The sequence below is a fragment of the Leptidea sinapis genome, chromosome 30, assembly GCF_905404315.1.
Source record: "Leptidea sinapis chromosome 30, ilLepSina1.1, whole genome shotgun sequence".
NCBI lineage: Eukaryota > Metazoa > Arthropoda > Insecta > Lepidoptera > Pieridae > Leptidea > Leptidea sinapis.
In genome coordinates, this window is record NC_066294.1 from 2,644,312 (window position 1) to 2,875,431 (window position 231,120).

The following is a 231,120-nucleotide window of genomic DNA, read 5'->3' on the forward strand; positions in this document are numbered from 1 at the left end:
TACGTCTTTCCCGAGCGTCTTCATACTTCCTTCTATCATCTGGATTCATCTATGAATAGAACTCGAACTAGAAGAATTATGATTTCAACAATATGGATATCCTATCCGAGGTTCTCGAGGGTGCAGAGAACGAATTTGGGATCATTTTTTAAATGCAAGATGGCCGCCGCGCAAAATTATGGATATCGTATCCGAGGTTCTCGAGGGTGCAGAGAACGAATTTGGGATAATTTTTGAAATCCGAGATGGCCGCCGCGCAAAATTATTTTTTGAGCTAAAGGCATCTTTCGGTAATTGTTGTGCCACATGGAACTAAAATCGTTGAAATCAGGAAACTATGTGCTAGAAACACTAGAAACGTTAATATTTGGATGTGTTCTTCACTGCATAATATTAATACAAGTGTTCCATTCTCACCGACTGATGATGCTAATGAGAGTGACGGTTATATTATAGATACCTTATAAGATGTAGGCATGTCTCATTTACTAGATGATTCACCAAACCTGTAAATATATATAGCTGTAGCTAATATATGTAGCTGGTTTTGTGGCGAGATCTCTGTCACCATTTAAAATGCATGGGTTGCACCGACTTGTTAATTGTGATTTTTTGTGGCTAGTACGCACAATAACTATAAAAATAAATCAAACCTTTTTCTTAAGTTTTCCTAAATTTGTCCAGAAGTATATATATCGACATTTTTCTTTCAGCTAACAGCGGAGGAACATGGGGTCACTTGGTCAGTGGCGTTCATTTAATTCTTAATTTATACGTCTATATAGTATCTTGCTGTAAGGCGACGCATGACAACAAGCAAGGTTTATTACTTAAGTGTGCATGACAGCTACGTCTTACACTCGCGATACGTTAGGTAGTCACTATATTTTCGTTAGCGTGTGTTGCTGAAAATAGAGGCTAACAGTACGTAGTATAGACGGATAAATTATCTATTTCCACTAAGTTTTCTCTCTTCTGCCGAGATTTACGGCAATATGTTTGACGAAATTGGACCAAATAATTAGAAACAAATAAAACCCATTAGTATATACATCAATATATTTTATTTTACATAGGTTGTCTTTAAATCAACTCGACTATTCTGTAGTTCATCAAAATATAAAAAAGACAAAACAAAAAATATGACATATGAGATCTTTTACTTACTAAGATAAGAAAAATTTACATTTTTATTCTTTTAATAATTATTGTGGAACTAAGAATTTCTGACGAATCAATAAAAAAAAATCATGACCCGGGCGTTACCGGCGCAGGGCCTATCAGTGACCAGTAAACGTTTATAACTTTATACCACTGGACAGGCTGTTCCATATGTTTGACAGCAAATTTTTGTGCCTATTTGAAGCGCCGCTCGCGAGCGTCCAGAGATCTAATTTTGACGAATAATACAAATGGCTGCAAGAGAAGCATATAGTACTCTGAAGTATTATTGCATTTTGAATTAATTTCGTTAGGTTTTCGTGAATCAACTTCAGGAATCAACGTAATAACGTACACATTTTTTTTTTGGAAACAGTTTTCCTATCGATGTTTGTTAAACGGAGGTTGTGATCACTAGTTTTAGTACTCTCGCTACATGGCCAACAGCGCCATAATGGCGAATATCAAACAGGCACAAAAGCACTTTGACAGCCACCAGTCCAGTGGTAAATAGAAGTGGTCGGTGCTTTATACTGTATTTTATCTTCTGGTAGTCGTCAAAACAACACAATTTTCGATAATCTCGCCTAACGACCAAACAGGCAAATAAAGCAAACAGACTACTTAATTATTAAATTTTTTTTAGTAGAAAGGTATTTACTTCTACTCTGTAATAATTTCAATACACAATAGTGTCGGATAACTCTGGGTATGGTCTCGTAAACTTTATATGTTAATTATTCTGCAACGGAAAAGTAAACTTAATTAAAGAGCTCGCAGGCTGACAGCGCTTGTCATTTTGACATTGACAGCTGCGCCAAGCACCTGCAATTGACACGTCGCTGTTGTACCGCCGTTGACTGCACTAACTCTATTACATCATTCAATTTGTTATCATTACACAAGGCATATTCGTTCATTCTGCGTCGCGATCGCAACACGCTCGCAGCTCGGCCCATATAAATATATGTGAAGTAATATAAACAGCCTTGGCAACCCTGCGCCATCTCGATCGCGAACTTTTATTTATATTTTATTGGAAATATAATTAACTACTTAGATTAATAATTACTCTCCGCTGCGCTCCAACTAGATAGCGCAGGCGTAGTAGCAAAGTGCGGCAACTAATACTTATATGTGCCACATGGTAACACACAAGTAAAACTTTGTAAAAGCAATACCTCAAGATATAAGAAAGACACTGGGATCACATATCATCAGTATTTTGTATTTCATTAATATCAATGTAAAATAACACGAAGCGTCTATAAGTAAAAAAATATCAAAGATTCCATTGGGTGACAAGATGCCACGAACACAAGCATCTTTACAAATAGCCAATACACACTACAATATAAAGTTGCCGTAATAAAAAAAGCTATTGTTCTGAGGTAGTGCGGTATCTAGTTGGAGCGTAGCGGAGACCAATCCTTAACCTAAGATAACTAATTAGTTGACGCTTTGTAATGTGAATGTAGCACGCACACGTTTTGCGTTCGTACTTTAGAAATATCAACAGAAATTCAATATAGATATCGCCGTAGGACGAGGCTTACCTTATTTACAAATAACAAAACTGTGTTACGTGCAATCAAAATAATGTAAGCGCTTAAACTCGAGCGCGTTCGATCGCAACTCCTGTAACATCATCCTTCTATTATATCGTCATAAGATCACATTTTTATACAAGGCAAACAACAATATTTAAAGCTAAACCTTTGATGAAAGGGAATAAGGGGTAGAGCGAGAAACCGATAACGAATTTTGGTATGAACTCTGGAGTGGAGGGTCTGATGCGGCCAGTTTCTACGAAATTTGATCTGCCACGAAATTATCCAATCGGCATTTATCTCGATTAACGTTAATAGTTTATCTCTTTATTCGATTCGCAATGACAGATACAGATGAAAATACATGATGTTTTCTTGTGATGCATATTACTATATACAATATGCCAAACAGATAAATCAGTCAATTTTGACTATGAATATCTTCTATTAAGCACAGTATAGTGCAAGAAGACCAATATAATTGAAACTGCAGAGGGGCTATCAGTCTAGATCAGAGTCTTCCTGAAAGCACACCATATTTTATTTACCATCCAAAACAATTAAATGTTTGACATATTTTGAAGTTATACTTATTTAGGCGCGTTATGAAAAAATTATGAGAGTGAAATTGTAAGATGCGCGCGCATCACTGTAATACAAAAGTAACAGGGCGAAGTTGGTTCCTAAAATTTTCTGACGTTTGCGTCATTCGTTGTTTTTGGTTTCTTCGTCCATTATTAGGATAGGCAAAGGGTTCAAGCCTACAACCTTCATTATTTAATAATTAACTGTCAAAGCCATCTTTGCAATATTTTTACAAAATTTTTCTTTCTAGAAACGTAGAATTGCACGAGGAATTTTAATGATTTTTGCTTTCTTAGGCCAAAGAAGTATAACTTCTTGCATGCATACATAAGTACACACACACATTTTTTATATACAGGTGCCCTCGTGCGCTACATAAAAAAGGACACTGAAATGTAGATAATAGTGGTTTCTATGGTTATTACATCTTTAATGTACAATTATTCGGAACTTTTCAATGAAAATTCATGGTGACCGAGCATACTGATCTAAGAGCGAGTTGTGAGCAATCAAAAAGGTTTCAAGAAAGAGACTACATTCTGTGATTATTATCATAACGGAAAAATATAAGTATAATTGACCAAAAAACATATTAATTTTCATCTATTCTTTGACTTGTAAGAATGTTTTTTACCTTCTGCGCCATTTTTAGTGTAGCAACATTTTACTCAATTAATCGAATATGCATTTAATAATTAATAAGAAAACACATTTTCATCCGCTCTGTCACTGTGATGCTCAAAAGCAAATAAACTAGTCTATGGCACGTTAAAGTTTACACAAGACTGCAATATCATAAATTGCGACTAAAAACGTGCGCCAATAATGTTGGGGTTGCAGTGCAACTATTTGAGATGCCGATATAAATAATTTCAAAAGACATTTGACCTCATATTCCCGTTAAAACAACACTGCATTAGCTCAAGTGATACCATGACGTTCTTACCCTACCTTAGCTTCTAACTTACCCTACAACACGTCACCGAGGAGTGACAGTGACATCCGCCGAGTGTTGCCACCTCTGTTGTTCACATTCTACCATTATTATTGGACAGTTCAACCTTTTGAACATTATGTACAGTTAAAAATATTCAACGGCGGGACATTTCGTTTGTACTGATTAGACAAATATAAATAATTTATTTTCCTTCGAATATACCATAGATTTTATGATGTTTTATTCTGTATAGATACTTAAATACTTGTCGCGCACAAAATAATACAGTGGGCGGTCTCGTATTTAATTGATTATATTGTCATCATTTTAAATTACTTTTGCGATATTTTTCGGTGTTTAGTAATAAATAAGTAATTGACTGAAGAGTACAGATGTTTGATGGGTGCACTAGTAACCCACATAATAATATATTATCAATGTAAGACGATGACAAGAACCTATTCAACCAGGGCTTATACATTCCGGGGATTTCTTCAGTAGAAGATTTAAAGTAAAAGTGTGCAATATAAAACCACTTCCACTACTTTGTTATAGACATGAATTTGAGTTTAAAAAATGCTGTTTTTAGCAATGTTTAAGAAAAAATGAGAAATTCCAAATAATATGTCCCACCTATGATAATTTCCATTTCCCATAACCCATCTCAACTTATTACTTATATGTGTACGTTTAGTTAATAAAGAAAAACAAAGCAAAGACATACAAAATTACAATTACAGTAACTACTAGGTTATTAAACAGTACAAGTCGTTTGGTGGGTGGTTCTGCCTCACTTCACGGCATAATATTTTTATAAAAAATTATCAATAAAATATAAAAAACGCTCGTCTAAAAATTACCGAGGAAACAACTAATTTATCTTTTGTTATATCAGTTAAATCAAACTAACAACTTACCTTTCACTAATTAGTAATAATTATTATTTATAGTAAAATAATTTTGTACTTAAATAATCGTGCTATTAAAGTGCATTCCGGTAGCGAAATGACCAACAGTCAAGTTGATAGTTAATTTCGATCCATTTAAATGGCAATATGTTATTAAATTTAATTTACTCTATCCGACAAAATTAATATTACTCGAAACGTAACAAATAACAATATAATTAATGTTTTCACACATTCGCCAAACACAAATCCGTAAAGAAATAATAAATCCTTTCCTAAATCATCAGAACTTCATAAACGCAATACCGCAACAATTACATAATATTACATCGTTCCAAAATTTTGTCAAAATGATTCAAATGCATCTATTCGTACGTCTCTAATAAAAAAATCACAATGAAGACTAACAGTTTCAGTCTGTAACACCAAGCATGCACTTATTATAAAACTCTGAGAAACATAAATCGACCCTAAAGTCTGGACGTTTAGGTCCATTTTGAAGCGAACAAGGTTAGCCACATAACACTGAGTTAAATGGACCGCTGAATCAAGGGGATGTGACACAACCCAACATAATTTCACATATCTACACATTAGACACACATAGAACACTAATAGTATCGATATCACTAGGATAATGGTCTTTACTGCGGCGTGTTACAGTTCGTTTTCGTTTTTAGTAGGGGGTGGGGGGAGGTGTTAAGATTCACTGAGCCCGCGTGCCACCCTCACAAGTACGTGGATTCACCTGAAAAAGAAACCCATGTAAGCAACACTGCCATCACAATTGCCACAGACTGATTCAACTACATCTACTGCTGTCGCCATCTTTAATTATTGTTACCGAGAAGCGAAACAAAACTCACGTACATTTTAAACGCCGAGCTCCAAATGTGAGGTGTTGAAAATGTACGATTTAGATGTGGCATGTGTGACGCGTTCAGTTGTGCAAAGCCATTTTTACAGCGAATGAATTGTTATTAGGGATGAGTTGATGAATTAATTGCATACTGACGATGCCGATAACAATTAACTTAAATTCATATGATATTACTGTGTTGAATTAATTGTTTATATAATATCTAACTAAAAGTAATTCAAAATAGTAAATCAACAAGTGGTATATTACAGAGTTACAAGATATTTATAACTGCTAAGATAAACACTTGGGAAGTTTATTAAGATCAAATCAGTTATCAGGTCATCTGTCATCGCCAATATACAGTTAAAAGACAAACACATAACACATCCACACAGACAAAGCACAGTTATATATATATATATATACAATTAAAATGTACAAGTGATTATACTTGTTTTAATCTATAAGAAAAAAATAAACCAAAGATACTAGAAAGTGCGGCGGGTGAAAAGCATGTCATCTATGTTTAGTGATTATAACAAAATATTAAATATATTTTTATAAAAACTTTGTAAATTAGATTCGGGTGGACAGACACTTTAAGTTGATCACGTGCTTTACACTGTGATAATATATGTACTTAGATAATTTATACGTCTAGATAGTCTCTTGCATTTAGATAATCGATAAAAACAGGCCAGGAATATTAGTTTAGTGTGCGTGACAAGCTTCGTCTTACACTCGCGATTTGTATGACACTTTGTGTTACGGCCGTTCCCAATGTACTATCTATAGATAGAGATAAATTACTACCTTCTACTGTCAGTAATTAGCTGTCAATAATCTGAAGCTGTCCCAATATACCCGATAAGTCATTCTTATCGCCCTATATTGGGACGCGTGAATTGCAATTTCCATACAAACATCTATCGCTAGTAAGCTATACGACATCTCATTGACAGACAGCGAGTACGGATAAGGTGAGTTTCCGTCGATAAGTTTATTGGTACAGAAAATAAGACTATAGTTACGATTTTAATCTCAAGTAAGAGATAGACTGAATATTGGAAACGGCCGTTAGTGAGCGTAAATTGCTCGAAATAGAGGCTAGTTCTAAAGTCTATTGTTTTCGATGTTTTCACAGCTGTCATAGTCCATATAAACGTATAAATGATCTCAGTATATGTAGAGGATATTTGCACGATAACTAATACACGAACTGTAGGCCATATCTAAAATGTTACAAATATTATAATGTATATAATCACTTCTTAAAATAGACTAATCATGTCTACACTTAGTCCAGTGAATCTATGATGGTATTTTGGCCATACATCTCGGATATTAGTTCAAATAAGAAATAAACAATTAACATGCAAATGAAATCAATTGAAGAATTGAATCCTGGAGAAAAGCTGAAATAATTAAATATTATTGTTGAAGTTATACTCCTTTAGTCGCGATATGAAAAAAATTACGAGAGTGAAGAGTTTTAAGATGCACGCGCATCATTGTAAAACAAAAGTAACAGGGTGAAGTTGGTTCTTCAAAATTTTCTGACGTTTGCGTCATTAGTTTTTTTTTATGGTTTCTTCGTCCATTATTAGGACAGGCAGAGGGTTCAAGCCCATACAGCCGTAGTCATTTTTTAATAATTAATTGTCAAAGCCATCTTTGCAAGATTTTTACAAAATTGTTCTTTCTAAAAACGTAGAATAGCACGAGGATCAAATCATTTTAATGATTTTTGCTTCGTTAGGCCAAAAAAGTATAACTTCTTGCGTGCATACATAAGTACACACACATTTTTTTATTTTGTCTAACATTGTTAACATATAGAACATGGATGTGATAAATTCAGTATAATGTAAGAAAAGCTCATGATACAAAAAGCAAAGGTAAGAAACACTATGAAAAGGCAAAACAAACCAAAATTATTGTATCTCATAGCTATAGCTTATCTATAAGCGACGCCTAATTTCTATCATTTTAGCTCAAATTCTACGAGGGGGTGGTTCATTTTGTAACATTCATAACCGTATCTATTTTCAAACTACATGATTGATTTGATTTGAGAGCGAATTTATAACTGATACACAGGGAAGTAGGTACAAAGGACACGCGATGTATCGAGGATCGAAATCTTTTGATCTACCTATAAATAGCAATTATAAAATTGCAAATCAAAAAAAAATCATTACGTGCGCGTGATTGCTATTCTATTTCTATTTAAGTGTAAATGACTGATGTGCGTTCTAAGGAAATTAATTATAACATACACAGCGTCACAGATACCAGATTGCAGGCAGAGCTTGTAATGTGTGTGCCATTCAAACTATCGGCATGTTAAATGCAACTTGTCTTGCCTCGACCAAATAGAATCCAGACTTTACAGACTAAATGGCCATATTATTATATAACATATTTAGTAGTAAGCACTTGAATATAAAAGTCAGAAGGGAAGTACTATAATATCTCTCGTTGCATTTAGCATGCGAGTGTATTGACAGTGTTTGTTTTGGTGTTTATCAACGTGTGCTGTGGGTGTATATAACAACAACCCACAGCAGGGTGTATAGGTGTAAATCAACGTGTTGTATGGGTGTATATCAGCGTGTTGTATGGGTGTATATCAGCGTGTTGTATGGGTGTATATGAACGTGTTGTATGGGTGTATATCAGTGTGCTGTGTGGGTGTATATGTACGTGTTGTATGGGTGTATATCAGCGTGTTGTATGGGTGTATATGAACGTGTTGTATGGGCGTATATCAGTGTGCTGTGTGGGTGTATATGTACGTGTTGTATGGGTGTATATCAGCGTGTTGTGTAGGTGTAAATCAACGTGTTGTGTGGGTGTATATTTACGTGTTGTTGTCCGCGCAGAGTGGGGACAGCGGCCGGTAGCGACCCACGCGTTCGCAACCCGCTCCTACATTCACACAACACTATTACTGGTGCAAATATTATTATTAGCAGCAGTACAGCAGTTTGTTCGTTTCGGGCCACTACTTACAGCGTTCTTTTTCTGCAGCAAAACAGCAGTGCAATTTTATATATGTAGACCGGTTTAAATGGTGTACGGACATTCCATCTTAAGTTACAAGGTGACAGGCGCATGATGACGCGATCGGGATCGTGTCACGTTACGCTACTTGATAATTTTTACTTGATAAGTTAATTTTATAATGCGTTTCGAGTCAGGTCATATTGGCAATGTTGATGTTGCCGTTTAACGTCATGTGGATGATCCACATGGTCTTCTCCATACAAAACGGAACCCAACTAAGGCTTATGACTAAATGCCTAAAGTGTGGAACACTGTGTATTAAGAGAGTTACTATACGCTTAATGAATTGATCAAATAGTATCAACTCGTATATTATTGATAATATCGCTATTACGTTTTCTGTATATGCAAAAAAATAAATAAAAATAAATTAGGTAGGTATCGAATAATTAATTTATTTAAATTAGGTTTATGGCGAATACTTGGTGTTTTGATGTGGTGGTCTATTAATACGTAGAGGTGTTTGTTATATTTGATAAAATAACCTAATATTTTTTATAATTATACCTAGCCTATTTATTATGTTTGAGCAGTAGCTCAAACAAATAATAATTTGAATCAATTTCACTATGAGGTATACAATTTTAGTAACCTGCCGAAACCTCTAAAATGACTGTATAAGAACTATGTAAAAGAAAATTTAATCTATCCGGCATCCTGTGCAAAGGAGCATCCCACTGGTAAATGTCCAGTAATGAATATAATAAAGTAATAAAAAAATTATTTTGTTTGGAAAATATGAGTAACATATTTTTAAATTAAATCATTTATAAGCCTGCAGAAAGTAATGATTTTTTCTTACATTTCATGACATTCTCTTGCAATACCAGAGAAATCAATCAATCAATAAATCATTATTTAATAGTATAATATCTAACAAAGCACTTCGCGGTAACAACTATTATCAAAACCCGTAGTATTACATTATTACCGTAAATATATATCCGTTGCAAACACCTCTACTCATACAGACAACAAAACAAACTCATAGTGCTTGCTTCTGACAAGTTCCAATGTAAGCTTTCAACTCTGAAAACGGATTTTAAGGTCCTCAGAAATTTGAACCTGCTACAACAAAAAAAAGACAAATGATTTGAGTTTTCTTTAGTATTAATTCCGCCAATATTTGCCTTTAAACAATTCGACACGTGTTTCGCCTCTACCCGAGGCATCCTCAGGACGTGTTGTTTCGCCAAAATCTGGCACGAGACTGACTTGTAGTCTCGTGCCAGAGTCGAATTGTTTAAAGACAAATATTGGCGGAATTACCACTAAAGAAGACTCAAATCATTTGTATAATTATGGATTGCCGCAAAGTAACGCCTACATCAATAAATTAAAAAAAAAAGAGTTTTTGAAGTCATAACAACACATCAGATAATATATTTTTTTCACATTGAAGATCCATAGTCACGGTATAAATTAAAAAAATTCGCCAGCTTACCTGCTTTTCCAATATAAAATAAAAAAAGTGTCTATGTTTTTTATTTCTGTCACAATGACACTTCACAGTGTAACTGACCAAGACGAAAAACCTAACTATTTAAATATTATTCGTTTATTGTATTTTGGTATGAGCTGACGGTCTTGTTACCAATGCCCTAAATAAATAAAACTAACTAACTGACCAATTTGATTGCAGAATTGGGAGCCATTTTGTTTAATAATCAAAACATACCAAGAAAATACCAATGAAAAACAAAAATACGTTCAAGAAAAAAATTATGATAAAACCATAAAGGTCATGGTGTTTTGAATCATGTCAATAAAAGAGAAAAATAAGTAATTAAATATCAAAGTAATTGACAACAATATAAGAATAATTCACAGAATATAACCTCACTGAGGCTTGAAATTTAATAAAATAAAACATACTTATAAAAAAAATTCGTTATCGGTTGAAGAGATCGTTGACATTATAACATATTAATAATTAATTAATGCTCCGTACCCAACTTACAAACAAGATGAATATATTATTTACTATTACATAACATAATAATTAAATCAAATGTATTAATTTAACTTAACAATGGCTTTTCATTTTAATTCTTTACATAACTATTAAGACAGTATTTTGTTGCTTCATAGTTTAAATGTATATATAATATAAGTCCAACATTGCATAGAAAAAAAGATTAAATCAAAATAAATAGTAAAAAGCAAACAGATAAAGTATTTACCAAATGGAGTGGCATCCCTCCCCCCTTGCAAAAGATTTACTTTAGTATGATATACAACATACATTGAAGAGTTAAATCAATACATACTAAGTAAAACATAACTTACTTATATATTTACAACATAAACTAAATCCGACATGAGACACCAGAAAACATGGCGTCGCTTCTAACATAGCTACACTTAGGTGTGAACATGTATATGTACAGTAGAAACTCGTTTATCCGGCCCTCAGCTATACGGATATTTGCAAGCATTAACATGTCTGAACTGGGCGGCATTACACCATCCTATGAGAATGATGCAGAACCATCTCATGATGCAGCATTTCAGGCTTTGGAAACAGCTTTGAAGTGGTTTGAGACACAAGCAGAGTGATACTGTCAGCTTACTACAGCTGAAACTAATTCGTGTTACAGTAGTAATGAATAAAAAGTGGCTTACCTGAAATTACAATTTAATTGTTACCAAATTAAACCTATTTATTTTATTTGATAATTACCAAATGAAAATTACGAAATACAACAAATTATACGTAAGTATATATAACCTCAATGTTTTATTACATAATTAAGCCTGCAGTAAATAATTTAGCACTATGTACGGATGTAATTTATGAAAAATTACATCCGTACATAAATAAGTGTATGTTGTATGTTGGAAAATGTATAACTTTTTAATAATCATTGATTCTCGTTTGGAAAATGTCTTAATAAACATTGATTTTCGCTATATGTATGTGTTGTTTTTAACTAACACAAGATTATCCAGATTTTTGATTATCCATATGCCTCATGACAACCGTCAATTAGTCTGGTTAATCGAGTTTCTACTGTATATCTGTTATACTTATTATATCTATATGTGTATGTTTTTACTTCTCTCGAACCAGTCGAGCGTTGAGGGAAGCATTAAGTTTATCATACATTGACATTTGTCATAAAAATATTATGATGCAAAGTAATTGTTATTCCACAATCTGTTAGAACTGGACTTATTTTGGCGAACAATCCCCATTTGCTGTTATGTTCTACATAAAATGGTGGTCAATTTTAACAACATTTGATGCAATATGCCACATTAAGAACAACCAACTGCCACATCTCTGATGTAAGATTCTCGCAAGCTCTACCAACTGACTATAAGCACACTGTCAACAGTCATGTTTATTTTTCTTTTTCCTACCCTCCCCAAATTTCCCGCTAAATTCGCGCCACGACGCTCTCATATCACCGAGAGACAAACGGGGTTTGCTTCTTTTCTCTTCACTCATTGACGTATCCGAGGAAACTTTACTCATCTTACCGTCATTTTGATCGTTTCCACTCGAGTTCACCGGACTGTCCGTTCCCAAACGAGTCTCGTAGAGTTCTTTATCGCGGTAAGGGTCATTCTCATTGTACGCGTAAGTATAATCCATAGATACATAGTCGGATTTGTCTTTTTCCGTTTTGTAGCCCATACAATTACATGACCTACCCACGCAAGAGTCGCACGATTTGGAGCTAATATTACTGCGATCGGACTTAAGGGCTATCGTTTTTGCGAGGCACGCGTCGCACCTCAGCTCGGAGTTGACCGTCTCGCATTCACATTTATCGCACAACTTGTATTTGCAGTCTCGAGTCGAAACTCTATTTTCGGATTTGCATGAAGTGCAATCGCAGCCCGCGTGCGTCGCGTACAATTCTCTCGATTGTTTCGATTTATAATCGTCGCGGAGCGCGCGCGAATCGAACTGTATATAGTTCTCTGGCGAGATGTTTGACATATTAGACGCGTGTTTCATCTTAGAATCTAATTCTGACGTTGTGTAATGCGGGTATTTTTGCATTGAGTAGGGCTGACACGGGCCGCCATCGTTAAGGCCAGTGTCGTTCGTCTCACCGGAGTCCCAGTGCGCGTCTCCGTCGGGCTCGCTGCAGGAGGAGGCGGTGGAGGAGGGCGGGGAGGGAGGAGCCCGGCCGCAGTGGCTGCTGAACTTGGACGTCTCGGGCTGCTTCTGTATTATTATCTCGACCTGGAAACAATACACATACATTCTGTATCAGGTTGATACTCTCAATTAATAAGTCTTTGCCGACTTTTAAATTACTTTTGTATTATTTTTTGTATGTCTCTGGTTTTGGTTGATACCTGTTTTTAACTCATTTTCATACTTTTAAAGTAATAAGCTAAATTAGCAAATATTTATAATAAACTAATACAGACTATTTATTTTGTAAAATTGCTGTATTTCATATGAAAAAAATAAGTATATATATATATATATAATGAAAATGGTCTTTGTTTGAGGCTCATTCACGCCGTAACCAATGATCGTATCGACATGAAACTACCACCATTCGATGCGAACGTTATCCTAGATGGTTTATGGCTACTTATCGTTCCTTCATTAATTAATTACATTTTGAAATTCGGACAGGAACGGCTAGTATAATACATAATTAAATTAAACATTCAAACAATTTAGTTTTTCGAACTAAGTTTGACCAATTAGATTTATACAGATGTCTCTTTGGATACAATAAGGACTAAAATCATCCTATAACTGTAAGAAATACATATTAAGTATACAGCAACTATGAATTTCTGGCCAATTCTTCGCCACCTTTATAAATTGGTGGCAGTTATAACAAAACAACAACTCATTACTGTTTCTCCACAAGCTTTGAAATATATTACGAATTTTAGTACCTACAACTTTGCCATAGGACTTGTAGTTTTGCCGGAAATCGAGATAAACCGTTTTTTACCCTAACACATCCTTTTCAATTTACCGACCTCAAATCGCCCATACTTTATTTTTCCTTTAATTTTTATTGTATTCTCGTCCTTTTCCAATGGGTTTCATCCTACTATTATTTTTTTTTTGGTTTCATAAATTATCGACCCTGGTCTATCATGTATTGGATGCAGAACCTTACAAACTAATTTGTTATGTAAGTATATTACAGCCATTGTATAATACTCTATTTGATTGAAAAGAGTAGCCGTTGAGTCTCTTATTTACGAACATATGGTAAATTCAGTAATTAAAAAGAAATATATGTAGTGACAAAAGTAAAGCGCTTAGTTTAAGCCTAATTAAATAAAGTTTATTTGAATTTTACTTTGACATCCTTAAATTTTTGTATAAATATAAATTGATAAATCAAAACAACAAATGTGGAACGTGAAACATAAAAATTTGTTTAAATCTGTTAGACAGGTTCATACACGCTGCACCAGAAATGGTCATACACTGGTTTTGAATAGACCACAACATACTTCATTGCTTCAACGTAACGCATACGGAATATGTGTTAAATTATTTAATAAAATACCCGAATGTGTACAAAATTTACCCGAATATAAATTTAGATTAACTCTTAAAAATTTTCTATTGACATCAGTATATTATAATGTAAGTGAATTCTTGAATTGTCACATGGATATTTAAATTTCTTATTTATATAAATAACTAGTTGACCCGACAGACGTTGTTCTGCATATAATAAATAAAACGATGTTTTTTATGAATTTGTCAATAATATATCATAACATCAAGAATTACTTCGTAAAATATGCACCCTGCTGTCGTAATGAAATTGTTCCACAGCAGAACTGTCAGACCGTGCGTCAATAAATTCTCTCATAGAAATTATGTATGGACACATCAAAGGAAAAACAAATTTGTTGTTTTTATTTAATTCCGAGCATTTTCATGTTTATTCAAACCTTTTAAACCTTCCCTGGACTTCCACAAATAATTCAAGACCAAAAGTAGCCAAATCGATCCAGCCGTTCTCGAGTTTTAGCGAGACTAACGAACAGCAATTCATTTTTATATATAAGATTGTAAATGTCTGACATTTGCAGGCTTTGTATAGAGCTGAATAGCATACTGTAAACATTTGTACTATACCATCTTGTAATGAAACCTATTCAATGCAAATAAAGTTTATTTTATGTTATCTAACGTCATTGTAACATGTATATGGAAGTCATATGATATAAAGTTTTACTTTAAAGTCGGCGCTATACAGCTTGTGCTGTTTGTCCTTGTGCGCGTCGTCCAACTCCCACTTGTTGAGCGTCAACTTGAACGTCTCCAGGTTGGGACCTGTTCACAGACAAATAGATATTGTGTATATGTAAGTATTACTAATACAAATGATACTTAAGAAGAAGATTAACCCCCTTATTCATAATGGTCCGCTAACTTTAAACAGCCGCTAAGGAGTGTTTTTCGTCATTCTGACTTAGGTCAATAGAAGAAGACAGAGTGCTTTAGTAGCAATGCTTTAAGTTAGCAGACTATTATGAATAAGGGGGTAAGAATTTAGATTATGACTATAACCAAAGAGGATGTAAATACTACTTTATAAGTCATACTACATAAATAAGAGGCGGAACTGCCTAGGTAAAAATTGAAATTTAGTATAATAGGTAATGTGCTGTGATTTGACATAAAAAGGCATTTATTATCTCAAAATTGATTCCTTTAGAATTCTTTTTGATGTCATTTCTTATACTACTAGATACTACTATCGCTTCGGAAACAAATAGCGCTCTGAGAGAGAAGAAGCGGCGCAAGAAACTCTCCCGCATTCTTTTTTTGCGCTCTTTTCAATAAAAATATACAATATTATAGTCATTTCTATCGCAATAAATAATCGAAATCTAGTCCCAGGCTGTCCGATCATTTAGATATTCAGCGGTGGAGTAATAGGATTTACGACAGAACCATTTTTTTATAAAATATTTAAATTTATTTATAGATAATGCCTGAACAGTGGCTAGGACTTTATTATAGAGTGTATACATTTATCCTTAAAACTATAATGTATCTTATGAAGCCTACTAGAATGAGTTACAAGCAATCCCTTATTTCTAGTGTTATAATAATGAAAATCACTATTAAGAGCAAAAAGATGACGATTTTTGTGAACGTATATTAAATTTTCATAAATGTACTGACAATGAACAGTCATAATATTTATTTCCTTAAATTTTTCTTTGAGAGACTGTCTATAACCAAGCTGATATATAGCACGAATAGCTCTCTTTTGCAGAGCAAACACTATATCAATGGCTAACTAAATCATAAACTAGTAATTACAGTATGGCGATTGTCGACGAAGTATAATCCGGCTAAGATTGATAGTGAACAGTTGCTTATAACGTAGTGGATTTCGACTATCTTCGTTTTTTACAAGATTATTATAGCCGTCATCTGTCAATCTATCAATGATTGCACATTTTATACAATCGAGTGAATCGCTTTCTTCTTAAATAGTTTCGTTACCCTGACTACAATCTGCTTTATATACCTACAAAATGTATGTTGGTTATTTTAGCAATTCTATTTACTTTTGGGTTAAAGTAATTATATTTAACCTCTTTGTACAGGATGCCGTTTACATGGGTAAGAATAGGTAATTTTTTATAACATAATTAACTAGATCGTGTATCGTCAGATATGGATAGGATGTAGATATAGGTCCCGACTAGTTTCGGACCAATTGGAGGTCATTCATCAGGGTGAGTGCAGTGGGTTCGCGATAACGTCCCAACTCTTATAAGATACGGTCGTGTCCATACCAATAAATTGTAAATAAAACCGTATTAATAAATAACGGGTCGATTGTTGTTAACCAAGCAATAACATAAGCACAAGCATAATTTAGAAATCTAAACTGGGTAAAATATCTTCAGACACTTGTCTACTACCACCAAACAGTGTAGCATCTGCAGCTAAGCTGAATAAGACTGTTCATGATTCACATTGAAAGGTGCCATATAGCCAGTGAAAAATAAACTGGGCAATTGACAGTTAACATCTTGTGTCTCAAGGTGATGAAATCCCAATGCCAATCACTAGAGGATATCATGAGACCATCACTATGAGAGACCATCATGATACAGTTCCTCCCCAGAGCAACGGGAACAGGTTTCAATGTTCTATTAGTATGAACACACTCATATGAACCCCGTGTCACTCACTGTCGAGCGGGGAGGGTATCCGCTCGGCGCCCACGCAGGCGGTCACGAAGTACGTGTTGAACCAGAGATGGAACAGCTTCTCCTTGCGCATCATCATCTTGGCGTACACGTCGAGGCGCACGTCGCCGCACACCGGCGTGCACGACAGCGGCCGCACTCGCACCGCACCCGCCTCGCCCCGCTTGCATTCCGTGCAGCCGAGCGATATCTGCCGACCATCATATAGAAACATGATCATTTTTATTTCTGGCTACAAGGCCCATAACATAAACACATTATATTATACTTACATATTATATATATACTAGTCAAAACAAAATAAGGGCCACTTGATTTTGTTGACCTCGTTATCGATAATTTATTTTTTATGCATTCTTAAATAGCTGATTATTTATCGTGGTGTTACCTTATTTGTTTAAACACATTTTTTTGAATATTCCACCTGCATAATTGTTTAAAGTGGGTAGTTTTTGATAATTTAATGGAAACACTTGATTCTACCCGATTTTAAGACGGATTTCAACTCAGTCAAATTGACGATTCTGTCAATAACACAGTAAGTATTGTTTAACAAGTAGCTGAATTAACATTTTAAGAAAGTTATGCCGAGAATTCAACGTCATATGGACTTGCGTACCGTAACTAGGGCCGTAACATTGCCTCAAGAAGGCCATGCGCAGCGTTCTGTGGCGTTGCAGCTGGGTTTTTCCGAGCGAGCGATCCAGAATGCTTGGAATCGTTTTCAAGAGACTGGGAGTCTAACCAGGAGACAAGGATTTGGCAAAGTTTGAGCAACTACCGCACAAAAGGACTGCCACGTGCGCTTGGCTGCGCCCAGAAAACGCTGCAGCACAGCCCACTCCTTACAAAACCGTTTGCGGCAGACGAACGGTACACGCGTTAGTGATCAAACCATTAGAAATATTTTACACGAGGATTAGCAGGTCTCAAGGAGACGCGTAGTGCGGATACCATTAACAAGTGCTCATCATGCAAACCGATTATCGTTCACAAGACAGCATCTTGCATGGGATATGAATGATTGGAGGACAGTATTGCTTATAGATGGGCGCAAAGTTAAACTTTTTAGTGATGACCGTCGCATTAGGGTCTGGAGGCGTGAAGGTGAGCGATTTTCGGATGCTTGTATCCATGAAAGTGACAGATTTGGGGGCCCCAATGTTATGGTATGGGGAGGAAACTCTATGTCAGGAAGAACCGAGCTGGTAATTCTAAACGGTGGCACAATAACAGCTCAACGTTACATTGAAGAGGTCATTAGACCCCATGTGGTCTCATATGCACAGAGAATCGGTGCAAGATACCATCTGACGCACGACAATGCTCGCGCTCATGCAGCTATGGCCACCAGAGAAGCCCTAGAGGAGGCTGGTGTACAGGTGTTGCCCTGGCCTGCAAACAGTCAGTATCTCAACACCATTGAAGACATGTAGGATTTACTGAAAAGCAGTGTTCGACGCACAAACCAACCCATGCACAATGAAAGACAGCTAGTAAACGTTCTGAAATGCAGCTGGGAACAAATTCCTCAAGAAACAGTGGTACACCTGGTGGAGAGTGTACTTTCTAGGCTTCAAGAGTACCTTAATTTATCCAATCGAATCATTAATCAACCTTTAAACCTCAAGAATTCATGAGAATACTGTAAAAACGTGGTGGCCCTTATTTTGTTTTGACTTGTTTAACTTAAAATCTACGTCACATTTTCGCGGCGCAGGTTCGGTAACTTCCGGCGGTCGGCGACGTCCGCGATACTTGCGGAACACGACCCCCTTCAGCCACAGCTTCACATCCAGGAAGGTCGATATATGTTCTGTCGGGACGCGACCCACTTTTCGACCCCCAACCGGAAACTTGTCTTCTGCACAAAGTACTGAACAATGTCGAAGGCCTTGGTGATGTTGTGAAAACGAGAGACATAGATACACGTCGCTGGGACTACGGGACGCAGGAGCTGGTTCTGTCCTATCGGTGCTGTGCCACATTGATTACGACCAGGAAGCCTATTCTTCTGCCGAAATGTACCTATCTGTTGTCTTTTGTTATCTATACTATTTTTTTTTCGGAGTTTCCCTGCGAGATCGAATCAGAAATGAGCAGATCCGTAGAAGAACCAAAGTTACCGACATAGTCCAAATGATTGCTAAACTGAAGTAACAGTGGGGAGGGCATATAGTTCGAGGGACAGATGGCCGTTGGGGCAGTAAAGTCCTCGAATGACGACCACGTACTGGAAGACGCAGTGTTGGTAGCCCCCACCCATGATGGTACCGTAGATCTGGTCAAGATCGCCGGAATACGTTGGATGAGGGCAGCGCACGACCGATCAACGTGGAAATCTTTGGGGGAGGCCTTTGTCCAGCAGTGAACATATTCCGGCTGATGATGATGTTGATGATCTATAGTAATATTAACAAGAGAAAAGATTCGATTGCACTATTTAGCAGGCATTTGCCTCCGAACTTGTCTCGACGTCTAGTCACTCAAAATATGCGAGGCAGCAGCAGCCATTTACAGTACTGGTAGTAGGCAGTTAAAGAAAGCTATTACTCAGTAGTAAAATAAAAATAAAACTAAATACATGCCTGTGATATGTCTAACTAAGTATACCGATACGCAATGGGACGAACCGGTACGAGCTCAGACGGCGCGGGTAGGAATTAGGGACTACGCGCACTTATTCAGCTCTTTTCAGCTTTTGTCCATAGAAAACAACAATTTTGTATGGAGACGGGTAAGCGTCGATTCAGCTTTCCGTGTCCATTCTGCTTTCGCGGCAAAACAGCATAAAATGAGGATAAATGTGTTTTTATTGTGCGAATGCGTTCGGCGCTGTTCCGCCGCGTACAGCGCTGTTCGTGCGTCGAATGCGGCGGAACAGCTCTTTACAGGGATGGTTGGGGACTCCTTGTCAACAAGTTGCGACCTGTATTGTACCTTGACGTAATCATTATGCACGCAAAGATTAAAGAGTGCAGACGTGATTTAAAGTTCCGTACGCGGCTGATAGAAGCAGACCTGTATAAGTGTGACCAAAATCGTTGAGCGAAACGCGAATGGAGCTGAATAAGTGCGCGTAGTCCTTTACGCCGCCATTTAGCGGTCAAGTTGGCGACTGTGACTGTATGTATGAGTCTGTGCGTGAGGGCTCGGGCGGTCACCTTGAAGGGCGGGTCGGCCTGCGTGACGGTGACCTCGATGGTGCAGTGCGCCGCGTTGTGCGCCGGCGGCGGCGTCAGCAGCACCTCGCGGATGTGAGCGGCGCGCGCGCGGTACTCCACGTTGGAGCGCACCAGCCACGCGAAGTACTCCACGTAGCGCCGCTGGGACGGTATCGTCACGCCTGCGGACAGCGACACGCCCAACTCACAATACCTCTCAATACAATCATTTAAAAAAAGTGTGTGTATACTTTTAATAATAATAATATTGACACATTTGCACAAATTGGAAGTAGTTAAGGAGAAAGGACTCAAACCACGCTTTGGTCAAAATCGAGTTAAGTATGCCATCATGGCAGGAAGCTCCTTTGCACAGAAAGCCGACTAAATTATGGGTACCACTGCCGTGAAGCAGTAATGTGTAAACATTACAGTGTTTCAGTCTGAAGGCGCCGTAGCAAGTGAGATTTCTGGCCAAATGAGAATTAACATCTTATGTCTCAAGGTGATGAGCGCAATGCAGTGCCGCTCAGAATTTTTGTGTTTTCCAAGAATCAATTACCATCAGCTGAACGTCCTGCTCTTCTCGTCCCTTATTTTCATAAAAAAAAAGATAGAATCTGTCATTTAGTGAAAGCCCTATTTTTAAAATGTACATGTAAACGTTTTTTTTTATTGGATATTTATATGGAAGATTATTGACAGCTGAAACTTCAAATGCCTATAACACAAAAGTGCCTTTTGTGGTTTGAGTCCTTTCTGTTTAACTACGTCCAATTATCTTACGCCAAATTAGGCATATAGCCTGTGTTATGGGTTGCAAGACAACGATATATTTAATACAATATATACTTACCTAAACATACATAAATACATATAAACATCCATGACTCGGAAACAATCCTACAAATCATCCTCATTTAAATGCTTGCACCTACCGGGATTCGAACCCGGGACCTCTAGCTTACTAGGTAGGATCGCTAACCACTCAGCTATACAGGTAGTCACATATGTATGCACGCAAGAAGTTATACTTCTTTGGCCTAACGAAACAAAAATCATTAAAATGATTTTTTCCTCGTGCTATTTTACGTTTTAAGAACGAACAATTTTGTAAAAATCTTGCAAAGATGGCTTTGACAATTAATTATTAAATAATGAATACGGTTGTATGGGCTCGAACCCTTTGCCTGTCCTAATAATAATGGAAAAAGAAACAAAAAAAAAACGAATGACGCAAATGTCAGAAAATTTTAGGAACCAATTTCAACCAGTTACTTTTGTGTTACAATGCTTAAAATTTCACTCTAATCATTGCTTCATAACGCGCCTAAAAAAGTATAACTGCAAAAAGGATTTAATGGCTAAACAGCCACGACACTTTAATATCGTATAAAATATCCCATAATTACAATGATATTTAATTTTTCAATGCTTAACAAAACACTGAAACTACTGTGTTACTTTTTGGTATGACAAATTATTAAATAGTCAGAAAAACAAAGTCTATTAATATCTTCCCTTCCATGGCGTGCGTCCGTGCAGAATGGGATGTCGCTATGCCAATTGAATGGCTGACAGGCTTGCCCTGCATGTTCAGTATGACAACTCTCTCTATTATCCCTACTTAAACATTTAATTGAGATGAAACCTTTAGTTGCGAATGGAACGGGCAACTACTAGTTACACAATATCGAAATTCAAAATAACTTTCATTGTCATTTCTTGTCATTCATTTAATACTGCATCTTTTTTTTGTCTACCCTCATAATCTGAAATTGATATCTATTTCTTACGTTTATCTTTAACGTAAGTCCGATAATATTTAGGGGTGTTTGCTACATCATAATGCTTATGCTGATTAGGTTATTCAAATAAAAAAAAATCAAGTTCATTGCAATCACTTCTTAAATAGTAAACTCAATTGTCAAGTGGACTGCAATATTTTTTTTTATAATTGTTTCTATTCTTTTCATTAATTTTAATAATTGTTGTGAAATTAGGATTAAATTTCTTACACTGTAGGAACATACTGTTTAATAATTTAGCCAAGGACTATGTAATTTTTCTTACCACATAATTAACATAAGCAGTTCCTCTAACCATAACACTTCACTCAACGCTTCGATTATAAGGGAGTAGCCAGTCTTATGAAAATTAACCATATTATTTGCATTCTTTCTCACAATCTTCACCTACCCATCTCACAGTATCTTTAAATTATTTTGTTTATTTGTTCTCCTTGGGTGGACAGACACACAGGGATGGCGCCCATTTATTAGTTTAATTAATTCTAGTAACGCAATGGTATATCAGAGGTACCTAAGCCGATCACCACATTCGCTCTAGTCTAGTCAGGCTACTATTAAAAGGATTCCACCAGTGGGAGGCTTTGCACAGGATGCCGGCTAGATCATGGGTACCACAACGGCGCCTATTTTTGCCGTGAAGCAGCAATGTGTAAGTATCACTGTGTTTCCGTCTGAAGGGCGCCGTAGCTAGTGATGGGCAAATGAGACTTAACATCTTATGTCTCAAGGTGACGAGCGCAATAGTAGTGCCGCTCAGAATTTTTGGGTTTATCAATTGCATGCATGCATTGTAATGGGCATGGCGTATCAATTTCCATCAGCTAAACGTCATGCTCGTCTCGTCCCTTATTTTCATTAAAAAATATGTACATAAAAACACTGCAGTTGGCTTATCCCTAAATTTAACACTATCCTATTTTGTAAATCTAAATTTGTAACTTACTTTGATACCTTAAAACAAATTTAAGTAAGTAAATACATAGTAAAATTGTGATTACACATTGAAGATTGTAACTTAATTGTAACTAAATTGAAAAAGTAATTAAGTAGTCTTTAAAATATAATTTAACAAACTGATGATTCAATTTAATAACTCTGTCTCTTGTATCCTATTGTTTAATTTCTTAATTCTGGATAGTTAAGAAAATTTATGTGTGGGACTCCTTTTAATCTGTGATTAAAGAATAAATAACATAGGGATTTAATTCAATCTATTCTTTTTTTTTTGTGGTAGTTATTTCTATTATATGATGTGTTGATGACACCTGGTTAGGTTAACTATATCCGAACTACAGAAAATAAAGTCCGACTGTCAGAACTCAATCTCTATTATTTTTTAATTTTAATTCAACGCCAAAAAATATATTAAAATCAGCCGCGCGGAGACTTTTTCTACGGTCCGTGAAAGCGCTCTCCACTTCTAGGATTAATACACAAATAAAATTTGAAAAACAAAATTTTATGAACGATGCGGGGATTCGAACCCACGACCTCCGTCGTGTAAAGTAGATCTGTAGATGAAGCCACAACCTGAGAGTTGAACAAAGCAAACAGAATTTTATAACGAGGCGGTACTCAAACGGTTAGCTCAGTTGGTTAGAGCACCGGCACGGAACGCCGGAGGTCGTGAGTTCGAATCCCGCATCGTTCATAAAATTTTGTTTTTCTAATTTTATTTGTGTAACGGCTTGAAGCTAAAAAAAACGTAGCGAATTATGACAACAGCTCCGCCAGACAGATTTATTTAAGAATTTTCAGAATCTTATAATTGCATTTCTATTGAAACTTGCAACAAACTCATATCGTCCCAAGGCATTATCTGCAAATTTATAAGTGAAACATTTTAAATTAGAATTAACATTTACAGGGCTTCCCAAAGCAAACCTTTATTGTCGTGGGCCCTCTTGGCTCCGTAGAACTTGAGCGCCTCGTCGGCCGTCGACTTTTGGCCGCTGTACAGCAGGTAACAGCAGACCATCGTTCCTGAAATATTAGTTAATACATAATATATAATACTGATAAAAATATAAGTCAACTATTACCCAGCAGTAGGGTATGATGTCTTTGGGGTTTGATAGCCAGCCCCTAAACAGCGGGACAGAATACCGGGTTTATTTCAAGTTTTCCTTCACTAAGATTGGAGACGTCAAATGCTTGATGATATTACGGACGTCGAAATACCTCAGTCGCCTTATACGCCTCGGAAAGAGTGAGGGAGGTCTATCCTACTCTGCCGGATACCCCACGGCCAATTACATTGCAATTATGCTTAAGTAAATTTTGAAAGTTTGCGAAAAACGTGCTCGCAGCAAAGTCCTCTTTCATCACAACGCGTTGTAACATTCCGCTGAGATAACGAATTAGTATGGAAGGTGTGAATCATATAAAACATGACGCATGCACCAAGACAGGTAGCTCTGAAGAAGATAATGCGAGAATCCAAAAAGCCACTTAAGACTTCGCCCAGGAAGACTGGAACAACTGTTTTATTTATCGGCAGGCCTGTCTCATTCCCCGTGTAGGTATCGAAATCGTCAGTACGCGCGGCGGCCTCTACAGAGAGGCTATCCAGTAAGGATTCCTAAAGACGCTGAAACAATCTAATTTAAAGTGATTACAATTATAATGAAATTACCATTCATGATAGCTTCCTATTTATTTCCTATACTAAGTAGGTTTGACTATTTTATGGTCTTCACTACATTACTATCTGCAACTATTGTCGGTTTGACAACGAAATAATATTGATTTGAAATTACGATTACATACCTATTTATATTATCGAAAAAACTAAGCTATTTTTATAAGATGACCTCATACTAGATACGTATTGTTTTAGCTAAAGAAGACAACCCTAATGTCGTCAGAAGAGGTAAGAGTCACGTGATAGAAAGAGAGGCAACTTCTAGGTAAATTAAAGTGTACGCTGTGCGATTTGAATTACACGTTATTATATGGCCGCAAGAGTCCCAATTTCTTTAATTGATTTTGCGGAGTGAGGCCTCTGTACTTGTACTCTTATATATTATTTGATAATGCTTCCAAAGAATGTGCAATAGTGAGGGAAAATATTTTGAAAAACAAACTTACAGTTTAAACATAAGTTAATCTTGCCTTGATAATATTATAATATATAATTATAACCAAGTAGGTGTCTCTAATATGTATTACTTTGAAATTGATTGCAATAGTAAAACGTTTTAATGTTTTTTAAATGGAACAATGCTGAATGCTCGTTCTAAAGTATTTTGCCTCATAACCTCAATATATATGTTGTGCCGTCTACGCTGGTGGTGCTGACGAAGTATACTTTAAAGAATTTCTCGATATTGGAGCGGAGAAACACTTCTACTGGCAAAAGATTATAATTTATAAAAACCTCAAGTCAGCACGTAACAAAGAGGGCTAGTAAATAATCCGAGGCGAGTCCCATATTAACGTCCATAAAAATATAAACGTGAAAAAGTAAATGATCACCCTTTTTTGTGCTCCTTTCACACAGGAGACGGCTCCACGCCCCGGCCTTTTGAAACCTTTAGGATTCACCACAAAAACGTGGCAGCTCACAATGCGATCCCTTTTTTAGAAATTTACGAGCGAGCGAGACGGTCGCCACGACGTTATATTCAGCCAATTACGCGCCGTGCACGAATATAGCAATTACACCTCTGGCATCTGGGGTCCTTTTTGTTTGCATGACAAAAGGCAACTCACAAAAGGGAAGGCAACTCGCGGCACGTGTAATTTAGCGTCAAGCATTGTTGCCGAACGCGCGGATGCAATCTCGGGGCCACAATCTCGGGTGATGATAACTTATGCGGAGGCTACGTCGCTGGAGATAGGTTCTGTTGATATTATTTGGGTTGGTTTAAATATGTATAGGTGTAGACTGTGGGTAGCGCACGGCTCTACACGTGTTGCTTATGAATAACTTAACGAGCGCTCGGATATATAATACTTATGGCAATTGGCAACACATACCTCTACATCGCATAACTCGCCACTATTGGTGTACAAATTCCGGCTTACATACACGAGTTGCTTTTCAATGGATCGGTTAACACTAAGTTGTATTTCAATAACGGAAACTAATTGTATGTTACAAATAGTTTATTTATGGAACAATATGAAATGTGTTCATTAAATATATATGATTAATATTGAAACATAGGCACAAAAGTGAATTTGCTAGAAACTGTCATAACTATAATGTTAACCAGGAACAGATATAAACTCATAATGCCTACTACTCGGCTGAGTCGAGTTAGTAAGTCTTTTGTGGGGCGATGTTTATGCTTTTACACCAAGAACCCAGAAAATGTTCAAAACAAAAGTATTCCGATATTCAAAATAATTGTTTAAAAAAGTTTGTGTGGTAAAGATTACTATAAGATAAATGACTTTCTTAATGATACCACAGATTGGGAATGGCGCGACCGCACTCAGGCTATTAAACAATAAGTTTAATTGTACGATATTACTTTGTAAACATATTTTTTAAGCCCGCTGAGTTTGTTGCGCCCATTCTTCTCAGGTCTGAGGCATTCTTTTTGGAATGGGTGATAGTTTTTGACTTTCAATAAGTGATGTCACATCCTATTTTGAATAAAATATTACATTTTGAATTCGATGCTATATTCGAGCGACAAAATCACTCGAATTTTCGAAGCATCCCTATCTTTCATGGCTAAGCTGAATAAAAAAAAACAACTGAAAGTCGATAATCGAATGTTGCACATTTTTTTTAAAACAAGAACTACACAGGTACCATGCGAAAAAGTTTCACTCAAAAATCTCAAACCACGGAAGGTTCTATGTTAATTCGAATTACCCAAAAAAAACGGCAATTTAATACTTTAACCCATACTACTATTGTGAGTACAGCTGGTATGTAAATAATTAAATCAAATGTAATGAGACGTTATTTCATCGTGTATGCCGCTATTGTGTTAAAACAATATTTCACGTTTCCTTCGCGTGTCTCAGATGCAATCAGTACTATAATATCATACTCAATTAATGCCGACTTTTCATTTCCGAGACGATTCCTCTTGTCATTAAACATTTAAATTAATTAGATCGATGATAATAAAATACTCTTTAATTAGTATAATATAAGTGCGCTAAGCAAACTCAGGATGCCGGCTAGACTATGGGTACTAAAACGGCGCCTATTTCTGCCGTGAAGAAGTAATGTGTAAGCATCACTGTGTTTCGTTCTGAAGGGCGCCCGTAGTTAGTGAAATTACTGGGCAAATGAGACCTAACATCTTATGTCTCGAGGCGAGGAGCGCTATTGTATTGTCGCTCAGAATCTTTGGGTTTTTCAAGAATCCTGAGCGGCACTGCATTCTTTTTGATGTCATTTCTAGTATACTATATACTACTACCGCTTCGGAAACAAATGGCGCTCCGAGAGAGAAGAAGCGGCGCAAGAAACTCTACCAGCATTATTTATTGCATATGGTATTGGAATACTGTGTGCACAATTTTAACAATCTGCCAAAAAAATTGGATTTTTTATTGTTACCATATCCAATTATAAAAGCTCCGAGTTACATCATCATATTTTTTTATGGAAAAAGGAGGGCAAACGAGCGTACTGGTCACCTGGTGTTAAGTGATCACCGCCACCCACATTCTCTTGCAACACCAGAGGAATCACAGGAGTGTTACCGGCCTTTATGGAAGGTGTACACGATTTTTTTTTGAAGGTACCCATGTCGTATCGTCCCGGAAACACCGCACAAGGAAGCTCATTCCACAGCTTTGTAGTACGTGAAAGAAAGCTCCTTGAAATCATATAGTTATAATAGCGTTTACAATGAATCCATTACAATTGCTGTGTGTTGTGTGACATGTTCGCCCTGAAGATGGCGCCCTAAGGGAGGCTGGAGGGTCGGCCACATACCTGTGCGGCCCTTCCCCGCCTTGCAGTGCACGGCAGCCACGTTCCTCTCGTCAGCGCTGAGCCACTTGTGGACGCTCTCGCAGAACGGCTTGATAAGCTCCATCTTGGGCGGTGCGTGGTCTTCGAACGCGAATCGCTCCACCTGCACAGAAACCAACAATCATCAACCTGGCTTCACATTATATCGACTACCCTTATAGCCATATACCTACGGTAAGCAATCTTTTCATATTCCAAAGCTCAACTAACACTAGTTAGATCCACAGTGTGTACCTTGCTAGTAAACCAATGCACGCCCCTGCCTATAGCCTATATATATATAGTGGTTGGTGACCCTGCCTACTGAGCTGTAGGTCCCGGGTTCGAATCCCGGTAGACCCAAACATTTAGAATGATGAATATGAATGTTTGTTTCCGAGTCATGGATGTTTATAAGTATATATGTAAGCATATTGTATTAAATATATCGTTGTCTTGTGCCCATAGTACAAGCAATGCCTTGTTTGGGGCAAAAAAAATGTGTAGATATGTGTCAATATTATTATTATTATTTTGTTTTTTTTTAATTGTGACCGCGACTCACTTCTGGGTTTAATTACAGAAATAAAAATGAAAACAAAATTTTATGAACGATCCGGGACTCGAACCCGCAACCTCTCGCGTTCCGTGCGAGCGTTCTTTCCAACTGAGCCAACCGTTCGTAGTGACGTATCGTTTAAAAAATCTTGTACGCTTTGTTCAACTGTCAGGTTGTGGCTTCAACTACAGGATCTACTCTATAGTTGATAACCTGCTTATTTGATTCGTCATTAAAATCGTGGAAAATAATTTGTAGCAAATTGGACTATCCTCTAATTCAGTTCTTATTTCCCTTGAATATTTTAATCGATGATTGGACTCAGTTTCTGCAATAAATTATATCTTTCATAATACATTAAAAAATCACGTCTAAATGTTGTGAAATAAGTCACTGCGAATTATGTTACATTTATCTAAAAGAAGTTTTCTCTAGTGTTTACAGAAACGAACAGATGAAAAACAAGAACTACTTCTAACACTTAAGATAAAATAGTGACAGTGAATAAGTCACACATCTCCGATACTCTGTTCTGCAGATTTTCAACCAAAGCGTGGCCAAACAAAAGCATTACCAGTGGGAGGCTCAGGGAGGAGACAATGGCGCCTATTTCTGCCGTGAAGCAGTAATGTGTAAGCATTACTGTTTCGGTCTGAAGGGCGCCGTAGCTAGTGAAATTACTGGGCCAATATGACTTGATATCTTATGTCTCAAGGTGACGAGTGCATTTGTTGTGCCGCTCAGATTTTTTTTTTTCAATAATCTTGAGCCGCGCTTCATTGTAATGGGCGGTGCGTATCAATTACCATCAGCTGAACGTCCTGCTCGTCTCGTCCCTTATTTTCATTAAAAAAAAGACACCTCACACCGGCGACCGCCAATTTGATATTTGCGGTCTCGCACGGCCGGACAGGTTCGCCGGACGTGTGGATGTGGTTATCGCTGGCCTTGTTTTCAGGAAGTGCCTTTCGCTGAGCTCAAGTCGTCCGCGGTCGAACACTCCATATAAGGTGAATTGCACATCGACGTTTCACTACAAACTCCGAAAAGCAAAGAGAAAACCCCAGCTGAAGATAAGGACATCCAGGTCCCACAAGTTAATGCTAATGGAAAATTATATGCAAAATATAATATATAAGTAGTAGCTTGTCCTGGATTCGTTCAGGTTGAATTTGAAAGCATAAGAAGTAAGAAATGTCAAGTAGTCTATTTAGTCAAGCTCATGACATTAATACACTTTTTGGGCTGCCAATGAGAACCGCTCTGGAGAGTCACATAATGAAAAGTTTAAGCCCGCTATCCCAAGAAATCGCCAAAATAGCGCATAGTTGCCCATTACAATGCAGTGCCGGTCAGGATTCTTGAAAAACCCAACAATTCTGAGCGGCTCTACAATTGCGATCGTCACCTTGAGACATAAGATGTTAAGTCTCATTTGCCCAGTAATTTCACTAGCTACGGCGCCCTTCAGAACGAAACACAGTAATGCTTACACATTACTGCTTCATGGCAGAAATAGGCGCCGTTGTGGTACCCATAATCTATTCGGCATCCGGTGCAAAGGAGCCTCCCACTGGTGTAAGGATATAGTGTAGGTGTGGTAAATATTAAGCATTTAATTGGTATATTGCTTCAATCAATCATAGCTACCTGGTAGTGTCACACGCAGATAATATTAATTAGCAGCTGGTATTCTACTGGCTACTCGCTCGCTTTATTAGCATTTATTTTATTTATTTATTGTTAATCAGATCGGCCTATGTAATGCCTAACTGTAAACCACCATGCGGTTCTAAGTCCTGTTATAAAATTATCCTGGTAGTTTTTCCCGTAAACCGCTTATCGACCTCTTTCGACGCTTGTGTGCTATGGGGACTCGCCGTAAATATAATATACTATAAAAGCTGCCACACATAGGCGACTGGATAACGGATCGCATTTTTTTTTCTATGATTAGTAATACACTGCTAGAGCTCTGACTGCGAGGTAACACAACGAAAAATTAAGAATTGTTAAATATAGCTGCCTAAGTACCTACTAACGCATACAATGATAGCCCATTTGATTTTTCATTTTATATTGATAATTGGAATATTTTTTTGGTAATAGATTTAGCAGATGTTGCGTTCATTTACGCCTTTAAATTGCCATCAAGTGAGGAAGCGTCTACCAGGAACGTCTCACTCTGCGCTTTAGGGAGGAAAGCATACGGTGTACGTGAGCGCGGAAACCTCGAGGTATAATATAGGGTCGGTTGTCTATCGACCACTGCGACGCGCATGACGTTTTAATTCTAATCCTCCGTACACTGTTTCTTTTCTTATTTTATTTGATCGGAGTAACAGTTTTGGAGTCGAATTGTTTTAAAAACAAATATTGGCGGAATTAACACTAAAGAAAACTTAAATCATTTGTATAATTATGGATTTCCGCAAAGTAACGCCTAATTCAATAAAGTAGCTTATTTTTTCTTCTATCAACGCATTATTCTTAATACAACCACAAGTGAACAGGTAAATTGAGTAAAAAATTGAGTGCACCATTTTGGTGCTTGCTAGTCTTCATTGGCGCGCCTCTTCTTCTCCTTGGTGACACTTTTGGCAGAGCGGTCGGAGTCATCACGAAGTGACATCTTATGGGGCAGATGTGATTCGCCCCACGAGCATTCGCCACTTTTGCCTGCTGGCGCACCTCAGTCCTTAGTAATTATTAGTAGATCTACGCTATCTCAGACAAAATTTTATTGAAAAAAATAAGCCGGCCTATACTAATAATAAGTTTCTAACGCCCGTTCATCTCAGGTTTGAGGCAAAATTTTCGAAGCTCCTTTTTCTATTTTTACATGTGTATCAACTAAGATTTAACACATGGATTTGTACGTCTATATTATAAAGAATTTAAGAATGAAAGATTGTAGCCCGAGTTACGCGGCTATCGCTCAGTCCCACCCGTAACGGATATCCGAGGTATTTACTGTACCTACATCTTATATATAAAATTCTCGTTTGTAACCAAACTCCTCCGAAACGGCTAAACCGACTTGTATGAAATTTTGTGTGTATATCGGGTAGGTTTCAGAATCGGCCAACATCTATTATTCATACCCCTGAATGATAAGGGTGACCCACCCCCAAATATTTTTTATTTTAGTATGATTCAGCATTAAAAAATACATAAAACTTCAAATTTTAACCTATCTACGGTCAACACTATATTTATATCGCGAGATGTTATATTTTTCTGTTCCATTCACAGATCCGCAGTAGGGGTGCAAGATCGAATACAATAATTATAGTACGATAAAGATCATGTACGAAATATTTGATAGGTCTGAGAATCGGTCGTCATTTTATACCCCAAAATTTTTTAAATATTTTTTTTTGCTTGCTGGGTTTTTAGTTTGCTGGGTCAGCTAGTAATACATATAATTCGGCCCTTAGTCAAACAAGTAGCAAACATCGTTCCCAGGGCCCAAACACTAAACAAACTCGGCTCGGGCACGTGGGTGGTGATCGGGACCCTCGTGTCGTCTCGTGGACACACGGTCAGGGTCAAACGCGCGTGGGCGGACCGGAGCTTTCGTGCCCGTGTTCCGACCGTAGCCCAATTGACACCTGCACGTTGTGATGAACAAAAAAAATAGGAAACGAACCTTTTTTAAGAGATAAAGTCTCTTCCCTGTAATTCCTCTTATGTTGCAAGAGAATGCGGGCGGCGATGATCACTTTATATTATGACCCCTACGCTCGTTTGTCCTCCTCTTCCATAAAAAAAGGTGTATCTGGAGTATAATATTTGATTTTATAAGAATTTGTGTATCTGCACATTATTCGGAGTTATTTAAGCTCAATTTACACGGCAGCATTTATGCCATGAGCGGATGTGAAAAAATAGTATTGATGGGCTTGCTTGATTGAACTGCGCCAATTATTTCTTGTGGGGATGAAAACATCTATTGTATCTAGTATGGAAATCCTATCATTGAACATAATAAATAGTAGTTAAAAAAACTAAAAAACCCGCTTCTTATAGAAAACCGAACAAAAAATATTGGTATCTTTATAAAAGTGTGTTTTTTTAGTTTATAAACTTATTATTTGGATTGTTGAATTAAAAAATCTCTTTGGTATTCGAAAATTTTCTAATATTTGATACATCGGTAAAAGATAATGATTGAAATTTGAAATTAACATCAATTCCTGCCTAATAGACGATATATGAAAATTATATAAATTAACTAAATTCTTATTTTTTTTTATTGAAAAATGGAGTAATTTTATCAAATTAATGTATTGTCATCGGTCCTCGATAAATCTACGAAGTTTGAACGAAATCTGGCCGTTTAAAGTGAGTCAAAATCGCGCCCAAATGAGTCGATTAAAAACAAACATACATACTAACAATTCATACTAACTTATTAGGCACATTAACGCAAATTTAAATTTCTACATAATATTATTGCATACACCGAAATATTTATTTCACCAAAAACCACAAAGGAAACCTGTTTTTACCTGAAGAAACCTAACGTCGCGTCGTCAACGCAAAAACACCGGAAAACGGATATTTGGAAACTTTTTGCCATTCTCTGGGCCACTTCGCCCAATCAGGGACCACCTTTCACACAAAATATAATTTTACGTGATGAAAAACAAAACAAGAAATTACTACGTAAAATCTGGTTGAATTTATGATTTTATCATATCGCCATTCTAACACACCAACTATACTATGCCTATTCTGAATTTAGTGTGAACTCTGTGAACTACATAATTTGGCGTACCAGTGGGAGGTTTCTTTGCACAGGATGCCGGCTAGATTATGGGTACTACAACGGCGCCTGTCTCTACCGCGAAGCAGTTATGTGTTAGCATTACTGTGTTTCGGTCTGAAGGGCGCCGTAGCTTGTGAAATAACTGGGCAAATGAGACTCAACATCGTATATTTCAAGGTGACGAGCGCAATTGTGGTGGCGATCAAAATTTTTGGGTTTTTCAAGAATCCTGAGCGGCACGGCGTTGTAATGGGCAGGGCGTATATCATCAGATGAACGTCCTGTTCGTCTCGTCCCTTATTGTCATAAAAAAAAACATTCGTATACAGATGACAATATTGTCATACAACAACGATAAGTTTCTTTTAAGTAGATAAAACAATAATAAGCATATTTAATTATATTTGGACTTTCACGGTGAAATCCACCGTGAAAGTCTGTGTGTCGTGAAAGTCTCAAATTCTTATTCGTATCCTCTAGAGTCTAGACATTTCCATTACGGTCTCCGAGAATAAAAGTAGAGAATTCTGAAGATTAAAAACATTGAATAATGTTAGTTCAATATAGAACTACCCACAAATTATAATTTCCTTGATATCCTCCACCCCCCATCAAATCCATGGACACAGTAATAGATGTATTAAAATAAGTGAGCTCTCGAGAATCAATTCAATAAACATTCAATTACTAGCGTCGTTATCTAATTTCGATACAATAACGTCGCCCACACAGGGTTTCAGCGATTCAATCCAGCTTTATCTATAATTACATGGAAATATTCTGCTCCATTCAATTATATATTTTGTCTAAAGGTGCTTGTACACTAGACCGCAGAACGCTCGAATGTTTCATGGATTCGACAGGATGTCATTCCCCATGTGCAGCAGCGGATGGGATGGCTTGCTGAAGTTACCAAGAGCAGCCGTTGATTACGCCCCGACTGGGTAAAGTGACAGCTGCTCGTAGATTTTGATGATTTTGCAGTCAGCTGCTGCTTTAACAAACGCATCGAACAAAGGATGTGGATCTGCCATCGATCGATACCACAGAAGAGCTTGGTATGTAAATATGCTCTGTAGTATAACATCGGTAACTACAACGCCATAGGCACTTGAATCATCGAAAGGGAAACAAACCTTGCCATGGGTGGACGCAAAAAAGAACTCATTTCATTCAAATCTACTGGTTGGGCGTCGTATAGACATTATACGTTCACGTTTTATATTTGAGTAGTAATATATTATTCTCTTATTAAATATCTACTTACAGAATCAGGAGCAATTAATTTATATTATGAAATTACGATATATTGGCATTTCGCCAATCATAAAGATAGTTATCTATAATAATTTAACAGGAACACCCCATGAACAATATTTATTTAATGACGGCATCCGTTCACCGCCGTTGCGACCGCAGTGTGTTAGTGAATACCTTCCTTAACACCGCACCTAATGTTAACAAAGGTTAAAATGTTTTTGCTCTTCTACGACATATCGAGTAAGTATATGGCTACAGTATTGACGTCACAATATTAGTTATCACAACTAATCACAGCGACGAACGCTATATATTTTCATCGGCTATAAGACCAGTAAGAGCCTTTTTTCTCACGATTGCTCTATCTCAGCGCATATATGTATCTCTATTGAATGATTTTTTTTGGATTATGATACTGAATGTATCATATTCTCTTATAGTGTTTTTATCAGATAGATGACTATGGTGGTATGGTGAGTGTTGAGCGATACGCCTGTATATAGCAATCATAATCCAGTTTCCACGCATTCATCGCTAGGTTTCATGCGGGACACGACAACAATTGTTTGCAAGGTTGAAAATCTTGGTAAAAAGAGTATTTTAATTTACTGGTATTTCTTTAATAATTCAAGCACCTGATCCATAGCCCCTTCATTTGACCATGAGACCCTATCGACGGCAGTAGGTAGGTTTATTTACTTCTAGCACTGGGGAGAGTCTCAAACTGATAAAAAAACGTTGCAATATACATTTGTGATAACCAATTGACGTTTAGCAAGACGATTTATAATAAAACCTCTATATTCAATCATTATTATTTTTCTACTTTTAAAAGGATATCGATATTAGATTGTTATATTTAATGTATATTTTAGTACTCTTATTTTCGTTGACGTCCCTGACCTGATGGAATATACTCCTAGTTCAAGCCAACGCATCCTTTTGGTAATAATGCCCCCTTCATTAGCACCAGGGGGCGATAAATCGATCTAGCTAGGTTTCAATTTTAATAAATGTAGTTTTATCCGTTATTTCCGAGGGAGGCTCGTTGCCCGGATATAATTATTAAAGTACTTAAATAGAAATATCTAATTGTACGGCTAGCCATAGATATGGTTCAGACAGGAATTAGACGAGTAATAATAATAGTAGCAGTCAGGCGGCAGGCGGCGCTGATAACGGCCGATAATCAGCGTCATATATTATTATCTAGTTGCTAGTAGGAAGGGCAGCGAGGGCGACGCCGCACCATGTCTGGCCGCTTTCACCTACGCTAGCCTTTGATACTGTAGTAGCGGGCCACGTGCAAACGTCTGTATGTAGTCAAACGCCCATTAAACGTGCTATTTACTTGATAAGTAGAATCCCGATTATCCAGACATTCGGAAACATTCGTCTCGGCTCTAATTATCAATTTAAAAATGTATTGACGGCGCAGCGAGACATGTTACGACCACGGACGGGTAAAAAAATAAGGACTCCGTGTCACCTTACATAACAGTGAGGCACCAAAACAAGACGGTAAACGTGTAAATACATAGCCCCACGCATACACTTACACTAATACAAGCCGATCCGCCGCCATTATGAGATTTACCATCGTCTGTGACAGATCAGTTTGCGTCGCAATAAAATATTTTAAAAATGCCGTCGTGCGTTGTGAAAAAGTGTAAAAACAATACTATAAAAGTATTTGTGGATATATGATTATTTAAGGGAGAAAAAATTGTGTAACTGGTATACCCCGTAACCTCACACACACTAGCATAAAGGTGCTTCACTTGCTAATAACACGGCGCGGAGTCCTTCTTTTTTACTAGTCCGTGGTTACGACAAGTTTATTCCCGCCTAGTAAGGAAAAAACAGACACAATGAAAATTCTTAGCATTGGTGAAGGGTGCGGTGAAGAGAATATCAAGAAGTGGCTAAACTGCGATAATGGATACCCTGGATTCCAAATATTAACTAATGAAGAAATCATTGAGGATTTGAACAGTAACGAGAGAGACGATGAAGAAGAGACTGAAACTGGGGATTTATGTCAAGTAACATCTCACGCAGAAGATTTTTGAAGCTCTAGATGTTGCTTTTAAGTGGTTTGAAAGACAGGACGAATCGGATCCCATACAGTTGTTACAACTGAAGCGCATCAGGGACTTGGTTGCAATGTAAAGATGTGATTCATTACGTCAAAGATCAATAGCAAGTTATTTTAAATCAAAATTTTAAATTACATAGGTATTATGTATTTCATTATCAATTTTTATAGCTCTTTTTTATATATCACATTATCTAAAAGTAAAACCCATTACATACTGAAAAATTACATATTAAACTTTAAATATTGTTTGATTTTTTTATTTCTTTGAAATCGGTTATCTGAATTTTCGAATATACCCCTGGTTTTATTTGATCCGTATAGCCGGGATTCTACTGTACCTTTTATCAGGATTTTTCACAAGCATGAGACCTAAGAATACAACAATTCATAGCCAATATTATACACACGTGGGGCTGAATAGAATGTCCTATTACATTAGGTGTTTGATATTTTTTCAAAGTCGAGGGAACTTCAGAGGAAGTGAAGAATATTCTCTGATTACCATCACACCTATCGGGTAGGCAGGCATTTACACATCTCAACTAGCTTGATAACATTTCCACACAGTCAGTAAGGCATTGTCTACATTATCTGTCAGGTCTTTGGACTGTTGATTATCGGTTAAGCTTAAGATAAGCCATCGCAACTCGTGTCTTCTTTTATTTAAATCCTATTTTAAATATCTATGCAGATCTAAAAATAGGCATCACAGGATAATCACATGTAACACAATCAAAATATTTACATAAAATGTATTATATTATACATCTTTAATATACATTGACTAACCAAAAAATATAAATGGTTGACACTTTTGCAGTACAGAAGACTCCGAGGTAAAACCTGAGGTCTTGCTCCAATGATAAGTAGATGGCTTTATACAGCAATCATAAGACCAATTATCTCCTACGGAGCAATAGCTTGGTGGCCCATGACAGAGCTTGCGATATACAAACCAAGCTGCAGCGATTCCAGCGGCTAGCTTGCTCAGCCATAACAGGGTGCATGCGCACTCCGCCTACGTTTGCCCTAGAAACCATCCTAGGTGTTACCACTTGACATAAACTTTCAACATGAAGCGACAGTGGCGGTTCTACGTCTAAAGCTGTTGGGTGTATTGGAAAGATGAAGACAAATAATCTTTGGAATATAGTAAAAAAAGATTATCCACTCTGTGAGGCATCACGCGATAAAATACGTAAAACATATGTTTGTCAAAAAGACTACCACATACAACTGTTCGAGGAGGATGCTGACAAATCAGAAGTAAATCGATTAAGAATTTACACAGACGGTAAAAAATCTCAGTTCAACTTCCAAGCCTACTAAGTAACACACGCGGAAGGATAACAGAGCATTACGTCAAGTAAAGTGTACATAAAGTTAGTTTTCCTCGTGGCGCGGCTTCGGCCCAGCCTGCAACAATGAACGTAGCACGTTTAAGTGAAGATTCATTATTATTCTATTCGCCGTGTCCTTTTCGACCGCTGCTAGAGTCTGGAAAATTACTGCGCTTTGTGAAATCATTACTAAAACTTCTAGGTACAAAGATTCGCCCGAGTGAAATACGAGATTTAACTTTCTTAATTCAGTTCTTCACTACTTCTCTGACGTGGGTTTCTGCATTTGGAACTATTTCCTAATTATATTTTCTAGATACAGGTTTATCAAGGGTTTCGTGTTCCTTAAGATGGTTAACTTGTAGTTTTTGTCATAAACAACTTCTTTCAGGGAAAAATTAAGTAAAGTTCAGTAAATAAGACTAAATAAAATAAAAAACCATTTTTTAAATTCCTTACCCGAAAGGTAACCAACGCTGTTATGATTATTCAGATACAACCATCGATGGGTTCTAGGATATGCAGGGATCGAAGGCATTGAATGTGTTAGTGAACTTGCAAGAATTTGTGCCAAAAACACTCAATTTGGCCCTAAACTCTTTTGTGCTCTCTCAAGGAGTCTTGTTAAACCATCCCTTGATGTGCCCATGTTCACTTTCATGAGCTTAGTAAGTTTTGCAGCAACATTCCAGGTGTAACCTAGTATGCGCAGCCTTTAACAAAAAGGCTGCGAATGAGGCATAAGAGCTAAGTAGGAAAAACATTCGAATCCGAATCAGGACCCTAAATGTGCACTGTAGATGCACATATACTAGAACTTTCTGTATTTCATGTGTCAGCGGCTGTATCTAATGTGTAATTTTGTTAGAGTACTACTATTGCTGCATAACAATACCTAATAAAAAAAAGTAGGTACCGCATTAAAAAGACTTCAAATTTTACAGTTCAGAAACTATTATTTAAAGAAACAATGACGAAAAACACGAACACAAGTGATGGTCGCTGATTTATTTTTAAGTCAACTAAAATAATTGAGCGGGATTAATTCACTAGGTAGGTACTACTATTCGGAGTATGACACGGTCACATGCATTCACTTAAGCGAACGATGGACTTTTGTACTTATGACCCCAAGGATCTTGCTAAGGTCGACTGAAGCCAGCTCACTTGATAACAGCGCGAGTGATCACCTACGCTCATTACAATATTAACATCAATTGGGCCAAAACAGTCTTAATTAATTATTGTCGAATAAGTAAACGTTACGATTATTGCTCCGTAAATTAAACCGATACTAAATCGTAACAAACCAACAACTGTTTTTTTTACATTTCATGTCTCGTGCCCGACTTTGACGAGACAATTTCTCCTGAGGATGCCTCGTGTAGAAGCAAAACACGTGTCGAATTGATTGAAGACGAATCTTAGCTGAATTTACATTCAAAAAGGCTCACAACACTTCATGGGACTATTTTGGCTTCAATTCATAAAATACACACGCAGCATCATAAAAATATAAGCACAAATGAAAAATACACATCGTCGAAAAAGTGACGTCATCTCAAATTTGAACAGTCTCGCGTACTGTTTCAGAGAGTAGCGTTGGTGGATGAGGAACCAACTGGGGCAACGTCCACCAGTGTGAGGCTACTTGGTACAGGATGCCGAAGGATTTCTTAGACCTTAACATTTTATATCTTCAAGTGGCGAGCGCGATTACGACGCCCTTTTTTATGAAAATAAGGAATGAGACGAGCAGGACGTTCAGCTGATGGAAATTGATACGCCCTGCCCATTACAATGCAGTTCCGCTCAGGATTCTTGAAAAACCCAAAAATTCTGAGCAGCACTACAACTGCGCTAGTCACCTTGAGGCATGATGTTACGTCTCATTTGCCCAGTAATTTCACTAGCTACGTGGCGCCCTTCAGACCGAAACAGAGTAATGTTTACATTACCTTGTATGAATCGTGCAGAAACTAGGAGTGTGAGGAGTAATGAAATGAAATTTATTACGTCGAATACAGTATACATTATAGATCTTAAATTTATTGTAGTGTCTTCTATTCGGCTAATTTAAATTAGCATGCAAAAAGTTTACTTAAAATTTAAAAAAGTCCTTAACACTATAAATATTTTTGTCGATTAACCAATTAAACAGGAGTCCAGTAAATCGTTGCTGTGGCAAGTTTTTTATTTCTAGAGGTAGATGATTAAATAATTTTATACACATTGCGCAGCTTCTATTTAGGTATAATGTTGGTCTGGGACAGTAGCCATAAACCAGTCTATCCGGTAATCAGGTGGAATCAGGATTCAATTCAATGGCCCTTTTAAATAAGTGATTATTTTGTTTTTAATTTACACGCTTCAAATATCTTCATATAGAGCAATGACAAAATATTTAACTTTTTAAATAAGTCTTTACAGGAATAGGTCGGACCAACACCACATTTACAACGAATACATTTCTTTTGAGCAACAAATGCTTGATGTACTCCAGGAGTAAGTGCATGTGAGTGCGTACAAACACAAAGTGGGGCCTCGAGGTTATTATTACGCGAGTTGCAATGGTGTTTCAGGAAACCCTGGCGTGTAATACACGTGCCGCTGTGACTCACGCGGCGTCTCGTGTCGCAGCATAGAGGTGTACGTGCGGGCCGGCACAGATGCTGCGCTCGACACGACAGAACGTGACGTCATACAGATTGACCAGCTCGCGATTATATACATATTTTTTATGGAAAAAGGAGGACAAACGAGCGTACAATTCATCTTGTATTAAGTGATCAGCGCTTCCCACATTGTCTTTTTTTGAAGGTACCCATGTCGTATCGTCCCGGGAAGACCGCACAAGGAACCTCATTCCACAGCTTTGTAGTACGTGGAAGAAAGCTCCTTGTAAACCGCACTGTGGAGGACCGCCACACATCCAGATGTTGGAGATGATATCCTAACTTGTGGCGTGTCGTGCGAAGGTGGTACTCAGCGGCAGGAATCAGGTGAAGTTCATATTATAATATATTTTCGGCCGTTGATGTATCTACTTTTTTTAATTACTCAAGTAGAAACGTTCTAGTGTTTGTGTTGCATCGCCTTGCAGGAACACTGAAATTATATATGGTGATTTAAAATTCAATTTTTTTTATTTAATAAGATCAGTATTTTTAATCCCTTTGGAATCGTCAGGCTTAAATGTTTCATTTACTGTGGCTTCACTATGGCCAGCAAATATTTTTTCCTCTCTTAGCGACTCACGTGGGCCCATTTCATATATGGAGTGGACAGCCCTCGTCTGCAGGACAAATAATTCTGCGAAATCCTTTTGCTCTTAATCCAAGCAGAAATGGCCCTAGCTTATGTGAAACTAAGTCCTGAGCGAGAGAACTTTTTATAGCCGAGTCTACGGAATATTAGGACTATAGTACTTCTTATGTGTTTTAATACACTTTGCACACCAGATTATGACATCGCTTATACAAAATAGTGCCAGAAAGAAACGCAAAGCACGGATTTCAACCGGTTGCACTGAATACCACAAATGAGGTTTTCCCTGGCGGGAGGGGGAGTGTGATCACGTACCGTTTAACGTACAATATACAACAAAAGATCTTCGAAGTTCAATGTTCAGAAGGATATCTGAAAGACATTCCAGTTCAGTGAACACGCAGTTTGTTTATTTCTTGAGAATACACGCAAACTGATTACACTAATTTAACTAACGCTCAAACCAGATGTTTTGTTAACAATTACAATATTATGTACACTGCGTAGCATATTACAATTTGATCTAAAACAGGGTTTTTTTATTATAGCCATGAGACCTATACATTATTAACAATTTAAAGATACATTTAAGGTTTAATTTCTACTAGAAAAGGGAGTTGTTTCACAGCTGCAATAAACTTGTTGTCGTGGTACCTACTGAAAATCAGTGTTTAATTTGGATTTCACGAAACGTTCGCTCATGTAATCCCGGAATTTATCTGGTTGGTTCCCTGGCTGGAGAAATGTTCAGAATGGATTCATCTAAACTAATCATCATCAACTTTTTTTTTTATGGAAAAGCAGGACCAGCGAGATCACCCGGTGATATGCCAATAAGCCACTTGCTCAGCTGTTTTGGCGCCAAACCCGACCATGGCCAATTGAAACGTGATACCCACTTGTGTTTATAATACTAGAGTTATAATTATATGATTTATGTTACGGGTTGCTAGATAAACAAACGTGGTTATTGTAAACAAAAAACATGATTTATGATAGATTCGTGCTGTGAATGACGCCGCTCTTTCAGAGTTGTACGAGAAATTGTGAATATTTAGCTAAACGCGTCAAAATAAAAATATTTCTTTGTATTATTTTTACTAAAGTGGACAATTTGTAATATGATGTTATGATTCCTTGCGAAAAAATATTTTTTTGCAAGCCGCCGCCCACATTCTCTTGCAACACCGGAGAATCACAGGAGCGTTGCCGGCCTTTAAGATAGGTGTGTGTGCGCTTTTTTTAAATGTACCTATGTCGTATCGTCTCGGAAACATCGCACAAGGAAGCTCATTCCACAGCCTTGTAGTAGGTACTACGGGGAAGAAACCGCACCGCCACACATCCAGATGGTGGGGATGATATCCTAATGGAATTCGGCGGCAGGAATCAGATGAAACAGCTCTTCGGAACACTCCATTTGATAAATGCAGTCCATCCGTTCATAGAGCACTGGGTCCCCGACAATCGAGCTGCTCTGCGTTGCACGCGGTCGAATGGATCGAGCGGATACTGGGGTGCGCCAAACCAGAAATGACAACAATACTCCATATGTGGCCGGACCTGCGCTTTATAGAGCGCTAGAATGTAGGCCTGCTTGAAGTATTGCCGTGCTCTATTTATGACACCCAGCTTCTTCGAAGCCAATTTGGTTTTGCCCTCCAGATGGCCACGGAATTGGCAATCGCTCGGGATTTCGAGACCCAGTATTCCGATACCAGGCGAGGCTTTAAGGGCAGTGTTGTCGAAGAGAGGTGATACGACAAATGGTTTTTTTAACGCAAAAACTTGAGTCTTCTGGGGGTTGAATTGGACAGGGTTCAATTTACCCCATTCCGCGACCTTCTCGACAGAGAACTCGATAGAAGACACAAGTTTCTCCCGGCACTGGTCGACGTTTTCCTGAGATAGACCTGCATGGCCCGTGTATACGGCATCACCAGTGCAGCCGTCTGCATAGCGATTTGGACGTGTCCAACATATCATTGATATGCAGAAGAAACAGTGTAGGAGACAGCACTCAGCCTTTCTGGATACCTGCCTAGTAGTGCTCTACTTATGCAAACCAGCAAATTTATTTTTTACTCCCGGTATAAAACGTTCCGTGGATAAGCAATTTTACAAGAACTGTGTCGACTTCTAGACTGTTCATTTTATTGGTCCTATGGCTATTTTCGGTAATTTATTATAAATTCGACCAACTGTTAGTATAATACAGAGAGGCGTTTGCTTCTAAATTATTCCGTAGGCCTCGATTAACTCGTTTCGCAATGGACATATTTAAGCACAAAAACTTAATAACCGCTCATAATTTATCTATTTTTGGCGACGTGCTACCGCTACCAAATACTTCCATTTCAATAAATGATCAAACGTTTCCTTTTATAAAAACCCAAGCAATATTTCATGTTCATAAGTTTGAAATATTAATATTAAAATATTGTAGATCACCCAATACATACATGCAGAGAATACGTTGTTAACGTTACCGGTCGAAGCTTATTATCTTTTCGAAGGGTCTGTATGTAGCTTCTCACATTCTATAAATGATTATTAAATTATTAATAGTGAATTTATTTATGTGATACTAGTATTATCTATGATTAACGCGAGTGTGACACATTTAAAGGATTAAAATGCGTGTAATTGTAACTGTTTTTTTACATTAGATTTTTCATATCAATCAGATCAGAGATCTGTAAAGGTCTTGAAACGTCGGGTTAACTAAAATAAAAATGTAACTTTTACGCAAAAAGGTCCGTGTGTACTTATTTATACAAGCAAGAAGGTATACTTCTTTGGCCTAACGAAGGAAAAATTATTAAAATGATTTATTCCTCGTGCGTTCGTGCTCTTCTACGTTTTTTGAAAGAACAAATTTGTAAAAATCAATTCAAAAAATTATTAAATAATTAATACGGCTGTATTCGCTAGAACCCTTTGCCTGTCCTAATAATGGACGAAGAAACCAAAAAAAATAACGAACGACGCAAACGTCAGAAAATTTAAGGAACCAACTTCAACCTGTTACTTTTACATGCGCGCGCATCTGAAAATTTCACTCTCATCATTTTTACATAACGCGCCTAAAGAAGTATAAATTCAAAAATCTAATGTAAAAACACAGTTAAATTACACGCGTTTTGATCCTTTAAAAGTGTTTTATTTTTCAGTGATACTGTTGAAATAATTTAAGTTCTCCGTATATAAATATCTATATACTAGCTGACCCGGCAAACGTTGTATTGCCGATATTAAAATCGCGATACAAAAGTAACTGTTGATCGTAGATGGGTGAAAATTTGAAGTTGTATTTATTTTTATTACCACATTATAAAAAAATTAAAACAAAAAATTTCGTCCAAAAATTAAAAAAAAATTTAAGGGTGAACAACCCTAATTACTTAGGAGTATGAAAAAAGATTTTGACCGATTCTCAGACCTACTCAATATGCTCACAAAATTTCATGAGAATCGGTCAAGCCGTTTCGGAGGAGTACGGGAACAAACATTGTGACACGAGAATTTTATATATAGGATATTACATTGTACATCGCCAACAGCTGCTAAGAGCATCCCGCCCTAGTATGTACCGACTAGTTTTTGTCGACAGCAAGTGTACTAAAACCAGTCAGCCGGCGGTACCGAGCGCGCGCCATGAACACATTATGGCTTAAAACAATTTATCTGGTATAAGAGACCAAATAAGTAAGTCTATACATACATACATAACTAACACCGAACAAACTACTAGAGCATCGTCGGCTATTAATGAGAGAACGCACTCTCTTTGGTCATATTGGATCTGCCAACACTGGTTTTTTAACGTAATGCAATTGCAAACGTGGATGTAATTCCTAATTGTGACAGTAATCACTAGAGACCGGATTATATGCAAATGTATATTGCATATTTAGTACCTTTTCAGCGGTAGTTGCATATTATAGAAAAAAAATAAGCATATTAACGCTCGTGCTCGCTCATCGTTCGATGCTTTTCATAGTAAGCCCAAACATTGCACTCAAATTTAAATTCTGCCCAGTAACCTCAGTAGACGTAGAACGCTCTTTTTCCGCTTACAAAAATTTATTAAGCGATAATAGACACAATTTATCTACAGAACATTTAGAACAGTACTTAGTAGTACACATTTTTAAAACTAAATCTTAAATTTCATTGTTACCTAAAAGTAGGTAGATCTTGTGATAGTTTTTTTCACAGATACGATTGTCATTACAAGCCTTTATAAAATCAAATAAATATTTAAAATATGACTTTTATTTTTTTCCTTTTTAATTGTATGCATATTTTGGCCCTTTTTATGGGTTTTCGTGCATATTTCAGCTATTTTACTTGCATATTTGCATGCATATTTTAGGAATTTTTTGTATCATATAATCCGGTCTCTAGTAATCACGAACACTATGTTCACGAAGCATCCTTACACAAAAATTGAGTTCAAGCTCTATAGATTGATGCATCCAATATACGATAATTTATATTTATACAGTTAATTATTTATTACTATTTATGAAATAATTTATATTATTTAAACACGACTCATATATTGGATGCAACACCTTACAAACTAATTTGTTATGTATATAACAGCCATTGTATAATACTCTATTTGATTGAAAAGAGTGGTCGTTGAGTTTTATGAACTTCTCAAGAGCTCAACTTTTAACGAACATAATATGGTAAATTCAGTAATTTAAAAGAAATATTTATATAGACGATTCAAAAGTGCTTATTTTAAGCCTAGTTGCATAAAGTTTATTTGACTTTGACTTTAATATTTTATATCTAATATATAATATTCTTATGTCACGGTTTTGTCCTCCGAATCGGCTTAACCGATTCTCATGAAATTTTGAGTCTATATTGGGTAGGTCTGAGAATCGGACAACATCTATTTTTCATCCCCCTAAATGTTAAGGGTGGTCCACGCCAAATTTTTTTTTTTTTTCAAATTTTTCTTGATTATGAGGCAGCATTAAAGAATACATACAACTTCAAATTTTCACCCATCTACGTTCAACAGTTACTTTTGTATCGCGATTTTAATATCGGCAATACAACGTTTGCTGGGTCAGCTAGTACCTACCTTAATAAAAAGTAATAAATAAAAGAGGATGTGTGTAACATTGTCACAATGTTACAGCTAGGAAGTTTTATTTAAAGTTTGAGAGAACATGTACATAACAACGGTTGTATTACATTACGAATGTATGCAAATTATGAGAGTTTTCGCAGAGCTAACTCAGTGATACTTGTATCGTGTTTAAAACATGTAATTTGTGTTGTTCATGCCTAGTTTTAGAATAATTTTATGTATGTAATACGAATGTAATATTTTATAATTTGTTTTAAATACACAAATTAAATTTGATCCACAACTCTTGGTCTTCACATCTACAACGTTTGATTCCATTTTAAAATCATAGTTTTTTTTTATGAAATTAAGGACGAGACGAGCAGGACGTTCAGCTGACGGTAATTGATACGCCCTGCCCATTACAATGCAGTCCCGCTCAAGATTATTGAACAACACAAAAATTTTGAGCACTATAATTGCGTTCGTCACCTTCAGTAGTGCTGTTATTGATATTTTAATATATTTCTTATATTATATGTACATCTACTTAATTAACGCATAAATTATGTAGGTATAAGTTATAACTCTTGTAAGTCTGATAAGTAGTTATCACTAGATTAACACTGCTAGTTTCATAACTAATTTCTATTATCACCACTATGCCACCTTTATTACGCACGATTAGTTCCGGGCTCCGATGTTCCGCATTTGGGACACCTTAGAACAGTCTTTCTCAAAGTGAGCGATAACGCCCCTTGTGCGTGTTAGATACCTAGATGGGGGTCGGTAAAGGGGCTAGAAAAAAATGGGGGGCATTGGCGTGATTTAGGGGAGCGATGGTTGTATGTATGAATGTCATTAGGATACTTTTATTTAATATTTCAAATAAGGGTGCTTGTGCACTCATCCATGATTTTACGGATCCATGAAAAAAATACGAATTTAATGAACGTTTTTGTATGACAGCCACTTGGAAGAATCACGGATATGAATATAAAACGTATGAGTGCACAGACTATCTAATTAGTTTATATTTCTGCCTTGTATGATATAAAACTAGGAATACTTGTACTAGGAGTGGTAAAAAAAAGAGGGGCGCTGAAAAATAATTGACTTTCAAGGGAGGCGGTTAAAGACATAAGTTTGATAGTCTCTGTCTTAGAAGGACACTAAAAACGAACAAAGTAGGAATTTAAAAAAAATAGGAAAATAGGAATTTTTTTGAACTATTTATTAATCGTCTACCAATAACGTTGAAAATACAGTATCAGCCCAATCAATTCCACCCTTGAAATCAGAAAACAGATATAGGCATGCTGGCTACGAAATGTCTCATTTATGCAATATTGTAGTTTATTGACATATTGAAAATATATATTTTTTTTTGCTTATTGGCATTACACTGCGTCTTACAAAAGTAAAGCAATTCAAAGAAATAACTTATAAAAAACATTACATATTATTATTATTTTTTAACAGGAGGCGACACACATTTTACCCACCTTTGGAAGTGTCTTTTTTTTTCTATTTTTGTGTGAAAATCTTAACGTGGTACAGAATACATCAACTTACCAAAAAAGTGGCTGTGACATACGAGCGGACGGAGGGACAGACAGACAGACATGAGGAATCTATCAGGGTACCGTTTTTTGCCATTTGGCTACGGAACCCTAAAAAGCAACGAGCAGTGTTAATTCTGTGTCCGCAAGTTGGCTGCGGCTCGACCGCTATAATTACGTTACTTTTAATATAAATTACCAGTGGGAGGCTCCTTTGCACCGGATGCCGGCTAGATTATGGGTACCACAACGGCGCTTATTTCTGCCGTGAAGCAGTAATGTGTAAGCATTACTGTGTTTCGGTCTGAAGGGCGCCGTAGCTAGTGAAATTACTGGGCAAATGAGACTTAACATCTTAGTCTCAAGGTGACGAGCGCAATTGTGGTGCCGCTCAGAATTTTTGAGTTTTTCAAGAATCCTGAGCGGCACTGCATTGTAATGGGCAGGGCGTATCAATTACCATTAGCTGAAAGTCCTGCTCGTGTCGTCCCTTATTATCATGAAAAAAAAATTAGATCGTAGGGTCAGACTCACCCGCTCGTGGAAGCGGCTAGCGTCGTAGCGGCGCTCGGTGCACAGGTTGTAGATCATGTAGTGGTCTTGGTGCATCTGCTCCAGGAAGCGGAACACCTCGTCAATGTGGTTGCGGTACACGCCCTCCAGCTTCTCCGCCGGGAACCCCATCGCGATCAGCCGATCTGTGATATCTGAGCGCTGGTTCAGGAAATACACGAGGCAAAAACAATGACATTATTCTTAACACGAAGAAAATCGAGCCTGGCCGGCTTTTCTAAAAGGTTGTACGTTATTTTTTCGAAGGTATCTAGTATACTTGTGGAAACCAGAAAATATTCGAAGCATAGATAACGAAAATGAACTTATCGAAATACTCACAAACGTTTTATTAGAAAAGTGTTGCTTTACCATTAATGATTTTCTAAACGACTAATAAAAATATGGGTCTCCGTACTACGATCTGCTGTTCAGACCAAATTGCGACACACAAACTGGGTATCCATAATACTGCCTTGTACAATTATAGTATTTACTCCAAATGTTATATTTAAGGAATAAATTGAAATTGAAACAGCTCTCAAGAATTTTCCTTCCTTAGTTTAGAAATAAATGTGTGTTTCAATTGATGGCAGGCCAAACAGACAATTATTGACTTTTGGAATCTATTACTATATCCAAACAATATGTTATGTTTTTAAAGTGATAACCCTCACTTCTAGGATTAATACACAAATAAAATTTGAAAAACAAAATTTTATGAACGATGCGGGATTCGAACCCACATGTAGCTAACAATATTATAAAAGTATCCTTGAAAATGGCGGCTCCTTGCAGAGTCGAATGTGAAAATGAGTTTTACTCTCATCGCGATGGAATCTACAACAGCCGCATTCGTTTGACCGTTTGGTAGATAGTTTAGTCTTTTTTGCAGATAATTTATCATTACAGCTCTTATAAACATTCGTGATGGAAAGAACGAAAAGGAAACTGAGATATTAATATTATTTATTTTCTTTATTCAGATACAAATGGTTACAATCCAAATACTTAACACTATTTAATTTAATGAAGACCTTTAGTTCCATAAGCTAATTTTATAACTTCTTAATAACATACAATGTGAGTGCTTTGTTATAAATCTTAATATATATATAAATTACGTGACACGTTGTTTGTCCGCGATGGACTCCCTAAACTAATGAACGGATTTTAATGGGGATTACTTCATGGAGTGCAGTTTAGTCCAACTTGAGAGATAGGATAGTTTTTATTTCGATTTGGGACCTATAATTATTTTTATTTTCAATATTTGTTTTGTATGGACATTCTTTCTATGAGAAAATTTATTGACGCACGGTTTAACAGTTCTGCCGTGAGACACTTTCATTATTACAACAGGGAGCATATTTTACGAAATAATTATTGATGTTATGAAATATTATTGACAATTCATAAAAATAAAACAGTATTTTATTTACTATGTACAGTACAACGTCTGACGAGTCGGCTAGTAATATAATGTTTTTAAATGCAAATAAAGTGAAAAAATATAAAACCTTTAAAGTTCAATGCTTAATATATTACAATAAAACGGAAAGATTTACTTAGTTTTAGCACCATAGCCACGTCAACACAAAGCAAACCTATCATCAAGATGTTAGTAATGAAAATCATTGATTGACATCGATTATGATCTGCTAATTTCGTCACACTCTAAGCACGTATAAAGGCTCGTTCACCTTGCATGCAGTTGTCACATCGTAAACACACAATTCACATCATACAAGCGTCAAACGAGCATCTAAGGACGTGAGGCCGGTATGTGCCAATGTCGGACCGCAAACCCTGCAGCAATGCGTATTTTACAGCTTTGGTGGTATAATTATGTAGACGGAGCCGACAGGTTCTTTTTAATGATAATAAGGGACGAGACGAGCATGACGGTCAGGTGATGGTAATTGATACACCCTACCCATTACAATGCAGTGCCGCTCAGGATTCTTGAAAAACCCAAAAATTCTGAGCGGCACTACAAATTGCGCTCGTCACCTTGAGGAGTAAGATGTTAAGTCTCATTTGCTCAGTAATTTCACTAGCTACGGCTCTACTGCTTCACGGCAGAAATAGGCGCCGTTGTGGTACCCATAATCTAGCCGGCTTCCTGTGTAAAGGAGCCTCCCACTGGTTTGAACAATACAGTTCAAAGTTAACTAAATCAATATAATACTCGACGGTAACAACGGTAATCGCAATGAATGATAAAGTAGTATTTAGGTATTTATTTCATTGGAATAATGAAACATGGCACATATCGTGAATTTCGGCAAGTGTCCTGATTTGAATATCTTGAAATTCTACATTGGACTAAGAATTTTTATGTAATGATAAGTACCTACCTCCTAGGCTAATATGTATAAAACTTAGCCGAGTGTTAGATTAGCATAATCTTTAATTAAGTTTTTAAAGTCATTTGACACCTGTAATTATGCTGAGCTAAGCCAGCCTAATTCGAAAGTCAAGTTAACCTTTTGTCTTATGTAAGTCTGAGCAAAGTCTAAGAACCTACTTTATATATCTCAGCCTAAGTCCAAACTTACACAAATCCCATTATATTATATTTATAGCTAAAACCATCAATGTGCTTGACTAAATTTGTTAGAAAAATAAATATTATCATAAAGACTGTACTAAATGTAACGAGCGGGTTATCGCTCTATCTAAAGTTAATATAGTCTATGATGATATTATGTACATGTTTACGCAGTCACTCACGACAGGACATTAGGATTTGCGTGCGAAATGTGGAGTATGCATAAGAACTTTGGCATTGGTGAAATAATTAAAAGAAAAATTTGAATCATTAATTTGATTTATTAGCATGCTTGGCACAATTACAAAAAATGTGAGAAAATTTTATAGGAGACGTCTTTTTTTATGAAAATCATGGAGCAGGACGTTCAGCTGATGGTAAATGATACGCCCAGCCCATTACAACGCAGTGCTGCTCGGGATTCTTAAAAAACCTCATAAATTCTGAGCGGCCCTTCAATGGCGCTCGTCTCCTTGAGTCATAAGATGTTAAGTCTCATTTCCCCATTAATTTCACTAACTACGGCGCCCTTCAGACCGAAACAGTAATGTTTACACATTACTGGTTCACGGCAGAAATAGGCACCGTTGTGGTACCCATAATCTAGCCGTCATCCTGTGCAAAGGAGTCCCAATGGTCTTTGCACAGGATGCGTCTACGTTTCCCAGCGGCTCGTTTTTGTGCCGTGAAGCAGTAAGGTGCAAGCATTAGGCTAAGCGTATGCTTAGACGCAGGTCACGCAGCACAGTACAGGATTAGCAGGGCAGGGCAGGCGAGACACACATAGGTCAGCTTATGTTGCGACGCAGCAAGTCACGTTCGCGATGTCTAGTATTAACCCTTAAAGACAGACATGTTTGCGCCGCAGCGTAGGTACGTAGCTCTTAGTACGTACATAAGCAACAAAATCTGATCTGCCCTGAGCTGCGTGGACCTGCGTTGTCTCTGTCTCAGCATAGACCCTTAGCGTTATTATGTTTCATCATAGCTATTGAAGTTATTGGACTAGTGAGACTTAACATCTTTGGTCTCAATATGGACAGTAATTGCGATCCCACTCAGAACATTGAATTCACTCAAGAATCCTAAGCGGCACTAACGGGTACTACGTTAACGGGCAGGTCTTATCATCTTGCTCGTCTCGTCACATTGTCTCATATTATAAATAATGTTCAATTATTATTGGGTACCTAATCTCTCACTCCATAAATTAAAATGAATCTCAATGTCGGCTTTAAAATTCTTTTACATACGATGTTTCGGATAAAATTATGTTTTCCATACCTGCAAGCTGTGTAGCCTAAGAATTTGTTAACTTAACATTCTATGCACCCGTTTTCATACATACCTCCTCCTACCTGAGTTGGGAGCCGAACGAAAGCCAAACAAAAAAACGCCTAGACTAATGTAAATAATATATCTCTTCATAAGCGGCTTTTTCGATATCCCAGACACAATTTATCTTTATGTGTTTAGATAAAGAGCCACAAAGGTGGCCAATTATACACAAGTTACAAAAGCGGACTAAAAGACAAGTCCCGTTAATCTCGACCAATAATTTTAATATAATAACCGAATTTGCATGAAACGGATATATCGCTGTGTTTACATCATTTTCGTTAAAAACGTCTGCGAATTAGCATTATTGGAAACAGTATCAATTTTGTGGTTTCGCGAGGGTTTCGTAACGAAATTGGTATTTATATGCTAATGACGTCTGGGGCGGTTGCGAAATGATGTCTACTGCTCTGGCTTGGCTTTTAGATATTTCCTAACAGATGACAATTGCTAGACGTCATCGGACGATGGACAAGGGTCAACTGCCTCGTCTAGAGTATCAAGGCTACTGTAAAGATAAACCCACCATAAATAAATACGAAAATATGACCCACGTTCAATATAACGTAACTTTTGGTGTGGTTGTCGACTTCACCGACAAACAACTTAAGATCTATATAGATGTTAATGTCTGCAGACAATCCTAAAATTACGATCTAATTTCACATTCTTCTAGTTTTCAATCTACTATAACATTTGCTATAAATTAAGAATGGACTATTAAATATAAATCGTCAAATTATTAACAAATAAGAAATAACTTTTGATCTAATTGAACCTCAACATTATTTTGAGTTGGCTATTTTTTACATATTTTGTGTTACTTAAATAGTTTTTAAGGTTAATACTAAATATCTTTTGGGTATGTAGGGTTCAAAAGCCAGTTTGTTAATAGTTTGATTGACAATACACATGAGTAGTTGGCTTGAACTGAGCCTCACATGCTCCCATGACGTCTCAAACCCCGACGCATTTTCGTTGCGTCCGTACTGAATTGTACAGTAGGTACTGGATCGTATAAAGGACACTGCCCATCTCTAATCTAAGATACGCCTTCATATTCTTTCGTGGAACAACTCCAAAGAACACGCAAAGAACTTAGTCAGCTTTCCCAATCTACCCCAGGCAAAAGGTTCTTCCAAACAAAATATATTTATGTAGTACAGTAGTACTAGAGCAGTCTTCGGCACCTATACTTTCCCCAATAACAAAATCAGATACATGGCCAATAGAATAACCGTCCCATTCATAGTATTCGAAAAGTGATACAACTGTCCGTCAATGTATTTGTTAAGTCGGGTTATAAATGGTCGGTAGGCCGGTAAGCGAAGCACATTCAATGGGAGGTGCCACGAATCCGAGCCGGCATGACAACGGCGTGGGTTCAGAGTGCACGGCGGAACCGGTTCGCGGCATGCGCCAAGCGGTGGTGGAAGCCAGTGGTACCGTTCCATCGCGTCATGCACCGCGGTCGCACACGTCATTCCGCGTCGAGATGGCGTCGGTAATTAGACCAGTAGCCGCGCTTCCTTAGGACGTTGAAAGGGCAACCTCAACATTACTGTACTTATTAAAACTATTATTTTCAGAAACAGACCATATTATAAAATATACAAACAAAATTTTCTCTGACCTCTCGCGTTCCGTGTGAGTTCTCTTCCAACTGAGCTAACCGTTCGTGTGAGGTATCGTCATAAAATCTTGTATGCTTTGTTCAACTCTCAGGTTGTGGCTTCATCTGCAGGATCTACTTTATTATATTTATCTAGTTGATAACCTGCTCAACCCCAGTATTTGCATACTAGGAAATTGACTCGAGATGTCACTCTTGCAAATTTAAATATCTTTCTTCTTGATTTAAAAATGATTCCATATAACCGTTATCCCTTAGGGTTTAACTTTCCCAAAATCATAGTATTCAAAATTTTGGCTGAGTTAATGAATCGGTCAGTTAGTACCAGTAATTAAATACTTTAATTGCCGTTTGCCGAGTGTTAACATCAATGTTTTGGTAACAGAACACAGTCTGTTAGTTTGCCTAATATTTGAAAGTTACTTAGGGAAATGAAGATAAGATCTTTATAAATTCGAGCGGCACTAAGAACAAACAAAAGGAATAGATGAAACCGGTCTAATGCGAGTGTGACTTGCTCGTCTTTAGTCCCAAAGAATAAACATGATCACAATATCAAAAATATAACTTTGTATTCTTTTAACAGCTTCATTCTATGATCGATATAGAATCTTTTACCAGAATAAAATATATATCAATAATATTATGAAAGACTAAGCATTATCCAATGAATAAAGCATATTATGTTAGATATAACAGAGCGGAGCTATATTCAATAACGGCGATATTAATTAATATCCTTATTAGCGAATAATTATTATAAATAATATTTGATAAATAACATTATATCAACGATAATTAGTAGGAAATGAAATAAAATGAATAACATTTGTTGTTTAATCAACTATCGTGCTCGTATAAAAAAAATATTACGCAGTAACCAATATATTGAATAAACATTCGAAAAGTACCCGCATAAAATATATACTTACAATAGATGAGGGAAAGTCTTTTCGCATAGTATGTACAAACTTGTAAAAATCTCTTTGGCTGTACTATTTTGTATATGGCTGGTTTTAATTAAATTAAAAAGGTTACTTTTGTATAGGAATAAGTTAGTAAAAATGTTTCCAACAATCTTTCATTAATTGTCTTACTGTCAAAACGAGTAAATCTTTCTACTACAAATATTTTTTTCATGTTGTCTTTGTTTTTTTGATTATATTTTCCGAAATTTCTACAGTCAATACCTACAAGATGGCAAAAAGTCAACGAATAAATTGACACATACATTATTTATACTACTTATAATAAAATATAAATAAATATTTCAAGGTATTGAGTTTTCATATGAAATACAAAAAGAATTTTTCATTAACCTATACTGATAAAAAAGTAAACACCACGTCTACATTAGAATACCGACGAAGCGACTATTCCGTTTAGATATTATATAAGTCCAAGTAAATTATATATCTACATTTTAGAGTTTAATCTGGGTATTGCTTGTTAAGTCAACCAATTTCGTGGCTTAAGTTCTTGTTATCTTTAACAATTAAATTATTTATTTAGTATAACAGAACTGTTAGAGCAGTGGTTTCTAACGAGTGGTCCACGGACCACCAGTAGTCCGCAGGAGTCAGAATATAGTCCGCAGACCGCGTACCAATTTCAATACGTGCACGCTGCACATTGTAAAGAATTATAAATTTCTTGAGAACTGGAAACAACTTCAAAAGGTATCGACGTCATTAACACGATATCGAAATATTTTCAGAAACATAACATTAGCTGGGAGAAACTCGTTGGTTTATGTACGGATGGCGCTCTGGCCAGCAATGTTGGGATCACGCTCTGGTCTGGCAACGTTAGTAAAACAGAAGAATCCTAAGGCAACAACAAAACATTGTATAATCCACCGTGAGGCGTTAGCTTCGAAGACTCTTCCTGGATGCCTTAAGAATACCATGCAAATGCAATGAAATTTTAAATTCTACTCAAGTATATTTGATTAATTAGTAGTTATTAGTATTTTTGATTAAAGTTTATTTTCGTATTGATTCAGTTTATTTTTCTTCTACAACGTGGTCCCTGCTAACAATAAAAACGTCGAAGTTGTCCATGACCAAGAAAAGGTTGTGAATCACCCGAAGGCTTTAAAGTATAATATAACTCGATGGAATAATCTCTAATCATAACAACCGCTAAGAGCCGAGGTTCATGGTAAACTCTTCGATCAGACTTTCTGAAAGCTCGAGAGTCACTGGGAGATTTTGAAATAGATTAAATGTCAAGTCCCATGACTGAACGTCACGCCTAAATGAATAAGTCGTTGTTCTACAAGAATCGATTAAGCATTACCATATTTAAAGCGACGTTGGGAAACTAAAACTGCCGAGTCAGAGAAAAAACGTTGAAACAAGAGCGAGGTTCGTTCGTGATCGTGTCGCGAAATACATCTGATCTGGACTGATAACAATGTAAGATTTATTGTGGACTATATGAGCTAAGGCAGTCTGATGAAAGAATTATATTACGGGACGAGACGAGCAGGACGTTCAAGTGATGATAATTGATACGCCCATTGAAAAAACAAAAAATTCTGAGACATAAGATGTCAAGTCTCATTTGCCCTGTAATTTCACCAGCTACGGCGCCATTCTGACCACAACACAATAATGTTTACACATTCCTACATCACGGCAGAAATAGGAGCCGTTTTAGTACCCATAATCTAGCCGGCATCTGGTGCAATAGACTCTCTTACTGGTAAAAAGAAGAGTCAAAGGATTGACTGATACGGAAGGTAGTTTCACTAATATCTAGAATTAGTGGACCAATTATTATAAGAGCCAAGACGTAGATTTTAGTGCAGCAATGAAGTAAATGCCATCAGTATTTATTTTGCAGGAAAATTGTAAAGAAACGAAACCGAATTAAGAGTATCGGAAACACCGTTCTAACACCCATTCCTATTCTTTGAATGTTCAACTAAAACTTCTCACGTTCTCCGCGAAGTTGTGAGGTATAATTGACGCCGGCTGACAACAGTAATTGTCGGCTGGCAACAATAGTTCAATAGCAAGCACAATTGTATTCAAGGAGCGATTGCGAAACCGCAGGTGTTGCTACGTGCCGCCCATTACAATCGGCAAGTTGCATTCGTTCGCTTTCTCGAAAGAATACACAATTTGTTCGGACTAAGCGAAATCGATACGATTCGTACGGCACGGCCAGTCAAAAAGCTGTAATTTGCAACATTTCTCATGTTCATAATCCTGTGACGAACTCGAATATTTAATGTCGGCATTCACGATGGAACTTCTTTTCGACATAGATTCAAAAACAAAATCCAAATGTCCAATATAATTATATTATAAGCTATAGTCCAATGCTATGTGTCGATAGGTTATTGAAATATAAGTAAGCGTAAAAGGATAGATTTGTCTACCTCTAGTAAGTTAGCTGAGATGGTTTGGCCATGTCGAGAGAATGAATGAAGAACGATTGACGAAGAAAGTGTATAAGGCCAGTCTGAATGAAAGTGTTGGAAGGGGTAGGCCTAGGCGGACGTTTCGAGAACAAATCAGGGAAAAAGGTCTTGAAAAAAGGCCAGGTTAAGAGTACCCTAAACCGAAGAGCATGTATGAAAGGAATAATGAAAGTGGACGAAGCGAAACAAGTATGTAAGGATCGTAGCAAGTGGAAAGTAGTGGTCTCTACCTACCCCTACGGGAAAGAGGCGTGATTGTATGTATGTATGTAGTAAGTTAAAATAAGGATATATAGGTTATTGAAAACTGCCGATAATGTTTATAAGTAATATATTGTATTAAATATATTGTTGTCATGTACCCATAGTATGCCTAGTTTGAGACAAGATTATTTGTGTAAGTGTGCGTTTGTCAATCATTACCTAAACACAAAATAAAATCTGTATCACTTCAAATTTCCATCGCAAAATGCTCGGATTAAGTGTGGCGAGATACCCTTTACCAATTTTGCAGCTTTAGGATCTAATAAATAGGGGATTACAAGTAAAAGTGGGCGATGAAAATGAATCCTTCATTTCGATTCAGCGGCCATATTCAATGATACTCAATTACTCGTCGAGGTTTATTTGATTTTCCTTATTTTTTCTTCGCTCCGTATATTTTTTTACCCTGTGGTAGAAATCGTTTTCTGCGTGTAGTATTAACTTTATTAAGAGTTATTACTCTTAGGGGCTGTTTGCACAAATAAAGTATCAAATTGGCATAGGCTAGATAAATTAATGGCTATATAAAAGTTTCGAGTAACAAAGGTTGCGTTTCATAATCTATTTGACTGTTATATTTATTTAGTAGAGGCCTTATTATACGCAGGTCGGTTTAGAAGTTAAAATTTAACAAAAATGTTTTTTATGATTTATTTGTATGAATTGTGGTAACATAGTTATTAACAATAATTGATTGGCATAAACATTTTTGATTGTCAATGCAAATGGCTCAATGTAAATTGTATTTAATATTTTACAGTTCTAGACTAATAATTATAATGTTTTCAAAATTTACATAGACTATCAGTTATATAAGTCTGCGCCAAAAAGTTTATTTGTATGAGTCATTCTAATCACGAATCTCTTCTTACGATTTACAATGTTTGTCTGGCAAGGGGTTGGTACTATCAAAAGTGTCTGGCTAATGAAGAAACATTATCTACTTATTACACAAGTATTATATATTATAAAAATCAGCTTTTACACTATGACGTAAGTAAAATTACAATTTCGTGAACGTTAAGGGTGTCTTGCAAGGGGTTGCCACGATGGTAAGTGTCTGGAAATGAATAAAGTGATTTTTAATAATATTCTGAAGGTAATACCGAAAAATCGCACTTTATTCTTTGATGTATTTAGATCGGTATTTTACACACCTTTAGAACCGTTTACCTGCCAAAGCCACTGCAACATAAACTCCATAACGGACCATCGTTCTTATCTGTGTTGGGAGCATGCGCTGACAGACTTTCAGCTTCTATAAAATGACGTAGGTCTGGGGATCACGGGCTCTTGCTCTAATAGGCAGTAGTTACGTGAACACATTTGTATGAGCTGTGTCAGCAAAAAACGTTTGAAATATAAACAGTCATCTTTCGTAAAAACAAACATTAATGCAATATGGTGTGACAAGGGAAAGTGGTCGTTATCCGTAGAGTGCTGTGTGACACGCGCATTCTGGTCCCCACAAAAGGATAAGTCAACAATATGGCGGTAAGACCGGCGATTCGAGGCAGAAGACGCCATCCATACACATGTTACACTGACCAGCCTCGTTCATAAAGAAAATCTCCGCATCTCGACAACCCTAGACAGAATATCATGGCGCGCAAGATTAGGAAAGCCAACCCCACCTAAAAGGGTCAGAGCAAAGAAGAGAAGGTGTAAGAAAGACAATTGTAAAACGCTTCTATATTGGCCTGGCTTATATAGAGATGTCGCGTGCAGTTTGCGCCCACCACACCGACTGCAGACCAGATAATCCCACCCGGAGGTGAGCGTGACCGCTGTCTTACGCTAATTGGATCTGAAGGGTTGTTGCACTTTTATCCACTGCGTCTTACGTTGTCGACTCTGTCAATGGCTATTTAATGTTTGATATCGATCCTACGGACTATCACTGAAAGTATGACTAATTTAATCGGTACTAAATTATGTTTACATATACTCGTATTAAGACACACTAAAATACATAGCTACACGAAAGAAACGGATAAAGAAAGCCTAATATACGTACAATCCTTGCAATGGAAATGGGCGGGACATGTGGCACGTCTACAAGACCAAAGATGGACCAAAGAGTTGACTGTATGGAAAGGACCTCAAGGGGTACGTAAAAGGGGCAGACCAGATGGGAGGACGAAATTATACACTCGGCTGGTAGTTCAGCTAGCACAAACCAGAGAAGACTGGCAATCCTTGGAGGAGGCCTTCACCTGTAAAGGGGTTCTGTGCAAATGTAAACTAAAAGAAAAAAATATATACTTTAAGTACTAACAAATTAGTTTCACAAAAGTTACTAACCCTAGCAATTAAAAAACTCTTTATTGCAAGGTTTTTTTATTTTATTTATATTTAGACGCAAACATTAATATGACTTCCACAACTTTTTTTTTTTTATATGAGAGGGGGCAAACGGGCAAGAGGCTCACGGGATGGGGAGAGGTAAGGCAACCGCCCATGGACATCCGCAACAACAGGTGTGTCAAGAAATGCGTTGCCGGCCTTTATGGTGGGAGCATGCTTTTTTCTTGAAGGTCCCTAAGTCGTATCTGTTCGGGAAGACCGCTGCCGGTAGTTGATTCCACAAAGTGGCTGTGCGAGGCAAGAAATTTCGAAGAAAACGCGCGGTTGTGGAATGCCAGACGTCTACGTGATGCGGATGGTACTTTGCACGTAATGTCCGATGGTGGAATTCGGCCGCTGGGATCAACCCGAACAGCTCCTCTGAGCACTCCCCGTAATAATGCAGAGAGAACCCACATCTCAACGCAATGCTAGAGAATCAAGCCGATCGGAGATGACCTGATCGTCGATGATTCGAGCCGCTCTTCGTTGTATGCGGTCAAATGGAAGAAGCTGGTACTGGGGAGCACCCGCCCAGAGGTGAGAACAGTACTCCATGTGAGACCAAATTTGCGCCTTATAAAGTTGCAGGCGGTGGCTTTTAGAAGTACTGTCTCGCCTTACTGCGTACACCAAGCTTTTTAGAGGCCTACTATCAACCTCAAATGTCACAAGGGGATACTGAAAAGGTGTTGGCGGTTCAATACTACACTTTTTGGCTTCTTTCACTCTACTTCCATTTTCATTTTATAATTTTGAACTAGTTTTTCAGGTTTTTTTATACTAATTTTGATGTTCTTTCTTTATTTCTGACACGTTTTGATTCGGTAGGTAGCGAAATTATAAATACAAATCGGTTTAAACTGTTATTTAACGTAAAACCGGTTCATTGCAATATTTTCTGATGCTCTCCGTAAATGTATATAAAAACGTACTGGCAGAAAAATCTTAACCTATTACTTTCTTTAAATTTTATTTTCTTTCTGACTAACGGAGTGTAAAATTAACGCACTTAAAAAAATTCAAAACACAGAATGTTTCCTTCCCCTTCAGTTCCACGATTGGTAAATATTTTGAAGACGAAATTCTGGGAGAAAAAAAATCGTCGTTTTAGAGTTTCAAACTCACGATTTTTAGATGGAGCTGCGGTTGTATTTATCGCACTGACGGTTGTCTAGAGCACGTTAGCGCGACGGTCAACTGTTTTAGAATTCATAAAACTGAAAGCGGCCTCAGCTACATTTCTTTATACGCGTGTTCCCAGCGGTCCGTAGGTTTAGTTTACGAGTTCATGCGAATATCTATATGTATAACGAACGAAATGAATGTGGAAAAGGCCTAGAGAGAGTAGTGTTCTAAAAAATTGACACTTATGAATGTCAAAGTTTTACTGCCACTTCTTCTTCTTGTCAAAGATGAAAAGATGTGGCAAGAAACTCATTGCCCACCTTAAATCAATATTCACAACTTCCCGCCGCATTTTAGGGTAGGGTCCCATGTTTCCAAGCAATACTAATTAACCTTAACTTTACAAGTCGAAAATTTAAGACCGTCAACATATTTAATCATAATATATGTTTGCAAGGCAACATCAAGGTGTTACCATTCATCATTTATTTAAATCAAGTATTCTTATATATATTATACTAGCTGACCCGACAGACGTTGTTCTGTATATAATAAATAAAATAATGATTTTATATGAATTTGTCAATAATATATCATAACATCAAAAATTACGTCGTAAAATATGCACCCTGCTGTCGTAATGAAATTGTTTCACAGCAGAACTGTCAAACCGTGCGTCAATAAATTCTCTCATAGAAATTATGTATGGACACATCAAAGGAAAAACAAATATGTTGTTTTTATTTAATTTAGCAGCATTTTCCTATTTATTCACCTTTTAAACCTTCTCTGGACTTCCACAAATAATTTAAGACCTAAATTTGCCAAATCGGTCCAGCCGTTCTCGAGTTTTAGCGAGACTAACGAACAGCAATTCATTTTTATATATATAGATATACTACACATATACTAGCAGTAAACTTACGTTTTTATATATGGAATATCAAGGACTCGCCTTCTGCGATTTGGATTTTTTTAAAGGTTTACACAAAAAGCAATATACAGGGTGTCCCGTAATCAGTGGACCAACGGGATACCCGTGATAGGGGTGGTCATCATCTCTCGAAAACACCAAATTTTACTGTTCTAGGGCCAGTAGTTCAAAAGATATGATTTTTTAAGCATTATTTTGAAAATTCTACCCTTATCAACACAAAAGTTGAAAAAAAATATTTTTTATTTTTATTTTGCCCTGTTTCTTAACTTAAGGTGGCTGAGGAAACATGTGTCTTCACAATTAAATCCATTTTTGTGAATAAATATTGCCAAATTAAAAATTAAAAACCAAAACATGCGCAAATATCAAATAACTAAATTTGCAACGTGATGTTTGAAGCAAGCTAGTGCAAAAAAAATGTATGACAGCCTTGCGGACCATTATTTAAAAAACATCTGCAGTTCATACTGATTCCAAAAAGGTATAACAATATTACATTTTACAAAAAAAATAACTTAATAACCAATTTTAGACTCCAATTGCGAGAAACATTTAAGCGCTATCTATTCTGAGAATTATTTTGTTATCGAGAGAGAGATAACACAATATGCTATCTCTTTCTCGCTCAGGTACCTTTTTCGTTTACGGGGTCCTATTGGCCGACGCCTATGATCCCCACACCCTAATTTTTCAAATTATTCTTAGTTTCATCAGAGACTTGCTCATAGCTCGTAGCTGCACACGTGTTTTTTACTTCGCTACCATTACGACTCTTTTTTTTGGTGACTGACGCTTGAATTGGACCTTGTTTGTCTTTGTGATTTGGATACTGTTTGCCCGGATTTTATAAAATGCCTAATACCTATACTCCTCGTGAATATGCTGAGATGTATTTTATTTACGGTCTGTGTAATGCAAACGCTCGGCAAGCAGCCCGTACGTATCGTGAGCGCTATCCTAATCGCGACCGCTATCCGGATCATCGAATTTTTCTCCGTGTAAATAACGCGTATTTAGAAGGCAGAATTCCCGGAGCTGCAAACAACGTGGGAAGACCTAGAAGAGTCGATGAACTTCAAATACTGGCCGAAGTGACAGAAGAACCTTCTACGAGTGTTCGTCGTATTTCAAGACGTACTGGTATAGCAAAAACAACAGTACATCGCATTTTAAAAAGAAACAGTTTATACCCTTATCATATTCAACGAGTGCAGGCACTATTACCTGCTGATTATCAACGGAGGATAGATTTTTGTGCAGAGATGCTTCGCCGATGCCGACAAGATCCACTATTTTTCAATTCAATATTATGGAGCGATGAATCGTGTTTTAAAAGAGTTGGAGTGTTTAACATTCATAATTTACATGAATGGGCTGTTGTGAATCCACGTATTGTACGAGAAGATAGATTCCAGCACCAGTTTGGAGTCAATTTGTGGGCTGGAATCTTAGATGGTAAACTTATTGGTCCATTTGAGCTCCCACCGAGGCTTAATGGTGCTCGGTACTTGCAATTTTTAAGAAATGACTTAAGTAATTTATTAGCAAATGTACCACAGGAGGTATGTGAGAGGATGTGGTTACAGCATGATGGCGCACCCGCTCATTATTGCAGACAAGTGAGGGAATATTTAAACGAGTCTTACCCAAGTAGGTGGATTGGACGAGGAGGTACAATCCCATGGCCAGCTCGATCACCTGATCTTAATCCATTGGATTATTTTTTATGGGGATATTTTAAAGAATCCGTATATGAAACCGTTAACGATAACGAAAGACAGCTAAGACAAAAACTGAATGTGGTGAGTGAAAAAGTCAAAAATAATGAAAGGGCGTTAAAAAGTTTAAAAAGAAATTTTATAAGAAGATGCCGGCTATGCCTTAGAGTAAGAGGAAGACATTTCGAACATTTATTATAAGAAATAAATAAAAAAATTCTAACTATTTACTTTTGTTTTATTGTAAATTCCGCCAAGAAATTGCTATCTAATGTTGATTTAAAATAATTATTGTCTTTTATTGTTTCACAATAATGATTAATTATACCTTTTTGGAATCAGTATGAACTGCAGATGTTTTTTAAATAATGGTCCGCAAGGCTGTCATACATTTTTTTTGCACTAGCTTGCTTCAAACATCACGTTGCAAATTTAGTTATTTGATATTTGCGCATGTTTTGGTTTTTAATTTTTAATTTGGCAATATTTATTCACAAAAATGGATTTAATTGTGAAGACACATGTTTCCTCAGCCACCTTAAGTTAAGAAACAGGGCAAAATAAAAATAAAAAATATTTTTTTTCAACTTTTGTGTTGATAAGGGTAGAATTTTCAAAATAATGCTTAAAAAATCATATCTTTTGAACTACTGGCCCTAGAACAGTAAAATTTGGTGTTTTCGATAGATGATGACCACCCCTATCACGGGTATCCCGTTGGTCCACTGATTACGGGACACCCTGTATAAGATGTCTACGCGGAGTTTGTTGAGTCCAAGTCCCCAGTGTTGCCATCACAAACCATAAATGACTTTCACGTTATCAAAAGGGATTTGAATATCCTACTAATATCTTCCCTTTCTTGTCGTGCGTCCGTGCAGAATGGGATGTGGCTTGCCCTGCATGTTCAGTATGACAACTCTCTCTGTTATCCCTACTTAAACATTTTATTGAGATAAAACCTTTAGTTGCGAATACAACGGGCAACTACTAGTTTCAGTATAAAACGGCAATTACTTGAATCCCTATAATATCTATATATATAAAAATAATTGCTGTTCGTTAGTCTCGCTAAAACTCGAGAACGGCTGGACCGATTTGGCTAATTTAGGTCTTGAATTATTTGTGGAAGTCCAGAGAAGGTTTAAAAGGTGAATAAATAGGAAAATTCTGCTAAATTTAAAAACTACAAATTTGTTTTTCCTTTGATGTGTCCATACATAATTTCTATGAGAGAATTTATTGACGCACGGTTTGACAGATCTGCTGTGAAACAATTTCATTACGACAGCAGGGTGCATATTTTACGAAGTAATTGTTGATGTTATGACATATTATTGACAAGTTCATATAAAAACATTATTTTATTTATTATATACAGAACAACGTCTGTCGGGTCAGCTAGTAAAGAATAATTAAAACAGATTAAAACAAGTGGCGTCGCTGCCAGTCTAAGGCGTTAATTTAAAAGCATTAATTTTAGCCGTTTAAAATATTTTAACGTAAACGAGTGCCAACTCAAACCGACATACAGCTAACAATTAATGAATACTAGTAATGTGCATGAACAGAAATATAAGATTAACACAAATATGCACAATATTGTGTTTTGAAGAATTTTAACTAACAATAAATCAGCTGTTTAACCTGATTCCTGCCGCCGAATTCCACCTTCGCACGACACGCCACAAGTTAGGATATCATCCTCACCATCTGGATGTGTGGCGGTCCTCCACAGTGCGGTTTTCAAGGAGCTCTCTTCCTACTACTACTACTCTTCGTACTACAAAGCTGTGGAATGAACTTCCTTGTGCGGTGTTTCCGGGACGATACCACATGGGTACCTTCAAAAAAAGCGCGTAAACCTTCCTTAAAGGCCGGCAACGCTCCTGTGATTCCTCTGGTGTTGCAAGAGATTGTGGGCGGCGGTGATCACTTAACAACAGGTGACCCGTACGCTCGTTTGTCCTCCTATTCCATAAAAAAAACTTTATATCGTGTCAAATATTTCAAAAAATTAGACTTAATTTCTGTCTACGGTTATTTTTGCACTGTTAGGCATAATAACGCTAAAAATAAATTATTTCTTCAAACGTAATAACGCGTCGAAAGTAAATTACCATCTCGAGATTAATATTTAGTCATTCCGACCTCTTGAATATTCGTGCAAACTTAAATTAAATCTGGTTGGTAGTTTTTGTGTTTTGTCCGGACATAAAGTCAAACAGAATTACAGGCAAATATTCAATGAACTACTTTTATGGCATCGGTATTGTTTGATGAAGTATTCTTTTAAAACGAAATTTCATGTACAGTTTTTACTTTTTTTTACTTAAAGATATTAGGATATGTATGTAAATGAAGCTCTTTTGGCTCTCCATTTAATTTAAATTTCCCACACATTATCTTTGACTTTAAATGTCAGAGTTTTACATGTCTAATAATCTATGGTGACAGCACTTTGCACTATGTTCCTTCTTTAACGGTATTCACTCTGGTTTTATGTAATTGAAAATTAACAAGGATTATTTGTAAAATAAATACTATTAATCGTTTTAGATTATTAAAATATAAATTGGAGCAATAGCTTTTAATGTTGTTTCTCTTTACAGGTTTGTAAATAAATGTAATGTTTGAAAGTGTAAAAGTTAGAAAGATTTATAACAAAATAAATATCTCTTTACAGAGCAACAATTAAATAGTTTTTGGTTCATTAAAAAAAAAACATATTACATGTATACTTATAAAATTGTAAACAAGAGATACTGTGTTTTGTATACATAATAAAAAATCAATTACGCATAGGTATCTTTATGAAAGAAGGACCTGACGATATCCTAAGGAAAACAGCGTGCTGGTAACCTAAATAAGTGATCACTGACATCCACCGCCTTAGCACCATTTTTTATGGAATAGCACAAGCGCATGTATTAAAAGTTGTCACAACCCACACAGACTTATGGTGCTTTTTCGAAGGACCTCGGAAAAAGCAAAACTGCACCCTCTCCAGAAGAAAGAGTCCGTATATTCCTATGGTTTTGTCAGTCTTTTTTTATCGGTCGAGACGAGCAGGAGCTTCAGCTGATGGTAATTGATACGCCCTGCCCATTTCAATGCAATGCCGCTCAAGATTCTTGAAACACCCAAAAATTCTGAGCGGCACTACAATTGCGCTGGTCAACTTGAGACATAAGATGTTAAGTCTCATTTGCCCAGCGATTTCACCAGCTCTTCGGACCGAAACACAGTAATGTTTACACATTACTGTTACCTTTTCAGAACCGCTGTCATACTTGAGGTGGAATTATGTATGGGTTCTGCGTTTGACACTAGAGGGAATACTCGCTTTGTTTTAAGTAGTAGGTAATCTACAAAGGACCCCGCCATAGTGGAGCCCCGTGCAAGTGTCGTAGTAAGCCGCAGGTTGTCGGGAGCCGTTACTCACAATTACCATAAAAGTTAATTAAGCGCTAGACGGCAGCGGCTGGCGAGTGCTTGTTATGTAAATCCGCTGTAGCTATGCAAGTTTCATTTCACTAGTGCCGCTCCCCGACCTTCGCTAGGGTTACCACTTCTGTACAAAATAAAATGTATACAAAAAAAGATCCAAATAGTTACTATAGTAATATATCTCTATCAAATCGCTTATTTTTTACTCGTAATGAAGACCGCGATTTCAATGAGACTTTATATAAATATATAACATGTGTCAGACCTCAGTAGAATGAACTAGTAGGAGTGTGTTTTTACTATATTTGAAGTAATAAGGGCTTTATTTGAGCCCCTATGTCTCGTGCCCTTCTTAGGCCGTTAACTTGAAATTAGTACATGTAGAATTAGATAGGTTTTTTTTAATTTTATTTTCCGTACATGGCCATACCTAACAACAAAAGCTTTAATGTAGTACGTGAAAATATTTAATTGATCACTTGAAGCGCTGCACATTCTCTCCTATAAAATTTGGCAAGTGACGTAACAGAAACTAATTCCACATCTTCTGCTGGCTAAGATAGTAATTTAGAATATCGATGGTTTATATTAGAAACATAAGGCGCGCCTGGCAACACGCATGGCAACCCTGACCTTGAGCGTCAAACGTCGCTACGCGCTAGTCGCTAGGTGCACACCGCTGACTGCACGCGGTACCGCCGGCCGATATAATAATCTTGTTTAAACTATCTAGTAGTACTTAGCTTGTTATAATCGCTTAGTATTTCGGTGTAACACCGTCTAGTATACTTGAGTATTAATACTATAGTAACGAATAACCCTATTTTCTAAATATATATATATATATATATATAAGAGATTTCCACGTATATAGTCACTCATCATGATATCTCTGGAACCATAAGCCGTAGAGACTTGAAATTTTAATTTTTAGTCTTTTAAATGAAATATTTATCACGCAACAAATTGTCCCTCATTAAAAGCAGAATGTACCTATATTTATAAGTACGAATACTTGAACAAAACACGGAAACTAGGTATGCACAAAGCCAATCGTTACATCACAATATCTAATCACAATGTTGGTTTTAAATAAATAGTTGATGTAAGATTGAGGCGTGCCCTCCGCAGTCTTTTAATGTCGTTAAGCATGCAAGCATATACAAGCACTGCCTGTTTGTTTGTTGGTTTGGCGTCGTAGCAAGTGAAACTAAAGGGAGACTTAACATTTTACGTCTCAAACTGACGAATGCATTCCTAGTGCCGTCCACAATTTTGGGGTTTTCCAGAATCCTATGCCACCACTGCATTGTTGGCAGGGCGTATTTACCACCAGGAATAAGTTTTGCGTCTAAAGTATGCACTCAGTTCTGAAATACCAGGGTTAACTCGGTTCTTTCGAGCTATGTGTAGAACCGGTTCCGAAAGCAGTTAACCGGATCCCCCGGTTTATATAAGTTACACCATGTATTTATACGATACGATACGACTAAGAAGAATCCGAAAAAGGAAATTTTGAAATTTCATCCGATGAGTGAACTGAACCTAAGAGATGTAATTAAAACTGATGGAACCGGTTCCCTTTTCCTAACTGCATCTTAGAACGGTGTATCAAATAATTTGGAATCGGAACCGGTTTTGAATGCCCTGTTCTTAGTCTTGCGTCAGTTTTTTCTACAAAAAAAAAGAAAATAAAGATGTTAAGATCTATATCGTTTATGCTTCAATATATTTTAGTAGTAAATCACGTAGAAACGATATGTTTTGGTAATTAAAAACAGATCGTCTCTCCCAATTTATTTTATAGAAATTATCGTCGATTGCTCCAATCAATTAAAATTAACGGGATGCTATAATGGCCGACTTGGTAGCCATCATAACTGTCAGAAATTTCCATAAATAGAGGAACTTTCTAACCTAGTCCAATGATAAATATACGGGTATACTTGTGACACGTTCTGAAAACGAAACATAGGTCTTGGTTGTATAACGGTCGTTTTCAATATCCTATCGATCCTTAGTTTAACTTACTAGAGGTAGACAAATCTATCGTTTTACGCTAACTAACATTCAATAACCTATCGACATACAGCATTGGACTATAAATATGGATAGATAAGATCTTGTCATTAAACGGTGACAGCAATGTATCTGTAACTCGAGATACTTTTGTTGGTTGAAAACGGCTGTTAATTAGTGATGTGCCGCTGCGGCCGTTATCATCAATCGTTACTATCGAATTCTGTGATACTATCGATATTTTTAATTGTCCGTTAGTTGATTCTATCAATTAAAACATTACATGAATAAAATTTTCCCCACCTGAGTCCGTAATTTCGCTATCTACGGCACATTTCAAAACGAAACACGCGTAACGCTTGCAAATTATTGCTTCATGGCACAAAAAAGCATCCGGTAACCTGTACAAAAAAGCCTCCAACTGATGAAAAATTATGCTTAAAATTAATGCGAAAAAAAATTACATATTTCAAGTGTAATATGATTTACCTATAACATAAAATATTTTTAATTTGATTTATAGGTATTCACTAACCCCCTTATTGATTATACCCTAAGTCAGAATGAGAAAAAACACTTTAACGGCTGCTTTAAGTTAGCAGACCATTATGAATAAGGGGGTAAGGATATAGGATACATTTTTTTTAAATGTCTAAAAGACATAAAACTAGTAAATTATTTTAATGAACGACTGTTTCTTGTGAAGCTGGGACACAATATATTATGCAATGCATCTTTATATATCATATTTTTTTTATTTTACTACACAGTCTTAAACAAAAGATACCGACTGATATTTCGTTTGAATCATAGTATCAATTGAATTAACGGCGACAATAAATAAGCCTCAAATAACAATAGTTTTATTGCCATCAAGAAGTATTAATGCATAATAAATAAAAATATAAATACGCCTCGGATATATAACGAACTTGAGGCCAGATGCGCTTAGTTAAGCAGAAATTGGGGCGAAGCTGTCACGAGGCGTAATAAAATAGCGAATATACGAGCGACGTTTATATATCTACTGGGTATTTAATGGTGATTGGTGACACCGAGCGCCGAACCACACGCATACTCCCGTACGCCGCAACCAACTGGTTTTTTTAATACTAATTTATTGCGGTGCGCTTCTTGAGATTAAAAATATATTCAATTCACACGCGGGAGTAAATCAAGATTATTGGGTAACTTTTATGCTTACCGTACGAGTGGAATACATCGCAGTTGTGTACCAAGAGTTAGCGATGAATTACTAACGCGTCACATTTTTGGACCGAATTATTAATTTACTTTTTTTGACTTACTCGTGTAAGCCTTTCAGTTTTTGACATGTCATTTCCGTGACATAGATGAATAAAGTGTTTTTTAATTTGAATTACTTGGTAATACATATCAATAAAAAAAAACGTCCTAAATACGTACCAGAAGTCGTAGGGTTGGTAGGCCCTCCACAAGATAATATGGGAATAGGTTGGATGAGGGTAGCGCGGGACAGATCATAATGGCGATCTTATGGGGACGTCTTCCGGCTGATGATGATGATAATGAACATACATACCGAACCGATAACAATAAAATATTTTCATATATTTGGTCGTATATCATAACAATGTCGATATTTTTTTACTATCGCCAGGATAACTAAAAAATACCGACAAACCAAAAATTGGGTCATATTTCAATTTAAAATAAAGTAAATAATTACCTACTTTTTATGCAATTTTAAGACTAATAATATTAGAATTGGTTTAATAAAATTTGAAAATTTATCAGTGCTTTTTATATTGCTAAAGACCAAACTCGTTGTATTAAAATATTTTTTGTTTTCCGGCTAAATTCCCCATAAAGGCGCCCTTTAATTTTCATTTTTATACTATAATTATTATTATTGTAATTGCTCAGGGCACTAGATTTTGACAAGATCACTCAAAAATTTTCCTGATCCCTGGCTCAATATAAGAAAGATAAACTTACAATAAATTAAATATACAGCCTAGTGGTGCGAAACACCACACATTTATAGTTCATTTAAAATTTACTCGTCGCAAAAACGAAAAAAATTAATTAACTTGAATATGCATCATTGTTATAGTTCACAGATTTAAGTTGAGAATGACTCACACGAACGCACAAGGTTTACTACAACGGATAAATCTATATATATAAAAATGAATTGCTGTTCGTTAGTCTCGCTAAAACTCGAGAACGGCTGCACCGATTTGGCTAATATTGGTCTTGAATTATTTGTGGAAGTCCAGGGAAGGTTTAAAAGGTGAATAAATATGAAAGCGTTCGGAATTAAATAAAAACAACAATTTTGTTTTTCCTTTGATGTGTCCCCCGTCGTCCGATATTTGTTTTGTATGGACATATTTTCTATGAGAGAATTTATTGACGCACGGTTTGACAGTTCTGCTGTTAAACAATTTCATTACAACAACAGGGAGCATATTTTACGAAATAATTCTTGATGTTATGATATATTACTGACAAATTCATAAACAACATTATTTTATTTTTTATATACAGAACAACGTCTGTCGGGTCAACTAGAGTAAAATAATTACTGAAATTGTGAATCTAGGTAGGTAATAAATGCGTGCCACTTTGGCTTACAAATATAGCACCACTTTGCTATAGCTAAAGTAACGTATACATGCATCTTTTGACACTCAAAAACGAACGTTAAGAACGAAAATATGCTGCCGTCGTCATATTCATATATTCAAATTACCCTCGCGAGCGTCCAAACCACAAACACGTGGCATAGAGCCACAACATATTACTATTTAGTATACTTTATATTAACTGCGTCACTACAAATGCATATTACATTACAGCATTGCACGCAAAACTTGAGTATGGTCAGCATAAAAATTCCTGTCATTCGATGCACGAACAGGCCTCGGTAAGTATATTTAAATGTTAGCGGTACATTTTACGATAAATTAAGCGACGGGTCGCGTGTTAATGGCTGCCAACATCGCTATTTTACTCATTTAAGAAATATGTACAACATTAGCATTTTTGCAATTAAGTTTCTAATTTTTACTTAAGCTTTGGGAAATTGAAGGCATATTCATTTATCATCATCATTATAATTTCGGCCGGAAGACGTCCACTGCTGGACAAAGGCCTCCCCCAAAGAACGCCATGACGATCGGTCAGGTATCTTGTACTGTTTGAATTATATATCAGCTGGTGGTATATTCCACGTAGTCCGCGTGGACGTAAAAAGGCTATATGCATGATATTCTTGAAAAAAATCGTGCAACATTTGAATTAGAACATTTCAGTAGTTTTTGCGTTACGACCGGAGATACACACATAAATACTGACAAAAGAAAAAAAATCTATAAACTACTTTGCTGGCTTCGGTAATGTTTGTAGAACACACGGTAACCATTGTTTCATTTTTAATATTCTATATGCAGTAAGATTTTGTTATATGTATTAGATATATCGCTACATATTATAAAACAAACTCCTCCGCCGCGTCTGTCTGTTCGCGATAAATTCAAAAACTACTGCACCGATTTTTATGCTGTTTTCACCAATGGATAGCGTGGTTCTCGAGAAAAGTTTTAGCATGTTATTTTTTAAGTTATTGTATGCATGTTAAGATAAATTAAGGATATTTGTTGGAGGCGTCGGAAAAATATTAAGCCGTCTGGGAGCTTTCAACGAAACCGCTGTCTAAAAGCCTTTGAGATATAAAAAATAATGTATGGTGGAATTGTGTATCTTACTAGCTGACCCAGCAAACGTTGTATTGCCGATATTAAAATTGGGATACAAAACTAACTGTTGATCGTAGATGGGTGAAAATTTGAAGTTGTATGTATTTTTTTGTGTTGCTGACTCATAATCAAACAAATTTAAAAAAATAAGTCAAAAAAAACTAAAAAAAAAATTTGGCATGGACCACCCTTAACATTTAGGGGGATGAAAAATAGATGTTGTCCGATTCTCAGACCTATCCAATATGCACTCAAAATTTCATGAGAATCGGTCAAGCCGTTTCGGAGGAGTTCAATGTTTAACACCATGACGTGAGAATTTTATATATTATATATAGGTCTACAAAGTCCACGATGGCATATATTTATCGCTTAAGGGTAGCTCGCCATCCCAGCGGAAACTCCATAGGGAGTGCCGCTTGCGCCTCTCTCTCCCCATGAGAAGGTCGCCTTCGATGTAGGCTTAGAGGGCACCTGCCCAAAGCCAACTGCAGGTGGTGTTTAGTGGGTAGGCACCTAGGTTTTCACGTGAGTCCCACATAACCAACGCAGACTTAGGCTGCGTTGGTATGCATGAGCATTCACCACCTCCCTCCCGTCGTTATCCCGGAGGGTAGCCCATTCCCTTGCTTGGGCGCAAAAAAAAAAAATATACTATATACATTGTTTCATTTTTAACTAACTAAATAATGATACCACATTTTCGATTTTTCTTAGAATGCACTTTTCCCGAATTCTTAAATCATATTTTATTTTCTATTGACAGAACGGTCCGTCTGTTGCGTAAACTAGTGTATAGTGGAGTTTCGTAACAAACAATTGTCAAATGTATTTCGAAGCGTTACAAACGTCCTGAACTTACTTCATTCGAACGAAATGTCATAAGTCATTTGACATTATTTGACATTTTTAAGTTCACGATATATGATTGATTAGATTAGACATCCCAATTAATTATAACATTTATTTAACTACTCACTGTGTTAGTATTGTTTTATATAATTATAACTATAATTTCAGAAATAACTATAATATGAAATTGTATTCAATTCTTTGGTTAACTTGGTTTGTGTTAGTTGGCACTGCAGTAGTGCCAACTAACAGTTGGTAGCATCATCACTGTGACGGTCGTGCCCTATATAAGCCAGAGCGCTCAGTTCGAGAGAACATTAATTATTGTGAATTGTAAGGGGTAACGCTGCCCCAATTGTATTGAGTCATTTATTATAATAATAATTATTAGTGGAAATAGTAAAATACAGATTTACTATTTTAATTGCATTTAAATTATCAACCCCTTCTACACAATATATCGTTCAATTTGAAATATGTATGTTTTTAACTCCCAATTCGGATGTTTTTGTTTGATGTGTATGTGTGTCTGTCTGTGGCTACGTAGCTCCCGCAAGTTATTAAAATTTAACTATACCTACTCCTTCAGAATTAAGAAAGGTTTTTCCGTTTCTCACAAGAAATCTGTTTATGCATAGCACATCTAGGTATACCCGCATTCTCGTGGGTAGGGCTCCAAACCCTTTTGAGACATTTAGACGGGAGTATAATAGACTACTTCAAACGTTTTGTGAGTAGAGGATGCAGTCTTGTTAAACGGGAACTGAAGCTGCACTTGTAGCCGGCACTTGTGATACACTCAGACGTACTCTTGCTACCCACCATGTTTTCATATTAAGAACTGAGTTCTAAATGTACATTGTACATGTCAGAACCATAAACTTAGTATCCTAGCGTAATAGACGAGCCCTGTGTGAAAGTGAGATGTGTATCCTCACATAAAAAACTAGGTGTGAGAATGAGACGGAATAGATCAAGACCATGAAACCGCTTTGAAACAATTTAATGTCCGTTAGTCATAATTAGAGACCGGATTATATGCTACAAGAAATTCCCAAAATATGCATGCAAATATGCAAGTAAAATAACTAAAATATGCACGAAAATCCATAAAAAGGGCCAAAATATGCATAAAATTAAACAGAAAAAAAAAAAGTCATATCTTTATTTCATTTTATAAAGGCTTGTACTGACAATCGTATTTGTGAAAGAAACTATTACAAGATATACCTACTTAGGTAATAATGAAATTTAAGATTTACCTTTAAAAATATGTACTACTAAATACTGTTCTAAATGTTCTGTAGACAAATTGTGTCTACGATCGCTTATTAAATTTTTGTAAGCGGAAAAGGAGCGTTCTACGTCTACTGAGGTTACTGGGCAGAACTTTAAGAGTGCAATGTTTGGGCGTACTATGAAAAGCATCGAAAGATGGGCGAGATCGAGCGTAAATATGCATAATAATTATTTATTTCTATTTTTTTCTAAAATATGCAACTACCTACCGCTGAAAAGGTACTAAATATGCAATATGCATTTGCATATAATCCGGTCTTCTAGTCATCATCTCCAAGAATCCTGAGCAGCACTGCATTGTAATGGGCAGGCCGTATCAAATACCATCAGCTGAACGTCCTTTTTACTGTCTTTTTTTTAATCCTTGAGTAAGGATAAATTTTCAAATATAAAGACATCTATTTTCCTTTGTTTGCATTACAAGTATTCGCGAAGTAAAAGTATTTATTAGATACCTGGTGCCGAAAGCAACATCATACCCACAACAAACGTTAAAAGCCAACCAAACATTACATCGCGAACCCAAGTCACGTAACGACTAACAATAATCAGCTGACCGAAATATGGCAGCAGACAATGTACACACCATACGAAAATGTTGCTAAGCCCGTATTCGACCACACCGTCCTTTATTACTAACACACAGACCAAAACTGATAACAAATCGCGCTCATTAATAGATTAACTTCTCTTGACGACCTGTATAGCCGAGTGGTTAGCGATCCTACCTACTAAGCTAGAGGTCCCGGGTTCGAATCCCGGTAGGTGCAAGCATTTATATGATGAATATGGATGTTTGTTTCAGAGTCATTGATGTTTAAATCTATTTATGTATGTTTATATGAATTTATGTATGTTTAAGTAAGTATATTATATTAAGTATATCATTGTCTTGTAACCCATAACACAGGCTATATATGCTTAACTTGCGGCAAGATAATTTGTGTAAAAAGTGTCAATATTATTATTATTATCTTAGGTACTTCTTCGTCATCGGTCACATTTTATAACATGATGGCCGATCCAGATAATTTCAAGGAACAATTATATATTACTAGCTGACCCAGCAAACTTTATATTGCCATATAAAGTAATAAAAAAATTCAATAATTAAAAATTTTATATTATAGATGACGACCGATTCTCACAGACCTACCAAATATATCGTACTACAATAATCAATATATTTGATTGCCATCTTGGAACTCTATTGCGTATCTGTGGATGGAATAGAATAATATTAAAATCGCGATACAAAAATAGGTGTTGATCGTAGACCGGTGAAAATTTTAATTTTTTAATGCTGAATCATAATAAAATAAAAAATATATGTTGGCCGATTCTCAGACCTACATACACACAAATTGGTTTAGCCGTTTCGGAGGAGTTTGGTAACAAAACCGGTACACGAAAATTTTATACATAAAATGGCCGATCCAGCTAGTTTCAAGGAACAAATATATATTTTCCTCGAAATTAGCTCAAGGCAATATTTTTTAAATTTATGTAGACTCTCTAGCCAGAGATCTTGCCAGTCAAATCAGCAGCGTTTGCTGTTGGAATAATTCGATCCATCAACAATAACGTTATCAAGCCACCAGTGTGCGGCCGCTCGTATCAAACTGGAAAACATACAGATAGACAATACAAAAAGCTGTACGCGAATGGACATTGAATAGCGTCAAACTGGACGCGTCATTAAAATTCATATCGGATTAACGAAGGCGGTCAAGCGTGAGTTGACATACATCTATAAATAAATAAAAGCGTTTGTGATATCGAATTAATTTTAAGAGCAGCGTTACGGGCATTTTATAAGATTTATTTGTTTATCTAAGATAAGGTTCTAGAAACTACATTTAAATTATTTTAAATAATGTTCGAAACCAATCCTGCTTTTTATATTTTCTGAATTGATTATATTGTGCTTATAGGTGGCGAACAAGTCAGTGTAAAACCACTATCACGAGGGCCTCGTATACCCAATTTTAGCCCATAGCATTATCCTCATTGCATAGCTTTTACATTTACAAAATATCTAAGATAAATCGATATCCGATCAATAAATCTTACCAAATGGAAAGTATTTAAAAATAAGCACTCAGACGTAATAAATATAATTATACCAACATAATATTATTACTAACTAAAAAATTACATCGATGAATGCAGAGAAAAGCATGCCATGCCGGGATGCAGCTCCTATCCGCAAAATTAGCATTTAATCAACAATAATTGTTGATAATGTTCAACATTAAATCAGTGACTAAAGCCGCGGTGTGAACGACCCTCCAGCCACTAGATTACATACCGTCAATACATTCATAAAGTGTTTGCAAGAAACTATTTCGATTTTATCTAACGGATTATAAAACTTTTAGATTTGTTATTAATAAACGAAAATCATATTTACGAATTCCGAAATCTGCAAAAAGTCATAATATCCTACGATAGATAGATTAACTCGTTTAACACATAACATTTATATCTAGGCACTAGCCGTTTCTGCCCGCTTCGCTGGGCGAAGGAAATAAATTCATTTTTATTCATCTTATTACAAATACAATAAAAAAATAAGTAGCTATAAACCAACTAGGGTAAACTTCGCATCAAATTGTGATTGTTTCATGTCGATACGATCAGTGGTTTAGGTGTGAAAGAGCCTCAAACAAAGACCATTTTCATTATATATATAACTAGCTGACCCGACAGACATTCTGTTTATGATAAAAAACTCTTGCGGATGGAATTTTGGAAAAATCCGTTCTCAGCGGACCTCTACTCGGTAAAAAGAATATTGCTACCAAATTTCGAGTCTTTAGCTCTAATGGTTCCAGAGATATCGTGATGAGTGACTATATATGTGGAAATCTCTTATATATATAGATTATATAGACACAGAAGATTGCTGAATATAATAAATATACAGCTGTGCTCAACCTAGATTTGAATTAATAGATATCAACAAGTAATATCTCTTAGACCTTAGTAAGTCGATGGTCTACCTAATGAGGGGCCAATGTGGCGGCCTCTCCAGAACTTCCCGGCCTTATTGGCTATACAGTCCACAAGCAATGGCTTTGCCCAATGCTACTTAGGTTTTGCAATCCATTAGATCAGTTATCTTGTTTCTAGGCTGTGGATTTTTCTAATGAAAACAAGGGACAAGACGAGCAGGATGTTCAGGTGATGGTAATTGATACGCCCTGCCCATTACAATGCAGTGCCGCTCAGCATTCTTAAAAATCCCTAAAAATTATCGTCACCTTGAGGGCATATGATGTTAAGTCTCATTTGCCCAGTAATTTTAACACAGTAATGTTTACACATGACTGCTTCACGGCAGCAAATAGGCGCCGTTCTTGTACCCATAAACTATCCGGCATCCTGTGCAAAGGAGCCTCCTACTATTAAAAATAGCTCTCAACCATTTTCCCTCGTGACTTTGACAGCCATTATCAATATGGCCAGAGACCTAATTGCGAAAATCTAAATCTAAATGGACATATATTATAATACCAAAAGTGAATAAAAATAAAGAGAATAGCCTGGCAACAATAATTAGTATATTTCATAATAGTTGTTGCAAGATTTTGGCGACCACAAATTGATGTACACATTATTATAATATAATATATTATCTATAACAGGAAATAAATCAAATTGTGTTTAATATTTAACCTATTTCTTAATGAGTATGTTATTATAGAATCAATTTTATTACATATATTAATTGTGTTTTATTCTATAACCATTAATTACCAGGACTTTAGCTAGGAATTTAGCTGACTAAGGTATAACTTTAATTGCATAAATCAGTTATTCTTAATAGTTTTAGTACCAGTATGTATATTGTATTATTCTGATATGAAGCTATTAGGATAGACAACTCCTAAAGTTATCATTAGTTCCACCACTATTATCTGATAGGTAGTTTCAATTGGTGTGCACACACACTAGTATAGGTTATGTGTTGTTGCTAGGCAAGATATCAATCTGTTACAACTACTGCTCCACACAGTTAGAAACTAACCATTTTGAGATAAATTAACCAACATTATTTTTGTTATTTCAGCGATTTTAGGTGCCTTTAGGTTGCGTAAAAACATATTATATTTAATATTAACACTTCAGTTTCAATAAATAAGTCTTTAGTAGAAATATAACCTCAAACAGAATAGTGAAATGGTACAACAGTGATTTATAGGTTAGATCATTGTCCTTGAATCTAAAGTTGATCCTAGCAATAGATTATCGTTTGAATACTTGGTTTTAAGTTTCTGGAGTAGATGAAGTATTAACTTACCTATGAGTGAATGCTGGAGATTAAATTAACATGTAAACTAGAATATGAAAAGGATACAAGCCAAGTCTAAATTGAAGCCATCCTTCATGTATCGTTTTCGGCGCTTGCTGACCATATTCTTGATAGGGTTGGTCATCTTGATGTTGGAAATAGCGTTGGCCATGGCTTGCAGACGGACGCGCCGCGGTAACAGTTCCGCTGCCGCGCCCTTGGCGGGCCCTCCTGCGACTGGAACCCAACGCTTCTCCGGTGCCTTTCGCTCGCGGCGCCGGCAACTCACACAACCACCCATAAACCCTCCGCCGCTCTCATGGGGCCGGCGGAGTGCGAGCGAATGCTTCGCTCGCTCGATTAGCTCGTGTCCGCCATACCACCGAATAGGCTCACCACCGCACAGCCTCTACCTCACCGGCTCACACCAGCACTCTTGCTATTTAACCTCGATCCTTAATCCCTATGCACTTCGTACACTCCACTCTTTACCGAGGCCACAATAGCGCACCACCCTCACATAAAGCATACTACACGCCAGCCACGGTTCACACACACTGTCGCTACGCGAGCGATAACTACCTCAAATTATCTTGCACGAATGGCGTCCATTCTGTATTCACACTAAGCAACCTAGATCACAGCCGACCAGAAACAGTTGCACAAGATAGAAAAGATGGTTGTGAATTTGATGGCTGAAAATTAAAACTCTATCGACTATCTCATTTACACCCTTATGGTTAGAACCGGATAGAAAGAGATAAAACACAACCTTAATTTCTTTGAACTCACGACTCTCTGATCTCTTTGTTCGATGCCGTTTCTATTTATTTCCGCGAGAGGGCGCTTACGCGTTTTATTTAACCGCGAATATTTAAATATCTGTCACTGTATTTTTTACCAAGAATTTGATTAGATATTTATTTAGCCTTAGTTATTAATTATTTTAGTCGCTATCAAAATCTATCCTTTCGAAATGAACAAAGTGAAATTCGTAAAGTACCTATTATACTCTGAAGGAAGTTTTGAGAGTTTATGTAATCCTGACAAAGATGGCGCGGGATTACAAAATCATTTGAATGCGATCCAAAATAACACGATTGCGATCCAAAATATTATTCCAACAATTTTTTATGACTTGAAATGTGAAATTTTTAATGTGAGTACTTGTAGATATGTATATTATAATTTTGAAATTTTAGTTTTTCGTCAGTTCACTGTGGATTATTGCACCGAGGTTGGGAATCCTAAAACAATTATTACTGTGGCATTACTGATGCAGAATTTAATTTTTTTTATAACTTCAGTGCAACCGATATTAAGAATTTTATCCCATTAATAATAGTGTAATGTTATTAAATAACACAGGAATGACACACACACCCAGAGAGAGAGAAAGGATTGAATTACTATCTGAACAGACTTTTAACATTACATTTACACCTACATATTCCGGGATCATGTTGTAACAGCATATGTATCGCCTAATAAAAGACTTACTCAAGCTGAGTAGTTATAGGTATAACAAGTTTATGTTTGTTCCTCGTGTTAACATTATGATTGTCGCCTAAAATGTTAAGTCTCATTAGTAAAGTAATAATTGTAAACGATGCCCTTCAAAACGAAAAACAATAATGCTAGCTTCTACACTACCGTTTGATCACAGAAACAGGCGTCGCTGTGGTATCCACCTGGCCGGTATCCTGTGCTAATAGGCATCAAGCTGGTGAAAATAGCAATGGCTATTAATTGATAGTATATATTCAGCATAGTTATACCTATCGCAAGTTATGTTTAGTATTTTTTAAGTCAAATAATCTATAGTCCATGGATATTCCTAATATTCAAGTGAAACTTCTTTAGAATTGTTTTGATTTGAAACTCAATGAAACGAAAAAACAAGACGATAGAGACACAAAATTACTACATAGACACCAGGAGAGCATAACTATTACGGTAGCGGTGATAGTAATGTCTTTTATAGCGGTTGAAATCATGTGTCATCCTTGCCTCCACTTTGTGTGAAATATGTTGTTTTATAACTGGTTGATCTTTGAATGGGTAGTAATTTGATGATCAACCGTTATGTTGTTTTTCCCAAAGTCTTATTTTCAGAAAATTTTATAATTATTTTGTTTCAGTCTTAGTTTGGGATCCACTCCAGTTCTCCACGCAGACTCCAAAAATTCAGCTGTTTAATATACACTGGGATAGGAACTTAAGTGTTTCATCCTGTCAAATATACATTGGGTGGTACTTAAATGTTAGGTATTATTTTTATTGTTGTAACCTTCACGTAGGATTCACTTCTGTCACATTCTTACACCGTTTGGCATTTATTGAGTCAAGATCTTCATTTAATTCATGCGATCTGTATAGTGCGGTGGTAACACCGGACAATGAAAATCTGGTAGTCTCAGTTCGTCCGGCACACGAAGGGTTCGTTTGGTTCGTTCAAAGGGGTTTTTTTAACATGGCGGCTATTTTGGAACTCAGTATCTCGGTTTCATTCAGTTTTATAATGCCCATAATATTACCAGTGGGAGGCTTCTTTGCACAGGATGCTGGCTAGATTATGGGTTATTACCATAACGGCGCCTATTTCTGCCGTGAAACAGTAATGTGTAAACATTACTGTGTTTCGGTCTGAAGGTTACGTACGTTCATGCTACCGGACTGAATTATACATATTATGTTAGTTTCATTCTTCCACAACGGCGCCTATTTCTGCCGTCAAACAGTAATGTGTAATCATTACTGTTTCACGGCAGAAACAGTAATGTGTAAACATTACTGTGTTTCGGTCTGAAGGTTACGTACGTTCATGCTACCGGACTGAATTATACATATTATGTTAGTTTCATTCTTTTGTCATCCTTACTGTAGTCACTATAATGTTTGAATAGCTGATTTGCTTTATTCGATATTTTTATGCGAAACAAAATGAAATGATATTTTAAACAAATAACTAAAGTGCGATTAGTAAGTGACTTGTTATTGTTAATTTTATTTTTCAAGTCGTTGTTTTATAAGGATGGTAATCATAAAGCAAGTGTTCCTTATAAAGTGTTCAAGTATGAAGAAAAAATCATTTAATTTTATCTAAAAACATTTATATTATGTGCTACAATTTGATAAATTATTCAACTCATTAATATTAACATCAACCAATAAACAAATGTTGTACTTGACAAATAATAATTGTTACATTTTCAACCAAAAAATAGCGATATTTTTTATCAGTTAACTATTAACTAGTTAATATAAAATTTCAACCATTATTGACATCTATGGTCTAGATACCTCTGCTAGACAACCGATAAAAACAGACCAGTTTTATTACTTTAGTGTGTGTTTGCCGTATGGGCAAACTACGACTTACACTCGCGATTTGTATTTCACTTTGTGTTAGTGTGCGTGCGTTGCTCAAAATAGGGGTTAACTGTCAACTGATAATTTTTCGACGTTTCACAGCTGTCACAGTCTATCTAGACGTATAAATGATCTAAGTATAATTAGTTATTTAATTATAAATGCTTAGAAGAATTTGCTTAGGCTTTTTGAGTGACATAGCTGTTTGTGGTAGGTACCTACGTCACTGACCTGTGTTCCATATGTTTGACAGCAATTTTTTTGTGCCTATTTGAAGCGCCACTCGCGAGCGTCCAGAGAACAAATTTTGACGTGTAATACAAATGGCTGCGAAAGAACGTACAATACTCTGAAGTATTTTTACATTTTGAATTAATTTCGTTCGTTTTCCGTGTTGTTTATACTTCAAGAATCAACGTAATAAAGAACACATATTTTGTAAATAGTTTCCCACCATCTATGTTGTCCACTAAGTTGATATAAATAGTTTTAGTACCGCAGACTCCCGCTACATGGCCAACAGCGCCAAAATGGAGAATATGAAACAGGCAAAAAGCACTTTGACAGCCGCCAATCCAGTGTCCTACCTACGTGTAACTATTTTGTAATTCCTAAAAGGGTCAGGCTATATGGAAACAATTCCATACAGCCCGACCCTAGATAGATAGATCATAAATATGTAGTCATTTTTTTAACTGGAAAATAATAGAATTATTGCATGTTAACCTTTTTAAAAATCCTGTCTAAAATTATGGACACAATACTAACAACATTAAAATACTACGTGTTGTTTTAACTAATGAAAGTATATTAATGTGGGAATCTTAACGATGGCGGGGAGGGAATAGCGAGGGCAAAAGAACGGGGCAGGGGATATGACGAGTTTCTTGATTATTTGCTATTTCTGTGGACATTTCTATTCTTTTTTTGGTAATTTTAAAATGACATGGGTTGCAAGAGTATGGTCGGTGGTGATCACTTATCATCAGACGATCCATAAGCTCGCTTTGATGCTATTTTTTACCTTGCAATATGCCCGAATACATTTAGCTATTGCTCAAGAGATTCGTGTTGTATGGGGTTAGCCTCGTGACTAATTTTTATTATTGGCAAGAATTTGATGGAGGTAGGTACTAGGGCCTTTTCCTTGTCTTTTGCTCAAGGTCCCAGTGATACATCCCACTTATCTTAGGTAAACTGAATATATATATAATATAATATATATATTTTCTGAACTGGCTTTATTTTATTTTAATTTTATATTGTAATCGCAGCGTTTGTATTTTTTTGTTGTGTACTATATTTTTTTATCAAGTTTTGCATATTTTGTATCTTTTATATTGGTAATTTTTGTCTTTCTTTATTCTTTAATGTTGGTTTTTCTACGTATAAGGTATTTGGGTAGGTTTTCAGTTTTAAGTAAGTATGTGTTATGCTGTAAGTAATTAAAAATTTTAAAACGTTTCTAAACCACAGCGCGAGTTTGTCTCGTAATGGGCTACGCTGAAAACCAGCGCTGTAGCATTTGCTACAGCATACGCTGAGCGGTGTCCATTTTCGCATCATTATCGATTCTATTGTAAAATATATAATTATGTTCACAAATATTATTTAACTTTAAGCGATATTGTTATGTTTTACTTTAAGGTGTATAATAAAACTTTGTAAATTAAATTGTGTGATGATGATGTGAAATAAAATGTGTCTATGTCTACATTAAAGTCTAGGGTTTTAGGTGAATTTCAATGTTTTATATAGATAGAGCTTGATGGGTTATCAAGCGCTACCAACGTCATAAACTGCCATAAGATATCCCAATTAATAATTAAATTTATTTAACAACTATTAACTGGTGGCTGGATGATCTTCTTACCGGGAGGTCTGCTTGATGTGTTTTTTATTAATATTATTTCCTGTAAAGTTAAAGTTATATTTTATTTTATGAAATGCTCACATAATGCCTCTATTTATTTACGGTATGTGTGGATTGATGCATCTACTATACTCAATAACTCTTGTGTTTATAAGTATTAATTTACTTTTTTCTTTTTTTGACTTACTCGTGTAAGCCATTCAGTTTTCGACATTTGAGTATGTTTATGCGTCACTTTACATATATTGTAATTGAAATGATTTGTAAAACAATTAAAATGTAAATCTTGACTTAAAAGAGTGGCAATGAGTTTCTTGCTACTTCTTCTCATTAGCTCAACCCTTTACGAAGTAGCGGTAAATTCAATAAGAAACAATATTTTTATTTTTATTTTGACATTCATAAGTGTCATTTCCGTGACCTACATGAATAAAGTGTTTTTGAATTTGAATTAATATTTAAATACTATTAAATATAATTATCACTGAAAAGAAATAATTATAAAAGCATATAAGATCTTGAGTTAACTTGATTCGTGTAAGTTAGTTGGCACTACTATTGTGCCACCTAATAGTTGGTAGCACCATCACGGTACATGGTCATGACTCATGCTCTATATAAGCCTGAGCGCTTAGTTCGAGTAGGCAGTACTTATTGTAAATTCTAAGGAGTAACGCTGCTCAAATTGTATTGAGTCACTTATTATTATAATTGGACGTAGTTCCTGAAAAACGTTCGAAACCACAAACATCACATTTTAAGGAATTCGTGTTTAAAGTTTAATAAATATTAGTGTATTCCATACAAGTGGGTTGGGCTACTAAGTCATGATGTCATTTACAGTGACAGAAGGGCTGCCATTTTTTGTCAGTTTGTTAATATGAATCACGTGACAAAGTTTGTGTTCTTAAATTGTAACTCAATTTCAAAATGATTGCGATTAGGAACTTTTTTCCGGAATTACGTCAAATTTTTATTGGAAACTGACACACAGATATTTCAATTTTATTAAGTGCGTTTAAATTACCAACCCTTCCTACAATAGTAATGAGTGGCAACATTTTGGATTGGATGCATTATTCATCCATTGTAAATTCAAATTCAAATATTTTTATTCAAAATAGGATGTGATATCACTTATTGAAAGTCAAAAAAACTACCACCCATTCCAAAATGAATGCCTCAAGCCTGAGAAGAATGGACAAACTCGGCGGGCTTTTGTTTTTCATCAAAAATCTGTTTTACAATTAAAGTAACAAAGTAACAAGTAGGATGTAGGATCCAATTCCCACAGCTCAACACCGTACGAACATAGGTTCAATGTGTATAGAATACTCCTATTTACAAAAGAAAACACTTGTACTTGGTATTAACAACTTTAATAGAACTCTTATAACCTTACAAAAACTCCTGGACTATAAAGTGTCACACGAACGCATGGCTCAAGTCTTTGTGTGACTGCAACACTTTGTCGACCTCCACGCTTCTCATCTTCAGTGTTGCCATCTCGTCTTCCGTCAGCACTCCGCTCGACTTGCCAACATTCTTAATCAAAAAGTGTTGTATGAACAATCTGAGGCTTTCTCTGAACATGTGCAGTTTTGGCGGCTTAGATATTCTGTGGAACACTTCCAGAGATGCTTGTATGTCTTCGTTCATTATGACTGCGAGGAGAATCCTGCGCATAAACCGCACTGTACGCTTGTTAAGATCCGAGAATTGTATTATCTGTAACGAAACGTTGCATGTTATTAACTGACAACGCATTTCGTTGCGTTGTAGCTAGTAAAACTATGGGCTAAAAAGACTAAACATCTTTGTCTCAAGTTAGCGAGCGTAACTGTTGCGATGCCACTCAAAATATTGTGTTTTCAAACATCCTGAGCGCTCGTTCGCTGTAATGGGCGGGGCGTATCACTCGTTTCGATACTTTTCTTCAGAAAAAATAAATAAATATCAAAAAAAAATACTTGCATATTTGCAATTCCCTATTGCTAATCTAACCAATGTCCTTTACTACGACGGCTCTATATAGTTATTTGCAAACTCTGCCGCTAAATATCTGGGGATCCTTTCCATGGTAAAGAAATACCTTTTTTTTATGGAATAGGAGGACAAACGAGCGTACGGGTCACCTGTTGTTAAGTGATCACCGCCGCCCACAATCTCTTGCAACACCAGAGGAATCACAGGAGCGTTGCCGGCCTTTAAGGATGGTGTACGCGCTTTTTTTGAAGGTACCCATGTCGTATCATCCCGGAAACACCGCACAAGGAAGCTCATTCCACATCTTTGTAGTACGAGGAAGAAAGCTCCTTGAAATCCCCAATGTGCAGGACCGCCACACATCCAGATGGTGGGGATGATATCGTAACTTGTGGCGTGTCGTGCGAAGGTGGAATTCGGCGGCAGGAATCAGGTTAAACAGCTCTTCGGAACACTCCCCGTGATAAATGCGGTAGAAGACACACAATTACACGAGGACAGCAACTAAATGTATATTAAGCTCTTTATAACTGGAGTGGCACCGAGAAAAAACCGGAATAACCAAATAGCAAAAATAATATTGCCCATAAAGTTTTACAATACCATCCTCCCCATTTCCTGTGTGACCTGCTCCCTAACGCTAAATTCCACCTTCGCACCACACGTTACAAACTTAGCATATCATCTTTACCATCTGGATGTTTGAATGTGAGGACGGTGCGTTTTTTAAATGAACTTTCTTCCACGTACAACGAAACTATGAAATGAGTTTCCCTGCGCGGTGTTACCAGTTTCGATACGACGTGGGTACTTACAAAATAGCGTGTTATAGAACTTCCTAAAAGGCCGGAAACGTACCCACATGCGATTTTGGTGTTGCAAGAGTATGGGCAGTGGTGATCTCATACCGGCCGTTCGTACGTTTGTCCTCTTATTTCATAACAAAACTATCGGAGGACCAGACGTTGGAAATGCTTTAAATCTTATAATGTATATATCTCTTAAAATACACTTTAGAAGAGTTTTGCTTTTTTCAAATTTTATTTGTGTAATTAATCCCAGAAGTGACTGTTTAAAACTTAAATCATGACTGACAAATGATCACTTTAAAACATACCAAATTGTTTAGGATATTACATAATTAAGTGTTTTTGTTGAAATACAAACCTTCAAAACAGACAGCGGCAGTCCTTTTTCCATAATCAGATGTATCAGGAACTGCGCCAAGTTGTTCATGCACTGTTTGGGCATCGAATCCATCTCTTTTATTTTGTCCCACACCGAGTACTGGATCGACAACTGAAACGCATTGCGTCACTGAATTATAATCTTATAGCGGCTACATACTATCAAACAAAAGTTCGGCAAACTTCCATGTGATGATAATAGAGAGATAGTTCGTGCATGTTTAAGGACGCGTTCTCAAAACAGAGAGTTATCGAATCGCACCACTACACTGACACCGCTCAAACACATACACGAACTTAAAGTTAATTGCGGGAATAAAATGAATTTGATACTTTAGTAAGTTTGAATTTTGTTTTTTTTAATACCTATGTATTTTTGATAATTGGTTGATGTATTCGTTTAGTAGTTAAATATTAGAACTTTAGATGGCAATTCTGTCGCATAACGTCGTGTGCAGTAAACGCAGTTTTTTTTAAATCCAAGATGGCCGCCGCCAAAAATTATAATTTGGTAGAGTTTGTATTGAAAAATTTCATCACAATCTCTACCAAAAAATATCTTATTTTTGTCGGATTCGTAAACGCGTCCTTAACGATGCTCAGTCGTGTTGACGCACCATCATACTGATGGCGGTAAATCGTTGGTACTCAGATCAAAGGTTGGCCAACTCATACGAACAAACTCTCCACAAACCTGCTCTTTCACTTAGGCAAGACGACGCAACACTATTCTTAATGGTAGAGTTGGACAAACGAGCGTATGGTTCACCTGGTGTTAAGTGATCACCTTCACCTATACTCTTCTAAAACGCCACAAGAAACACAGGAGCGTTGCCGGCATTTAATAAAAAATATAGCTTAAGTAGGTAATCGGGGAGCCGTAATACATACACTCCCACTTAGGGAGGAGGGGATGGCTAAAAACCAGCGCTGCATGGAAATATAAATCCATGAAGCTGAGCCTATTCTTTTGTATAGCAATAAAGAATTTATTTATTTAAATAAAATATACGAATTGTGAGAATTGATACAATAAGTCTCGTCCGACGGTCCGCGGCTAGTTTATGGAAAGATGCTCGAAGGTCACCAATTTTGTTGTTTATAAACTTTAGAAAATGCATTCAAACGCCCTCCATAGTAAATTATGTTGGAAGTTATGACAAACTAGTCATGTTCTATGATCTGACTCGTAACGTGCCTTAACACTACCTAGATACTTGCACGCACTAATAGGAAATAACATGTCCAAAGTGGTTTGATATACATAAATAGTTTTTAACCGTAAAGTCAAAAGTTTGTTGTTGGTGAACGATATTTATCGTACACTATCGACGCAACACAACACTATGGGATATCGACCCTAATTCCGTCTGTCCTTCAACCGTACAAATTTGTAACCAAAATTTATGAATGATGCGGGACTCGAACCCGCGACCTCACACGGGTTCCATCCGAGCGCTCATACCAACTGAGCCAACCATTCGAGTTTGAGGAATTTAATATGTTTTTTATGTATGAAATTAAGGGACGAGACGAGTAGGACGTTCTGTTGATGGTATTTGATACGCCCTGCCCATTACAATGCATAAAAAAAATATATAATTTATCCCAGAAGTCAGGGATATCATTTTAAAATAATAAATTGTGCTAAAAGTAATGTCATAGTCAAGCCCACCTGATACTTTCTGTCAGTGTCGCACAGCTTCTGTCCCAGCACCGCGTAGTAAGGGTTGTACTTCTTCTCCTGCAAACAGCACGCCATCAGCACGTGGACTATCTCCCTCTCCTGTTGTCCGCGGAGACCTAGGTGTTGGAGCTTCTCAAATGCGTCCATATAGTCCTGTAGGAATATATTACATGTCAATTACAAAAGTTTTTTTTATAAGCCAATGAGAGCCCGAGTTATGACGATGGTAAGCGAACACGGCTGTATTCTCTTGTAACAGAGGAATCACAGGAGCGTTGTTGGCGGTACTCATGTCGACCTGGAACATCACGCATGGACATATATAACATACAAGGTAAGTAGATTAAAGTAAAGTAGATCGTGTAGATGAAGCCACAACTTGAGAGTTAAACAAAGCATACAAGATTTTATCAACGAAACGTCACTCGAAGGGTTGGCTCAGTTGGAAAGAGCGCTCGCACGGAACGCGAGAGGTCTCGGGTTTGAGCCCCGCATTGTTCATAAATTTTTGTTTTCAGTTTTATTTGTTTAATTAGTGAAGTAACATTCAGAGTTAACCAACCATCATTAAGTTATCCCCACGTTCGTACGTTGACTCAAAGAAAAAAGTTTCTTTCATCAACAATCTCAGTTATTTAAGGATCCCGTTGGTCGAGGGGTACAATAGTCCGGCAAATGGGAATTCCCAAAAAAATTGTACCCCACTGGGATTTGGTATTTTTTCAGTCACAACCAGTCAACTCCATTCTCGTCCATTGGTAACTGACACAATAGAAACAGTGAATAGTTACGGTCAGTTACCGCGCCTATTTCTACCGTGAAGCAGTAATTGTGTAAACATTACTGTGTTTCGGTCTGAAGGGCGCCGTAGCTAGTGAAATTACTGGGCAAATGAGACTTAACATCTTATATCTCAAGGTGACGAGCGCAATTGTAGTGCTGCTCAGAGTTATTGGGTTTATCAAGAATCCTGAGCGTAACCGGATTGTAACGGGCAGGCCGTATCAATTACCAACAACTGAACGTCCTGCTCGTCTCGTCTCTTATTGTCATAGAAAAAGGTCAATCCTTACATTACCAGACACGTACCTCAGCGGACATTATAATACAGAAGATGTTCCTCCTCATGTCCGTGTTCATCCTCTGCTGGCGAGCCAGTTCCAGCAGCTTGTGATCGTGAGCCGGCACTGTCTTGTCCGCGCGCTGCTCCCGGCCCCCCTCCCAGGCCGACCCAACCACCCACCACTTACCACGCTCGTGCGCTGTCAAACGAAACACATACTTAAATATAACATCAAATCCTTCGCCTTTGACAGCATTAATCACAGTGAAAAAAACCTTGACACAACGACCGATCCGAATCCGTGAAAACACGGTCAGAATTTTTTTTTTCAGAGAGACGAGCAGCTCGTTCAGCTTGATATTGATACGCGCTGCCCATTACAATGGAGTGCCACTCAGGATTCTTTTAAAACCTCAGAAATTCTGAGTGGCACTACAACTGCGCTCGTCATCTTGACACATAAGATGTTACGTCTCATTTGCCCAGTAATTTCACTAGCTACGACGCCCTTCAGACCGAAACAGTAATGCTTAAACACTACTGCTTCACGGCAGAAATAGACGCCGTTGTGGTACCCATAATCTAGCCGGCATCCTTTGCAAAGGAGCCTCCTTGAAATTACTGATCAAATGAGACTTAACATCTTATGTCTCAAGGTGACAAGCGCAATTGTAATCAGAGTTTCAAAGTTTTAGTTTTTTTTCAAGAATCCTGAGCGATACTGCATTGTAAAAGGAAGGGCGTATTACCATCACCTGAACGTCCAGCTCGACTCCTCCCTTATTGTCATAAAAAAAATCTTATTCATATTAACCCCATCAACTTGTTAGACCTAATAGGCCATCCACACTGCTGTGATTCCTCTGCTGAATGTCATTAGACGATTGTATTTCATATTTGGTCTTAGTCCATTTTGGTCCAAATCATTGTGTGTCTTCTAGCGCATTTATCACGGGGAGTGTTCCGAAGAGCTGTTCAACCTGATTCCTGCCGCCGAATTTCACCTTCGTACGACACGCCACAAGTTAGGATATCATCCCCACCATTTGGATGTGTGGCGGTCCTCCACAGTGCGGTTTTCAAGGAGCTTTCTTCCTCGCACTACGAAGCTGTGGAATGAGCTTCCTTGTGCGGTGTTGCCGGGACGATACGACATGGGTACCTTCAAGAAAAGCGCGTACACCTTCCTTAAAGGCCGGCAACGCTCCTGTGATTCCTCTGGTGTTGCAGGAGAGTGTGGGCGGCGGTGATCACTTAACACCAAGTGACCCGTACGCTCGTTTGTCCTCCTATTCCATAAAATAAAAAAGTCATATCCTTTAAAGATTGGTCTGGCCGTTTCGGAAATTTTTTACACGTGCAAACAAATTGTGAAATTAACTTCCTTGCATTTGTTTCCAAGGCGATACGACATAGTTATCTTCAAAAATCGAACACACCTACCGAAAAAGCCGGTAACGCTCCTGTGATTTTTCTTATGTTCCAAAACCATCTAAACGCTCGTTCATCCTCCTATAAAAAAGGGCTTGCACAAACAAAGAGACAGATAAATAATTTAAATTTGTCTGCCTCTTTCTCGCATCTCAATATTAACTTGCTTGTACCAATAAAACTGTTATTTTGACATTACAATACCAATACCTAAGCCTATACAGCTGGGGCGCCCCTATTTGAAGAAAATCCTAAGTGTGAAACAAATTAGAATAAGTCACCTAGCAACAGGTCATGTAGCCGAATGTTGAGCGGCGTGACGTAGTTGCCTCGCCGCACTACTCCCCTGCTGGTCTTCTTCAGCTGCTCCAGGTAGCTGGGGTCGTAGCCCGGTATCTTGCTCAGATTGTTGTTCTTCACAGCCAGCAAGACTTCTGCCAGAAACTTTACGCGTGACCTGTCACATTTATATATATTTAACTAGTCGTTCCCGCCCGCTTCGCTGTGCGAATTTTAAAACGAAGGAACGCTGGAATTCGAAAAATAAGTAGCCATACACTATTTAGGATAAATTTCGCATCGAATGGTGGTAGTTTCATGTCGATACGATCAGTGGTTTAGGCGTGAAAGAGCCTCAAACAAAGACCATTTTCATTATGTATATATATAGATAAAGTATTATTAATGATAATTTTTATTAAACTACCTTCAAATGTATAGTTACGATTCGTTTATTGAGGTATTTATGTTTTTGTCAAATATGTAAGCATTCTTATCCGTTCGAAAGAGCGGTCTTCCCTATTCTTTTATGACAATAAGGGACGAGATGAGCAGAACGTTCAGCTGATGGTAATTGATACGCCCTGCCCAATTCAATGCAATGCCGCTCAGGATTCTTAAAAAACCCGAAAATTCTGAGCGGCAATACAATTGCACTTATCACATTGAGACATAAAATGTTAAGTCTCATTTGCCCAGTAATTTCACTAGCTACGGCGCCCTTCATATCGAAACACAATAATTCTTACACATTTACTGCTTCACGGCAGAAATAGGCGCCGAGCCTCCCACTAGTAAAAACCTAACACAGGTTCTGCGTTATTTAAAAGTGAAGTCCTTCAAATTCTTAAATGCTAAATAAAATAATAATATTTTTTCTTCAACTAACTACGAATAAACGCATTGATATCGCAATTGACTAACAGATGTCTACGCAGAAACAGACCGTTAAAGCAATTTTAAAAAAATAAAGTGGACTGTAGCGCTCTCTCATGTGTGATGTGTGAAGACATCTAGTATGAAGGTCGAGAGCCTCACCCAGTATCTGTATGTTCGTTCAAGCCGGTGATCTTAGTCTGCGTGTCGTGTATGAAGTTCTTGAGAGCCGTCGGTTCCTCCTTCCGCAGAGTTCCTCCGACTGCTCGCAGCGCCCGCAACACGCAGTCTATGTGCTTCTCCGTTAGATCACTGGTCAGCTCTGACAGGATGTCGTACAGCAGGCTGGGGTGGTATATCTGAAAAATTCCTCTACAACTTACGAGCTGCACTGATGGGAGTATTAGCTGAGGTAACTGTATGTACAATGTTCGTTCGGGGCAGTATTGCCACCTCATCTAATGCATCCCTTTGATAGCGATGCACACGACGTGCGTTATCGCCAGTCTCTCTAGCGACAGTTAGCTAGGTGCTTCCAAGCTAACAGTTAATTTTATTTTGGCATCAAACAGTCACAAAATTACAATTTTTATAGAATAACTAGCTGACCCAGCAAACGTTGTATTGCCGATATTAAAATCGCGATACAAAAGTAACTGTTGATCGTAGATGGGTGAAAATTTGAAGTTGTATGTATCAAACAAATTAAAAAAAAAAATCGTGTGGACCACCCTTAACATTTAGGGGAATGAAAAATAGACGTGGTCCGATTCTCAGACCTACCCAATATGCAAATTTCATGAGAATCGGTCAAGCCGTTTCGGAGGAGTTCAAAGATTAACACCATGACACGAGAATTTTATATATTAGATAAAAGACTTATAGTGCCGAAAATTACAATGTTAACTTACATACCTAATGCTAAACATAAATATAAAGAGTTAACATTAACAACAAACCTGTACAATACAATAACTTCAAATATTTTTATCCCCATTCGTACATAACAAGATTAACTTGCAACAAGATTACATAAGTTTGAGAATCAATTACTTTCTAAATTCTTTACAAGGTAACCCAAAAACATGCATATCAGAATTTTTTTACTGTAGGAATTAAGTGCTCGTGATATAAAGGTATTCAAATTATATGTTTTTGTGTAGCATGGTGGAACAAAAAGATTTAATTTACGACAGGAGCGGATGGGAAGTTTGGCGCGTGATGTAGATGATATTATTTACAGAGAACCTATTTCACGAAATGTCGCGACTGGAGGGACATCACTAGAGTTATCTTTTACCCACGAGCACATTTAAATTTTGAAAATAAAATACAGAATACCATAACACAAGATGGAAAAAAAATATATGGCCTATTCTGATGTATTGAAAAAGATCTCAGAGAAAATTATGTACCTAAATTTAAAATTGTATCATTAACTACTTTATAGCAAATACTTGCTACAATTCTACTTTATAAAATGTTGAAAAGAAATGATAAAATGTAGCCAATGTTAAGTCAAAGTTAAATAAATTTATTATTCAACTCAATTCAACTTATTATTCAATTAGGATTAAACTAAGCCCTTTGGAATTGTCACAATAAAATTTTCTTTTAAATTACTGAATTTACTATAATATGTTCGCGAACAGTAGAGCTTGTGAGAAGAACATACAAGAAACTCAACGACGTGTAGATGAATATTTACCCCCTTATTCATAATGGTCCGCTAACTTTAAACAGCCGCTAAGGAGTGTTTTTTCTCATTCTGACTTAGGTCAATAGAAGAAGACAGAGTGAGAATTAGCAATGCTTTAAGTTAGCAGACTATTATGAATAAGGGGGTTACAATATAGAATATTTTATTTATATTTTAAAACTAATGAAACTTAATCTTAATACTATAATTGGTACATTTTATTAATTATTACTAACATTCAAATATTTCGTTGATTGGCAACAAAATACCACCTGGAAGATATGTCCAGTTACTAAAACCACATGAGCATTTGTGACGTCACAAGTTATTCCCTACCTTAAACCCGTACAGATGCGCCAGGCAGGACACCAGGTTGTCCAAATGTTTGTCTTCCATTGGTTGTGAATCCCGCACCAATTCATCGAACTGCTTCGATAACACCTCAAGAAAATGCGCCCCTGAAATATTATTTTTATAAAACACAAAAATACTAATAGTGCCTGGCACCGTTTATTCTCTGAGCGTCATTTGTTTCAGAAGTGGAGAGTAAATGAGTTTTATTAATATACATCAAACAAGCTTATTTCTGCCGTGAAGCAGTGATGTCTAAGCATTACTGTGTTGCGGTCTGAAGGGCGCCGTACCTAGTGAAATTACTGGGCAAATGAGACTTAACATCTTATGTCGCAAGGTGACGAGCGGTATTGTAGTGTCGCTTAGAATTTTTGGGTTTTTCAAGAATCCTGAGCGAAATAGGAGCATGTAATCTTATATTGGCTTTCCTCCTTTCGGAGGAAGCTAGAAAAGGAAAGACATTTATTTTCTCAAAATTGATTCCTTTAGAATTCTTTTTGATGTCATTTCTAATATACTAGATACTACAACCGCTTCGGAAACAAATGGCGCTCTGAGAGAGAAGAAGGGGCGCAAGTAACTCTCCCAGCATTCTTTTTTGCGCTCTTTTTAATAAAAATATACAATATTGTACTCTCATTGCTATTGCTATAAAATAATCATAATCTAGTCCCCGGCTGTCCGATCACTTAGATATTCAGCTAATCAGTGGAGTAATAGGATTTACGACAGAGCAATTTTTTAATAAAACATTTAAATTTATTTATAAATAATGCCTGAACAGTGGCTGGGACTTTAAATTATAAAAGCTAAAAGCATTTACCCTTAAAGCTATTATGTTAAAGCCTACTAGAATTAGTTACAAGCAATCCTTTATTTCTAGTGTTATAATAATGAAAATCACTATTAAGAGCAAAAAGATGACGATTTTTGTGAACATATATTAAGTTTTCATAAATGTACTGACAATGAACAGTCAAAATATTTATTTCTTTTAATTTTTCTTTGAGAGTCTGTCTATAACCAAGCTGATATATAGCAAGAACAGCTCTCTTTTGCAGAGCAAACACTATATCAATATCAGCGTCATGACCCCATAGTACAATACTGTACTTAATGATGCTGTGAAAATAACTGAAGTACTCTAATCTAGCGGTCGCAACATTTGTGTACTCTGTAATCTTTCTAACGGCACTTACCGCAGAGCTGAGTCTATCTGCTAGTTGGGCAATATGTGCATCCCACTGAAGCTTTTTATCTAACGTGATTCCAAGAAGACCGTAGTGTCCACAAGTTCCAATCTCTGGTCATTTATAAGTTGGTTTGTACCTCCGCTGTGTTTGGTGTAATTAACCGTAAACACTTTGTTTTTTTACTGTTTAGGTGCAGATTATTCGACTTAAACCAACGCACTATCTTTGAGAGTGCATTGTTTACCTCGTAATCAATATCTGCACGTCGCTTCACTTTAAATATAAGTGAAGTATCATCAGCAAACAATACAATCTCATTGCTATCATCTACCACAAACGGTAGATCGGTAATATATATAGGAAACAAGAAAGGACCGAGAATAGAACCCTGTGGAACACCTTTTCCTACAGGTTTACCCGAAGACCGTTTGCCATTTACGTCGACTATCTGAACTCTTTCGCTTATATATTATTTTAACAGATTTAGGGCTCTATTCTTGACTACATAATTCTTTAGTTTTAGGAGTAAAGTTTTATGGTGGACGCAGTCAAATGCTTTGGACAAATCACAAAAAATGCCCAATGCATCTTGTGACTCTTTCCAGGCGTCAAAGATGTGCTCAATGAGTCTAGTACCCGCATTAATTGTTAATAAGCCCTTAGTGAAACCAAATTGATTTTTGTTCAAAAATTTACAAAAATGCATTTGTAGTTGCTGAAGCAAAAGCTTTTCAAAATTTTTACTAAACAGGCAGCAAAATAGGCCTGAAATTAGCAGGGTCAAAAGGACAGCCCGATTTAAACAAAGGTATAATTTTGCTGTATTTCATGAGGTCAGGGAATATACCCTCATCTAGCTAAGAGAAAATATAAGTTGGTTAAGTTAGGTTTAGATAGGAGATAACTTAAAATGTGTTTTTTTTTTGTTAATTGTATCATTATGGCATGTTCACTCAGTGATTAAACCCTCTATAAATAAATAAAGATTTAAAAAAAATAAGATTTGTTACGCGTCTTCTGTGCGTACATAAGAAAACATACACTTTTTTATTGTTCTACAATGATAAGATTATTGCGGCCAACTTATCCGAGCGAGCGTTACATAGCCGTCCGTATCAGCTCAACCAAATTAAACACTCGCTAATCAACATGTAGATCGACCGGTGGGGCAGAAAAGTCCTGGAATGGCGACCACGTACCGGAAGACGCAGTGGTAGTAGACCCCCACAAGATGGACGGACGATCTGGTCAAGATCGCCGGAATACTTTGGACGAGGGCAGCGCAGGACTGGTCGTTGTGGAGATCAATGGGGGAGGCCTTTGTACAGCAGTGGACGTCTACCGGCTGATGATGATGAATCAACACGCTCGGCGTGCCTGAGGACAATGTGAAATTGAAAACTTACCAATCTCTGATCCAACATTAGCGTGCAATACTGACACGAGGGCGGCGTGCTCGGCTATCAGCCTGTCTGGTGTGCTGGCTACGCCGACCGTGGCTTCCAACCACAGCTGAGTTAGCGCAGAGTTGACGGAATTACGGCTGTTGCTCTGGTACAGATTCTCTATGGATGTGCAAGCCCAGTGCAAGTTCGTGCCAGCCAATTTATTCAGTACACCTTGAAATTAAAATCAAAAACCTTACTTCAATATGCCGTAGAAGTAGTCTGATTATTTAAGTTACAAAGACGAGACAAAACTCCCAATCGCCTATTTAAAGTCGTCAAAAAATGTCCGAAAGGTGGTCTGTGGTATACCTACGTTATGCGTATTACGTATACATTAACACATTAACTTATACAGATTTTTTTTATGAAAAAAAGGGACGAGACGAGCAGGACGTTCAGCTGATGGTAATTGATACGCCCTGCCCATTACAATGCAGTGCCGCTCAGGATTCTTGAAAAACCCTAAAAATTTTGGGCGTCACTACAATAATTGCGCTCGTCACCTTGAGACCCAGTAATTTCACAATTAATATAATATAATTTCCTTCAGACCCAAACACAGTAATGTTTACCCATAACTGCTTCAAGGCAGAAATAGACGCCGCTGTGGTACCTGACCAGTGGTATATCTGAAAAATCTAGTGCCTTGGGGCACTTGCCGATTTCGGAAGGTCAAACCAGTTAGTTGGGTCCATTTTACTTGCAGTGTTGGCCAGTCACTCCTAACAGTTCCCAGACTTTTCGGAGCGATCTTGTATTTACTAAGATTTTGCGTTACATTGTTTGTTTGATTCGCTCTTATCACTATAGGTATCTAATTCATATTGAAATATACAAGTCAGATTTTAATTATATTTTTAAGTGAAACTTCTTTGCGCACATATGCATAATAATATTAGTGACACGAAAATGTGGGACTTTTTGTCCAAGGAGAGGAAGAGAGCGATTGACACCGATTGAGAGAGAGTAGAAGGAACGTAGCGTGAAGCTTATACCCAGGGGATGAGATTAGGGAGAGAGCGAGAAAGGGAGATTGAGAAAAAATACACGCTATGGGTTGATGTATTCGTTTAGTACCTAGTTAAATATTAGAACTTTAGATGGAAATTCTGTCGCATAACGTCTTGTATCTACTACAGTAAACGCAGATATTTTTTATTTATTTTTATTGTCATTAGTAATATTATGATACTATACTAAGCAGTTGCTCAGAGTAAGTAATATATTTGTTATCTTTTCTTAATTTATAGTTTTTTAATAATGGCTCGTTTGAAGGTTATGAAATTTCAACATTCGTAATAAAATAACATGTGGCATTTAAATTTTCTAGAAAATGTTCTAGAAAATTCTAGAATAATCTTGAGGTTTCTAGACTTATTTGCAAAGTTTTCAAATGTGGCTTATGTTCTTTCAAATTTTTTTGGAATGATCTAGAAATTTTTTCCGTAAAAATTGTGAAGTTGTAATAGATTATTAACATTAACAAATAACTATACACTTAAAAATGACCCAGCGAAGCGGGTATTCACAGCATATATATAAATAGAGGTGCGTGTCCCTATATTTCACTTTTTCAGCTTAAACTGCACGTCGCAGACGCAGTGTTTGTATGTTACAATAGGCTCCCATCACACACTACTGTGTGGTTGCAAGTTGATACCTATAAGAGTGTAGAAGATACGGCGGTTGAAACATGTCATTTCTAAGAAAGTGTGATTATCATTTATCTAAAATGATTTGAATAGTTCTAGAAAATTCTAGAATGATCTAGAGGTTTCTAGAATTATTTGTAAAGTTTTTAAATGTGGCTTACATTCTAACCAAATGAAAATGTTTAGAAAGATCTAGAATTTATGATATGAAAAAAATTGTGAAGTAATTTATGATAGATTATTAACAAATAACTATACAATCAAAAAAGACCCAGCAAAGCGGGTATAATATAAAACCCACTCTGAACAAAGATCTGCTTTTGAGAATTTTTACTAACATTCCAGTGTCTATTAAAGCACTCTTGTCTCATGTCTTGTAGATTGCCGAGTCACTTCTTTTGGACAATGTTAAAGAATGTAAAGAAAATTTTAAATCTATACACATGAAGAACTGCTCATTTATGGGTCTTTTATGTAAAAATATTTCGATATATGATGTCATAGCACTAGTAATAATAACAATTTACAAATTAAAACTAGCACACTAGCACTTCCTTGTTGCTAGTGCTAATATTAATAGCGCCTTGATAATAACAAAAATTTAACCAATTTGTTATGTTTTTTTTAAAGTAATAACCCTCACTCTGGGATTTATTACACAATAAAACTGAAAACAAAATTTTATGAACGATGTGGGTCTCGATACCGCGACCTCTCGCGTTCCGTGCGAGCGCTCTTTCTAAGTGAGCAAACCGTTCGTGTGACGTATCGTTTATAAAATCTTGTATGCTTTATTTAACTCTCAGGCTATGGCTTCATCAACAGGATCTACTTTGCAAATCTACACTCTTGCAAATCTAAACAATTTGTTATTTTTTTTAAGTTACCCTCACTTCTGGGATTAATTACACAAATAAAACTGAAAACAAAATTTTATGAACGATGTGGGACTCGATACCGCGACTTCTCGCGTTGTTTCGTTCGAGTGACATATCGTTTATAAAATCTTGTATGCTTTGTTCAACCAGCAGGTTGTCGCTTCATTGAAAGCGCCGCTCGCACGGAACGCAAGAGGTCGAGTCGGGTTCGAGTCCGCATCGTTCATAAAATTTTGTTTTCAGTTTTATTTGTGTGAAAAATGTAACACTAAATAATCAGTTCAGATTTCATACAGAAATATTATTATTATCCTATTATTATTTAACTGGTATAATAATTATAACTAACATACTGATGATAATTACTTTTTATTTGTCGTTTCAGCTGAGCTAGCTCCTTGTCAGAACCGGTGTCCTTGTTCCTCAGATGTGGTGGAATGTAGACACCCTTCTCTTCCTGTAAAGTATTACAACTATTTATTTTTGACTTAAATTTGTACATCAAATTTTACTTGGTTAACTTGTCAAATGGAACTTAGATAAATAACTAACATATGTGGCTAACACACCTTATTTTAGTATATGTATTTTATCATATGTATATACTAGACAAATAAAATATTTAAATACTTGTTTGTGTAGTACATACATATGACAAAATATATATTATACTAAAATAATGTGTGTTAGCCACACATACTTACATTTCATCACACCTGTTAAGAAAAGATTGGCCTTGGAGGATTGTATCCTCTAAGCCAGTGTTTCCCAACGTGAGGCCCACGCCCCACAGGGGAGCATTTTGATAGTTAAGGGAGGCAATTTAAAAAAGGACTCGACACAACTTTAACACTTTCTTTGGGTTATTTAAATGTAATGCTAGATATCAGTGACATATTTAAAATTTGGCTACTGTTTCCTTCTTCATATTTAGCTGAATGTTGATTTAGTGATGCATATGATTTACTGATAAAAAATCGACTTGCTATATCATAACACAGAGAGTTAAGAATTAAAGCGAAGTAAATTGGAACCTAATATAAAATCTCTTTGCTGCAAGCAATAAATTTGAATTTCAGTTTTTCATTATATGTTTTGAAATTTTATTTTGCGATGTTTTGATAAAACTTTTATAGTGATTTTTTGCTAAAACTTATCATTTATATTTGTTAAGGGAACAAAACAATCATTTTAAAGGTTAAAAATTATGTATGGGTGGCATAAAAATTTTAGAAATGTTATGTTGGGGCATGGCCTAAAAAAGGGTGGGTAACACTGCTCTAAACTAAATTCAATTTCATCCTAAGGAAAATTTGATCTTTCTGTCTTAAAACCAACTATAAATCATTTAATATTTGACGAAATCACAATAAAAAAAAGACAAAAAGAATGTATTTTTTTTTTTATAAAAATTAGTGTTTTATTTAAACTTTCAAAATAATATCTATACAAACTACATTTGTGTAGTTTTTTCTCAAAGGTAGTGATGAAAAATAGTGTGTCACTTGGGACATAATTTTTTACCTCAGCAACAAAACCTTAAGATCTTACATGAATATAATATGATGCAAAGATACTAAGCAAATCCAGATGCTGTTACCACTGCCCTAAGTTGTTTGAAATACAAGTTATACAGATTAAATAGTACATTATCATGTAGAGGGTGTTGGTTCCAACAATCATGTATGGAAGTGAAAGTTGGGTATGGCAGAAGAAATATGAAAGCAGAATAAATGCAGTTGAGATGAGAGCGCTGAGAAGTATGATAGGAGTTAAACTGAGTGACAGGATAAGAAATAGTGAGATGTTGTGGTCTGAAAGATGTTGTGACAAAAATTGAGAAAGGTATGCTGAGATGGTTTGGACATATCGAGAGAATGAATGAAGAACGATTGATGAAGAAAGTGTATAACGCCAGAGTGAATGAAAGTGTTGGAAAGGGTAGACCTAAGCGGACATTTCAAGATCATATCAGGGACATCTTTAAAAAAGGCCAGGTCAAGAGTACCCTAAACCGGAGAGCATGTATGAAAGGAATAATGAAAGTTGACGAAGCGAAAGAAGTATGTAAGGATCGTAGCAAGTGGAAAGAAGTAGTCTCTGCCTACCCCAACGGGAAAGAGGCGTGATTTTATGTATGTATGTATTATCATATATATAATTTTACTATAAATGTAGTATTTTCATTAAATTAACAATGTGGAACCCTTGATCCATGGTTTAGAAAAACATTTCAGCTATTTATACAATTTCATTTTTATTCTGAGAATGTACAATACATACCTTAATAACATTACCATCTTTGTCTCGTTTTCTACCATATATATCTTCCCAAATATCTGGCTTTTCTTTACTTTTCTCTGTTTCCTTACCATCATCATCACCATCCATGACGTCACTATCCAAATCTGTGTCATCACCAGACAAATGCGATATTTCATCATCACTGAAAACATTACCTACATCATCTTCAGACACTATTTTAATTTTTTTATTAGACAAAGATTGCTTGTCTTTTAATTTTTTAGCTTGACTATTGACAATTTTCTTCTGGTTCTGAATAATATTGTGGTTGCTTACAGAATCTTTGGACTCATAACCATCTTCTTCATCTATTTCATCATCTTCATTTATCTGTCTTCTAATACTAATTGGTTTTTTAATATCTGTGTCTGAATTTTGGCTGTCAGAATCATTTTCATTGGATTCATCTATTTCACTATTTTGATCACTCTCCTCCCTATTGCTATCACTTTCATCTTCTGATTCATTACTTAAATCATCATCTGATGCTTCATCAATATAACTTTCTTCAATATTTTTCTTTGATTTTTTACTTTTAACTAATTCTTTGCCTGTAACAGCTGCTAAGTCTTCTTCAAAATCTGAATCCTTTTCTACATCAGCTAAGTGTTTTTCTGCTGCCACAATTTGTTCAGATGTTGCTCTATCACATATTTCTAAAAGATCTGTCTGTTAATTTAGTAGATAATTATTATTGAAATGCCTTAGACACATTTGGTGAATGTAAATTAAATACACTTTTACTTTATAATTATATCATACAAAATGTTGTAGGATATTAACATTATATTAATGTCCTAATAAATATTCAAAAAGTTTGATTAGTTTAAATAAATGCATCAATTTGTAATAAGAAACTCCGTAGAAAATCTGAAATAAGATATGTTTATATTGAAGCACTTGGAAAAGAGTGAACTTTAGAAGGCAGGAGTTGCTTTACCAATTTGACCTTAGGTAACAAGTGTTGTATTGGCAGAACTCAACAAAAAGGATACAGTCAAGGCCATCATCAGCAAAATAATTATTTTTATTTTTTGACTTATTAAGACCAAGCTGCTTTTCTAATTTTTTAATCATCTTGTCTTCGTCCTCATTTGCTTTAAGGAATATTTTCTTTCTCTGCTCATCCATTTGCAATTTCAGTTTTTCAGTTTGATTTAATTCCTTTTTTCTTTCATTGTTAATAATTTCATGAATAGTTGTTTGTTGTTTGGGTTTCCTCTTCTATAAAGATAGAATATATGTATACTAGCTGACCCAGCAAACATTGTATTGCTGATATTAAAATCGCGGTACAATAGTAACTGTTGATCGTAGATGGGTGAAAATTTAAAGTTGTATGTATTTTTTAATGCTGACTCATAATCAAAAAAAAAAAAAAATGTCAAAAAAATTTAAAAAAAAATTTTCGTGTGTCAAAAAAATGTTTCGTTTTTCGTGTTTAAAAATTTAAAAAAAAAATGTCAAAAAAATTAAAAAAAAAAATTCATGTGGAAAACAAAAACTCATAATCAAACAAATTTAAAAAAAAATGTCAAAAAAATGTCAAAAAAATTTAAAAAAAAAATTATGTTCACCACCCTTAACATTTAGGGGGATGAAAATGAAATGGCTATAAAATTCTCATGTCATGGTGTTAAACTTTGAACTCCTCCAAAACGGCTTGACTGATTCTCATGAAATTTTGAGTGCATATTGGGTAGGTCTGAGAATCAGACAACATCTATTTTTCATCCCCCTAAATGTTAAGGGTGGTCCACATAATTTTTTTTTTTAATTTTTTTGACATTTTTTTTTTAAATTTGTTTGATTATGAGTCAGCATTAAAAAATACATACAACTTCAAATTTTCACCCATCTATGATCAACAGTTACTTTTTTGTCACTATTTTAATATCGGCAATACAACATTTGCTGGGTCACCTAGTAATATTATACAAATGTTTGTACTTATAGCCATTTTTTTTTTATTACTAAATGGTTTATTATGATTGGTTGAACAAACTGCCAAATAAGCTTTTATACAAAATATTAACTTTATAATTATTAAACATAAACTTTATAAAAAACTCATAAAATAGTCTCCTTAATACAACTGTCCTGACATGATGCATTTTTGTTCAGCATGCAATTGAAAAAGGTCTTTAGCAAAAGAAAAGCTTATGAGTTAAATAGTATGTTGTTACCTATATAGTAGTGAAGTTGTTATTTTGGTATTACAAACATTTCAGTTTATTTAATATGTATAGATAGGTAGGCTATAAGAATATTAAAATTCACAGTTTTCTTGTAGGATTAATATTACTGTTGTGTTTACCTTATGTACTGCAACAGAGTCATTATTTTCTTCTGGTCGCATAACAAATCTTCCAATAGAGGATGTCTCATTTTTCTTTTTTAAATAGTGTTCTTGCCTATGTATCTTTTTAAGTTTCCGTTTTTCCTTGCGTTGAGTTTTACGTGAATTTATAGGTGCACGTTTTATTCCTTTATTCTTCTTCATTATACAAATATTAGATATAACAGTACCAAATCAAAAATATAGAAAGTCATAAGTAGATTATATTCTGTCTACTGTGGTTCTGTGGAAGGTACTAAGGCAACAAAGTAAGGCGCAACTAGAGCGGCTTGTTTCTTTTATCATAATCTTTTTATTAAAAAGAATTTTTAATTTTACACAAAACAGTAAACCTAAACACCATGTGTATTTGACAATTGACGTATTGTTTTTTTTCTTTGGTACTGCACATTGCACAATGTGCGGATTGCGAACGGGTGTAGTAAATTCATAGATAGGTTTTAGATAGATTCATAGGTTTTAGTGTGTGGCCGGTTTTATAATTTTGAGAAAATTGCTTTTATACTGTTAAATATTCATAAAAATTTATTCTAATTAATAATATATAACATAATCAGGATATATATAACATAAATTTTTGGTAGTCCTAATTAAATATAAATAATTAACAAAATTAAAAAATTATCCATTATCTATCGGCGTATCCAATAACGTTGTATACATATAGACAATGCACCTCATACAAAATCAAAGCCGAAATATGGCACATGCCACAAATGACACCATAATAACCTTCGACGGCTATGTCTATTCATTTCTGCGTTTACTCCAGTTTAAAATATTATTGGTCAATATACACTATTTCAGTTTCAGCTGCTTATTTTGAATTTAGAACCCGATTTGGACAGTGACATCAGTGGAGTAGCAGTTAGGTATTTTTTAAACCCAGACGAAAAAGAGGGTTGCTGTGAGTTTTACGTTCGTCAGTCTGTACCTATTTTGCGTTCAAGGTCTGTTTATACGGAGGTTTTTTACGATTTAATCAAAAATCACACTCATACTATAAAAGAGAAAGTTTGTATGTTTATATATTGGCTTGTGCTTTTGTCAAATTTTAAATGTGGTGAAATCCATTAGTGGTGAAATATAAATATGCTTATTTGGTTTGTAAATTTCTTCACATCTATCTCTTGCAACCAACTGGCACCAATTCTCTTTCATTATCTCGTGTACGGGAAAACTAAAAAAAATATTAGCTTTTGCATATTCCTGATGTAAATAAGTATCAATTATCACTAGGTAACGATACTTCCGTGATAATGTGTAAATGGCACTAGTATGTAAGCATTCGCGTTATTGTAAGTCGTTCATATTACACAAAATACAATATTGCTAGTCATAGTTCACTAGGCCTTTAAAAAATTTTAACAAAAAAACAAACGACTTCAAAAACACTATTCCAAAACAAAAGATATAACATGCACTAAAAAGTATACGAATAATTGCGTATTTTTATATTATCTATTTAATAAATCTAATTCTTGTAACATGGAACATGGAAACACCAGCTTTCAAATAAAAAATAATTATCAAAATCGGTTCACCTAGTCGAAAGTTCTGAGGTAACAAAAATAAAAAAAAACATACCGACGAATTGAGAACCTCGTCCTTTTTTGATGTCGGTTAAAAAGAGCGACTCTATTGTTTTTATTTCTGACTCTGTCCTTTCATCTGTCCCATTCTGACAAGCGGGTCTTGTCTGGGGACTTGTCAATAATTAATACCAAATTGAATGACAAAATATTCGTTTTATTAAATTATTTACGCTTTTTGCATTTCAATCGTAAATAAATAAAATAACCTTACGGATGCTAAGTCACACCATCTTTTTTTGAGTCGTTAATGTATTATTTAAGCACTTTTTATAGCACACTTAGGCTTGTTGATTGACACACAGTTGACACATGACTAAAAGTGTGCTTACATTGTCTTTAAGCACACTTTTGCCGTTCCATTATCAGACTGCGAATGATATGTCCACATGTATAGAACGTCATTGGGCGTATCAATCCAAACATTTATAAGATTTACTTCCTTTACATATAATTACTGTGAAATAACTCGATTACGACCTACTTCACTAACTACAAAATAACTGCACACAAGCCACAGTTGGAAGAATAGAATAGAATTTACAATTTACATCCTCATTGAAATAGTGATAGCGCAGATAGTCTAGACTTTAGTGTGATAAACACTCATTACACTTCACCGAGGTTATTCGTCTAAATTCAGAAACAACTTACAAATTAGAAGCTTCTGATCGCACTGTCCTAAATTGAGTTACTGAATCAGCTATAATTTCTCCGGAGAAGAGCTCCATATACCAAAAAAATGACCTTTGCCTAGGCCTGGGCATTGCCCAATTCAAATAGAAATATAAAAACGAAGAACATGGGTGAAGGAATATTTATTACTGCTCGGAAAATTGTCATACCGTTTAATAGAAAGCAAGATACTATCCTACGAGACAGTTTTAGTGCAAAAGAAAGACAGGTCGTAACACTAAGATTAATTGCAACAGGAAATTCATATCAAGACTTTAAATATAATTCCTTAATGTGCCTACCCCTGCTGACAAAATTTATTTCTGAAACTTATTCGGCTCCTATTACTCGGGAACAAAACAAAATTAGATACGCCTTGCACGTACGAAGAGCCAAGAGCAACAGAAATCAGTAGCTTAATGCAATTGCGACACCTTCGTAAATGCGTTTCTAATTCTAAGTCAGTCAGAAACCATACTTGTTTCTGAATTTACGTTGCTAGATGGCTGAATGCGATTATACTTGTCTAAATTCAGTAGCGACTGAGTTGAGATGACTAAATTCAGTGAAGTGTAACAAACGAAGTAGCTTGATAGTGTCTTACTGAAAATACAGGGTAAATTCTCTTTGGTGTCTACTGTCTATGATCTAAAATTTACCAGCACCGAGATGATGGTCGAATTGCAGTTTGTAATTTGTATTCATTTCTCGTGGTTTTTCTGAGGTAGTAATTAAAATTGTGTCACTTGTTTTAATTTATTTTGATCCATAATATCTATTTCTGGTCCGAGAACGAAACATAATAACATACGGCATGATGGTAGAAGGTTCATTTACACGGAACGATGTGTTCCAAATGGCAATACGAGTGGCCTTTGTATCTGCCGTTACATATTTCTCAATTAAATGGCTTGTGAATCAAATAGATCCAACATCTAAAAGCAGGAAAAAAGCTGAAGAAAAGGCGCGAGAACAGTTACGCAAGTACGTATTGATTTTTCATCTTGAATTGAAGTATTTGGAATGAAACATGCTTCAATCTTATGCAATAAAATTATATTTTTTGCATTATTCTTTGTCTTCTAACAAGCTGAACCTATTGCTATATAAAAATAGAATATTTGACTTATTTATAATAATTACCCTATGAATATGTAATTGTCATGTTGTTGGCACAATTTCAAACAACTTATTTTGTTTGTGATAGAGTATACAAACATAATGATTATTAAAATTACATATATATGTAAAGGTCTATATTAGTATCAAAAAGTTGCCACTTTGAGTGTTTAATTAAGTACTGTAACTACAGACTTAAAACAATAAATTTTAAGATAGTTATTTTTTCTAATGTTAACATGACTTATCTAATGACAATTGGTTATTCACCATGTGTAAGACAGAGATGCCATGAATAGTGATTTTAATATATTATACCAAATATTAGTCTTGACGTAGGTATTAATTATAATATTTTGTTGGAAAAATATGTTCAAATTACGCAAAGGTACACAGATGGTCGCTAACTATGGGCCTGATGAGAAAGCTCATGGTCCCTCAGAGGGCAATGGCTCTGTTCGGAGTTTCCCTGCAGCATCGAATCAGAAATGAGGAGATCCGTAGGAGAACCAAAGTCACAGACATAGCCCAAATGATTGCGAAACTGAAGTGGCAGTGGGAAAGGCACATAGTTCAACAGACAGATGGCTGGTGGGGCTGAGAAGTCCTAGAATTGCGACCACATACCAGAAGACACAGTGTTGGTAGGCCCCCCACAAGATGGTCACCAACAATCTGGTCAAGATAGCTGGTTTTTTTTTTTTTTTTATGGAATAGGAGGACAAACGAGCGTACGGGTCACCTGGTGTTAAGTGATCACCGCCGCCCACACTCTCCTGCAACACCAGAGGAATCACAAGAGCGTTGCCGGCCTTTAAGGAAGGTGTACGCGCTTTTCTTGAAGGTACCCATGTCGTATCGTCCCGGAAACACCGCACACGGAAGCTCATTCCACAGCTTCGTGGTACGAGGAAGAAAGCTCCTTGAAAACCGCACTGTGGAGGACCGCCACACATCCAGATGGTGGGGATGAAATCCTAACTTGTGGCGTGTCGTGCGAAGGTGGAATTCGGCGGCAGGAATCAGGTTGAACAGCTCTTCGGAACACTCCCCGTGATAGATGCGGCAGAAAACACACAATGAAGCGACGTCTCTACGCAACGCCAAATGATCCAGCCGTTCACAGAGTACTGGGTTCCCGACAATTCGAGCTGCTCTGCGTTGCACGCGGTGAAATGGATCGAGCTGATACTGGGGTGCGCCAGACCAGAGATGACAGCAATACTCCATGTGAGGCCGGACCTGCGCTTTGTAGAGCGCTAGAATGTGGGCCAGCTTGAAGTATTGCCGTGCTCTATTTATGACGCCCAGTTTCTTTGAAGCCAGTTTGGCTTTGCCCTCCAGATGGCCACGGAATTGGCAATTGCTCGAGATTTCGAGACCCAGTATTCCGATACTAGGCGAGGCTTTAAGGGAAGTGTTCTCGAAGAGCGGTGATACGGCAAATGGGGTTTTTTTAGTGGTAAACGCGCAAACTTGAGTCTTCTGGGGGTTAAATTGGACAAGGTTCAACTTACCCCATTCCGCGACCTTCTCGAGAGAGGACTCGATAGAAGACACAAGTTTCTCCCGGCACTGGTCGACGTTTTCCCGAGAGAGACCTGCATGGCCCGTGTATACGGCATCACCAGTGCTGTCGTCTGCATAGCAATGCATGTTGGCGGTGTCCAACATATCATTGATATGCAGAAGAAACAGCGTGGGAGATAGCACACAGCCTTGGGGAACTCCAGCGTTCACGGGCTTGGGATTCGAGCAATAACCGTCGATAACGACCTGTATGCAGCGCCCAGTGAGGAAGCTGGAGGTCCACTTGCATAAGCTCTCGGGAAGCCCAAATGATGGAAGTTTTGCGAGGAGCGCCTTGTGCCATACACGATCAAAGGCCTTCGCTATATCTAGACCAACTGCCAGGCCTTCCCCCTTGCTTTCAATAGCCGCCGCCCATCTATGTGTTAGGTATACCAGAAGATCGCCAGTCGACCGACCATTGCGAAAGCCGTACTGCCGGTCGTTGATCAACTGGTGACCCTCAAGGTATACCAAGAGCTGGCGGTTAATTATGCTCTCCATGATTTTGGAGAGAAGGGAGGTAATCGCAATAGGCCTGTAGTTTGCCGGATCCGAACTGTCTCCTTTTTTTGGGATCGGATGGACAAGGGCTGACTTCCATGAATCAGGGACTACGCCTTTTGAATAAGAGTGCCGGAATAAACGCGTTAGCACCGGCGTCAACTCAGGGGCACACGTTCTAAGCACGATTGGAGAAATGCCATCCGGCCCGCTCGACTTCCTGACGTCCAACGAAAACAGAGCTCGCCTAACAGTTTTCTGTCGGAACTGTACTTCAGGCATGGAGCTCTGACACCGCGGGATGGTCGGCGGTGTTTTTCCGTTGTCGTCAAGAGTCGAGTTGGAGGCAAAAAGAGTGCACAGGAGATCGGCTTTCTCTTTTGCCGTATGGGCCAGGGTGTCATTCCTCATGTGCAACGGCGGCATGGATGGCTGGTTGAAGTTACCAAGAGCAGCTTTCGACAACGACCAGAACTTGCGTGTTCCGGTCGGGTAACTGGAAAGCTGCTCGCCAATTTTGACGACGTGCTTCGATTTCAACGGGCACAATGCCGAATGGCTTGGATCACGTACCACAGACTACGCAGGGCGATCTGTGCATAATTTTGCATTGGCGTATGGTCTGTCCCAATTGGTTGAGTCGCCGACGCGGCTCCCGGATGTGGATAGCCACATGCCGTCCTTATTAGATCTTCTGCTGACTACACATCCCGATGGTTACCAGGTCTCTGTCGACGCCCCTCTCGGAACGTCCGACCATTGCCTGGTCAGGAGTGTAGTGCCTATCCGACGCTAACGTCGCAGACCACCAGCGAGCCGCCGCGTTTGGCACTACAAGTCAGCAGATTGGGATAGGATGCGTTCCTTTTTTGCATCCTACCCTTGGGGCAGGGTTTGTTTCCCTACGGATGATCCTAGTGCCTGCGCCGTTGCAGTAGCCGATGTGATACTGCAGGGAATATGTTGTTTGAGGGCAGAACAGTACTGATTTTTGTCCAGCAGTGGACATCTTCCAGCTGATGATGATTCAAATTTATGGAAGAGGAGGACAAACAAGTGTATGTCATCCGAATCCGAAAGTCATCACTGATAAGCCCTTTTGAAATAATGTTACATTTTTATGATTCGGTATTCAGCATTATTAAGTGCCCAAGAATTGGCCACATTCCAAACAGTAGCCAAATATTTGTGGCATCTCTAGTCAAAATATATTAAAAAACGATCCAAGAAAGCAGAGTCCTCCAATCTGTTTATCTCAATATCTTATTAGTATAATAAGTCAATTATTAGTATGAGTAGTTATAAGATTCTATATCTGTGAAGGATCTCTTCCAGAGCTGGCCTCAAGCACTCTTTGGCACTGGACAAACTCACCGATCATGAGATGATAATTGCTTCCCAGCTGGTGGTACCCGAAGAGATCAATGTAAGTATTATTCAACTTTTAAATTTAATTATTTATAACTTTTTATGAAATAATTTATATTATTTAAATACGGTTCATATATTGGATCCAGCTTATTAACTAAAAATTAATTTGTTATGTATATTACATCCATTGTAATATATTCTATTTGATTGAAAAGAGTGGCCGTTGATTTTCTTATATTATGTTCTTCTTGCGAGCTCAAATTTTTACAAACATAATATGATAAATTCAGTAGTTTAAAATAAATATTTGTGTTGACGATTTAAAAGTGCTTAGTTTAAGCCTATTTGAATAAAGTTTATTTGATTTTGAATCATATTAATCAGTTAAATGCTAAAGATGGAAACTAGTTTTATTTCTTATTTTATACCTGAAACAAATATACATGCTGTTAGACTATAAAGAATATACACAAATATTATATCTTAGATAAATTAAATGTCTAGATAGAGTGTGACTGCTGTGACACACACTAAAACAGAGTGCCTTACAAATCGTAAGAGTGTAAGATGTTGCTGTCATGCACACTAAAGTAGTTAAACTGGCTTGTTGTCATGTGTTGCCTAACAGCAAGAGACTCTATCTAGATGTATAAATTATCTATGGTTTATAATTTTTTGGTATTTGCGCAGTAGTTACGGAAAGGACCCACGTCAATCAAACTCGCTAGTCGGTTGCACACTCCTTTATTAGTAATAGACTACTAGCCAATAGGGGAGGTAACGCGAGGGTCGCATCCCGCGCACACATACAAAACATTTAGGTGCCCATTCGCAACTACCCATAGCTTATAAGTATAACAATATTATGTAATTATGAATGTTTCTAGTAATTTGAGCGTAAAAAGTGAATAAGTATGATGTAGTACCTTCAGGCTATTATAATAAAACACTATAACGAACCACTTGAATAGAATATAACGGTTTTACACAAATGTCATCGAATGTCAATCCAGCTAGGACACGGGTAACCGTTGTCACTTTGAATATCATAGGTAGTCTTCACCAGGAAGAATGTCCTGCAGTGCTGTACGTTTTCCCTCTCAGCACATAATATCGGTTTTATTTTTGTATAAAACCGTTATATTGATGTGCCTCTGGAAAACATAAAGCATTGTATATGAAGACATGTTTGTTATCTGCTGGTGAAATATGTAGGTGTATATATATGTATATAAACTATGATGAATAGTGAAATGTGAATAATAAAATTTAATCTCATATACAATGCTGTATGTTTTCCGGAGGCACATCAATATATATTCAATTATTTCACTATAATCACAACAATATACAAGTAAAATTAAATGATTTATAACAATAGGACAGTCTTTGACCAGCAGCCAACATGTCCGGCACTTTCGACTGCCCCAACAAGAAGTGCCCAATAGCTGATAGCAATTCGTAACAGTTACCATACTACCAATCTTAAAAATACGAAACTACCAACTTCGTGATTAAGTTACATCACTAAGGTTTTGCATGTGATTATATTATAATATTATAATTACTAAAAATATACTAAGTATAATAACTAAAACAATATAATATTAACAGGTTACAAATTATTCTATTAATATTACCATAACGAATGTTGAATGAAATGAAAAAAACAATGTTGGTACTAATTGAAATGTCAAATAACAATGACACAATACATTGTTTGGGGCTAGATGATTTGTGTGAAGGTGCATCATTAAAAATGGATGGTTTTTTCTAGGTTAACTGGAAAGACATTGCCGGCCTAGACAACCTAATTAAGGAGTTGCGTGAGACAGTAATCTTGCCCATACAGAAGCGCGAACTTTTTGCTGATAGTCGACTCACTCAACCGCCGAAGGGTGTGTTGCTGCACGGTCCTCCAGGTAAATGATGTCATTTTGTTGTTGGTCAACATGCTTGCGGTGGGAAGCTGATAGAACTATCACCTATTTTACTATGTCAGGGCTACCAGATGTTACTCCACCTTCTGTACCGACCAGATTTGGCTCATTATTTGTTTTTACTTTCCGCACTGAACATTTAAGGAAAAATTTAATTCAACAGATGAGGTTTTTTTTCGAGAGGAGGAAAATACACTTACGTATTTAGGCCCCGAAACAGGGCCCATATGTCGGACTCGAGTGTCCGCGCAAGCGACCACCCTCGCGGAAAACCTCTATGCTGTTAGCCCTGAAGGCTTTCACAGCGACATAGGACGTGGGCCGTGGAGGCCGCAAGTACTACGCAACAACAGTCGCGGGGTGTCTCCTAAGGAGACTCGAACCTTGGACCGGCTGTGTGCTTGTGGGAAGGAGAGAGAATGAACCTGATGATGAGATGATGATGAAAGATGAGAAAATTAGATTAACACACTCGCCGGCGAGTGTGGTGATGTATTGTGTAATGTATGTAAGTGTGAATGTATGTATATATGTTTGTATCTACGTAAGTAGTGTAAATGTTTGTGTGCATGTGTGTTTGTGTCTGTGGAGTGTATTTGTGATTGTGTAAGTGGTGTATGTCAGTCCGTCAGTCAGTCCGAGTGTGAGTGGAGTGAAACGATTACAGGACGAGGACTAAAGCCTCGTCGGGTATCGAAACAATGTGTGGTGTATCTAGGTTGCGGGCCGCTGGCTATCGTCAGAGTGACGAGTGCCAGTGTTTTGCAGTGGTTAACCGCGCCTACGCCTGCGAAGGCGGTGTGTGCGCGTCTGTGTCGGTGTTAAAGATGAGGTTGCTGAGATTTTGTTGGATATTTTTCGACCTCTAAGATACCTTTATATAATTTTTTGAAAGCTGGTTCACTCGAATACATCATCTGTGTTATTAAAAATCGCGAATTATCCACTTGCTGATAAGCAGAACCATCTGTCCATAACAGTGATAAGGATCTGTCACTAACGGCCATTCTCAATATTCAGTCTATCTCTTACTTGAGATAAAAATCGTAACTATCGTTGACTTTTCTGTCCCAATAAACTTATCGACGGTAACTCACCTTATCCGTACACGCTATCTGTCAATTGGACGACGTATAGCTTACCAGCGATTGAAGTTTGTATGGAAATTGCAATTCACGCGTCCCAATATAGGGCGATAAGAATGACTTATCGGATATATTGGGACAGCTTCAGATTATTGACAGCTAATTACTGACAGTAGAAGGTAGTAATTTATCTCTATCGGTAGATAGTATATTGGGAACGGCCGTTAGAAGCGTTAGTAACCCCATGAGATCACACTGACTGACATCAATTGTGTGTCTGTATAGAATAAATGTTACGTTAAATAAATCTTACGAAGGGATTAGTTATCCCATAAACGGATGAATGACATAAACACTAGATTAAATAAGTAACTTTTGTTAACTATTTGGTACTATATTGGTATAAATGTTATAGGCCCTATTTCTTGTTATCTTCTAATATATAATATTCGCGTCACGGTCTTCCTAAACGGCTGAACCGATTTGTATGAAATTTTGTGTGCGGGTAGGTCTGAGAATCGGCCAACATCTATTTTTCATACCCCTAAATGATAAGGGTGACCCACGCCTAAATAGTTTATTTTTATTTTATGTTGATTCAGCATTTTAAATACATACAACTTCAAATTTTCGCCCTTCTACGATCTACAACTATTTTTGTATCGCGATAGGGTTGCGAGATGGCAACCGACTACAATAATATTAGTACGATAATTTTTACGTACCAACGATGTATTTGGTAGGTCTGAGAATCGGTCGTCATCTATTTTTTATACCCTAAAAATTTTAATTATTGAAATTTTTTAAATTACTTTATATGGCAATACAAACCGCTGGGTCAGCTAGTATTCTAATAATTCTCGTTTTAGGTTGTGGCAAGACCCTTATCGCTAAAGCTACTGCGAAGGAAGCGAACATGAGTTTCATAAACCTGGATGTGTCCCTGCTTACTGACAAATGGTATGGTGAGACTCAGAAACTGGCTGCAGCAGTTTTCAGCCTAGCTGTCAAGTTACAACCATGTATCGTTTTTATTGGTAAGTGGTTTAAAATGTATTGATTTTTCAGAAATAAGAAAAAAATATTCCATACCACACACATAAAAATACAATCTAAATACTTAATATATATTCGTAATCCTAACTTAACTAAATATGCTGTGTGGCAAAAAAAAAAGGCTGATGCTCAGCTTGTGCTGTAAACCAATACTGGTTGCAGCGCTGATTTTCATCATCTATACCTGGTTAACTGTCTGAGTGCCAGTAAATATTAATATTTAAAAAAGAAAATAAAACACATTAAAACACTTCCATGTCTGCCATGTTTCATATAAAAATAATATTGTAGACAGACGTAAAATACTATAAATATAATGATTTTTTTTATGGAATAGGAGGACAAACGAGCGTACGGGTCACCTGTTGTTAAGTGATCACCGCCGCCCACATTCTCTTGCAACACCAGACGAATCACAGGAGCGTTGCCGGCCTTTAAGGAAGGTGTACGCGCTTTTTTTGAAGGTACCCATGTCGTATCGTCCCGGAAACACCGCACCAGGAAGTTCATTCCACAGCTTTGCAGTACGTGGAAGAAAGCTCCTTGTAAACCGCTCTGTGAAGGACCGCCACACATCCAGGTGGTGAGGATGATATCCTAACTTGTGGCGTGTCGTGCGAAGGTGGAATTCGGCGACAGGAATTAGGTTAAACAGCTCTTCGGAACACTCCCCGTGATAAATGCGGTAGAAGACACACAAAATGAATGTGATAGAACAGAAATATATTTATATTAAAGTAGTGTACAGTGTATCTGCGACTAAGGTTGGTTCTTGTATTATCGGTATATATAAGTTTTTATAAGATTGATTAAATACAAATACAGTTTTCGAGTTTCTGATAGGTGGTGGTATATTGTTCCAACACTTCGTCGCGTTATATTTAAAACTACCTCCAAAAACCGCTGTTTTTTAGGAAAAAAAAATACAAATAACTTTTCCAAATCGGCAGTACCCCAGGGCACTAGATTTTTTCAGATACACCAAAACTGAGGTGTGCCATACGGCACACTATTCCCTCACCAAGTTCTGACCCTTATTTTGTTTATAAGATGGTTTATTTTGCATGGTCTTATAGTTTGTTTCAATAGCTTTCTGGTACATTCACTCAAATCATCCTAATTATAAGCAATCTATTGCTACACGTAAAATAATACACATTGACAGAACGCTACGCGAGCGCCAAAATCGCCAAGATCTAAACCGTACTGCGCGCGGATCAAAGAGCGCCAATCCGCTTAGGTCAGGGGTGCTCAAGTTTGAACTGCTGGCGATCTACCTCAAAATTGTTAGACTACGATCGATCGACTCTGAGAGCGTTCAAGTATGTGTCATGAAGGATTGTCGTCTAGATAGACTGTCACGATGACATAGATATTAGTTTTGCGTACAATAATAGAAAAACTCATAATTATTCAAAATTGCGAGTTTATTGGTTCTTACAAAACAAACGCATTGAAGTTCTAAGTTGAACTAAAGACATGACACTGCATGTCCTGAGCATACTTTTCATAAGATGGCACGTAATTACCGATTTTAGTTACCTAAAACAAAATCTGTGAATAGTTCTATATCGGATTTTTTTCTCGAGATCGACTCAAAAAGCACCCACGATCGACCGTTCGAGTACCCCTGCTGGCTTATATTAATAATGACCTCCTACTCGATATAAAATTGGTGCCTTAAATAATTTCGTTTACTCCGTCATTACTAACACTCGTGTGCTTGTTCTGATGTTGCAAGGAATACAGGCGATGGTGATCGCTGACCCATTTAATGAAGAAATAAAATTTTTCACATTTGGTCATATTACGTAAAACATTTCAGATGAAATCGAGTCGTTTCTACGCACGCGCACAGCGCATGATCACGAAGCAACTGCGATGATGAAGACCCAGTTCATGTCGCTGTGGGACGGACTCATCACCGACCCAACCTGCACAGTTATCATCATGGGTGACTAAATTATTATTTAAACATACTTACAATTTTTATACGCTTTATATTAGCTTCACCTGTATGTTTGTATGTTTGTAACCGACTTCTTTGGGCGCGATTTTGACCCACTTTAAACGGCTAGATTTCGTTCAAACTTTGTAGATTTATCGAGGACTTATACCATATCCATTATTATAAGATTCAGTAACGAATACATATTATTGGCAGGTGCTACAAATCGTCCTCAAGATCTGGACAAAGCTATTCAGCGCCGAATGCCAGCCACCTTCCACGTGCCGATGCCGAACGAGTCGCAGCGGGAGAGGATCTTGCAGTTAATACTTCAGTGTGAACCAACATCATCCGATGTTAGTACTTTGTATTTTATTTTTGCCTTTTCTGTCAATGAGCTTGGTATTTGTGTTTCGGTTTGAAGTATGTGGCAGCAATTATGGTTTCATTTTAACTGAAATAAAATAGAAAGAAACTTTAAGCCCTAAATACCCAAAGAAAAACCAAACATATTTCAATTTTGTATTTATTTATTTCTTCTTTGCAAAAGATAGTGGAAAGATTTTTCATTTGGGGTTATGTAAATATTTTTATCTACACCCATACTGTGATTCCTCTATTAAAGATTCTAAAACAAACATTAAAACACCCAATGTCCTAATAACCCTTACAACACCCAAACAAGTGTTGTAATGAAATTCAGTACAACATTAAAACACTTGAATGTCCTAATAACCCTTACATCACCCAAACGAGTGTTGTAATGAAATTCAGTACACCATTATACCATCCGTTTTCATTAAAACACTCTTTTTGATGATGTAATGGTTACTAGGACTGTTTTTTTTTAATGTTAGCAGTAAGCTTACTGTTTCAGAACCTTTTATAGAGGATTCATATTATGGGTGTAGATAAAGTTTTGTATGCAACTATTGATAATTAGGTATTAAAACACTCATGTAATACTATTATAAACCCACATTCGTGTTTTAATGCCCCTTTTACACAACTGTTGCATATAACTATTATTTTCGCTTCGTCAACGTCAATAACTAGTAGAAGTTATTGGACACAAACATTGATTGTGTTTTGTGAATTACAGAAAGACAACTCTCAGATTTGTAACATGTCATAGTAACAGCTAATCTTGAGTGCTGTCACTGAATTGCAATGGCCAATGTGTTATTACTTACCATCAGTTGGAACTCTTTTTCATTGTGTTCGCTGCTATCTAAAAATTTTTTTTATAGTGCTCTCATTATATTTCTCCAACTCATATTTTTCACAGATCGACTTCAAGCGTCTATCAACCTGTACGGAGGGTTTCTCCGGGTCGGACCTGCACGAGCTGTGCCGACAGGCGGCCGTTTACCGCGTGAGGGACTACGCCCGCGAGCAGTACGACAAGGAGGACAAACATGAGGTAAACGTAAACCCCATCCGCAGGACCTTCCCGGTGTATATCCATGGGGTATTGACCATTTCTTGAATACACTCCATGTCTTTCTGATGAATTTCGATTTTACAATGACAGTCTTAGGCCTTTGTCGACGCCTGCAGCTTTAAACCAGCAAAGTTTATATTTTCATGTTTAATGTAGGATCCGGCTCGAAGGACCATGTAGAAGCACTCAATAGGTAGTATTTTAACTTTAATTAATGAAATAAAACAAATTTATTGCTTGCTGACGCACGTTGAACTTGAACGGCATAACACTTAAACCCTTACAAAAATACTTTAAACATGTAAATATAAACTTTGCTGGTTTAAAGCTGCAGGCATTGACACCCTTGTTAATGTTTTCTTGGAAATTCCAGTCTCAGGGTTGTCTGGGTTACAACATAGTCTGCCCATAAATACTATTACAATTAAAAATAAACAAAATATTACATTTGAATTTGGAATCTGTCATTTTTATATTATGATTGGTCATTGAGTTTTCTCATTTTGGCGCCAATACATTGTACAATATTTTGCGATATTGAAATGGAGTGGGGTGATAAAGAGAACCGAATCACTGTGATTGCATACACAAAGTAGGTATGGAGCCAAATGCAATTTTTAAAACTCTCCATATGCTTGGTATTAGTAAATTGTGTAAAAAGTGTGTCAGTATTTTCTATAGGGACATAAACTCTACTGTTCCATGTCTCTATAAAAAAAGTAAATTTGAGTAATACATCTTTGATTTTTAATGTACACTGCTATCAATGTTATCTAGGCACTTAACATTTTTAGTATTACATTCATATGTTTGTAAATAAAGTCCTCTGCATTTGCATTACTTTAAAATGAACACTCCGAATTTAAAAAATATTTTCGTCTTAGTAACACTTCTGATTAAAAAATGCATGCTCAAGCATTTCTTTCATAAATATGCTGTACAGCTTCTATCAAATAATTTTGTAATAGCAAATAATATAGTATAACAGTACAAGTACGGATGTCTCACTCCGCAAAATCAATTAAAGAAATAGGGACTCTTGCGGTCATACAATAAGGTGTAATTCAGATCGCACAGCGCTACCAACCTATATTTTTATTCACCTAGAAGTTGCCTCTCTTTCTATCGCGTGACTCTTACCTATTCTGACGACATTAGGGTTGACTTCTTTATCTAAAACTGTATGTACCTAGTATAAGGTCTTTTTTTATATAATATAAATACGTTATTATGTCTCGATTTTGTATAGTAACGAACTGCAAGTGTACAGAGACGAATAAATTAGAATTTTAAGAATTGTTTCTCTGCTTTTTCCTCGTAATGACTTAATGTTTTACATTTATGATGGCACGACGACGGGCAATTTGTCGTTGTATAATTTAATGTAATAATATAATTTTTGGCTTGATTAATGTCTGTTATCTAATTCGTTCACACATATTGATCCAATAAATCGTTTGCTTCCAGCCAAAGACGAGTGCATCCAACGCATCCGATTCCGAAGAAGAATTCAGTGACGCTATGCGACCAATCACCATGGATGATCTCCGGACGTCGCTGATCAAGTTGAAAGAGTCCAAAATCCAATGTGGCTCAATCGTCCCCAACATGCGGATAGAGTTAGACTAGACCAGCCTTATCCGGTTCGATCTGGTCTTGAGTTGACAATTAGAACTTGACTCTAACCAGCCAAGATCTAGTCAGTTAGAAGTTATCTCTCGGTTATGGTACCAAAGTTAGGTATTGCAAATTGTCTTCAGTTGGATTTAGATCAAATAAATTTACTAGCATTTTAAATAGGAAAATACATACTACCATTCATAGCGGAGATTAATATCAAAATAACAGCTGTTATCTATCCATATGTATAAATGAGACTCATATTATGTGAAGGCAAGATATTTTAATGTTTTTCTGTGTGTGTGTGTGTGTCTAATTTGCGAAACAACTAGATTTTTAATGACTAAATCTATATAAATAAAATGATTGAGTTTTTCAATTGTGCGCGCATCACGGAAAAACATCTGGATAGATTTCAATTAACACTTGGCCCTTATCTAAAAAAATATTGCGGTATCTTCATTTAGTATAAAGTTATCTAAGTTGAAATAAAGATTTAAATAATCACTATGTACTCAGTCGTTAACAATAAAATTGAATACACATGGTAAATTTTGAGGTGTTTCCGGGACGATACATCTTGGATACCTTCAAAAAAATTGCGTAAACCTTCGTTAAAGGCAGGCAACGCTTCTGTGATTCCTCTCGTGTTGCAAGATAATGTAGGCGGCGGTGATCACTTAACACCAGATTACCCGTACGCTAGCTTTTCCTCTTTTTATGAAGGTTTTAAGTACGATTCATTTGTCACGTAGTATGTAATATATATAAGCTATCTTAAAAGAGCTAATTAACATATCTCCTGCAAACATTTGATAAATTATATTTAATCTAAATCCAATCACAGACGGAGTGGTCATGTGGCACTCAAAGAAACTCTGCTTGTGTTATATTAGTAGGGCTTGAATTATTTTCACACATCGTTATACTAAACATGGCACACAGCAAGCCAGTAAATATTGATCTTTTTATTTGATATGTTACAACATGCCAAGGGTCATTGTCAACTACATATAAAAAAAACTAGATTTTTTGAGATTTTTTAAAATCTACCGATCCGAATCGGTCCGAATTGTATTCAAAATCTAAGTTTAGTCAAGCTCTTTCGAATGGCGTCAACCGCATTGAAATCGGTCTTACTGAAATGTATCACTATTGGTCGAAAAAAAAGGATATGTCACATGCCACATGACAGAGTCGATATGATAATATGATATGATATTTTCACGTCGTATAATGTATTCTCACAAATTTACTGAGTGCAACAAAAACCTTGTGAGAAATTAAAGGCTTTTCACAAAGGATGTTAGTTTTATGTATAAAAGCGGCCGCCATTTTGAGAATCTGGGCGCGTTATGTATTACGTCATGCGGGAAAAGTTAACATGTACACAGTTTTGGATTCTTGTTATATACACCGTGACAATATTGATTACTAACATTTTAATGGCTGTGTGTGTGTGTGTTTCTAGTGATTTGTACTATAGCGATTAAATTTTTAGTTTTTTATATTTTGTAAAAATTATTGGGATATTTGTTACGAATGGTTCTAAGAATACATTTGTTGCAATATTGTATTGTTACATGACGTTTATGGTTCGACTAGACATATTATTATAAAGCTTCAATGAAGCTAGTTCTTCAAGCATAAGCTGTATAATTATAAACTCGCGTGTAATCACGGAGAAAATTGATGGTTGTGTTAAAATATGTTGAAGTCTCGAAGACACGAATATATTTGTGTGTATTAGATATCTTTTCAAATGGTATATTATTTAAATCTTATGAAACTCAATATATTATCCAATTTTTGTTGATGTATTTTGCAATTTAATTCTTAAATGATTCTCAAGACACATGTCAGTGTTATTAAATAAGGCACTAGATAATGGTAGTGAATTTTGTTTATTTTAATCAATTAATTTTGAGGGCACTTGTAAGTTCCAAATGGGCAAGGCGCTACCTCCACGAGTGAGTGCAACGAGACCAATCCGCCCTTCTATTGTCGGATAATCTCCACGAGTCGACTTTTATTCCGTCATCGTACTGCCGCCTTATCTCCGCTTGATCGCGATGGCTAATACAAGGTTTTTGTTGACCATATTTGTTAATCCAATTAATTCGACACGTTTTTTGCATGTACACGAGGCATCCTCAGGAGATGTTGACTCGCCAAATTCTGGCAAGGCTGATCGTCTTGAAAATTTGGCAAAATAGCGCCTATTAAAAAACAAATCATATTTGTTCATTTTATAGCGCTCGTGTCGAATGTGGTGAGCGACACGCGACGATGTGGTGGCGCGGTGAGACACGAGATCATATCTATGTGACTGTACAGTGGAGGTGGCGACTAACACGTATTTAGTACGATCAGCAAAATATCCTTCAAGTAAAGTTACTTTTATTACACGTATACAGTAAAACGTCTAAGTTGGCTTGAAGTAGGGCGAGAATCACCATACTGGAAACAACTTTTAAGCCCCACCACCTCTAGTAACAACACCTACCCAAGCAACAAGCAATATTAACTTTAGCTAATATTTGATATTAAGGAGTTACTCAAAGGCCTTATACCAATGGCCTACAATTTCCAAAGACAGTTGTTTGTTGTATGATTAGCAGATATGTTCATATAAAGCTGATATTAACACATTAAGATCCAAAACACAACATTTGTGTTTTTACATACAATCCATCTGTGCTGTTAACGGAAATCGAAAAAGTATGTATAGAATTCAGTTAATTAAAATATTTAAAATATATTTATATTATATCATAGATTTAAATTCAATTATCACTCCACGTTTTATATTAAAAAATAAAATTGGAATATATTGTAAAATAAATTACGAAAAATATTTATGTATTACTACTTATCTATAAAATATCAATAAAAATTTAAAAATTTTAATAAAATTAAAATATGTACAAAGTTATTTATTAAATCTCATATGTAGTGATAGAGATGTAAAAATATTAATAAATGTTAGTTATAATAAATGATAGTTGAAAGATTTTTGAATTTTCTTCATGTAAGTAATCCAATATTATGTCACATGCTTTTCATATCATTTTCGAGTAATTTATTGGAGAGCTGTAAAATAAAATTTTAAACCAAACTAACAAAGTATTAAAGTACATACAATTCTGCATTTAATAATATAGGAACTCGGACATAGAACTCCACTTGCTGAGGAAACTGCTCGTCTAAATGTTATAGTAAATACACCAAAAAATACCATTTAGGAAGAGGAGAATAATAGAAGGATTTTAATTGTGATAATTTATAAATATTGGGACAATATGTAGCTGTCTGGAAGATGAGAAAAATATATTATTATAAAAACTGCATTGTACATTTCAACTACAGTTCTGTCTAGGTTAAGGGCTTAAAAAATTATTTAACTTGAAAAGTACCTGTGGGAGGCTCCTTTGCACAGGATGCCGGCTAGATAATGGGTACCATAGCGGCGCCTATTTCTGCCGTGAAGCAGTAATGTGTAAGCATTACTGAGCTTCGGTCTGAAGGGCGCCGTAGCTAGTGAAATTACTGGGCAATTGAGACTTAGTTTTATGTCTCAAGGTAACGAGTGTAATGGACATGGCGTATCAATTACCATCAGCTGAGCGTCCTGCCCGTCTCGTCACTTATTCAAAAAAACTTGAAAGAGAATCTTATGTGAGGGTAGTTGTAAAATTTTGTTGTCGTAGGAAAACGTAAAGTCAGTTGCTTTGTTAATTTGTTACCTACAATGTAATGTTGATACTGTAGAAACCAATTAAGTAGTATAGTGTAAATAAATGGGAATAAAACGAGTCGTAAATTAACTTTGGTGTTTTATTTAATATGTTAATTAATTGTTATACAATAATAAATGCAAAAGAAAATCTAAACTAATCTCTTACACGGTAAGCTATAAAGAGTATTTAGATTAAATTTGCAACCAAATGAACGAACTCGAACGATTGGCTCAGTGGAAGAGCGCTCGTACCCGAGAGGTCGCGGATTCGAATCCCGGATCTGTTATAAATTTTGGTTACAAATTTAATTTAATTAATACCAGAAGTGAGGGTATTACTATAAAATAAAATATTTATAGTCTATTTACATTATCGCAACAGTAAAAATGTATCAAGGCATGTGGTGGCTTTGTAATCTACGTATCTCTTAACCATTTCCTTTTTCGGGTTCCGTACCCGAAGGATAACGAACGGGTGCTACAGTTTAACAATAAATAGGTAATCCGAGATGGCGAATAACAAAAAGTTCGTCATGCGAATTAAAAAAAAATTTTACAAATATGACAAGATACACATAAAATTAATTTTTGTTTTTCTTATTTTTTAAACTTACAGCTAATGCAATATGTTAAAAATTATCTAACTAAATTCTGAAGGCCAATTACAAGTTGCCACCTAAGATCATTAATACGTCTAGATAGACTATGACAGCTGTGAAAACGTCGAAAAAAGAGTTTAGAGTTCAACTCTATTTTGAGGAATGTACGCACACTAACACAAAGTGTCATACAAATTACGAGTGTAAGACGTAGCTTGTCGCGCACACTAAACTAATATTCCTGGCCTGTTTTTATCGGTTGTCGAACAGCAAGAGACTATCTAGACGTATAAATTATGTAAGATTCAATCCTTTTGTAAATAAATTAATTTAACATGCCCCAAATGTGTTATTTCCTTGCTGCCAGATTATCCATATTCATCAAACACCTGAAATTTTATGAATGATTACTTAATTAGTGACTTTATTTGAAACCGAAAAAGTAGAGTATGGCTCCCTTCACATAAATATTTTTAGGTCATAACTGTACCTAGTTTAATTATTGTAAATAAGATTTATTGTTTTTGAAAGTTTAATTCCTTCACGATTTACACATTTTTGCAATTTTTGGGACCATTGTATGAAGCATTTGTTCGAGTATTCTGTGGTGAAGGCTCTGGTTGAACTTTTTTGTCGACTTTGCACTGTGAAAATCATGGTGCAAATATTTCCTTAGGTTAACTTCATTGCACCGCCACAAAATTTTCCAAACGATGTAAAAAAAAATACTCACTTTCAATACTCTACTTTAGGAGTTTTAAAATTTCAAATTCCATAATTTTTCATAGATAATCTATACTAATATTATAAGGAGGAAAGATTTGATTGTTTGTTTGTTTGCATTGAATAGGCTCCGCAATTATTACAGAACCGATTTGAATAATTCTTTCACTGTTGGGAAGCTACATTATCCCCGAGTATTATAGCCTATATTACATTTTCAAAAAATTAGGGATCCCTACTAAAAGTCCAGTAAGCTAACACAAGGTGTAAATATACGTACGCGAACGACGTCGCGGGGTATCAGCTAGTTTTATAATAAATGGCCAGTCCAGAAACATAGAGGCCAAAGCTCCCACTTAAAAGTCGTTGGTACTCTATTAGTGTTAAAACTATAAATACACCTACGTTAAATAGAGTAAAAATTACAATATTCCATTGTAAATTATACGGTTGATAACTCAATTATCTTTTTATGCCCAGTTATTATAAATATTAGCATTAATTATACCTTTTTTCGTTTCTTCGACTTATTGATTCCTTTTAATCTCGGTTGCCTGTGATTTTTCTTATTGTTATGTTTTCTTTTTGGTTTTGAACGGTATGGCGCGACGTTCTCTTTTCTCAGCAGTCTCAGCAAACCTATTAAATATAAACAACATAACATTATCTGAGTGAGAATGTATGACACCTATCATAAACGCAATATAGTGATCCTGTATAAAAGGTAATATTCGACTATTCGCCGATGAAAAGCACTGCTTAGTTAATAAATGTAGACCGTGCAGCGAACCACTTGATCCTTGATTACGCATCGAGGCGTAGATATCTCCCCCGATCAACACAGCGTGTTTACATATTCGGGAGATCTGTGGTTTTTAGGGAGGATATCTGCTGTCTTGGCAATTGAGGGACCTGTCTACTCTTTGTGTAACGCAGAAACGCATCTTCTCAGTTGACGACGCGTTTGCTCGGGCTTGGGTCGCGCACCACAAATTTCCCAGGGCGAGCTGTACATAAATATTTTTTTTTAGAGAATACTTGTAATTTTAATTTCTTTTACGTAAGCAGAAAGCTCGAATGACTCCCAAGTCCGACTGTGGCTTCATTCAGGGTTACCTGATTAATTTGATAAATTTTGTTTGGCGTGAGTTTTTACCTACTGAATCGAATTGCGTGACACTTATCTGGATTCATGCACATCCCATTCACATAGCACCACATTATCAGATTGTCAAGGTTACTTTGCAAAGACTGCTCATCGTCGTGATCTTCGCTTTAGTTAACAGTTCTATAACATTTTAAGTCATAAGAGAACATTAAAAATTTTGACTCCTGAAAACATCTTCCGATTGATTCCATTTCAAATTGTTACATACATACATACACACACCACTCACGCCTTGTTCCCGTCGGGGTAGGCAGAGACAATAGAATGCCATTTGCTTCTATCCTTCTAAACCTCACGCGCTTCCTCTACATTCATTACTCTTTTCATACATGCTCGCCGGTGCTTCGGACCTCTCCTTTTCTCAAAACGTCCCTAATTTGGTCGACGAATGTTCTACAAGGTCTCCCGCGACCGACTTGCCCACACACACTTGTCTTATATATTTGATGCGTCATTATTTCTTCACTCATTCGCTCCACGTGTCCAAACCATTTCAGCATTCCATTTCCAGTCCTTGTCACAACATCCTCTTTCAAACCACAGCGCGCTCGTATTACCGCATTCGGAATTCTATCAGTCAGTCTTTGAAATTGTTCTTTAACAATTTCAAAGACTGACTGATAGAATTCTTATTAATATTATTCTTTAATAATAATCCCAAATATGAACCTTGGGGAGCTACGGATATAAAAGTGAATGCTTTGGATTTATATCCTGACTTGTTGGCCCGATATATAAGATCTGCACCAATTTAAAAACACGTGGGCTATTCCAATACAGGATAGTTTATAAAAATAGGGGTTAAAGTATGAAATTGTCGTTTTATTGTAATAGGTACTTCGAAATGACATAGAACCTTCATGCTTTGAGATTTTTGAGTGAAACTTTTTTCACGTGGTACCTATGTAGTTCTTGTTTTAAAAAAAACTATGTTTAAAAAAACCGACTTCAAAAACTGAAAAGTATCACGACGAAGAAATGGCTGTTTGGGCTTGAACCCTTTGCCTGTCCTAATATTGGACGAAAAAAATCAAAAAAAAAAATGAAAAGTATCAAATAACTAAAAATTTAATTTAATACACCTCTTATGCAAACCTTTACCTTTAATATTATTAAAATACTATTAATTAAATGTGCTACCTATTGATAGGTTTTAAGTCAGTGTATTTGCATAAGAGGTGTATTAAATAAAAATTTTATAGTTACTTTTCAGTTTTTGAAGTCGGTTTTTTAAACGTAGTTTATTTTATCTTTTACGTTTTAGTGTCAGCTAATAATAATATATAATCAAACTGAATGAAAACTCCAAAAAAAGCCGTACACAGAAAACAATAATGTCATCCAGGTAGACGAAAATTTTCATATAAATGTTCATAAAATGAAAACTATTGGGCCAAACTATGTAAATTTTTTACGGGACCAACTGGCATCTATTTCGCATCAAACAAATTCTTTTGTTATTATTACGTAAATCTCAGAGTAATCGGTGTACTTACATAAAAAAAATACCGATCGAATTGATAACCTCCTCCTTTTTGAAGTCGGTTAAAAAATGTGCAACGTTCAATTATGGAATTTCAGTTGATTTTTTATTCAGCCTAAAAAAGGTAGAAGATGGTTACTTCGAAAATTCGAGTGATTTTTGAACAGCTCGCAATATCAATGTTGCGCTTGGGGCCCCTCCCTTGCTATTGAACGCACCGTGCGATTTTGGTTTATACGCGGTGATGAAAACTTTGATTTGAAGAATGAACCACGCGGATGTTACTTAGTTCACTTATTATTTTCTCATAGTAAGGTTTGCGGAAACGAAACCTTGCTTCATCCTGGGATTTCAACTTTTCTCGTGGGTCATTTAGATATAAATATAAATTTTATAGAAAGAGGGTCTGCACTCTCACATATCTGAGGAATTGTTGTAGAGCTTATTATTTTGATCAACAATTTTTTTTTGTTAAAGCAATAATTATATTGAGAAAAATTATCTGATGACATAAAGTCTATAATCATATTGTTTAATATGCTATTAGATCTAACTTTGTAAATTTGCGCTGCGCCAACCACGAATTAATAGTTTTCGAAAAAAGTAAAAATTTATTGGTTAATTTATGAATTTAATGTGCTGTGAGTGGATGTCATAAAAGTAAAATTGGCAAAATCAAAAAAGTGATTCCATCCAGCTTTACTTTTAGACATCCACTCACAGCACAAGGAAGTAGGTAATCAATCAATTCTCACTTATTCCATCAAGAAAACTCCCCTTTGGAGCGGTAAGAAAGATAGAATGAAAAACAGTGTATTAATTGTGTTGTCTTTATTAAAATATGTTATTATTATTGTTATCATATTAAATTATAATGTGAAGTCAAGCCAAAATTTTAGTTGTTCACTATGCAGCTAAATTTTCGTGGGCCTCGCTTGCGTATGAACCCCCATTTTTTGTCACGCCAACGTATACCTTCCCGTGGACCCCTGACAGCTTTGGGAACTAATAGTCTAGAGCTTTGCTTATAGTAAAATGTTACGAACTTACTATAACTCCAAACAATGCCTTTTTTTTTATTGACGACAATATATTCTAGGGACTTTACAATGACAATTACAACAGATAACTTGATTTAATCTGACAATAAACACGTGTTATCCTTATCTTACAAGCAATTCATGATTTAGCAGGAATTCTTTAAATGATTGCAATCGATTATTCACTAAGGGAACTACGACATTGACATACTTCAAATATACTCGATACCACAGGTAATACTGAATGATATTTGTATGCAAAAAGTCAGTCATGAAAGTTATTTTTAATCTTAAAATTAATTCCCTTTAGAATCTTCTAGCGTATATACATATGTACATTGGAAAGCTATAAATAATCATAATTTCGCCCCAAGTAGACTTATCTTATCATACTTGAAAGAAATTGTTAAATTGTTTTATTTCAACAATTATACGATACTTTGGCCAATTTGCCGACTGATATTTACATCCCTAGAATTTGTTATGTTATTAAAGTGATTGATTACTTCGGGGATTACACAAATAAAATTTGAAAACAAAATTTTATAAAGATTCGGGACTCGAACCCACGACCTCTTGCGTCCCGTGCGAGTGCTCTTACAACTGAGCCAACTGTTCGAGTGACGTATCGTCATGTAACGTAGATCCTGTAGATGAAGCCACAACCTGAGAGTTGAACAAAGCATACAAGATTTTGGCGCAGTTGGAAGAGCACTCGCATGGAACGCGAGAGGTCATGCGTTCGAGACCCGCATCGTTCATAAAATTTTCATTTCAAATTTTATTTGTGTATTAATCCCAGAAGTGAGGGTTATCACTTAAAAAACATAGTTGTTTAGATTTGCCAGAGCGGCATCTCAAGTCAATTTCTTAATATGCAAATATTAGGGTTGAGCAGTTTATCAACTGTAAAGTAAATCCTGTAGATGAAGCCACAACCTGAGAGTTGAAAAAAGCATACAAGATTTTATGAAGATACGTCACTCGAACGGTTGGCTCAGTTGAAAGTTACTAAACATTAAGCCAATGATGTACCTGGTTGTTTATATTATACTTAGTAATAATCTAATCAACTGTTGGCGAAATCTGTTCGATACAGACAATAAGTTAATGACGAAAGCTGTTTCTTCAAACTATAAATGGATTACAATGTAATCAAAGACGAAATAAGCGTAAATAAAATTTTATTAGTACTGATAAATACATCAAACATCACCGCAGTTAGTTTATTAGTATAACGATGAGCAACTTTCACAAAGTAAAGTTATCTTGAGTATTCGACGTTACATCGCAGTTATTGTACTGGTTCCCTCGGTAATGTAGGAAATGATAACAGCAGCGACATAGCGTCAAACAAAAATTGTAAAGAAACCAACTTTCTATGAGTAAATAATTTATAGCGCGTTTCCTTTGAAAGTTGCGCGTCTAATACTGGTTAGCAATACTGATGCGTTAGTTAATCTGTTAACATGCCAATTACTTCGTGTTTGCCTCACCTTCAAAGTTTCCAATCATCGCAGATAACGGCAGGGGAATACTCTCTGCGGAGAGATATTTGTTAGGAGTTATCTTTATGTCCGAGCATGCACCGAAGGTTTCCTGGTCGCCACATCCAAGCTCTCCTCTTCCGTCCTCGCAAATGCCCCAGTTGTTTCCTGCGACGTACCTCCACTGAAGAACACAGTGTTCGCAAGAGATATCATCTGGTATCCTGTATCTTACTGTGAAGGTCCCGCCTGTAGAAGGGTAATATAGATAGCCGCCATCTTCCAACTCAAGTTGGTGCTCGTCAAAGCATTCCTGGTTAGATTCAGAAGTGGGATCAGTACATATCTTGAAGTACCAGTACCCTTTATGATAAACGGAAAGCTGGACTGTCATCTCGACTACTTCTCCGGCCTCGTATTCGGCGACGATGATACCCAGACCGTATTTGCCTCCCAATTCGTGGGTTCTGGGTGTTGCCATGTTGTAGGCGTCGCCGCAAGCTCCGCATCTAATAAATACCGAAAAGTAAAGTTATAGTGCTACCTTAAATTATAATTATTATGACTAAATAACTATATTATGAACTATTATATATATAAGAATGCCGCGTGGTTTCAGCTTCGCTTATATAAGGTATATACCGATCTCGTTTTAGTGGAAAGTCCAGTAAGTCGGACTATTGACTTATTTTTGTTAACATAAAAGTTTTATTTCACTTAGTGATTATTTAATTATTATATTATATTCTTTAGATTCACATTTTTAAATTCGTTACATCTTTTAAATGGAAAGTCCGATTCTAATAATTTTAATGGGATAAGGATTAATACAGTGGTATGAATTATTGTCGGCACTTATATGAACTTTTAAAAAGTAAAAAAATTATATTGGCATAACTACAGTATGTACATATGGTATCGCGGGTTTTTTTCTATAGATATTGATACGTTCAATAATACTGTAGAACATTTTTTTGCTCTATCATTTATGACGTTATATACATAAGAACGTTATTGTCTATCATCAATAGTTTCCGCAACGCACGCGATGACAGATTTTTTATGACTAATTTGTTCACACCTAGGGGTTATATTATTGAATTTTTATTAGGTATCCCTATATTTATTGAAAATGATAGTTATACTCGTAATAGTAATAGAGTTCTTGTAGGCTACACCGTACGGAACTCTAAAAGTAGCCCAGTACTTATCTCTACATATAAATAAAATTGGAGTGTCTGTTTGTAATATTTATATATCCGTTTTTTACTACATGTTTGTGAATATACAGGGTGTCCTAAAACTCAACGATAGCCTGGTACCGGGCGAGAGGCCAAGGTATACCAGTTATGAAAAAAAAAAAAAATCTATGTCACTTAGTCAAGCGATGATAGACATTTTTCGAAAATGTAAAAAATTTGACACCCTTTGTCGCATTTTTAGGTACTGTGATCGCAATTTTTACAATTTTACAGTGATTTTTTTAATAATGTTATCTCAAATAACAGTGCTATTAATGGTAACCACAAATGAAAGTAATATTCATTGTTAACTAAGTAAAATAAATAAAATTTTGGTTGCCCAGCACATTATGCCCGGCCTGTAAGAGAATATTTAAACGAATTATATCCTGGTAAATGGATCGGACGCCTTGGACCAATTTCATGGCCCCCTCGGTCCCCAGACCTGAATCCAGTAGATTTTTTTTACTGGGGATGCATAAAAAAAAAGGTCTACTCAAAACCAATTCTAAATGTAACAGAATTGCGCTTAAAAATTGATGCAGCATCAGAAGAAATCAGTGCGAGGAGATTTGCAAGACTGGTGAACAGGTCATTTCTGAGGCGATGCAGAGCTTGTATTCGTGCTGGAGGGAAACAATTTGAGCATCTGCTTTAATTTTAAGAGGATGACAAAGTGTTACGATAATTTACCATTTTATTTTGATTAAATTTTCCATGAGTTCCTTTCGCAAAAAATACGAAATAGCAGTTTTATTGGCAAGAAAAGTGGCAAATGTTGTACTATTTTGAAACCTAGACTAAATGGACCATCTTTTAAAAAAACTTGCCATAGGTAGTGTAGTACATTTTTTTCCAACGTAGAGTGTCAAAGTTGACTGACATAAATTTTATAAACCATAACTCGTCAAAATTTAATTTATTTTACTTAGTTAACAATGATTATTACTTTCATTTGTGGTTACCATTAATAGCACTGTTAATTTGGTTTTGTTAACTGGTATACCTTGGCCTCTCGCCCGGTACCAGGTTATCGTTGAGTTTTGGGACACCCTGTATATACGGTACACCAAAATATTTTTTTTACAATTTTTGTGTGTCTGTCTGTTTGTTTGTTCCGGCTAATATAATATAAATTAACTATTAACATATTTAAAAATAAAAAAATATTTAAATTAGTAATAATGGTGTCTTATGTTTGCTCGCAAAATTTTGTTTCCTTTCTTTTCGCCTTTCTATTCAATGAGCTATGGTTTTGATTCCTGCTAGGACATTTTTTCTAGATCAAGGTGTTTAGTAAGCTATTAGACTTTGTTTTTCACTCATCACCACTGTGCCACATGTATAATAGATTGTTTCATTAGCTGTCAGATAAATTCACTGAAATCACCGTAACTAGTCTTTTGCTGCACGTAAAATAATACGCACAGATACGCGCTCGCACGCGCGCTTAAATCGCGCGGTAATTGATTTTCAACAATTAGAGAGCCGGTGACACAAAGGGTTAATTCTCGCTCGACGCATTACCAGTGTGTTTTCGGTTCTCGAATTCATATTTACGAATATTCGACGTTTTATAAAGTCAGTATCGCTCCTGTAATTTTCTGGTGTTACAAGAGAGGATGGGCGGCGGGGATCACATACCATCAGGTGACCCCTATCTATGCTCGTTTGTCATCTTCTTCTATAAATTATAAAAAGAACTTATTGTGAATGTACATGAATTTGACAAGTCACCGCACCACATAATCTTAGGAATACGAAGTTCGAAGTGACCTATTTCAGTTTTAGTTAATACGTTAGTATCGATCCCTAATCTGTGGTTTTAGTAAGAATGAGAATTTACCAGTTGGAGGCTCCTTTGCACAGGATGCCGGCTAGACTATGGGTACCACAACGGCGCCTATTTATGCCGTGAAGCAGTAATGTATAAGCATTACTGTGTTTCGGTCCGAAGGGCGCCGTAGCTAGTGAAATTACTGGGTAAATGAGACTTCACATCATATGTCTCAAGGTGACGAGCGCAGTTGTAGTGCTGTTCAGAGTTTTTGGGGTTTTTCAAGATTCCTGAGCGGCACTGCATTGTAATGGGCAGGGCCTATCATTTACCATCAGCAGAACGTCCTGCTCGTCTCGTCCTTTATTTTCATTACAAAAAAATCTCCCCCGGCTATCTGTCTGAGAGCCATCAACTCCATAAATTAAAAAAACTCACAATCCATGGTTGACTCCGTATTGAGTGTGGAATCCTCCACAGTTAAGTCCATCGTCATCGTAATTGTGTGGAGTGGGGTAGCCCTTCCTCCACATCGAGGCCCTCCCGGGAGGATCCAGGACTCTGCCGTGGCCGGAGACTGACACCACGAAAGCAGATAAAGCGATCATCTGCCACATCTAAAAACATTGAAAGTTCTCAAGAGCGTGATCGTTACATCCTCGTTACCTGGATATTTCTAGGACAAAAAACGATTTATATAACGTGATACCCAAGAAGACCGTAGTGTTCACAAGTTCCAAGTTCTGGTCATTTATAAGTACGTTGGTTTGTACCTTCGCTGTGTTTGGTGTATTGAACCGTAAACACTTTGATTTTTTACTGTTTAAGTGCAGGTTTTCGTCTCAAACCAACGCCCTATCTTTGAGAGTGCGTTGTTTACCTCGTCATTAATATCTGCACGTCACTTCACTTTAAAAATAAATGAAGTATCATCAGCAAAAAATACATTCTCATGGCTATCATCTATCACAACCGGTAAATCGTTAATATATATAAGAAACAAGAAAGGACCGAGAATAGAACCCTGCGAAACACTTACCAAAGCCTCCAAAATATGCACAAAGAATCCTGTGACTCTTCCCAGACGTCAAAGATGTGTTCAATGATAGACTCATACCCGCATTAATTGTTGATATAATTTAATAAAAGTGAAACCAAATTGATTATTGTTCAATAATTTACAAAAATGCAGCTGAATCAAAAGTTTTTCAAAAAACAGGCAGCACTGAAATAGGCCTGAAATTAGCCGGATCAAAAGAAATGCCCGATTTTAACAAAGGTATTGTGTACTGTGCTGTATTTCATGAGGTCAGAGAACACACCCTCATCTATGAAGATGACAATGAAGTGTGTTCCTGGATGCTACAAGCATATAATAACACCACATGAGTAAATTATACACATATTTAGGTACTCGTGTGATAAAAACGTGCGTGAATAATATAAGTGATAACAATAATAAATATTGTATAACTAAGTTTCAAGAGTTTATTTTAATTTCCAGCGCATTATATTCCAGGATATTCGGAAACAGGAGTCGAAGTGTGTAATGAGCATCTTCTGCACAGCTTTTGCACTTGTGAATGGTTCCCCGTTTTTTTAAATTAAATTATTGAATAATGTTAGGAACATGTTAAACCTTATCTAATTAAACTGACGCTGTTCCAAGAATTTTTCTTTGTTATACAGAAGAAGAACATATAAGAAGTTAGTACTTGTTGTACTGTTCCTAAATTATATATTATATGATGAATACTTACACTGAATTTAAATGTCTCCCTTAACGGACAACTTAATAATCACAAAAACAAACATTAGGTAAATTCGTTTAAATAGTTTCATCCTAACATTTCTTACACGACTAAAATATAACTACGTTAATAACTTTCTCTACGGTAAATAGGGAAATATCTTACTAAACCTTTGTTGATGCAAACTGTTTTTAAATTTCAATTTGTACATTATTATTAAATTATAAACCTCAAACCTCATCTTGTGAACAAATTAAAAAAAATTGTTATGTTTTTAAAGTGCTCCTCACTTCTAGGATTAATAAAATTTGAAAAACTACAAAATTTTATGAACGATGCGGGACTCGAACCCACGAGCTAACCGTTCGAGTGTCGTATCGTTATAAAATCTTGTATGCATTGTTCAACTCTCAGGTTGCGGCTTCATCTACAGGATCTACTTTACAGTTGATAACCTGCTCAATCCCAATATTTGCATATTAGGAAATTGACTTGAGATGTCGCTCTTGTAAATCTAAACAATTTGTTATGTTTTTAAAGTGATAACCCTCACTTCTAGGATTAATACACAAATAAAATTTGAAAAATAACAAAATTGTATGAACGATGCGGGACTCGAACCCACGACATCCGGCGTTCCGTGCCGGTGCTCTAACCAACTGAGTTAGCTCATTACAATGATAAGAACAGGACATAATTTGAATTCACGGATCCGTTAACGTTCCGTTGTAACGGAATATCTACATACATCCAATGATTTTGAGGTTTGCAGCTTCAAAAGTACAGATTGAATTGAAATTAAAAAATTGAATTCAAAATGAATTTAAAATATTGAATGTGGCTTACCGTTAGGTTTAATTGCAATCGCTGACAAAAGAAACAAATCCTGTGTTCACTAGAGACTGTACTGAGATGAGTACTACGTCTATGTATTTATAGAGAAATAGTTATCGACTGATAATTCGGTATCGGGCAAGGTGTCACTATATTGGCCCGTACATCGCAATCAGCGGCAATAATTGTTAAGTGTTATTTGACAGTTATCAGGATTAAAGGAATCTCAATTTCGCCGCTTGAAGTTTGTCATGGTGGTATTGTGCAAATCTTTATGCAGGCATCAATGCAGCATCATTGAAAGAAATAATGAAAGAACCCAGTTCACCAGTGGGAGGCTCTTTTGCACAGGATGCCGGCTAGATTATGGGTACCACAACGGTGTCTATTTCTGCCATGAAGCAGTAATGTGTAAGCATTACTGTGTTTCGGTCTGAAGGGCGCCGTAGCTAGTGAAATTACTGGGCAAATGAGACTTAACATCTTACGAGGGCGGCACTGAAAATTTCGGGAATCAAGGAAGTGACACATTACTATTGAAAAATGTATTTATTGCTTTTCGAAGTATTCTCTGCGAAATTTGACACATTTTTCCATACGATGGAACCAATCATTGAAGCAACCATTCCATTCGGAAGTTGGGGTCTCCAAAATGGACGTTTTGTAGGCGTCCACAGCTTCTTCAGGTGATGAAAATCTCTGACCACGCAATTTATTCTTTATTTTAGGGATAGTATAGAAATCATTAGGGCTTAAGTCGGGGCTGTACTGCGGATGCTCTAACAACGAACGATTTTTGCTGAGTTTAACTCATTTTCGAACACCCAAACTCGTTACTGGTTTTTTGTTTCGGGTTCGTACGCGTATATCCAGGATTCGTCACCTGATATGATGTTTTATACAGCATTTGAGGATCCTCCGTGGAATCTTTCGATAGTTCTGACGCACCAAGTAACGTGAGCCGCTTTTTGCTATTCACAGAGCAAATGCGGTATCCATCGGGAAAACAACATTCTTACACCTAATTGTTCATGCAAGAATATTTGTATTTGACTCATGCCAATGTCTAAAGTTGCCTGAATTTCGCGGTATGTCACATGTCGATCTTCCTCAATCAGCTTACGCACAGCATCAACGTTTTCTTTGGTGACTGCAGTTTTTGGACGACCTTGACGGGGATCATCTGAGCTTGACACGTCCACGTTGAAATTCAGCAAACCAGCGATAAATTGTCGTTTTGGTTTTACTTCATTACCAAATGCAGAAATCATCCGGTCAACACACTATTTTTGTGTTAAACCACTTCGAATGTCATAATAAATCATCGTCAATTCCATTTTCTCAACGGCTAAACAAGTTTGAAAGGACCTTGTGACAAGACCGAGAATCTTTTTTTAAATAAATAAATGGTATTCGATTTTTAAAACAAAGGAGTTTTCAATTTAAAAGATTTTAATATCACAGGAACAGTGGAAATATTCCATTCCCGATACTTTTAGTGCAGCCTATGTATGTCTCAAGGTGACGAGCGCAGTTGTAGTGCCGCTCAGAATGTTAGGGTCTTTCAAGAATCCTCAGCGGTGCAAAATTGTAATGGGCAGGGCGTATCAATTACCATCAGCTGAACATCCGGCTCGTCTCGTCCCTTATTTTCATAAAAAAAGAAGGAAACATAATTAATTCACTTAGGTCAAAATGACAAAGATTTAACCAGCACTTCGGAAAGAAAAAGTGGCAAGAAACACATTAATATTTGTATTTTATACAATGTGTGTAGGTAAAGTGATGCACCAAAATTACCCAAACGTTTTGACTTACTTTTTTTATGGTATAGAAGGACAAACGAGTGTACGGGTCACCTAGTGTCATGTCAGCGTCAATCACAGGAGCGTTGCCGGCCGTTTAGTGTACGCATGCCGGTTAAAGGTACACATGTCGTATCGTACTGGAAACACCGCACAAGGAAGTTCATTACACAGCCTTGTAGCACGTGGAAGAAAGCTTCTTGAAAACCGCACTGTGGAGGACAGGAGCGTTGCCGGCCTTTAAGGAAGGTGTTCGCGCTTTTTTTGAGGGTACCCACGTTGCTTACTTTGTAAGTTTGTATTTTATATTACTTGTGTAAGTACCCATGTCGTATCGTCCCGGAATCACCGCACAAGTAAGTTCATTCCACAGCTTTATAGTACATGGAAGAAAGCTCCTTGAAAACCGCACTGTGGAGGACCGCCACACAACCAGATGGTGGGGAAGATATCCTAACTTGTGGCGTCTCGTGCGAAGGTGGAATTCGGCGGCAGGAATCAGGTGAAACAGCTCTTCAGAACACTCCCCGTGATAGATGCGGTAGCTGGCACACAATAACGCGACGTCTCTACGCAACGCCAAATGATCCAGCCGTTCACAGAGCACTGGGTCCCCAAAAATTCGATCTGCTCTGCTTTTTACGTGGTCAAATGGATCGACTCGCTTTGTACAGCGCTAATATTGTGTGCCGTACGAGCTCTATGAAATAAACCTAATGAATTGTGAACTCATTTGCGATTTTTTGTTTAGACGTAACGAAACTGAACCGGTCTGAAAGAAACTAATAACTGTGGACTTTCTTGAAAAAACGCGTCTTTACTCAAAATAAAACCATATTGGTTATTGCCTACTTTCATAGTTACTGTAGGATATAAACTCAGGTTTTCAAAAATTATGACAAAATTAATATTTTTAACTACACTTTTTGCTTTCACTAAAAGTCTTAATCGTCAATTCAGAATTGTCGGCACAGTAGCCGAGAAGAATCCGGTAAGAAACTCGACCGAAATTTCTCTTCTTATTATGTTATATGATTTTTAGACGTTAATGTATCAATAACCATTTGCACTATTTCTTTTGATAAATAAACCAAATTTCACGTCTTTAGATTTAATATAGTTCGTTTTAATACACAAATAAAATTTGAAAAACAAAGATTTATGAACGATGCGGGACTCTAACCCACGACCTCCGGCGTTCCGTGCCGGTGCTCTAACCAACTGAGCCAACTGTTCGAGTAACGTATCGCTATAAAATCTTGTTTGCTTTGTTCAACTCTCAGGTTGTGGCTTCATCTACAGGATCTACTTTACAGTTGATATCCGGCTCAACCCCAATATTTGCATATTAGGAAATTGACTTGAGATGTCGCTCTTGTAAATCTAAACAATATGATATGTTTTTAAAGTGATAACCCTCACTTATAGGATTAATACACAAATAAAACTTGAAAAATTTCCCGCTTGTATATATTTTTGCCTTGAAGGAAAAATGAAACCACTCACCAGAGGTAAGTATGTATATTAAAATACATTTCCCGCCTAGTGCGCCTTGTGGAATATGTTTGTTTTATTTAAAACTAGCTGACCCGACAGACGTTGTTCTGTATATAATAAATAAAATAATGTTTTTATATGAATTTGTCAATAATATATCATAACATCAACAATTACTTCGTAAAATATGCACCCTGCTGTCGTAATGAAATTGTTTCACAGCAGAACTGTCAAACCGTGCGTCAATAAATTCTCTCATAGAAATTATGTATGGACACATCAAAGGAAAAACAAATTTGTTGTTTTTATTTAATTTAGCAGCATTTTCCAAATTATTCAAAATTCCTTTTAAACCTTCCCTGGACTTCCACAAATAATTCAAGACTAAAATTAGCCAAATCGGTCCAGCCGTTCTCGAGTTTTAGCGAGACTAACGAACAGCAATTCATTTATATATATATATAGATTACCTAGTCGTAGGAAAAATATATAAAAAACTATTTACTATATAGAAGAATTACTTGTTTAATAGTATGTGATAATAGGTCATAACCAACCAGTTTGAATTGTTAGTTGTTTTGAACATTACATTTTACAACGTAACATAACAGGCCAGACTACATCAAGTCAAGCTTTCCTCGGGTACAAGATAACAGAAATGTAAGGACTGAGTTTATCGTCAGTTTCATCTTTACAAAGAAAGTATTAAATAATGCACCACATGACGTAACAACAATTATGACATAAACTATAGCACGAAAGAGAAACTATGTGAGTGAGCATAGACATATATTACGAAGATCGACATCAATGGCGTTTTATACATATAGACAATGCACCTCATACAAAATCAAAGCCGAAATATGGCACATGCCACAAATGACACCATAATAATATATGTATAATGACACATAATACTAGTGTTCATGTATAAACGCTACTCGCTCAGTCGCTAGTATAGGTACTAAGTTTATGGGTCATCAAATTCAAATTTTTTCAAATTCAAATATTTTTATTCAAAATAGAATGTGACATCACTTATTGAAAGTCAAAAAAACTACCACCCCTCCCAAATTGAATGCCTCAGACCTGAGAAGAATGGGCGCAACAAACTTAGCGGGCTTTTTTTTTCATCAAAAAAATATGTTTACAAAATAATATTGTACAATTAAACTTATTATTTAATAGCCTGAGGGCGGTCGCTCCATTCCCAATCTGTGGTATCATTTAGAAAGTCATTTATGTTATGTAACCTTTACCACACAAACGTTTTTTAACAACGTAATACTTTTGTTTTGAACATTTTCTGGGATCTTGTTGTAAAAGCATAAAAATCGCCCCACAAAAGACTTACTAACTCGACTTAGCCGAGTAGTAGGCATTATAAGTTTACGTCTGTTCCTGGTGTTAACATTATGGTTATGACAGTTTCTATCAAATTCACTTATGTGCCTATGAACATACATTACATTAACAAGAATATATTAAGAAGCAACAGTGAAGATGTTAATTTCTTTGAATTTTCCTCTTAATAATTCTTTAGGACCTAGGTTACAAATAGCCCTTTTCTGCAGCACAAATATTGTATTAATATCGGCATCTATACACTATTCTTAGTCTGTGGTTTAGGCACACATCGTTTTGTAATTTTAATGTAATTCTTAATGTCAAAATTTTTTGCTTCATTACATCGCTAATTAAAACAAAATCGCTTTCCGCTCTCTGTCCCTATGTATGCTTAGATATTTAAAACTACTCAATGGATTTTGAGATGTTTTTTTTTAAATAGATAGAGTGATTGAAGAGGAAGGTTTGTATGTATAATACATTTATTTTTTTATTTATTAGGTTTATTTACAATCACTTACAATAATACACACAAATATAGAAAGCAGAACTAAAAACTAGTAACTAAATGTAGTACTTACAAATAAATACAGCATGCACAGAAATAATTATTTAATAAAAAATATTATATAGAATAAGTAAAGAATTAAATAATTGTTTTGATTAATAAATGAGTTTGAATTTTGAATGATTTTTCCAATTATAACATTATTAAAGATTACCAATGTTGCTGCAAATGGTCAAGCGGAATTTGGGTAAGGAATCAGCAAATATGTCAATATCAGCTACGCTATAATAATTTAATATTTTACATGACTGTGGGACTGGGGAATTGGTACCTAGGATCGTTCGACGAAGTGGAGGATACATGCATAATATAGTAGAGAAACACTAACGGCCTTACAAATAAACTTGGTATAAAGTTATAACTGATGATAAATAAAGAAAATGCAAAATGTTTACAATATCATTGACAACACTGTCAATACAATGATAATTCTGAAGTTTTCCTAATGACAAGCTGCCTTGCAAATAAACGCGGGAAACGTTATACGTCCGAACAAACCATTCGTAAGTAAAATGTCTATTTGTAAACATTTTACATATTCTTGGTTTATGACTAGTTATAACTTTATGCCAATTTTATTTGTAAGGCTGTGATAGTTTTAGAGGTTTCTAATATAACGTCGTCAACAATTTTTTGCGCTTACGTTGCAAACGCTGGCGAAACCCTACGAGATAGATCAAAATAATGTGTATATGTACACCTTCATAATTTTTTTTCGGCTATTAAAATTTTTAATTGGCCTTGATGGTTTTGGTGTAAAAATTTGGATGTTTTCGTACAAACTTACATACTTACATATAGTATAACTAGCTGAGCCGACAGACATTGTACTGTACATAATAAATAAAATACTGTTTTTTATGTATTTGCCAATAATTTTTCATAACATCAAGAATTATTTCGTAACGTAGGTATGCTCCTTCTTGTTATAATGAAATTGTTTTACAGTAGAACTGTCAAACCGTGCGTCAATAAATTCTCTCATAAAAAATATGTCCATACAAAACAAATATTGGAAATTAAAATAATTATGGGTCCCAAATCGAAATAAAAACAATCCTATCTCTCAAGTTGGACCAAACTGCACTCCGTGAAGTAATCCCCATTAAAATCCGTTTATTAGTTTAGGAGTCTATCGCGGACAAACAACGTGTCACGTAATTAATATATATTAATATATAATATGTCGTAGGTATATTGTCAAAGCCGTGATGTTATAATTTCACTAGTGATATAATAAATCTATGTATAGCACGAATGAAGTTAGTAGTATAAGACGTCTGAATGGTCTTTTTTTTTCTTACGCAATTTGCAAAACAATAATAGCAAGCATTGGAGCGTGGATGTAATTTTCCATCTAAAATTATGGTTTAAATCAATGACGTTTTATACATACGAGTATAGACATCATACAAAATCAAAGCCGAAATATGGCACATGCGTCAAAAGAAAAATACGCTTCGACTATGTCTATACATTTCTGCGTTTACTCCAGTTGTTTAAAATATTATTGGTCAATAGGCAGCAATGTAAACACTATTTCAGTTTCAGCTGCGTATTTTGAATTTAGAACCTGATTTGGACAGTGACATCAGTGGAGTAGCAGTTAGGTATATTTTTAAGCCCAGGCGAAAAAGAGGGTTGGTATAAGATTTTCGTTCGTCAATCTGTCCCTTTTTCCGATCAACATATGTTCAGTCGGAGGTTTTTTACGTTTTTATTAAAAAATCACATATTATTATAAAGGGGAAAGTTTGTATGTTTGTTTATTGGCTTGTGTTTATATTTGTTACTTCTTTACGTTAAAGGTAACCCTTAATGAGAGAAACTAATACTCAAATAATATAATATCTCAAGCGCATCTCGCCTATAACTATGTATACAAGTAACAAGCCTACCTTTGCTGACACAGACTCCAAAAATAAAAATAATCGTTACTAGAATTAGATTTATTACTAAGATTGTATAAAGATACGCAGAATTTGAAGTACACTAACTAACAATTTGTCTAAATATGTGTAGATATACTCAATTTTTCAATGCAGCAATGAACGTAAGCGCTTTGCAATTTGATAACAGACAGAAATTCTGCCACAGATCGCATCTTTACTGTAAGTCGTTAAGGAGGTCCCATTGATCATCATATTCGACTTACGACAATTACTCGACCATAACTATGGTAGGTGATTTAAATATCCGGATAGCATAAAAAAGATTCGGCCGAGTATCGTTAATTTGCTCCTGAGAATTGAAGAGTTTCGTTACTTTGTCATGGATTCCGTAATCAGATCCTAACCAGACTCTCACCAAACTATCTTTGAAGTATATCCTTTCCAATAAAAAAAGGAATTATCGAAATCGGTTGGCGCGATATTGACTTATTAGTTAATTTATCATCCACTTTGCTAGACGTATGTATAGCAAATTTAAGACTTTTATGGTTTTCTCATGGATGCTATTGTCAGGTATGGACCAAATTACAATGCAATCACACGGAAAGCACCAGCTTTCAAATAAAAAACGAATTATCAAAATCGGTTCACCCAGTCGAAAGTTTTGAGGTAACAAACATTAAAAAAATACCTACGAATTGAGCAACTCCTTTTTTGAACTCGGTTAAAAGAAGCAATAAATGCCTGCATAATATGATTATGATAACACTTTTAAAAATATTAAAATACATTTAAATATATCGAATATTTTGTAAAACTTTTCGTGGTCAACTGGCAACTTAGACAAACACATGAAACAAATTACTTATTAGAAATACATTATTATGAATTAACATTACTTACGATAAATATGTTTGCGCACCATAATAGCCCTTAAGATCCCATCGCATTAGAACCACTTTTCCACTCAATATTATTAAATCATTCCTTACACAGTCAGCGTCACCACAGTTCTTCGCGGTCACTTTAAAATTGACTTCATCAACCAATTTGCCCTTTCCATTTCTCTCGCTTGAATCGAAAATACTTTCACCTAAAATTGATCTGTCGAGCCTCGTAATCAGTCGTAACAGAAGGCCGGGGAAATTTTTATAGTAACCTTTTAATCTAAGTTATTGGTTCGCGGTCGAATATTATGTAATTTTATTGATTATTAAAAATAATCAATAAAATAAAAATAAATTATTTTAATAAAATTGGGGATGAGCACGTTATCAACTGTCACGTAGAACCTGCAAATGAAGCCACAATCTGAGTGTTAAACAAAGCATACTAGACTTTATGACGATACGTCACTAGAACGGATGATCAGTTGGAAAGAGCGCTCGCACGCACGTTCATAAAGTTTTGTTTTCAGTTTTGTTTGTGTAATTAATCCCAGAAATGAGGGTTATCACTTTAAAGCATAAAAAATTAATTTTATTTTTTTATTTTTACTTTGTAGGTATACACTCAAACAAAACCCCTTCAAACACCCGACCTAGAAATGGTCACTCCTGTAATCCTGGAATTCAAATTCAAATATTTGTTTCAAAATAGGATATAAAATCACTTATTGTACGTCTATCCACTACATGTCTGCAGCGGATCATGAGATACTTTGGCCACATTGCACGACGCGGTGCTGATAACCTTGAACGTCTGATGGTCACCGAGAAAATTGAGGGGAAGAGACCAAGAGGCCGGAGCCCACGACGCTGGTTTGGCCAAATATCCGAGCAGACTAACCAACTCATCAGCATCGCACTCCACCATGCGACAGACCGAAACAGATGGAGGAAAGCTGTAGACGAACTTAAGCGGAGTCACGATCCTCAGCAATGGGGGAACGACTGTGAAGAAGAATAAGTACGTCAAAAATTACCACCCATTCGAAAATGACTACAGGCCGGATAAGAACGGGCGCAAGAAACTCAGGAGATTTTTTTTTAAATAAAAATATGGATTACAATGTAATATACGTACAATAAACATCTATAATGAAAGAGCCCGAGGATGTTCGCTTCATTCCCAGTTGTGGTATCATTTATGCTATAGTAACCTTTCCCACACATACGTTTTTGAACAATTCTTTTAAATTTCCTAACACATTTGATTTGTGCATTTACTGGGATCATATTGTAATAGTTATTTATGCAACTGTTGTGTAATAAGGGGTATCAAAACACGAATGTGGATTTATCTCACGAGGCGAAGCCGAGTGTGATATAGATAATCACATGAGTGTTTTAATACCTAATTATCAACAGTTGCATACAAGACTTTATCTACACCCAGAATATGAATCCTCTAAAAGATTCTGGAACAGTTAGCTTACTGCTAACATTAAAACACCAGTCGTTACTGATTATATACAAATAAAATAAGTATTAATGATTTATTTTAGTAGTAATTTACATTTTGTATAGTGCGATAATTAAAATTCACTCGAATATAATGTTCTTCTGCAGCGTTTAAAATGAATCGCTCATTTTTTGTAAACAAAACAATAAAAATATCGAATAAAAATGGCGAGGATTCGAATAACCTACTTTTTTTTACGGCGCGCGACGTTCTGGGAGTGTGGAGCGCGCGTAAACGAAAATGTTCTTTTTTTGAAATTCATACAGATACCACGCATCGAGCAATAAGAATGTGGCTGTATGTTGAAACTCTTTGCGCATGAAGGGATAAAAAAAACAGGAGTGCTGTTATGAAATTCAGTACAACATTACAACACTCTTTTGGGTGATGTAATGGTTATTAGAACATTGGGTGTTTTAATGTTGGCAATATGCTAACTGTTTCAGAATCTTTAATAGAGGATTTAAAGCATGGGTGTAGATAAAAGCATATACATCGCCCAATAAAAGACTTACTAACTCGACTTAACCGAGTAGTAGCCATAGCAAGTTTATGTTTGGTGAATGTTTAGGAATGGCCAACGTTTCTCCCATAAATGCGACATCCAAAGAGAATTCTGAACTTCTGGAATGAGCTGGTCTGCATGTAATGGCCTACCAACCCTGCACGTAGTATGGACCAGACAATTGCTAGAACAGGAGTCTCCATGCCTTAAGGAATCACGCGGAGCGAATATTGTCTCCGATTACATAGTTATTATTTCTAAGTTATGCCTTACAACTCTTTTCATGCTAACTTTTACTATGACTTTTCATAACTAGGTATAGCCTGTAATTTACATAATTCAACATACGTAAATATTACACATTATAAGCATCCATATTCGTATTTTTTTTTGTATTTTTGTAACCTAATATAAGCCATTTTAAAAATACGAATAAAATAGATCTGATGAAACTCTAAACTTCTCAAATCAAGCATTTATTTTCGGAATGTTTAATGACAAATGATTTAAGTTTTCTTTAGTGTTAATTCCGCCAATATTTGTTCTTAAAACAATTCGACACGTGTCTCGCCTCTACACGAGGCATCCTCAGGAAGTGTTGTCTCGCCAAAATCTGGCACGAGTACAAAGTAACGCCTAATTCAATAAATTTTATTGCTATTTATAAAATAATACCCGGACGACCAAGCTTTGCTCGAAGTTTTTAGAATGTACAAAACTTGAATAAAAAAAACTTATAAGACATCTGGATTCGAACCGGGGTCTTCTGCTTTCCGGATCACTCAAAGTCCCATCTACGCTATTATAATCTTGTTTATAGTGACGTAATTTAGCTTTATTTCTAATGTTATTGTAGCTGTTTCTCATCTCAACACGGATAAAACCACATTTTTTTTTAAATCGAAACCTAGATCGATTTATCGCCCCCGAAATCCCCTGTATACTAAATTTTATGACAATCGTTGGAGCCGTTTCCAAGATTCAGATTATATATATATATATATATATATATATATATATATATATATATATATATATATATATATATATATATATATATATATATATATATACATATACAAGAATTGCTCGTTTAAAGATATAAGATTTCTTAGTGTAGGTTAATCATGCTTCGATGGTTTATGCGAATTTAGTCGTGAAAAATAATGCTGTCTCACAGTTTATTTCGACCACTCGTATTTGGCACTCGACATAAAACATCACCTCCCAGATCAAGCTCAACTTTAGTTGCTATAAAGTAACGTGGAATTTTGACATTCTAAATATGTATTATTTAAATAGCAATATTTATAACACGTTGCATTTCTCAAGTGGATCTGACACGTAAATCTTCTAGGATTTCCCTCTCGCCAGAGATTACCTACGTTCCTTTTCAGGGAGGATGAGAGGCAGTAAACACTGATTTCCAGACATTGCAAATATCCCATATTCCAGATTTTCAGTGCCAGGTTCCGGTAAGGGCATGTACCTACGATAGTGTGCATACGTACCAGCGTAGCTGCTTTTAAAGAAAAATCAACGATCATCGTCTTTGTGGTAGTGCTGTATTTGTTTGGTGTTTGTTGAGGATTAATGTGAATGTAAGTTTGTTTGTTACGCTTTCACTCGTAAACCACTGAACCGATCTTCATTAAATTTAGTACAAAGATAGAATACAGCTTTGAAAAGGATATAGGCTCCGTTTTGTTGCGAAAAAATAAATGGAGGGGTTGAAATAGGGGATGAAAGTTTGTATGGAAGTTCGCCATCAATGAAGATGACTCAATAAAACTTTGTTTTTAGGCACTTGATAAGAAGATAGTTTGCATACGTACCAGCGTATCCTGCTTGTAAATAATAATCAACGATCAACGTGTTTGTGGTAGTTTTTGCTGAGGATTTTTGCTAGATTACCTACAATTTATTCCAAGAGAAGTTTTGTTTCTAAATATGCATTCCAAAGTTCTGATAATTCTACTTCATTGGTTTTTTAAAAATATGTTCAATTTTATTAAACATTTTTGTCAAGATCCACAGGCTCATGATGTATGTTAATATGAGGTAGACTCTTATCGCTGTATACTTTAATTACCAGTGGGAGGGTCCTTTGCACATGATGCCGGCTAGATTATGGGTACCACAACGGCCGGCGCCTATTTCTGCAGCATTACTGTCGTTCTGAAGGGCGCCGTTGCTAGTGAAATTACTGGGCAAATGAGACTTAACATCTTATGTCTCAAGGTAGACGAGCGCAGTTGTAGTGCCTTTCAGCATTTTTGGGTCTTTCAAGAATCCTGAGCGGCACAGGATTGTAATGGCCAGGGCGTATCAATTATCATCAGCTGAAGGTCAGGCTCGTCTTCCATACTAAACTAACTAAAGATGTTTTTTTTTAATAATTACATTGCAATTAATTCTTATTTATATTGGAAATAATCCGTTATTACATTTGCATATTCTACAGCATGTGCATGTCACATGAGAGTTTACAATTGTTCAGGTCAGTACCATCTGAAATTATTGCCGTGCAGAGCCACTTTACCGGCTCCTCTATTCCCGAACCGGTACGACTTAGGCTGGGCGCAAACGTTCGGAAACCGGATTAGGTTTCCTGATCAGGAATTCAGATTCGCAATTCCGTGAGACTAGCGCAAACGTCCGGTTTTTTTTACCACCGACCAGTACGACTAGAGACGCTTGTGAAAGCACACGCAAGTATTATCATGGACAACGAAGACGAATTGATTACTATTGCACTTTTACTGGCGCTAAACAAGAAGAAGAAGTTCTCGTTACTGGGTACACCCGTTGAATACTCGGAGATTAACAGATAGTCAATTTTATCTCAAAAGAGCAAGATTACGAGAACACCCAGATGAATTGTTCAAATATTACAGTATGTCAGTGAAATCATTTGATGATCTTCATAATGGCATACGAGAGAAAATTAAATTTGTTACCTACGACGAGTCTACAGACGTCCACTCGCTACAAAGCTCGCGCGAATTTGTATTGAAATTTCCGTGCGTGTCGTGTCATGACGTCATTGAGTTTTTTCCGTTCTTACAAACCGAACGCACCGAACCGAACGCTAGGTTTTTTTTCCGTTCGGAAACAATAACAATAATGTGCGCCTTGATGAATATTTTGTATGTAATTAGAGCATTCAGGTTTCCGAATCTGATTTCCTGATCAGGAAACCTAATCCGGTTTCCGAACGTTTGCGCCCAGCCTTACGGAGTTTCAAGCGTAGAACGGACTCCCATCTCAAAGGCGACTCTCAGGACTTGTCACTTGACCTCTGGTATTTATCTGTCCACTAGCCCTTGCTACCAGAGAGTCGGACCCGGCTACCCGGTAACCGGGACGTATGAAAGAACTTAGATCTTAGAATTCAAGATCTTAGATTTAATTTAATTTCTTCATCATTAACAAAGCGGATGTAAATACTACGTAATAAGAGACGGGACTGTCTAAGTAAAAATTTAAATTTAGTTTAGTATGAAACGTGCAGTGATTTGGGATAAGTTTGAAATAGTAGTAATTACAGTATCGCGATTGGCCACGAATTATAATCCGGCTAAGTTTGAAAGCGAACAGCTTGCTTAATACGTAGTGGATCTCCTTATTTATAAGATTATAGCCGTCATCTGTCAATCTATCAATGACTCACTTTTATCGCTAGTGAATCGTTTTTTACTTAGAGAGTTTCCCCAGGCTGATTATTAATTTTAATTACAAACTTTGTTTTGATGGCTTATATAAATTTACCATGTCAGTCTCATAAGTACAACAAAGTAGCAATGTGTTAATTCCTCTGGATGCCTCCCTAGGAAACTCTGTGTAGAGCCAACCAGTGATTATCGTCTGCGTAATTCATAATGAATATAATAAAACTTTACAGGGCACTAAAAAGGGTACTTATGCTAGTTCTCTCCTTACAATGACGGCATGTGAAAAATATACCGGAAATGATAACAGTCATTCGCAATTTTTAATCAACATTTTTATTACCTACAATTATGATAAAAATACTGTCAAGGGCTTTTCTCGGAACGAAATGTATATATAAGTTTATTGTTAACCAATGTTTGAATCACGGTTATAAACATAAATATTTATATTTTATCAATAAACATAAATAGATTTGAATTTTCGTGTTTGCTGTCTCTCTATATTTATAACTAGCAATGCCCCGCTGTTTCACTCGCGTAGATACTGATCTTGTGGTAGTGGAAAGTCTACTAAGTCGGACTATAGATTTTTTTTTCTTAATACAAAAGTTTTATTTCACTTAGTTTTCTCACACTCACGCCTTGTTCCCGTCGGGCAGAGACAATAGAATGCCATTTGCTTCTAAATAAACCTCACGCGCTTCCTCTACATTCATTACTTTTTTCATACATGCTCGCCGGTTGCGGGTCCTTCGGACCTCTCCTTTTCTCAAAACGTCCCCAATTTGGTCGACGAATATTCTACGAGGTCTCCCGCGACCGAATTGCCCACACACACTTGCCTTATATATTTGATGCGTCATTCTTTTTTCACTCATTCGCTCCACGTGTCGAAACCATTTCAGCATTCCTTTTCCAGTCCTTGTCACAACATCCTCTTTCAAACCACAGCGCGCTCGTATTACCGCATTCGGAATTCTATCAGTCAGTCTTACCCCACACATACTACGCAGTGATCGCATCTCAACTGCGTTAATTCTGCTTTTATTTCGTTAATTTTCTAAGTTTTTAATTACATCCTTTCAGATTATTACATACACACTTATATTCATAATCTAACTAGATCTATAACACAGATATCGATGCCCCTTTCCCCCCACCCTCGCAGCGTCACCCTCTACCCTGTTCGGGCCACACAAACCGCATTATTTTATTGTTCCATTATTTTCTTTAGATTGACCTTTTTAAATTCGTTATATGATTTGAATAGAATGTCCGATTTTAATAATTGAAAAAGTATTTTACAAGTATTGAAATGGTCTTTAGTAAGACATTATTAATTAATGGGATAAGGACTTATATACAGAGGTATGAATAATATGGTTTGATTATTGCCGGTGCTTTTATCAACTGTAAAAAAGTAGTTGTAGTGGCATAAATAGGTACAGTAGTTGGACATAATATGGTATCGCGGACTTTTTTGTATGACAGTTTTTTTTCACAACTTAGGTTATATTATTGCATTTTTATTTGGGATCCCTATTTTTTTTGAAAATGTGATAGTTTTTTGTGTGAAAACATTACAAACATACATACAAAAACACAAATGTTGCCTCTTTATAATATTAGCTTAAAAGTTTAGATAGATATTTAGTAAAGATCAAATATAAAATTTCTATCTGCTTGTTGTTCTTGTTACTCTGCGGGACGGTTGGACCAATTTTGACGGGTCTTTCGCTCGTTTAAGGCCAAATTGGTACCATACCCTTTAATAATATTTGTATTGTCACACAAATGAGACCGGCGCTTGCCGTCTGTGGTGGCTTCACATTTCTAAAATAATTTGACTTATTACAGAACTCCTTAGTAATTTTTGCTAGCCAACATCAGCAGTTATAATTCCCGCAAGTAAAAACGGGGAGAGACCGCCATGTTAGTGACGTCGTGTGACGTCAGGTACCAGTTAAAAGTACCGTTTGCAAACTAAGGACTGCCTGCTGGCCTAAGCCGGCGCTGGGAAGTGGGATGTAGTAACATTTAATCATTGAACTGTCTAGCGTGAGCTTCTATTTCCTTTAAATTTGTTTGGATTATTCATGATATCTTTACTACCATATTAAATATCCAATAAAACCACAGTTACTTTAAAATTTATATTGTATCTGCAAACGTGCCTGTAGGTCTACTCTTATTCAACGAAAAACTAAGTTTCGATTGAAGTTTCGGGTGTTTCCTACTACGGTTCCATTCGTTTCGAAGTTTCGTCCCAAACGTCATTGTTTGACATTTCTAATTTCTAAACCTACTCTAATTCATTTACGTTGCGAACTAAAATTTAAATATGATAGCAGTTTGTTCGGAATTTTAACGTCAACTTGACGAAACCAAACATGTTACCTTTTGATTTTCGTTTGTGTTATTTACATATTTTTGTGCATATTTGCTTGAAATGGCTTCAAGAATGAATTTAATAGAGGCTGCTCTACGTGAAGAATATTTAGGACGTAGAAGAAACCGGCACCGCTTGCGCAAACAAGTTCTGTAGGAAACTGTAAAAAATTATAGCCTGCTGTGTTTTACATAAGCTATGTATAGGTATTGATATTCTCTATAACTCCGCCGTTGTCGGTCCCAAGCCCGAATGAGAAAGGAGGAGGGTTGGTGTGGAGGAGACCTACCCATCCTGTAAAACAGTCAACACCGAGTATCGGGCGGTGGTAACTAACCCGACATCCCTGTGTGGACATTGAGCCCATGGGGCGGTAACCAGTGACCGTGAGGATCTAAATACCGACTCTCTATAAAAGACTGACGTGGAAGGATGTGGGAGCCCACCGCGCTTATTTTCCCATGAAAACCCCGCTTATGGAATCAGAAACAGAAAAAGTGAGTATGTTTGGCGACCCGACTTACCATCGGCGCCACCCAGTACCCGGGCTGGATGGTGTGAAATTGACGACCGAAGCTTCCCCTGGGGTGAGTCAACAGGCTTCAGAGGAGGGTAATGCTACTGTCGGTGTCAAAACATATAATATCGAGAAGACCTCAATTCGAACCCATCGTCGCATTGGCACTTGGAACGTCCGAGGTCTGCTAATGGCGGGCAAACTGGCCATCGTGGAAAAGGAAATGGAATCACTTAACATCTCCATACTGGGCGTTGCTGAAACTCACATGCGTGGTAATGGCCACTACAACACTACGGCGGGGAACACCATGTACTTCTCGGGCTGTGAAGATTCGAGTAGGAACGGCGTCGGAATCATATTGCCGCCACACATGAATAAGTATGTCCTCGGTTATAACCCGGTGTCGGATAGAATCCTGACAATGAAGCTGAACACCAAACCGTGTGTGCTGAATATTATACAAATATACGCGCCGACGGCACAAGCTCAAGATGAGGTAATTGACGACTTTTATGGGAAACTGGAGGAAACGCTGAATTCAATTCCTGGTCGGGAAATTAAAATGATCCTTGGTGACTGGAATGCCAAAGTCGGTAGTACACTTGCGGATGACCATATCAGAAGCACAGTTGGAAAATTTGGACTTGGCATTAGAAATGAATGGGGTGAAAAACTGATCGAGTTCTGTACAGCCAGAAATCTCAGTATTATGAACACGTATTTTCAACATCATCCAAGACGTTTATACACATGGAGATCTCCAGGCGATAGGCACAGAAATCAAATCGACTATATCATTCTAGATACCCGCTGGAGATCCTCAGTTTCGAATGTGAAAACCTATCCCGGCGCAGAGTGCGGCTCTGACCATAACCTACTCGTGACCAATTTCTCGTCCGCTTAAAGGCGCCTAGACGCCAATCGCCAAAACCCAGAAGCCTGCATCCTTCTGAGCGACCTTTCTTCCGCGAGGCGTTAGAAGCCAAACTAAGGGATGACCCAGCGCATGAACACGCTAACGCCGATTCTCAGTGGAAACATTTGAAAGGTCATATCAACGATGCACTGGACCAGATCTCAAAGCGCAAAATGCCGAATGCCGGAGCGGAAGAGAGGATGCTGGATCTCCGATTGTTCATGGGAGCTCATTCAACGCAGGAAACATTTAAAAACCAGGGGTCTGCAAGATCATGAAGTAATGACCGAATACTCCGGGCTTAGCAGAGCTATCCAGGCCAGTTGTCGCCGCGACAAGAACAACTTCATTGAGGGCATCTGCAGCGACATTGAGAAACATTCGAACAAGCTACAAACTGCAGACCTTTTCAGGAAGGTTAGAGTCCTTTCCAAGCAGTTCAAAGCTAAATCGTGGATTATCGAAGATGCCGACGGCACTGTACTACAAGAGCTCGACCACATTGCTGAAAGATGGCGTACCTACTGTGAGCAGTTATACACAGATCCCCACTCAACGCCCGAAGTTACCCCGGTTTGGAGGGACCTGGCACTGGAGCCCATGATTCTTGGTTCCGAGATATCTAATGCTCTACAGTCTCTCAAGAATAGGAAGCGACCAAATAACAGCAGAAATGCTTAAAGCTATGGGTGACCTGGGTGAAGAGACACTATACAATATTTATTCACACGTCTGGCAAAACGGTGATTGGCCGCGGGACTGGTCGGAATCCGTAATTCTTCCGCTGCATAAGAAAGGGTCAACCAAGAGCTGCGGCAATTATCGAACCTTATCCCTCATATCGCATGCCAGCAAAATTTTGCTTCATATTCTCAATAATCGCATCCACTACTATCTGGATTGGCAAATTCCGCAGGAGCAAGCTGGTTTAGTGAAGGGCAAGGGCACTCGGGAGCAGATTCTCAATGTCAGGCAGCTCATTGAGAAGGGATACGAATTTGATACGCCAGTGTTAATGTGCTTCGTCGACTACAGTAAGGCTTTCGACTGTGTTAATTGGAGTTGCTTATGGAGGGTTCTGCAAGAGCTTGGTGTACCAAATCATCTCATCGCTTTGCTTCGCACCCTGTATGGCTCAAGCCAGGGAGTTGTAAGAGTTGATAAAACAACCTCGAAACCCTTTAAGTTTCATCAAGGAGTGCGCCAGGGATGCATTTTGTCGCCCATTCTCTTCAACGCCTATGGAGAGCACATTATGAGACGTACCTGCGAGAACTGGGAGGGACGCATCACAATTGGTGGCGTGAAAATCACCAACTTGCGCTACGCCGATGACACTACTCTTCTTGCAGCAAATGAGTCAGAAATGGCTGCACTTCTTGAACGTATGGAGCGGATTAGTGGAGAGATGGGACTTCCCATAAACAGGTCCAAGACCAAAGTCATGGTGGTGGATAGATCTGGGAAGTTGAAACTAACTGGTGCGCTGGGCCTAGAAATGGTGGACAACTTTATCTACCTGGGTTCCAACATAAGTAACGATGGTTCGTGCGAGAGGGAAGTACGCAGGAGAATTGGCATGGCTAAGAGCGCTATGTCTCAGCTTGGAAGAATCTGGAGAGATCGCAACATTTCCGTAAAAACTAAGACCAAACTGGTACGGACCCTAGTCTTCTCAATATTTTCGTACGGCGCTGAGACTTGGACACTGAAAGCTGCAGACCGCAAACGCATTGACGCCTTTGAGATGTGGTGCTGGAGAAAGATGCTCCGTATCCCCTGGACAGCATTTCGATCTAATCTCTCCATACTGCGTGAACTCAGGATCTCCTCGCGATTGTCTTCCGAATGTCTGCGCAGAGTTTTAGAATACTTCGGTCACATCGCAAGGAAGGACGATGGAAACCTTGAGAGGCTCATTGTGGTCGGCAAAATAGATGGGAAGAGGCCTCGTGGAGGCAGTCCAACACAATGGTCCGATCAGATCCGCTCCGCCCTCGACTCTACGGTTCACAATGCCTTTCACACCGCCAGTGACAGGAATAGATGGAGAGCGATCATACGTGAGAAAGTGATACAGAGGGGTGGTCACGACCCTCAGTACTGAGGATTACGACGCAGGGAGGATTGATATTACCGAGTTGCCTCTGTCTGAACTCCAATCTGAAAGAAGCAGGTGGGTTCCCTCTTAAGCAGCTGCTTCTTCACCTCGAGCTCTACAGGCAAGTCGAAGGGCATGAGCTGCATTAGTACAACTGATAGAAAGGATAAAGGCAGAACTTTATCTTACCTAATCCCTTCTAACAGTAGTGGTATTCTTTAGTGAAATTTAAAATAAGTTTCATTTTTGTTATTAATTAAAGAATATAATTTATTTTTTATTTTATTTTATTATAACAAAAAACTTACAGCTAACTAAGAGTATTAACTCAGACATACAAATTTAAGGTATAGCTTCATCATCGTATGTGCATGTGTATTTGAAAAGATGTACCTTTAAAAGGATGGTTATATGTAGAGGCAATATTGTTAGGGAAAAAAAACAAATAAGAATATAACTGATATTTACTTGAAACTTTCTGATAAAACGAGTAGGTATCGCGATTGCAAGGTGTGTTAAAAAGCACTTTAAAAGATCATTTATTAGCATAGTTATAAATTCTTTTTACAAAACTTTTTAAGGAATTCAAAGAAAAAATCTGAAGTACTAATATGACATGTTTACATTGCGTTTATAATACAGATACTTTTGGTTGTCATTATAATTAGTACCCATCGTTGGCATTAAATAGTACTCTTCATATTAGTCCGATACAAATAACATTAATTTCAACCGTTCACCATTCGTTCACGAATATTGTCTATAGTTCCGAAGTACGTTGATGTGTCCGAAAACAAAATAGAGTAACACTATCGAAGCTTCGTTTAAATTTCGTTCGTTTACGATGTTTCGATTTGGACAAAGAGAGTAGACCCCCTGGATCCGTAATCGATGTATCGTCTTGGTCGGAGCCTGCGCCGTATAACGAACTCACATTTTTAAATGCTTATGTTACGCCCTGCCCACTACAATTGCAGTGCCGCAGGATTCTTGAAAATCCCAAAATTTCTGAGAGGCTTGCAGCCGATTACTTGAGAGATGAGATGCTTAGGTCCCATTTGCCCAGTAATTTCACTAGCTACATTTCACACATTACTGCTTCTTGGCAGAAAAAGGCACCGTTGCGGTACCCATAACCTAGCCGGCATCCTGTCCAAAGGAGCCCATAAGTAAGTGCCCTTATATATGCCCTTATGCATACAACAAATATATGGAATGAAAGAGGAAGGGTACATGTACTGAAGAGAAGAGGAAGGTTTTCCATTGACGTAGTTGTTGCTTTGTGGACCAATAACTCAGGAGAACAACTGATTGTTCTTCAGAAAACATGTGATTGAAACAAATTATTTATATAAATCAATTTATTACCGTACGAGTTCCTTGCCATAATTTTAGATAAATAAGTTAAATAATAAAATCATGACTTAATGAATACTTAAAGTTAACTCGACGTTATGTCATTAAATAGAATTTGAAATTTTAAATAAAAAAACACTAAATAATAACTTGGCCGAATTTCAATCAAATAATGACATCAATGAGAATTCACTTAACGCTATGGCGTATAAAATTCGATCAAAAATATTTAAAAAAACAGTAACACCAATGAAGAACACAGGAAACAAATAAAAAAAACGGAAGCAAAATCGAATAAGTTTAAAGACGCGCAAACGACCGCAGTTTCTAATTATTATACTATGTAAGACTATATTTCAAATTGGAACGTAGCCAAAACAAATAATTTTATACAGTTAACTCACGTTTATTTACAAATAAAATTACATCTATTTAATCGTGTATTGTGATTCAAAAATCAACTTTTACCTTAATATAGATCACAGATAGTGTCACTTACAGCGTTGAAATGAATCTGAACATCGCTTGTACGAAAGCAGAACTAATTTACAATAACTTGCCAAAACCAAACGACCCAAATGTCAAATTAACGTCAATTTAATGAGAGCGAGGCATGAAAATTGAAAACTTATGGAAATGAAAAGAGTAAGTACATTACTATAAATATAACAAATATAAATTAAATTAAAATCTAATGGTGAAAGAATAGAAGAGAAGAGTAATAAGGAAAAGTATTGCAACTCCAATCCAGGAGAAAAAGTCTAGTCAAAAAACTGGCAAGTTCTTAGGAATACGCATAGCCTTATTATTAAGCACTAGTTCCGATAACATCACTGACATTTACATAAAAAACAACAGTTGACTAGAATGATCTTGGATCAATATTTGAATATTACCTTGTTAATTGCTAATATAAACATATTTACCGCGTAGTTGCTTTGTAGGATTACCAGCTAGAGACAGGTAATGCTGCGCAATACTGATGCAGTAAAATACATATAATATGTACATAGAAATAAAAGGATATTTAAAATATATTCCAAAATAATCTCGTATGTATCGTTTTCCTTACTTGATAAGATATAAAAGACTGAAATTTATACATGGCAATCTCTTTTTACTTATTTTTCTTCTTTGTTTTGCTTATTATCTGTTTGTATCTTTTTATCGTCCAGCATATCTTTTTGTATTTTATCTTTGATGTTGTCTGCAACATCATTGTTGGTATCCATTTTTATAGGGAATTCTTCATTTAGTACGTTTTCAAACTCCATAGCAATTTTGTTTACATTTTTCTTCATCATCGTATCTGGGTAACTCTGGAAATATGTATACAATAAAATTATAATAACAAAAATATTTGATTTGTTTTAGATAATAAAGAGTTGAATCTTTCGGAAAAGAAAGAAATTATTGCCATCAATCCTTGTAGGGATGTTGTTCGCGATCTTTTTCAAGATACTCATGTCATATCTACCTGAAAACCCCCTGCGGATAGGATTTTATTACAAAATTGATACGAATGATTGTTATGCATCCATTGCTGACAAGCTTTTCTACAGCTTTCAAGTTACCCAACTAAAATATTAAAGTTCTGGTCGTTGTCGAAAGCTGCTCTTGGTTGCTTCAAGCAGCCGTCCATGCCACCACTGCACATGAGTAATGACACCCTGACTCATACGGCAAAAGAGAAAGCCGATCTTCTGTGCGCTCTATTTAAACGCCGCCGACATTACGGCATTCGCGATGGTCCGTCGGCGGGATATCATCTGGTATATGTAACACATAGATGGGCGGCGGCTATAAAAAGCAAGGGGGAATGCAAAAGCAAATTATCTTCGAAGAAGCTCAGCGTCATAAATAGAGGACGACAATACTTCAAGCCGGTCCACAACCAGCGCTCTACAAAGCGCAAGTACAGCCACATATGGATTATTGCAGTCATCTCTGGTCTGGCGCATCCCAGTGTCAGCTCGAACCATTTGACGACGTGTATCGTAGAGCTGCTCGAATTGTCACGGACCCAGTGCTCTGTGAACGGTGATATCACTTTGCGGTGCGTAAACACATCGCTTTACACCTTTGTCTTCTACCACAATATATACGGGAGTGTTCCGAAGAATTACTATCTGACCTGACTTCTGCCGCCGAATTCCACCTTCGCACGACACGTCACAAATTAGGATATCATCCCCACCTATGGGGGTGTGGAGTTCCTAGGCCCACCCACACACCTTCAAGAACCTCCCACACTATCCAGGAACTTTCTTCCACGTACAATCAAGCATTGGAATGTCCTTCCTTGTGCGGTGTTTCCAGGACGATACGACATTGGTACCTTCAAAAAAGTGCGTTCATTTTTCCGGCATCACTTAACACTAGTACGCTCGTTTGTCCTCCTCTTCCGTATAAAAAAAAGACTTCGTTAATTTTGTGGCAGACCTGTCTAGGTCTGATAGTTCTTCCAAACTCATTATATAAAATATGCGGCAAAACATATAGCGCACAATTATTCAACTGCTCTATTCAAGGGTAAGGAGATGAATCTTTTACAGATTCTGAATTTCCAATGTCCATCGGGCAGTTTGTACGCATATATGATGGTGCACTATATGTAAGCTCTGACTACTCAATGGCCTTAGACTTGAGCCTTAAATATGGAGTACATATAAATTTTAATATATATAAATCCAGTGTCCTGATGTTTGTTTCCAATGAACTCTTAAACTAATCAACGGGTTTTATTGGGGATTACTTCATGGAGTGCAGGTTAGTCCAACTTGAGAGATAGGATAGTTTTTATTTCAATTTGGGACCTATTTAATAAATTACCAAAATAAGACAGGAGACCGTGTTAAATAGATCTACATTTAAATTATTAACAGTATTAAAAAATATTGTTTATACTCAATAAACGAATATTATCCAATGAAGTGTTAACTGGCACCAATACTATTTTTAATATTATAATACTTTGGTGATTATTTTTACTACATTATCTCTTAACATTTCATTAATTATTGTAATTGTATGGTCTTTTAGTTATAGCTTTACGTTGGTCAAATTAAATGTAGCAGTAATTACTGATGTTAGGTTAAAATATTATAAAAGGAAACCACTGAAATGCAAATAGCATGTCTGTCAAGACAAGCATGAGCCTACTCTTAAATTTGTAACAACTTTACCTGTGAATGTTTCTAGCAAATAAAGAACTTTGACTTTGAATAAAAAACCAATGAAGAATGTACGAAAAAGCGCCTTATGACGTTCATTATTAAATCTTAAGGGGTGCTTATTATATCATGTAAAATAAACAAATTCATATTACACTTAGATGGAATTTAATAAAATAAAAAGGTACCTTTAAATATAGCTTAACGTTATTAAAAATTCTTCTAAAATCTTGTATGACCTGATCTATTTCTGTATATGAAGAGTTCCTTAATTTTGTCAAAATATCGTTAAGACACATGGGATATTTTACAATCTCATAAAATCTGGGAGCCTGCAAAAAATAACCTTTATTAATAAACATAAAATGAGCTGTTTACATTGATAGATGGGATTATAATTTTATATTCTTCAACATAATCTGTACCGTTTTTATGTCCATGTCGTGTTGAATGAATGCGGCCTCATCAAGGCGAGATAAATTAGATATTATATTTTCAAATTTTTTGACAGTATTCGGTGGTAGCGGTTTCTTCTTTTTTGGATGATACCACATTCCTGAAATTGCTACTTTTGATTTACTTGGAGGTTTCTTTTGATTATCTTCCCTTACGTAATTTCCTGTTTGGTCAAAGTTGGGACAGCGGGTTTCTTTATGCTCCTCAGGTTCTCCAGTAGTCATCGCAACACTATCCTCGATGAATGGAGTTCTTAACTCTGTGTCAGGATACTTTGCTTCATCGTCACAATTATGGGCCTGAGTAAGATCTTGTTTAACAGCATTTTCCCAAACAATATTTTGTATTTGCGATTTGATGTAACTTGCCCACATATCATTTCTAGTTTTTTCATTATCATTTTGTTTCATTTCTGCTGAAAATTCCTCACTTGTACATAAGCCTAAAGCATCATACAACCGTGCTGTGTCAGATTTACAGCCTTCGTGAAGGAAATCCATTAATTTAGGAGCAGACAACTTCGCTGCTTCCCAAGCTCGATCTGATGTCATTGAACTTAAAATATCTAGTGAATCCATTCCTTTCATTTCTAATGGTGGTATAACATTTCGAATAATCTTTTGATCTTCACTAAATATCTCTTCTGTTCTACGCGGTATCAGACACGGCCATGACTCTGTATTATACTTCGGCTGAGGCGCTAACGTTACTGGCGTAAATGCGCTTTTCATTTTCAAAGAGATTACTTCATCCACAGAATTTTCAAAAGGTGTATCATGAGTTGACCCTTGCATAAATGGTGGTAGTGGATCAGCAGGTTTTATCGGAACCTTATAGCTTCCAGGTTTCATGTAAACTTTGGACATTTCGTGAAATTCATCGTTTTCGGTGTCTAAAAATTGTACGGGGCCAGATGTAATACTATTCGATAGTGTGACATTTGATGGTATTTGAAAGTTATGAGTGTGATTTGATAAAAAATCACTAGGTTCTTTTACCATCTGACCCCATGTCGCAAAAAAATCATTTTCTTCCTTTGTATCACCGCAGCTATTATTTTTCTGCATATAACAGTTTTTAAGTTCAGCTGCTGTAGACATATTTGGTATTAAGGTTTTTTCAACATGACTTACAGGAATCATTTTTGCTTTTAATTCCATTTCTCGCCGTTGCATTACATCCAATGGCAAAGTACCAAATAATTGTTGTCCTGGAGCTTTTCCAAGTTCAGCATCCATTTTATGTCTTAGTTGATTGTACAGTTCTCTCTGATCGGCGTGACAGATACTCTCTATCGTTCGAAAATCAGGAATATTAGTAATAGTCCACGACTGGCGAGGCTTTGCTTCCCTGATGAAAGGATCGCATTTATACTGAGATTTTTGATACTCGAGTTCGTTTTGCTCAGTAAGTGGATAAAAATTTTGACTATTCGGTGGTGGAACCACAGGAAATTTCTTGTAACTGACATTGGGTCTCGATGGCCATGGCCCTTCACTTAAACTCTGAACCGGAGTTTGATTTTGGTTTTGAAGCCATGGCGGTTGGACCGCATTATAAGGTTGAGGTGAAGAATTTACAGTCCGAGGAGTACTAATGTGTGATTTTACGGTTTGAAATTTATTTTGATTTTGATGACGAGGTGCCGCAGAATTTGTTGCATAATAATTGTGCGTAAAGCTCTTCTGTTCCATCGTAAATCCGTGATCAAGGCATTTGAATGTTTTGTAGATGTGAGTCAGCATTTCTTTTGTGATTGCTTGCCACTGCACGAAACATTCCCTTATATTTGGGCTATAATATTTATTTTCAATTCGAGAAAATGTGTCATGCTTTTCACTAAGCAGTTCTTTAACGCCTTTCCATCCATCCAATATTCTAACAAATGAAAATATAAAATTCTTTATTACCCAAGGGATACCTTGCGAGTGTAAGTTAGCCACCGCGCTATCGGGCTTTTGAACATTAGATCTTGTTTTTGCGCATATAGAGTGTATATTTTTGAAACATGGTCGATTATGATGAGCGATTGCTATATTTTCAGCGTCAGTGCATGCTTCAATTGCAAGTTGAACAATTTGGTTTGGAATCTGGTCGTGAATTATAATTTTGTCTAAAGCAGTGAGTAAAACTTCTGAAGAACCAGTGGACTTACTTCTTTCTTCATCTTGATTGATTCCTTTCTGATTATTTTTTGTATTAGAATCATATTTCATGCTTTGATCGGGAATATTACAAAGCTCAGACACCATTCTTTCACCTTCTGCGAAAAAATCAAGGCTAGTTGAAGATTCAGATCTCAGATTACGATCTTGTTTTCTGCCAGGATCAATTTCTGTGAATGTTTCTTTGTAACGTTCGTTGTAACGAGGGTTCGAATTATATGCAGTACGTTTATCCTGACTTTTAACTATTTTCTTCTTCGCCCCTGTGCCAATAGGTTCCTGGTTTGATATCGACCATGAACTTTGTGAACGCCTGTCCGAATTGAGATGGTCACTCATCGTAGATCTACTGTTGAAGTTAGGGGATGAAGGTTTGAAAATCACTCCAATTAGTGGAGAATTTGGCGGTGAGCTAAATGTTGGTACAGACGTATTGTTATACCTGTAAACACAATCGCGATGAGTAAAATATAAAGAAAATTAAACATTATTACAATCGAATAATTATAATCCATTTACCTCTGACTCTTGTATGATTGGCTGCTAGACTCGTATAATATTCCGGACGTTATTGTTCCATATGAATGCTTACTGTGATCAAGATCTTTGGAACACCCTAAAATTTTTTTTCATAAAAATACATTTTAGTGTAATAATTTTTCGTAAATATAAGTCAAAATTTATTTCTAACCATAACTTTTTTGTGTAACGGTATATTGAACTTTTCCAGGATGGCTTTCCAGTGATTTCTCCCTAGCCTCAGAGACTTCGCATTGTTCAGCTGCTTTTTCACTACCATATTCTTGCATTTGGCCCCTGCTATGAAAAATGTTTCTTATAAAAATTAAAATTTGCAAATTTTATTCAGATTTATTAAATTTGACGCAACTGTCATGATCTAGGTGGTGTCCAGTTTCAGTAATGTTTAAAGATTGGTTACGATTTATAAAGAGATATATATAGTTATTTTTTATGGAATAAAAGACAAATGGATTTAGTGCATAATAAAAATTCTGAGGATGAGGTTCTTTTATATTAAATACCTTTGGCTTTTCTCTTAGAGTATTACTGTCATGTTTGAACAGGTTACGCAATTTTATAAATACGTAACATTAAGGTAATTTTACATTAGTTTAGCAATACAACTAAAATTACAGAAGTTTTCATAAAATAATGAGAATTAAATAATTACTTACTGTGTAAAATTCCCTTTCATGCGCTTTCACGAAGTTTCAATAGAATTCAGTACATTTCTGTTACTTCACTAATACGTCCGTATGTCAAAAATTGCTAAAATCTCTTGAATAACTTTAATCTTACAAAATAAATGTTGATTTATACACGATTTCGATTTGCTAGACACAACTCTTTCTTTCTTATTTCCTAAAAGTGAATCATTTTGTGGAATGTGATTTTAATGTTATTTTCTCCTGCTCGGTTAATGAATAACGTATGACTTGCCAAATATTTGAAACTTACCATATGATTCAGTTCATTTGTTTCTTGACAGTATAATTGTTTTTTCAAAGAGGTTCTCTGAGAAGGTTTATATTTACATTCGTGGGGATCTTTACATTTGCTAACGGAACAATGTTCTCTATGGAACTGTTATAATCATTGTAATGTTTGAATAATAAAAATATTGAACATATTAATATTGACACACTTTTTACACAAATTATCTTGCCCCAAGTTAATATATAGCCTGTGTTATGGGTTACAAGACAATGATATATTTAATACAATATACTTACTTAAACATACATAAATTCATATAAACATACATAAATACATTTAAACATCCATGACTCGGAAACAAACATCTATATTCATCATATAAATGCTTGCACCTACAGGGAGTCGAACCCGGGACCTCTAGCTTAGTAGGTAGGATCATTTACCACTCGGCTATACAGGTCGTCATATATTATTATTATCGTCGTTATATATATGTTGTATTATACATAAAAATTTAACGAAATGTATATAATTTAAAAAAAATACTACTTTTTTTTAATAGAAAGGAGGATAAAAGAGTATGTATGGTACAGTTTTGATACATATGAGTTTCAAAACTGTAAACACAGTGGCTGGCGAGGAGCGAGGAGGACGAGACGAGCAAGACGTTCAGCTGATGGTAATTGATACGCCCTGCCCATTACAATGCAGTGCCGCTGAGGATTCTTGAAAAACACAAAAAGCTCTGGTTCCCAAGAGAGAGCGTGGGGTTCGAACCGCACAACTGATAAAACTTTTTTATTCTATTTTTATTTTATGAATAAGTAGGTAATATATACAAATTTGTTTTTGTTCTTCTTTTGGTTATAATTCTGATATTAATATGTTATTTTGGGAAAATAAGTTTCATAAATAAAAATAAATAGTTTGCCGTTGGACATCCGCCTCGAGCCGAATAAATCTAGTTTTAAAACTAAGTTAAAAAAATACTTTTTAAGCACCCTTTTTTAACCATTGTATTTGTGTATTTTTAAATATTGTTATTATTGCATTTAAATTTAAATATCTATATTTAAAGAGACTCGTCCCTGCAGTCAAACTGTCAGTACAGTTTTGCAGGGTTTTGTTATCATTTTAATGTTATAATTTAATAAATAATTAATAATAAAACCACACAATTGTTAGTTTAGTATTTTGATCAGTTTATGGTTTATCTCTGTAAGTATCTTAGAAATGAAAATAGAAATATTGAAAATTAAATGAAAGTTGAAGGAACATGAGGACAGATTTAATTCCTTATTTATCCTTATTTAAACCTACTAAGGTTTAAATTCTTACTACTAAGTAAGAATTAAGACTATGTATTCACGCAATTTTTTTTTTAAATCATTTTGGTATGATTTTTAACCGACTTCGAAAAGGAGGAGGTTATCAATTCGATCGGTATTTTTTTATGTATGTACACCGATTACTCTGAGACTTATGATCCGATTTACGTAATTCTTCTTTTGTTAGATGCGAAATAGATTATAGCCATCTGGTCTCATAAAAATTTTACTTAGTTTGGCGCAGTAGTTTTCATTTTATGAATATTTATACGAAAATTTTCGTCTGCCAAGATGACATAATTGTTTTCTGTGTACGGCTTTATTTTGATTTTCATTCAGGTTGATTATAAATTATTATTAACTGGCACTAAAACGTAAAAAATAAAAAAAACTACGTTTAAGAAAACCGACTTCAAAAACTGAAAAGTATCAAATAACTAAAAATAAAGTACCTACACTTGCCGCGCGTGACTTTGATCGGGATAGCTTCGTCTAGAACAAAGACAGACGCGTGGCCAGACAACCTTAATAATTACACTAAGTAAGCTGTTTATAATATTAAGTTTTATTTTCCTCAGGGCTTAACATCGACTTAAAATCTAGAAATAGGTATCACATACAAATAATAGTATTTTATTAATATTAAAGACAAAGGTTTGCATAAGAGCTATATTAAATTATTTTTTTTTAGTTATTTGATACTTTTCAGTTTTTGAAGTCGGTTTTTTTAAACGTAGTTTTTTTTTATGTTCTATGCGTTAGCCCTAAGTATCCATGCCAAGAAAAATACAAAAAAAAACTCTGTCAATGTCAAGCGCCAAAAAGCAGCGGCTTTTATGTGTTTTAACTTTGATTTTATAGCAAAAGTACTGTGTTTTTAGGTTAAATTAAGCTATAGAAAACTGTTGCTGAATCGAAAAGGCTTAAAAGAAACCAAAAAAATAAGTTATTTTATATAAATTGCACTTTAACATATATATTACCTAAACGTTATAAGAAAATAATGTATTTTTGGGGTGAGTAGGGCTGTCTAAAGGGGTGAGTCGGGACACTATCGCCTCCACTCGACCTACCTACCTAACTAACCTAACTTACCTGCTGCTTAAGCAGAATTGTTTACATTCAAAATTAAGACAATTACAGCCCTAGTAGCATTCCCCAATCTCCCTCTAACATCACAAAATGACCTGTGAAGTTCAATTTTTTTTTAAATATGAGCTGCCGGAACAAAAATAAAATTTATGGAAGACTTTACAAAAAAAAAATAGTTATAGGTAATTGGTATAACTTATAATCGTCCCTACTCACCCCATTTTACCCAGTAAGAAGGTAATAAATAGTATGTCGTTCGAGAGGTGTCACTACCCTAGTTAATCTTATCTATACATACATATAAATAAAATTTTGGTGTCTGTTTGTAATATTGAATTAACCTTTTTTACTACATGTATATATGAATATATATACATACATATATATATATATACACTTACACCAAAATAATATTTTTTTTTACAATTATTGTCTGTCTGTTTGTTCTGGCTAATCTCTGAAATAGCTGGACAGATTGTGACGGGACTTTTATTGGCAGGTAGCTGATGTAATAAGGAGTAACTAAGGCTACGTTTGCTTTAAACACAAATCTTTTGTTTTAGAAAAATAAAGTAATGTTGCAATATCCAAGAAACGGTCTAAGTCTAAAAATAATTTATATGGCAAAACAACGTTTGACGGGTCAGCTAGTATACATAATATAAAATTCTCGTGTCCCGGTGTTTGTTCCCAAACTCCTCCAAAACGGCTGAACCAATTTGTTTGAAAATTTGTGTGTATATCGGGTAGGTCTGAGAATCGGCCATTATCTATTTTTCATACCCCTAAATGATGAGGGTAACCTCTAAATATTTTTTGACACTATTTTTTTTATTTTATTATGATTCAGCATTAAAAAACACATACAACACCTATTGTTTGTATCGCGATATTTATATTATTCTGTTCCATCCACAGATCCGCAATAGGGGTGCAAGATCTAATACAATAATAATAATTGTAGTACGATAATTTTTTTGTACAATATATTTGGTAGTTCTGAGAATCGGTCGTCATCTTATACGCTAAAATTTTTAATTATTACTTTATATGGCAATACAACCTCTGCTAGGTCAGCTAGTAATATTATAAATGTGAATGTAATAACTGAAGCAATTTTGAAGAAATTTATTACAGAGATTGACAAGAGCTCAATCGAATAAGGCGGGGACGCCCTTTTGTCCGATGCCTCCAATATATATATATATAGGACGTTTAACGTTAAAATGTTAATTGCATTATAATACAATTAACATACTAACTGAAATAAATAGAATTTTAAAGAAGAGAGTTCTTTGCAAAAAAAAAGTATTTATTTCGATTTCATAACAAATCCTATTTTCCACGTGTTCTAAATATCACAATCACTAGACACAAACTTTCTTGTCACTTAAAAATATACAAACTTATTCCTAGAGCCATTAATATAGAAGCTGTTGCTTGTGGGCTTGTAGAGTCGTTGCAGAGATCCTTGCTGCAGGAACAGACCTCTTGACGACCACCGTACCCTGATCTGTGGTAGCAGGTATTCTGTAATTAAAAAAATAGTAGTTAAAAAAAACAAAAAACACGCTTTTATAAATAAACCAAACTAAAAATCTTTTTAAACTTACACTTAATTTGCATTGTTGAATTAAAAATTCTCTTAGGTATTCGAAAATTTCCTAATATTAGATAAATATATAAATAAATTGGTTGAAATATAAAATTAATATCAATTCCTGCCATATAGACGATAGTCGAAAATTATATAAATTAACAAAATCGTTGGAAAAATGGAATAAAGGAGATTGAAACGATTCCATACATTCCTGGGCCCAGGTGATAACAAGATGAAAGTATCACCATTTAAAAGATAACATTTAATTATTTAAATAATTGAAAATTTTGCAAGATTTGTCAATCTAGGAGCTGAGTAACCGAAGATACAAAAATGAGATTATTCTTAAACTATATGTTGACAACTTGACAGCTCATCTATAGTACGTTTATAAAATGCCTAGCTGCTAAGGATTTATCACATACTTATATTAGATGGGTACCAACCTTGTTTTTTTAGATAAAAAATACCTACCTATCTACGTATACCTATCTACTGTTACGACGTTTTTTGCATTATAAGACAATTGATAATTAGATATAATATAGTATACCTAAATTCAAAGATAGTTTTATTTGCTCAGATAAGAATAATAATACTCATTAGCTCATACATTAACTGTAAAACAGACTGCTAGAGACAACTTTCCTTGGAATTCAATTGGGTAGGTAGTTAACAAGTTGGTAACTCAACGACTACAACAAGAAACGAAATGACAATGACGAAGAAACGAAATGATGTGTCAGACTCTCATTGTCAAAGTGAAGCTAGCGTTGAGGAACAAGGATTTCACTAGTATCGATTTTTTGTATAAATCGATTTATTGATAATAAAATAATAGCTCAGTTCTGTTTTTTCCTGAGATAATAATATGTTTTATTCATAATAATTCGAACATAAACTATGCAACTAACTAATATTATTGAAATAAAACAACTGGAGCCTACTGATATTTAAAATCGATTAAATATTGATTCGATTACATTTTAATCGATTTTCTTTATTTTAACGTTTTTTCGGTTTGTAGATTGCAAAATATACCCTTTTTTTTAAAGTATATTTCAACTTGTTAACCGTCAGGCCCAAAAGTCCATTCTCCTTTGCAAATTGAATTAATTTTATCAAATTAATGTATTGTCATCGGTCCTTGATAAATCTAAGAAGTTTGTATGAAATCTGGCCTTTTAAAGTGAGTCAAAATCGCGCCCAAATGCGTCGGTTACAAACAAACATACATACAGGTGAAGCTAATAAAAAGCGTATAATGATCTCTATTTTATTAACTTGTATAATGCAAAACAATCTATTTGCCACCGAACTAATAGACAATTTGACGAACTTATGATTGTGAGCATTAATAATAATAAATAAATATATAATATTTTAAAATATAAATTCCTTTAAACATTAAATTACATACTTTTTACTATAATATTTTTTTCTGCTTTGAAAAAGAATTAATTTGCTCTATAATTAATAAAAAGAGGCATTAAGACCGCGTCAGTTTATCCCGGTCTTTTATCTTGTTTGTAAGTTAGTGGACTTACAAGCAACGGTATACTGATACTATAAGTCATTATAGTGCCGTTCTTAAAACTTTTGAGAATATTTATATCGAGCTTAGACATAAATGGAAATAATTAATTTGTTATTTTTGAAGTTATACTTCTTTAGACGCGTAAAGAAAAACTGATTTCCAGGATTCAAGTGAAAATAGAGACCATATTCTTGATTTAAAATCTGATTATTTATTTGCAATCATTGATTGGAGAGAGACATTCCGAATAAAATATTTGTATGTGAGAAAGTTGGAGGGAAGGTATTATAATAAGTATGGGACAGGGACACAGTATATGTCAGAATTTAAAACCAGACTCAAAGATTGCAGGGTAGAGAAGGAAAAATCCAAACAACAAGATATTCATTTGCCGCCCTGTAATGTGGCTTGGAGTGAAACAGAGGGTACCTACAAGAGTGTGGTGTTCAAAGTTAAGGCGACACTAAATGCAAGCGACCTTGAGCGATATGAGTTCACGGCTGCCGGCCCGCCATCAATGTAACAATGCCAATATTTTCAAAATTCTTGCGTGGAAAACAGTTTATATGCTTACAATCCTCGTTATTCACTATTAATCTGAATAAATGAACCTACACAAAAAAGTACAAGCTTTATGAATAACTTTTCTGAGAGAAGTAACAAAAAAAAAGCGTCACGCCATGCCAAAAAACTTGTTTAACTTCAAAGAAAAGTGGTAGTTCAAAAAGGCTCGGCAATGTTAACTATAACCAACAGCAAGCATTAGCAACCTACAAATAAGACTTAAGGATATGCGTAACAGAATTAAGTAGTGCTCATAGCTTGAAATGCTATACTTTCACCACAAAACTTGTCTAAAAACACCATGTTTGCGTGTTTTCTGCTTACTCTTCGCCTTAAGTGTAGGTGTTTCCCGGGAGTGGGTTGCCTATCCACGACAGTTATACACTCCGGGTCCTTCTAAGCCAATATGTATGTATATGTGTCAAGGAAGATCAGAGCACAAACATGATAAAATAATATCATAAATGCCAAGTACTACACTGTAGGCGCGCGAGGGGAGGCTCGCGGACAGCGGGGGGAGATGCTCGCTCTTAATTTACCTCAGGCCCCGACTGCATTCAACTCGCGCGATATCTGTACGCCTGTGGTGCATAACTATTGTACGTTATATAATATTAGCAACTCAAGTGTTAAATGAAATGCTTTTAACAAGAAAAGTGTATATGTAAGAACGCAACACACGCAATACTTCTTTGGCCTAAAGAAGCAAAAATCATTAAAATGATTTATTTTATTTTTTATTTTATTTTATTTATTTATACTTTAATAAAACGGCGTTAGCCAATTACAATATTAAAGTAAGAATTAATTACAAACTAAACATATTACACAAATAATAGTTAATAAATACAAAGTTTACTGTAAATAACTAACAATTAATTAACATCCAACTACCGTTCATCCATTCCTCTCACAAAAACGCAAGCACTCTGTTAAAATCGTCTGCCATCCATCCGCAAATAAATCACAAGCAGGGTTGGCTTCGAGAAGAGCGTTGAGAGCAGAGAGAGACCTCGGTATAGGTGAGTTGGTGCGAGCCACAGTACGATGTGTCGGACTCGCGAACAATCTATGCCTGCGCCTCGAACAGTAATTGTCCGGTACAAAGATTCTACATAGCTCAACATGCAAATTCGGCGCATTTATATCACCTCTGAGAACTCTGCACATAACTGTGAGCTGCTGTCGTTTTCGCCTAACCTCGAGGGAGTTGTAGCCTAATGTACCCAGAAGAAATTTTGTGGGATACATATAGGGGTAGTATCCATGCGTACGTTTGTAAAGGTACCTAAGAAAAGCTTTTTGCACCTTTTCGAGAAGGAGTACATAAGAACTTTCATGCGGATTCCACACACACATAGCTGTTTCTAGCTTGCTGCGCACTAAAGCACCAAATAAAAGCTTTATGACTGGTTCAGATGTGTAATCTCCAGAATTCCTCAAAACAAATCCTAAAATTCTATAGAATTCCGTGGCCAGAGTGGTAATATGATCATGGAAGGTTAACTTTCGATCGAATGTGACACCCAGGTCTTTGATAGTTTCTGGTCGAGATATCGAATCACCACCAATTTTATTATCAAACTCTATTGGGTACCACTTTCGACCGAATGTCATGGCATAGCATTTGGACGTATTAAATAGCATCCGGTTCCTCAAGCTCCAGTGGAACACAGCTCGCACATCATTTTGGAGTGCCATGCAATCTGAATCAGATTTGATTTCTTTGAAGAGTTTCAGGTCATCAGCATAAAGGAGACACCGAGAATTATCAAGCACATTTATCTAGAAGATCATTTATCATTAAAAGAAACAGAAGAGGCCCCAGTATCGATCCCTGACTAACCCCAGATCGCGTGTGGTAATGATTGGATTCGAACAGACCAAGCCGGACATATTGTTGACGGTCACGCAAGTAGTCTGCCATCAGTCAGAGAGGTCTCGGTGCAAAGCCAATACCGCTAAGTTTTTGTAACAATATGTCATTATTGACCCTGTCAAATGCTTTCTGGAAGTCAAAGTAGAGCAAGTCAACCTGAGAACCACGATCTAGTTTGTCTGAGATAAAATCAACTAGTGACAACAATGATGTATTCCTAGTACGTTTGTAGAAAGAACAATATTGTAAAAATCTTGCAACGATTGCTTTGAGAATTAATTATTAAATAATCAATACGGCTGTATGGGCTTGAACTCTTTGCCTGTCCTAATAATGGAAAATTTTAGGAACCAACTTCACCCTGTTACTTTTGTGTGACAGTCTGGCGCGTGCATCTTAAAATTTCAAATGGTGAGTATTTTTTCATAACGCGCCTAGTGAAGTATAACTTCAAAAATAAAGAGCAGTTCAACATCATTGTGCTTACTTTATACCGCGACTCGTCCCACCCACAGCTCCTTATAACTCTGGCCACAGGCATATGCCCGTTGATCTCGTGTTCCACCGTCTGCACGATCTTCCTGCACATCGTGTGCGTGACTCCTCGGTCGTGCTCGGAGCAGTTCCTCTTCAGGTTCTCCGGGAGAACGGCAGCCGAGCAGAAGGAATTAATGGCGCTGTTGCATTCGTAGCAGAAGATAGAGCAACCTGTGTCGGAAGTTAAAAAATAAAATCTTTTGGTATAAAAATACTTAATTAAAAAAAAAATTAAGAAAAAACAAAAACCTTTTAATTATGTTTACCAATAAAATTTTGTTTGATTTGATTTAAATCAAATCAAATCAAATCAAAATTACTTTATACATGTAGGTCAATTATTTTAAAAATCCAGTATCAGCTGTAATATTTTACGATAAGTACAATATGAAAGTAAAGCCAATTCAATTAACTATTTTAAAAATCGGTCAAAAACGACACAGATACCTCAGTAACAAATATAAAAAACTACACACCAATTGACAACCTCCTTGTTTTTTGGGAGTTGGTAGAAAACATCATAACTAATTATAAGTAATTTATATTGTTGCCATAGCGGCACTAGGAATAGGTTGACACTGCAAAAAATTCAGATGTTTTACTATTGTGTTTTATGACATACAAGAGTCCTAGTTACTGACCTCTACTATATACCACTGGACCACAGCAGACATATTCTGTCTGAACTGGCGGCTGTCAAAGTGTTTTTGTGCCTGTTTTATATTCGCCGTTTTGGCGCTGTTGGCCATGTAGCGAGAGTCTCCGGTACTAAAACTAGTAATGACAACCTCAGCTAAACACTCATCGATAGGAAAATAAAACTAATTACAAAAAAAAAATTGTGTGCTTTCTGATTTCTGAAGTATAAATAGCACGGAAAACGAACGAAATCAATTCAATATGCAATAATACTTCTTTATGCTTCTCTCGCAGCCATTAATTATATAATATAAGTCAAATTTCTCTGGAGGCTCGAGAGTGGCGCTTCAAATAGGCGCAAAAATTTCCTGTCAAAGATATGGAACAGCCTGTCCAGTGGTATTTATACAGGTCAGTGGTCCTAGTAAATAGCTAGTAATAGGTTACCCTTCGAGGTTTGTTATGGATCACAATCCAATACAGTCATTGAATCTATTGATTCTTAGGTGAGAGAGTTTGGTGATTATCAGAATCGCACCAAATTTCAACAGTTACTAAAAATGTGTTATAAAATAAGTAACTATTTAATTTAACAACAATGCAGATACCAATGATCTCATAAATGTAACAGGAAATCTCCTAATACCGTAATACTTAAAAGGAGGCTCCAGTCATGAATATTGAAGAACATACTGGGTAACGAAAATATATATTTTATAATTTGTATAGTCACAAACGAATGTACGCCTGATATGGTGAAGGAAACCACGTGGTTGTTTCGTGCTCGTGTCGTTCTGGAAAGCCTGCAACTGGAAGATCGTTCCGTGGCGGAACACATCCAGATGGAATGATTGTGTGTTGCAGGAATCAGGTCAAACAGCAAAACTGCCATGAGAACACGCAGTACCTACGTATTTTGTGTATTGAGTTGAAAGGACACTCAGGTTCCTCAAAACATTTATTGCCACCTGCTTCCTGTAGAGGGAAAGTATCACAAAATAACTTAAACTTTCCAAACTTTAATTTGACTTATTACTACGAACAGAATCATGAGCAAACTTTGATAAAAATAACGCCCTGTAAATAAATTTAGCAAAACAAAATATCCTTGAAGGTGTAATGACACTACGGTAGGATATAAAATTCACATTTATTGTAATGAAATTAAAATAATTGGATGCAAATACTTATATAAAACTTACAAAATTTGAGCCCCTCTAAAAACGATGAATAAGTAAATCTACAATAGAAAATCGTTGTTAGGAAACTTTAACAAAAACAAAATAATGTAAAATTTAATGATTACTGAAGAATTGAATTATTAAATTAACATACCATATTGTACAAGCCCTAGCAGGACTATGATTTGGAAGATGGGCCCCATTTCAAGCCAGCCTCCTAACAACTGCACCCCAAAGACACTGGGGTAGAGCTTAACTCTTCCATTCAACTATCACATAAATCTCATTGAGTTAAAGGAAGTTTCTCATTGAGGTAGAGCGGATACTAACAATTTGTATTCGTTAGATTTGAAACGGGATTCAAGAGGTTACAATTGTCGACCATTTCGTCAGCTGATAAACTGTAGCTCTCAACGAAACAAATTATATCGTTTAACCAGAATAAAATACATATTCAATGCTCAAACAGATTGTAGACTTCTATTGTAATTCTCTGATAAATCATACAGCTTATATCTTTGATGGTAATAAGGTGTACCAAATTAAACAAATATTTATAAAACTCATTTAATAAACATTTTGACAAAAACAACAATAAGGTTATTTATAACAATTATATCTGCTATTTGCACGGTTAACATCTTAAGTGAACACATTCGTTATGAGGCTAACATGTTTGACACAACTATTAACACATCTTTACTAATTACATTAACAGTCCTTTAAGTGTTAGTTTGTGCGTCAAAAATAAACATATATTAAAAACAATCAGACGTATTAGTGTAGCGTCTTTGATCTATTAAAGGCATGGGCTTGGTAACAGCTGTGTGTTAGAAGTGTGAAAAACATTATAAGCTTCATTTAAAAACATATTTCGAGGTGGCAAATAGTTATGTCTTCTCAGAAAGACTTATATCTATGCCGTTCGTGTTAAAACACTTGGTCTGTGGGGCCCTGAGGCGTGCAGATTGCACATATTCTCTGCTAATCTTCTCAATAGAGCTGGAAATAGAAACCCAAGCGCTGGCAGTTATTTGGGCCACCTTTTGCGGCTAACTTTTACTCTATATAATCATAATATTAAGTATTGTACATATACTTAGCTATAAGCACTGCTATGTTATTAATAAATATAACCTATTTTATAATACTTATACATGAGACCTGACGTATAGAGCCCCCAGATTACTTCCTTGATTGTTTCGTAACTATCTTGTCTACATCTGATCTTAATTAGGTACTGTACATATCTATCACGTTGCAAGTTTAACATATAATTTAAGTTAATGTCTGGTAACATCAGTTTTGTGTATGCCAATATTATGATAATGTTCTAAAACTTTAGAATAGCGAGGGTCACGAGCATAAGAAGAGTCGCTCCAACTGGAACTGATGCAGAGTTGCAGCCATCCTCTAAGCATGAACATACTTCTTGTCTCCCACCGAAGCCTGACCGCTGGTAACAGCGACCCTGGGAATATTCATAATATTACAGATATTAAATTAAGCTTGAAAGAAAAATCTGACAAACAAAAAACTTTTTACGCTCTGCGAACAACTATTTCTGCAAGTAACCTAATGGTAAGGGATGAGCACGAATAGATAGGTGTAGACGATTTTTTAAGGTTTTTGAAGTAACAGTTCTGTCGCATAGAAATTAAAATCTTGTTGGCTTCACTTAGCCGATTTTAATTTGGCAAGCCTGGAGACCACATAAGTCCTTTTTACGTGAAATATCGTCCAATTTTATGCCAAAACAATTCTACACAATTTGGCTGCATTTGATAGAAAGTTATTTGATTCTGATTTTTTTTCCGAGAAGGAAACAAAGAGGCAAATAAAAACCTATAATTGGCTAGATGAACCTAATGACAGCTTAACTGAACCAATCAGAATAGGCAGTTGGACGAAGATAAACAATTACCTAACAAAACTGGAAGACGCACGGTAAGCCCCGCACAAGATGGACCGACGACCTGGTCGAGCTCGCCGGAATACGTTGGATGAGGGCAGCGCAAGGACTGTCATCGTCGTGGAGATCTTTGCTTTTGTCGAGCAGTAGACGTCTTCCGGCTGATGATGAATAAAATTACCTTATAGCTGGTCTCGTCCCAGCCACACCCTCTGATGACGCGGCTGTCTGGCGGCATGCCATTCATCTCAAACTCCACCACTTGCGAGATCTTCCTGCACATGGTGTCCTTGGGGCCGCACGGCAGCCTAAGGGAGTCTGGCAGTTTGTCCATCAAGCACCGCGAATCGTTGTGGCTATTGCATTGGTAGCAGTTTATTGCTAAACCTAAAAATACATATAAAGCGTTTTACAACTTCCCTTTGAGATGATTTCAGGGTGATATGAGTACTTTAAGCACATGAGTAAATGGCCTTAGAGGCAGCAACATTCTATTTTAGGAAGTAAAATCTGATAATAATATTAACTATGAGTTATTTTATGTAAATTTAAACAAAATGGTCAAATTTTAAGTAAAGGCATTTAGTGAGTTTTGCTACAAGTAGACAGTATCTTTTGTAATAACGCCCTTATTTTATTTACGGTATGCGTGGATATACTGTATTGCACTACGAGTATATGTAAGTACTCAATAACTATAACTATGTTTTAACTTATTAATTAACATTTTTTGACTTACTCGTGTAAGGCTAGATTATGTAGATTATGGGTACCACAACGGCGCCTATTTATGCCGTGAAGCAGTAATGTGTAAGTATTAATGTGTTTCGGTCTGAAGGGCGCCGTAGCAAGTGAAATTACTCGGCAAATGAGACTTAACATCTTATGTCTCAAGGTGACGAGCGCAGTTGTAGTGCCGCACAGAATTTTTGGGGTTTTTCAAGAATCCTGAGCGGCATTGCATTGTAATGGGCAGGGCGCATCAATTACCATCAACTGAACGTCCTGCTCGTCTCGTCCCTTATTTTCATAAAAAAAGGCATTTTGTAATTGAAGTTTGAGTATTTTTGTGGCTTCATTTTTCATATATTGTAATTGAAGTGATTTGTAAATTTAATTGAAAATAAGAACTTGTAATACCATTCTGTTTTGAAAAGAGCAACCTTAGAGTTTCTTGCTCGTTATTCTTTTAGGAAATCTGCCTTCCGAACGAGCTGTATGAAAAAATTTCATATTTCAAGTGTAATGCAATTTACCAACGAAATAAAATATTTTTGATTTGATTTGATAATCAAAGATCACCTGATTAGCGGTACCACCACAGTAACCACATCAACTATTAGATTTTTATTTATGGAATAGGAGGACAAACGAGCGTACGGGTCACCTGGTGTTAAGTGATCACCGCCGCCCACATTCTCTTGCAACACCAGAGGAATCACAAGAGCGTTGACGGCCTTTAAGGAAGGTTTACGCGCTTTTTTGAAGTCACCCATGTCGTATCGTCCCGGAAACACCACACAAGGAAGCTCATTCCACAGCTTTGTAGTACGTGGAAGAAAGCTCCTTGAAAACCGCACTGTGGATGACCGCCAAACATCCAGATTATTAATATCTGTCTGTAAGAGACAATTTTCTCAATGTATTTAAAAGTCGCTCTTGTTTCCTGGCAAGGATAAATTCTGTTTGTTATCCGTGGTGGTGTAAAGTGGCTTTAAAGTGAAAATTGTGAATAATAATGGCCATTTTGTAACATATATGTTGTCATTAGTTTCCTTTCGTCTACAAAAAATCCGACCGCAATATTTTTAAAGGCTTATAGTGGGTACAACCTTTCTCTATTATATCGTCGTAGCTTAACTCATGGTTGCTTAGTTCCTACTGTTATCGTAAATGACATAGTATTGATGCTCAAACATAGAGTCGCGAGTCCAACACATCGTACTGTGGCTCGCACCAACTCACCTATACCGAGGTCTCTCTCTGCTCTCAACGCTCTTCTCGAAGCCAACCCTGCTTGTGATTTATTTGCGGATGGATGGCAGATGATTTTAACAGAGTGCTTGTGTTTTTGTGAGAGGAATGGATGAACGGTAGTTGGATGTTAATTAATTGTTAGTTATTTACAGTAAACTTTGTATTTATTAACTATTATTTGTGTAATATGTTTAGTTTGTAATTAATTCTTACTTTAATATTGTAATTGGGTCGCGCCGTTTTATTAAGGTATAAATAATTAAGTAAATAGATTACTTCTGCAAATATTTTCTAAACAACAACCTCCTATGAGTTTAACAAAATAATATTTTATCATGACTATATTGACATGAGCATGGGGAGTACCAGTGGGCGGCTCCTTTGCACAGGATGCCGGCTAGATAATGGGTATTTCTGTGTTATTGTGTTTCGGTGTGAAGGGCGATGTAGCTAGTGAAATTACTGGGCAAATGAGACTTAACATCTCATGTCTCAAGGTGACGAGCGGAATTCTAGTGCCACTCAGAAATTTTGGATTTTTTAAAAGAATCCTGAATTCTGCATTGTAATGGGCAGGGCGTATCTATTACCATCAGTTGAACGTCCTGCTTGTCTCGTCCCATATTTTCATAAAAAAAGAACGTTCACCTTAATTGTATTTTATTTGATAATAACCTGATTTTTATTATTAAAATCTATGACGGTAAGAATAATCGCGATTCATTTTACCCTTTGTCGAGGCCCAAAACATGATTAATTTTTTTTTTCGATAGATTACAAAGTCAAAGTTCATTTAAACTTAACAATATTTCGTTCGACCAATGAATGAATGAATGGGCATAGGAACTCTTTTTTTTCGGAAAAGGATAACTTTTTAGTTATAATATTTTTTTACCTCTACTCGAAACTTTTGATCATATTTAGTATAGAAAATTTTTATGTTATAAGTGTTAATTCATCAACTTAACACTCTTTGAAAGCTTTGGTACATTTTGGTCAAGACTAAACAGAATATTTTGCCTAACTTTGACGTATTTAATTTGTGACGTCCTTGGTACAATTTACGGTAGTAAACTTAACCGTGGAGCCGTTTATCTAAAAATAAATTGGACTGGTTCTACCACAATAGATATGTGATATTTGATAAATAATTTATATCAAGGCGTTATTGTGGCATTACTCAACAGTTGTATAAATCCTTTATTACATCATATTCTGGATCCGCAAAACAAATGATTCAAAGTTGAAATAAATATATTAACAATAATATAATTAAGATCTTCTTTGCAAAATGTGATTATATCAAGTTTAAAGTAGAAGTAATGCAAGAAATTGTCAAATAATTTCATTAAAGTCTTAAAGACCGCAACTTCAAAGAACTAAATATATCTAGGTTTCCGATTCATAGTTATCAATTTCGCCATCATTATCAGTTTTAGGCTTTATCATCGTTGAATTGACGAAACTAGGGCAAAAAGTATTCGCATCCTATTGTCCTGTTGCAATACAATACCCAAGCGTCAGATAGATGGAAGGAAGCACGTACCTTCGTGTAATAGAGAGAACAATACAGCCAGCACACAGACAGCGAGTAGGCCCATGGTTGAATCAAGTCTGCACCAGTTAATACTGCACGGAACCGCGCGAGTCACCTCACCCAAGCCAACTGACTCGGAACGGTATATGAACTAAATCTACATTCGTCAACCAACACTTATTCAATTTAAATAGGGAAGTAGATGGTTGCGATCGATAATGTTTCAAAACTAGATCCTGTGGGTTTGTAATCTTGGGCTACAGGTGCGAATTGGTTTACAATGTGATCTAATTCACCTAATAAGGTATACATACAAAAGTGTGCTTGTACCGATGTTATAAACATATCTTTTAAAACCATACCTTCCTTTTTACATGCTTTTTATTAGGTTCACCTGCATGTCTGTTTGTTTGTAACCGACTCATGTGGGCGCGATATTGGCCCACTTTAAACAGGCAGATTTCGTTCAAACTTCGTAGATTTATCAAGGACCGAGACATTAATTTGATAAAATTAATTCAATTTGCAAAGGAGAATGGGACTTTTGGGCCTGATGTTAACAAGTTGAAATATACTTTAACAAAAAGGGTATATTTTTCTGAAGTATAATTCAAAAAACTAGCACATTTTGCAATCTACAAACAGAAAAAACATTAAAATACAGATAATCGATAAAAATGTAATCGAACGAATATTTAATCTATTAAAATAACATTAAGATCCAGTTGTTTTATTTAAATAATATTAGTTAGGTATGTATAACATATAATAGTATAATTAATTATAGTTTATGATCAAATGACCATATTATTCTGAATAAAATATATTAATTTCTCAGAAAAAAACAGAACTGAGCCATTATCCATCCATCTTATATATATTATACTAGCAGACCCGACAGACGTTTTTCTGTATATAATAAATAAAATAAAAGTTTTATATGAATTTGTCAATAATATATCATAACATCAAAAATTACTTCGTAAAATATGCACCCTGCTGTCGTAATGAAATTATTTCACAGCAGAACTGTCAAACCGTGCGTCAATAAATTCTCTCATAGAAATTATGTATGGACACATCAAAGGAAAAACAAATTTGTTGTTTTTATTTAATTTAGCAGCATTTTCTTATTTATTCACCTTTTAAACCTTCTCTGGACTTCCACAAATAATTCAAGACCAAAATTAGCCAAATCGGTCCAGCCGTTCTCGAGTTTTAGCGAGACTAACGAACAGCAATTCATTTTTATATACATAGATAAATCGATTGACATAAAAAATCGATACTAGTGAAATCCTTGTTCCTCAACGCTAACTTCACTTTGACAATGACAGTCTGACAGATCATTTCGTTTCCTCGTCATTGTCACTTCGTTTCTTGTCGTATTCGTTGAGTTACCGACTTGTTAACTACCTACACAATTGTATTCCAAGGAAAGTTGTCTCTAGCAGTCTGTTTTACAGTTAATGCAAAGAGTATAATAATATATAGGGAAAAGAGAGCCCTCTCTACGCATTATGAGCTGTCTATTTGAAAGCTGGCGCCATCTGGAGATTGGCCCCGAAAATAATTATATATAAGCTCGAAATTATAAAATTCATTTTTAATGTTCTGACGCAATTAAATAACTAACTCTACTTTTTATGTAGCTATTGTAATTTTTTACCATGTTCAAATTGCGCGTACAGTTAGTTATCTAATTTTGTCACAACATAGAACATATGAAAGGATAGATTTAGTAGTGTAAATATGCAAAATGGAACACGAGAGCTACATACATGTGCAAACGCTAGGCGTTGCCACCATTTTATGACCAGTGGGCAGTAACACAAATAAAGAAATGTTGAAAGGTTACAAAGCGAGTGACAGCTGCCAAAGCTTTCATTTTCGGGCCAACTTGTTAGTTGTTGTTGAAGACTGTAGTGCCATCTGTTGATGGCACTACAGTCTTCTGAAAACGTCACTTTAAGGCATCTGTCCCAACCCGGAGTAAATGTATGAGCTAATGAGTATAATATATTATTCCTATCTGAACAAATAAATTTTTCTTTAATTTTAGGTGTACTACATTTTATCTAATTACCAATTGTCTTATATTTTAATGCAAAAGCAAATTCAAATTCAAATATTTTTATTCAAAATAGGATTTAAAATCACTTATTGAACGTCAAAAACTACCACCCATTCAAAAGAGACTGCCTCAGACCTAAGAAGAATAGGCGCAAGAAACTCAGCGGTCTTTTTTTTTTAATATAAAATATGGATTACAATGTGATGTCGTACAATAAACATTTATAATTAAAGAGCCCGAGAGTGTTCGCTTTATTCCCAGTCCGTGGTGTCATTAAGAAAATCGTTTATGCTATAATAACCTTTCCCACACAAACGTTTTTAACAATTCTTTTAAATTTCGTAACACATTTGTTTTGTACATTTTCTGGGATCATATTGTAGAAGCATATACATCGCCCAACAAAAGACTTAATAACTCGATCCAACCGAGTAGTAGGCATAACAAGTTTATGTTTGTTCCTAGTGTTAACATTATGAATGTCACAATTTCTAGAAAATTCCGCAATGTCCTTATGAACATACAGAACATTATCAAAAATGTATTGAGAAGCAACAGTCAAAATGTTTATTTCTTTAAATTTTTCTCTTAATGATTCTTTAGGACCTAGGTTATAAACCGCGCGAATAGCCCTCTTCTGCAGCACAAAGATGGTATTAATATCGGCCGCACTGCCCCATAACAATATACCATAGGACATAATACTATGAAAATAACTGAAGTATACTAATCTCGCCGTATCTATGTCAGTTAACCGTCTAATTTTCTTAACCGCATATGCTGCAGAACTAAGCCTATTCGCCAATCCTTCAATATGGGGGCCCCACTGCAATTTGGAATCAAGAGTAATGAAAAGAAATACAGCAGTTATGTATGGAATCGTTTGAATCTACTTTAGTTTTTTGTTATTATATTATTTAATTTTCATCTATCGTCTATAAGGCAGGAATTGAAGTTAATTATAAATTTCTTCTTAAAAAGTGTTTTTTTTAACTACTTTTTATTTATTATATCAGTCGAATAAGCTTGGGATTCACAGTCACTTTACGTTTGGTCATACTGCCACAAAAACATCCACAATGCGCGCGCACAGTTCTTTTAAGCTATTTAAATTTAAAGAAATGTCTTCAAATTCACAGATATATAATATATAATATGATGTCTACTCATTAATTTCTCATGTATCCTAAATGTCATTTTTGCTCAGGAATTTTCTTGTTCCTCTTCTTTTTCAAGGCTTTATTATAACGTTGATATCAGAATTACTTGTCTACAAATCAATTTCATGTTAAATATGTGTTATTAAGTCCAATATCTGTTTTACCTGATTGATTCCTGTTGTCGCATTAATATACCATCTTTTTCTTATTAGGCCACAAAACTGACTATAATTGTATGGATTGCAAGGTAGTAAATATAAAAAAATACTCGTTGTCAATTGACTCTACTGGTGATGTGGATGTGGCATGCGTGAATAAGTGGTACAGTAACTACAGCGCAATAAAACATGCTTAACAAACAAGCTTCATAAAACAGAACTTATACTAACAGCCACTAACAAGAATAAAAAAAAGATTAACATATTACTTACTTGCTAAGTTATCTGCGTACTTAATTTATTTTTCATTCTGGGTATATTGTCACAGAAGACATCTATAGCATCTATGTAATTATTTGAAAAAAAAAAATAACAAGAAAAAAACCGACTTCATAAACTCTATTCCAAAAAAATGATATAATATGCACTAAAAAGTATAAAAATAATTGCGTATTTTTATACAATCTAATTAATTAATCTAATTCTAGTTACGATTATTGTAATTTTTGGAATCGGTGTCCTTCCGCCGCGACCCGCCCTCACGACTAAAGCACATCTCACCTATAACTATGTATGTAGTAACAAACCTATCTTGGATGACACCGACTTCAAAAATTACAGTAATCGTAACTAGAATTAGATTAATTTATTAGATTGTATAAAAATACGCAATTATTTTTATACTTTTTAGTGCATATTATGTGTATTGTTTTGGAATAGAGTTTTTGAAGTCGGTTGTTTTTTTGTTAATTTTTTTTTTATTTGTTATTTTTAGAGAATTTGAAGTACACTCACTAACAATTTGTCTAAATGTGTGTAGATATACAAAAATTTTAAATGCAGCAATGAACGTAAGTGTTTTTCAATTTGATTACAGACAGTTATAAATTCTGCCACATATCGCACCCTTACTGTAAGTCGTTAAGGAGTCCTGTAAGTTGATCATCATATTTGACTACGACAATTACTTGACCATAACTATGTTATGGTAGATGACTTAAATATCCGGATAGCATAAAAAAGATTCAGCCGGGTATCGTTAATTTGCTCGTAAGAATTGAAGAGTTCCGTTACTTTGTCATGGATTCCGTAATCAGAACCTAATCAAACTCTCACTAATCTATCTTTGAAGTATATCATTTCCATTTAAATAGAATCATCGAAATCGGTTGGCGCGATATTGAGTTATTCGTAAATTTATCATCCAATTTTCTATACGTATGTTTGTATAGCAAAATTAAGACTTATGGTTTTTAACTGACTTTTAACTTTTATGTTTGTTACCTCAAAACATTCGACTGTGTGAACCGATTTTGATAAGTCTTTTTTTATTTGAAAGCTGGTGCTTCCCGAAGGTAGGTTCACCCAGTCGAAAGTTTTGAGGTAACAAACATAGAAAAAAATACCGACGAATTGAGAACCTCCTCCTTTTTTGAAGTTGGTTATAATTGATCCCCACATTAGGTTCTGGTTTGAGGCAAACAGAAAGTCTTGCGATTGTGTAAGTGGCTACAGTCACGAAGCACAACGAACTATATGCGTTCAAGTAATTCAGGCGCATCAATGTCTTCTTCATTAGTTTTGCCAGGAAAATAACAATCTACAATGGGAAATACAAAACTTCAACATCGGGATGGCGTTACCTCAGTGCAGATAAAGAAACATTCATCAGAACAATGGAAAGAACTCCCTTTAGCCAACTTATTTAAAAAAAAATTAGGAAAACGGTTGACTCTAAAGAACTCTCCCCCTAATCCCATACCTGCATGCTGCAAATTGTATTCATATACTTTGAGCTCAAAGAGTTAGCTGTTCTATGTTTTTGAGCTCTTGACAGAAACAGAGAAACAGCAATTACTTTTGAATGAATAAACCAAATTTCACGCAGTTTTCAGTCGATCGGTAAAGCCGTTTAAAAATTATTCCAAAAAATTTTACAGATTTAGAATTTTTTTTCGTAGTTATTTTGAGATTTCTCAAATTCTACCGTGTATCTTTTAAAATTTAAATAAATATCTTAACTATAATCTTTTAAAATAAAAATAAGTTTTTTCAAGCCCTTTCGAATGACGCCAACCGCAATGAAATCGGTCGAGCCGTTTAAAAGTTATAAGAGGTTTACACAAACACACACATTCATAGATACAGACGTACGGCCACTATCGCAGAAATAGTCAGGGAAGCTTCATAGGAACTTAAAACGTCGAGATCTAATGAAAACTCGACTATCTATAAACGGGGTGAAATCAATAACTTCCCGATTTTTGATAATTTTATAGACGGATAGATCATATTATTTATAATATTATGGAAGATTTATATTACATGATGACAGCTGACGTTCCTGTAACTTCAGTTTATGTTGTGCTTAACGATGTTTAGTTAAACACAAGCTAAACACTGTTTTGTAATAGAAAAAGATAAACTCCATTTTAGCCGTCGTGTAAGGTCACTGTTTAACAAAACAGGTGTGTAAGCCATGTTTAAATTTTTTTTTTGTAATAACACATGTTTTTATCTAGTTTTACTTTATTTAAGATGTTCGTTGTTCAATGGCTGTAGTTATAAAATAGTTTGCATTTTATCAATACACGAGGCGCGTAAAGCAAATTTTTATCAGTTACATCCGTGCTTAGTATGGATATAGATATTAAGTATAATAACTAATAAGATAACCTTATAGTATATTTATATACACATATATTTTATATAGTGTATACCCGTTGTACCTAGGACAGTTTATTTATACATATGACAGTTCTAGGATATCTATCTTTTATTTTATGTGACGAACTGTACTCAAACCATTTTTGCGTATTTGTAATACTTACTTGTTGTGTTTTAATAATTAAAACGAAAATAGGGATTTATAGCCAAGGTACAACAAACCCTATGTACCTAGGCCAGTACTATGGTGTACCTATGCCACATTGAGGACTTGGGGGTAATTTATGGAAATTATAATTATTCTTAACTAAAACCGTTTTATTTGTTTAAGTAACATATTTAACAAAAACTAACTCACAAATTCTGTACAAAATCAAAATGATATTAATAGTTTCTTTTTCCTAATGAGACAAAATCTTTTATATTTTATTAGGAATATTATAAAACGTGAATGTGAAATAATTTAAGAAAATATTCTCCTGGCCAAAGTACAACATCTAAATGTATTATTGGCCATTGACCAAGGTACAATTAATTAATTGACAGTGACCGAGGTACAACACTACTCCAACTTCAACAAAACGGTGGATTTCAATTAATTAAAGGTTAAGTTTATCTAGTAACTGTATGATTGTTTTAATACTAGTTGAAGAAAAGAACCAATGGCATATAAAAGTTTTGTGACTATTATAAAACGTTTAAAACTATCAGACTTCAAAGCATATTGAAATACCTACTTATTCCCTCAAAAATCCTTTTTACGTCGATAACACCAAACACCGACCTAGTGGTAGGCGACTACTTTCAAATTGAATAGTTAGAATTAATGACGTACAGAATATAGTAAACAATAGAATTTAATATCGCGGGAATTTATGAAACCAGCCTAATGGCACTATGTGTACCTACACATAGTGCCATGGTTCAACAGGTTCCCCTATCTATTTTATATATACATATGTATGTTAGGTAATTTTTAAAGAATGTAATAATAACATTTAGTTTTTACGTTTTTAGTGGAGTGCCTATTTACCTAAGGTACCTACTAGCACATTTCACTCGTGTGGTAGTAGGTCAAACAAAGTTTAGCCTCCATTTACTGAGATATATTTGAAACAAACTATTCAAAAGCGATGTTGGCTACGTAGGTACCTATTCAAATACCTATTTGCAAAACTTATATGTACCCAATTTTTCAATCTTATCTCTCAAGGAGACGAGCGCAATTGTAGTGGATTCTTATTCGTATTCTTGGATTTTTCAAGAATCCTGAGCGGCACTGCATTGTAATGGACAGGGCGTATCAATTATAATCAGCTGAACGTCCTGCTCGTGGCGTCCCATATTTTCATAAAATATACTCTAATTGCCATTCAAAATACTAAACACCATTAATATATTGTTTAAGATAAGTAATAGGTAGACAGACATAATCCTAGTCTCAAACAATGTGATCGTTTTTATGATCTCCAGTTAAGGAATAATAATTTTACCATCGGATAACAGACACACAAACATACATTTTATTTCTATTTATTATTAATTATTCCATTGGTCCACTAACCCCGAAGATACAGTTTTAGCTAGTTTCGGGGTCAGAGGTCCACCCATTTTAATATCAGTGCAAAACTGTTTTCCAACGTTATTATTATTACAATTAACGATAAAAAGATGTTAATAATTAGTATTATACAATAAATATTGTACATTTAGTAAATTAAGTTACGTTAGTGTAAGAAAAAGATGAATTAAAGTATTATTATTATTATTATCCATTTTCTAGATGAAACTTCTAAATCTATTTAGAGAAATTGTTTCGATATAGGCTGGAACTTTATTACAAGAGTTTTAACGTATTAATAAAGGAACACCCTACTAGAATGATAAACTAAATGCGGCGGTAGAAGCCGATTCGCATCAAACTACTAAAAAGCGACCAAGTGCCAGTCGGACTCGCCTATGAAGGGTTCCGTAGCAGATAAAAACAGAATATAAAAGTTCTTGTAGTTCGTTGTAACTTTGATCGATGTTTTAATTACAGTGTATTTTTTTAAAGTTATTGATAATACGATTTTAAACGTATTAAAAAAAATTACTTACTAGATCTCGTTCAAACCAATTTTCGGCGGAAATTTGCATGGTAATGTACATCATATATTTTTTTAGTTTTGTAATTCTCTTATTTTAGAAGTTACTTTCGTTATAGTTACTTAAACTATTCAGTTTAAAAAAAAATATATTAGAAACCTCAATATCATTTTTGAAGGCCTATCCATAAATACCCTACACGTATGGGTTTGATCAAAAAAATTTATGGTTTCAGTTCTAAGTATGGGGAACCCCCAAAATATATTTATGAAAATCTACTGAGGTTCACAGAATACGTATCTACTTACCAACTTTCAACAGTATATTTTACAGCCACTTTTTTTTATAACTATAGTTCTTATAGTTTTGGGAAAAGGTGGCTGTGACATACGGACGGACAGACAGACAAACATGATGAATCTGTAAGGGTTCCGTTTTTTGGCATTTGGCTACGGAACCCTAAAAAGCGGATCTTCACATTTATTGCTCAATGACAACGCAAAACGTCACACGGCTTCAGAAACCGTTTCAACTTTACAGGACCTACATTTAGAAACTCTCCGTTATCATTCGTAGTCGCTAGATCTCGTTCCATTATTTATAAAAATGCACAAATGATTTCGTGAGATGGCAGAAATGTGTAGATAATAATGGAAAGTACTTCGATTAAATAAATATATTTTACTTTACAAAGATTTTTTTATGTTTTCCGTAGTAACATAATATTTATTTTCATCTTTGAGTGATTCTGTAACAAGCTGATTCTCGTGTTTATAGAAAGAATCATGTGTCTATAATAGTCCATTCTATTGTATTCAAATTCAAATATTTTTATTCAAAATAGGATGTGACATCACTTATTGAAAGTCAAAAACTACCACCCATTCCAAACATAATGCCTCAGACCTGAAAAAACGGGCGCAAGAAACTCAGCGGGCTTTTATTTTCATTAAACAATATGTTAACAAAGTAATATTGTACAATTAAAATTATTATTTAAAATCCTGAGGGCGGTAGCTCCATTCCCAATCTGTGGTATCATTATGAAAGTCATTTATGTTATAGTAACCTTTACCTCACAAACGTTTTTCAATAATTCTTTTGAGTAACGTAATACTTTTGTTTTGAACATTTTCTGGGTTCTTGTTGTAAAAGCATATACATCGCCCCACAAAAGACTTACTAACTCGACTTAGCCGAGTAGTTGGCATTATAAGTTTATGTCTGTATTGTACTAATGTTATAAATAAAAAATACTAGATGGACACAAACGCGGGAGTAGCTAAAGTTCCTTGTACATATGATCAGGTAATCAAGAGTGACAAACAGGGCTCGCTTCCTGCAATCAACTCTAGCAGCTCCGGTAAGTGTGTATTTCCTTTATATTTGTCACAATTATGATTTTAGGGTTCTTCAAATGTACACGGAGCTATACACTAAAGAAAATATAAATTAGTCTAATATATAAAATTCTCGTGTCGCGGTGTTTGTAGTTAAACTTCTCCAAAACGGTTTGACCGATTCTTATGAAATTTTGTGTGCATATTGGGTTGGTCTGAGAATCGAACAACATCTATTTTTCAACCCTCTAAATGTTAAGGGTAGTCCATTTTTTTTTTAATTTTTAGATAAATTATTTATTTTTTTATGATACAAAATTAAAAAATACATACAACCCTAAATTTTCAACCCTCTACGATCAACCCCTATTTTTAAATCGCGATTTTTATATTATTCTGTTCCATTCACAGATCCGCAATTGGGTTGTAAGATGGCAATCGAAAATAATAATTATTATAGTACGATAAATTTTATGAACAATATAATATTTGGTAGGTCTGAAAATCGAATGTCATCTATTTTGTATACCCCAAAAATTTTTATTATTATGCAATTTTATTTAATTACTCTATATGGCAATACAACGTTTGCTGGGTCAGCTAGTTGTTACCTAATAAAATTCATATTGTGCTCTAATTGCATTGCAAGTCACATTGATACAAAAAGGTACTACAATAAAAAGAGTAGGTATATAATACGTGACGCAAGGACAAACCAACATTAATTAGCTTATCGTCAAACTGCATGTACTAGTACTGTATGATCGTAAAACTATTATTACTTAAGATTTTTAACTTCCCGCTAAGAATATTAAAAACTTACAAAAATTCGGGAAGATATTGGTTTTACCCCGTTTTCACACACATACATACAGATGTATGTAAGTGTGTGTGTGAGTGTGTGTGTTGCCATTCGATTAGGCTTGACCAAACTGAGATATTTATTACAATTTGGATAGGTAGATTTTGAGAAATCTTAAAACAACTACGAAAAAAAAAAATCTAAATGTGTTCTTTTTGGAATAACGGCTTTACCGATCGACTGAAAACTGCGTGAATATCGGTTTATTCATTCAAAAGTAATCGCGGTTTAAAAATGTGAAAAATAGGGTTTTATTCATCTCTTATCAAACAGCGAACTTTTAAAGTATAAAAATAACCCAAACTATATTTTCCAGCTCGAAGAGCTCAAAATTGGCATGAGTACAATTTGAAGCGTTTATATATGGTATTAGCGGGAAGTTGCAGGGATGGCCTTTAGGGTCAATAAGAGGGAGCAAACAGACAAGAGGATCACGGGATGGGGAGAGGTGAGGCAACCGCCCATGGACATCTGCAAGAACAGGTGCCAAGAGATGCTTTGCCGGCCTTTAAGGCCTTTTCTTATTAAAAAGATTGGTTAAAATATAGTAACATTCGTAAAGTTCTATGTATCTATTAAGTCTCGAAGGCTTCCTTTTATTTTTGATAAAAAATTGGGATATTGCTAAAACTTGTGACATGGTGATACGTCGAATCTGGCTCGTATTAAAACTGGCGGTATTAATATCCAGGTACCTTTAAATTTGCGTACAGAGAACGTACATGGTTCGAATCTATTCCAGTTTCCAATTCGGGAATGTTGGAGCTAATATTAAGAACTATAGTCAACAGTATCCCGTCACTAACGAAGTACCTTGTGCCGACCGTTTCTTAAACACCGAACGGAATTAAAATTAAAATTTAAATTGAAAAAAATATTTATTCACTGTTTACTCTTTATAAAGTTTATAAGTTATTTGGTGCAAGTCAGGATGAAGTACAAAAGTAACAATACCATTCAAATGAGTATAACAATATTCATTAACAAAATTTAGAAACAATGTTAATATATTTTTACAATACATTATTTTTTTTAAATATCTAATACCATTTGGGAGTTTATTATAAAATATAACAAAATCCACTTTAAAAGATTTAGCAATTTTACGGAGCCTAGTAGTATGGAATTCGATAAGGAAATTCTGATTTTTATAAATTTTCGTGACAATAGTTGTCTGTCTATTGCTAGACCAACTGAGTTACACAGTAACACTAAACATTGGTTATAATGTGTAAATTTCTCGAGTGGAGGCGTAACGATGTTTAGTAACATCTCTCTTTGTTTTATGATAATAAGGGACGAGACGAGCAGGACGTTCAGCTGATGGTAATTGATACGCCATGCCCATTACAATGCAGTGCCGCTCAGGATTCTCAAAAAACCCAAAAATTCTGAGCGGCACTACAATTGCGCTCGTCACCTTGAGACATAAGATGTTAGGCCTCATTTGCCCAGTAATTTCACTAGCTACAGCTCCCTTCAGACCGAAACACAGTAATGCTTACACATTACTGCTTCACGGCAGAAATAGGCGCTGTTGTGGTGCCCATAATCTAGCCGGCATCCTGTGCCTCCCACTATAGTCACTCTAATGTAAGCCGCGAAAATGAAATTTGCAGAAAAAATATATACATAGAAATCAACTAATTATTACCAAGATGAATTTATTTGGTTTTTTTTTGTCCAAGAGCGGGACCCAAAGGAATTTCTTTGTTTTCTTTCTGACCAAACCTCTTATCTGAAGATAAAGATTGAAACAACAAAAAAAACTGAATTGTTTTAACATAACGTGTACCGCTAAGCAATAATATCGCTTCATATTATATTATTCAAATTTTCTTCCGAAACTTTTATTGCAGCTTCAAAGGTTTACCATATCAACCATATGGATCTGTGGTGGGCGAAGAGATCAAAAATTAAAAAGGATAAAATATTGTACGGAACCCCTTTTATACAGTGAATACGGCACGTGATGATCTATTTTAAGGTATCAGTTCAAATTGTTCTATAAATAAACTGCGATCCCCAGATCTTTATTATTATTAGAAAATATTTGAGTATTGATGTATGCAATCATTAATTGTGTTGTTATTAAATCGAATTTTTGTTCAGAGTTAGACTCAGTAAAGAAAGGAAAGATAAATACACAAAAAAACTGAGCCCCTTAAATCCATATCATCATCATTATCAACCGAAAGACGACCACTGCTGGACAAAGGCCTCACCCAAAGATTTCCATGACGATCGGTCCTGCGCTGCCCTCATCCAACGTATTCCGGCGATCATGACCAAATCGTCGGTCCATCTTGTGGGGGACCTACCAACACTGTGTCTTTCGGTACGTGGTCACCATTCAAGGACTTTACTGCCCCAACGGCTATCTGTCCGTCGAACTATGTGCATTGTGTACTTATAAACCGCTATATATTTATTCACAACAAAAAATGATTCAAAAATATGCAGAAGCACATGAGCTAAGACTTCACCATCATGTGAACTTCGAGGCTATTCAGCTCCTCGACAACACGAACCTAGTGAGATGACTCAAAAAAACTAAACCTCTCGAGTGAGTATTGTGAAAACGTAGTGTAATAAAATGCAATGAATTGTGAAATAAAATGTGCTAAGTGTAAAGAACACAAGAACATAGTGATTTCCCCGTTATATAGACAATAAGAATAGTGATAAAGGACACTTTCTTAGTTTTACCACAGAGTGTGGATGGATAGGGAAAAGACAGAGGAATTGGCAAGACTAATAACTGAATGGCAACCACGAGACAGCAAAAGGAATAGAGGTAGACAGTTTATGAGATGACGACATTAAACGTTTTGATTTTGATTTTGAAGAAAATAGCGGGGCAATATGGATTCGTACAGCAAAAGACAGCACAGAATGGAAATCTTTGGAGGAGGCCTTTGTCGATTGAAGAATGCATACATAACATTAAAACAATTAAAGTGGAAATGGACAAGTTATATAATAAGAGAAACGACAGAGAAATGGGCAAGACTTCAAAGCTATCAATATGTAGCCATACAAATAATAGTATTTTATTAATATTAAAAGTAAAGGTGTATTAAATAATTTTTTTAGTATTTGAAGTCGGTTATTTTAAACGTAGTTTTCTTTTACTTTTTAGTCTCAGTTAATAATTATAATAAATAATCAACCTGAATGAATACTACTAAAAAATCCGAACAAAAAAACCAATCACATCATCGAGGTAAACAAAAATTTTCATAAAATAAAAACTACTAGGCCAAACTATGTAAATTTTTTATGGGATCAAATGGCATCTATTCTGCATCGAACTAAAGAATTACATACGTTACGTTACTAAAAAATTACGTAAATCGGATCATAAATCTCAGAGTAATCGGTGTACATACATAAAAAAAATACCGGTCGAATTGATAACCTCCACCTAAGTCGGTTAAAAATGGCGGGGCAACTATGGACGCGTACAGTAAAAGACAGGAGTACAGTAAGTAAGGACAGAATGGAAATCTTTGGAGGAGGCCTTTGTTGATTATAAATCATCATCATAAACTAAGGCCTTTTTTTACCGCTTAGAACCTACAATTTTGATGATAAGTAGGTTTTTGGCCACTAAAGCTTTTGCTTAGTTTACTGCGATTGCATGGTTAGACAATTGTATCTAGTACTTCATGTAGCGTAGGCTAAGTAAAATAAATGATTCAATTATCTTTATTAACGTTTCCTTTGGACCTCTTTTTATGTACCTTATGACTAACCGAAATAATCTGGATACCTTTTGTGCGCCACCACAACAACTGCACGTCAAATTACTGTTATATAGTCCTCCAGTTGCCTTACTCAGACAGTTAGCGCCCGACTTTAGTGAATTTAATATTAAAATCAACGTTCCAAACTATCTGATGTGAAAGATTATTTGATAAATATAACGCCTTTTGAATTATAGTAGCAATTGTGCAGCTTATTTGTAAAACGAATTTGAAAAGGCGCTTAAAAAATGGCGAGTGAACTTAATAGGAACTTTGTTAATACTGTGATTTTCCTGTCGATGGTACAGACATGTGAGTACTTGTAAATATTTTTTTGAATGCAGTAGGAATATAAAACATACTTACTCTCACCCCAAAACGGTCACAAAGCAGCAATGCATCTTTAAAGCTGGGGACCGAGCCGATAGCCTTGAGAAATCGATCGGAGCTAGGTTACCTCTCTCTCACAATATCACCAAAGTTTTAATTCAGAATTAGAAGCATTTTATTATATAACATTATATACATAATATTATATAAATTTTTTTTACAAAACTATGTCATGTTAAATATATATTGGTATACAATAAACAAATTTTCGTAAAATTTTTACATAGATTAAATGATTAGCGTGGCTCCAACAGTAAGAGATAGGGATATTTTGGTGACGTTTTTTCGCAATGTCTATAAAAATAGAAATATAAGGAAAAATAATATTTTCTTCTCATATTCTATAGATATATGATTATTTTTTGTAAAAATATAAGCTTAATTTAACCGTTAAGAATAGGTTTCAATTATTCGCTATTCTGGCGATTTCTTAATAGCGGCCTTAAGAGCGTAATCAGTTTAGAATCAGCCTGTTAGTAAACAGCATGAAAGGCTGTAAATACTAGCCAAAAATCTGTATCTGAAAACACGCGCGAATAAAACGGCTAGAACTCTATATTGTTATACAAACTCTATTGTCTTCTATACTGTCTTCGTGCTTTGTACGAAACGTTCTAAGGTACATAACAATTTATATCGTAATGAATACATTATATTTAAGATTCGGAGGCTCCTTTGCACAGGATGCCGGCTAGAATATGGGTATTTCTGCCGTGAGTAATGTGAGAGCATTACTGTGTTTCGGTCTGAAGGGCGCCAGTGAAATTACTGGGCAAATGAGACCTAACATCTTATGTCTCAAGATAACGAGCGCAATTGTAGAGCCGCTGAGAATTTTTGGGTTTTTCAAGAATCCTGAGCGGCACTGCATTATAATGGGCAGGGCGTATAAATTACCATCAGCTGAACGTACTGCTCGTCTCGTCCCTTATTTTCATTAAAAAAAAATTAAAGACTGATACAAGTTGGCTAGTTGAAATAAACGCTTACTGACACAGGGGCAATATTGACCATAAGTATGCACGTCATGTCAATGAATGTCGTTACTCATTATGTCATTAATTTTCAACACGTGAACCATTTTTCTGATATAAAATAAATAAAAAGCCTTTATTTCTACTACTTTCACAGATATTACAAAAAAAATATACTTAAAATTAACCATATTTAAATGTAGCAGTTGCGTCTACAGCTAAGGGCTCTCCTAAACCTTCTATTTCCAATTCGCTCTATCTCTGGCTTTTCTCATTCAGACTTCTTGAGTAAAAATATCATCTCCATCTCCTCTTTTGTCTCCCTCTTTGTCTTGAGCCTTCCAATGGTATCCATTTCGTAACTCTTTTCGTCCATCTTGAATCGTCTAATATCGTCTATGAGCTGTCCAGCCAAATTTTAGCCGTTCCGATGAAAACATGATAGAGCATAGATATATGATTTTTTAGTCCGCTTTTATCATTATATTTTATTTTATTTATATACTAGCTGACCCAGCAAACGTTGCATATTAAAATCGCGATACAAAAGTAACTGTTGATCTTAGATGGGTGAAAATTTGAAGTTGTATGTATTTTTTAATGCTGACTCATAATCAAACAAATTTAAAAGAAAATGTCAAAAAAATGAAATAAAAAATTGGCTGGCCCATCCTTAACATTTAGGGCGATGAAAAATAGATGTTGTCCGATTCTCAGACCTTCCCAATATACACTCAAAATTTCATGAGAATCGTCAAGCCGTTTCAAAGGAGTTTAACTACAAACACCGCGACATGAGAATTTTATATATTAGATAATAATAACTTATAGTATACTATACGAATACGATTTTCACTCATACATATAATAGCAATAAGAGAGCATAATAAATAAGAAGTAGAGTATAAAATTATCCCTATAAATATTTATTTCATCCTCAAACCAAATATTTTTTTAAGGGTAAAACTAAACTTAGTCGGGTTTCTTATCTCTACACCACCAAAGAAGATTAGATTGTAGTAGTGAGAACTATAATTAGTTCAACTTACATTCAATTTATTACCAATTATTATTAGTTAAACAATACGTAAGTAAATTTATTGTAGTAGGCGTTACTTTGCGGAAATCCATAATTATCCAAATGATTTGAGTTTACTTCTTTAGTGTTAATTCCGAGGTCTCGTGCCAGATTTTGGCGTGTCAATACGTCCTGAGGATGTCTAGTGTAGAGGCACATTTTTAATTGTTTAAAGACAAATATTGGGGAAATTAACACTAAAAAAAACTCAAATCATTTGGATAATACGAAAGTATTCCTAGTTATGGGGTCGAGACCTGCTTCGAGAAAAGGATGGTACGGCCGTGCCGCTTGGTTTTGCTCGACTTCGCTGTACAGTCCTGGCTGTAGCTACTGTAGTGGCTTATTAACTTTGACGAACAAAGACAGATTTTCAATATAGAGTCCTACTGTAATTTACCGACTAATGCCGCGGAACTTTCAACATGGATGTTTTCTGTGATTAACTTTGTTTCTTTGCACAGTATGTCGTCTACGTGAGGCGCGTTTTTGTCTCGCCCGCGTGAACGAGGTTTGCTCTTAAGAGATCGTAAATAATAATTATACCTTCAGTTTTTCTTGTACTGGTTTTTGTACTGGTTAATTGTGTTATTTATAACACAATTTCAAAATCCTGTCTCAAATTATCTGTCTAAGATTTTCAAAGTAGGAATCTTACTGGAAGCGGACTGTAGTACGAAGAACTAGCGATTTATGAATAAAGTTGAGAATGGAACGAAATTTGTCAAGGACTTGCTGTTTCCTTGGGAAAAACTTATGATTTTGTTTTTTCATAACTTTGTTCAGAAATTGTACCTGAAAAATCAATTAAACACTTAAATTTGGCATCGTAGAGGATATTGGTACGTACATATTCAACAAATCCGCCTCAGAACCGATAATATGTCTCTAAAATCAATTTCCTCAATTAAATAGTTTCCGCAAATAATTGATATAATGATAGCAGAGTTCACATTACTACGATAACAAGCTGGAAGTGTTTTGATTTATTTATAAATAATAATATATTCATTTATTTACCAACATGACTTGATATGTACGCTTGATAAGCTATCTGATCATTCTCTGCATTTTTTTCAAATTATTTCTAAAATATTTTGTTATCTATTATCACCGTGTTCATCTGCTATGTAACAATAGTTTTTTTCTTCTATAAGGCCGACTTTTCTATATTTACTATCTTCTTCTTTTATTACCAATGTCAAAATACCACTTCTTAAAGTTATTTTAAGCACAAGTACACTTGGAAACACAGCGAAAATTCAACTATTTTTACTTATAGGTAATGATACTATTATATGATAGTTTAAGTGATAATGATAAAACAGAAACCTTCACCACTAAGAGAACAATGGCCTGAAGACATACATTAGAAAAGTTATTAGTAATGTACAACAACTGTTTCATAAAAGTAGAACGTTAATCTAAGCTTTGTATTTCCCACATTCCATGCTTCAACAAAAGACGAAACTTAATACTTACAATGTCAATGATAAAGATTTGCACCACTTCGAAGATTCGTAAATTCTATTTTCTTTGGAAACGTATATCATGTGATGGAGAAGTCCCATCAGCTCCTCGGGTTACCATGCAAGTTGAAGGGGACACAAACACGATGCAGATCACTTTTGGGTCAGACAAACCCATTATTTTATGTTATGGGTTAGAACTACTTACGAGCATGCAATGTCAATGTCTTATTAACTTTGAAACGCTGCTCGTTGTACGTGATATCCTGGAATATGCCAGCAACAATTCAAATTCAAATTCAAATATTTTTATTCAAAATAGGATGTGACATCACTTATTGAAAGTCAAAAAACTACCACCCATTCCAAAATGAAGGCCTCAGACCTGAGAATAATGGGCGCAACAAACTCAGCGGGCTTTTTTTTTCATCGAATAAATATGTTTACAAAGTAATATTGTGCAATTAAACTTATTATTTAATAGCCTGAGGGCGGTCACTCCATTCCCAATCTGTAGTATCATTAAGAAAGTCATTTATGTTATAGTAACCTTTACCACACAAACGTTTTTTAACAATTTTTTTGAATAGCGTAATACCTTCGTTTTGAACATTTTCTGGGATCTTGTTGTAAAAGCATATGCATCGCCCCACAAAAGACTTACTAACTTGACTTAGCCGAGTAGTAGGCATCATAAGTTTATGTCTGTTCCTGGAGTTAACATTATGGTTATGACAGTTTCTGGCAAATTCACTTATCTATCTGGTCAAATAGCTCTTCGAATGAAATCACATACCAAGAAAAGAAAGGTGAAAGAGCTTATCAACAACACACTTTAGTGTTAATTGTAAGTAGGTACCACCTTCACCATTTAGATAGGTGGTGTTCCGGCACTTGCGGTTGTCAATAAACTTCCTTCCACATATAACTAAACTATGGGATCCACGGTGTTTCCTTGACGATACGAGATGAAAAAATATCGCGTTTACCTGTGTATTAGTTTCTTTGCACAGTATGTCATCTAGGTGGGGCGCGTTTTTCTGCAGTCATGTAGTAATGTGCTAGTATTATTGTTTCAGTTTGTGTAGTTATTGGGCTAATGAGACTTTACATCTTATGTCCCAAAGTGAAATTGCGATTCCACTCATAATATTGAGTTCATTCAGGAACCCTGAGCGGCAGTGTAAAGGGAAACGTCTTGCCATCTCGTAGCTTTTTCAAAAAAAAAAACTAGAGTACAATATCATCCCAATACGATTCAAACTATTTTATATTTGATTAAGTATCAATAATTGGCAGAGCAGCAAAGTTTACCTATAGTAGGTGTCTACTATTGACATTGCCAAAGTCATCTTTCTCAGCTGTATGCACTGACCTCTACTATATACCACTGGACTGGCGGCTGTCAAAGTGCTTTTGTGCCTTTGTTTGCCTGTGTTTGTGCCAGTTGGCCCCGGTTGTACTCGTAGCGAGAGTCTGCGGTATTAAAACTAGTGATGACAACCTAGTGGACAACATAGATGCTGGGAAACTACTTACAATAAAAAAATGTGTACTTTATTACGACGAACGAAATTAATTCAACATGTAAAAATACTTCAGAGTATTGTACCTTCCTTCCCAGCCAAATGGCTTCCCATACAAATGTATTAGGTATAAGTCAAGATTAGTTCTCTGGACGCTCGCGAGTTGCGCTTCAAATAGGCACATAAAGAACAATGGCGAAATTTTACCTGACTATAAGAATAACCGTCTATCGATAGGATAGTTACAAAAAAAACTTCATAGATAAATTGACTTGTTAGATAAAATTGTATTGCAAAAGGAACCGGGGAAATAAATGAAATATTTATTTCATTTTCACATTATATACTGTCACAACAATTTTTTACATTTTAGGTTACATCAAGGAAAGCTATCTGTCAATATGACTGACAGCGATGAGCAAATGATCAATGAGTATCTATACCTGTCACTTATGCCTAATACTAATAATACCTATCAATTATTGTTACCACTGTTGTGTTGTTTGTGCTTTCTTTATATTAATAAGTAGTTTCTATTTTACCTGGCTTGGTTTTGGACTTGAATAATATCTTTCTCTCGTTTTAAACTCTGAACCTCATTTTGAACTACTTCTGCTCTCCATTACCGGACTATGATATGCCCCACGATTTGGTCTAACGTACGCTGTTTATATAACAATAAACAAAATAAAATATTTTGCTTGTTTAATTTACTGCTACCTACTTCTACAAAATAAGAACTTGGATTGAGAAAAAGACATTAGGGAACTAGGTACTTATTTTACCAGTTTTTTAAGATTATAAAAATGGAAGTACTTAGTTTAAAAGTCGACCCGAGCCTTAAACTCGGGCGTAGGTTAGGTACACTTTAGAAGTACCTACCTACGACTATGGATTGCGCATTTGACTTTCCTCTTATAAAATTACTTATAAAGCTATGGACAACCAACTCTGGTTTGTTGAAAATAAACTGTTTTTACCATTGCATCAAGTAACAAGTTTCCATTTTATCATAATATAATACTCAGAGTTGTTGACCGTAGACAGTTTAGTAATTAGGTATTAATTAACTATTTGCCTATGGTTACTAGTTCCTATCCTTAAAGATTTTTGGAATTCGTGTTATTCAGTGTTATTGTTGTTGGAACATGTTAGTTAGAATATAATAGATAAGTATACTATAGTTAGAACGCTAAAGTAATAAACAGAAAAACCTAACCTAAAAATTCAAACAAAATAATCATTTATTTCTCTATTATCCCGGTTCTAAATTAAAAATGAATTAAGTCAGTAGATGCGGAAAATTATAGAGAATTAAGTAGTACATGTCAGTTCTTGAGACGCTACCATTCAATTTAAAATATTTTGTAGTATGAAACTTCGCCATTGTTCTTTGCTGTCAAACATGTGAAACAGCCTGTCCAGTGGTATTTATACAGGTCAGTGGTTATAATTGATTGAATTTCTTAATTATAAATATTTATTTTGGGTCTAAGGCACACTAATCATATAAAATTTACGTGTTTCATAGTTTATCTCGACCACTCGCTATTGAATTCAAAGGCTTGAAGTTATAAATTGAAGTTCTAAATGTTGACCTTATCTGTTTGTTACTACTTACTTATCCATTCCTACTCTGTGGTACTCTACTATCATAATTTCCGAGCACTACAATGGCTTCATTCCTGAACATGTCATTCTTTGTGTATCATTTACGCTCTACTAATTTGCGTTTGTCAAAAGTGTATGATATTGTGTGATATTAGGATCACAATGGAGTCGAAACACAATGAATGAATGACGAATCACCGACAACTGAGGGTCATCACTTGGCTTATGTTGACTGTCATCTAACAAATCTATATCTCCTACTGTTATTACATCACTAGCTTTTATAAATCAAAACACATCTGGCTATATAATATAGTAGTTAAAAGGAAACAAAGCATCAATTATTCCATACAAACGTTCTCGACTTGGAAGGAACAACCCTTGGCTTTAAATCCTAGATTAATATAATCCACATCATTATTATCTGTGACTTTATATATATTTTATACTTTATATTGCTTTGTTTTTTTTTTTATACATTTGGTTGTAAAATGACTTAATCAAATAGGCCCCAAACCACTGCCGCAAACAGTGATATAAAAATCTGACTACAATCAGCGGCAAAATTAAAACAGTCGGACACAAATATTTCTAATAATTTTTTTGACTTTTTATTTTCATAATTTTGTACTGAAATTGTATCTGAAAAATCAGCTAATAACTTAATCTTGCACATCGCAGAGATATGCTCTGCTTGCAGGTATAGGTAAGGGTAGATAATAGTGTACGTACATATTTCACCCTTGTTTAAGAAAAAATCAGTTTAGGAATATTCTCAACTTGAAGTGTGGCGTATTTGTGAGCGAAATTTATTCGCTCCGAATGAATAGAATGAAAAAGAAAAGGCTACCATGGGGGGCGATGCAGTGGCCCGTTTCAATGAAGTGCCTCTCAGGATTTTTGATAGACTCGAAAGTTGTAAGTTCCTCTCCGCGTGTGTGGAAAAGAATATTTGCGTTGCGTTACACCGAGAACTTAATGCGAGGCGATTAGGTCGTTGATTACTGATGAAGTCTCAATTTATTTAGTGTATATTATGCGTATATGGCGATTTGCGTGCGTACTGTGTTGCTCGGTGACAACTTTGGTTATATTATGCGGCGCAAGAGACAACTGGCCTTAGATAGGCACTCAGATAACAATGCGTCTGTTGTCTTTCTACATGAAACCGTCTGCACTATAATTTGCCATAACAAAATTACAGGAAAAGAGAATAGATAATTGCGGGGCATCCAACCTGTATATCGAGCTATTCGGCAACGTTTCCCTGATTTCGATGATGCGAGAGTTTGGACGGCGGTGAGCCTTGTCAACAAGTGACCTAATCTCGTAACTCTCCCATTATATTTTCATTCAGATTCAACCACTCATGTCTGCCAGAAACTAGGCCGGGTGTAAATGTATATTTAACAATTACCACAACACACTTGTTTGCGTGTTAGTCTTAATCAGTAAAGTAAATGGGCTTAAATGTTTAATTACAAGCGCTATTTAGCTGGCATTGTAATTGTTTATGTTACTAGCTCTGTCCTGTAATTCCATCTGAGTTTTCTACATTGAATTCACAATAACATAAGTATTTAATATAGTTTGAACTTACTTGTTCGAATTTAAGTAGAACTACTCTGATTTTATGAATTTCTTTATCAGCCTAGCGAAATTCTCTAACAGCCGTTCCTAATATTCAGTCTATCTCTTACTTGAAATAAAAATCGTAACCATCGTTGACTTTTCCGTCCCAATAAACTTATCGACGGTAACTCACCTTATCCGTACACGGTGTCTGTCAATGGGACGTCGTATAGCTTACCAGCGATAGATGTTTGTATGGAAATTGCAATTCACGCGTCCCAATATAAGGCGATAAGAATGATTTATCAGGTGTATTGGGACAGCTTCAGATTATTGACAGCTAATTACTGACAGTAGAAGGTAGTTATTTATCTCTGTCTGTAGATATTATATACGGAACGGCTATAAGAAAAAAAGCGATTCACTCCATTGTATGAAACGTGCAGTCATTGATAGATTGACAGATCACGGCTATAATCTTGTAAAAAAAACGGAGATAGCCGAAATCCACTACGTTTTAAGGAACTGTTCGCTTTTAAGCTTAGCCGGATTATACTTCGTCGCCAATCGAGATACTGTAATTACTACTATTTCGAACTAATGTCAAATCACTGCACTTTTCATACTAAACTAAATTTCTATTTTTACTTAGGCAGATCTGCCTCTTGTTACGTAGTATTTACATCCTCTTTGTTCTTTATAGTTAGGCTGCTATGGAGGTCGGATAAATGGCTCCTAACGGGATTTTTTTTTGTGGCCAAGCGTGTTTTGTCTGTAGGCTGTATCCAATAGTCAAAAAGGCTATTTTAGAAATATTGTGACGTTCTTGTTTCCATTGAATAAACATGATTTTCGTTGCATTTGATTCTTCCACGTATAAAGACATTTATTGTATAAATCTTATAGGCAAGACATTGATAAAGTTCGTAAGGTTATCAACGTTATCAATTTCCGTATTAAGTGATCATTGCGGTTATACAGTGGTGGCTGTACACACTATCTGTATAATCTGTATTAATAATATTTAATCTGTGATATTTTGACACTCTTATATCTAGTTAACGTAGGTTATGTTAGATTTTATAACGGTTTTTTAAAATGGTTTAATCCGTAAAGAGTCTCCTGTCAGAGTTTGGCGAGTCAATATCTCCGGAGGATTCCTCGTGTAGAGGCGAAACACGTGTCGAATTGTTTGAAGACGAATATTGGCGGAATTAACACTCAAGAAGACTCAAAAACAATTGGATAATTATGGATTTCCGCAAAATAACGCCTACTTTAATAAATTTACTAAAATGGCTTAAAACTTTGATGATCATTTGTAAATTAAACATACGACATTTTTAATAACGTTTTGTTAGATATACCTACACCTACTATTGGTAATATTTCTATCTTCAGAAACAAAGTCATCCGGCATTCAGCCATTGATAAATATTACAAGCGGTAGCCCTACGTTGTCGAATTTTGTAAAAAGCTTTACAAACTCACAGAATAAGGATATTTATTGTGCCTGTATTTAACACATTTAATCGTATAACGACTTCATTGAAACCTCTGCAGCCATTTTGTGCGTTGTCTGGTCATTTGATGGACAGCCCTTCGACAGATGTGACTTATTAAAAAGTTTATAAATTGAATTTGGAATCTGTTTTTTTTTATATAAACAGTCATGTTTTTGATGTGGATGTTAGTGTTTGTGACTGCGTTTGTTGGATGTAAGTAATGTTTAATTTTGGTTTGTGTAAAAAAATAGTCAGGCAAATGAAATTACGGATAGCGTTGTATGTTTATGGATTTTTAAGCCCGGGTTGAGCTTTAATATGAATATTCGTATAAATGTTGATTTTTAGGTTAACTAATTATTTTATAGTATTTAAATTGATCAACTTGCTTACTTACAGCAAGGAACCCAAAATTTACGATGCTTCAAAGTAGGTTCTGATTTTAGCCAAAGAATTTGAAATAGAACAAAAGTGTAGCTAACATAGGAAGTGGTAGTCATTAAATTTTTGATAAAATATTTTATTTAAATAATCAGTTTATATATCTAGTGATTAGTCTATGCACTGTTGAAATTTAAATAACATTCAAGTTCTTTATATAATTATCTACTTTCAAACATTTTTTATTTAATTTATTTATAGCTTTATTTCCTTACATCTATACATTTTGATATTTACTTATAAATTGTATTTTATTAGTATGTGCTAGTATTTCACTATTTTAAATAAAATACCTATTTTGTTAGTATAATTAGTTATTATTTTCGACATAAGGACCGCCTTTAACGGTAAAAGCCTCCTTGATTTCCACTCGTTCATGTCTCTTGCATGTTTCCAACACACATAAATTTTAATATTTTAATTTTTTTTTTAAATTACACTATTATTACTCCGATGTGCTTATCAATATTATTTACTATTGAATATAATATATTATTTAAACTAAAAGAAAAGCAGTCCTTTTTTATTTCATTTTTTTAATAATAATGTTTAAGTTTTGTTAATTAAACCTATAGCCTATAGTTAAAATCTAAATAAATTACAGTGTATATGGGACATAAAAAGGTAACATTTTGGTAAAAAAAAATAAAAAAGCAAAAGCTTGGTTTTTTCAATTTTTCACATAAATTTTGAGGTTGAGAAAAGAATAAAAACAAAAGGTTTAGATCTTTTTATTACCTACAACTTTGCCATTCGACTTTTTGCCATAGGACTTGCAGTTTTGCCGGAAATCAACATAAACCGTTTTTACCACTTCCCGACCTCGGATCGCCCGTAATTTATGTTTCCTTCGTTTTTGTTATATTCTCTTCGATTTCCAATGGGTTTCATCCTATTTTTTTTTTTTTGGTTTCAAAAATTATCGACACTAGTCTACTAAGTGTGAACTAAATTTGTTCGTAGGTGCTTTGGATATGTAAATAAAATAGAACATAATTAAGGATTAACTCCATAAGTCATATAATTTGGAAACAAGATCAGTTGTAGTTGAATAATAGTTATTAGATACTAGATGACCCGACAGACGTGGTTCTGTTCATTATTAAAAAAAAACTCTTGCGCAAGGAATTTCGTAAATTCCGTTAGCTGACCTCTACTCGGCGAAAGGAATATTCCTACCAAATTTCAAGTTTCTAAACCTTATGGTTTCAGAGGTATCGTGATGAGTCAATACATAGGTATATCAAACGAGACTTAACATCTTATGGCTCAAGGTGACGAGCGCAATTGTAGTGACGCTCAGAATGTTTTGGGTTTGTCAAGAATCCTGAGCTGCATTGCATTGTAATGGGCAGGGCGTATCAATTACCATCAGGTGAACGTCCTGCTCGTCTCTTCCTTACTTTCATAAAAAAAATGTTAGGACTTACGGGGCTCGGGGGCAAAATAAAGAAATAGATAATATACTTACATCAAATAAAGATAACAAAGATTAAAATATAAATTTATCAGTCGATCAAAAACAAATAGGGTTAAAATGATGTGCTTACTACATAGACACCAGGAGAACATATTATTATATATATTAGTGGTGGTAGGAATGTCTTTCATATCGGTTGAAATCATGTGTCATCCTAGCGACACGTACCAGGAATTCATATGCAGTTTAGAGGTTTTACCATGCAGGTTTCACTTCTGACAGTGACTTTACGCACGCAATGTTTTTTTTTTATTTTTATATGATTTTGCTTCAGTATTTAAAATACATACAAGTTCAAGTTTTCACCCGCCTACGATTAACACCTATTTATGTATCGCAATTTTTATATTATTCTGTTCCATCCACAGATCCTCAATAAGGTTGCAAGATGGCAATCGAATACAATAATTGTAGGTCGATAAATTTTATGTATCTACGATATATTTGGTACGTCTGAAAATCGGAAATCATCAATTTTTATAGCTCATCAATTTTATTTATTGAATTTTTTTAATTTACTTTATATGGCAATACAGCGTTTGCTGGGTCAGCTAGTGCATATATAAAATTGCAATATAAATTCTATTAAAAATAATCAACATTTCCTTCATAGTTTTAAACCGTGGAACACGGCACTGTCTTTTTGTTACACCAGTGGACATCCTACACATTAACTAATAATTGAAATATTATCTAAATAGCACACTGACCTCTACTATATACCACTGGATTGGCAGCTGTCAAAGTGCTTTTGTGTCCGTTTGATATTCGCCATTTTGGCGCAGTTACGTAGTTATGTAGCGAGAGTCAGCGGTACTAAAACTAGTGATGACAACCTCAGCAAACATCCATAGATGGTGGGAAAATATTTACAAAAAAAATTGTGTACGTTGATTCTCGAAGTGTAAATAACACGGAAAACTAATTAAATTAATTCAAAATGCTTTAGAGTATTTATTGTACGTTGCTTCGCAGCCATTTGTATTACACGTCAAAATTAGTTCTCTGGACGCTCGCGAGTGGCGCTTCAAGTAGGCACAAAAAAATTGCTGTCAAACATATGGAACAGCCTGTACAGTGGTATTTATACAGGTCAGTGGTAAATAGAATATTGTGTGTAAAATGTCACCTGCCAAAGATCACTCTACTGTGAGCCGCGCAAAGTTAGTCCCAAAAAGAATTTTCTTTATAAAAACACTCATGAACTACCTTTAAATAAATATAACATATCAATTTCCTTGTTACAGGCACAGCGATACAATGTTATGAATGTAACAGTGCAAATAACTCCATGTGTCTGAACCCCACCATCTACGATGTCGAGAGCGTTCAGAAGTACCTCAGGTCTACTCACTGTGAGAAGACGATGTTGCCGGGTCAGCACGCCGGCAGTAAGATGTTCTGCAGAAAGATTACACAGACTAGTAAGTATACAGCGATATTATTTAGGTGATGGGAGAACGAACTAGGATCACCCGAGCAATGGAGGGATCACGTTGCTGGCCTTATTAATCAAATATATTATTTGTATTCAAAATAGAATATGACATCACTTACTGAAAGTCAATAACTACCACCCATTCCAAAAAGAATGCCTCAAATCTGAGAAAAATGGGCGCAACAAACTCAGCGGGCTTTTTTATTTCATAAAGAAATATGGTTACAAAATAATATCGTACAATTAAACGTATCATTTAATAGCCTGAGGGTGGTCGCTCTATTCCCAATCTGTGGTATCAACAATAAAGTCATTTAAATAAAACACTTTTAACGGATTTAAACACGTGTATTTGTAACTGTGTTTATACATTAGATATTTGCGTAAAAGTTACATTTTTATTATTATATTAGTTAATCCGAGGTTTCAAGACCATTCGATCTCTGTCAGCCCCTGAAAACTTTATCAGGGGGACTGTTTCACGTCGGGTTAACTAAACGGGTTAACTAATATAAAACACAGTTACAATTACACGCGTTTTAATCCTTTAAAAGTGTATTATTTAAATGCGTAACACTCGTGTTAATCGAATAACATACTAATTGTGAAAGGATTACTGTATTTCAGTCTGAAGGGCGCCGTAGCTAGTGAAATTACTGGGCAAATGCGACTTGACATCTGTCTGTGACGAGCGCAGTTGTAGTGCAGATCAGAATTTTGGGGTTTGTCAATAATCTTGAGCGGCACTGCATTGTAATGGGCAGGGCGTATCAATTACCATCAACTGGACTTCCTGCTTGTCTCTATTCTATATCTATTGTCATAAAAAACCTAATGTGGTGAACATTAATAACATTTACAATAAATGTTTTTACTTTATGAATATAAACGGTAGGCTCAGTTGAAAAAGCGGTCGGTCGGAACACAAGAGGTAGCCCGCTTCGTTCTTAAATATTGATTACCAATTTAATTTAGTAAATCCATGAATTAAATAATTTTATTTCAACATACTTTCAAAGAATGCCGCGTTTTTTGCAACGGTTTTTTCACAACGAAACTAGGCAACGGTAGTACACGTATACAACCTATTCGATTCTGACAAATGTTGATGAGAAGATAATTAAGTAAATGATTTAATTAAATATAAAACGCAACCATTTAAAATAATTTTGGGAATTCAATGCTAAGACGGACATACTCACTCGTTTTCTTTGTACAAAGTCTCTTCGATTTTATTTTATGTATGCAAACTCCTTGCTACAACTTTTTTACATTTTGACTTATAAATTTAAAACTAAACTGAACTGAACTAAAAGTAATGATTGAGCTTACAAAAGGTGCTTATGCGAAAAATTTTTCGAATCATAGTTAGGTATAGCCTCAAAGTACGACATAAATTGTATTCTGTATTTCGTATTATATAAATATTGGATTAATGAAGTTTATACTTCCGTCGTGATGAGTTGGTCACAAATCAGTTTTTTATGATACTTCTTTAGGCACGTTGTGAAAAAATAATGAGAGCGAAAATAAAAGATGCGCGCGCGTCACTGTATCACTAAAGTAACAGGGTGAAGTTGGTTCCTAAAATTTTCTGACGTTTGCGACATTCGTTATGTTTTTTTGGTTTATTCGTCCATTATTAGGAACGGCAAAGGGTTCAAGCACATACAGCCGTGTTCATTATTTAATAATTAAATGTCAAAGCCATCTTTGCAAGATTTTTACATAATTGTTCTTTCTAAAAACGTTTAATAGGACGAGGAATACATAATTTTAAGGATTTTAGCTTTGTAAGGCCAAAGAAGTATAACTTCTTGCGTGCATACTTAAGGACACACCCACTTTTTTATTTTAGTACTTCACAAAGATCACGACGCGGAGGTACGCGTCACCCGCGGCTGCGGCTGGGTGAAACATCACCGCGACTGCTACAAAGCCGACAATGAAGACCACCTGGAGACTGTCTGCCAGTGCTTTTCTGACCATTGCAACTCCGCCATCGTCCACGCGGCTACAAGTGGAGCGATACTCGTCACTGCTATACGATTCTTAGTGTAATAAATTGATATTTGTAGTCTGTGGTTTGATTTATGCTGTCAAATGTCAAAATTGGCGGGTTGTTTTCTACATTACTGTTATGTCTCGCGTTTGGGCACAGGTGAAACAACTGTGGTTGAGTAAGTAGTACTGCACGGGAACGTCAGCGATGCTGCTTTTTTGCGACCAGATGTTCAGAGATATTAAGATTTTTCTTCTTTATATTTCCCTTGTAAAATCTATCATATAATGTGTTTCACTATCTGGACTCCATTGCATGGTATCTGATCTGAGTACGCTCTACAGATCTCAGCCTAAACGTCTCGCACACTAAAGTAATAAACCTGGCCTGTTTTCATCGGTTGTCTAGCAGCAAGAGACTCTATCTAGACGTATAAATTGTCTAAAGTTTTTACAATCAAACTTCGTAACAACAATTTCATTCAACATGTTTCTCAGATACCTAATCTCACAACACAAAAAATATTTGTTTTGACATTTTGCCGATAAGTACATCCTGCCCTATCACTCCTAGGTAGTAGATAATCACCATGACATCAGCCTAGTGAAACTCTCCGAGAAAAAACCGATTCACTCAATTGTATGAAACGTGCAGTCATTCAAAGATTGACAGATGACGGCCATAATCTTATTGAAAACGGAGGCAGCCTCTACGTTTCAAGCAACTGTTTGCTTTCAAACTTAGCCGGATTATACTTCCATCGCCATAGAGTAATTTCTGTTTCAAACTTATGTCAAATGACTGCACGTTTCATACTAAATTAAATTTCAATATTTACTTTGGCAGTCCCGCCTCTTTTTACGTAGTATTTACATTCTCTTTGGATGACATACTAGAGATCACTTACTAAATATTATATCTACTATCATAATATTATTTCATGGATTCAAGCGGTGAAGACGATTTAGATATATTTCATCATCATTAAGAACACAGACGACAAAATATTATTATCAATCTGAAAAGGATTTTAATTCATTTTCTTTAAACTTATCTCACCAAAACAAGATGTGCGCGTTGTTTCATAAATCTTTAGAACGTCATTGATCGTGTGACAAGTTTCGATACATTGCATGTTCAATGTTTCTTGATGCAAACTGACGGTAGACATACATAACAATTACTATTTCAATATCTCTTAAACACTCTTTTGCAAAAAAAAAACGGTTCCTACAGTGGCGCACTTGTTAAGATCATCTGGTCTTCAAATTATTTCATAATTCTAAGTAGCTTGTATTATCATAATACTTTAAATAAATAAGCCAACAGTAGTTTCTCTCAATTTCGTCATTACATTTCGATGGAATTAATGAAAAATGATCCCAGAGTCTAAACAGCTAGTTGCGTATCTGTTCATTAAATTAAAAAAGCGGACTAAAAACTTAAGTTTTTTTTAACATAAAAATAAAAAGCAAAAGTTTAATATCGAGTGTCCGGTCCGCTCTTGCTAAAATGACAGCTTGTATTCGTCCGGGCATGCGATGCTATTCTTAATTGTTTCTTATGAAAAACGTTCGAACATCCCAAATGTGAGTGTGAGGTCGGGACTTCGAGCTGTACAATCCACACGATTAATCCCTAACTCTTGAATATACGCTTCCACATCGCCAGAACGGTGAGCGTGAGCGTAATCATCCGTATTCTCCAAGAACCGTTACGTTGTACGTAACCTCCATGCGGGTTGTACGTAAGGAATTACGAATTCTGATATGTACCGGTTAGCATTCGAAGTGCTGCAGTTTTCTATGTAGATTAACTCCGTACGGTCTAATACATTAATCGCTGCTCAAAACATAACAGCTAAGCCAAGCAAACTTCTGTGATACGTTCCCCTTGCCTTTGCAGTAGGTGCTTGCAGACATCGGTCCTCACCATATAGTGATATTCTGGCTTCATCCCAATAATACTCTACCCAAATCCTCTTGGGCCCACATAGCACAATTTCGAACGAAGCTACTGCATGGTTTTCTTCCATACCCAGTCTCTTGATATTGTTGTCAAGTCCTCTGGACAGTCGAACGACTCACATTTAGCCTCTGGGACACATCACATTGACTACACTCTTCCACAAGCGCTATAATTTTGCTCGCTGTTATCGTTCTGTCAACCATTTTAGAGACCGCTAAATAATGGTATCAAGACTTAAAGATATCAAGGAAATAGGACAATCCGACAATAATTATTTAAAAATGATTTATAGTAATTACCAACTATCAACGATTCCCGCCACGATACGCAATTTACTGCAATTTTTGTTAATGTTCGACACTGTGGTTCGACTACTTATGTCGAATTTGGTATAAACTTTTTTATGTACCACAACACTTCACAAAAGTGCCAGTAATATTCTCAAATGATTAATACAACTTTTGGTATTGTATTTTGTAAAGGGACGGAAAAAAATACCCGTGAGTTTAGTTAGCTTATTATATTTAGATTAAAACTCTTAACACTACCATCTATTGATTTATTGTAGAACTACATACTAATATTAATATGACGTCCTTTTAGTGTAAGTAACTCGTAAGAGATGGCAGCTCTATACATTTCTCGTAATAAAATTTTAAAGTATGTATTATTTTATGCTGTACGATATTTAAATAATTAATATGTATGTAAATATAATATCATCATTCAATAAACTAATAATAAATTATAATTAACGTTAATAAGTATTACTTTCATAATTATTACATATTTAAATAATTTATTTGGCAATAAATTCTTTACCGTAACTCACGTTATGTGCTATTTCTGAAGCCAAAATTAAACCTTATTCTGTAGATCAAAAAATACTTGATTATAATAATTTATCATAGGTATAAAATATGTTTTCATTGATTAACAAATTTTGAAATTTGCGCTATGTTCAGATTAATGTTTGAATAAAATGGTGTTGATATATATAAATTATATACTAATTTCCCTTATTATATACTACGTATTTAAATATTATACACTAGTTTCATAATTTCGTACCAATAGTCACAAGTCAGGTTGGCCGAGTGGTCTAAGGCGCCAGATTTAAGCTCTGGTTCCCGAGAGGGAGCGTGGGTTCGAACCCCACACCTGACAAATAGATTTTTTTTATTGTAATGTTTTTTTACAATGAATTTCAGTATTATTATTTCAATATTATATTGCTTACATATCATGGAGCTAGAGTTCGTTATTTCATACATGTACCTATAGACTATAATAACAAACACTCTAAATTTTTATTTTTGTATGCAGTTCTTTCTTATTTTATTTGTTTTCATGTTGATAAATGGTAGATAATATCATAATTTCATTACAATAATATGTACTTGTACCTACTTACATAATATTCTTGAAAATATTTTATTTGCTTTATGCTATCATTCAACTGATTAAGTACTAAAATATAAATAAACAAATAGTCCACATAATAATAATAAGTCAAATAAATATAAGAATTGGCGAAAACCGGTGACACTCAGTACTCAAGATCGCTTGAATGTATAGAGGGGAAAAGAGCTTCATGGACGGTATTACCGGGCTCTCTACGGACCTGATGTAGACAAGATTTCGTGTGTGACCTGGCTATGATTTGGTGACCTCTTTTGAGAAACCGAAGGATTTGCCTGTGCAATTGCTGATGAAGATATCAAGACGAATAACTACCGAAAATACATCATGAAGGATGGCACAATAGACATAATTATGTCGGGCGTGCCATCATCACCAGTCTATCAGACATATTATTTCCGGTTGTTCTCGTCTTGCCAATGGAGAGTATTTGCACAGACACAACCAAGTAGCCAAGATTATCCATAAGCAACTTGCTCTTCGATACAATCTTGTGCATTTTGAAGTCCCGTATTATAAGTATACTCCGGAGACAGTTCTGGAAAACAGCCGTGTCAAGCTCTACTGGGACCGATCTATCATCACAGACAGAACTATCATTGCTAATAAGCCTGATATTGTGCTGGTAGATCGGTTAGAGCGTCGGGCATTTATTGTTGATATCACCGTTCCGTGTGATGATAACATTGTGAAAGCTGAAATAGACAAATTGTCGAAGTACCTAGACTTAGCACACGAGGTTACTGACATGTGGGATGTTGATTCAACAATAATTGTCCCAATAGTCGTTTCCGTAAACGGTCTTATAGCAAAGAGCCTCGACCACCATCTCAAGAGGATCTCACTTAATAACTGGATAAAGGGTCAGTTACAGAAAGCAGCTGTTTTGGGAACGGCACGCATCATGCGGAAGTTCCTCTGTCTGTCACCCTAACCACCGGCGGAATTGTCGTGAACCAACGCCGGCGGGACTCTATTTTTTAAACTTATATTTGTAATATTGTTTTTTATAAATATGTTATATATATAAATGTAGAAAATAAGACGAAATTGTAATAAAGAGAATAATAAGTCTCAAACACTGTAATATTTTATTTTTTACTATCGCAAATTATAAAACTTCTCCATCCCTCGACGCAACAAAGATCTTGACATATTTTGACATGGCTAACATACAGACAGACAAAAAAAAATTATAGGCGCGATTTACATCCATTTTTAAATAATTACCTACTATACTAATGACCTTAAAATTTACAGATGAAATATTAATTCTTCATTCATAATTGATATTAAAAATAAATTATACTATTTTTTGAATGTTTTTTTGCTCATAAATTCCAATCCAAGTAGATTCCGAATAGTGGGATTTTTTTAAATAAACTGTCATCGTCAAAAATATAGCTTTTAATTTTTTTTTCACGTCCACTTGAAATAGGTATGCCTACTTAAACTTACTCCTTTCGGCCTTAGTAGGTATGTGAATCCTACTTGCACATTTAGATAATATCTTATCGGCATCGCAATATAACGATTTATGGGCCATATACTCATCTGAAGATAACTGATTTAAAAAGTTTAGAATTGTTTTTATACTGTAGGTAATAATATCGACATACTTTTTACACAAATTATCTTGCCCCAAGTATATATTATAGCCTGTGTTACAAGACAATGATATATATAATACAATATACTTACTTAAACATACATAAATTCATATAACATACATATACACATACATAAAAACATTTAAACATTCATGACTCGGAAACAAACATCCATAGTCATCATATAAATGCTTGCACCTACCGGGATTCGAACCCGGGACCTCTAGCTTAATAGGTAGGATCGCGAACCACTCGGCTATACAGGTCGTCAGGTAAGATGGTACCTAACAGTATAATCTTTTTTTAAGGAATTACGTGCTCCCTTGCAACGCCAGAGGAATTTCCTGCAGAAGCTACGTACTAAATATTATTATTATTTGAAGAGGGTGGCTATTTGACTAGTCCTGGTGAGTCCTAGTAACACCGCGTCCAAAATTGAACTATTGTGTTCGCCACTCATACTTATAGCTCGTCGTTAAACCACTGCGGTTCCGTTACTGCGGTTCGTAAAGGCAGCACCTTTACGAACCGCAGTATCTTCTTGACACGAGTATTACAAACATTATCTGGGAGCCGGGTTTAGTCACCAAGGATGGTGTTACGCTTATCCCGTCACTGGCTAAACTGCCACAAAGTGCGTGGCGCACATGCCCGTCTTAAGCCGCCGCGCGTTACCGACGCCAATTTCAACGGGCTCGTGTTACAATAAAATTTATTGTTTTTGAAGTGTTTCGGCTTGTTTATAAAAACGAACGTCAATGCTTTTGTTATTAAACAAACTAGCGCTTTGTTAGATTACATAAACAATAGATACTGAGATGAAGAGGCGTTTTATCAGTCTCAAGGCAAAATCTGCAAGTTTTATCGTTTAAAATTCCGACCACACTAAGGTGCTTATTTAGGCGACAGTGCCCAGTTATCATCCTGGTAAGTATGCATAGATTTTTCCTTTTCAATGATAGGGCTTCATGAAAATCTTAATACAGTTCACAGAATACATCTTCTTGCCAAGTTTCAACAGTATAAGTTCTTATTGTTTCGGAAAAAAGTGTTTGTGACAATCGGAAGGACAGACAGACAAACAGACATGACGAATCCATAAGGGTTCTGTTTTTTGCCATTTGGCTACGCAAACCTAAAAAGGCGCGCTAAAGAAACGATTTAAGAAACTCTCTTCCAGTACCTGGCGTCGACATAAAACAGTTGTCTATTTTTATGTTGTAGGAGGACAAACGAGGGTACGGGTCACCTGGTGTTAAGTGATCACCGCCGCCAACATTCTCTTGCAAAACCAGAGGAATCACAGGAGCGTTGCCGGCCTTTAAGGAAGTTGTATGCCCTTTTTTTGAAGGTACCCATGTCGTATCGTCGCGGAAACACCGCATAAGGAAGCTCATTCCACAGCTTTGTAGTACGTAGAAGAAAGCTCCTTGAAAACCGCACTGTGGAGGACCACCACACATCCAGATGGTGGGGATGATATCCTAACTTGTGGCGTGTCGTGCGAAGGTGGAAGTCCTTGATAAGTAACAATAAATGTAATGTATTAGATCATACAAAACAATCAACGTGGTTATCAGGCGACAGCTGATAAACACGCGATACAATAAAATATAATTAAACTGCGCAGTTTGATAACTACGTAAACCAAACTAAACTATTATTAATACTGTTTGTAAATAAGTGCAGGGAAATTTCCATCCCGTTTTCTTTAAAGTCTAGAAGGTACGTGAATGTTGGTTCAACATTGAACCCAATAAGATTGAAAATAGGTGTCAATTTTATTTGTTATGAATGTCGCACGACATATGTTTATATTTAATCGGACAAATACGTAGAGAACTACAATATTGTAGATAAAGATATGCTTGTTGTCTTATCAATTATTGTTTATCATGCAATTTTAGACTCTACAAACTTGCAATAAAATTGTTATTGTACGCCGTGCGGCCATTAGACAAAATCATTGTTATAATAAACTATTTTTGCATTTATTGATCGTCTGTGAGGCAAACCTCTTACCCTCTTATTCATAATAGACTGCTAAAGCATTGCTAATTCTCACTCTGTCTTCTTCTATTGACCTAAGTCAGAATTAGAAATAACACTCTGTAGCAGCTGTTATAAGTTAGCGGACCATTATGAATAAGGGGGGTAATGTAAGCATGAAGGAATTAATAATTATAGTCAATCGATAAAAAGGCCTCGCTTGTCATTTATTTTACTTACATCCACCAATATTATTGATATCTATAGTTTTTTTTTTATAAAAATAAGGGTCGAGACGAGCAGGACGTTCCGCTGATGGTAATTGATGCGCCCTGCTCATTACAATGCAGTGCCGATCAGGATTCTTGAAAGACCGAACCATACTGAGCGGCACTACAACTGCGCTCCTGCTGTTGATGATAATGATGATGTTCTCTCATCTGCCCAGTTGTTTCACAAGCTACGGCGCCCTTCAGACCGAAACACAGTAATGCTAACACAATACTACTTTATGGCAGAAATAGGCGCGGTTCAAATTTTGTGGAATTCTTCATCAGGTGTTAATATGATAATGAACAACAAACAAAACAAAAAAAAAACTCCAAAGACACGAAATATTATTATTTATATCGTCCTTTTTATTCATTACAGTTTTGTGATTCGTTTATGCTCGATAATATTATTCGTTGTCACATCCAGGTATATACTTCATTCTAGCAGCCCCTGACTGCAGCTGAATAAATGACTCACTTTTTGTCTGTTCTCTTTATTTGCACTCTCTGAATGAACAATGAGGTCTTAGCTATTAGATATTATTCCTAAATTAATTAAATCCTCATTTATGTAACGATATAAATCACACAACATGACGAAATGTATAGTTCTCGTGAGTCATTCGTTTTAACAGTTAGTTGACGTCACATTCTGTGAATTAGCGCCATTTTTTATGTGTCATGTGTACGTTGGCTCTAAGTGGGGGCGCTATTGTCGTTTCGTGTTGTTGTTAAATGTATCTACTATTATCTTCATAATACCTAATTGGAATAAAACTATGTTAAATACCTTTTAAGAATTACACTTAAAGTTATAGCTTTATTATGTAGTTACTACCATGAATAATTAATAACAATAAATCTTTAGTTCGACTTTTTGCCATGCCAGTTTATACTTGTCTGGCGAGATACTGATGACGTCACGTTCATTGGAACAGGGCCGTGTGGCCGATGGCGTGTATACTGTATACAGCCTTGAGAGTCTAGAGCGTAGACGAAGTACTGTTACATCTATAGATTATAATATCAATATGCAAGATCTCTCAGAGCATTTAATAAGGGGGAGACGCCATAAGAGTAATTTGTAATTCAAGGATCTTAATTCATATAGGGTGAATCGACCGGTTTACCGATCAGTGCCTGTTCACGATCACTTTTACGAAAATAGGGAAAAACAACTTTATTGTAGGCAAATAAGCATTAAAGATGGCTGGAATCGCATGTTCTATCTATTCATTTCTCTCAAAGTAGCCATGTCGCCTACAAAATGTGGTCGTTTTCGATCAGTGAGCCGATGAATCTGAGCCGGTGTGCTTACGTAGATATTATATTAAAATCTTACCGAAAAATTAGTGGGAAGCAACTATTGAATGGTAAGTAAAACATGTTTTTATTACAGTTTATCAATCGGAGGTGTGTTTGTAGTGCTCACGTAATGTAATCTTTCATCTAATGTAACATTTTGCTTGAAAAATTTGTAAATATATTAAAATATAAGGTGATCGCCATGGGGTATAACAAAAAGGTCTTTTTTCGATTCACGATCACCTGATCGTAAACGGGCAGTTTTGGTCAAATCTTTATTGAGCTCTTCTACCTAAATATATGGTGTGGGTGGGATTATTGTCATATGTTCAGGTCTACTTAATGGTGCTTTGTTTATATGTCAGATGGCGATCGGCTAAATACAAACAATAACCTGAAAAACCAATGCATTTTAGTTGAAAAATTCTAGTGATCGAGAAACGACCTTTTATCGACTATAGTTTTTCTGCCATATAAAAAACAACATATTATGTGATCGTGGATGAGCCAGTTAGCGTTTAAGTTTATATTTTTGTTATTTGACTATAATTATAGAGATCGGGAATTGATCACTTTACGATCACGTGTAAAGTGGTAAGATTAGAAAATGCTCGGATTGTAACTATGAATAATTTATTCATAATATGATCCTATTTAAATAAGACAGTGATGACGGTAATTGGATACGAGCACAGTCTCAAAATTTTTCGCAAATTTCTACCAATAATTTATTTTAATATCTTTTAATAACAACAGGCTTGACTATAACTAATCCTTTGGTATCTTGGTGTGCGCTGCATGTATTTATTTATGCTCTTTACAGATGGCTTCGACATCAAAAACAAAAAAAGACAAGACTAAAAATATAAACGAAAAATTGGTATGCTTTTTATTGTACAAAATATATATTCTCCTTTATATTCCTTGCTAATTATCATTTTCTAATTGCAACTAACAAAATAATTGATTAATAAAATTTCAAAGTAAAAGTTCCATTTGGTTTTTTGTTCCTTTTTATATACATAACACCTATTAAAAAAGTTTATAAATTTTCTATCCCACAGGTAGGGGTATCAAAAAGACCAATTAGACGACTTTTCTCATACAAGGAGGAAGACCTAAAAAATGCTATTGATTCAATTAAAAACCAATTAATGGGATACAGAGAAGCTTGCCGCTATTACGGTGTTCCATTTGCAACTGTGCATGACCGTCTGAGTGGTAAAGTAGCTGTCAACAAGAAACCGAAAGTAGGCCCGGATCCTGTTTTAGGTGTACAAGGGGAGGAAAAGCTAACTAAATGGATTATTGATATGGCAAAATGTGGCTTCCCTTTGAATAAGCAGGATTTATTAGAAAGCGTCTCAAAAATTATAGCAAAATCTGGTGCCAAAACGCCGTTCAAAGATGGGAAACCAGGAGATACTTGGTACCAAAAATTCTTAAAGCGGCATCCGCAAATTAGCATTCGCGAGCCAGAAGGGATCAATAATGCTAGGGCGGTTTTAACAGAAAAACGCATACGATGTTGGTTCAAGGACCTGCGAGAATTTATAGAATCTATAGATGCAATGGACATATTTCAAGACCCAGATAGAATATTTAATGGTGTTGAAACAGGCTTTTCTCTTTCACCAAAAAGTGGAAAAGTTTTGGGACCGAAAGGGTATAAAAATTTGTACGTCATCAAGAAAAATAATGAAAAAGAAAACATTACAGTTTTGCTGGTGTTTTCCGCAAGTGGACAATTGTGCCCGCCTTTGGTTATATTTCCATATGTGAGGCCGCCAAAGGCATTAGTTGATAATATGCCGGAATTGTGGGTCCTTGGCCGCTCAGAAAGTGGCTGGATGAAAAGTGACGTATTTTACGAGTACATAACCAACGACTTCAACGCTTGGCTAACGAAAAATAAAGTCAAAAGGCCAATTATATTATTTATTGATGGTCATAAATCACACATGACATTTCCCTTAAGTGAATTTTGCCAAGCAAATGGCATAATTCTTTATGCCTTGCCCCCAAATAGCACGCCTATGCTACAACCAGCGGATGTGAGTGTATTTAGGCCTCTGAAACAAAACTGGAAAACAACTGTCAAAGAGTGGCAGTCAGATAATATAAACCAAGTGGTGACAAAATTGAACTTTTGTTCTGTTTTAAATAAAACGTTGACAGAAACTCACTTAGCAGATATTATAAGCAATGGGTTCCGAAGATGCGGCTTATATCCTCTCAATGAAGATGCTGTAGATTATACAAAATGTGTTAAAGACACGCAACAAAATGTCGGAAGAGAACGAGTAAACATCAAAATGCATCCGAAAAAACCGCAACTGCAAAAGAGTTTGACGCAGCTATAAAAGTCATCTCAATACTTAAGTCTGAATTGGCCGAACGCAGTATAGAATCAGGACAGATTCTTGAAGAAATCGAAAAAGCCAAAACAAAATGCTTACAAAAACGGCGCTCTAAGTCTAAGAACGCCTCGAAATTCTGCAGCGTCAAACCAGAGCACTTCTATTATTAATATTACCAACGAGATTTTGGCAGATATAACTCCAGATAACTTAAATTTCGACAACCCAAATACGGTCCTGGATGTTGCCCAACCTAGACAGAACATTCTAATTGATGCTTCAGAATTGTTAACCGACTCCTTGTGTGTCACTGATGAAACTATTGCTGAAAATATAACCTTACATCAGCCAGGCTCATTTATATCACTTAACAATATATCGGTTATGCCTCTTGAAGAAATTCAGATATCACATATTTCACAGCCGACCCTTGCACAACAACAACAAAGTCCAATGGAATCTGCTGATGACCAATGCTACACGGTCACTGTATTAGCAGATGTCCATAGCCAAAACGATAACCACGCAACCGTCTTAATCAATCAACAGAATGAACCCGATGAAATATTATCTTTCGATGACATTTTCGAAAAACATTTACGCTTCCCGGAGCCACCAGAATGGAAAGATAAAAAACGTAATGCATCCAAATTACCCAGTGCAATATCCTCACAAGCTTGGCGGGAACATTATAAGAAAAAAGACGAAGAAAAAGAGAATCTTGTGTTAGAGAAAAAGAGAACACAACAGTTGAGAGCAGAAGAAAAGAAAAAGAAAACTGTGGAGAAAAGAAAGAAGAAAAAGAAGACGGTACTGAAAAAAGGAACTAAAAAAGCTGCTGTGCAATGTAGCGAATGCTTGGAAGCATTAATAAGCGATGTTGAGGATGATGCAGAAAAAAACATAGGTTGCGACAACTTTATCCGTTGGTTTCATCTTAAATGTACAGAGATGTGTAACAAATCCTATGTAGAAGCGGCAATCTCAACATACACATGTCCATTTTGCAATAAGTGTGAAACGGAAACCAATCATTGATACAGTTTATTAATTTCAAGCTCTCTAAACTGACCAATTAATAAAGTTTTAGTGCTCAATCTTATATTTGATTTTTTATTAAAAAATATTATTATGTAATTCGACTATTTTTTCTTTCGACTTTTTTGACAATGCAACTTCAACTTTAATTAAATAGCTATAAAGTTCTGTTTTCATTAGTTATCAGAGATCGTAAACAGGCGAAAACTTGTGATCGTAATGTAACGGAATCTGATCGTCAACTGAAAAAAACACACTTTTCGATATTTTGTCATTTAACAAATAAACCTACATAGAAACGTACGAAAAAATATATTAAATATGTAGGTTTAAGGTTTCTTTATCGTTATAAAAATACAATAACGTATAAATGCCTATATTTTATGACTAACGTTAGTTTGAAGGTGTCAAATTGACTAACTGATCGTGAACCAGTCGATTCACCCTAGTACCTATCCGTCTTAGGTTTCTGTACCCGTTACCTTCCAACAGGAAACCTATTACCTACATCATAGGTAAGCCGCAATAGGTGAGAAGCTCAAATTTTAAAAAGTTTGTATTACTTATACAAACAATAACACAAATATAGGAAGAGTAAGTAGAAAATAATGAGGAACAGTACGGAATTCGAAAATGGAATTTTTCATTTAGAAGAATATTTGAAATGACGTTCGTAGTACGATAGGTACCTGTGGCAAGGCCAACATACACTTAATGTTTTTTACGGTAATTTAATCTGGAGCATAATCTATCTGTTCTGTCACAGTCTATCGGTAAACTAGCATCAATCCATCTTTGACACATTTAACCGCGTGTTTCGTAGGTACCTACAGTTGGCAAAATTGTCAAAAGCAAACATTTGTTCCTATACTTGATCAGGTTTCGCGGAGACGCCACATCATTAAGTCTTGTGATGTATTTGCAACGGAGTGTTTAAATGGCTGTTTATAATTTCGCGGTGATTAATAAAGCACACATTCCTTCCTCTGAGTCTAGCAGCATTTGGCTGGTTTTCTTACTGAAAACTTGTGTAGTGTTTACTTACGCTGGGGAGACTCGCAAAGTTTTCTGTACTCCTTAAGACCTATATCACATACAAATAATAACAGCGAACGAAGCCAGCGTAAGGTGTCCCTTCCTTATTACTCGCCTCGCCACACACACTCTTTCTCATTCGCTTATTAGCTTTCTTTTGCCGTGGTTCGTTATATGTGGACGGGGCCTAACATAAAAATTCGGACTCAAACAATAAACTATAGCTGCGCATGGATACACTTTACAGACACAAGTCGAGCCCTAATTTACAGTGGGAAATATCCGTTGGATTGTGTCTTTGTATTTATTTTATTTATTATTTTATTCTGTATTTATTTGTTAATTAGAATACGGTTATAATGGAATACCATATTTTTTTAATTTGTAAAAAGAAGATAATGTATATTAAATTTAGTTCCACCTATGTTCATTTTATAGTCTTTAAAAATATCTTACGAAATATCCGACGAATTGCGTTACGTAAATACTCAAAGACATTAACTATTTAATTCCAAAATAGCTTTGTCATTGTTTTGTTAATTTCAATACGGTTAAAATGGAATACCACAAAATTTTAATTTATACAAAGAAGATACTAAATTTAGTTCCACCTATGTTCATTTAAAAGTCTTAAGAAATATCCGTCGAATTGCGTCTCTAATTAGGTAAATCCTCAAAGAAAAACACATTACCTATTTATGACCAAAATAGCTGTGTCATTGTTTTGTTAATTAGAATACGTTTCTATTGAATATCATAATTTTTTAATTTTATAAATAGAAGATATTTTATTTTAAATTTAGTTCCACCTATGTTCATTTTATAGTCCTTACTACTTACTTAAAACTTAGCTGAGCGTTATGAAATGCGAACTTGACTTATGCATTGGCCTGTCTTAGCTTAAGTTCAGCATAATTTAAGCTGTCAAATGACGATAAAAACGAAATCAAAGATTATGCTAAGCTAACACTCAGCTAAGTTTTAGTAGCTAATTAAGTAAATCTGAGCAAAGTTTAAATACTCTCTATATATCTCAGCTTTAGGCTCAGTATCCACCAAAGGGGAGGAGAGGAGATGAGATGTATTTTGATAACCAATCAGATTTCGTAATTTTCACATCTCCTCTTAGCTTCGGTCGGAATGGATCAAGCGGAGAGGAGAGGAGATGTCTCATTTGTCTATAGAATTTTGGCGCGTCCTTTTCCCCGCTGCTCGCACACCGAAAGGGTTGCTATAAACACAGCTCACATCTCTCCATTCTGGTTGACATAACCTAACAGCTTCGCGGCTGATCTCCTCTCCTCTCCGCTTTGGTGGATACCGGGCCTTAGTCATTGAGCAGCACTGTCAAAATTCAATTTTTGTGTAAACACAAATATATAACATGAACACAAATGAATGTTATTGTCTAGGCTACATCATCACCTGTTATATGAACAATGATGCATTGTTACCTTATAGACGATCCCTATAACAGCCCAGTGGTTATTGACACTGCCTACTAAGCTAGAGGTCCCTGGTTAGAATCCCGGTAGGTGCAATCATATTTTATATGATGAATATGGATGTTTGTTTCCGAGTCATGGATGTTTATTGGTATTTCTGTATGTTTATGTAAGTATATTGTATTAAATATATCGTTGTCTTGTACCCATAGTACAGGCGATGCCTAGTTTGGGGCCCTAGCCCCATCTACCTATAATTAATTGTGTAAGGATGTGTCAATATTTTTATTATTATTATAGTCTAAAGGAAACAAATAAATTCTGAACAGATGAATGTACACACTACTTATGGTTACGGAATTTATTCAATCCACTTATAATAAGAATAACTTTATCTAATCAATCAAGTCTAATTTATGCATATTGTGTTCATAAGAAATGAAGATACATAAGTACCTAAATATGATATAGGTACGAGGTAGGTAATAATGAATAGGTATTATGAGTATTAAATAAAACCGCTAAAGAGCGAGTTACAAAGAGGATGTAAATACTACTAATAAGAGACGGAACTGCCTAGGTAAAAATTTAAATTTAGTTTAGTGTGAAACGTGCAATGAGATTTGACATAATTTTGAAATAGTAATAACAATATGGCGACGAATCCGGTAAATTTTTCATGACGTTAACCAAGTTTTGTTGCAATAAATATGTTACGTTATTGTCACTCCCTACGGTTAATATATTTCTTTTCTATGCTATTACTTTATGATTAAAGGACAAAAAAATGTTATACGTGATTCATATTCATTAATAACTTCGCTTTGGTGTTAATTTCGCGTCTGTCTTCTGCCGGTCCAAACCCACTGAACTCTACTATATACCACGGGACTGGCAGCTATCGAAGTGCTTTTGTGCCTGTTTCATATTCGCCGTTTTGGCGCTGTTGGCCATAGCGAGTCTGCGGTACTAAAACTAGTGAAGATAACCTCAGCAATAGATTATTTAAAAAAAAATGTCATTTGTCTTAAAAAGTGACAGTTTTCATTTAATTTGATTGTCATTTGCTATTTATGAATTCGTCACGTTCGTTTTAGCAACAACAATAATAAACACATTCTCAAAATTTCTCAGTTGTCCTAGAATTTGAGATACAGCTCGCTGACCGGCAGTGGACGTAATTGTTCTTTGTTACCGTGTTAGCGAATCCATCGGTTATAACTCCGGTTTTAGAATTCAGAATATATTTTAAGAGTCTTAATCTCAAAATAGAAACATAGTTATCCGACGGAGAATCATCATTTAATTATGACAATCTTATTTTACAAATTAAGCTGTAGTTACACGGCTGATCTCAATATCCGATCTCTAGTTGAAATATCTGATCAAAATCAAGTTTTATGTCTTTTGTTATCAATTCTGAAGATGAATTTCGGAACGTAAATTTTAATTTTCATACTATGGAGGGTAGAGTTAATGAGATTTGTCTGTGTATTTGAAAAAGTGTCCGTCAAAATGCATTAAATTAGGGTGGCGCCACAGTATCATCAGAGTAAATATTAAAAGCAGCGCCAAATATAAAATAATACTAATCTCTCTGGATGCACGTTTCCCTATAATAATTCTGTAAGGTTATATTTCCTACATTATTTTGTACAACGTAAATTGTTAAAAATTTTAATAATTAAATACTTAAGTCGACACTAATATTAATTTTTTTTACTCGGCATACTTCAATTCGTTTACAATTGCTACATTCACCATACTTCACACCATACCCTGAGCATACGGCGCCATTGTGGAAGCTTTTTGAACTGTTATATACAGCATAAGCTGGAAACTTTTTCAACTTTTCTTCCTTAAGAGACGATTCTCCTTGCCTCTACCTACATAGTTCACATAAATAACAAGCTAAAATATAATTACGTCATCCCATAGATAGATTGTAAAAAGAGATCACTAAAAGGCGTTCTATATTGTCCTATTGCTATTAGTAAATGCCAAAAGCAAGGAAACCGTTTAAAATTATAATCTCCGATCGCCATTTTAGGATTGCAACCTTGTTGGAAGTCGCATTAGAAGTTTCACTTAAATAAATAAAGCGAATCTATTGTTATTATAACCCATTTACAAGTCGTAAGCAGTCAGCCACGCTTAGTAGTCCTTAGTACTTTAAATATTAAACCAATAGTTAACGCACACATCGACAAATCAAAATTGTTTTTTTTTATGAAAATAAGGGACGACACGAGCAGGACGTTCAGCTGATGGTAATTGATGCGCCCTGCCCATTATAATGCAGTGCCGCTCAGGACTGTTGAAAAACCTCAAAAACTCTGAGTGACACTACAACTACGCTCGTCACCTTGAGGCATAAGATGTTAAGTCTCATTTGCCCAGTAATTTCACTAGCTATGGCGCCCTTCAGACCGAAACACAGTATTTCTTACACGTAGTAACGTGTAAGCAATACTGAAGCTGAATTTCGGAACGTAAATTTTAATTTTCATACTATGGAGCGTAGAGTTAATGAAATTCATCTGTGTATTTGAAAAAGTGTCCGTCAAAATGGATTTAATTCGGGTGGCGCCACAGTTTCATCAGGGTAAATCTTAAAAGAAGCGCCAAATATAAAATAATACTGTAGTGAAGCAGTAGCTTCACGGCAGAAATAGACGCCGTTGTGGTATCCATAATCTAGCCGGCATCCTGTGCAAAGAAATAGTCATGCACTGTCGGGCTGTGAGGTAGTATATGGCTGCAACTTCCAATCGCACAAAGTAACAGTCGCTAGTTTGTAGAAGGCCTTAATTTGTAACGTCATCAGCGCCAACGTCACTGGTGTTTTCAAATTACTTCATTTCATATACAGTTTTCTATAAATAGCGGATTGACGACTGCGATGAATGCGGAGTTTGATGGAAAATTATAATTGGAAATATTTGGCGACTGGCGACCAAATATAACTCTTTGGCATAATCCACACCACTTGAGAATTGCAGAAGCATTTCTTAAAATGTGTGCTGTATATCTGAGTATTTTGTTGTACCTATCACTTTAATCAGATTGTGTTTTAGTTATAAATAGATAAATATTGACACAATTTCAACTTATTATCTTGCTCCAAATAAGGCATAGCTTGTACTATGGGTGCAAAACAACCATATATTTATTAAAATATACTTATTTAAGCATACTTATATACATATAAACATCCATGACTCGGAAGCAAACATCCACATTCATCATATTCGCACCTAATAATAATTTTTAATATGATGGTGCTGTACTGTTAATTGATTACAAGGTTGGCAATAAGTTTCATGCCACTTCTTCTTATCAAAGCTCAACTTTTCGATGGTGGTTATGTACAATTAAATGAAGGTAGAAGATATTTGAGTCTTAGTTAGTACAAAATGTTCAGGGTGTTTTAATGTATCCGAGTTATAGGATTGTTTGTCCCTTTCGGGTGAGCACACTTGGCAAATCCAGATGAAGAAGAATCCTGAGCGGCACTCCATTGTAATGGGCAGGGCGTATCAATTACCATCAGCTGAACGTCCTGCTCGTCTCGTCCCTTTTCATTAAAAAAAACTCTATGTTTGATGCCAGTTTGATGTACCTACCTCGTTACAATGTATTTTCATATTTAATTAATATTTAAATACATTGTTTGTTGATTTAAATATGAATTGAAGTACTTAAATATGAAAAAACTTCACAAAACTACAAGTACCTTCCTGTAGAACTACATTGTTTCAGAGAAACTGTTTTTGTATGTGCATAAAAATCTATAATCACATCCCAAGGATATTAATAAGAGAGGTATCGTCAAATATTAATTTCTCATCTAAATTTAAAATATACCTTAGTAAAAACAACCCATATTCATTAGACGTATATTTTCAATTAAAAAATTAAGATTTTTTTTTAAATAAGTAATATAATAAAATAATACTGCTACTAATCTTTTGTTAAATTAATATTATTGTAAGTAATAATTTAGAAATGTATTTTGTTAAATTTGCGCGTCATAAATGTGGCAAACATGTACATTATAATATTTATGTAACATCAATCTAACATGTTTATGAAATAAATACTTTGACTTTGACTTTTGACTATAGTCGTATCCAAATCAATGTTCTTGAAAATGTCAAAAAATTATAAAACAGAAGTACGTGAATGCAAAAGAACACATTTCTTTTTTTAACATTTTTTTTTATAATGTTTATTACTTTTGATACATTTACTAAGATTTGAAGAGTTTGTTTATTATGAGCTCCTAATAAAGACATAATTTTGTTTGAAGTCACAGATGTCCAATGTTTTTCATACATTTTCGAACATCAAAGACCTACCAAGGTTAGTGTATGTAAGACCTAACGATTTTATTACTAGTGGACCCGTCAGACGTTTTCCTGTACACACGTCTTAAATTTGAAAAATCGGTCCAGCCGTTAGGAGGAGTTCACCAACATACACATGAGCAGGAGAATTATATTATATGGACGGAATGGAGGAAACCAACCTCAAATTCACTGAAACACCAAAATCGGTCCAGCCGAGGTAATACAATTGTGAATCTAAACCATTCTCGAATCCACCTGAAGACAGTTTAGGAATTCAGTTACAACAGACGCACAAAAGAAATATATAATATATATTAAGAAGTAGTCTAATATGCTAAACTGTTAATATTAAACACCAGTGGTCTGGTGACGCTTATCGCAAACCTTGCACACATATGCATGTTGTAATGAGATTGCTGGAAACTTTGTGTGCGTAATGTTTTGACGCTAGAGATGTACCATTGTAATAAGCTGAAGCGATTTTTCTAGACGAATAGCCACCTCTCACACTTGGCGATGCAGATGTAATAGTTATTTATGCAACTATTGTGTAATAAGGGGTATTAAAACACGAATGTGGATTTATCATACGAGGCAAAGCCGAGTGTGATAATAGTATCACATGAGTGTTTTAATACCTAATTATCAACAGTTGCATACAAGACTTTATCTACACCCAGAATATGAATCCTCTAAAAGATTCTGGAACATTGAGCTTACTGCTAACATTAAAACACCAGTCCTAGTAGTAACCTAATATCATTCATTACTGATTATGTACAAATAAACTAACTATTAATGAAACAATTATTTATTTTAGTAGTAATCTACATTTAGTATAGTGCAATAATTAAAATTCACTCGAATATAATGTTCTTTTGCAGCGTTTAAAATGAATCGCTCATTTTTTGTAAACAAAACAATAAAAATATCGAATAAAAATGGTGGGGATTCGAATAACCTACTTTTTTTACGGCGCGCGACGTTGGGGTAGTATGGAACGCGCGTAAACGAAAATGTTCTTTTTTGAAATTCATACAGATACCACGCATCGAGCAATAAGAATGTGGCTGTTTGTTGACACTCTTTGCGCATGAAGGGATAAAAAAAACATAAGAGTGTTGTTATGAAATTCAGTACAACATTACAACACTCTTTTGGATGATGTAATGGTTATTAGAACATTGGGTGTTTTAATGTTGGCAATAAGCTAACTGTTTCAAAATCTTTAAAAGAGGATTTAAACCATGGGTGTAGATAAACATAATAATATTATGGACGTCTATCTATAAAACTCATTGAGCTATGTTCCAATGATTCATTACCTTAACAACTATAAATTTATACACCTGTAAAACACAATAGCACTTGAAACTATTAAGCTTATAAGATATTACATAGCTATTATTTATATATATTATTTTAGTTATTATTTTTAGTTATTGTAATATTATATAATCACATGTAAAATCTTAGTGATGTCACTTTTAAAACTACCAACTTTATCATGAAGTTGGTAGTTTCGTATTATTAAGGTTGGTAGTAGGGTAACTGTTACGAATTGCTCTCAGCTATTGCCGCTATTGGGCACTTCTTGTTGGGGCAGTCGAAAGCAGGGTAGGTGCAACTTCCCTACATTGGC

At 35.7% G+C, this 231,120-nt stretch overlaps 6 protein-coding genes, 1 long non-coding RNA gene and 1 other non-coding gene across 10 annotated transcripts; 2 read left to right on the forward strand and 6 right to left on the reverse strand.

The window, feature by feature from the left end:
• Positions 1–1,045: 1,045 nt before the first annotated feature.
• LOC126973883 (phosphatidylinositol 3,4,5-trisphosphate 3-phosphatase and dual-specificity protein phosphatase PTEN) lies at positions 1,046–80,491 on the reverse strand. Its single transcript, XM_050821242.1, has 9 exons — positions 79,751–80,491; positions 48,656–48,828; positions 28,146–28,287; positions 24,119–24,217; positions 20,424–20,605; positions 17,242–17,449; positions 15,261–15,358; positions 13,141–13,273; positions 1,046–5,889 (listed from the first exon to the last, which is right to left on the reverse strand). The coding sequence occupies exons 1-9, from the start codon at positions 79,983–79,985 to the stop codon at positions 5,870–5,872; spliced, it is 1,290 nt and encodes a 429-aa protein (XP_050677199.1). The 5' UTR covers positions 79,986–80,491; the 3' UTR covers positions 1,046–5,869.
• Positions 80,492–86,286: 5,795 nt separating this feature from the next.
• On the reverse strand, positions 86,287–105,675 carry LOC126973854 (nucleolar MIF4G domain-containing protein 1 homolog). The gene is made up of 12 exons (XM_050821202.1): positions 105,284–105,675; positions 103,962–104,190; positions 102,946–103,631; positions 101,029–101,119; positions 98,091–98,303; positions 95,474–95,595; positions 93,601–93,797; positions 92,565–92,740; positions 90,879–91,051; positions 89,778–89,942; positions 88,083–88,214; positions 86,287–86,657 (listed from the first exon to the last, which is right to left on the reverse strand). Exons 1-12 carry the CDS (start codon positions 105,467–105,469, stop codon positions 86,355–86,357), a joined length of 2,673 nt encoding a protein of 890 aa, XP_050677159.1. The 5' UTR covers positions 105,470–105,675; the 3' UTR covers positions 86,287–86,354.
• A 2,596-nt stretch (positions 105,676–108,271) lies between these two features.
• Positions 108,272–125,075, forward strand: LOC126973888 (outer mitochondrial transmembrane helix translocase). Of its 2 annotated transcripts, none has more exons than XM_050821248.1 (8): positions 108,272–108,576; positions 112,108–112,210; positions 113,933–114,077; positions 116,050–116,217; positions 118,062–118,190; positions 118,401–118,540; positions 119,473–119,607; positions 121,096–125,075. In XM_050821248.1, the coding sequence occupies exons 1-8, from the start codon at positions 108,407–108,409 to the stop codon at positions 121,255–121,257; spliced, it is 1,152 nt and encodes a 383-aa protein (XP_050677205.1). In that variant the 5' UTR covers positions 108,272–108,406; the 3' UTR covers positions 121,258–125,075. The 2 variants fall into 2 exon arrangements, with proteins under 2 accessions (XP_050677205.1, XP_050677206.1); XM_050821249.1 differs by having other exon boundaries at positions 112,120–112,210.
• Positions 125,068–127,176, reverse strand: LOC126973943 (uncharacterized). The gene is made up of 2 exons (XR_007731449.1): positions 126,818–127,176; positions 125,068–125,975 (listed from the first exon to the last, which is right to left on the reverse strand). It is a non-coding gene; the product is annotated as an uncharacterized LOC126973943 (long non-coding RNA).
• A 3,991-nt stretch (positions 127,177–131,167) lies between these two features.
• Positions 131,168–137,200, reverse strand: LOC126973912 (uncharacterized). The gene is made up of 3 exons (XM_050821283.1): positions 137,103–137,200; positions 134,944–135,122; positions 131,168–131,996 (listed from the first exon to the last, which is right to left on the reverse strand). The coding sequence occupies exons 2-3, from the start codon at positions 135,120–135,122 to the stop codon at positions 131,477–131,479; spliced, it is 699 nt and encodes a 232-aa protein (XP_050677240.1). The 5' UTR covers positions 137,103–137,200; the 3' UTR covers positions 131,168–131,476.
• Positions 137,201–157,034: 19,834 nt separating this feature from the next.
• On the reverse strand, positions 157,035–165,302 carry LOC126973853 (uncharacterized). 2 transcript variants are annotated; one of them, XM_050821201.1, is made up of 6 exons: positions 165,054–165,302; positions 164,549–164,673; positions 164,377–164,473; positions 161,662–164,299; positions 161,425–161,568; positions 157,035–159,382 (listed from the first exon to the last, which is right to left on the reverse strand). In XM_050821201.1, the coding sequence occupies exons 1-6, from the start codon at positions 165,071–165,073 to the stop codon at positions 159,185–159,187; spliced, it is 3,222 nt and encodes a 1,073-aa protein (XP_050677158.1). In that variant the 5' UTR covers positions 165,074–165,302; the 3' UTR covers positions 157,035–159,184. The 2 variants fall into 2 exon arrangements, with proteins under 2 accessions (XP_050677158.1, XP_050677157.1); XM_050821200.1 differs by having other exon boundaries at positions 164,549–164,676.
• Positions 165,303–176,225: 10,923 nt separating this feature from the next.
• Positions 176,226–181,273, reverse strand: LOC126973928 (uncharacterized). Its single transcript, XM_050821304.1, has 3 exons — positions 181,108–181,273; positions 177,766–177,971; positions 176,226–177,143 (listed from the first exon to the last, which is right to left on the reverse strand). The coding sequence occupies exons 1-3, from the start codon at positions 181,160–181,162 to the stop codon at positions 177,006–177,008; spliced, it is 399 nt and encodes a 132-aa protein (XP_050677261.1). The 5' UTR covers positions 181,163–181,273; the 3' UTR covers positions 176,226–177,005.
• A 32,460-nt stretch (positions 181,274–213,733) lies between these two features.
• Positions 213,734–213,817, forward strand: Trnal-uaa (transfer RNA leucine (anticodon UAA)). Its single transcript has one exon. It is a non-coding gene; the product is annotated as a tRNA-Leu (tRNA).
• Positions 213,818–231,120: the final 17,303 nt, after the last annotated feature.

Coding starts and splice junctions, on each gene's coding strand:
- LOC126973883 (XM_050821242.1), bottom strand. CDS start 79,985: ATGGGTGGTTGTGTGAGTTGCCGGCGCCGCGAGCGAAAGGCACCGGAG. Junction 15,359..17,241: donor GATACCCTCCCCGCTCGACA/GTGAGTGACACG, acceptor GTCTGTGAACAG/GTCCCAACCTGGAGACGTTC. Junction 13,274..15,260: donor TGTATAGCGCCGACTTTAAA/GTAAAACTTTAT, acceptor TATTGTTTCCAG/GTCGAGATAATAATACAGAA.
- LOC126973854 (XM_050821202.1), bottom strand. CDS start 105,469: ATGAAGAAGAATAAAGGAATAAAACGTGCACCTATAAATTCACGTAAA. Junction 104,191..105,283: donor ACTCTGTTGCAGTACATAAG/GTAAACACAACA, acceptor CTATCTTTATAG/AAGAGGAAACCCAAACAACA. Junction 103,632..103,961: donor TGCTGATGATGGCCTTGACT/GTATCCTTTTTG, acceptor ATTAACAGACAG/ATCTTTTAGAAATATGTGAT.
- LOC126973888 (XM_050821248.1), top strand. CDS start 108,407: ATGATGGTAGAAGGTTCATTTACACGGAACGATGTGTTCCAAATGGCA. Junction 108,577..112,107: donor GCGCGAGAACAGTTACGCAA/GTACGTATTGAT, acceptor ATATCTGTGAAG/GATCTCTTCCAGAGCTGGCC. Junction 118,191..118,400: donor CTGCACAGTTATCATCATGG/GTGACTAAATTA, acceptor TATTATTGGCAG/GTGCTACAAATCGTCCTCAA.
- LOC126973912 (XM_050821283.1), bottom strand. CDS start 135,122: ATGTGGCAGATGATCGCTTTATCTGCTTTCGTGGTGTCAGTCTCCGGC. Junction 131,997..134,943: donor TACGGAGTCAACCATGGATT/GTGAGTTTTTTT, acceptor GGTATTTATTAG/ATGCGGAGCTTGCGGCGACG.
- LOC126973853 (XM_050821200.1), bottom strand. CDS start 165,073: ATGAAAGGGAATTTTACACA. Junction 164,677..165,053: donor ATGAAAGGGAATTTTACACA/GTAAGTAATTAT, acceptor CATTTTTCATAG/CAGGGGCCAAATGCAAGAAT. Junction 159,383..161,424: donor ACGTTAAGCTATATTTAAAG/GTACCTTTTTAT, acceptor ACATATTTCCAG/AGTTACCCAGATACGATGAT.
- LOC126973928 (XM_050821304.1), bottom strand. CDS start 181,162: ATGGGCCTACTCGCTGTCTGTGTGCTGGCTGTATTGTTCTCTCTATTA. Junction 177,972..181,107: donor GTTCTCTCTATTACACGAAG/GTACGTGCTTCC, acceptor ATGTATTTTTAG/GTTTAGCAATAAACTGCTAC. Junction 177,144..177,765: donor GGGACGAGACCAGCTATAAG/GTAATTTTATTC, acceptor GAATATTCCCAG/GGTCGCTGTTACCAGCGGTC.